This window comes from Podarcis tiliguerta (assembly GCF_965153285.1).
Source record: "Podarcis tiliguerta genome assembly, chromosome: 4".
In the NCBI taxonomy this organism is placed as follows: Eukaryota; Metazoa; Chordata; class Lepidosauria; order Squamata; family Lacertidae; genus Podarcis; species Podarcis tiliguerta.
The window spans coordinates 64380199-64668556 of record NC_139537.1 but is presented as its reverse complement, the minus strand read 5'-3'; the positions used below and the strand labels follow the sequence as shown (position 1 = coordinate 64668556).

At 41.7% G+C, this 288358-nt stretch overlaps 6 protein-coding genes and 1 long non-coding RNA gene across 27 annotated transcripts; 4 read left to right on the top strand and 3 right to left on the bottom strand.

Annotated features, from left to right (window-relative positions):
* Positions 1–81660: 81660 nt before the first annotated feature.
* Positions 81661–124198, top strand: EGFL6 (EGF like domain multiple 6). 3 transcript variants are annotated; one of them, XM_083437457.1, is made up of 13 exons: positions 81661–81818; positions 85165–85287; positions 93024–93136; positions 99452–99544; positions 104304–104423; positions 105149–105268; positions 107346–107480; positions 108736–108858; positions 112396–112740; positions 119104–119175; positions 120130–120216; positions 121144–121409; positions 123307–124198. In XM_083437457.1, the coding sequence occupies exons 1-13, from the start codon at positions 81757–81759 to the stop codon at positions 123415–123417; spliced, it is 1770 nt and encodes a 589-aa protein (XP_083293583.1). In that variant the 5' UTR covers positions 81661–81756; the 3' UTR covers positions 123418–124198. The 3 variants fall into 3 exon arrangements, with proteins under 3 accessions (XP_083293583.1, XP_083293584.1, XP_083293585.1); XM_083437458.1 differs by lacking the exon at positions 81661–81818 and adding an exon at positions 84291–84455; XM_083437459.1 differs by lacking the exon at positions 81661–81818 and adding an exon at positions 84775–84934.
* Positions 124199–128375: 4177 nt separating this feature from the next.
* Positions 128376–131898, top strand: TCEANC (transcription elongation factor A N-terminal and central domain containing). 2 transcript variants are annotated; one of them, XM_083437485.1, is made up of 2 exons: positions 128376–128517; positions 130491–131898. In XM_083437485.1, the coding sequence occupies exon 2, from the start codon at positions 130499–130501 to the stop codon at positions 131552–131554; it is 1056 nt and encodes a 351-aa protein (XP_083293611.1). In that variant the 5' UTR covers positions 128376–128517; positions 130491–130498; the 3' UTR covers positions 131555–131898. The 2 variants fall into 2 exon arrangements, with proteins under 2 accessions (XP_083293611.1, XP_083293612.1); XM_083437486.1 differs by lacking the exon at positions 128376–128517 and adding an exon at positions 128687–128705.
* LOC310676128 lies at positions 130550–135868 on the bottom strand. Of its 2 annotated transcripts, XR_014510416.1 has the most exons (4): positions 135586–135868; positions 134886–135030; positions 130779–130919; positions 130550–130687 (listed from the first exon to the last, which is right to left on the bottom strand). It is a non-coding gene; the product is annotated as an uncharacterized lncRNA (long non-coding RNA). The 2 variants fall into 2 exon arrangements; XR_014510417.1 differs by lacking the exon at positions 134886–135030 and having other exon boundaries at positions 135586–135863.
* Positions 135869–136024: 156 nt separating this feature from the next.
* Positions 136025–143024, top strand: RAB9A (RAB9A, member RAS oncogene family). 3 transcript variants are annotated; one of them, XM_083437504.1, is made up of 3 exons: positions 136025–136137; positions 141077–141118; positions 141817–143024. In XM_083437504.1, the coding sequence occupies exon 3, from the start codon at positions 141854–141856 to the stop codon at positions 142457–142459; it is 606 nt and encodes a 201-aa protein (XP_083293630.1). In that variant the 5' UTR covers positions 136025–136137; positions 141077–141118; positions 141817–141853; the 3' UTR covers positions 142460–143024. The 3 variants fall into 3 exon arrangements, with proteins under 3 accessions (XP_083293630.1, XP_083293631.1, XP_083293632.1); XM_083437505.1 differs by having other exon boundaries at positions 136034–136141; XM_083437506.1 differs by lacking the exon at positions 136025–136137 and adding an exon at positions 137244–137303.
* A 2171-nt stretch (positions 143025–145195) lies between these two features.
* Positions 145196–152053, bottom strand: TRAPPC2 (trafficking protein particle complex subunit 2). Of its 2 annotated transcripts, XM_083437508.1 has the most exons (6): positions 151914–152049; positions 150732–150893; positions 150021–150129; positions 149491–149633; positions 148229–148316; positions 145196–146455 (listed from the first exon to the last, which is right to left on the bottom strand). In XM_083437508.1, the coding sequence occupies exons 3-6, from the start codon at positions 150111–150113 to the stop codon at positions 146357–146359; spliced, it is 423 nt and encodes a 140-aa protein (XP_083293634.1). In that variant the 5' UTR covers positions 150114–150129; positions 150732–150893; positions 151914–152049; the 3' UTR covers positions 145196–146356. The 2 variants fall into 2 exon arrangements, with proteins under 2 accessions (XP_083293634.1, XP_083293635.1); XM_083437509.1 differs by lacking the exon at positions 150732–150893 and having other exon boundaries at positions 151914–152053.
* On the top strand, positions 150877–190539 carry OFD1 (OFD1 centriole and centriolar satellite protein). 6 transcript variants are annotated; one of them, XR_014510414.1, is made up of 24 exons: positions 150877–151340; positions 153812–153913; positions 154314–154514; positions 155649–155717; positions 156146–156176; positions 158089–158193; positions 159722–159858; positions 160435–160608; positions 161124–161230; positions 162917–163036; positions 164261–164334; positions 164779–164870; positions 165003–165192; positions 166324–166454; positions 166972–167083; positions 168039–168629; positions 169231–169378; positions 170247–170368; positions 172272–172388; positions 173320–173501; positions 175103–175267; positions 176994–177055; positions 177504–177628; positions 190346–190539. XR_014510414.1 is itself a non-coding variant. In XM_083437435.1 (23 exons), exons 2-23 carry the CDS (start codon positions 153818–153820, stop codon positions 177553–177555), a joined length of 3078 nt encoding a protein of 1025 aa, XP_083293561.1. In that variant the 5' UTR covers positions 150877–151340; positions 153812–153817; the 3' UTR covers positions 177556–177913. The 6 variants fall into 6 exon arrangements, 5 of the variants coding, with proteins under 5 accessions (XP_083293561.1, XP_083293563.1, XP_083293565.1 ...); XM_083437435.1 differs by lacking the exon at positions 190346–190539 and having other exon boundaries at positions 177504–177913; XM_083437437.1 differs by lacking the exon at positions 190346–190539 and having other exon boundaries at positions 150939–151340; positions 168141–168629; positions 177504–177913.
* Positions 176319–281427, bottom strand: GPM6B (glycoprotein M6B). Of its 9 annotated transcripts, XM_083437490.1 has the most exons (9): positions 213699–213898; positions 204474–204593; positions 189991–190177; positions 187455–187611; positions 186238–186409; positions 184388–184461; positions 183082–183147; positions 182931–182956; positions 176319–181008 (listed from the first exon to the last, which is right to left on the bottom strand). In XM_083437490.1, the coding sequence occupies exons 1-9, from the start codon at positions 213745–213747 to the stop codon at positions 180993–180995; spliced, it is 867 nt and encodes a 288-aa protein (XP_083293616.1). In that variant the 5' UTR covers positions 213748–213898; the 3' UTR covers positions 176319–180992. The 9 variants fall into 9 exon arrangements, with proteins under 9 accessions (XP_083293616.1, XP_083293617.1, XP_083293614.1 ...); XM_083437491.1 differs by lacking the exons at positions 182931–182956; positions 213699–213898 and adding an exon at positions 281041–281247 and having other exon boundaries at positions 176319–182353; XM_083437488.1 differs by lacking the exons at positions 182931–182956; positions 213699–213898 and adding an exon at positions 281041–281243.
* Between the last annotated feature and the right edge of the window lie 6931 nt (positions 281428–288358).

The window sequence follows — 288358 nt, the reverse complement described above, 5'->3', positions numbered from 1 at the left end:
CTATGGTAATTTTTGATAGCAACTGAGGTTAACATTTTAACAGTATACAGAGTAAAGAAGCAGTTGCCAACCTTTTTGGACCAGAGGGCACGTCTCAGATTTGGCGCTATGGGTTACACCACAGAGCCTAGGAATTGCCAATCAGAAGGTCGGCGGTTCAAATCCCTGCGACGGGGTGAGCTCCCGTTGCTCGGTCCCTGTTCCTGCCAACCTAGCAGTTCAAAAGCACATCAAAGTGCAAGTAGATAAATAGGTACCGCTCCGGCGGGAAAGTAAATGGCGTTTCCGTGCGCTCCTCTGGTTTGCCAGAAGCGGCTTAGTCATGCTGGCCACATGACCCGGAAGCTGTCTGCAGACAAACGCCGGCTCCCTTGGCCAATAAAGCGAGATAAGTGCCGCAACCCCAGAGTCGGTCACAACTGGACCTAATGGTCAGGGATCCCTTTACCTTTCCTTTATGTTTGTCAGTCACAAAATTGCTGCCATGGAGGGCTAGATAACAATGTGAGGAAGGGCATCTTTGGGCACTTTTGGGATGGGACAATTGTCCCAGGTTTAGCAGACTTCCATCCAGTCTTCAATGATTCTCCCCTTTCTGAACACCCCAACCCCCACTTCATTCAGGAGGATCACTAGATTTTCAGGGGGAGCAAGCAGGTGCAAGGGTGGAGATGACTAGAAACCTTACATTCATTATCTTGGGATCTAAGCCATTGTTTGGAAGTTGCATCCATTCCAAATTTAGAAACTATTGGGGCTTACTTTTAGATCAAACCTATTTAGGAATATCAAGTCCTTATAAACTTGAACAAGAAACAAATTTTCCCCCCACATTGAATGCTGCAAGGAAAGGCCTATTTAATGTATTTAAAAGAGTTTTCAAACAGTTTATTTGGAATGCATTGTTAATTTTGGATCTAATGTGTGTAAACAAAAATGCCAAAGCAAATCTGCTTTTATATACACATCATGCCTTAATCCTTTGTTTAAATGTCAGTTCTAAAGGCTTTCATAATCCTTCCAACAGTTTCTTTTCACAATTATCAGTATGCCTGTTATGAAGAGAAGAAGTGGAGCTGAGGAAAAACCCTTCCTCAGGCCTCAGATATTTCCCCACCTAGGCCTCCCAGCTGTGGATCTCTCTTACTCTTTTGTGCAGGCATGTGACATGGGAAAAATAACTGGTTCCAAGTTTTTTATTAAGTAGGTAAATACAGTAGCTAAGTAGCGTTTGATACAGTTAAATGTGTGGAGATTATCTCCAAATTCAACACTTTTTTCCCCAAAAGCAACTTTGATCATTGATTACCCAGTCAAATCACTGCATATTCAGGTAATTACATAGCCCCCTTTTTGAGGCTATCTCTTATCATAATTCAACAACTGAATCTGATTGACCACACATTTCTAACTTGAAGACATCCACACCAATTTAGCCTGCTGAACTGGCCTTTTCATAAGATCTGAAAGTGACAGGCACTAGATTTTATTAGTAGCAAATGCTGCATCATCACCCTCCATTCAATTCTTCCTGTCAGGAAATGACCGTGAGAGGATGAAGTGGATATTACAGTAATGCTTTTTCTTTTGCTGTGGTATTTCCATCTTAACTTTCCATAGTCGAGAAACAATCAAAAGACATTCAGAACTAACTGCTGCGTTTGCTGCTAAAATCTGTACCTGGCTCTGGATGACAGGGGGCTTTAGTGATTGTGGGGCTAATACCAAAGCTATGGCTCCACTCTCCTTTCTTCAAAAATTGCTTTCACTGTCCATCTCTGCTCACGGGCACAAAAAGGGATTTAGTGGGCTTACACATATGATCCTCATTAGGGCCCATTTGTTTTTGTTTTTAAATTCCTCAAAACCTTGTAATTCAACTAGAATGCAAATAAATAAAAAAAGGTTTTTTGAAAGATACTCAGCAGGGCCAGCACACTTGTGGACAATGCAACCACTTGTGTAAACTTAAGTCCTATTGATAGCAGTGCACTCAACCACATAGAACAGTATGAAATTTCACCATCATCATCGATGCAGATATTCAGGGGGTGGGGTGACATAGCTGGAATTCCTTGCCTATCCTGGTCTGCTGAAGCCATCCATACACGAATTTGATTGTTAGTCTTGAGGAAATGCCAGCACTAGGCACTTCAGATATCCAACAATTAAAAACATATGGAGGGATAAAATTAAATTTAAGAAAATGTCACTTTTTTTTATGATGGTACTGGAGCATTAGACCTCTATGTGATTTTCACCTTTGGTGGCTTTAGCCTCTTTGCTTATCTTGCAATTATTTAAGCCAGCTGTAATGCCAGAGAAAAATGAACTGTTTCCTACCGTCAAATGTGATGTGCTTCACTGGGAACTAATTCTTTTCTAGAAATTTATCTGTAGGTGCTGGCTGCATGTAATGTGCTTGTTGGCTGTCCGGGAGTCAGCAATGCTGTTTGGCAGGAATGGGGAAGCTCAGACCCAGGAGCCAGGGGGTCATTACCTGGCCCTCAGGTGTCTCCCAAGGCCCCACCCCCTTCTCCCCAAGCCCCACCCCTCACTGGCCCTGCTTTGCATCCTCCTTCAGTGCCTTTGCCTGGCTAGAACGTGTCCCTAAAACCTGATAATGCGTCTTGCTTCTTGTCTGGATGGAGGGTGTAGAGGGGTGTGTGGAAACAAGCTGTTCCACTTTTGCTTCTGACCCTGACTAATGCTGGAATATGCCCCCCCCCCCCCGAATGGAATGTGGCTCTCAGGAATGGAGATTTGATTCTTAAAACTCGTTTTGATTTTTAAGAGCGAGGAGAGCTGAGTAGTGTGCTGGAACATGGGAGGGTCAGAGACTGGGGCGAGGGCGGGGAGAGGAACAAGAGCAGGCATGGAAATTCATTGGGGTTTTGACATTTATTTGACCATATTAGCCCTACTCAGGCATTCAATCCCTACCCCATGTAATTAGAACCACACCAGGAAGAGCAGACGAGTGCTTGCTAGCACCACTGCCCTCTCCATCATGTCCCCATTGCATGACCCACCACCTTCCTCACATTGGAGGGGAGCCCTCTGCAACAGGAAGCCTGCCCTGCCTGTGGCAGCTCCTTGCTCAACTTGGAACTATAAGAACAGCAAGCCCCACTCTGCCGATCGTAGGCCTCCAATGTAGGGCAGAGAGGCGCACAGGTGGAACTGAACACCCAAAGATGTCTTATGTACTTCATGGTTTTAAGAGAGTTAGGAGCAAGCATATAACTTTGGGTAATATTTTTAAGAAGTTTGTCAGCCACCCGGAGCCTGTGGGCACAGAATGTGGCAGGAGTTTAAACTGAGAAGTCAAATAGAAATGTACATGCCTAATAGAAATGTACATGCTTGGGCGGCCAGTAGTTTTCAGGCACTCATTATTTTGCATATGCCGGCAGGCTGCAATCCCGTACTCGCTTATCTGGGAGTAAGCCTAATTAAAATCAATGGGACTTACTTCTGAGTAGACATGTATAGAGTTGCACAGCTGAGCAGAAATGGGAAGGAGAGGGAATCTGGCATTGATTTATGTCTCACTGAGCTGAAGGAATGACTATCGATTCCTTTTGAAGAGGAAATGTGTCACAAAACTTGCTGTGTGATCAATATGTATACCTCAAAACCGCCTGGAACGATTCTGTGCTGAAGAAAGGTATCATTCCTTGACTGCTGAATCTGTGGAGAAATTAAGCAATCATAAACATCGCTGCAAAGTTCCGTGAGTTATTTACATCTGTTTTCCATTCATCATTCAAACAATGCCACTTTGATTTCCACCTCCACGCCCCCCTGCCAGCAACATATGTACAGCTTCCATAGCTGAAATCAATTAGCTGATCAATGCTCAAAGTATATGGTCACCAAAAGAAAACTGCATAGAAAACAGTTTAGGCCCGGCAAATGAAATCCACATAATGGCATGTAAGTGGGATAGCCAGTTCCCAAGACATGTTTGTGTGCACAGCTCGGCTGTCTCCACTGCTATGGTTGCCATGGTGACTGCTCAGCCAGCTGCAGGTCGAGCATGGTGAGTGGATGCTTCCTCTCTCAGTCTTGGAGTGACAGGAAATAAGGAGGATCCCCTTCCTCTCTCCAGCTCCCTTAGCCTAGGATTTGTTTTCGCTCAATTGCCAGGTGCAGGCATATAGCCAAAACCACCCACTGTTTTTGCCCCTGAACTAGAAGAGAATGGCGGAGTTGTGGTTGCTTGTCTCTGCCTTCGCCTGTGTGTGGTCTACAAGCCTGGAGAGCACGAAGACAACCATCTTTCTCTCGGTATCCTCCATTATGACTGTCAGGAGCAGATGGGACTGGGAGCAGAAGAAGTTGCCGCACACCAAATGGGTCCATATAGCTCAGTGTTGTCTACACACCAACTGGTTCTTGAGGGTTTCAGGCAGGATGCTTCTCCAGCCTTACCTGGATATCCCAGGGGCTGAACCTGGCACCTTCTGCATGCAAAGCAAGATGCTCTACCACAGAACGACAGCCCTTCTCCTGTTCACAGTCATATGGTAAGCCACCAAAAGCATCTCTTTGGGCAACAGTGTTTTCTCAGGCTCTGGCTACACCCAGCCACTGGGTCCTCCTAGACAGGAAGGACTATAAAAGGTTTCCTGTTTGGTCTGGGAGTGCACTTTGCCAGAGAAATGATGATCTTCTTGATTATGGTGCGTTCCTTGACTTTGGCTCCTATTTTCATTTGACTCTTTGGTGTAACTCTAGGCCCTGGGCTCTACAGCTGCTCCATGTTCAGCCTTTCTCAACCTGTGGGTCCCCAGATGTTGTTGAACTACAACTCCCATCATCCCTAGCTAGCAAGGCCAGAGCTCAGGGATGATGGGAGTTGTAGTCCAACAACATCTGGGGACCCACAAGTTGAGAACCACTGCTAGCTCAACCCTAACAATAGCAGTACCTAGGTGCAAAGCAATGGTGCTTTCAGAAAAGGGCTCAGGGTAAATTATCCCATGTCCCTCTGGTCCACAGTTTTTCATATGCACGGTCCCCCTCACCCATCCACATAATAAGCACATGTGCAATAGCAACGCATCATGTTGGTGGGAGGGAATGTGTGTCAAGAAGTAGAATGGAAGAGCAACATAATCCTTACGGTATAGTAATGTCTCAACAAATGTCATCCTGGATTATAGTGATTCAAAGGGAGGGGAAGTGCCACAAACCAGTATTTGTCACATTGGGACATAAAGAAAGTATGGTGCTACTTGACTGTTATCTGGGGCACAAGATCAGATTCTCTTCCCTATGACTGCATGGATCCTCTTTTCAAGAGCAGCAGCAACAACATTAGGCGGCACTCTCTCCCCTCCATTCAGAGGGTGTCTCTTAACAGCTTGGCTGGAATGTAAAGCTTGTGGGAAGTGTTATCTTACTGGCCTCCTGTCTGCCAGTGACTGTGAAGCCGTCTCATTATGCTGGGAGAAGCCAACTGTCATTCCCCACAGAAGATTAATGTATACTTGGGGGGAATACAAATAGCACAGGAGAGCCACGAGGGAAAGAAACTATTTTATGCATCGTTATGCTGCGAAGGGGGGGGGGGGGCTGTGATTATAAATACCTGCCATCCACCCTGCAGAATTCCTGCAGCTGGAAAATCAATTGACCTGATCCTCCTCTGTGTTTTATAGTTGTGTTAATCAGGGAATTACGCTACTACTCAGGTTTGATGAAGTACCCAATAAGAAAAAAGGAAGGGGGGGGCTGCAAATGCATACAAATGACCTATTCCCCTTCGCTAAGCAAGCAACAGGGGAGGGAGCAAAGCTCAGCAGTAAACCACCTGCTTTGCATGATGCAGAAAGTCTCAGGTTTAGTCTTTGGCATCCAACATTGAAAGAATCAGGCAGCTGATCATGGGAAGCACCTCTCTCTCTGCCGAGACCCTGCAAAGTACAGTGGTACCTCTGGTTACATATGCTTCAGGTTACATATGCTTCCAGTTATATACTCTGCTAACCCAGAAATAGTACCTCGGGTTAAGAACTTTGCTTCAGGATAAGAACAGAAATGGTGCTCTGGCGGCGCAGCGGCAGCAGGAGGCCCCATTAGCTAAAGTGGTGCTTCAGGTTAAGAACAGTTTCAGGTTAAGAATGGACCTCCGAAACAAATTAAGTACCGTATTTTTCACTCTATAAGACGCACCAGACCACAAGACGCACCTAGTTTTTGGAGAAGGAAAACAAGAAAAATTCTGAATCTCAGAAGCCAGAACAGCAAGAGGGATCGCTGCGCAGTGAAAGCAGCAATCCCTCTTGCTGTTCTGGCTTCTGGGATAGCTGAGCAGCCTGCATTCGCTCCATAAGACGCACACACATTTCCCCTTACTTTTTAGGAGGGAAAAAGTGAGTCTTATAGAGCAAAAAATACGGTACTTAACCTGAGGTACCACTGTACAGTATTAGATGGAGAAATCGTGTGACCTGGTGCAAGGCATTAGCCTGCATTCTTAATAGCCTGCCCCAACACAGATAAAATTAAGATGCACAATGTTAAGGCCAGAGGACACAGATGCAGCATAGCCTTGAGCCCCGATCTGTCTGCGTTTTGAAAAGGAGAAGAAGCAGTCTTTTTAAGGACCTAAGAAGGCCCTTGTTGGATCAGGCCAATGGCCCAACTAATCCAGCCTCCATTTCTCACAGTGATCAAGCAGTATATAAATATATATATTTAAACCACCACTTAAAAAACAAAAACAAACCTGATATAATACTCAGTTCTCATCGCAGCAGATTCCTAAAATATCAGGCACAACTATGAACCATATACACACATACCAGTATTGAGGCCAGTTTATTAGATGTCTACATAATCCTCTCCCGCTGTTCCAATATCAAACAGCTGTTTATGTGTTAAGCGAAAAGATAAATATAGATCGCAGAGAAGCAGATTCCAGATTATAAATGTTGGGGTTAAAAAAGATAAAAGAAGAACCGCAAAGATCTTTATCTGCCTTGCCTACATATTGCTAAACTCTCTCCGGTTCTCTTAAGCAGTGATAGGTCCAATGCTATGGAGTTTATTTTATTTTGATAATAGCACTGGAGGGTGATGGTTGTCTTGCAATATCAGCTTATATATTTACAAATATGCGAGCAGAGTATAGTGGAAGCGAAAATATTCCTATGGAAAGGTAGTGCAACCACTGTTCCTGCATCAAATTCCCAAATATTAATCTGCAGCCCTCTCTCACCCTAGGCTGCTTCCAGTCCAGCTAAAATCTATCTCTGCCAAATGCAATGCCAGGCAGAAAATTGTTATTCTACTCTTTCCGCTGTCGGAAGGGAGCGGAGAAAGATTTCTAGCCATCAAGACACTTCATTGTTCTCTTTCCCTCTCCATTTATATCATGACTTTCTCTAAGACGTTTCTATCCTGCCTTTCCAGAGAGCCTCAAAGTGTCTTGAAAGGCACAATTAAAACAAAAAACAAAAAGACCCCAAAAACTATCAGTAAAAATATGTTAAGGCAGCCACAAGAGAAAATTTGAAACACCCCATAGCACCAAACAAAAAGCTCCTTACACTCACACATTCCCACCACCCCTTCCTACGATACAATATGCAATGGTGGGTGGTAACCAGAGGTGATGATGTAAGAACACTAATGGCCATTTTCAGATGATCCAGCCACTTTTCTGTGCATTGAAATGTGCATAAGGTTTGTGTGAGGGGGTAGTGTCTGCCACCCCCACCCCCAGATTTGCACTCAATTTCTGCACATATTAAAAAGGAGTCAGAATGTCTGAAGACCACATCAGCTGTGAGTCCTGGAAAACCTGGTCCCTGCCTTGCAGGCTTTACCCTGTCTGGCCTGGAAGGGTGGGGCCCTGACAGACTCCAGCTACAAAAGCTACAAAACCTTTTTACTGATCTTTGTTTACCAATAAGTAGAATCGTATGGCTATCTATCTGTTCCAGGATATCCAGCAGTGATTTTGTAGCCTACCGGCAGTGAAGCATTGCATTTCCTGTAACGACAGGAAGACTAATACTTTTCCGGGAAAAGGAAAAGTTGGAGAGAATGATTGCATAAGGTTCTGTACACTCATCTGTTTTTGTCTATGAAACCAATACATTGTTTATTTTTTAAAAAAAATATATGGGGGCTGGTCAACACCCATGAAAATGATTAAGTAGATCCTTAGCTAGCAAACTTATGTGAACATTTTTGTGCCTGGCAAAGGGGGAGACGGCACAGAGAGAAAGTGCCCTTTTAACCACCCATAAGAAAATTTCATGAGCTCTTTTACACAGCTTGCTCAATCTCTTCATTTACTGCTAATGATAATAGCTCTCTGTTGCATTAAACATTTGAGAATAGTAATGAAATGAAAAGTCTGGCTTCCTCGCTTCAACTTACTGGCTTTGTAAAATTTGATTTATGGGTTGTGGTAGCTTACTGCGTATATTTCTTAAAGCTCGCTTTAAGAATATATGCACTTTGCTGCTTGTGGAAGAAGGAGAGGAGGAAAGAAAGGATGTCATATGTTGTGTGTGTCTGTGGGGAAAAGCCTACGTGTGCAGGCTTACCACACGCTTTGGAATGCTATAGAGTCAGGGTCTACAACATGTGGAAAGGATATGTGGGTAGAAGTCTACTCATGTAGTCTTTGCTCTGCAAACATCAATGCCTAATGCACACCCAATGCTCCTTCTACAAGTACAGTATCAGGGAGCTAAGTTTATTGACCATTGTCCAGTCCATCACTGCATTCAGGCACTAGTCCACGGCTTGCACAGTCTCTCCTGACTCAGATGCAGTGCTTTTACTCTGGGGGGACGCAAAGGTATGCATACCCCTAAACATTTTGTGAATCTAACGGGAGAAGAAACTAAAAAAAATTTTTTTTAAGTTTCTTCTGTAGCATGGTGAATCGTCAGTTCCATTGAATAGCACTGTGAATTGTAAGTTCCGTTGCTACCCCCAATGGCGGCCTCACTTCCTGTCATGGTGTTTCCTGAGTCTCAGACGGAAGCGAGCATTTAATGTGTGAAGTAGGAGTTGGAATCTAGAACAGTGATTGGTCAGTTTCACTGTTACCACCTCCAATGGCAGCTTCCTTTCCTTTCCCAGTGATTTTCTTGAGTCAAAATGAGAGCACTCCTCAACATTTTTTTAGGGAAAAAAGCACTGCTCAGATGTAGTAGAGAAATAAGAGTTAGTTATAATGACCACTTCCCAACGGATTCATAACTGCATTGGGGACAAAATACTGCCCTGTGGCACCCATGGTTGGCACTGATAGGAGCTAGAGTCAAAACATCTGGAGGGCATTACACTGGCGAACCTTGACTTAGAAGAATATAACCAATAATAGGACTAAGCACTTAGATAGGGCTTTTCAAATATTCAGAGCATAAATATTTCACTACTCCTTGCAATGCAGCTCGGTACTATTATCGCCACATTAAAGGGGGGAGGGTTGAGAAATAAGTGGCTTGCCGCACACAATTCAGCAGAAATTGGAGCTGCTTACAACATGGATCCTCCATTTTCAGCTCTACACTGAAGAACTCCACAGGGAAGTAGTTTGTGGTCATAGAATCACCAAAGTGTAGAGTTGGAAGTGACCCTGAGGGTCATCTAGTCCAGTCCCCTGCAATGCAGGAATCTCAGCTAATGCACCTACAACAGATGGCCACTCAACCTCTGCTTGAAAACCTTCTAGGAAGGAGAATCCACCACCTCCCAAAGGAGGTCCATTCCATGGCCAAACAGCTCATACCTTCAGAAAGCTCTTCCTGATGTTTAGCCAGAGTCTCCATTGTTGTAACTTGAATTCATTGGCTTGGGTCGTACCCTCTGGAACAAGCTTGCTCCGTCTTCCATGTGACAGCCCCTTAAATATTTTAAGATGGTGGGCAGTATCCACAAGATGCAAGTCGCACCATGAGAATCAGCCTCTGTAAGGTCTGGTTTTCAAACAGCCATCATAGTGCTGGATGGAAGCAGACTCCTTCCATACAGCAGTTTATTGTGGACTTGGGGCTGCAGGTTTTGAACAGCATCCACACTACGTCATCAAAATGTCATCCCCTCATCAATTTAATCAGAATTTATTTTTTCCATGGCTTTGTTTCTTTATCAGATTTTCTGTGGGAGTGGTAAATGGGGAAATCGTATCTGGCACCATTTTGATGATTTGTGAGCAGCATTACGTCCACAATAAAGTGCCATGTGGAAACAACTTCAGACAAATTATTTCTGATTAAAACCAAAGGCAGGAAACTTAGCTTTGCCCTGTCCACATACCAATCCCACCCCCACCCCCTTCCTACCAAGTAGTTCCTGTAGGTTTTGGGCTTTCCTTGTCTGGAAACAACCAACACAACTGAATTGCTTTTACTTCATGCTCCCACTAACCAAATAGAAAAGGGAAATGCATTTGTTTTAAACTCCTTTGAGAGTACACCACTGAAAAGCAGCCATACAGATATCCTCATGATCAGAAATGACTAAATATGATTCTTGAAATTGTACACATGGGATAAACTTGTATCTATAAATATAGACCACCACAAATAAACTGGAGCTATCGATTGGAGATGCCATTGAAATTTTGTTGGCAAACCAAATCTCTGGCCAATCTTTTCTCTCCAATATATTAATTAGCAAAGGCTGCTAACATTCTATCAGCATGAGGTCTAGAACCACTGAATCTTCATTGTGGCCTAGCACACATCTCAGTTATGCCGTCTGATCATATGATAGTGGATAATAACCCAAAAGCTAAATAAGTTGATCCGTGCTGTCCAATAACAAAGAAACCTGTTAACTCTTAGCTTGCTTATCCTTTGGTTTTCGCAAAGTTCCTAACCCAGAATTCTCTCATTATTAGGGCTTGATGTAAGAACAGTTGAGCTGGACTATATTAGATTGACATTTGATCACTGAATTAGATTAAGATTTTCCCAAATATTTGGATTATCTCAAATGGTTCATCTAGAGAGAGTTAGGAGTTTTTGGAAACCAGGCTTTCTGGGCAATGCAACAATGCCAGGTTAAATCTGCTTAGACACCCGTTTCCCATGTTACTTTGGAGCTTGTAATCCACTATTTGCAGCCACCGCATCATTCATTTACCTCAGTAATATATTTTTTAAAATGCTCTCATTGCAGTTGCTATTTGTAGTTTGCAGGAAATATGAGATGATATTATTATTATTATTATTATTATTATTATTATTATTATTAAAATGGCCTATGTTTGGGGCTGAGGGAAGTAGGAATTTACTTCCATCAAAGAAAAATGTCAGATAAATGCATACTGAGTTGTGGCTGGTTTTAAATCAATATCACTATGTCTCAGATCGATGGCTTAGCAAGCAAATTATTTTTTCAGAGCTATCGACTTTCTAGGAGGGCAATGCTGTGTGCACTTAGATCATATAAGCTTCTGCCTTGGCTATGATAATAATCAAGACAGATTTGTAGGTCACCTTGAAAGTGAGAAGACTTAGAAATGTTTCATCAAAAACAGAAGCAGAATATTAAAGATAGATGGGGCAGAGAGTAACTTATTTGTTGTTTAAGGTGTTCTGATTTATTATTTTATTTTTACATCACTATTACTATTATTATTACTATTAAAGTTACTTTGCTTTTTTTGCACAAGTGGAGTAGCGGAGTCTTAAATAAATAAGCATGCCTTTCTTCCTGAGGGCACTATATTGACTGTCTAGTTTAAAAGGCTTTTTCCACTCAGTCATTTTTCATACTCTGCAAACAAACACATTTTCCCTGTTGTGAACCTTAATTCACAGCTGTCCCCACATCACTCATGACTCATAGAAAGGCACTCCTTGCACTGGTAGAAAGCCTTAACCGGAATTTTGATCCTATTCCCAGATAGGATTGGAGCTTTCATGTATATACTAACTACGTAACTCATCACAAAAATATTGCTGCCAAGTCATAACTACACTAAAATGCGGAATATCTGATCTCCTCCCACCCCACCCCCAGCACCACAAACACAATTGCTCAAGGGGCAGCAATCACTTGTACACCAGGCTAGACAGACAGACAGACAGACAGACAGACAGGGTTACACTTCCTCTGAAGGAATAAGTTTTGTAGCTTGGGGGTATTGCTGGATCCTTTGTTGTTGCTTGAGCTCAGGTGGCCTCAGTGGTCCAGAGTGCCTTCCATCAGCTTCGGCTGGTGGTCCAGCTATGCCCCTATCTGGACAGGAATAGCCTAACTACTGTTGACTATGCTCTGGTAACCTCAAGGTTAGATTACTGCAATGCGTTATACGTAGGGCTGCCTCTGAAGATGGTTTGGAAACTTCAGCTAGTGCAACTAGTGGGCCTTTCAGTGATTTTATCTTGGGGGGCATTGTGTGCTGTTTTTGTTGAATCAATTTATTTCTGATGTTATGTTTTTCTGTGTTATTTAATATCTCCATTCTTCTTATTGGAGGAGAACTACATGCTATGGGACAGCATGCAAATGCCACAAATAAATAAACAACTTCCTGAAAGCCATTTCATTTCTGAGATTAGTCTACAGTATATCATGTTTATCCGAAAATGTAAAGACCAGTGTGACACGGCACAAAGCAATCCGATCTCACTTGATGCAAACTCCAGCAGAAAACCCAGCACAGTCCCTTTGGTATGTTTTTAAGCCACAGAGACAGATAGAGAGCTGTGGTGACATGGGCCGTGAAACAAAACTGCCTAACTTTTTCCTACACTAAAGAGATGTTAAAAATAAATGAGTATCCATTTACTCTGATTTTCCACACATGCAATTGATAACATCTCCCAAAACATGCAATTAGCCAATCTGTGAGTCATTCTTTCTAATTTAGCATTCATATTGGAAGGGCAGTGTAAGTGGTTATCAACATGATTTAAACTACCCTGTTACCATATTGATGGCTACTTGCCATCACGGCTATGCTGTGCCTTCACAGTTAGAGGCAGTAATGCTTCTGAATACCAGTTGCAGGGAACCACAGGGAGGTAGTGTGCTCCTGTGTTCGAATCCTGATTGCAGGTCTCCTTTAGCCTGGACTAGATGGACCACTGGCTTGATCTAGCAGGCTCTTCTTATAGAGGCTCAGTGGTAGTTTGGATCCATAGATTTGCAGACAGGACTTGGAAGACGTGCAATTTATTAGGATTCCTTTATGTGCTACATTTTGTGGAACCAGATCTGCAGCAGCATATAAATGTAAGAATGGATCTACTTTCTCAATATTCCTACGAGACTGATAATCCACCTATAAACTGGATGCACATTTAATTTATGTTATCTTTTGTTTATGCTTTTACTTTTAAATTTGTATTATTATTATTGATTTGAAATGTGTTTGTGGTGTTATTAATGTTAAGTGTAGGCTGCTTCAAGATACTTGTGCTGAAGAGTGGCATGGAAATTTCCCAAAATTAATAAATACATACGTTTTCTTTCTTTTCTCTATCTTCATATTCCTCTCTCTCCCCTTTTTTTCTCTCCAAACGATGTGTTTGGTATTGTCATTCGACTCATGGAACACCTTAGGTAAGAGCATCTCTGTTGGTAGAAGAACATAATTCTATTTAAAAGGTGGTTTAAAACGAACAGGCATGGGCTGCATGGAGCAAGCTAGCATTTATTTAGCTGCCATATTTTCTTTATGGCACATCATGGACATGATCACATTTCTCTTCAACTTATTAGACATTGATTTCTGCCAGAGACAAAACCAGTATTTTATTTATATACCTTGATTTATAGCTGTTCTATATGAACGCTTGAAGAAGTAATAATAACTACAGAAACAGAACTGGGAGAAAGCTCAATTGAACAGAATAAAATGCAATAAAACTGAAAACAAACAGTAAATCAAACAGACTACAGCACAATAACATGGTAGTTAAAGAAATCACCCCTTCTTCTGCCTAACCCCTAAATGCCTGTAGACTAGAGTCAATCGGCACATAAACTGCTAATTGAAGTCCCAACAATATTTTGCTAGACTATGCATTTTGAAGTAGGAGATATATTGCCAGTGTAGTATTCCTTTATGGGTGGTTTTTAATTAAAAAAACAAGTTGATGGATACAAGAAGCAGCCGGAAATAAACACAAGAGGTTTGTTTATGTTTGAAATTGTGCCTGTCAATCAGTGTTGATATATAATGAATAAAATTTTACCCAGAATGCTTGCATTACAGATACAGTCCTGCAGATTAAATTACAGCACTGGCCTAGTTTTTAATGTAGGGTAGCCAGCTCCAGATACTTAGAATAAGTTGAACTGTATAGCTGCAATGACAAGAGAAATACAGGAAATACATCTAGGAGCTGTTCTGCATGTCCCTTGATAACACAACATTACCCCACATCTGTCTTATGCACCGAAACCTCTGTGGAACCACGCCACTTACATAACAAGACCACGTGTCCTGCTAATTCGTTTATCATGGCCCTCTCATCTTCAACCAATAAACTTGGTGTCGTTTCCTTCTATCGTTGTTTCCAAAAAAAATGAGGGAGGCACATCCATTCTGTTTCCTTCTCTCCCCACCCCACCCCCACCCCCCGCAATATTCTCAGGGCATAATTTCAGAGCTGCAATGGCCCAGTCAGCATCTTCCTGCCTGCCAGCCCTCGCATTACCTCATGGCCTTTTCCTCCCTGCTAACACCAGAGACACATTCCCCCACCCTCATAAATCACATGTGGAACAAATAAGCGAAGAGGAGTTGCTAGCAAAAACTATGGAGGGCAGTGGTGGGGGCGGGGAGCAGCTCAAGTGAATCATTGACTCAGACTTACTCTCACACATAAGCAGCGCACAGTTATTGCAGCCAAGCCAAGTGCCAACTTTCACACATTCTCAGCTGCTTTAGTCCTATCAGCGAGGAGTAGGGAGGAGGGCAAGCTCATCACTAAATAACCAACTGGCTGGCACAGATCTGGGAACGAAGGTGCCCATCTCAGCAGGCCTCCGGCCTCCAGGACATATCTTTCTAATTATTGCAAGCAGAGCTATTATTTTCCTATTCCCCTACATGTTTCCTCTGAAACAGTTTCTACACTGCATTAAAAAAAAACCAAAAACAACTTTTCAAAAGGTTGTTTATAAAACTTGAATGGAAAGATTAAGACTTCTGAAAAAGGTCCAGTGGCAATAAGCCGTCTCATCTTGAATGACAGGAGGATTGTTTTGTTTAATTTGGGTTACTCAGTATAGCCAGATGAGATGCATCATTGCAACAGCCGCAGCAACAACAGCGGCTAGGGATTCAAAATAGGGGGAAGAAATGGGGCTAAAGCTGTTTATCTTTGAAATTGCAACAACCAAATGTCAATGTTTGATCCCGACTTAGGGGAAATTCTCAGAGGCTGAAACAGAAAGCGGAGGGGGAAGCAATTGCTTCCCTCAGCCATGGCTAACCTTCCAATACTATGCCGGTAATAAAACTGTGTGAGAACGACATGCTTCTATTTACATATTTTGCCTGGCACACATTTGTGTATTGCGTGGCATTCGGACAAAAATGTGTTGTTTTCTAACTTAGAACTCAAATTTCAACTTTTTGTCTGTTACTGGCTGGAAATGACCATTCCCGTTGTAGGACAACCATCAAAAGGCAACCAAGTGAATGAAAAATGCCACTAGTTTTAGGACACTGTTTCTTGAAAGCTGCTCTGACAAACCCAAGATACATACCAGAATCGAGAGACTGCACTGGCCAACCACAGCAGCTGTGCTCTTTCCATCACTGCCCTTTGGAAGTGGTCGGAGCAGCCATAATAGCTGTGGCCTAGGTGGCATAATACCAGAATTCAGGCCAGGTGTCAGCCTCCAGTGATATGGGGCACAATGCTTGTGCCCACCAGTGGGGGCCGACACCTCCCCCACCGCCTTATTTGTCCTGGCACTCAGCAGAAAAGCACTGGGTGCAGAGAAGCACCATACTCCATAACAAAGGTAAGTAGAAGGTAGATCACGACGCAGGGATAGATCTCTGGGTGAATTGCAGTACACCAGAAAGGTGTGAAACAAGCAGTGATTTTATGAGCAGCAGGCCTTGTGCGCTGGGTTGTGGTACATACACAGCCGACCCAGCCATGAGACTGAGTGAGGCAGCTGCGTTGGGCAGCAGAAGCCCAAGAGGTGGTGCTCCCCTGGATATAGGTTCCCAGTGTATTAAGTTGGTTTCACAAAGAGCAGTTACAAGGCCTACTATTCTCTCCTTGCCTCTCTGTCCAACTCCCTCTGTCTCTACTTCCTGTTCCTCCTTCAGGCACGTCTCCCTGCTATTGCTGGTTGTAATTCTGAACTCCACACATCCTGTTGCAGCCAGGCAACCTCCAAGACTGAGGTACTGTTGGTCAGGAGCTGTTGAAACTGTCTCCAGGGCCAGGAGCCTTGGCAAAACATACACTCAGCCATCTGAAACACACAATACCTTGGAGGAGCTAAATATGCTGTGGGTTTCCCAGGGGTCTCTTGGCTATGTTGATGTTTGCAGGAGGACACCAGTAGACCCATCTGTGGACTAAGAGCTAAGAAAGCAGCAGCAGTAGCAACAGCTGAAATTCTTGGGACGTTGGATGGAATATTAATTTAAAAAATCACACTTGATGGTGTTAAAAATTTAGGAAGGGCATAACATAGATAAACAATTTCATATATGAGTTTGTGTGCGATGGGAAACCTTCTCCACATAAGAAGAGGACAACCAAACTTTCTTGAAGCCTTTTCCTTCTATATCAGCTCTGAGTCTGCTGATTTGTATTCTCTCTGTGGAAGCAAGGTTCATTAGCATTCCTGCAAGGATCACCCACTAACCCATTTGGCTGCATTCCTAAACACACTTGCCTATAAGCAAGAGGATCTGAAACAAGTGAGACATACAGATGAGTAACCACGTTGAGGATAGAAGGCCTTCTAAGTCGAGTGAAATAAACTATTGAAATGGGGTGCTTTTGAAAAGGAGGGGGTACCTGGGGTACCCTTCCCCCTTGCACCAATGACCTTGTCGCTGATTTACAGAGCCCTGCAGAGTAATATCCATCAGAAATGTTGATGCGTCGGAGGGAAATGACACAGTGACGGCAATGCACTTTCTCCCCCCGCCCCCCGCGATCGAATTATAGAGGAGGAAAGAGAATACAAAGTGAGCTGTAAACAGTGGGTACAAAAGCTTCTCTGTGCTGTCTGCTGACCTACTCAGACTCGCAGCTTTATCAATAAATTGCATTATCTATGCTCGAGTTAGTCCCACCACAAAGGATATCTCTCAAGGTTATCAAGACTGTGCTTAACTGTAAAGATTTCTGAAGCTTAACTGTAAAGATTTCTGAAGATTAAGGCTGTCAGGTGCCCCTTAGTTTAAAGGGCTCATCTCCCCCACCTCACCACTGCCTGAAGCCCCACAGTTTCCAAGCATCTTCTTTCTAAAAACTGCCTTAAGATTCTATAAGAAAGACCTGATCCAGCATTCAGTTGGGATACAAGGGCTTAAATGAGGACACAGAGCAGGCTGATAGGGTTGTGCATTGGCATTGTGTGTGCATCAAATGGCAAGGTGAATCAGGGTGATTTAGGGAGCCGCCTTCTGAAGTGTGATATCTACAACAAAAACTCACCCCTATTGGATTTGGTGCCCCACAAAGCTCTGTGTCACTCTATTGCTCTATTTCAATGTTTTTCTGTATCAATACAGCTCTATATTTCCTATATATTTCTATGTTGCTCTTTGCAGGAAACTTGGGATTCATATGCCTGTACAACATGCACATCAGATACTGGATACAACAAGCATTTGGAGGTGACTCATGCACTGGTCTTACATTTTCCTCAAGGGGTTGACTCATATGCCTGAAGAACGCTAGTTTCCATATGTTATCTACAGTACTGCTATATTAAAGTTATCAGTGGAGGGACTCCTGGCAGTGAGGTGGGTAGGGATGGGTGAATCTGTCCATTTTGTTTTATCAGTTTCCCAATCTTAAGTTCAGTGTTCCACCTTTCCACATGAGTTTGCAAAAATAGAAAATTAAGTCGTCATGGAAAGCTCAGTTGGTTAGCAACATGGTGCTGATAACACCAAGGTCATAGGTTCAATCCCCGTATGGGAAATCTGCATATTCCTGCATTGCAGGGGGTTGGACTAGATGATCCTCAGGATATCTTCCAATTCTACAATTCTTTGAAAATTCCTCAACATCTCTGTTTGAATTCTGCTAATATTTGTATGCAATTTTGAATAAGATATACATTTTTGCAAAGGAATTTCCCCAAATATAATACTTTTTGCATATTATTTTCACTAATACAGTCGTACCTTGGTTGATGAATGCCCTGTGAGTCAAATGTTTTGGCTCCCAAACGCCGCAAACCCGGTTTGCGAACGCTGTTTGGAACCCAAACATCCTATGCGGCTTACGCGGCTTCCAATTGGCTGCAGGAGCTTCCTACAGCCAATTGGAAGCCATGCTTTGGTTTTCAAATGTATTTAGAAGTTGAACGGACTTCCGGAACAGATTCCATTTGACTTCCGAGATACCACTGTACATGCATTTATACGCACACTTTAGTATATGTATGTTTGTATTCATTACTTGCCTGGAGAACTACATTGCAGAATTCAGAGAAGTGTAACTTTTGAAGGATGGCTGTATTTTGACTTATTACCAAAAGTGCAAATTTGGTAGGTTCACCTTTAAACATGAACTGAATTTCTCCCCATCCCTAGAAATGGGTGGCTACCAGTGATGTCACCCCAGCTGTCAAATGTCCCGCCAGGCACCTTCTCCATTGTCCTTTGGGAACCAGGCAAAACATTATTATTATTATTATTATTATTATTATTATTATTATTATTATTATATTATTATTATTATTATTATTATTATTATTATTATTATTCCTGCTGGCTTCTATATTGGGGGGGGGCTTTCTTCTTATTTAATTTTTCTGTATTTACACCTTAATTGTTCCATGCTTTTTGTAAACAGCCCTGGGAGTATGACTGAAGGGTGGCATAAAAAATAAAGACTAACAGATATTTTTGCAGGCAAGAAAGAAGATGGGAAGAAGGAATTGCTATAAATATCTCCGTAACAGAATGAGACAGGAAGCCTCTTCGTCTGGAGATTTACCAGAGTCTCAGCAGTTTCTAAGAAATGTGGTAGCTCAGCCTGAGCCGAAACCTACAGAGAATAGCTTCAATTGTTTTTCCTCTATTTCCTTTTTAACAATATCTTGTTACTTTAAACATGTTACTACTGTACATCCTTGGAAGCTTCTACAATACAGTTCCAAATAATAAAGGAATAAAAGCTGCGATGGATCAAGCCAAAACCTCATCTAGTACAGCATCCTGTTTATCATCTGATCAGATCCTACAGGAAGCACAAACAAGGCCATGGAGGCAATGGCTTCCCTTGCTCTCAAGCAAGTGGCTTTCAGTGGCCTGCTGCCTCAGAAAGGAGCTTTGCACCAAGTTAGATCATTGGTCCATCTAGTTCAGTATTATCTGCGCTGGGGTAGCCAACGCGGTACCCCTCAGCTGTTACTGGACCTCAGCTCCCATTACCCTGACCATTTGTCATGCTGGCTGAGGATGATGGGGGCTGGAATCCCAACAATTTCTGGAGGTCACTATGTTGGCTTCCCTCTATCCATATTGTCTGCCAGCTGCTATTTAGAGTTTCATTCAGGCTTCTTTCCTGGAAAAGCCACGAGGATCTTCCTCATGTAATGCATGTGCTTTCCCACTGAGTTACATCCTTTCCCCTAAGTATCTTATCACTCCCTTTCCACTAGACCCTCTTTTTCTGTTTGCATCCATCACATTTCTACCCACATTCCTATCAGTCCATGCTCCCCACGCACATTAGAAGCTTTCCCCAGCATTGGTGTCATCACAGAAGCAACCACCGCTATGGCTAGACAGCCTGCATTTCCTTTTACGTGTTGCCCCCTTTTAAGTCCATGTAGCTTCACCATAGTAATAATCTGTAAAATGCCTTGTAATGGATTTGTTTGCTGGCTTTTGGTAAACTGGAAGTAATTATTCAGCTTCAGTCTGTTCACATGATGCGCCGTGCCACGCATAAGTGTCTACTGCAGGGGTAGGCAACCTAAGGCCCGGGTGCCGGATCTGGCCCAATCGCCTTCTCAATCCGGCTTGTGGATGGTCTGGGAATCAGCGTGTTTTTACATGAGTAGAATGTGTGCTTTTATTTAAAATGCATCTCTGGGTTATTTGTGGGGCATAGGAATCCGTTCGTTTTTGTTTTTGTTTTCAAAATATAGTCCGGCCCACCACATGGTCTGAGGGACAGTGGACCGGCCCACAGCTGGAAAAAGGTTGCTGACCCCTGGTCTACTGTAAGTGCCCTACAGTGGCAAAAAGAAAGAAAGTTGAATTTAATATCACGTGTAACTAATGTTCATACAGTAGCTTCTTTCAGGAGTTGCCTTCACCATGCATACAGTCAATGCATGTGCAGTGGTGCGGCACTACATCCCACTAGCACATTAGCCATAAGGTCTTCACGCCGCAGGACTGCTGAGCATTTAAAACTGTACAGCATCACCAATAGCATTCACCAATAGCTCCCATTGGTTCTAGCCAGTACAGCCATGCACTGGGTGCTGAGCCTAGGGGCGCTCCAGGGTGCCACAACTATGACTGTTGCAAATTGAGCAGAATAGAAGGCAAGGCGGGAGCAAATTTTGGGCTCACACAGGGTGCTGCTGAAATTTGAAAGACCCACATCTGCCCCAGACATTCTCCTCATTTAGCTACCCAGTTCTTAACATGCTGAATTACTTCATGGGGGTCCTGAGAAAGAAAATGATAATTTACTAAGAAGGATAATTTAATATAATTGTTTCAAAAAGGTCAATTCTTCGCCTAAAAAAAAAAAAAGGAATGGATGGAATGTAGAATTACAGCATCAAATACTCGCATTTCAGATTTCATTAATGCAATTTCTGTATTGGCATAAGGCAGCCGAAAAGAACTGCTGTGTTACAGTGTCTCAGCATTCAGCACACTTGCAGGAAATTACTCACACTGGACAAGCTTTTATCTGCTCCTCAGCTTGCCTTCATTACTGGAATGCCATTAGTCATGCTGCAGCCTTCCAAGGGTGAAGAGCCAGCCACACTGTCTTGGCACAGAGATGGCTTGCTACATTTTCTCCTTAGGAAAAGCCTTCACAGTGCAGTGATTTGACTGACTTGAAAGGCTTTTCAGACATTCAAACAGAGTATAGAATCTCCTAAATAAATAAAACAAAGGGGGGGGGGGGCTGTAGAAAGAATTGCATTTTGTGTGTGGGGGGGTGAAAGGATAGAATCATAACAGTCACCTACACCCTCAATCTATGTGCATTTGTTTGAACAGCTGAAGAAAGAGAGAAAGTGTGTAACTTTAAGGAACATGTAAAATGAGTGAAATGCAAGTGTGTGATTCTAAACACATATTCTATATGCGAACATTTTATATTCTTAAATCTTTAAACAGTGGCAAACTGGAAAATAAAGATTTGTGTTTATGTAATGCTTGAAAATAGAAAGGGCTTTTAAAAACAACACGCAAGCAAGCCATTAGCTGTGGTTTTAATCATTTCCCAACCACCAGAATCTTTATCTATTATTTCAAATTGTATGCCGCTTTTCCACATAAACGTACTCAAAGCAGCAGTGAATGTGACCACAAGAAATGCAAATCAATACATCATTGCAGTAACAGTCTAAATGCTAGTTCATTTCAGAACATATCAATCCAAATAAATAATTCATTACGATAATATGGATATTATAACATTTTAAATTCATTTTCATTGGCCATTAAAACCTATCAACTGATTATTATTTGGTTACAATATATAAATCAGGGGCATATTTGATCAACATTTCCAATGTAATCAGTTATTAACAATAATATAACAAGCAAACAATACACAGCCATGCCAGGCCAATTGGTATAAAATCTAAGAAACTGCACATTTTATTCTTGGAAGTTAAAAATTAAAGTGCAGTTCTTAGTAGCTTGAGCATATACTATGAAGTGCTCAAATTCAGCCACATAGGGAGCCACTAGTCTGTTGACAATAGATGACACCCATCACCTCCTTTAGTCTGACCTCTTCTCCCAGACCCCCATTAAAGCCATCAGATAACCACAAAATTTAGAGTGTATCTATGAAACCAAACCACCTCTAACATGGAAGTGGTTCAGCCCAACCCGCTCCCTTCCCTGGCTCTCATCCTATAATTAATACAGTGCTCGTACCTTCCACCATCATACCATCACACTCTGCACATTGCATTCATTTAAAAGTGTACTATGGTTTTCAGTCTGTTCCCTCTTTTGGTCTCCTTTTTGGAGAGCCATCAATGCCCCTCCAATGGCAGGCAGACTATGACAATATCATGGGCAAATACAATGGGTTGAACCCAGAATTCTGTGAACGCTCATGGAAGAGGAGGCACTTAGGTCCTGCCTTCAGGCTTCCTCTAGGCATCTGGTTAGCCACTCTTGAGAATCAGATGCTGAACCAGGTGGGCCTTTGCACTGATCTAGCAGAGCTCTTGTGAGGTTCTTACATCTCCCTTCACCCTACGCCACATGCCACAATCAGTGCTGTAAGGTCAGGGAACCTTTCTGAAAGGTGTGGGAAATGCCACAGGGAGGAAGGAAAGAGGACTTGGCTAGAATTGCCCTCTCCATGCTTCTTTTCTTAGAAGCTTTTGCTGGATCCAACCCCCTGCTGTGAATGGGAGTAACATGAACCTAAATCCTCCTTCCATTCAAAAAAGGGCACCTTTGGATCCAGCCCAATGTTTTCATAGCATCCAAATCAGCTCATGGAGATACTGAATTACCCTGACAGCTGGAATTTACCGCATCTGAAGCTTCTGCCCTCTGCACACAGTAGTCATATTTTACACTTTGATGTTTATCAACCTCTACATTTTATTTCACAGAATGGATCTGTCTAGATAGCTACAACTCTCTTCATTCTGTCAATAAATCTGCTGAGTCATTTTGCCTGCTAGAAAGAAGCAAACATCTGTGAAAATTCATAGCTGACTGACTCCCATTAAAATAAATGGAAGCCATGCAACCAAACCATTACAGATGCCTCAGTGGGTGGATGGGGGGAGGAGGATCAAGCTGGTAAATCTGAAACTGTGGCAGCATCTTTTGTTCTAAGCCCACTACGTATGCAGAGAGCCACATGCAGAGTATGTGCGCATGTTTAACATTGCTCCAAAGCCTCTTTTGTAAAGTGCTCCCCATGAATCCCCAAATGGTTGTTTTTAAGAGTGGGTTTTTAGAAAGCTGTTGGATATTATTTGAGGTCACCTACAGAAAAGGACACTTTTAAAACTTGGGGTGCTCATGTGGATTGTGTGAGGTGCACATCTCTAGATATTAGCGAAACCTTACAATTGTCACTTTTCTATTCAGAGATTGTGTTATCACCGAACTAGGGAATGAACCAAGATTCAGTGCTTAAACTGAGATATATTAAAGCACTGTCATTATTATATTAAAGCACTGTCATAGGCTTATTACAAAAAATAACATTTCTGTCAACAATCCAGCAATCCTATACAGAACAAGTTGAACCAATTGAATTGCACATATCCAAGGGTTCCGGGGACTCTAATGGTCATGCAAAGTTGTGTGCATCATCCAAGAATGTCCCATTATACACAATCCAGTTGCGAATGCATAATATTCTTGCAATTGAAGTGAGCAGGGAACTCCATATTAATACAGAGCTCTTCTTTTAAGTGTTGAATTAGGGGTTTCAAACTACAGTACATAGGATCAAAAAACGAAGATGGAGTTGGATAGGAAATCTGTGCAATTCAAATCAGGTGGAAACTGAAAGGACTGGAATGTTTTCTGAAAGGGGCTATGAGGTGATTACAGCTCCAGTAATTGTTTCGCCCAGCCATTCCTTTAGGGCAATCGCTTCAGTAAGAGGTGCCAAGAGATGGATGGAGAGATCTAAATGCAAACATTCTGCAAACAGCTTAATGCTTAAATGTAGTGGAAAAGAATTGACATCACAAATGCCCCAAAGCCAAGCATATAGATTGCATACATCAGTTTAAACAAAACGAAAACAAAAACACACCAAGTGTTTCATACATTAATTCTGAAATATTGAATTCAGACAGGAAAATATAAACCCAAATGCTTCTAGGATAATAGAATGGGTTTGTATTGAATGTATTTGTAGTTTCTTATTAGCCCTGTTCAGGCACTGTTCTCTGTGTTTTCATGTAAGCAATCAAACAAGAGAGAGCAGAGGCACACTGCCAAACCTTGCCCCCTCTGGCGCATCATTTAAGACCCTGATTGTGCAGGCTTCTGAATCACGCAGGGAGCCTGCAGGAGACGAGGAGGCTCCCTGCTGCAGACTTTCACCCTCTAACTGGTAGAGGGGATGCACATGGAATGAAGATGATGTGCTGGAGTGGGCGAGGCTTGGCAGAGTGCCCTGACCCCTTCCTCACATGACTGCTTAGACGTGAGTTCTGAGAGTGCCTGAATAGGGCTTTGTCAATAATCTTCTATTAAGCACAAAATAGAAAACATAGCCAGCGTGATATCTAGTGGCCTCAAGTACTTGCTTGCAGAGCTTCCTATCAGCAACTGGCTGGCCAATGTGGAAAACAGGATGTGGGCCTAGATAGGCCTTTGGTCTGGGCCAGCAGAGCTCTCCTTATGTTCTTAACCTCTTGGACCGACTACCATAATATGCTTTACACTTGGCCACCCTTGTAGATGATTCAGAAGCTTCCATTGATGTAGAAAGTGGCAGCATGCCTTTTGGCAGATAAAGCAGAAGGATATTCATCCAATTCTGTAACAATGGCAGTAATTTCCAGTTAGCTTCTGGGACCAATTCACCATTTTGTTTTTGTTTTTAAAGTGTATAGCCCTTTGCAGTCTTGGGCTTACAGACCTCAGGGAGCAGTTTTCGTTTTTGCCTTCTTCTGCCGATTAAGAGGCTCTTGTCTCCTCAGTGACCTTGCTTTGGCAAGAAGCAGGGCTTTAACTGTGTTAGCCCCGAGGGCTATGGAGCAGCCTCAAAGAAGAGGTTCACCACTACACTTATCTTACGGCCTTTGAGGTGGGTTGAGGCATTAGATTCAAGTCATTTGGCAGCTGATAGTGGAGATACTAGCAGGGAGCATTGTTGCCCTCATTTCATTATGCTTCTTATTTTTCTATTCATTTTTTAAAATTTATTTTTAATGCATTGAGTTATGAGGTTGTTTTGTATTTTAAGACACCTCTAGCTTGGGGGAGAAATGAATGTGTGAATAAGTCACAAATTGAGTAACCCTTTCCCCAGCAGACATCATTAATGCTGTAAACCACTTAGAGGTTCTGTTTACAGTCAAGTGGTAGATACACTTTGTTAAGTAAATACATAAATAAAGATGAAGTCTGCAAGGGACCACAAAGTCTGCCCTTGCTGGTCAGAAGAAAAATAATAGATATGAGATGGGATCCAGCATAGGGGGACTCTCGCTATCCTGTTTCCCACTCTGGCATAATCATGCAGTGATAAGACTGTACCATTTGCTGAATTTCTATTAAAGCCACAGCACCTTTATGAAGGAGCAGGAGGTTAGCTGTCTTATATGCACCCCCACCATTTGTTCTTCAACATGAAGAAGTATCAGTCCCTTTAGAGAGTTTTTAGATCACTTTGATCATTTCATTGTGTGTTTCTCTCACGCTTTCCCACCAACGCTGGAAGATCTGGAGCATATAGGAATAGTCTGTGCTAGGGCTCTGTCATATGTTTGGGTTCAATATCCTGAGGCAAGAGTTAACACGGTATTTTTATTAAAAAGCAGATACAACAAAAGCTACTGGTTTTGTGTAGGAGCTCCATCAGCCAGTCAAGCTCCACCCACTCACACGATTATCCAGGAATCATCTTTAAACCACCATCTGAATGTTTCTTGTAAGGAAAGGTCTCTAACTTCCTACAATCACCACAGGATCGTCTCTGTGTCAGAAATGCTCTAGTTTTCTGGAGAGGGTAACAATGGTGTTGAAATAGGAGCGACAAAGTATCTGGGTGTGGTCTGAGGACATGTGATGCATTCACCCAGCTGAAGAGCCTCGTCACTGTTTAGTTGGGAATTCCATGTAGGCCACCTTCATTTCCATGGTGGAAGAAAGGCAAGATACAATTGTACCAAAAATCTACCACGCAGATCTTCTAATATTATTAAGAGGCGCACTGCAGGGCATACTCATTGAAAGTACCATCAAAGGGGTTCTTGTGTTCAAGCAGTAGGTACTCCCATTGTTTTCCACATATAGAGATCTGGTTTTGAAACAAACATTGACAGGATATACCAAATAAATAAATAAGAGCCCACCTAATGGGTACCACTTGAGCTACAAAACACCTTGTGATTGAATTTTTCCATTTGCTTCTTGCATCAGAGATACTTGCTCGTTTTGGAGTCTCAATAAGCAAACAAGCCAGTGGTAATGTTTACAATTAAGTCAGAGTAGCAACTGATTAAACATTTAACAGATCTAAATTGGAACAATATCTCTCAGCAGCCTCAGCAGTTTGCTTCCCTGGAGCATTTTGGCTAAAGTGAAAAGCTCGGTGTTGTCAATATACAAATATAGTTCAACCTTGATTAAATAGAAAGCAGCACCAGTGTTTCATAGGGGAATACAAAGAAGTAAGGAATAATACAAATGTTCCAAGGACACATGTACTTACATACGATAAATTAGCAATTCTGAGGCTGATATAAAAGCAGCAGTAAAGATCCAGTGTGGATTTGGATGTGACACATCCAGACAAGTTTCCTTCACACATCCATTTTTCCCTACATTGTTACTACATCTGCACTTGTTCTCTCTCATACTATTCCTGTGAAGAGATAAGGCCAAAAATTGATACTAAACAGGGATATGTTCCATCTTTCCTTCCCCCAACCTCTTCTGAGTGAGGCTCCAGGAGAGTTTATTTCCCCTTCCGTTATGGTGTCACACAGCCAAGTCTGTTTGGCAATATAGCGCAGTGATGTCATTCTATTGACTATCTGGTCCCTAATTGGCTAGAATGATGCAGCGAGAAGCCCTTTCAACTACAAAATAAAAAATGGAGCTTAAGTAGCAGTCGGATCTGGAAAGCAACAGCCATGAATAAAATGTGAAGGGGTGGAAGATATTGGTGTAGATACTGTAGCACACAAACACACACACACACCACATAGCACTTTTACATCCACAACTGAGTCAAATGGAAATGTGGTGCTGCACTAATATTTACATTGTGCTGTGTGATGAGAAAAATATGTGAATTCATACTGGAAACAGGAACCCTACTCAAAAGACACTCTTTGGTCTATACTGCAACTGTTTGGTCCTCTGCAACTGTTACTGACGGCTGCTTCTATACTTGCCTCATATTTCTCAGTTCTGTTTTTTATGTTACATCATGTGTAGTGTAGATGCCACTAAACCCTGCTTCTGCAGGGCAGTGTCTTTCTTTCCAGTCTTTTATTGATGATTTCTACTGTTTATTCATATATAAAAGAAAAATAATAACAACAGCATGTTATCCTCACACTCTATTTTCCAGTGATGGGTTAAACTGAATTATCTAGAAACTCAAGCACACTTCAGGAATAATTAAAGCCTGGAAGATTTTTTTTACAAGGCCATGGCATTTCTCCCTCCCACTTCTAAACTCTCAAACGAATATCAGGAAAAGGCATAATGGTGTAATTTAATATTATTAATGGGTCTATATGGCTAATTTAATTTCTGAGAAATTCTTGTAGTGAAATGAGATATACGGAAGGGAAGCAAAAGGGCTTTCTTTCTTTCTTTCTTTCTTTCTTTCTTTCTTTCACAAAGTTGCAGGTCTACATTTTTATGCTACATCAATATTGAAAAATTGGAGACTCAAATGTCTTTTTCATAAAGCCTTTGCAAACAGATATTAGGGCTGTATGTGTACCTAGCTATTCATCAATGATACCCAGTGAGATTTATTTGCCTATCATCTGTTGGTATCCTAAATTTGTACAATGTTATGCAGGTGTGAGCTTTTTTCATTAAAAAGGAAGTTTATAGTGGCGAAAAAGAAAATGTACCTGTACATTATGCATAAACATAGAAGACCCAGTTGCATAACCATGTACATTATTCGAGTTATGGGTCAACTATGGAATCATACCAACACAGTATCATCAAGGGGAGGGAATGATAAGCCTCTTTCTTCCCTTTGCTCCTTGTAGGAGCATGTTGCTGCTGCTCCGCAGGCCAAGATATCACACAGGCAGTGCAATCACAAGTCTTCTCACATGCCAACTCCAATGACGAAGTACAGTGAGGGATCCAGCCATCACCATGGCTTCCACTTGGTCATGGATTTCTCGGGGAAGAGGTAATGGTGAGAGGCCTCTCTGCATGCTGTCTCAATGTAAAAACTACACAGACAGATTTGACAGGTTATACTTCTCTGCAGAACTGACTGATCCCCTCCTCCTAGCCAGCAGAACTGTTATCAGCTCATCTACGTTAGCATGAGCTGCCAGAACAGTTCTAGTTGCCTGAAGCTACACAAGGTTGGCACGGTCATTAGCCGGAATGAGGTAGCTGCTTCCTATGGCATATGGCAAGTGATGGGGGGGGGTGATAAGGCATTAGAGGACAGCACTGCATGTGTCACACAGCCCACTTTGCACCATCTGAGCTAGCCTGCTGCCCTTGGATTCCTGGAGGATGTTGGTCTGTCACCAGTGTTGAATCTACTGTGAACCCAGACTTATTTTGTACATGGAATACAGCAGGGAGGGTGCCATTTTGCTCTTCCTCAACCTAGGGCCCTCCAGATGTTTTGAACTACAACATCCATCATCCCTGCTGGTTGGCAGAGCTGATGGGAGCCAGGAGTTCAACAACATCTTTCGACCCATGCAGCTACAGCCATTCAAGTTTGGGCAAATCCTTGAAAAATTATTTAAGTCATTAAAGTATGACGGTCCTGTGTTCTTAAAAGTGACACTGTCTTTTCTACCCAAAATCTTTATAAATAAGATGACAATGGGACTAGATTAAAGAGAAAATATTTCTGTTTTGAGTTAACTTTGTACATCTGGCAATATTGTCTGTGTTGACAGCTTAGTGCTTCTGGTAGCCAGGTTTATTCTCATATGCCAGAGATCAGCAAATGAAGCAGTAAAAGAGGAAACAGCCAAAATCAGATGTACATGTACCATCACAAGGAAATATGCCAGTATGTTTGGGGTACCTTGTCAAAAACATGAATTCTGCTAAACCACACTATCAACAAAAATACTAATTTTAAATAAGCATTTCAAAGGGTTGATTCCTCACTAAAGACCTTTACTACTCATTGGGCATTGCATACCATAAATGGAATTGAAATAGAAGCTCCATACAGTATTTAATAATATGGTACTTTTTTATCCAGCAGGGCCTTTCACCATGGCCCAAACACTTCTATAATATTTACACACAAATAAATCACAGCCAGCAAAGGTCCTTTCCATTGTTAATCAATGTAACGTTGTGGATACTGCCCATTTTATTGCCTCCTGTTGAGCACAGCTAGGCTACTAGTGATGAACTGTCCCATGACTGCCCTTAGAATAGCTTCTCTTAGGTTGCTTCCAGATGACCTGTTTATTGAGCATTCATCCTGATTTATTTGCAAGGAGATTAGATGACAGTGGCTATTTAATGAGCATTAGTTCTGATTCTTTTGTGTGTGTGGAGAGATTAGATGATGTTGTGTCAAACCAAGTGCTATTCCACACTTTCCAGTACATTTCCCCACCACTTTCCTTACTGCAAACCACCACCACCCAAATGTTTTGGGGAAGCGGGTTTGTTGTGCAAGACCTCCAAATCAACTATAATTGTTCAAACAAAATTTGCTGGTATGTGATTAAATCCTACCCAAAAATAGTGAGTATGGAAGTGCCATTAATTGCACAATGCCTGTTTTTGTCCCTGGAGGAGGCTGCATTTTTTCCCTTGCATTTTTATTTTAATTTTTTAGCAGAATAGTGTGGTTCGGCTATTGAAAAATATGAAAGGACGATGAGTATCCTAGCAATTAAAACCTTTATACTATTCTATAGAAACAGAAACTGGCATTAGGGGAATTCTAAAAGGCTATTGAAGAAGGGGAGGAAGCATTTCTGAGCAGAAAAGACAGGAAACTGCCAAAAGGTTTCTGAGCAAGTGATTCCCACTGTTGGTTGGGGTAGCTCACAAAAACATAGGACATGCAACACATTATGACATTTTGCTAGCTGCGTGACAAATCAATACTGTTTGGGGTAGCCTGTGAAATTTCGGGTGTGGGGGGCAGGTGAGAAAAAGCTTACTTGAATACTTAGAATGCAAACTATGGTTTCAACTCTAAGTTCAGTTCAGGTGTGACATCTTGGCTGAACCAACATTAAAGTGTAGCGAAGAAAGGTTGAAGAAAATTTTGGTTGTGATAACAATAGGGAAATATGCCAGTTATAGAGACCCTATCACCTATTTATTAAAACATTAATAATTTTACCCCCATTAACCTGCACTGAATTATGAAGCTCTCATAATTAAATATACTTAAATGCAAAATGATTACTTCAGGATTCCCAGATTAACACTCTTTGCTCTCGCACAGCATTTCCATGCTTTCCCCCACTAGTCTTATAACGCTTCCCTCTTGTCTTAATTAGCATTGACATTCTTGATGCTTTGGTGTTTATATGGATTAGCAAGGAAATCTTTTTTTTTTTTTTTTTTGAAAAGGGAAGGGATAAGTGATATAACCCCATTCATTCTTGAGTAATCAACCTTGTCCAAACATTAATTCTTTGTATGAATGAATGTAGGGGAAGCAGGGGATCAGTATCATGCCTCCTGAAGCTGCGCCTAACTCCCATGTGTGTTTTTCTTAGTATCATTTACAATTGGCAATTAAAGAGGGAAAGTGTTCGTTCATTTTCATTTTAATAACTTATATGCTGCTTAATATAACACAATCTCTAAGCAGTTCACACAAAGCACAACCAAAAAACCACAAGCAGTGTGTGTGTGTGTGTGTGTGTGTGTGTGTGTGTAGTATCAAAATACAAAAATAATCCAGAAAAACATTACGCAAAACATTAAAACAGAAATATGGGAATTATGTCTGTGGGCTGCTTTGAAGAGAAGGCATAGTGAAGCCATGTTCAAACCCAACTTCACAAACCATGGTTTGAATTTGGCTCAGTTCAAACAAGTTGAGCTTAACTTCAGCGTACTGGTCAGTATGTTGGTGACAAAGTATGGATTACTGAAAAACAGATGTGAAAGCTTCCAATCTATTCCTTGAAGCTGCAGGACAAGGGAAGCAGACAAACCTGGTTTAGTCATGACTTCCAAACCAGTTCATTGCCAAAGGCTTACAAACTAAAAACCTTCCTGCACATAAAGAAAGTGGATGGATGGAAGGAAGTGTCGCGAATTCCTCGTGGCGTTTTTAGCAGAAACTCTCTGAGTCCCAGGTTTTTCCAGTGCAGTCTTTTTAATGTGAGCTATATACAGGTATTTACAAACACAGTCCATACAGAGTATCTGCTCCTTAAGGCAAACGAATACTCTCCACCACAGCACCACCATACCACAGCACAACCACCACAACCACAGTTACTGTTGAACAGGCTTTCCCTTTTAAAACAGGTGATAGCCACTCACATTAATCACACTCCTGCTGAGTCACTCTGACCCAGCACTTCACAGAGTATTGCATCATCCTGTTGAAGCCTGCAGACTTACTCAGTACCCTGCGAATCCCAACAGGAAGGAAGGGAGAGAGCAGTAGTGGCTAGTGGGACTGTAAGTGAGGGGCTTCCTTGTTCTCCTGGCTTCCCAAAGCCACACACTGTTCCTGGTTGCCAAGAGGGAAAGGCTCAAGACAGTTGGGAGCTTGGCACAGCAGCAGACCCAATCCGGTGCTCCAGCAACTGTGCCTGCCTCACACTGAGCTCTACACGTGGGAAGCCAGGACAGGATTCAGCCCAACCAGCTACTACTGGGAAAGAGACTATTAATTATAACAGCAGTACATCCATTCTATTATTGTTCACTTTTATTTAAAGAAAACCAAGCAAATATTTCTGGGAGGACTGAAGCAAATGGAAGAAAGCCCTACCTAAGCGGACAATGAAGAGCTGAGAGCTTTTATCCATCAAGCTTTAAACAGTACTCTTTCCGCCCCCAAAGGTTTGAAAAGATAAGCAATTTGAGAGCAAAACAATAGCACGCAACAGTGGAAGGCAATTATGGAAATTAGTTCCATTGGAAGCAAGAGTTCAGAACAAAACCTTTTATTGAACAGTGGGATATTCAAGCAGACTAAAGTTTCTAAAAAGAGGCAGTACAAGAGGTATATCTATTTGCCATGAGCATTTTGTTTATATAAAAAAAATCAATATCTCCACAAGTCTATCCAGGTGTTCTTGGACACCATTGTGTGGTTTTTATTCAATTGGTTGGGTATCTTTTTTGGCAAGTCCATTTGCTCTCCTCAGGTCTCCCCTGTAAACTGGCCTGTCACAGGCCAGATCGCCCTCCTGCTGCCAAATTGGCCAATGGTGACAGGAATTTAGCAGGCATTCCCCTGGGCACAATGCCAACTGACCAGTAGTGGTGCTTGACCCCGTGCCAAGGGCAAGGATAAATGCCCAGCCTGCAGGGCCTTTCAGCCTATTTCTCGGTGCATCCATTATTCCACCCACTCTCCCTCAGATTTGGGTTCTTTGCAGATGGTACAACCTTACCATGGACAATGTTGGTCGCTGGATTTAGGGGCTGGGCAGGATTTTTTCCCATCTGGCAAATTGGCCCCACCATTTGGGTTTTCACCTACCTCATAGCAATCATCAAAACTTTGTAAGGCGGATGGGCATTGGGTAAACCTAGTCTTAGTTGGAGAATAGGTTGTAGCTTCCACCTGCCCCTCCATGGTTAAGGGTATCCTGTTCAAAGGATCTGGGAGGAATGGCTCCTGTCCAGTGCCCAGACAGGGGCTACTGCCATACCACTCCCCCAATGAAGACCACTTGGGGGGGGGCACCCCGATTTGACGTAGGTCATAGGCCTCCCCGCCCCCCATGCTAAATCAGAGCAAATGTCAATCCGGAGAAAACCCAAATTGCTGTTTGCTCCGATTGAGCGTTAAAGAGTAGTTTTCCCCAAGGAAAAGCAGCGAGACTAGAAGAAGTGTGGATAAGCCCTAAATTAGTCTTCCTGGCTTGCTTTGTTAACTCTGTGACTTTGTTCCACAGACACTGATGCACCCCTAAACCATTTGATGGGTATAATTGCAAAGCTACTAGCAAGTGTACTTACTACTTAGTCTTCATGGTGGTTGCTCTTCCAGGACCACCTTCTTGGGATTAGTCTATATTTTGCTGACGACATACAGACAAAGGCATTAATTGCCTCAGCCTTTGTAAACTGCAAAAGAGCTCATTTAGCAGTTTAAAATGGGATCCAGATGCACCCACTCAGCATTTGCCTCGATAGCTTTTGGAGACCAAGAATAGAGGCTTTAAGCAGTAACTTTTTTGTGCTCATGGCAGGAGCCCAAGGTAATCTAGCATATAAAAATAATACTGATGAGTTCATTATTTGGTATTTTCAGCCAACTGGGCTGTTTGTGCCCAAAACATTGTCTGCATGTTTTACAACTAAGTATTTTTAAATATTTTTTTTTAAAGAGAAAATAAAAACAGAGTAACAAGCGAATGCTGAATTACTATCATCAGTTTTGTTGTTCATTTGTTTCTCCTGTACAGTACTTGGACAGACACATTGAAATGTCTTGACTAATATTCTAATTATTGACCTTTGTTTGTTCCTGTGGTAACAGCTGCACCATCAAACCTATTCCAAATGAAAAATAAGCCAGTATTTACCCAATGCCAATTCGCCTGGTGTGGTCAATGAATTTCAGTGATGGTGGCTCATCACACACACAAGTTAATGCCAATTCTATTTGCAACTGACTTTGCTAGTTCTGTAAACACATTTTAAACTGGGTGGAAAAGAGGTTGTGAGCTATTCATTGTGAGACTCAACCAAGTGTAATTTACAGCCCTTAAGGGTGTAACCATTCAACGATTTCAGTCACTATTTGATTAAAATGTGTCAGTGCTATAGAATGTATCTCTTCTGTCACCATTACAATTTATAGAAGAGTTACAATCAGTGCGACTTTGGTATGAAATGCTATAGCAATCACAGTGACCTCCAACCCTTCATGATTGCTACTGTTGCTTTTCTTTGTCATTTTTCTTTGTTCTGTTTCTTTTTGTCTCCTTCCTTTTGTCTGCCTCTCTCCTTTAATTTAATGTAAGTGGTGGCTGGCAGCTGACTTGGAAGGCAAACGTCTTAAAATAACATTGCCACGGTGCAAGGAAACGCCCGCAGGGATGCTGGACATTGGACAACCAATGTGAAGATAAGATTATTTGTGGGTAGAAAAGGGAAAAGTTAAGAGGTGACAGGGAAATGATGGGGCGGTAAAAAAAAAAAAAATCACCAAATGTTACTGAACAAATCCTGGAGTTTGTTACAGAATTTGGAAAGAAAGTATAAACGTTATTAATAGATAGACTGTAATTTCTGCGTTCCTTATAAATAACAATCTGCTTCTTTGCCATTCTAAATATTACTTTTACTGCTGAAATATGAAATATGACAAAGGCTTATTTTGGGCAACCTGTTTATTCAGCATTCATTCTGATTTGTTTGCAAGGAGGTTAGATCATGATAGGCCAAGCAAGTGTTAGCCCACATTTTCCCGTTCACTTTCCTTGTTGCAAAAGTTTTAGGGAAGCCGATTTGTTGCACAAGACCTCTCAATAAATTCTGATGGTGCAACCTGAATTTTCTGGTTTGTGATTAAGTTGTACGTACCTGAAAATAGCAACAGTCTAGAAGCTCAGGTATAATAGTTTCATTTAGCCAATGGTTAGTTGTGTAAATTAGGTATGTTCCTTCTAGTACTAACTAGAGTTTATAGTTAAATATAAGCTGGCTCTAACTCAAAGTAGGTGTTTTTTCCAGATTTTCACTTCCTTACCCATTTTAATAGGGATGTTAGCACAGTTATACCCCACTCCAACAGTGGAGAAAAAAGATATTAATTTATTAATTTATTATCTGACTGACAAATAAAGAAACAACAGCTTAACAAAGAATACCATCAAATAAACATTTAAAAAAATAATCAAACCAACACAGTGCCAATCTAAGCCTATCACTCTAAACAAGATCAATTTCGTACAGCTAGATCACATATACAACTGACAACACATTTTAAATGTTATTTTTCACCCTCCCTCCTCTGGTTTGTGTAGAGATTAGGGAGGGAGAGATCTAGTCTTTTAGATCTTCTGGATAACAGATCTATCTTCATGCCCCCACTTGTCACCTGTGCCAGATTAAAACCCACCTCATCACAGATACATTTTGCTATGGAACATATTTGCCTATTATGTCTCTCTCTCTCTCTCTCTCTCTCTGACTTCTTGGATTCCACAGCAGCATAGTAAGATTTTGCTTGACTTCATAAATGAAGTGTATTGAACTTTAAAGCCCACAAACCCTCTTGGAGGAACATTTAAGAGAAAAATGACTTATAACAGACTTTTGTTCTTCGCCGTCTGTTATTTTCCTCACATTGGTTCACATAGCAACAAATGGCATGTTTGTGCTGTTAAGCAGTGGTAATGCCATTAGCTCCACACCCAATGACATCACACAGAATGGGAATCTATGATACAAGTAATCATATGGCAGCAATTATGATTTTCATTGTCATAAGGAAAGCAGAATGGTATAGTGCTTAGGGTCTTGGCCTTGGGCTAGGATGTTCCAGGTTGCAATCACCACTCAGTCATGAATCTAAATGGATGACCTTGGGCCAATCATAGTCTTTCGGATTAATCTATCTCACAACATGTCCCTCCCCACTGCCTGAAGACCGGGGTAGGAGGGACCTGTGCAGAGTTATTCTTGGTGATTGGCTGTGCAAAAAGTTGATTGAGCACAAAATGGGGTTAGAGGTTCATATGCATCACCTTAGGGATGCGGGTGGCGCTGTGCTCTAAACCACAGAGCCTAGGATTTGCTGATCAGAAGGTTGGTGGTTCGAATCCCCGCGACTGGGTGAGCTCCCATTGCTTGGTCCCTGCTCCTGCCAACCTAGCAGTTCGAAAGCACATCAAAGTGCAAGTAGATAAATAGGCACCTCTCTGGCGGGAAGGTAAACGGCATTTCTGTGCGCTGCTCTGGTTTCGCCAGAAGAGGCTTAGTCATGCTGGCCACATGACTCGGAAAAACTGTCTGTGGACAAATGCCAGCTCCCTCGGCCAGTAAAGCAAGATGAGCGCCACAACCCCAGAGTTGTTTGCGACTGGACTTAACTGTCAGGGGGGTCCTTTACCTTTACTTTAAGCATCACCTTAAGCCCATTGGAGGAAAGGCAATGCAGAAACATAATGAATGTAACAGCTTAATGAGGCAGCTTAATCACATGCGTAGATTTTCTACTCTTTTCAGCTAGGTCCTAGACCTCACCAGATCCTGGACTTGCAGTGCAGTTTTCAGTGTAATCAGCTATGCAGTACATGAAGAAAACCTCTCTTTCTTTACCAAGCAACTACAAAAAGTATCTAATCATCCAGAGCAGCCTTCCTCAATCTGCTACTCTTAAATATTTTAGACTACAACTCCTATAATCAGTGCTTTTTTTCTTTTAAAAAATATGTTTAGGGGTACTCTCATTTTCCTACTCATATTGAAATACTGCCCCGCAATGAGGCCAAACTTAGATTCATAAAATGTTTAGGGGTATGTGTACCCCTATGTTCCCCCAGAAAAAAGCACTGCCTATAATCCCAATTATTGGCCATGCTGGATGGGGCTGATTAGAGTTGTAGACAAAAATAATTGGGGGACACCAGGTTGGGAAAGGTGGTGGGACAGAGTTTTCAAAACAGAGATGATGACTCAAGTACCAGAATTTCTCATTTTGGAAATCAGGAACCTATTTCATGATATACTATGTAGGTCCATTATGTCATTAGTTTTTTTCTTATTCTTTTCTTAAATTATCGTTATTGGTTTTAGAGAAAGCAAGACGTGGGTGAAATATAAAGAGGAAAATCACACTGAATAAACAACACAACCATTCAATCAATGTCAGTTCCAAATTTCCCAAAGACATACGATAATATGAACCACCATTTTCTTTCAAAGGGAAACAGCTTCCTTTTTCTAATTAGGGAAAATCAGAGCCAGAGTGGTATAATATTGTGGTGTAATGACTGAAGTGACAGGGAGATCCTGATTTAAATTTCTCTTCTGTTTTGAAGGCTGTGGGTGGCCTTGGGCAAGTCAATCTCTATCACTCTAACCTGCCTCATGGGTTTGTGAAGCTAAAGTGCCGGTCAACTGCTCAGAGGCCAGATGGGATTAAAATGGAATAGTTAACCCAGTTCAAAATGGTTCCATACCATAATAATCCTGTCTGTAACTTTAACAAAAGGGACGTCTTCTGGGCTCCCTGCTGCTGAGCAAAAGGTCCACCCTTTGTTTCCACAAACGATGAAATATGGCAATTTGGAGGATTTTCTTTATTCTTCTGCAGCAAAAAAAGAAAAAAAAGTATTTATTTTATTGCTGAAAGATCCTTTCCCTCTTTAATTAAAATAAATATGCATTTGTCTTATATTTCTGGAAACCACCTGGGTGTTTAGTGTATGCTTTTAGTTTTGTGTCCACTGGGATAAATTAGCCTACCACTGAGCTAAATGCGACTGCCCTATGCAAACATCCAGACCCACTGACTTCAAGAGTCTTTTTGGTTTTCCCACACAAGCAGAAAATCTGTAATGCATTTGTTTCAAATGCTAGTCGTGCTCTTTTCTTGGAGTTATATGAGTGAACTCCTAGGCATGTTTAACTCAGTTGTAGGTCCCACTGAGCTCAATGGGACTTACTCCCAAGTAAGAGTGCTTGTGATGGAACTGTTTGTGGTTTATAAAAATGGATGCAGCCTCAGGTGGAGAAGAATGACCAATCCACAGGAAACGTGGTCTGAAGAACTTGTTTCTCAATTGCCATCTCTTGTAGCAGCACTGGCTCTGTAAGCTGCACTATTTAGGTAAAGGTAAAGGGACCCTTGACCATCAGGTCCAGTCGTGACCAACTCTGGGGTTGCAGTGGTCATCTTGCTTTATTGGCCAAGGGAGCCGGCGTACAGCTTCCGGGTCATGACTAAGCCGCTTCTGGCGAACCAGAACAGCACACAGAAAGGCCGTTTACCTTCCCGCCAGAGCGGTACCTATTTATCTACTTGCACTTTGATGTGCTTTCAAACTGCTAGGTTGGCAGGAGCAGGGACCGAGCAACGGGAGCTCACCCCGCCGCAGGGAATTCGAACCGCCAACCTTCTGATCGGCAAGTCCTCGGCTCTGTGGTTTAACCCACAGTGCCACCCACGTCCCTTTGCTGCACTATTTATCTGATGCATAAACAATGTAGAGCTGGCACATTGTTTAAATTAGGGGTAGGGAACCTGTGGTCATTGAGATAGTGTTGGAATAAAGTTTCCATCAGCTCTAGCCAGCATGGCCAATGGTCAGGGATGATAGGAGTTGTGGTGCAACAACATCTGGAGCATGACAAGTTCTCCACCCTGACTTAAGTAATATTTTTTAGTTCACACAAATTCCTTGTATCTGAAGGCAGTGAAAGCATGTTAGTAAAACTGATAAGGACAGCTGAAACGGTGTGAATGATGTTAGTGATGACAGAACCAGGGAATGACTACTAGTTCCATGTGGACTTCATCTAGATGAGTTGTTGTCTGTTCTGATGTCAAGGTGTCTATTTTCCTGCAAGCAATTTTTCCTTACACCACAACATGCCCTCTCACAGGTTATCCTTGATGCCTCTGTCTCCAGGACACCCCAGCTCCATGGAACTACTGAGTAAGGATGCTGTATCCTTTATTTGCAAAAGAAATGGCTCTTCAGTGGCCTTTTACAACCTGGAGCCCTCCAGATTTTTTGGACTACAAGTCCCACCAGCCCTGTCTAGAATGGTCAATGCTCTGGGATGATGGGAACTGTAGTTCAAAACAGGTTGGGAAGGCTGCCTTGCCAGCTCTGTGTCTGGAGGAGGCCTTGATACTTGCTGCTTTAAAAGGCCTTCTGAACCATTTGAACACCCCCCTCCAAAGATAAGTTATATACCCCTGCTGTCCCTAAAAAGGGAAAAGGAATCTTAACAGCACCACATCCACGAGGAGAACCAAGATCATGCATTTACTACATTCAGCAAAATAATAAAAAATGCAATCACTGTGCCCATACAGGAGCATATTTGAGTTCCTGAGCTTGTCAAAACTTCAAAACAAGGATCATTAAGACCTAACAGTGCAATCCCGTGCATGTTTACTCAGAATCATCTCCTGCAGTGTTCATCAGAGCTTACTAGTTAGTGTGCTTAAGGATTACAGTCCAGCAAGATGGTCTCAATTCCTTCTTTTCTACAGCTACCCCAAGTCCTTCCTATACTCATACAAGTTGCTTGCACTTCTACATCTATACTCGAGGTTGTTTGCCTTCCATGCTCACGACACTCAAAGGCCACAGTTCGTATGAGATATGCAGTTCAGGGAGGACCTAAGTTTGTGAAGGAGTGTATGAGCTGTGCCTTGCAACCTTCACTTTTTATGACAAACAGGAACAATTGAAGGTCAAATGCTACCCCTTCTTTCATTGAATTCAAATGTCCAGGAATGTGTGTGGTTTTTTAATAAGCTTGTATTTGTGCTGAGTTTTACAAAAGTTATCTGGCTAAAATCAAACATCATCTCTGTTTCTCCAGTTCTCAGGAATTCTTCGTGAATTAATAAATGGTTGAAAAAGTTCCTTAATGCCAATTGAGTCTCTTGCAGAAGGAGTCAAGGTGAAAGATTTTCTGCTTGATCAAGAGAAGAAATGCACAATAAAATTTCTAACACCCGTTCATTATCTGAAGCCAACTCTGCCCTTGAAGGGAGCCCAAAAAAATCCACAAGAAGAATAGAAGGATTTAAAAGATACCATTCAGACCGCGTTGTAAACAGTTTAGGAGGCTACAGGCAAGGGTGACCTCTGAACATTGGACTTAAGAGTGATGAAACTGCTGGATGTTGAAGGGATCGGCAAGGAGGCACATTAAGGATAAACAAAACCCTGTGAGAGTTAAGGGAACTTTTATTTCAAAGGTCATTTGACAGTGTCAGTTCCCTGGCCTCTGGTCACTCACTATTGTTCCCCGCAGTGACTGTCCATCTGTCTCAGACCCACAAAGGACAAAATGGCATCTATCATTATCGATTGCTTTAGGTTTTGAAGTGTTTTGTGAATTAGAGGCTGGTGCTGATGGAGGACAATGACTCTCGCTTAGGCTTTTTGGCTGAAGCCCCACGGGGTGCCTCGGGCACTTTCTTGGCTGGTCAATAGGCGCTTTTGAAGACCGGCTGCACTGCAGCCAACACATGCCAAAAAAGAAGAGAATATTGCTGTCAGGGTCAAGTTTGTTTCAATGACCACTCAAGAAAGGGTGGCGGGGGGAGCGCATTTATAATTATGAGTCCCTCCATCTGAAATTTCCAGTTTAATGAGACAACTACCGTATTAAAATGTTTGATAAATTGTGCTCCAAAAACTGAAACTTGGACTGTGTTTAGGGAAAGGGAAAGGGGACAAACACGAGCAATTGGAACATCACAAGCTGTTGATAGTCAGATTGCCTTTATTAATTTTATGTTTGCAGGGCAGCTTGCAAACTTAAAGAGCAATCAGTTAATTTAGAAATGGCATCCTACCAGAATGCAGCAGTGCAGCAGAACATCAACAAGCTGGCTTAAAATTGGGGTGCTGCCAGGTTTGAGGGCACTCAGGGAAAGGTGACTTCCAGCCCCACCATATTACTCAGCTCTGATGCTGGTTGCCTGGTTGGTGGACCTGGAGCTTCAGGTGTGGGATGTTTTGCTCCTGCAGCTAGCTCTGTGGCATCATTTGGAGACATGCACGTACACCATGGGGTGCTAGATTCAGACTCTGTCGTTTGGCCCTCTAGTTTTGGTCCAAAACTAGAGGCCTGGAAGGACCCTACCACATAAACCAAATGAACTGGTCACAAGCAGTAAGGGCCTCAGACTCTCCAGTCTCTATTGCCACCTGGGAATCCAGAAGCAATGGTGGGTTTCCCACATCAATCAGGCCCTCCATCACAGACAATTCCATCTTGCCTGCCTTGCTTCTGTAGTCAGGCAGTGATTTGGATCTCCCAAGGCTTTTTTCCAGGGGGTACTCAAGGGTACACAGCACTAGAACCTCTTTTTGTTGTTGTTAAAAAGTGTGGCACTTACACTGTAACAAATTCTTTTTTAAAAAAAAAAAATATTTTTATTAAACAATTTCAACATATCAAATTATCAACTCGCATACATTATTTCCCCCCTTTCCGTCCTTCCCTTCCCCCTGAGACTTCCCTCAGCTCCTCTCTCTGATTTCTCTGTACATATTACTCTCTGCATGTTATAAAATTATATGTATCCTTACATTGTCTATCCATCATGTTATCAACCGATAAATTTATGTATGTTTATTCAAAACCTGCCAGGGAGTCCAATTCATTTTGTTGTCTTTTTAGATAAATTGTGAAATGCTCCCATTCTTCCTTAAAGTCACAGTTGTCCTTGTCCTGCAATTTGCATGTCAATTTAGCCAGTTCTGCATAGCTCATCCACTTTTCTTGCCACTGTTCTTTCCTCATTCTTCCATCCTTGTGCTATCAAGACTCTTGCCGCTGTTGTGGCATACATAAATAGATTATTTGTTTTTCTTGGCAGGTCTTGTCCTACAATCCCTAACAAAAATGCTTCTGGTTGTTGTTGTTTTTTACAAAAGTGTGGCAGTTACACTGTAACAAATTCATGGTGGGTGCCAGCACCTCTTTTTCTAGAAAAAAAGGCACTGGGACCTCCTAATTTTGTCCTCTGAATATCAGCTCCTGGGGATAACAAGTGGAAGAGGACACTTGTGCACATTCTGCCTCTGAGTTTCCCATAGACATCTCATTGGACCTGTCAGAACAGAATGCTGGACTAGCTAGGCCTTTGGTCTGATCCCATAGGATTTATGTCCTGCTCCTTAGCCCAAATTAGTCCGGGTTCGTTTTGCAGATATCTGGAGGACCACAGGCTCTCCACCCATGCTATAAGTGCTCCAATGCTTTTTGACAGAAGGCATTTGGTACATTTAGCCACTTTGGGGTGTTTTTCTCACTGTCCATTGCTGTTTTATGATTTTATCTTACTCAGTATTTTTAAATATTCTATGCCGGCTTGACATTAGGAAAGCAATCTATGCATATTTTAAATAAACCCATGACCTTGAGACCTTGTGTACCATCTTAGCTGTTCCCATGGGCTTACGTGGGAAGAAGGACTAATCCTTAGATCCTCTTCCTCAGCAGAAAATTACCGTATTTGCTCACTATGCCCAACACTCTTTATATACTGCAAAGTGGCTTGCTGATTTAACAGGGAGGAATCTTGAATCTTTTTCTCCCCTGATGGTCTTGATGATGTGCCTGGGTCCCTGACCTTGGAAATATGGCCATTATCAATTTCCTTTCTTTGTTTCATATCCCTTGAGCAAGGGAGAGAAGTATTACTGAATGTTGTTCTTGGTTTTATTACCTCAATCATTAATTTATTATTTATGCAACTCTGAAACTCTTCTCTGAGGTGGCTATTTCGATTCTGAAATTGGATTCCATCAAAACCTTGTGCAAAGAAATGTTATTAGTGTTGCTCAATAACATAGACAAAATTGTCAGTGACATTTCTTCCTGACTGAAGACTAGGAAGCAAATATGACCTCCTGATTTGTTTTTGTTTTTTCCTCCTCAGGAGAGAGTCTGGGAACAAGAACAAACCTACTTATGGTGCCTGAAGTGCATGATTCAGTACAGTTATTCATTATAGCAAATGTTGGTTTATCTGTTCCATTTATTATGAACTTTACTCCTATTAGACTTATAGTTGTTGGGGGGAGGGGATTCTATATTATTTACATGCTGTTGTGTTGATTATGATGTAAAATTGCTTTACATCCACCCTTGTTGACTCCTAATGGTTATGCAACTTTAAATAGTTTGTGATAATCTTTAATTTCACCTTTTCCAGCAATCAAAACATGCCTGGAAGGCAGCAAAACTATTCAAGGCTGGATTAAATCTTTTATATATGTTGATTACTTGCATGTTCAAAGCATTTGGGGGGGGAGAGAGGGAGGGAGGGAGAGAGAGAGAGAGAGAGAGAGAGAGAGAGAGAGAGAGAGAAGTGCATCTGAGGGACTGGGAGAGATTAAACCCTAGTCTTTCACAGAATATCTTATGCCTTTGACAGGAAGAGAAATCAATGGCTGGCTGAAAAGCACATTCTGGACACTAAGGTATGTGGAAATGAAATGTTCAGACCAGCTACATATAAATAAAGTGGCTAATTAATCACCTGCCTCCCTGAGAGTTTCATATCAAGCCAAAGCAAATGCTGAGAAAGTACCTGAGAAAGAGAGAGAGAGAGAGAGGCCTCACACTGGTGTGCTGTTCACTCAGTAATTTAGTGATGCTTCTCTCTATGAGGAACGGTGGATGTATAAGCTCATTTCTGCCAGATCAGAAGCAAGCCTTATACTGCAAGCAACTGTCACATAACTATTCAGCATGGCAAGGGAACATTGGCCTCCTTCTTCCCAACTGGCCAAAATAGGGGGAGGGAAGACCAAATATACTGAATAAAGCTATCTGACATTTTCCCATAGTATAGTAAAATAGGTCTCCTTTCACATTTTGAAAGATACATCTACTCATTGCGGCCCTTGAGAAGAACTGAAACTGTAAGCGTTCATTCATGCTTTTGTTTGACCTGCATTTTGATGGTACTGTGTACGGATTAATTCTACCGTGTATTTCTTGGTGTTCCGCAGCTGTGCCTTGTGAAAAAAATCAGATCTTACCAACTGAACAGAAATTCTGTCACACAAAATCTCTCTTTGGATTTCCCAGGCATTCGATAAGATCCAATTCAGCAGGTAAGGTTGGTTTTTTGCAAAGGAGAACACAGGACAACGAGAAAAGCTCTCAGACCCAGGGGGATTAACAGAATACGATCCAAATACAGGTCAGGCAAAAGTGTGAATGAGCCCTAAGGTTGTATACAATATTTAGAGCTTTCATGATAGATTGCTGCAGAAAGTGTTTCTTAACACTTTGAGACTGCAAATTTTATTTTATGGATTTTGATATTGCTGTATATTGCTCCCACAATCTTCAGGTAAGGGTCTATAAATAAAATGATCATAATGTTGATCATAATGCAAACAGCAACTGCCATCTGACCCTTTAACCGCAAAAAGTGTGAATCGAACCCAGGACCATCTGCATGCAAAGTGTGAGTCCTACCTCTGAAAATTCTCCCTCCTCAAAAGTCAGGCTGTTAAGTTGTGGGTGAACATATCAGACGGCACAGCGATTCTTCAGACAGCTCTTGCTTATTCACAGGCCAAAACAGAACAGAACAGAACAGAACTGAAGGGTTCATCCAACCTGCTTATATAGAGCTCAACTACAAAGCAACAGTAACAACTTTCTGTAACTATCCAATCACTGAACGTCACTTTCAATTCCTTATTTGCATATGCGGACCTGAGTGAAAACTATCTACAGTATCCCCCTGCTGGCCCAGGGTGAGAACTTCAGTACATAACACAGGCAACCCCCTATATGGCCACAAAGTGCACAACCAAGCACGCTTGTGTGTTCAAACACCTGCTGAATAACCACGTGCCTCCCCTCCATATGCTACCTCCATTCACACCCCACCAAGAACAGCCAGCAATCGTGTTCAGGAACAGCAAAAAGAAAGTAATTCTGCAACAGAAGTTAAGAACGGGAGTGTACTGCTCCACCTTGCACAACGTAGCATTAATGTACACAATATTTGTTTTTTAAATACCACTTGTTCTGCCTCTGTGAAGCAGACCTGACGTATAGCACTGCTTGGCAGCATGGAATGAGCATCCTGTTCCTTAAGAAAACCTTGGTGTTCTTTTACTGCTGCACAAAGCAGAGTCCTTGTGTGCGGTTTTCTTTGTACACTGGCACTAATCATTTGTTATAGTCTCTCTCCCACCCCCCATTCCAACTGTATAAACTAAGAGTTAGGAAGGTGGGTTAATTTGCTGACGATTCTTGAAAACGATTGTTTCGTTGCTAATGGGTTGGGGCAGGTTACAGTTTCATATTTATGCAGCACCTGCTGTGTTTTCTGCCTGCATGTGTAATTCACAAGCTATCCATTGTTTGTTCTACCCGTTTTCGAGCGGTCTTGGGAATGGGAACAACTTAATGGACAGACAGGCTGCTGAAATAATAATGTTGCCCTTCCAGTGATGGGAAGCAGAAGTAACCAGCAGCAGCCGAAGATACTCACACATAGTACTATTTTTAAAAATCAAGTTTGTATTTGCAAATTTAACAAGAAGAAAAAAAGTGAAAACAACAGACCACCATCAGTTCACACTGGGGGTGCAGTGACTATAACTGCAGAAACGTGTAAGTTAATATAACCCCACAGATGCCAAAGAGGTATTCCCAAAATAAAGATACAAAAAATTCACATCAACAATGGCAGCAACAACCCCAGCCCAAGATTCTGCTCAGCAACCTCAGTTTCTGTAGCGGGAGTCCGTCAGTGCCCTGTCCTCCCAGGCCAAGTGGGAAAAGGCCTGCAAGGCAAGGAACTGGTCTTCCAGGACTCACAGCCATTGGGTGAATCTAAGTTCTAATATTATAAGGTAAGGTGAGAAAATTTATATCTACCCATATACTTGATTACTGATGTTAAAAAAAATAGGGACTTTCTACTAAGCAGTCACACCCAAGAGATGCTGACTAGATTAGGACGGGCCATGTGAAATATGCTCAGATACCACTCCATTGTTGTCCACCCTGTAACATCTGCTGCCTGAAGCGTCTACCTCACTCTGCCTAATGGTAGGACCAGCCCTGGCAATCATTATGCAAGAAATACAATGAATAGAGAACGGGAAGAATGACTTTGAAACACCATGTTAATGCCTACGCTGAAATGCACTGACCTTTGGTTGTGTACACACTCGTTTACTCTGCATCCAGTGTGCTCCCACTGCAGGTTTGGGAAGCAGCATACACATAATGTAAGCCACAATCCATATCTACACTGCATTTTTGCACAATTTCCTCCCAACCAGCTTCAATCCGAATTGAGAAGAGCAATGAATTACCTAACTGCATTTTAAGCTGGCAATGTGTACAGCAAAGCTTTTCCCTGTAACATATTGGAATCCTTGCATTCTCGGCTGCTAAAATCCAAAGAAGTACACAGCCTATGTGGTAATTCAGAGTTTATTTTAAGCCGGCAGCCACTGCTGAGGTGCTCTTTAGAAAAGGCGCAGTCTCCTCCCTCTCAATCGGCACCTTTGACAGACGCAGGGGGAGGTTGTGGTAGTTAGCAAAGAGGCAATGAGTTTACATGAACCTCGTTCTCAGCATGCTTCAAAAGAAAAGGCATCCTATGACGCTGGCATTCCAAATTGTAGAAAAGAACAGCAGTGAGTGCCACTAAAAAAAGGGTATTGCACTCAGCATGCTTTCATGCATGCCACTACTCCTCCACAGCAACTTTTAAATTGGAAGAAATAGTTGTACCTAGCCATATGGTCGCAGGCAACAAGACAGCCATTTGCCCACAAGGTAGAAGATGCCACTGAGGACTTACTCGCTGGGTATCCTTTGGATGATAATAATGCTGTTAGTCACATCTACACCACACATTTAAAGCACCTGGCTTCCCCCAAAGAATCCTGGGAACTGTAGTTTGATAAGGGTGCTGGGAATTGTAGTTCTGTGAGGGAGAAACCTCCGTTCCCAGGATTATTTGAGCTGATGGAAGTTCAGCGGGATGTAAATGCAACTAAATAAAATGAATAAATCCTTGTTCCCGTTTAGAAAATAATGTGCTACGGCAAAGCTCTGGAAATGAAAGAATTCCGTTGAGGGTGAGAGGGCAAACTCCAGCCACCAAACTCAGTACAGTGGGAACTAATGAAATGTATCAGGAAAACAAGACCTGAGGAAGAAACTTGTATATGCACCCAGAACCCACTGCGAAGAAAAATTTTGTAACAGCACTTCAAATCCAACAATATATTTTCAACCTCTGAAGCAGTCTGAACATTTGCAGTCTTGTGGCTCCATATTACAAGGATTTATAGGGAGCAGTTTTATATTCCAGCATGCATCCAAGAACACACGTTTAGATGTCAGACAATAGCAGTCACAGCCCACACACTGAATATATGATTACCCGGCACAGCAAAAGGTTTTCCAGTTTGCCTCTATTGAATGTAATGTTCTTTCAGTCAAAACTGCCTGAACGCCTTAGTAAATTGCGGCCTGGGCAGGAAGTTTGGCTCAATGCACCTTGCAGAGTTCCGTGCCCTTAATGGTTTGTTGTTTTTTAAAGTTAAGTATTAATGAGTAGTTTCTGTAAGTACAAAGCAGTCACTTTATTTCATGTGTGTTCTGTTTGTGGTGTTCTTTTTTCCTGAGGTGAAAAAGAAAAACAGGCCCATGACATTCCGCCACTCAGCTGCCTGCACTGCACGAAAAAGTGTCTCAAACTCTTCTGCAATATCACCAAGGACACTGAGATATGAACTCTTTGAGAGTTGTGCCCCAGCAATGTCTCTGACGCTGCAAAGAGGTCACACCTCTCAGAGCACTTCCATTGGCAGTGCTACAAAAAATGTTGCTCCCTTAAGAAAGCACAATGTCTGCACGGTCAGGCAAATTCTGGCTATGGTGCCTCATACCCTCCAACATTTCTCCGATGAAAATAGGGACTTCCCACTCCATAATGATAATTTCCCTGTTTATACCCCACACATCTTACTGGGTTGCCCCAGCCACGCTAGGCAGCTTCCAACATATACAAAAACACAAGAAAACATAATACTTTAAAAATAAATAAATCCCTATACAGGATTGCCTTCAGACGGCTCAAGGGTCGGATAACTCCTCATACCCTCCAACATTTCTCCAATGAAAATAGGGATGCCCTAAGGAAAAGCGGGACATTCCAGGATCCAAACAGAAACTGGGACAGCTTCTCTAAATCAGGGATGTCCCTGGAAAACAGGGACACTTGGAAGGTCTGGCGCCATATGGAACTTCCATCCTGCCCCCTTCAGTGTCCAAGTATTTGCACCCGGTGTTTGAGGTGTCTGTGGCAACTGGATGCTCACATTGGCATTGATAGCTTTAAAAGAAGACCTTTGAGAAAGGCTGTATGCATTGCATAAAAATGAGTAAGCTTAAGAGTTTTTGTTGTCTTCTAGGACACCTTGCCAGTACTATACTGCTTCCTGGAATCTCATTAATCTGAATTTCTATGATCATAGTACATGTCTGACTCATTCTATGGTGTTGAACTATTCCTAATAAAGAAGGTTACTGGCACTGCTGATCACATGAGCTGACCTTTTACTGTTCGACAGTAACCTGATTTCTTAAAATGCCAGTAACCAGGCATCAAAATAGCCATCCTAAGTAATTCAACAGCAACTAAAACTAGCAGCCTTCCAGATGTGTTGGACTTCAACTCCCATCAGCCCAAGCAAACATGGCCAATAGTCAGGTTGGGAATCCAGCAACATCTGGAGGAATGCAGAATCCCAACCCTATCCTATAGTATTATACTGCTGTAGATTATGAATAATAATTGTCAGATTCTTAGCAATGCATTAATGTATCTGTTTTCAAAGCAGCATTGTTACGCTAACCAATAACTGATAAACAAATGTGTATCAAATTATTTTGTTTGGTATGAAGGAGAACATCGTGCTTGTGTGAGGTGTCTTGTTATTGTTGAGTCACAAAACATGATTAAAACTCACAGAACCAAAAGAGTAGGCAGAGAAACCACGCAAACATATTGGTGAATCTCAGACTTGTCACACCTATGCAATAATACTGTGTGACATGAAAGTAAAACATAGAAAGATATTCATTTTCCACATAAAAAATGATTATATGAATGTGTTTTCGCCCAGCAGAAGAGGTCTAGTTAGGCGATATCCTTAGTAATTGCTATGTATTAATTTGCAGACCTTGTCTGACTAGGCCAGCTGAGATAGCAAAGAACCTTCTTCCAATAGAATTGGGTGATGTGTTCACATGAGCATTTGTCCAGGCAATCCAACATTGAAATGGCTATATATCTGCAAGAGAAATTGAGTTATAGTGAATAACTTTGTAGAACACAGACCCTGAGCAACAATGACTGAATTATATGTTTGGGCCTAGTGTAATAAGAGACATATTATGTGATAACAATCATAACAAAATTATAAGTGGCAATATATATACACACATACATATATATATATTAAAGTGCAGCATCAAATAACAAATAAAGCAGCAGATAAGGATTCCCGCCCCCCTCTCTGTCAAAGCAACACAATGATAGAAACATAACTGAGAGCTAGGCTCTCTCCCATCCCTGATAAGCCATGTCTTTACCAAGTGACAGAAATAATTTAAATGGTGCTTTCTGAGGAAGGGTAAGTTACTGAACAGGCAATTGAACCTTGCCATGACCAAAAGGATCCTGCTTCTCCTACCCATGCTCCATATTTCAAGAGAAAATACCTCAGAGTATGGTCTGAAGGCACATGAAATCACCACTTTGCCAAAGCTAAGCAGGTCTAGGCCTAGCCTGTGCCTGGGGAGGTGATCACCTGAAGGCTGCTTGTATGCTGCCTTGGTTACCACGACAGGGTGGCAAAAGGCAGGCTGCAAATGTAAGAAAATAAATAGTTGGTGGAAGATACCACAAAAAACCTCTGGTGTTGACTGGAGGGCATGGGCAGCACATGGGAGAGAAGTTGCTCCTCAATGTTTCAGGTGCTACAATGCGCATCCAAGAAACAATGCACACACTGCCCTACGATGGCAAACCTATAAGATGCTACGTTAAAACTGGCCTTAGAGGATGATCTAAAGCTGTGTGTCTTTCTCCTAGCTGATGATGAGGACTCACACACTATAATAGACTCTCTAAGCAACTTACCACACAGTTGTGTTCTTCAACACCACATGGCTGCCCCCCTCCCCTCTCTCCACCCCCCTGGTGCATGATCTGCCTGAGGCAAGTGCGTCACTCTGCCTAATGTTTTCTGGATTAACTAAGCATGCACGCCACACCACAATTTTGCCATTTAGCTAGGAAAGGGGTTTGAGACAAGACCCATCCTTGGGTACAGCTGAAGGAGAAATGTCTTAAGAAAGACATGGATTAGTCTTTGTATGCACCACCACACCTACTTTGAGGTACTACCATCACCACCTTCCTCCACATTCTTGCATTTCCTGTACTCCTGCTCACATAAAAATCATAAAACAGCAACAGACTCACCACAATGTTCTGTACAGTGGTACTTCAGGTTACAGACTCCGCTAACCCAGAAATAGTACCTCGGGTTAAGAACTTTGCTTCAGGATGAGAACAGAAATCGTGCTTCAGTGGTGTAGCGGCAGCAGGAGGCCCCATTAGCTAAAGTGGTGCTTCAGGTTAAGAACAGTTTCAGGTTAAGAACGGACCTCCAGAACGAATTAAGTTCGTAACCCGAGGTACCACTGTATTAGCTTTTTATCATGAGGTCTTACTCGCTGAATCAGTTGTTAGGCAGCTTAATTAATGCTTGCGCTCACTTGCCCTGCACATGGAGGAAATAGCTCACCATTCTTCTGGGTGATGCCACAATGATAAATTGACCACCATTCAGCAGTTTCCTCCCCCAGATTTAAATTTGCATATGAAAGGTAATGCGACCTGCAGTAGCACACAGCTATCTCTGCCTACTATCCACAGGGGGTTTGTGGTGTTTTTAGAATATAGATCTGCCAATCATAGCTACTAATTCCTACATATTCCCAATATTAACTCCCAATACATTGTTCTCTCTCTCTCTCTCTCTCTCTCTCTCTCACACACACACACACACAGCTCCAGAGGTCATCATTGGAGTTACCAATGGAGTTGGTAAGTTGGTAAAGGCTGCAGATTCTGAATAGAAGCTTCTTCCTCACCTACAGTATTTCATGAGTGAATGTGCTTTACTGTGTTAGGCTGCAGGTGAAGGGCCAATGTAAAACTGAACGTGTTTCACACCACACTGCCCTCACCGAGCCTTTGAGCAAGCTGGTACCTGGTGCAGCAACTAAATTCTAGCACATTTGCAAAGCTAAGCAGGGTCTGGTATGGTTTCAAATTGGATGGAGAACCATGCGTTGAGATTCCTGCATTGCAGATGGTTGGACTACATGGCCACTGGGGTCCCTTCCAACTCTACAATTCTGTGATGTCTGGCTTTTCACCCACCATCTTAGAAACATATTTAATGTTTCTATACTGGAAACAAAACATCACATAATTGGGATTCTTTTGATAATGTTAATATATTGAATGATCTTTGTGTCACAATGTTGTGCTCCTCTTCAGGGCAGATAGTTCTAGTGGCTCTCTCAAGTTAATCAGACTACAGCTTCCAATTATACTTCCTTAGATGCTAGGCTATGTTCAGCAGACCTGAGTGGTGAAAGAGAGCCTACAAGAAAGCATAATATGCTACAATCAAATGGGGAAATAATAATAATAATAATGATAACAATAATAATAATAATAATAATAATAATAATAATAATAATAATAAATAAATAAATAAATAAATAAATAAATTATTTATAGCCCGCCCATCTGACTGGGTTTCCCCAGCCACTCTGGGCGGCTTCCAACTGAATATTAAAAACAGTACAGCATCAGACATTTAAAACTTCCCTAAAGGGGGCTGCCTTCAGTTGTCTTTTAAAAGTAAAATAGTTGTTTATTGCCTTGACATCTGCTGGGAGGGCGTTCCACAGGGCAGGCGCCACTACCGAGAAGGCCCTCTGCCTGGTTCCCTGTAACCTCACTTCTCGCAATGAGGGAACCACCAGAAGGCCCTCGGCGCTGGACCTCAGTGTCCGGGCTGAACGATGGGGGTGCAGACGCTCCTTCAGGTATATAGGACAGAGGCCGTTTAGGGCTGTAAAGGTCAGCACCAGCACTTTGAATCGTGCTCAGAAACGTACTGGGAACATAAATGAGAAGCTGAAGTTATGAGGCTGGATAAGGGCGGCAGTTGCTGTAATTAAAGTTTCAAATTCTTCATAAATCCAGGCACTAGCTTGGCAGTATTTATGCTGTTTAAAAACCAAACCAAAACAAAAACCCCTCTATACTTATTATAGTAAAACCAAATGTACAAATATCCTGGACTTACCTAATAATAACTGCCTAACCAAAATATTTAACATGGTTGCTCAAGCAGCCTTGTTTGACTGTGATGGGAGCAAATACGCAAGAATATAAATTATGAGTTTCTGAGGTTGGATACTTTTTTCCTAGATCAAATATGAACAAAAGCATTGGTGGTCGGGGTGGAACAGGAGTCAATATTTCCTATGAAAAAGAACGTTTAGTAGGACGGTGGAACTTTACGACAAATGTCAACGGATCAGTTAGAAAATGTCAACACAATCTGATAATGACTGTAATGAGAACCACGTGTGGAAAGCAATGAGAAGCAAGTGTGAGCTGTTCCATTGTCAACAGCAAGAACATCCTGGCTATGCTTGCGAAACAAACTCGCAGGGTCACAAGAGTCAGGTGGCATGTCCTTGAGCTGCCTTAAATCTTATTGAAATCAATGGGACTCAAAAGCAGGGGGCAGGAAAGGTCATTTCTGCATGAGGTGAGAGGGCAGCAAACAAAAATGATCAAAGGTCTGTTCTCAGGGACATATTCTGGACTAACCTGCAGAACAGCAATAGGGTGGTTGCCCAACTGCAAGTTTTCATGGCCTAGAGGTAAACGTTAAAGGTTCCACAATACTGACTAGGCTGCCTAACCAGCCCATGTTTGTAGTTAGCACAAACTCCTTCCCCCACTCCAGTCTTCTGGCATGCACAGAAGTTGCTTGGGTGAGAGACAGGCATTTCTACCATTTGCACCTAGAGATGGGGTAGAAATTCAATTCAGTTCACATTTAAAGGTGAATCTATGAAAATTTCACTTTCCAAAACTATACAAGAACCAAGGCACGGCCATCCTTTGGAAATCAGATTTGTCTGAATTTTGTGTTGTGGTTTTTCAGTTGAACCATGCTCGCAAAAAATCATATATTCAGGAAAATGTGCATAAAAATGAGATTGTATGACTGAAAATAACATACAGAAATGTAAATAATGTTTACTTTAGTCAAAACTGCATACAAAAATGTGTTTTATCAGGAGAAATTTGCACTAAAAGTCAGATGAACCTTCATGAGGGTGAGCAACTGGTAAACTGGCAAAACGTTGCAGGTGTCTCATTTTTCTTCATTAAAACGTTAAAAGTGAAACGGTCTGTTTTAGTGGAACTTTTGCACCCTGGCTTGCATGCATTGATATCCCTTCAAAAATTAGGGGTAGCCGCAGTATGTGCTGCCACATCCCCACAAGTTAACTCTCTAAGCCTCCAGGAGATTCTCAACCACTGCGACATTCTTCAATGTCTCCAGACAAGCCAAGGGAAGAATACTGAAAACCTGTAACACAGAGCAGATTATTTTGTCTGCCCTGCTCGACATGAATTATAATTCAATATATTGGTTCTCCTGCATGAACGCCATCTGCTTGTGACCATTATAATCCATTTTCTATGCTGCAGAGACAAGATCTTAAGGGGGAACGTGTGTGCACAACCACTATCCAAACACTGCCGCTTCTCCCTGGGGAACTATTAAAGCCCGGCACACCCAAGTATTTATGAGCCATAAACTGCCTGCTTCAAATGGAGATTCATCGGGAATCCCTGGGAGAGACTGACAAAGACAGAGTATCCTGTAGCCGCATGCTGGTGGGGGAAGGGGCGAAGTAAAGGCTACAAAGATTCCTTCTAAGAGCCGCAGCAGCTGCAGCAGCTGCATTGATCAGTTGCTTCCCATTACTGCCCATCCATCGCTTTGTCTCTCCGGCAGCCAGAACGAAAACAAAGAGATTCTTCCAAAGTCATAGTCCATTAATGTTTTTTGGAGGAGGGGGGTTGGTTTTGGGGTTTTTTTTTTGCTAGGTCACCACTCCAGACTAGTGTCTGCACATTACATTTCATTAAAAGAGTGGGGGTTGGGGGTGGGGAATGTGAGATTCTACTTGTGACTATAGTCCATGCTGATGCACAAAGGCTTCAATGTCCTACCTAGTTACTCAAGTGTAACTGCCTTAAAATGAGCGGGATTGTGCCCATGCAAAATTCGAGTGGTCGAATTTTGTACTTTGAAGGTGTACAGCTTTCAGAACGGGGCTTCTGTTAATATACAGAGGACAGTTCCATAATTTTATTTTATTTTTACAAAGAAGGAAACAAGGACATGTGTACATCTCAATAAGGTTTCAAAGATGCATTTTGATCTGCCGTCAAGACAGGGGTTGACACAAAGCCACAGAGACAAATGGGAGCAGCAGCCTGGGGGCGTCCACATTCCAGGAATGTCTGCCTTAGCAAAGCAAATACTTGCAGAGAGAAGACCTTTTTTAAGGGTTTGGAGGAGGTGCACAGAGGTAACATAGCAGCTGATTGATGACCCTTGAATATTTTTTTTAAAGCCATAACTGATAAGTTTCTGACTTGAGGTGGTCACCTTGGACATGGGCACACTTAAAAATGGCAGTCATAGGATGGAAGTCTTGCTAATTTAGATTATAGTGTTATACTTCTTTAATTATCACATACTTAAAGGTAAAGGGACCCCTGACCATTAGGTCCAGTTGTGACCGACTCTGGGGTTGCGGCGCTCATCTCGCTTTATTGGCCGAGGGAGTCAGCATACAGCTTCTGGGTCATGTGGCCAGCATGACTAAGCCACTTCTGGCGAACCAGAGCAGCGCACGAAAATGCCATTTGCCTTTCCACCAGAGCGGTACCTATTTATCTACTTGCACTTTGACGTGCTTTCGAACTGCTAGGTTGGCAGGAGCAGGGACCGAACAACGGGAGCTCACCCCGTCACGGGGATTCGAACCGCCCACCTTCTGATCAGCAAGTCCTAGGCTCTGTGGTTTAACCCACAGCACCACCCACGTCCCTCTCACATACTTAGTGGGGCTTAATTCAGAATGGATATGCATAGGATTGCACTATAGTCAGTGATCTTCTGCATGCAGATGCTCTACCACTGAGCTACAGACCGCCCCCTTCCTTCATTTTGAAGGCTTTAGTGGGATATATCTGCTATTATTATTGCTCTTCCAGTGCAAGCATTTCTGCTGGCCAGATGGAATATGTTCCCCTCTCCGCCCCTGTCTGCTGTTCTGGGGATTCTCCTGAGCAGAGCAAATTGGGGGTAGTGTGGATGGCATGCAGCAGGCAGGAGGGGGTGATGCCCCATTTCACTAGTAGGACTCATTATGCTGGCTTTCACTAGTACAACCTAGCTGCATCCAGCCCACTGGTTCCGATGTCTTACTGTGCTAAGAATTTCATTGCTGCTACTGTTATGATTTCATTATTGCTTGACTGTGATTTATTATTGTGTTTGTTTATTTATAACCTGGTTTATAACCGAAAGGTCTACAAAGTGGTGAATGTGGGCAAATACACTTATGCAAACTTAAAAAACTTGGTTGCAGTTGTGATTAAGGGGCTAAGAAGCCAAAGGCAATGGGACAAAAGTAGACTGAGAGAGATAGCATCACCATGAGGGAGGAGGGGATAGAAAGAGAAAATGGACGAAGTCCTGAAAAGCTGAGAGTCAAAAGGAAGCAGAGGAGAAGGCTATGGAAAGCTTTAAAGGCATGGAGAAGGAATTTGTGCTAGATAAAGAATAGAAGGCAGTAAAGAGGAGCATCATATTGTCTAAGCAACAAAAGAGGTGAATGTTTTGTGGATACGTTTGAGCAGACAGATGTGAAAGAGGAATAAAAAAGAAAATATTACCCATTTGACTTTTAAACTGAAAACTTAAATATACTTCCCTGTGTTAAACCAAATGAACCAAATGCTTTTACCAAATGACGCATTTGTCATCCTGAACGAACGCATTGCTGGAAAACTTAAACTGAAAGATGGAGTTTTGTTTTCAAACCTAAAGCACATCCGTTCCAAAGACTCCCAGTATAGGAAGAAAATAAATCCAAACTTGTCTTGACCCATTCATCTGAGTCACAATGAATTCCTCCAGTTTCTTTCAAAGCACAGAAATCTGCAAGACCTTTTGTGGTTCTCTGTTTCTTGATTCATAGATACGTATGAGATTACAAGAGGAGGAGCTCACTGCCTTATATGGCTAAATAACTGTCTTGTTTTTGGGGGCAGGAACTAGCTGGCTGCAGATCCCAGAAAGAAAAGTATATGGTGCTACAGCATGCACAAATGAACAACACTCTCAGAATGGTATTCCATGATTGTGCAATTTCTTTGAAATAAATGCTGCTAGGTTTTCCAGGGAAATACCTCCAGCCATTCTGCTTTGTCGTCTTAGTATTTCCCTTTCCTTTTTGCCTCTCTATACAGCTGTTCTTATACACCACTGTAGTTGCTGCTGCTTCCACTATAGGTGTGGAGGATAGGTGGGCATGACAGCATTTGGCAGTTTTTGCAAGCGTGTGCACAGTCACAGCCATGACTTGAAATGCTTATTAGCGCTGCAAGCAAACACATCTATGAATGTTATTGGGACTTGCCACATCAAAGCTCCAAAAGAAGGCAATTTCCTCCTGTACTCTTGCCTACCGAGAGATTATGAAATAAAAATGTTTGAGATGCTTCATTGAATCAGGTTTCTAATTCCCTTCATGCCCAGGGTAGCGCACATACTCCCTCCTGAATTTTATGATCATAACAACCCTGCTGAAAGAACGTAACCCAGTTCCATGGCTGAACTGGCATTGAGCCTAGGCTGCCCCAGTCTACATCAAACACTCCATAGATTGGCTTGGTGCCCTCCAGATGCCCCTCATCTCTGATCGTTGTTCATGCTGTCTGGAGCTGATGGAACCTGCAGTCCAGAACATCTGGAGGTCACAAGGCTAGTAAAAGTGTTCTAGATAAACATTGCTCTGCACTGGCTTTTCATACATTGTTGAATTAAATTAAAATAAAAGTCAGCTGTACAGACAACAACCGTTACAGGCGCGTCTGACATGTGCATGACCGTGCATGCACGCTTCCTGCTGAATGCCCACGTAAATCGGGAGTTGCCTGTAGTTTGCAACTCAGCGCAGTGTCAGACAGAATGCTAAGTGGTTACAGACTGGACATTTTATCACACATCTGCACTTGTTTAGGTATCTTGGGGCAGAGAAAACCTACTCTGAATGATTTTGGCCGTGCGCAATGGCTTAGTGATAAGGTCAGACAGGAAACACCAATTCCTGGTGCTGTTTCTTCCCTTCCCCTTTTGTTTCATCTCCCGGCCCCCACCCCAACACGTCTGAAGGAAGGTAAGAGCCAATGGCATCTCTAGTCCAAGTTCTTTTTCTTGCAGTGACCAACCAGGTGCCTGAGGGAAACCCACATATATTTTCTCATTTATTTAGCCTTTGTATCAATATCTTTCAGTTACAAAGCTAAGTTTCTTTATTGCCGTCTTCTTCAAAAGGGCTGCATGCATTGGGTTGAGAATGAGGGGTGGGATTTGTGTGTCTTTCATGTGTAGACATGTATATTTTGGTAGTATGCTTAATGCTGGTGGTGTTCCTCTGAAATGAGTATTACATCCTCCTTGCAACAGAAAACAAAGACTGCAGCCTCCTCTTCCTGCTCTTATGAACCAAGCCTGATTGCATAGAAGAGTAAAGAGCGGCCCCTCCTGGCTCAAGGCACAACTCGGATTGCAACTTGAGGAGATTCCTTCCACTCCGCCCTCAACCTCTACTACGCAGCAAATGGCAGAGAAAGGCGTTTTCGAGCATGTGCAATGAACTGCATCAGTGTCAGCTTTGCGTTTGTGATTCAGCTTTGCAATTTTGATTCACCATTTAAAGCAGTTGCCAGTGTGGGATCTCATTAAAAAGATACTGTGCACATCTAATTTTGCAGGTGCAACTCTCTGCTTGGCAAGGAGCGCTGTACAGAGCTGCCAGCGAATCAATAGAACAACAACAAATGACCAGATTCACACACCAGCAGCCGGCTTCTCAGACCGAGAATTTCAGAGCCTAGGAGAATTATGTACTTCCCATTTTGACTAATCGCTTCTGGCTGCAGTGGAGTCTTTTTAAAGATGCTGAATCTGCATTAAGCAGCAAGAGAGACACTCTGGGCAGTGCTTATGTCTACATAACAAATGGGCAAAATTCCACTATTCCTTCTAGAGTTCACTTCAGCCTCATGTGCCTTTGTTTGCTGTGGGAAAATGAGCTGCACTGCAGACATTGCCTCTTCTACCAGTGCATTGCTATGATGGAAGGAACAGCAACACCCCACTTTTTATGAAACTGTTAATGGTCGTGTCCTGTATCTTTCATAAAACAACTTTTCATGGGCTTTATAAACAAGGATCATAAAAATGATAAATGATACAAATAAATAGATCAAGTCTTCTCATGTCATTTGTATGTCACAAAAACAGCACAATAAATTTGTAGTAATATCTACAACATATGGTTCATTATTAGTGGTCAATGTGTGAGTTATTGGTTTGAACAAAACCAAAGGGGAAATTGGATAGATTTGACTGATCACAGTCAAACAGAAGCCCTTGTGGTTGTTCTTAGATTAAGTATGAGTAACATTCTTTTTTCCTCCTATGTTACCAGTGAAACGATATAAAGTCTTGGTATATTGATGAATGTGGGACAGGGGTTCGAAGTGAAAATAAGAATTAAGATTAAATTTAAATTTAGATCAAACAGATTGAGCCAAATGCTGATGCCTGGTTTTGCTCATTATCTGGACTATTATACTCGCATATGTTATGAAATTAAACTACACTGGGCTAAAGCCATCTGATAGCACTCCGTTCAATCTACAAAGCTATTTGTGATTACAGTCTCTTTTCCACCCTTCCAATGCCATTCTGCTATAGGCAGTACCTTATGAGCGGTATCCTAAATCCCAGGCACAGTGCAGTGGATATAGGAGGGGTAAAAAGCAATGGCAGCATAACAGCTTCATGGCAGCTTCATCACCCAAGTGAACTCAGCAAGCATTTCAATTTCAAATATTATGGTTATTGTTACTTTTAGTTAAGTATTTTTATGTATTTACTTGATTTAGGGGAAACAGTTGCCCCCCTGCCCCCCAACAACAACATTTGGAAGGGCATGCAGGTTCCCCATCCTTGCCCTAGGGCCTCCATAGCCAGGGTTCCTTGAGAAAAGAGTCATTTGCAAGGAAAGGAAAAAGACACCATCCCCCACCCAGCGCTTTTTTCCTGGGGGTACGCAGCAGTACGCATACCCCAAATATTTTGTGAATCTTGTAGTTTTACTGTATTTATTTCCCCTGATATAAATCACTACAAAATGGTGATTTTCTTGAGTCAAAACGAGAGTACCCCTAAACATTTTTTAAAGAAAAAAAGCACTGCCCCACCAAAAAGATTCATATTTGCATACAACTCGCATATACTGATTGTTGTGTGTAGATGCAAAGTTATAATGATTGTAATTTAAAACAAAACATAATTCATCTCACCACAGTGTAAAAGGACTATGATAGTGAGGAACACTGTGATCTGGTGACCTGGGTACCTGCTCAGTCTGCTGCTAGCTGTAGATGGGTGGTTTGAAGGCCCCTCTCATTTCTTATGGTTCCCCATCTATAAACTGGACTTGGAAGAATCAGCCCTTCAGATAGAATACTGTCCTCTGTAATGTAGGACGGATCACCACCTCAAGTAGGGGTCTCTAACAGATTACAGTTCCCTTTCAGGAAAGGAGGACAAGAGTGGTCCAAAATCTTGTAGCATGTCTCATTCAGTGCTTATCTACTGTCACTGAGATAGTACAGTGGTACCTCGTGTTGCGAACTGTCCCCCTTACAAATTCTTTGGGTTATGTGCTCTGCTAACCTGGAAGTAGATGCCACTTGTTGCGAACTTTGCCCCAGGATATGAGCGAAAATTGCACTCCAGCGGCACGGCAGTAGCGGGAGGTGCCTTTAGCAGAAGCGCGCCTCATGTTATGAGTGGTTTCCGGTTACGAACGGACCTCCAGAACAGAATAAATTTGTAACCGGAGGTACTACTGTATACAAACAAATGGAACTTGCTGCCATCTATTGGTCTTCTTGTGGAATAGCTTTTGCCAGGCCAGTTGTTGCCCCCCCCCCCCCGCTAATAGCATACGTGCTTTGCTGCGATATTTTATGTGCTCTAAGCAGATTAAAGATGCATATGAAGTGTGACACAAGGTTTTAATCTGTCTCTGACCACTGACTGTAAATTGGCAAAGCTAAAATAATTTGGGAAACAATTTCTAAGATGTTCTTCATAAGAAGACTTTGTTGTGGGAAGGCATTATCAAGTTACAGATTACTAAAAGCATTGTTTGTTTAAGAAATATTTTTTAAATGGCTACATGCGCCTGCCACAGTAAATAAAATACCACAATGCTATCTTACCAGTCAAGCCATGCAAATAACTGTCTGCTCCTGTTTTTGAACACTGGTAAACACTGATGGAGGAACGGGAGTGTGGAGGGAGTGGACCGCCCCCAGCACTATTCCGGTAGGGTGCCATTGTGGCGGGGCCCCCCCGGCATGCGCCATGCACCCCCGCGCTCGCCGGGTGCCACGCCCCCAGAACGCATGTCACACCACTGCGGGTGGCACACCATGTCCTCATAGGTGGCGTACAATGCCCCCGGGATGCATGCCACGCCCCTGAGGGCAACGTGCCACGCCCCCAGGAAGTGTGCCACCTCCTGGGGGCGCCCCCGTCTGCTCTCCACCCCTGGTAGTGGAGCATGCAGCTTCACCACTGCTGATGCACACAGCGGCTATGTTCCCACTGATACATTTAAAGCATAATTTACAACGCTAAGAACAACATGAGTTGCAGAGATACCTTTTCACATAGAAGAAACACATCACTGATTTCACTGCATGTGTATAAACTCTGGAAGGACATCCTGTGGGTGAGACTGAGAGAGCAAAAATAAGGTTTCTCAAAATCTCATGGAGAACACTGGTGAGATTGCAGAAAGAGGGTACCTGAAGCCCCATGACAACTGTAGGAACCTGACACAGCTCTTTCTATATTGAGGCGCAGGGGAGGCTCTATAGAGTACCATAAAGCTATATTTTATGAAGGACAAGAGAAATATCACACAAAGACTTAATAAATAAATAAAAATACTGACAGCTGTGAGATTCACAACAGCCAGAAGGTGGAAGGACTTAGGTGACAACATAATGACAGAATGGTCCCAACTAGTATGGTCAGTCATTTTAATGGAAAAATTGACACAGAAAGCGAGGCACGCAGGGCCGGATTTAGACGAGGAGAGGCCCTAGGCTACTCCACTTGTGAGGTCCCTCCCAATCCTCTACCCTCACGACTAGAAGAAAATGGAAGAGTATTATAAACAAAACTGAGTGAAGCCAAGGATGATTATGGATATTTAAAATTCCGCAATTCACAATTTCTCTTCTAAAGGACATAAGAGGTTATTGTTAAATACCATGGTGATTTTTTAAAAATGCATAAAATTTACACTGAAAAACTTTTTGCAATAACTGAACTTTGTAAACCTTTTGTGGCTATACATTATTTTTTAGGAAAATGAAGTTGTTATGTTATTCTTTAAAGAAAACACCTTGAGTTTACAAATTGCCTGGGAAGTGTAAATAATATGATCATGATTACCTGACAGTGTGGCACTTTTAGAATCTACTTTATGTTGTCATTAAAAAGTCAGTTTTAAAATACATATTAAGAAATAAACTACAACCACCAAATACAGTAAGGCTAAAATGCCCCCCCCAGCCTTCCTCATCATCCAAAACTTCATCAAAATTTGTTTGTCACTTTCAATGTACAGAATGCTCAGTGCGGACAACCTCTCTTGAGACATTGTGGCCCTTAGTTCGTTTTTAATTCTTTTGAGTCTTGAAAAACTCCTCTCTCCCGAGCAGTTAGTTGCAAGATTGCTTCCACATTAGGAAAGGCCATCTGAATTTTTCCTTGTATATAATTTGATAAAGGAGGGAGAGAAGTCATGAGGTCATGGGGGGATTAGCATCACACGTCATGTATATGGAAGTTGCTGAATCAGTTAACCAACTAGAAGGGTTACTGTTAATAGCACCAGTTTTCCTATAACTTGATATTGCTGGATAGTTCTGATGAACCGCAAAAGCATTTTTAGTTTGCTTTCTGTTGCCACCCTGGAACTTTTCTTTATTAGTGCCACTTTGTTTTGTATGATGCCTTGCAAATGAAGGAAAACAACTTTTCTGCTTGTATATAATTATAATATAATTTTGGTTACCGAGAACAAACAAGATTGTACAAAAACAAGATTGGGTGCAGGCCTGGCCAGTTCATAGGCATCCTGTGACAAAGGTGAGCTGTGTGCTTGCTTGCTTGCTTGCTTGCTTGCTTGCTTAACAGCTGTTGGGAACTTCAAGGTCCCTGCTTTCCCTTCTTATTGTCTTTGTATAGCACCTGGAGACTCCAGTAGAGAGCATTCCATGTCAAGAAGAAGGGCAAGTGGGCGCCCTATCAAATGACAGGGCAGGAGCTACACGGAGCAGGGCCTTTTCACTGGTGGTGCCCATTGTATGCTTCACTCTTTCCAGACCTGCTCTCTTTTGGCCTGTATTTTGGAGCTTTATAATTTAGGAAGACTTCGGAAGAACTGGATGACAAGTCTTATCAGTTGCTGACGTATAAGTGGATTATAGTTGCTGCTGTTCTGGGCTCCTGGTGCATAATAGAGTTGGCCAGGACTCCAGAAGGGATACAGTTTACGAGCTTTCTCCATTATCTGCACAGCAGGTGGTGTTCAGTCAACAGTGCAAAGGCTGAGCTGAAGCGTTTCCTGCTGGTTACCAGCTTTCAGCAATAGGGGTTACTGTTTAGTAATACCCAATTGGTTAGCTGTCAGTTTCTAGGGCTCCGTATTGGTGGCTCTTAGGTAATTCCAAAAATCCAGAGTCCATTAATAAAACAGTATTCATTCATAAAGCAGTAACATAAATCTCTATTGCTACATAGTGGGTGCATATTTCAGCAGTTGAACGTACAGGTTTATGGCCATGCTGTAGTGTAGTGCTTATGCGACTGTGAATAAAAGGTGGCTGGGCTCATCGTCCCGGGGTTGGGGGAATGGGGGGGAGGTGACAAAATTGATTTGCAATAAGGGTCCTCCCTTATTTCCATAACAAGTCCTTGAGTCTGTACTCTGAATAGTGACACCAGGGACCTAGAAGGGGCAGGGCTTGTTAGTCCAAGTTTCATCAGTGCTGACCTTAAGGCAATGGGAGCGATTTGGCCAAATTGGGCCCCATGGGCTTCTCCTAAGGGGGCCCCCGAACCAGGGCAACCTAGATGGATTTTATTTATATCTCTAAGATTTTGCAGACTTTGGCTGTGAACTGGGGCCCTACAAAAAATAATAATATCAAGTTGGGCCCCAATGCTTCAAATTCGGCTCCACTGGCTAGCCCCATGTCTCATAGTTGCTGGGCCCGAGTTGCCCTGCCCTTGCATGAAGTCTTGGGTTTGCAATTTTGGGAGAGGAGAACCTGCCCGCTGGGGAGTGGGCAGGCTGGCGAGGCCCCCCTAGATTTAGAGGCCCTACTTCAGCATACTTAACCTATACATAAATCTGGCACTGGCTCAGGCACATAAATACTGAAGACAAGCTCTGGGAAATTAAGCCTGTCATGCATATTGAAATTCCCTCTTTTACACAGCTTTTGAAGGTGTTTTCTTGTGCATCTGGCCACATGGCTCTGAAGCTCTCCCTAAAAGGTACATATTCTTCAGACGGTTTAAGATGGTCCGAATAAATGGGCCATGGAAGATGGAATAAAACTTATCCCCTTCTTAAAGCTCCTTGGTACTGCAGTAACCCCCTCCTTTTCAGGCCTCCATTCACGGCTAATTTAGTTTCTTGCTTTCCATGAGGTATTCCAAAGCAATTTACAATACAATCACTTGCACTGTGAGACCGAGTGCTTGGAAAGTCAGCAATGACTCCTTGCCATTGGTTCACCAGGGTTTGGAAAGGCACACACACAAGCCCACTGAGGAGTACCCAGGTGGAAAGGGCAAAAAAAAGGGAAAACCAATCTCAAGATGCTGAAGATCTGCCTTATTTGTTCATTTTCATTCAGGTGATTTCTCACAGGGTGCCCTCAGGGTGGAAGACTCATTGTTCTCAACAGCTATCCAAAGGGAGTTGCCTCCAAGTAAATCTGTCAGGTTGGAGTCACTGGCACAGTATTAAGGTTACCAGACGTCCCCGTTTCCCGGGGACAGTCCCCAGATTTACGTATCAGTCCCCATAAAAAATCCATTGAAGTTGAAAAGTGTCCCCGGATTCATTGAAAAAAATCTGGTAACCTTACACTAACTGAAAAGGCACCAAAGCTAATGCCATCTGCCTGAAATTAGCCCTGGAGCTGGGGAGGCCATGCCATGGTTTATATAACAATTACAATATAAGCACAACTGTGACTCGCCATTGGGTGTCACTCTTCTTTCAACTAACAGTAGCACAGGCGAAAGCAGAGAAAAATCATCTGGGTCCTCTTTAAAACAGTTGAAAACACTCCCTTACAAATTGTCAGGGTTGGTGTTTGGATGTGTATTGGAGCCATCCTATGCCATGCAGCGATATCGAAACCTTTCTCAGCATTTCAGTTAACATAGAATCATAGAGTTGGAAGAGACCACAAGGGCCATCGAGTCCATAGAATCATAGAATCATAGAGTTGGAAGAGACCACAAGGGCCATCGAGTCCAACCCCCTGCCAAGCAGGAAACACCATCAGAGCACTCCTGACATATGGTTGTCAAGCCTCTGCTTAAAGACCTCCAAAGAAGGAGACTCCACCACACTCCTTGGCAGCAAATTCCACTGTCGAACAGCTCTTACTGTCAGGAAGTTCTTCCTAATGTTTAGGTGGAATCTTCTTTCTTGTAGTTTGGATCCATTGCTCCGTGTCCGCTTCTCTGGAGCAGCAGAAAACAACCTTTCTCCCTCCTCTATGTGACATCCTTTTATATATTTGAACATGGCTATCATATCACCCCTTAACCTCCTCTTCTCCAGGCTAAACATGCCCAGCTCCCTTAGCCGTTCCTCATAAGGCATCGTTTCCAGGCCTTTGACCATTTTGGTTGCCCTCCTCTGGACACGTTCCAGTTTGTCAGTGTCCTTCTTGAACTGTGGCGCCCAGAACTGGACACAGTACTCCAGGTGAGGTCTGACCAGAGCAGAATACAGTGGCACTATTACTTCCCTTGATCTAGATGCTATACTCCTATTGATGCAGCCCAGAATTGCATTGGCTTTTTTAGCTGCCGCATCGCACTGTTGGCTCATGTCAAGTTTGTGGTCAACCAAGACTCCTAGATCCTTTTCACATGTACTGCTCTCAAGCCAGGTGTCACCCATCTTGTATTTGTGCCTCTCATTTTTTTTGCCCAAGTGCAATACTTTACATTTCTCCCTGTTAAAATTCATCTTGTTTGTTTTGGCCCAGTTCTCTAATCTGTCAAGGTCATTTTGAAGTGTGATCCTGTCCTCTGGGGTGTTAGCCACCCCTCCCAGTTTGGTGTCATCTGCAAATTTGATCAGGATGCCCTTGAGTCCATCATCCAAGTCGTTGATAAAGATGTTGAATAAGACCGGGCCCAAGACAGAACCCTGTGGCACCCCACTAGTCACTCTTCTCCAGGATGAAGAGGAACCATTGATGAGCACCCTTTGGGTTCGGTCAGTCAGCCAGTTACAAATCCACTGAGTGGTAGCATAGTCAAGACCGCATTTTACCAGCTTCTTTACAAGAATATCATGGGGCACCTTGTCAAATGCCTTGCTGAAATCAAGGTAGGCTACATCCACTGCGTTCCCTTCATCTACCAGGCTTGTAATTCTGTCAAAAAATGAGATCAGGTTCGTCTGACATGACTTATTTTTCAGAAATCCATGCTGACTATTGGTGATCACAGCATTCCTTTCTAGGTGCTCACAGATCGTTTGCTTAATGATCTGCTCCAGAATCTTCCCTGGTATTGATGTCAGACTGACTGGGCGGTAATTATTTGGGTCCAACCCCCTGCCAAGCAGGAAACACCATCAGAGCACTCCTGACATATGGTTGTCAAGCCTCTGCTTAAAGACCTCCAAAGAAGGAGACTCCACCACACTCCTTGGCAGCAAATTCCACTGTTGAACGGCTCTTACTGTCAGGAAGTTCTTCCTAATGTTTAGGTGGAATCTTCTTTCTTGTAGTTTGGATCCATTGCTCCATGTCTGCTTCTCTGGAGCAGCAGAAAACAACCTTTCTCCCTCCTCTATGTGACATCCTTTTATATATTTGAACATGGCTATCATATCACCCCTTAACCTCCTCTTCTCCAGGCTAAACATGCCGAGCTCCCTTAGCCGTTCCTCATAAGGCATCATTTCCAGGCCTTTGACCATTTTGGTTGCCCTCCTCTGGACACGTTCCAGTTTGTCAATGCTCTGCTTGGGTTGTTTTGCTTCTCTCATCCTCTCCTCACTAAGGCACAGTTCGGGGTTCTAACTTCTTTCTTCTTCTGGAATAATGCTATATATTTCACAATTCACTGAAGGGGGAAACATTCCTGGGACATTCAGTTTCTTTTGGGAAAGCACCAGTGACTTAGGGTGTCTTTGTGACATTTGGTGTATTTACAGATATACCATTCACCTAGGTATGCCGAGCTAAAGAAAGGGCTGTGCCATGATCAAGGAGACTCAGAATCACTCACCAGCTACACCCCTGCCTTCCTGGAAGAAACCCTGTGGCAACTCCTATCAGCTCCAGCCGGTATGGCTGAAGGTTGGGGGTGATGGGAGTTGTAGTCCAATAGCAACTGGAGTCTGCCAAGTTGGGAAAGGCTGGTATGAGGGCTGCTAAAGGAGGCCAGGGAGATATCAAAGGGAATACATGGAGCCCTGCCTGCCATGCAGTAGAATATTTATTATCATTTGCTATACGCCGATTATGTATCAACCAACTATCCTCTACCATTAGCAAGCCAGACGCCCAGTAAATGATGGGTAACAAAAGTTTAGACTTATTCCCATATACCACACTGTATGGTTTACATTAGCAAAAGGAAGCTAGCAGATTACTGATGCTGTCTGCTGATTTTCCAGAGATTTGCAAGCATGGAACAGGAAACAACATTTATATGAAAAAGACTTGATGAAGGAAATCCTCCGAAGTGAGATGTGGTTTTACATGTGAGCCATTGCACTGAATTTCCATCAACGGTGGTGCATTTGTTAGGTCTATATCCTGAAGGAAAGAACTGTGCTTGACCCCCTAGCTTGAGCCAGAATCCAGTTCAGTTAAAGTGTTTGTGTTTAAACAATGTTAGTCTTTTTGACTTGAAAGGGACTGCATAACCTAAGGGGCAAACGCTACATGGCACACACTTCTTGGATGTGATTTTTTTTTATCTACATTTGTTCTAAACTGTTTCTATATTTATAATTCTTGCATAATTGTTTTTACACTTGCCATTGTCTTAACTGTTTTATGTGTGTTATTATATTATAAATAGCTTTGGGATCCTCATAGGAAGTGATTCATAAAGATAAATAAATAAACTCCCATCTTTCCTGACCATTGGCCATGCTGGCTGGGGCTGATGAGAGATGACGTCCAACAACCTCGGGGGGGGGGGCGGGGGCTGTCTTTGCTATAGACAACTGAATTACTGACACGGTGACATTTTATTTATTATTTTGCAATTTTGCCGAAAAAGCTCAACAACTTTTCTGTCTGGATTTTCACCGTTTGAAATATGGCAACCCTAACAGAGGCCCAAAGACAGAAAGAATTCCAAACAGCACTTGACTGCTGAGGGCGATCTGACTGTGAGAATGAAAACAGCGATGCGAAAGAATGTTACGGACAAGGGTAGCAGGAGAGCAAAACCCAACAATTTTGTTTTAAAAATGAGGAATACCCTTTCACAGGGAACTAGCACAAATGGATACAGCAGAAATTAAACTGACAAAAAAGATAAGAGGCTTTTCATTTGGGGGCCCTGAGGGAATCTAATTAACCACTTTCTAGAGAAACGGCAGCACTGCCTCACACTGAATCCTCTGTCAGATACTTGGCAAGAAGTCAAATTGCTTTGAAAGAAATTAATGGGGAGGGAAAGCTATAATGTCTGACGATAAAGCAAACTGGCTGGCCTAAGAGCTGTAGGGCCTTTGGTTCTGGAATGCTTGAGTGCATATTGAGAGTGGACCAGTGATGAACCCTAGGATAGTGTTTACAAAAGAACACAAAGAGCATAGTCATAAATCGCCCGCTGCAGCCTGTAATTACTCAAACTCTATTGCAGCAGATTTCCTCTTCATGTGATAAGTACTACTTGAAGCCAAACTAATGAGCAATAATGACCAGAAAATTGATTGGTTGAGGTTACACCTTCTTACATTGGTGATGCAGAGATAGACTCATTTCTAACTGTGATTAAGCTACTTCCATCGTTCTGGTGTCGACCTCAGTGAGTCCATACTATAGTTTGTCCATTACAAGCTTCTTACTTTACACCCATCCTGCTGTTTAAGGTGATATCTTTGTAATCAAATAGAAGATGCTAAAAACCACAATTGCACTAGGGAGAAAAGAACCCTACCATATAGTTCACTCAACCTGGGAATGAGCTCCAGACAGACTACACTTGCCATGAAAGCTATGGCTATTACACACCCTCCAACATTTCTATGATGAAAATAGGGATGTCCCACTCCATAATGACAACTTTACTATTTATACTCCACACATCTTACTGGGTTGCCCCAGCTACTCCGGGCAGCTTCCAATACATATAAAAACATAATAAAACATTTAAAAACTTCCCTATGCAAGATTGCTTTCAGATGGCTTGGGGGGGTCAGATAACTCCATAGCCTCCAACATTTCTCCAATGAAAATTGGGATGTCCTAAGGAAAAGCAGGACATTCCAGGATCAAATCAGAATCTGGGACGGCTTCTCCAAATCAGGAACATCCCTGGAAAATAGGGACACTTTGAGGGTCTGCTATTATTATCACAGCAGAGGCCATGCACAAAGGCTTCTAGAGATGAAGGATAAGCAGCTTTGTGACTGCAGCCGTACACAAGAACACAAGAAGAGCCCTTACATATTCTTGCACGTAGTCCAACTTCCTGCTTCTTTCCACCAGTGGTCAACCAGACATCTTCAGAAGGCCCACAAGCTGGACGTGAAAGCAAGATCCCTTTCCTCCCATTATTGCACCCCAGGAATGGTATCCAGAGATCTACTGCCTCTGAACCTAGAAGTTACACATCTAGCAGCCATTGATGCTTGGGTCATCTAAGGAAGTAGCCATCACCACATATTGTTGCAGCAAATTCTATAACCATGCATTGTGTAAAGAAGTTCTTTATTTTGTCTAACTTGAAACCATGGTTAAAGCCATTTTTTTATACCTGAGGGATAGCTCAGTTTGAGCCCCACATTGGGTGAAAGATTTCTGCAGCGTAGGGAGTTGGACCAGATCCTCATTGTCTCTTCTATCGCTATGATCCTCTGTAACGTGTGACACATAGCCACCCTACACCCCAGTGAGAGGCAAAAGGATGAACTCATTCTGTGATAAATCAGTTTGTCTGGAGTCTAATGGATAATGCAATAACACGGAGAGCACCAAGGCTGAAGCATTTTCAGGCAGAATGTCTAGAACACCTGGAGCTGGGAGTGATGTTTGTGACTGATGATGACATTTTCCTCAGGCCTTAAATTAAAAATAACTTTGGATAATGATAAAAGTTATGAAAATGCCCTCAGACCTAGTTGACAGCTATTAAATGTGCATGTGCAAGCTATTTTTGAAAGATGAAATGTTTGCTCTACATGTTGTGTCTGAATTATTTTACTGCACATTCTTAAGAAGCTCTTTAGAAGCATTCTGTGGTTTGCCAATAGGGTAAGAAATAGAATCCCAAAGCAGACAGGCACAGAGTGTTTTAAGGAAAGAGCGGGCTTTTATGAGCTGAATCATCATTTGTTTCCTTACTCGCAGAAAGAGTTTTGGCTTGTTTTCACATTTAATCACAAGCGAGGAAATTCAACATTCTTCTACAACCGGTATCCATGGTCAAATAGATTGCTGAATTAAATTATTATTTGAACGGTGACTCTTTCATTTTACACCCACCAGACTGCCAATAGGTCTGGCTCAAAGACATCCCTTGGTTTCTAATGCCATTTTATCCAGGGACTTTGTTATGCTTCGAGCTAACGGCAGTATTGTTTAATGATAAAATCCCAAATAACCCCAAATATACTTTGCAGGTATTGGCCAAGTTCACACATCACAGTAATGTTTTACTATGAAAGGTAGTGATTGCTACCACTGTACTTCTTGACTCTGGCCTCTAAGAGAAACAAACCACAACATCTGGCTTAAAAGGTAAAAGGTAAAGGACCCCTGGACAGTTAAGTCCAGTCAAAGGTGACTATGGGGTTGTGATGCTCATCTCACTTTCAGGCCGAGCGAGCCGGTGTTTGTCCACAGACAGCTTTCCAGGTCATGTGGCAAGCATGACTAAACTGCTACTGGCACAACGGAACACCGTGACGTAAGCCAGAGTGCATGGAAACACTGTTTACCTTCCCGCCACAGCTGTACCTATTTATCTACTTGTGTTGGTATGCTTTTGAACTGCTAGGTTGGCAGGAGTGGGGACAGAGCAACAGGAGCTCACTGTGTCGTGGGGATTCGAACCGCCAACCTTCTGATTGGCAAGCCCAAGAGGCTCAGTGGTTTAGACCACAGCACCACCTGCGTCCGCATCTGGCTTAGTGTTACATCTGAAACAGGGATTGTTCTTTAGCTTGCTTAATCAAATCATTTTGGCAAGTCAAGAACAAATCTCAGCTGAACATCATGGTTTGTTTCACTTCAAAAAGACCCTAGTTTGTTTGAAGGCAGCGATCATGTTTTCTTCTTCCCATTGGCTAGAAGAGAGGAGTGAAACAGGAGCCATCTGGTTATTGGGATGTGCAAACACTGCCCAATGTAGGTTGATGACTGGCCTCTTAGTCATTACATCTCCCCAGTATATTGCTCTAGAACTTGAAGGCTGCTGTCCTAATCACATGTACATGGAATTGAGTCCTACTGAACTGATAGGTCTTATAAATGTTTTTTTGCTAAAATGTGGGGAAATGATAAGCTAACTTTGCCTGTTTTTAAAGAGCCCACATCCTCCCACTAAAAAATATTATTACAGCCTGGATTAGATATTTTCCTGTCAATCTTAAGATTTATGAAAGAAGTCTCTAATAAATCATTTCAATGGGATGGTGAATAATTTCAGTGTAATAATTCAGTGACCGGATCATCTCCTCCTAGCAAGATACACATGGTAAACCTTAAGATGTTGGAGAAAAGCCAGATAGACAAACTTTACAACGGGTAGACAGAGGGGGAAATAAACTGATTGTTGCCATTTACTCATGTGTACTGTACTAAATCAGACTTTCACAATTATACTGGAAACAAGAGCAGAAATGGATTTTCATGGTGATAGTTACAGTGCAAAACCATAAACCACTGTTACCACTGTTGCAAGAAATTCATCGAGATGTCCCTGAATACAAAGTGATTTGTCCTTTATTCTGCAAAATACATCACTTTTATGAGAACCTAGCAAATGATTCTGAAGAACATGTCCAAGCATAGTTTTGCAAAATTCCCTTTTAACAATTGCTAGCTCCCTTCAATGAACTATCAAAACTGCTTAGTGCTCACCCAAGTTTGTTTGTTTGTTTTTTAAGCTGTTTGGGGAATTTGGTGCAAGAGACATGATACTGAGGGGCTAATGATAAGATGGTGAGGGTCTCATTACCATTAGACACCATAACTAAAAAAATACCTGTCTGTTATAACTGCTCTGGTGTCCTGCACATAATGAAAACAAAATCAAACAAATAATTCCCCCTCCTAAAGGTAAGGTAAAGGGACCCCTGACCATTAGTTCCAGTCGTGACCGACTCTGGGGTTGCGGCGCTCATCTCGCTTTATTGGCCAAGGGAGCCGGTGTAAAGCTTCTGGGTCATGTGGCCAGCATGACTAAGCTGCTTCTGGCAAACCAGAGCAGCACACGGAAACGCCGTTTACCTTCCTGCCGGAGTAGTACCTATTTATCTACTTGCACTTTGACGTGCTTTCGAACTGCTAGGTTGGCAGGAGGAGGGGCCGAGCAACGGGCGCTCACCCCGTCGCAGGGATTCAAACTACCAACCTTCTGATCGGCAAGTCCTAGGCTCTGTGGTTTAACCCACAGTGCCACCCACATCCCATTCCCCCTCCTAGGTAAAGGTAAAGGTACCCCTGCCCGTACGGGCCAGTCTTGACAGACTCTAGGGTTGTGCGCTCATCTCACTCTAGAGGCCGGGAGCCGGGCTGTCGGCAGACACTTCTGGGTCACATGGCCAGTGTGACGTCGCTGCTCTGGCGAGCCTGCACCTGTGCAGCACACGGAACGCGGTCCCCCCCCCCCCTACTACACATTTAAAGGGGCATGAGATGTCAATCGGCCAAAGTCTGTGTCTGTTGGAATCGTTTTTAGAAGTTTTAATGGTTTTATCATTTATGTGTTTGCTACCCTGGGCTCCTTTGGGAGGAAGGGCGGAACATAAATTCAGTCACCATCATAATCTCCATCACCACCACCACCATCATCTAGGATGCCAGTTGTATTATTTCTTTACAAAGAAGAAGGGATAGTTGAAAGTAAATGACTTTGACATAGAGGAAGCATGAGTGGACTTTGTATCTGCTGGGAATGGAGTGGCCATCTTTGTAATGAGATGAGAGGAGGGTTGTTATAAAAAGATTTCATGTTCTTTCTTATTATGATGCAGCCAATTTAATACCAAATCTTAATAATATAATGGGGGGAGGATTTCTAAAGCATGTTTAATTCCAGAATTGTTTTCAAGTGCTCGGCAGGTAAAATCAAACCACTGTAATGGGTTTTCAGTCTCACATTGAAAAAAAATGGCTTTGTGGCCATACTATGGAGCTTTGAAGTCTTATCACCACTTAGTTCATGACTTTAAAGGCCCTAGTACAGCAGCCACTTAAATGTTACATTAAATTGCTACCCATGGCGAAGCAACAACAGTATAATGGCTCACCACCTAGACCAAAAGCTTTATTCATGACACTGTAGATCAGGAAACATCTGAAGGCACATGGGGAAAATCACCTGATTCAATGAGGTGAACTGGTGCCTGATCAGCTGTCCATGCGGTGACCACTACCATGTGGAATGGTTTAAAGAAGATTGTAATGAAAACATACCAACCCATATAATACATTAAAAGAAATGTATTGACCTTCAAGACAAAATTCATGTGTTTATGAATTCATTTAGCACTATCAAGGTAGGTGGAACTTTTCATGGCATGAAACTGCATATAAGGACATTTGACAAAGCTAGCATCTGTGAGCATGATTTGAGCATGAAAATATCCCACAATTTCCACCTTGTGTGCTAATGATTCAGTCTTTGAAGTGGTTGATCTAGAAAGAAGCAACTGATCAGGGTGGGTGGGTTAACTTTTGCAAGAACAAGACTGCTGTAATATTTAGGACTACTATTTATTCTTTATTTTTAGAGGGATCTACAAGGCAGAAAAAAAAAGCCAAATCCACAAAGGCCTCTCAAGCTAATCACATTGTTTGTTGCAACTGTATAGCCTTTGGAGAATGAGTTTAAAAAAACCACACAAGTATGCAGATTTGCCTTTTAACTGTGAATGAGAGCAGAGGATTAAGTATATGAAATGAAGTTTTTAATGTTCAAAGTCTTGAAAAGTTATTCGTATTTCAAGCATATTTAATTACAATGTAAAGCATTTAGGAAACTGTAAGAAAATACGTTCTGAGTGTGGATTATTGGAATGCAGGTTCCTATTTCCCCAAAGCAAAAGGGGCTGACAGAGGAAACACACCACCTGATGGGAAATTATTACACTTAATGCACACACCCTTCTGGCAATCATCTTCAAAGCATTTTCTAGCTGCAATCACACTGAAATTGCTGGGCTATGTTGTTGTTCTCATAACTCCAGATGGGAGTTGTAGTCCAAAACGTCTGGAAGGCACCAGGTTGGGTTAAGGGTGGTCTAAGTTGAGCATGAAAGCTTAGAATTGGCAGATGTGTGACCTGTGACAATTACTATTCTTTGTACAGTGGAACCACAGAAATTGAACGCCTGTAAACTTGAACATTTTGACTTCCGAATGATCAAAAACAGGAAGTGGTTGCTCCAGTTTTCGAATGATTTTCAGAAGCCAAATGTCCGGCATGACTTCTGTGGCTTCCGATTGGCTGCAGGGCGCTCCTGCAGCTAATCGGAAGCCATACCTTGGAAGTCGAACATTTTGGAAGTCAAACAGACTTCCGGAACAGATTCCGTTTGACTTCCAAAGTACATCTGTACTTTGTTTCTAGTTCTGCATTTCAGTTTGGAGTGGTGGGGATATGTTATCATTAACTCAATGGCTGCATACCTATCCTGATCTATTTGTAGAAAGTTTGTGGGGAGATTAGATGACACCAGCTATTTGCAAAGCATTCATTTCTATTTGTTTATAGGGACGTCATACAATGTTCCTTCAAGCAAGCATTATAACACACTTTCCAGTGCATTTCCCAATAATTTTCTTTATCACAAAAAGTATGATCTTGGTCTGTGTTTTTTGGGAGGGGCGGGGGAGATTTGTTGCCAAATCAAGTTTAATTGTGCAGCCTGAATTAGGATGGAATGCTGCCCAAAACTAGCAACTCTCTGGAAGGACCCTTACTCTCTGTAAGTCCCACTTGGATGAAATGGGGAACAGGGTGTGGGTGACTTTTTGATGGAGATGCCATTGGGTCGATGCTGTGAAAAGCTTCCATTCATGAGTAGCAACAAACCCATGATAAACTCACATGTGGAAGCACTCTCAGTGTGGAAGCAGCACCAGTACAAATTGCTGTCCTGTTATTAAGTCTGCTGTAAAGCAAAGGAAGCTTTTGCTTAGCTAAATTACCCTGGGATTCTTCATGGCATTGAGAATAACTATTAGTACAGGCACAATGATTTTCTTGCTGATTGCCAAGGCAACACTTAAATATGGCTCTTTGGAACAACTCTCTGCTAACTTTCAGGATATCCCTGGTATGTTGATGGATGGAGTGTGAGAACTGGGTTTCATTTAAATTGCAAGATGAGAATGATTACTGTAACTTGCAATAAACATTCTTCTCTGGAAGGCATGGAAGGATGACATTCAATCCTCCCTCCCCCAGGATCCCATTTTAATTTGCTTCCCCTTTCTTCCCCTCTTCCCACCGACAAGGTTTACTTCAGTTGGAATAAGTTATATATAGACCACACTTATGATTCTATTGTGGTTTTAAGGTGCCTTCTATGTCCACAAGCAAGGTGTTCTGAAGGAGGTTGAAGTTGTGGGTTAGACAAGAGAAATGAATAACCCATAGCTATCCTAAAGCATCATTTGGAAGCTATCATTAGCCATTTTAAAAGATGTTGTATGACAAGAGTTGAGGCGCCGCAGTTGACTGAATATTTCTGTCTGCTCTGCATCATTAGTGAAGCAGTCAGTCATGTAGTTTCACATGTTAGTTTTGGCATACAAAGCATGTACAAGCTGAATTCCAGAATCATAATACCCAAGAATGTACACCACAAGAAGCAATTCCCCCCATACATTTTTGGTGTTTTTTTAGGCAGGCCACTTAAAACTGAGCAGTTTAGATTAGTTTAGTGATATCAAATGTCTTCTGTGTTAGATGAAAATATTCAGCGTTTTCAAACAGGATGAGCCAAAAAACCATTTTCTGTGGGTCTTATATTATTTCAACCCCACCAAACAAGTGAACAACAGGAAAAGTCTATGCGCAAGCATCAGACTGAAAGGTGTCAGAACAGGGTGACCAGCTATTTAAATAGCTTAGGAACATATCACAAACTCATTGACCTGGTCACTTTCAGAAGAGTTGGGGGGTGGGGTGGCAATCCACATCCCAGGCAAACAAAATGTAATCAGTCCCCCAAGGAAAATAATGGTTTTCAGCATAGCATGCAGACCCAAATAAAGGAAAGTAAACCTATATGGGAAATGACCTGGATTTGTTCAATTTACATTTCCTGGTTTCCTGTTATTCTTTTTCACATGGTGCTGTTTTATCCATTACCAGCACACCTGGGAGCTAGAGCTCAATCAAACAATCAGGACTAAATGCAAATTGGAATTTATTTGTTTTGTTATGGTAGTTGTGTGGTTTCTTGTTTTTAAAGCCATTCCTAGATCATGACCCGAGATATAATTTTTAAGCCGAACATTGCTGCTTCTGGGAAAGAGATTTTCTCCACAGGAAAGCAGTCTTTTAAAGAGCAAGAAATGCACTACGTAAAAGGAGTTCCTGCAGGGGAAATATTGGGCCTGTCTCTCCATGTGTGCAAGTGTCATGGGCCAAGGCTGCTTTCATAAAAGCTGTGCTTGCACATAGTTCTAAGCCGTTGTTTAGCATTAACAATGGCAAGGTGCAATAAGCCTCAGGCTCCCACAGCTACATGGAGGAGTTTGGAAACTTTCGTTCTGCTTTAGATTAACCACAGTTTCACATTACACCCAAACCCTAAACTGTGGCTAATCTTAATCATGTTTTGCTGAAACAAGCCAGCTTTCTAAGATATGGTTGGCTTTTTTCAACTGGCCATAGTTATGGCAAACCACAGTTTATCCAGGTTTGAACATCACAACAAGTTGTAGTTTATCTAAATTGGAAGGTAAGCTTCCAAACTTCTCCTTGTGGAGCCACTGGAGGAGAGAACAGGGGAAGCGCATGAGCCCAAAGTGCAAACAACACCTGTCTGTGGCTAATCTAGATGCCTTCCCCTTCCACCCCACATTAATAGGGATGAATTGTAGATCTCTGAGCACGTGTGTTATATGCTGTGGTGGTGATGCGGTCCCTCAGAATTTCACCAGAGTGCTGGAGTGGAGCCTCTCTCTGACTGACTCCCAAGACAGCTAGCCAGAGGCAGGTGGAGCAACACACGGAGGGAAAATAACAGGAAGTTAACTTCCTGTTTTATTCTGAGGAAGTTAGTTAGTTAGGGCTTGATTTGAGATGGGAAATAGGGATTAGGATTGGGTTTGTCTGAGGGAGAACTGGTTCTGATTTAAGTTGAACAACCACGCTATCTATAGCAAAAGGAAAGAGCCTTGCAGCTTACAGATAGGAAGACCTATTTGAGTGTCAGGGGAAGGTATAGAGACAGGAGTTAACCGGAGGGCTGAGTCTGAGCAAGGAGAGGTAGAACCTGTGGGAATGCAGACAACCTGGGTCTCATTCTAGCCAAGAAAAGAAGACTCCCAAACCAGGAACCAGGGGTGAGGCGATCCCCTGGGTCTGTTGTACTCATTAGAAAACCTCAGGAGTAAGAGTGTTAAGAGAGTGGGTAACTGACAAACAGTACCCCTTTGCTTGTGAACCAAATTAATAAACTGTGTTGAAAGCATTGACCTGTAGCATCAAACTAAGGACCTAGAAACAAGTAACAGAAACGGAAGTGTAACAACTGATTTTGAGTAAAGGGAGTTTAACAGAAGTCGTGCCTGTGTTTAAGCCTCTGGCATCTTTATATTGAGTTTAAATAATAAGTTAACTTCTACCTGAAAGAACGCATCTCCTGACCCAACTTCATTTCACCAACTTCCTGGGTTGTTGTTTTTTTAAATAAAACTGTCCTTGTTTGATCAATTCCTGCCCGAGACTCCCTGAATCATAATTTACCTCACACAAGACCCTTAGCCTGTGGTAAACAGTAGGCATTCATTTAATTGGTGTACCGTGAGGTGGCCCACTATGTTTAATGGGGGGGGGCAGTTAGCAGGGTGAGTCTACATATGCTGATAAGGCCTCACTCCTAGCAGCAATCATGCTGCAGCATTCTGCACCAACTGCATATCAAACACAAGGGAAGCCCAGCATAAAGCGCATGGCAGTAATCATGTCTTGAAGTAAACCAGCGCATGAACTACAGTGGCAAGGCTTTCCCACTCTGGGAATAGCCGTAGCTGTCAAACCAGCTGCAGTTGGTAAAAAGCACTTCTGGAGCCAGAATCACCCCTAAAGTGCTAACCTGCTCCTTCAGGAGGAGTGCAAGATCTGTCAAGCATTTGAGGGTGGTCCAAAGACTATAGGCACTAGCAGATTTTTAATTATTATTATTTTACTTTAATGTACCTTTTTTCCGGAAACTGGAAGTCAAATGGGTGTTTTCCAACTTGCCCTGAATATATTTCCCCCCAGGTATGTGGCTTTACTGTGCTCAGTGTTCACTCAGGAAAAAACATTTTAATTAAAATATCAATTAGTTATTGGGGCCTATGCAAAAAGCGATGCCTTTAGGACTGGAATGTGTGCAAGAGGGAGAGATCCCCACTAAGAAACTTGTGGGCATGCTACCAAGCGCTGTGGGAAATGGCGAGCAAAGTTACCAGACGTTGAGAGGCAGGAGGAGAAAAATAATGAGGCACTTCAAGGAAAAGAGCAGGGAGGTCTTGCTTCTGTCAGGGGTGGTGGGTTGAGGCTAAGCATGAAAAGTCCTTAATGAATCCAGTAGTTGTTTTCTACATTAGGCACCGAGGGGGACAAAAAAAGAGAGAGATGTTTATGAATAGCTACCTGGAAGGCAGAGCCAAGCAAAGCAAGGAATGGGTGGAAGAGGAAACCTGTGACTAGAAAGGGTTAACGTTCTGCAGCCCACACAATTGCGGGTAAGTGGGGAGTCCTTTAGATGGAACACTTTATTAAATAGTGCAGACATTTGGGCATAAAAAGCAAGATGGGAGAAGGGTGTCCCACACAATATGTATGAACAGTGTGTGGCAATGCTTCTGACTGAACCTTCATTGACTGGCTCTTAGGAAGCAGCCCCTTCTCAACGGTGTGTGTTGTGGGCCTGTTCAGCTGGACTGCTGTTATACTGACCCTGATATTGGTTGGCTTGTGGTTGTGAGTGACATGATGCCGGTGATATAACCTACCTGTCCCCTAAAGCGGTAGTTTGCTAGCAGTCACCGGGGCTAGGTTCAAATCATAAATCATCACCACAGAGTAGAAAGAGACAGCAGGCTGTGCAAATGAAGGATATGTCCTGCAGGGAATCAGTTATGACACCTATGCTATTCTGTATCTACGCAAAACTGCAGGGACAGGTTGTCCATGGATATGAGGTGTGTTGCCATCACCAGGTGACACCGAACTTTATTTCTTCTTTTCTTCTAACACCAGTGAAACTGTTGAGGCTTTAAATCAGTGCATCTAGTGCCTTAGTGATGGCCAGGGTACTTGGATGGCTTTAAAAAATAATTATGGCAAATTCATGGAAGATAAGGCTATTAATTGCGACTAGTTATGATGGCTATGTTCTACCTTCACTGCTTTATGTCTCTAAATATCAGTTGCTTCAGTGGTGTTGTGTGTGTAAATGAGCTTTGGTAATTGAAAGTTTTTTGGTGCGTGGTTTTTCTGCTTTTCTGAAAGAGTACTTAACCATGTACATTGCAGTGAAAAACTACTCAGGGCACCTTCCTTCTCTCCCTCCCTGATTCTGGGATGGACATTCTTTTTCCATCCCGTCTCTGCAATTTTAAAGACCATTTTTTTAAAGGCAGCTAACAGCATGATCCCAGATTCCACTACACAGTAGCATAATGAGAGCACAAGATCCAGCATGTCAGTTCCATTGTTCAGCATTACAGAGCTGTCCCCATTCCCTTTGCAGGAACCGTGGCAATTAACAAGACTGTATTGCTGTACACAGCACTTAGGACAGGGGACCTTTGGCTCTGGCCCACCGGCAAGAGATAAAGGCCGGACTTGCACCATGCATTTAAAGTGGTACCATGCCACTTTAAACAGATATGGCTTCCCCCAAAGAATCCTGGTGCAGTTTGTTATAGGTGCTGACAGCTGTTGTTGTTGTTGTTTAGTTGTTTAGTCGTGTCTGACTCTCCGTGACCCCATGGACCAGGGCACGCCAGGCACTCCTGTCTTCCACTGCCTCCCGCAGTTTGGTCAAACTCATGCTGGTAGCTTCGAGAACACTGTCAAACCATCTCGTCCTCTGTCGTCCCCTTCTCCTTGTGCCCTCCATCTTTCCCAACATCAGGGTCTTTTCCAGGGAGTCTTCTCTTCTCATGAGGTGGCCAAAGTACTGGAGCCTCAGCTTCAGGATCTGTCCTTCCAGTGAGCACTCAGGGCTGATTTCCTTAAGAATGGATAGGTTTGATCTTGCAGTCTGTGGGACTCTCAAGAGTCTCCTCCAGCACCATAATTCAAAAGCATCCATTCTTCGGCAATCAGCCTTCTGCTGAGAGCTGTTAGGATACCCCTATTCTCCTCACAGAGCTGCAATTCCCAGAGTGGTTTAAAAATCAATCTCTCTTCCCAGGAAACTCTGGGAATTGGAGCTCTATCAGCGGAACAGGGATATTCTAACAACTTTCAGCATCCTTAACAAACTACAGTTCTCAAGATTCTTTGGGGGGAGCCAGGGGCATAGCTAGCTGCTTGGGCGCCCGGGGCGGCGTGCACACCCTGAGTGAACTACAGCTGGGGGCGATGGGCAGACATAAGCCCCACACTGCCCTTTTGGGCAGTGCGGAGCCTGCAGGCGCTTGAGCCACCATATCACTCCCAGGAGAGATGCGTGGCTTGGGCACGTTGCAGGCCCCAGGCTTCTGGGCTGCAGGCCTCTGCTCTATTGACTGACTGTATGCCAAAGTTTCTATTGTGCGCAGCTCACAAAATGCTCCTTTCCCTAAGCCCTTGCCAGTTTTGCTGCCTGCCTCTTTCTTCACACTTGCCCGGGCTGCCTACTTATTGCAGGAATGGGAAATGTCTGCTGCCATCCGAATGCTGATAGGACTTCAATTCCCATCATCCCCAGACAGGATAATGGGAGTTGTAGTTCACCAACATCTGGATGGCCACATGTTCCCCAGTCCTGATATACTGGGTACTGGCCTCAACTTGCCTCTCTGACCTATGGTTTTTGCTTTCCTCCTCAGTCAGATACTTTGGCTCAACCAGCTTGTTGAAAAAGGGCCAGCGCTGAGGAGACGCAGATCTCTCCACTCTCGTCCAGGGAGGCCCTGACTGACCCTGCATGGGATGGAGTGCCAGATCCCTTCTTCTGTCAGACAGACAGAGAGAGAGGTTCAAGCTCGCCATTAGTAAGGTTTAAGTTTCAAAGGGGGTTGAGTTATGGGACAATCAGTTAACATGAAGCACATTAACCTTGCCAGAGCACAGCTATACATTACAGGCCTCTTTCATGTTTAAATATCATGGAATGATGTTCAAAGGAAGCTAAGAAGGCTACATTTCATTGTAGTAATATATGGGAAAACAGATAGGCAAAAAAAAAAAAAAAAATCTACCCAAACATGGATTTTCCATGTTACAGAGTGACTTTAGAATACCAATGAATGAATATGAATGAATGAACACACACAGAGAGAAACAGTGGTGGTGGTGGGGAGGCAAGAGTGACAGAAATCTAGGCAAACCATGTCCAGAGCAATGAATTAATACTTTCCAAAATTCCTAGCGAATGCCATGTACAAGTCTTTTCTTTCATTCATTCAAAAAAGCATTGGGAAGATCCCAAGGGGATGGGTGGCTTACAGAAAAAATAATTGAAAATAATAATGTGGGGGTGAATAGAAGTTCAAATAAGGAGGGTGGGCATTATATGTTGGGTTCTATACAAACCAGTTTCTCTCCTGGGGGAAATAGCAGCTGGAGGAGGTTTGTTTTTGTCAGGACTGTGTGGCGAGGGTTAACCCCTCCACACTGTATGCCACGGTGCTGATCCTGAATAGGACAGCCTGTGGCTGTTATTTAAACAGGAGGAACTGGGTACTTTAAATGCAATCATGCATTTAGCATATAGCCTAGTTTGGCCCTGGATGATTTCATTTACAAATCCTTAAAGCCTGAACATCCTCCCCTTCCTTGTATGACCTGTAGACGCAATGCAAAGGAATAGGCAGGAAAAGCATTGAAGAACATAATGTAAACTCCATGTAATCCCAAAGGGGCTTTCACTAGAGTTCAAGCTTTATTGATACAGTAAGAAAATACCAGGAGAAGAGACAGCCCTTGGTGTGTCCTTAGGGATTTGTGGGCAGGTAGGTCTCACTGCACCAATAACATTTCAATTCAATGGAGATGTGTGCTTGAATGCATCCACAGCCTTCGCTAGAGATAGTCCTAGTACTGGAAACTTATGCTGCATTCAGTCTCTGGGATGGAAGCGAAAGGCAATTTCCCAGAGAATTTCTTGCCATGTCAGCAGTGCAGAACACAAAATTGCACTTTTTTTTGTCCTGCTAGTTTGGAACGAAGACACATGCAGCAATCCTGTTGTCATCAGCCAAATTCTTCTCCATTGACACAACACAGTTAATATTAAAAGCTGATCCCATTTTGAGAAGCAATTGGCTGTCATTCAAATGCCTGGTGGTAAAGAAAGGTTTTTGACTGGTGTTGGAATAAATTCAGAATTGTCCCAGGCAAACGTCACTGGGGAGCGCCACTAAGAAAGCCCTCTCCTTCCTTGTCACTCTCCAAATTTCTTTCAGATGAGGCACCTGTAGGTGAGCTAAGGGTCTGAGCAGACCTGCAGAAGAGGTATTCCTTAAGGTACAGAGGTCCCAAGCCTAATGCTGTAGACTCTGTCGCAGTTAACAGGGTGGATCTCTGGACTGAACATTGCTCTAATATCACACATACAGACTTATTCTGAAAATAAGGCACCCGAGCCCAAATGTCCTAAGAGAAGAAAGTGCCACAGGAAATATAGCAATGTTGGTATCCATGCAAATTGAGATAGTTAAATGAGGTGAAAGCGAAACAAGGGGCTGGTGCAGGTATACCCTGATCTCGAAGTTATTTAAGGAGATTTGATTTTGGGTAGCATTTAACTACATCTTGGCAAAATTCAAATGGCACAATTCAAGTTGTGCGACAAACCCGCTTCCCCCAAAATCAGGCCTGTTGTGACAAGTCAATCACGGGGAAAGAAATGGAACGTTTGGGGTAACAATTGCTCAGTGTGCCACATATAACTTTTCCCAACAATACAACAACTGCTCAGTAAATTGCTGACACTGCCTAACCACCTCACAAACTTCATGCAAACAAATCAGGATGAATGCTCAATAAAGGAGTCACTTGGAAAAGACTTCAGAGATAAGCTCGGCGGTTTGAATCCCCGTGATGGGGTGAGCTCCCGTTGCTCAGTCCCAGCTCCTGCCCACCTGTAGCAGTTCGAAAGCACGTCAAAGTGCAAGTAGATAAATAGGTACCGTTCCAGCGGAAAGGTAAACAGTGTTTCCGTGCGTTGCTCTGGTTCGCCAGAAGCGGCTTAGTCATGCTGGCCACATGATCCAGAAGCTGTACGCTGGCTCCCTCAGCCAATAAAGTGAGATGAGCGCTGCAACCCCAGAGTCGGTCACAACTGGACCTAATGGTCAGGGGTCCCTTTACCTTTTTAAGGCAGTCCAGACTATTCGAGCAGTATACGCACCTTATGCTCAAAGCACATGACTTCCCCCATTGAATCTTGGGAACTGAGGTTCATCCCTCACGGAGCTACAACTCTCAGCACTCTTAACGAACTACAGCTCTCAGGATCCTTTGGGAGAAAGTCATGCTTACCAACTCTACAGTGTGGTCTGCGGCGATGAAAGGTGCCTTGGCCCTTTTTAACTTCGGATGCCACGGACTGAACTTGGGATCTTCTGCATCGTGTGATGCAGATGCTCTAGCACTGCACTAGAGTCCAGTTTTTGGAATGGCAGCAGGTCAGGTTCCCCTTGCACCCGCCGCCAAAAATAAAAAATAAAATTGCATATCTATTACTGTCCCAAGTAATATGAGCGATGCTTTATTCCCGAAAACCCCTTACCCATTTTGATTGTTATGGTCAATGCTTGTCTCGCATTTGCTTGTTTCTCATTTGTTAATTACCTGATCTCTTGTCTGGGGACACCCAAGCTGGAGGTGCATAAAGCCGCGTGTTTACGATAATTCCAAGCAAGTGCCGGTCCCACCCCAACCCCCACTCGCCCACCTCTTCTCCATGCAATAAAACCGTTTGCAGCGGGAAGGAAGCGCCCTTGAGCAACGTGGGGGTCTGCCGGGGCGGATCTCCCATGCAAATCTCCGACCCGCCCCCAGGCTGAGGCATGCAGACCCCGGAGAGGCAAAGCTCAGACCCCAGCGTGGCTTTTCCCGTCTGGATCTAGCGCGGGCTCCTCGGTCCTGCAGCTTTGCGCCCTTGGTAGCTGTGCTCCCCTGCCCCATGGAAAGGCTGGGAGGAGTCCAATAGCTGCGGAGAAGAAGAACGGCGAAGCCAGCTGCCAGGGAGGAACAGAAGACCCCGAGAAGCGAGGCGGGGGTCCCTCGGAGAGAGGGGGGCGTGGGCAGCAGCGTCCCTGGATCGTCGCGCGTAGGTTTGCCTTCCAGTTTCAAACTAAAGGACATCTCTCTGTCTCTCTCTCTCTCTCCCAGCTCTACCCAACTGCCTCCTGTTGCTGCCTCAGTTTCCTCAGGCATGGTGCTGCTCGCCTGGAACACTTTCCTAATTCTTGCCTGGCTACCCCTTGTTGCAGGTGGATTCCCCGAAAATGTCAGGTTAGTATCAGAAAGGGGCAGGGGGGTTATGGGGGTTTCTACCGCTTTATATCTGTTCCTTTGGAGCCAGTGCTTTTGTTTTAATGCATATTTTGTGTTTCTCATTTGGTATTTTTATGTCACGAGCCGCCCTGTGATCTTCGGAATGAGGGTGGTGTACAAATTTAATATAAATAGGTTTAAATAAAATAAGAGAGTGGGTGGGGTTTCTCTCTGGCCCTTGTCTGCCAGTCTTTGCGGCTAGGAGTCACCCGCCAAGGGCTGGTTCAAAGCAGCATTTAACTCACCTGGAAGCTGAATCTGTGACCTGCCTCTCCTGAAATTTATTCTGGTGGGTTCTCTGCAGTGCTTGGTCTGCTAGGGCTTTTCCACGCTGGGTGCCAGAGAGCCTGAGTGAGAAATACAGCTGCGAATTGCAGCTCTGTGAGGGGAATGCGTGCAGAGTGCATTTTCAAGTGATCACAGCCTGTGCCTGTGCATCTAGGAGAAAGGGCTTCCACTTTTCCGGATGTTGTTCGGAAGAATTTTGGGTGGCAAGCAATTCTCTTTTGGGGAAAAGAACAAACCAGTAGTTTAAAGGTGTGGCTGCTCTGAGGCTAGTGCTGTGGCGAGCCTTTCTAATCTGTACACCTGATTTAGTGAGGATTTCAATGAGAGTAGTGCAGAAGATAATGCCAGAAGTTGTGTCTGCATGCTGTATACATTAGAAGAGGGGCCAAGGTCAGTGTGCAAGGGATTGCATCTCTCTCTCTCTCTCTCTCTCTCTCTCACACACACACGTGTTTCTCCTCTTCCTGATGCCACCCCTCCCTTTCATCATAGAATTATAGATCTGGAAGGGAACCTGAGGGTCATCTAGTCTGACCCCCTAGAACGGTAGTGGTTCCTTCTTCTGCTTCCCCTTGCCACACCCCATTCCTCCTCTGCTTCCCACATTAGTGGGAAGGCAGTTTATCTCCACCTCTTCTGTCTTGCCTCAGTGCCTTGTTCTGAGGAAGGACCAGGGTGAGGTGGGGAGTCCTTAGCATTCTGTGTGTGGTGACACAAGCACCCTTCTGGTCACCACCCCCAGAATGTCTTCCTTTGAGGAAAGACACACACCTTCCTCACTGGGTGGGTGGGTCATCAGCATCACCAGAGAACAATAATGTAGTGAGCGGTGGACCTGGGGAGGCGGAGGCATCCGTTTGCTGCTTTCCTGCATTCATCTCCTGAGACAATTGTCTCATTCTGCTTCATGGTTAGCCACTTGCAGGGCAGCTCAGTTGTGCCCTGCCTCCTCAACAGCTGATTTCATGTGTTTGCCAAAGAATACTGTATGCTATAACATGTAGCTGGATCTTGCAAGGGGTGTTGTATGTTAAGCCTGATCCGGAAGAGTGTGAGGAGTTCTGTCCAAATCAAAGGGGCAGGTGGTGTTCTTAACTACCTCATGGGATCCAGATAGATTTACACAGCATTTGAAACTGCACATTGGCAGTTGGATGTTCCCAGTAAACTGTCCTGTCTTGTGTGTTTCTGGCCTGGCCACACAGTATATAAAATGTACTGGCAGCACCCCCAAACATGGGGATAGGTGAACTGAAATCAAACCTGGAAGTGGATAAGTATGGTCAGCGAGTTAAAAAAACCTCTGGTAAAACATAGTTTTGAGAGCAAGTACAAATTACCATTATAGAAGCGGTCTGAGTCACTCATTATGTTTTAAAATGTACACCTTTAAAAACCTGCATATGAAATGGATAGATTCATTTAGCTTTATATCTCTCTTGGTCCTGAACCTGCCCCAAAAGCCATAGCTTCCCCACCCTTATTCCAAACCACAGTTTCCAAAAGTGGCCAATATTGACAACCTGGGATCAATGGGATTATGTGAAGGGGTCAAAAGGGCATCAAAAAGGGTCTAGAGGTAGAAAAGAAGTTTCTGAGGTATAGTGCAAAAACCTTGATTAGGAACTATGAGAAATAAAGGGCATATGCACCGTATATACTGTATAATACATCTCCCTTGCCAATGAGGAACCTCTTTATTTAATAAGTTGAATCCACACAACACAACAGTATTCCTTACATGTTATGGTTCCTAGCAATGGCAATTGGTGATTAATAAAGGTTGCTTATATATTGGTATTTCATTTACATTTCTAAGAATTTTGTTTCTAAGCTCATCAAGCGTCAGGGAGCTCAGATGTTTGGGAAGCCCTGCTCTAAACCTGACTTCCTTAACTTGACACTATCCAGATGTTTTGGACTCTCATCAGCCCTACCCAGCGCAGCCCCAAAACATCTGGATGGCACCAGGTAGGGGAAGGCAGCTTAAGCTCACCCCCAGTGTTATTGGATGCCATCCCCTCCCATTTTGATGCTCTGGGGCTTCCTTTAAATGGTACACCTGCCTGAGTTCTTCCACTTGCTTCTTCCCCTCTTTCCTGTTTACTAACTAAACCTTAGCTCTTTCCCCCTCTCTGTTGTCTGCTGGCTGTTTCTCCTGCCTCCTTTCAAGAAACATGGGAGCTAGAAGCATTCCACACCAGTTGGGGCTCTGGCATTCTTCCTTTCACTCATCCCCATCCAGACTCCACAGTTTTCTCTACCATAAGGGATTTTGGGTAGGGAAAGCAGAATCACACTACCTTTCTTTGTACAGCAAGGTTTTTACATAGGGAGTGGGGAAGTCACATTTTGACGTAAAGAAATCGGCGTTGACCTCCCTGCCTCAACCCAGGAGGAGCAGGAGGAGGAGTGAGAAAAGCTCTTGAAGAAGATTCCTAGGAGGAGTTTCTATTCTGAGCCCAGCATCAGCATAGCTGGAAGAAGAGAGGTCTCTAAGGGAAATCTCTTATCTTGAGACCACTAATGGGAAAAGAGTGTATTTTCCAGCATCTGGCGATTCCTCAGAAGCAGAATGCTCAGAAGCATTTGAACATTGAAGAAGCAAGTGGCAACCTCCTCCATCGCATCCCTCTTTGGTTGTCTCCTTTCTACCTTTGTCTCTCACCTGACCCTAGAGGTCCCTGCTCTAGTTTACATCAATATGTTTTGAAGCCAGTAAATCTAGTATTGGGGCAGTGCTTGAATTACAGGGAGCTGAGGGTGCCTTGTCCCTCCAGTTACTGCTTTTATATGGCAATGGAAGCATGGTTGGCCAACCATGGAAGTTGAGGTTTCCCTACTTTCCTCTTCCCTCAACATTTCAAGCACTGTGTTGAGGGTGATAAAGGAAAATTGAGTAACGTATGAGTTTCTTCTAAGTTCTCCTGGAAGAATAAATAAAACACACCATGTCTTATTTAAAAATGTTACCTATCATTTAGCTACTTGAAGCTCACAAAGATATAAAGCTGCGCTACATGCACCACAAGCTCTGGGAGGGAGAGAGAGGTTCCAGTGTGTACTTTGAGTTGGTTTCCTTTAAATGAAGTCACCGGAGGCATTACTGTGGTAAAAGTTTTTATTTTCACATATATGTAGGTTGAGTATAAGCTGAGGGTTCACAGCATTAACACTCCCAACAGATTCTGCTTCCACATTCATGGTTTTTTAGGGGCTACCAGTGCCACAGTATTGGATTCTTATAAAGGACTAGTTGGGCCTCTGTGTCTCTTTCTACCTTAGTCCCCTTACCAGTTTATTGCTTTCACATCCGCACTTTGATGAAATCACTTCCCACACGAAGAGGGTAAGCTTAGCTCTGATTCCCAAATTGTTCTCTCTTTCCTGAAGAATCCATCCTTTGAGAGGTACCTCCTTGAGGAAAACAAGATAGTTGACCCCTCTGTCAGTGTCATCAAGATAATCTTCAGTGATGCTGCTGGTTCCATTAACCTCCACCGTCCAGACCGCTGCGACAGACCCGTCTGGTAACATTCAGACTACTGCCTCCTAATCAATGCAAATGTACTGATCTAGAAGTAAGCCCTATTAATTAGGATTGCACCTTAAATGAATGAGTTAAAAAATATTTGACCAGGATCATGAAGAAATCATTATCATCTATGGGTGGTTGGAAATAAGAGCAGGAAGTCACAAAATTAGAATCAGCTTGGAAAAAAGTGAAGCCAAAGTATCTAAAAAGAAAGTTTTAAAAAAACACAGGAAATGTGGAAATTTGTAGAAGATAAATGACAATAAATAAAAGGGTTTTTTGGAAACCTCTAGGAAATAAAGCAATAAACTTTTGGGATTTGCATTTAGCAGCAGATTTCAAAAGACGTAAATATTACATAAGGCAGGCGCTTTGACTGTACTCCTTTTGGCGCCTGCTAAAAGCATTTTTGTTTAGACAAATCTACCCAGATTGCTGGTGTGTGTTTAGTTTATTTCTGGTTTTGATTTTTTATTGTTTTAATTCTTTATACTATTAATTTTATTGATTTATTTCTTTTGTAAACTGCTTTGAGGGTTTTGAAAACAATCAAACACTATATAAACTTTATAAAATAAAGAAATAAATATTTTCTCTAATTTTGTAGCCTATCAAGTTTGTCAAAAACCTTAAGGAATAACTTTAAACTTATTACTGTACTCCGGAGTAGTTCTTATGACATAAATGTAATTCCTACAAAGTAGTTTGAGACCTTGTAAGAAAAGCCTCGGAAATTGAACAACTCTGACAACATTGCAACTCTGAGTGAGTGAATCCCAAAGCTAAGCAAATGCACAGACCTAAACTAAAAATGGCAGTCAAAGGGAAAGTTAGAGTGAAAAGTTCTCAGTCTTTTCCAACTTTGTAGATGCTGTGCTTTGTATGAGTCGTTGCTTCCTTTGCATGTATGCATGATGGAATCAGTGTGATGTGCTATCACAGGACCTATTGTACACACATGGTCTGCCTTCTGTGTGAAGAATGATTCCAGAGCCTGCAAGGTTGGCAGCTCTTCTGTAGATTGAAACCATTTTAACATGTATAGAAAGATTTTCATGCATGGAGATCTGCATTGTTGCCACACACTAATTGCGGCAGATCACAGTCAGGCCAATGTGTTTGTTTCCGATCAGTTAGCAGCTGCAAAGGTAATTGGAACCTGCCAGATTCTGGTAAGCATGGCTTTTTTAAAAAACTGAAGTTGGTTCTGCTGTTGGTGAATCACAAATACACTGCTAAATTTTACCTTGTGAGAAGTTCAGCAGTAATCCTGGCATATGCCTGGACTAGGCAGTGGGGAATGTTGGAACTCTTTTCTTTCTGTTAATGTGCTTAGCATGTTTTATTTATATGCAATGTGGATGTCATTTCCATTCGATTGACCACTACCCCCCTGCAACTCAGAAGTATCACTTCAGGGTTTCTGGTATCCTTTTGATAGTCTACAGTATCTCCCCTTAAGCCTGAAAATGTATTGGAAGAAAATCTGGAGCCATTTGATGCTGACATGCGATTTTTGCTTTTAATTTTAAGAGGGAGAATAAACCACAAGTTTCTTTTAAAGTATCAGTTGGTTATTATTATTTTTTTGTGAGGTTTGGACTTCGTTGTTGTTTTTTTTCCCCTCTTGGAAACTTTCGAGGATTTAATGCACTAAATATGTTTACCAGCAGTGTTTGGAAGCACAACATTGCAGCTTTTTCTAATTTTCATTGTCATCAATATCCCACAATCATTTCCAGTTTAAAAAGACAGCCCAATCATAAATGTGTTTACTCAGGGCTTCTTCTTCTTTTTTTAAGCTGGAACTTGCCAGAACTCAGTCCTTACACCTCTCAGGTGGGTGCAATTGCCATTCTAAGAGGGAGGTTGTTCAAAGTGACTTCTGGCGCTTCTTTTTCAAGAAAAATAGCACCATGTTTATTTGGAAACAAGACTCACTGGGTCAAACTGTTGCTGACTTCCTTGTAATTATGATGGCAGCCATGGCATCAGGCAGAATTCCTGCACTTAATGGCCAGGAAGTAGCAAACTATATCTTCACACAAGTTGGCAGTCACACATACCCCCACCCTTGACATAGCAAACCACTTTTGAAACTGAGGTGACAATTTAAAAAATCTTATGACGTGGCATAAACACCTGCTGTTCAAGGTGTGTGTGTGTGTTCTTAAAATACTACAGGCCTCTAGGTATGCTTGAGTTAGCAATTTGGATGCATGTCCAATGTTCCTACATCCCATGCTGAATATCACTGGTGATTCAGAATATAGGCTGAAGCTGTTGATTCTTTGATGATGATGACATGAACATTTTTTTAATAGTACCATAGAGCACAAAGTATAATATAATAGTGGGATTTAAAACCTATACAGCTTTTCTATTTAACCTTTATCATTTAAGTTTGAAAATAGTAAGGATAATTTTTTTCAGGGGGGTGGAGGAACTGAACCACGTTTTTTTCCATTCTGCGTTTCCCATTGCTAATAGCAAAGTTATATAGTAACACAATCCACAAAATAATGTTCCCGATAGCCTCTGTTTAGGAATGAATGACAGCAAGATTAAGTGGATTTGTCTTGTTGCTATCAGCTCCATCCAGGCTTATTAACCAAGCCATGTAAAAAGTTTTTTTTTAATAAAACAAAACAAAACAATTTATTTCTCTCATATTTCTTTCCCTAGGAAGCTCTACTACACATAAGGTTTGTGGCTGAATTAATCATGTTTATCTCCAGAGACAATCCATGGTTTCGTTTTACCTTTATGAAAGTTCATAGGAAGTTCATAATGGGATGTCCATAACTATTCTATGGAGAGAAGGCCGAAGGAAACGTCACAAGAAGTTCTGTGATTCTCTCCACTGCATTCCCCCCCCCCTTAACCAAAATCAGCTGAAGGAGATTTGACCTGGAAAGTGGTCAGAAGGGAAAGGGTTTAAGTCTACGAGGATTTGCAGGTGCTCAGGTTGCCTTTGGTTTAAACCAGGCAAAACCAGCCTGCCAGATGTTTTGGGACTACAATTCCCATCATCCCTGACCACTGGTCCTGTTAGCTAGGGATCATGGGAGTTGTAGTCCCAAAACATCTGGCGGGTCGAGTTTGCCTATTCCTGGTTTAAAGAAACAAACCCAAAGCATAGGAGAATGAATCACAGACACCTTGCAATTTGCCTCTTATTTTATTTATGTACAAACTTGTTTAACAGCACCTCTCTTGATAAAATGTTTTATGTGAAAACTATTCTTGCTGCTATGTATAGATTCATATTGGAATTTAACTGCAAAGGTGGCAGAAATGGCTGCGAAAACAGGTGCACATCATTTTATAACCACAGAATCTAGGTTTTTTAGTAGATTTCATAGGCTGACGCTCAATGTGTGATGCTAAAAACTTACATCTGTGCACCAAAAGTCTTTGTGTGCTTTCAAATTCAGCAAATTAGAACTGAAGGAAAATCATTAGATTTTGTGCTGTTATTTGCTGTTTATTTAATTGAGAACTATCCGCAACATTGGCTGGTAAGGGCAGAGATGTACATCTTAATGCAGCAGATGTAAATCTTTTGAGTTAAGGAAATTTGGATATATATGCAGGGCATAGATGGAAGGCCTTGAAAGGGGCAGAGGATTTAGAAGCTTAACAAATAGAAGATAACCAGTATTTTTGCTGGAGGGAGCAAGTCAGTTCTGCTGCAGTGAACCACATAGGCAGATAACACTTGCAATTAGGGTGCTTCAGGAGCGTTTAATTTCAGTTACTTCAAGAGAACACCAGTGTGGCCAGCCTACGCAATGGAGAAATGGAACATCTTTCCAGGTCCTGGTGCTGTAGGGGATCCGTTAATCCATCTGTTCTGTTTTATGCACAGCTCACGAGGTCGTAGGCAGCTCCTAACCATGAATCAACCTGGAGTCTGCCGCTATGGCTCTAAGCTTGACTGCTGCTATGGCTGGAAAAGGAATAGCAAAGGGCACTGTGAAGGTAATAGCAACAACCTTTCATTCCCTTGTCTCCAGAAATATATCCCTAAATTTGAATGGATTTGACTTCCTGACGGGCCTGCCCAGTGGTTTCGAAAATAAAGAAATGAAAGCTGCATATTGCTGTTTGAGGGTTTAAAATGACAAGACAGGGTTAAGTGAAAATGTTCTGTTGCAAGAAAAAAAGTATTCTGATCATTTTAACTGATTTGCTGTACAGCACAGACCAGCCATTAATCATTTAACAGATGCCACAGACCATAATCTATCCATTTATATACATGGATGAGAAGAAAACAGTCCATTAATATTATATTAACTGATACATAACATATTAGCACTGTTGTAGTAAGTACCATAACACGTAGCATCACAATTACTATGTGAAAAAATGCAATTTTCTGCATTATTATTTTTAACTTGTGGTGTAATGCTTCATCTTGTTTCCACCCTCCCTCCTATTAGTCCTGGGCAGATGCTGTACTTTCCAGGGTAGCCAAAATTCCTGATTCCCTGGGCTCTTTCCATAACAAGTTCACAAACGTAGCTCACGGAAGAAAAGAGCTGCAGCTATTACACAAAATGAACCACATATCTTGGAGGAGTCTAAGGTGTGACTTGTAGAGTCCACAAATAGAATAGAATATAAAACAAAAAGTTTTATCCCAGGATAGAGTTGCCCAACTAGCCAGAAGACAAGCAAATAAAATGGCTTGGGTGATTTCCCCCACATCCACAGATACTCTGCTTTCATTTGGACAACAACTGTATGGCCGAAAGTGGGGTCTTGTCGTCTGGGCACACACACTGCCCAGGCTTGCACTCCAGGGAGGTCACTTCAGTGCTGCTAACATAGTTGTTTCACTTCACACCCAGAGCCACACTCCATTCATTCATTTTGATTTGCACATGTGTGCCAGGGAGATGTGGCCTAGTGGAACTAGCTTTGCACACATGTGATGCAGGCATAGTTTAAAATGGCTCCTGTGTACTACTGAAGATGGTGGATAGGTGACACAGGAAGGAAGGAAAGAAGGAAGGCAGTGAGTGCAGTGACACCACCATTTGAAGACAAGCCTACTCGCTAGTTGCGCCTGGCAGCCTCACTCCACTTAAGGAAAAGAAATGGTTGTGGCAGGGAGTACCGCTTAAACAGTCAGGAAGGTGGAGCCAGAAATTCTCATCGCAGGTCAGACCCAGTATTATTATTATCTTAAATTAAATTTCAATACAGTGGTACCTTGGTTTACGATCAGTCCTGTTTATGAACTATTCGGTTTACGAATTCCACAAAACCAGAAGTAGTGTTCTGGGTTTGCGAAATTTAGCTTGGTCTAAGAACGGAAGCTGAACGGTGGAAGGGCACCGGCGCCGGAAGGCCTCATTAGGGAAAGCGCGCCTCGGTTTAAGAACGGATTTGGTTTAAGAACGAAGTTCAGAAACCGAGGTACCACTGTATTGCCTTTCATCCGATGGCCACAGGCCGGTTTACACTATTAAAACACCAAAATAGATAACATAGAAACAACTAAAACACCCTCCCCCCAGTTTAATAGGCCAAAGATTGTTTAATAAGCCAAGGCCTGGTAGAAGAGGAATGTTTTTGCTTAGCGCCTAAAGACATGTAGCAAAGGCGCCAGGAGAGAACGTTCCACAAGTGAGATGCCACCACAGAAAAGGCCTTTTCTCATGTTGCCGTCCACCAGACCTCACATGGAGGAGGCTCATAAAGAAGGACCTCAGCATCTTCTCTGTGCTTGATGAAAGAAAGAAACTGTGTTTCCTGCAGGCTTATTTCCTTGTGTTTTCCCATCATGCTCAGCTGTGTGATGAATATGTGAGCTTTGACCTGCATTCTTTGGTCTGGCTTACTTTCTTGATACATATAGGTTATTTTCCAACCCTGGTACTGTTACAGTCTGGATTGCACTGGGATATGTAGAGCCCTGGTATGATATGTGTATAGTATTGCTTGGTGCTAGGATTCCTGTGAACATATGCAGTAGTTGTATACCTTAGAATAGATTTTAAAAGAACCTTTTATGGGCTCTACCCATGAGCTCCACCCATTACCCTTCTTTATTATTATTATTTTAAGAAGATCACTATGGGATTTCTATGCTCAGTTTTTACCCCAAAGCTGTAGTGTTAGAAATTAAAATACCACAGGGAAAATGCAACCTTTAAGCAAGCCATGCAGAGGTATTTATAGCCAGGTGCTTTTGATTAAGTGGCATATGTTGTCCTCAGGTATTTATGTTAAATGGAGTATTTGCTAGATTTTTAACTGTCTAGCATCCTAATGCAAATGCACCTGAGGATTATCTGTGTTGTTTTCAGCCCTCTGGAGAATTACTTCAACGAAGAACCTATGGTTATTTAATGACTTCTAAGTTTTTAATAAAAAATAGTAAAAACACAAGGGAGAGGTTGAAATCTTTCTCCAGCTGGAGTCTGGCAAAGCTGAATGAACTAATAAAATGTTGACTCTTGGAGTCGTCTCTTTCGTAGACGCTGCATCTGCTGTCCTGATGAGCTTAGCTTTGAATATATGGGGCAGATGAACAAAAGTTCACATCATAATTGATATGCTCACCAGACTGTTGTCCAATCAAAATAGCTGCCAAAAGAGCTTTTTCTCCTTGAACCTTTATTAATGCATGTTGCAGATAATAGCTCTAGTTGAAAGCATTGCCATCTGTTGAATAGAGAAGTCCTTTATTAATAATTTTTGTATTGTTTGTATAACCCCAGTTCAGCTGCTTGAGTATATGGTGTGCTAAGAATGGATAATAATGTGAAGTTCTTTTTAAAAAAGCAAGGAGAGCTTCCCACCAAAAACCAATAGAATATCACTGACTAGTATCCATTTTTCAAAAGCTTTACATTCTTCTCTTGGCAGATATCTGGTTTGAGTCCTGCATGATATATAGTGAATATATAAATTAAGATGCAGACGTTATGTGCATCTTAACTTATGTACCTTGGTTCTCGAACGCCTTGGTATTTGTATGTTTTGGCTCCCGAACGCTAAAAACCCGGAAGCAAGTGTTCCGGTTTTTGAATATTCTTTGGAACATGAACATTCGACTCAGCTTCCGCAGCTTCCGATTGAGTGCAGGAAGCTCTGCAGCCACCTTGGTTTTTGAACGTTTTCAGAAGTCGAACGGACTTCCAGAATGGATTACATTTGAGAACCAAGATACAACTGTGTTGTTTTTTCTTTATTACACTATTCCTTTCATTAGACTACTTTTGGTCAGGATTTTTATAATAAACACCTTTTTCATTAAACCATTTGGAACAAATGATGGTTTAAATTGCCAGATAGTGATGTCTAATAGATTTTAGATTAACATTTTGGGAGACTCTGAAATTCAGTCAAGTTTGGAAACTTCTGAACAGTGGCCAAGGACGTCTACGATTCAGCTAAAAAACAAACTAAATTCCACATGTAGAAGACTCTTATTCTGTGGAGTCTAAACCTAAACCCTGTGACCAAAAGCCCTATAGATTTAAATATATGGGTAGGCGATATAGAAATATGGTGCGTATTTTACTTAATCTTGACTGCAGAAGTGTCACTGGGCATGTGAGCATGTTATGGGAGAAACTGCAGCATGGGACTGGAGTTTTTTGCAGGGTGGGGAGCTGGACATTGAAAGGGTGAGGCAAGTGCTTCAAACGTGCCTGTCCCTACTCTTTTGGTGGATGGATTAGCTGCATGAATTTCTAGAAGTTCAGAGCCCACCTCTACTTCATATTTTGGGATTCGCTCAAAAGCCAGGTGGCCCTCCCTCATGCAGTCAGCTTAGGAGGAGTGTGAAGCTGCCAGTCAGAAGTCCACATGGAAGTATTTGCATAGAAGGACAGTCCTCAGTTGGAAGGCACCCTTTATTTGAAGGACTGTCTTATTTAACCCATTATAACATCACCTGGGTGGCGGTCTGAAAAGGTCACCTGATCCCAGGTTTCTGTGCTTACAGTGAGATGTATTTCTGTTTCAAGTAAATTACTTATTTAAAGTATGTGTAACAGAGCAGCTTTTCCTGCCAACCTAGCAGTTTGAAAGCATGTCAAAGTGCAAGTAGATAAATAGGTACCGCTCCAGCAGGAAGGTAAATGGCGTTTCCGTGCACTGCTCTGGTTCGCCAGAAGCGGCTTAGTCATGCTGGCCACATGAACCGGAAGCTGTACGCCAGCTCCCTCGGCCAATAAAGCGAGATGAGCGCCGCAACCCCAGAGTCGGCCATGACTGGACCTAATGGTCAGGGGTCCCTTTACCAGAGCAGCTTACATACAATCAGTTAAATAGGGTTTCCTAAACTTGGGGACTCCAGCTATTTTTGAACTACAGTTCCCATCATCCCTGACCACTGGTCCTGCTAGCTAGAGATGATGGGAGTTGCAGTCCAAAAACAGCTAAAGTTCCCAGTTTGGGAACCCTGAGTTAAAACAAGATAGTCTCTGCCTACAAGCTTAACAGTCTAAAAGATACAACACCCAGTGAAAAGGGGTGTGGAGGGGAAGGAGGAGGGAAACAAACTCAGGTGCCAATCACTAAATTCAAAACAGTAGTGCCTGGCATGGCAACAGTCCACAGTTCAGGGAAAGGAGGCCGTTGATGGAGTCTTTCAGCAGAGCTGATGAAATGAGTCCTGCTTCTTTCCTCTCCCAACTGAAGCAGCCTGCTGGAGTAGCTGCTACTAAAATTACAGTAATTATTTATAAATTTACAGACATAAATATACATTAGCACATGCAGGTTGTATGCAAATATCTGTGCCCTCCCTTTTCTGGTGATGAATTTCCAGTTTTTTGGCAATGTGCAATGAATGAGTTTAGTAATAAAAGACATACAAATACTAGCACCTCTTTTTGTTGTTGTTAAAAACGTGTGGCACTTCCTATAAATAATAATATAAATAATAAATTATTATTATTTAGGGAAGCTTTTAATGTTTGATGTATTGCTGTATTTTAATATTTTTTGGGAAGCTGCCCAGAGTGGCTGGGGAAGCCCAGCCAGATGGCCGGGGGTATAAATAATAACTTCATGATGAGTACCGGCACCTGTTTTTTTTAGAAAAAAGGCACTGAGTACAGTGGCATAGCGTGGGTTGTCAGCACCCGGGGCAAGGCAACTAATTTGCACCCCCTAACCCGTGGATTTGCGCCCCCTAACCCTAACCCCCAGATGTTGCGCCCGGTGCAGCCGGCCCCCCCTGCACCCCCCATGCTACGCCACTGGCTCATGGTCACCAGTTGGTCTGAATGTGTATTGTATATGTAATGCCTAATACTTCACTAGACCACTGCTGAAGCATCAGATTAATTGAAATTCAGATTGGCATGGAATTTGGGGGGGGGGGGGCTGGGTATTGGAAGTCATCATTAACTTTGCTGTTAGTCATACCCAGTCATAGCCTATAGGAAGAAAATCTAATAAAAGTAAAAAAGACTTCAGTTGTGCAGAGAGATAGCTGTAAACTCTCAGAAAGTAGGGTTTTTGGCAAGCAGGCATTGTGATGCTTGGGTGGTATATTAGATTCTGATATGGAAAAGGGTTCAGGTCCAAATGTGAGCCTCTTTATTCCTCCTGAGCTCTCACTATAATTTCCAGGGGAAATTAAGTCACTCCAGAAAGAACGTGGATCTACAGTAACCTGAAGCAAATCTGGCAATGATTGGAAACAAAATCAAATCAGCAACATTACGTTGAAATAAACATTTTCTGGAGAACATTTATTAAATTCCATAGTAAGCAGGAAAGAAAAGAAGTAGGGGAAAGACAATGGTATATTACAAAGAACAAATCATATATAACACAATTAGAAGTGTTCTTGGGGTGAGTTTCTGTTGGTTTGATTTGCTAAAGTACAGAGTACATTTGGTTTTGTTTTGTTTTTAAAAACTTACCCAGATTCTAAATACATGTGGACATTTTTCAGACCAAGGAATTAGACAAACTCTGCTTTTTGGAGAGCCGGTGTGGTGTAGTGGTTACGAGCGGTAGGCTCGTAATCTGGTGAACCGGGTTCGCGTCTCCGCTCCTCCACATGCAGCTGCTGGGTGACTTTGAGGCAGTCACACTTCTCTGAAGTCTCTCAGCCCCACTCACCTCACAGAGTGTTTGTTGTGGGGGAGGAAGGGAAAGGAGAATGTGAGCCGCTTTGATACTCCTTCGGGTGGTGATAAAGCGGGAAATCAAATCCAAATCCAAATCCAAATCCAAAATGATAATACTGAACGATAATAGCTGGGCTATTTTTCTTCTGTGTTTTCACTTCCTATTTCTCTCCTCCTCCTTCTACAGCTACTTGTGAACATGGGTGCAAATATGGTGAATGTATGATGCCAAACAAATGTAAATGCTTTCCTGGATTCACAGGCAAAACCTGCAGCCAAGGTATGTACAATTTGTCATTTTTCTTGTAAGCGGTATGCTTCAGCTGTTCATCCTTTATTCTCCAGCAGCAGCATGTACATTCTTCAGGAGATGCGCATCCCTGCGTTTCGGGGAGACCCTTTGAAAGGTCAAATGGTTATTTCTGTTATATTTAAATCAAAGACCTCCTCCCATCCCAATACACACACACACACCCCTTTAATTTGAGTATGAAGTTGCAGTAATTTGGGTTCCTGCAACTACAATAGGCACATTGTGTTCTTATAAGAACGTCTGGTGCCTCTTTCTAAGTGTAAGAAATACAACTTATAGGCTAAGGAATCTTGGAATCAACTCAACCTAACACCACTTCTGGCATCCCACTACTGTACTGAGCTGTGCATTCTCCGTGGACTAGGAGAAGCTGTCCTCTGGCTTGCAAGGCCGTGTGAATAAGGGAGCAGAGTCTGATGTCATTAAAGCTGGACTGGAACGGAAGGCCTGCTCAGAAGAACTCTGGCTTTACAGGAGCTGCATGACTGCAATGTCCCATAAAGGGTGTATGTTAGTTTTTTCCTGATGAAATTTACATGTTTTACTATCGGGCAGGAGGCAAAGAAGTGACAGCATAAGCAGAAGAGCCAAATCTCCCCTTGTCTTTTTTTCCCTGTGCTCAAAAGCAGCTGCTGGAGGAAGTGTGACTTTTGGATCAGTACAGCAGCTGTGGGAAAATGGTTGTCCTCTGCACCTGCCTTTTGTACTTGCCTTTTGCACTGTTTCCATGATTAAAGTCACCCCTTGACTGAAGCTGGTATTCAAAGTGAAGTAGGGGGCGAAATTTATACAGTGGTACCTCGGGTTACAGACGCTTCAGGTTACAGACTCCGCTAACCCAGAAATAGTACCTCGGGTTAAGAACATTGCTTCAGGATGAGAACAGAAATCGTGCTCCGGTGGCCCGGCGGCAGTGGGAGGCCCCATTAGCTAAAGTGGTGCTTCAGGTTAAGAACAGTTTCAGGTTAAGAACGGACCTCCGGAACGAGTTAAGTACTTAACCCGAGGTACCACTGTAATATGTACCGTATTTTTCGTCCCATAGGATGCTCCGTCCCATAGGACGCACCTAGTTTTTTGGGGGGGAAATAAAGGAAACAATTTTTCCTTCATTTCCCCCCCAAAACGAGGTCGGGGAACAGCGGGATGGTGGCGCTGTGCCTCCCCGCTGTCCCCCAAGCTTGTGGGGCTGGCCGATGTCTGCCCGAAGCATGGGGCGCTCTGCTTCAGCGCGCCCCGTGCTCCGTGCAGCAGGTTGCTATCCGCAGCCTAGGGAGCCCTGTGGGAACTCCTGCAGGGCTCCCCAGGCTGCGGATATCTGCCGGGCGCGAGGAGTACTCTGCTTCAGGGTGCCTGCGCGCCGGGCGGCAGGCTGCTATTCGCAGCCAATTAATTCAGATGTCTGATCCATGCATAAGCGGGGGCTGGTGGTGGTTCTAATGTAAAATCTCAGGTGGTTCTAATGTAAAATCTCAGGTTACCTGAGTGTGGGTACACAGAAGTGAATTGTGTGGATGTGACTTTTCAACATACGTGGTGATGTTTTGCTGGGTGCTAACCCTAACTCACGACGGGGTGAGCTCCCATTGCTTGGTCCCTGCTCCTGCCAACCTAGCAGTTCAAAAGCACATCAAAGTGCAAGTAGATAAATAGGTACCGCTCTGGCGGGAAGGTAAACGGCGTTTCCGTGTGCTGCTCTGTTTCGCCAGAAGCAGCTTAGTCATGCTGGCCACATGACCCGGAAGCTGTACGCCGGCTCCCTCAGCCAGTAAGCAAGATGAGCGTCACAACCCCAGTCGGTCACAACTGGACCTAATGGTCAGGGGTCCCTTTACCTTTACCTTTAACCGTAACCCTTTGTTTCCACTTGCTCATCGCTTTTGTCTCCATCAGCACAAAGGAAAGGGTGCCACATGCCTATTACTATTGGTTGTTGCTGAAGGTTCCTTGGCAGTGGGAAGGAGGAAAAAAGTTAAAACAGCTGTTTTCTGTTGAACTGCTCTTCTGCAAAACAGCTGTATTAAAAATAAAATTGGCTCGTGCAGGTACAGCAGATGGGGAAGGGGAACAAAAATACTGTCTGCAAATCCCTTTCTCCCAAATCGCTCTCCCTGTCCTGCCTTGTCCGTTTTGTATTTGTGTGTGAAATGTGCAGCTCATGTTCTTCTTCTGAGCCACACCATAGCTTTCCGTGTTGGGAGGGAGCAAGGCTAGGGAAAATGGAGGCACTTTGTGTCTTTGCCTGCCAGCCATTCTTCCCCTGGCAAGACACTCCTTTGTGGGTTGCCGGTTCTCTACCTGGTGGTGCTGGGTGAGACACACAAATATATATTTATTTTTGAAGCTGCTATTTTGCATGAGTGTGTACCAGTAATTTGGAAAAAGATGATGCTGCTGTTTTGCCCACTGTGAAACATTGGCTCTGGCGAAACTTTATTACTATGTTATTCCACAGACAAAACAGTTCTTTAGAACAAAAGGTGCGCACTCACAGGTAAACAAATACCTGTGTGTGTACCCCCAGTGGAGCTCAGGTTTCCACAACTTCTGGAGGCCACAGAATTAGTAGCTTGAGGGGAGAGGACAATGTCACTCAGCATGATACTTCCCATAAAACACCACCCACTAGTATGGACAGGAAACATTGAGACAGATTTAAATGGAACATGCTGGGGGGGGGTGTCAAAGTATGCATGGATAAATTGGATCCATGCTACACACATGTGCATTAACACCTTGGTGTGTGCACAGCCAAATTGTCCTTGCTTTTTTCTTTCCTCTCCAGTTTCCCTAGGGTAAGAGCTATTTAAATCTTCCAGTCAATATATAGAGGCTGTTTCCCTAGGGTAAGAGTTTCCCTATGGTAAGAGCTATTTAAATCTTCCAGTCAATATATACAGGTTGTGTTTTGCCATCTCAGAACTTTCTACAGTGGAAATAACACTCAAAAGTCTTCTTAGTGTGTGTCCACTCCACTGCAGAGGCTACACATAAGTGCCATCAATTGCCAGAGCTGTGTGGTGGTTTTGCAGAGGCTGCATGTATTGCAAGGGCTATACATGTAAAACAATGCTGAGTTATTTTGTCTGTCTTGGGGAAACTTTTTCAGCCTGAAGGTGGATTCTGCTCAGGGACTAGGAAATATCCTCCACTATCCAAGTAGGAAGTCAAAACAGCTCCTCAGCTTCATGAAGGCTTAGGGGATGTGGGTTAGGAAGGCACATCGATTCCTCTCCACTAGTCTCCACTAGTCTCTGCTAGCAGAGAGGTGTGATGAATGCGGCTGGGCTTCACACTTGGCCTGGGAGTTCTCCTGCCAGGAGTTTGGTGTGTAACAAAGAGTGGCAAGATGAAGGTGGCTTTCTATCAAAGTCCCATGGGTTCAATTCTCAGGCTCTGCAGCTACACCAACCTGGAGCTGGCACACAGCAAAAAATGGAAGCTGCCTTTTGCACTACATTCCACACTGGCTGGCATGAGCTGGCATTGTTTCAAATGTAGTGGTGGCACCATTAATGCCATCTACCCCAGCTCCTCATTTAAGACTTTTCTGCTTTGCGAAGATTTATTTTCAGGTTATGAAAATTTGCTTAGGAGTGAACCTAGACCTCCAAATTTGCCAGATGGTTAAAACAAAGTATTTAAAACTGGAAAGCTGGCATTTCTTCATGCCAGTTTGTCGTTACAGATTTAAAAAGCACTTTTAAAAAAATCCTCTCTGTTTAAAAAAAACAACATGAAAGGAAAACAAATAAAAGCATACCCGCATTTGTAATCTCTGAAAATTGAATCCTGACAATGTGTCCATCAGATTGAATTAAAGACTGCTTTTCTACATGAAAGAAAACCATGAGGAAATATAACTGACTGGTTAAGATCAATAGTAAAGGCCACTGGAAAGCAGACGATAAGCATTTTCATTGTTCTAGTAGCAAGGCAGTATGCCTGCCTATTCAGGAAGCATATGAACTTCAAAACCGAAAAGTTGATTTAGATCAATGATATAAAACTGATGCTTCAAGCTTGGCTTTAAATCATTGATTTACAATGCCTTAATAAATCATCCAGCCACAGCCAGGTAAACGAACTAACTTGTTTGCTTGTAAGAGAAATTTACATTTCTTGTAAATGTAACCTCTGGTTATGTACTTAATTTGTTCCGGAGGTCCGTTCTTAACCTGAAACTGTTTTTAACCTGAAGCACCACTTTAGCTAATGGGGCCTCCTGCTGCTGCCGCGCAATTTCTGTTCTCATCCTGAAGAAAAGTTCTTAGCCCGAGGTAATATTTTTGGGTTAGCTGAGTCTGTAACCTGAAGCATATGTAACCTGAAGTGTATGTAACCCGAGATACCACTGTACAGATATTTACCATACCTAACTGAGAACCTCTGAGCTGTGGAGACAAGACTACGTGGCCATTCAGCATATACACAACAGTGTAGCAGCTGTTTTCTTTCCTCCCTTCCCAGTACAATCTATCTCCTGGTGTGAGACACTTCCCCAGATTCTGTCAGGTGTGGTGGGAACTTCCTGCTAGCCCTCCTAGCGCACAGCCCAGCAGATGGTCTGCTGAATTCTTTCTTTAAAGAATCTGGCTCGCTCGAATCCTGGAGACATTTTCTCCCTAGGAGAATTTAAGCCGTAAAATAGCAACTGCAGTAAACTATTTTGTTTTCTTCCAAAGATCTGCAAACTCATTCCCCCCACCCCCAATGATTTCTGCAGATATCAACGAATGCGGACTGAAGCCACGTCCTTGCGAGCACAGATGTATGAACACGCATGGCAGCTACAAGTGCTATTGTCTCAATGGGTACATGCTCATGCCCGACGGCACATGCACAAGTAAGTGACGGATATTACACAAGATGCAGCACGTGAGATGGGAGTCAAGCCCATATTGTAACTAATCATGAAATAACCTGTGCCTCATAGTATGAAGCAGCTGGTTAATTTATACTGTTACGAGTTGGTGGTGGTGGGGGAGTAGGCCATATGCCGAGATGCTGGAATGCTTGGGTAGAATTTAAACAAGATCAGCATTAAGCAAGCTTACCAAGAAAAGGCCTATTTACATTACAGGTGCCACAACTGAAAAGGCCCTCTCACCAGTCACCACCTGCCTAAGCTCAGGTGCCTAACCTGGGACATACAATGAAGAACTTAAGGTTCATGCAGTCTCATGTGGTAGACATGGTCCTTCAGGCATGCAGGTCCCAACCAATTTAGAGCTCCACAGATATCTAGTATTACGTTGAACTATGCCCTGTGAAATGGAACAGCAACCCATTTAGCTGTTTTTAAAACTGGCGGTATGGTTGTGCCACAGCGGTTCCCACTGCCAAAGAGACAAACCACTTTTTAAATCAGAGGCTTGTATCTATTTGGCAGTAGGAATAGCAGTAGCCAAATAGCTAAGGTATATGCTCATGTTCCTCCTCCTCCTTCTTTGCATGCCGGTGCATTAATGCTATTAGGGAAGATATTTTAAGATCATTATCATCTGTTAATGAAACAAATCCTCTTACGCAGTTTTACCTATGGCTTTGTCAAGTAACATGTTTTTCAAGATTCCAGGAGCTGCGCCATGGTGAATTGTCAATATGGCTGTGAAGAAGTGAAGGATGACGTGCGATGCTTGTGTCCATCGAGCGGACTTCAGTTAGCGTCAAATGGGAAAACATGCATAGGTACATAAGCATCCATTTATGCTCTTGCTGTCATTAGCACAACCATTCCAAGAATCCAGCCTGTGCTTGCTGAACACTATAGAATGGCTATACTTTTAGAGCAAGAGCGAGTAAACTTTTTGGCTTGGTGCGGCAGGTCCTTATCTGTCCCCACTCCTGCAGGTGAGCTTTGAGGCAGCACCATCTGACTTTCACACAAACAAATCGTGATGAATAAACAGGTGGTCTGGAACTGCCTGCAGAGTTTGGTGGATTTTTGAAAGTCCCTAAAAACAAGTTTTTCTTCATGTTTTTAGACATCTGATATATCCACTCTCCAACTGCAGCTATGTGAGAAGCCCTGGGAGAAATGGTTTGGAGGTTTTATTCTTTTGGAAAGGGGATACTTCCTCGTCCCAATGGGCTCTAGGGATCTTTTAGAACCTAGGTGAATCTTGACAAGCACAGGAAATGAACTCTTAGCTGTGATTACAGCCATTCATAACCTTTCAAGCAGCCCATTCATTAAACACATCAAACTGGAAACATATATCTGCAAAAGCCTGCTACTTTTGTCATGGATTTCATGACATGAGAGTATTTTTAGGCACTATAGAATGAACCCTTATGGGTTCTTGGCTCAGCTGTTAAACAAGAAACATGCCACAGAAGGAAACACTGCTCCTCTTCTCCCAAATTTGTCTGTATAAATGGGATTATTACTGCCCCTGCCATCCTCCCAGTGTTTAATTAATGTTTATTTGAGGCTTTTGTCCACAGCATAAAATCAGGAAACACAGTTGAAATCTAACAGCCAAGTTCCTCATGCACTCATGTTAGCTGTTTATGTTTGCGTTTTCTTTATTTATAAAATACTTCACTATACTTGGAGCAAGAAAAATAATCCTATCTGGTTGGGAGTTGATGATTCCAAATTAAGGACTGCACTTTAAAAATAATTATAGACATCTGAGGTTTGTAACTTTCTGTTGTATATTGCAATAGTTTATCCATAATGCATGTATTTATAGAAGGCGGGAATTCTAGCCAGGCGTCCATGTGAACAGAGTGTAAATTCCTTTGTACTTTTTTGTGCCCATTCAAGCACTGATACAAGCTGTTTCTGTCTTGAGACGAGGAGAAGAGGGTAGTTCTTTCAAGCCTGGAAAGGAAGAGGGATGAGAGTAAAATAGAAGGGGGGAAGGACTTGTCAGGGTCCCAAACACTTCTGTTCTGAGAAACTTGAATGAAGCATAGGATAGGAATTTAATACATAACCTAAATTTACTAGGGACTAGAAAGCTTTGAACATTTGCTGCATAAATCAATGAGATCAATGAATTTTGCTGAGAGTTCAGCTCCTGTAATAAAATAGGCATGCACCTGTTGGATATTTATTTATTATATGTATATCCCACCTTTCTTCTTTGATTGAACTGAAGGAGGCATACAGTGGGGTTCCCAAGTACGGGCCGAACTTGCTTAGCTTCAACAAAGTTGCTATGCTATTGCGTGCCTTCAGATCATAGCCTGGGTATTAGAACAGTGGACATGTGTTTTTCTTGGTATGTGATGTTGTGTCAGCTCTGAGACTTAACTACTAATTGACTTTCCAGAAATCAATCCTAACCAGCTGGCCTGGTAATGCCTAACATTATTTACACAGCCTAAGAAAGAGGATCAGAGATCTTAGGCAATAATTTAGGGTTGTTGCTGACTTCCATCTAAGACAGAATTTGGAACAAAAAATGGGTCTTGGGGACAGGTGAGGATTTGTTGAAACCATCATGCTTACACTGGTGTCTAGCTATGTATGGTTTAGAGTGGCATGCATACAGGTGGAGCATCAGGGGACATATTATGGATGGCAACTAATCAGAAGGACTAGGTGGATTTCATCAGAAATTGGTAGGCTTTAACTGGGATAAGCAAAAGTCAAGCTGGATTCCAGAGATGGATTTTGCATCTCTCTAGTATGGGACATATCATTTCAGCATTAGTCATTTTATTCACAAATGTGACTGTTAAGGGTTTGTTTAACCACCTTTATCCTGATACCTTTTCCTCAACCTTATCAGATTTCATTTTAATATCTTAGATATTAATGAGTGCTCCAGTGGGAAAGCTGTTTGCTCTTTCAACCGCAGATGTGTCAACACATTTGGAAGTTACTATTGCAAGTGTCAAATTGGATACGAACTGAAATATGTGAGTGGCCGATATGACTGTGTAGGTAAGAATTAGATTCTAGTTTTCCTCTCGTGTGTGTGTCTACACATGCACATATATGCACATATTTTCCTTTTCTCATAAACTTGGCTGATTTTGGTGTGTTTTTGAACTGTAGTATAAATTTTGCTTGTGCTTGTATAAGCTAATGCCCTGGAAACCACTTTTGGACCACTTCTATTGAGTCTCTACAACCTAGTGGCAAATAAATTAAAATAAACACTTCTCTTTATATATTCTCTTTCTAGACTGATAAGTGGAACTTATAACACAGTATTACAGTGTATCTTCTCTCCTGAAAAGAGCACTCTCCTTCAGAGTCTCCACCACTCTTTCTTGCCAAGCAGAACATTCCATTCCCCGATTTCTGCACCCAATATTCCAGTTTTATGTTTTCAGTTATTACTCCACATTGAGAGGCTACTCAGTAAAGTGCATCCTTGTGGCACTTTGGGGTGTGTTGGCTTCTTAGGTTTGGTTTTTTAAAATTGTTGTACGTCTGCAAACCTTGGGAATTCCTCCAACCTGATATCTCTTCCTTATTTCTCATTGGCCCTGTTTTGGCTACGAACTTGGTGATACTCGCCACCTGAAGGAATGATAGAGCATTTCTTTGTAGCGTAGCTTAGAATGTTGAAGAAGAGAATAACATCAATGAATCCTAACATAGGGAGTCTTAACATTTGTTTGCCCTGTGGATGTGAGCTTAATTTCTAATGAAAAATAGTTTCCAATTCTGTTTTGATGCCATGTGGATGACTGTATACAAGACTTAACATCTGTGCATGCATTTGTCGTGGCAGATAACACTTTATGCTTTGTAATTATTATTGTTTTTTTAAAAAAATCAATAAAGTTTGTAAAAAAAATTTAAAAAAACGTTTGTTTAGGAATTCTCTGCCCACTGCCTACTAGTTTTCAACCAAATGCTTATCCCTGTTAATGGTCTAGCGCCAGTCCCCAGAGTGATGTAAACCAGAGAAAGACAATAAATGGGCAGTTTGTTCAAATAGAGTTTTTGAATTAATACTCCTTCTTTATATTCATTGGCAAATGCAGTCTTTAACCATAGCACTTACAAAGAGGCTTGCCAACATTTTCTTCTGATACGGTTCCTGTGCTTGCATGACAGGCAGGTATTAAACGGGTGCACCTTTTCTCAGCATGAAAATAATGTTTAATTTGTTTTAAATCTCTGACTTCTCTCTGTCTTCAATTATTTGTTTTCTCTTGCCCACCCCCCACCCCTATTCCTCTAGATATAAATGAATGTACGACAACTATACCTAAGTGTAACATCCACGCAGAGTGTCTCAATACTCAGGGATCCTTCAAGTGCAAATGTAAACCAGGCTACAGAGGCAATGGATATGAATGCTCTGGTAAGTGCAAGAGAAGCGTCATTGATTTATTCTAACACCTTTCTCAAATGATGGGAAGTTGGGACATTTTCAGAATGTACGATGTCTTTTTGTTTCCTATAAGATCCTGTGAACTGGTGACTGCTATCAGGAATCTGGTCAAGGGGCATCATTAAATTTCTCTTTTATGCTCTTTTCTTTTCTGACAGTTGGTCTAGAAATTTAATAAACAAATAAGCAGAAATCCTGGTAAAGTGGGGAATTTGAGGTTGGGGCAGGAGGTAGAGATACTCGATACTCTGTCGAAGGTGAACATGACCACAGTCTTCATGTAGTTGCATAGGTTCAACTTATTTTATATTTGTTGCTCTGTTTTGTTGTTCTGGCTTTGGGAAATCAGGGGGGCATGACCCAAAAGTGCATTTATTTCTTTTGTATTTACTGTGAAATAAGAACAAGCCTTGCACTTTCACCATGGAAATGTGTCTTCAGTTTTTGTTACCTTTCCTAGTACAGGCCAGCCCAAGACATTTCACCACCTGAGGTGAACCACAAAATGCCCCCTTCCTCACTAGGGAAGAAGGTGTGAGTGAAGAGCTACATAATGCACAAGGGGGGGGGTCCATAGGAATCTGTTGTGGATCCTGCTACCTGATGCAGTTGCCGTACCTCGCCTTAGGGTGAGCTGGCACTGGTCTTAGTAAATACTTCAGGCGGGATCCTAATTCCCATCTGTGGGTGGAAGGCCTGAGCAGTGTCACACCTGAAGTTCTGCCACTCACATTGGCCAAGGCGGAAGGTGATGGGGTGGTTTTATCCCATGTTGCTGTGCCGTCTCCAGTCTGGTGCAGCGTAGAGACCCATATTGGGTCCATATTTATCACAAAACAAATATTTTTTGGAGAATTTCTTCAGTGTCATAAGTAGTGATTTTGGTTTCATTGAATACTGTATACTAAGCACTGATTTAACGATGCACACTGTGGAAATTTAATCCCACCTAAAGGGGGATTACAATTACAGTGCGAATATTAGCTCTTTCCACCTCATTTGACATACCTTTCCATAGTTCAGTCTAGACATGGCTTGCGTGATTGCCTGAGGAACAAACATTTTTACCATGTCAAACTGATTTACCCTGCTAGAACCCAAGGTGAAAAAAAGCTGATTTGGTGGGGGTGGGGTGAGGACCGTGAACATATTGAACATTGGTTTCAGCCTATGAACTGTGGCATCTTCAGTGTTGTCTGGATCTGGCTGAGGAATCTGACATGAGTAGACCTGCAGGGATTGGATGTCCTAGATGAGTGCATCCAATCCCCCAAACTGAGCACCATGTCATGCCTCCTTGATTTCCCAAAGCCAGAACAACTTTGCTGCGCAGTAAGAATATTTCATTACTTACAGAAAGACTTCAAAGCAAGAAGTGCAAGCAGATGTTCTGGTTTGCTGGGCAGTCATTCTGTCTTGAAAACCTCAGCAGACTCTTTATTAAAACGCATGGGGTTTGCCTTTCTTATTTCTGAGAGGAAATTTGTAGGGAATTGGGGGTTTCCAGTCAATTTTTCCTTGCTGTACCCTGAGTAAAGATTTCAGTGAACCATGTCGGTTAAATTTCACAGTGTACATCTTTTAACAAAACTCTGAAATGGAGGCATCTGGGCAAAACTAACCAGGAAATATTGTTCATAGGAAAGATTGAAACTGCAATGCTGTTTCTAACTTTGCAGTTTCTAACTTGTTAAGACTGAATGCTGTTACAATATGTGCCAACGAAACAGAACAGCCTTCTTTTGTTTCTGTCCTGGTTGATTGGGAAGAAATTATCTAACCAAGTATGTTAGACAAATATTCTCAATGTTATCTCTCTTTAGTAATACACATGGAATATGATATAGGTTTGTAGCAGGTTATCTCCCCATACTACTGCTACTTTTGTTGTTTAGTCATTTAGTCGTGTCTGACTCTTCGTGACCCCATGGACCAGAGCACGCCAGGCACTCCTGTCTTCCAGTGCCTCCCGCAGTTTGGTCAAACTCATACTGGTAGCTTCGAGAACACTGTCCAACCATCTCGTCCTCTGTTGTCCCGTTCTCCTTGTGCCTCAATCTTTCCCAACTGCTACTATTTAAACCCAAATGAGCCTATGTGAAATATCACATTTTCTATTTTATTCCCATGAATTACAATTATGGTGAAATCATATTTTTCCCTGAACAGATGGGTCACAGACATTAATCATGAGCAGAAAGGACATGTCTTGCTGTGCAGAAACTATCTGGCTTCTTCTCTAAACACACAAAGTTAAAAATATGGCATAAGGTCAAATCTGTCAGCTGCTGGAATAACTATATATTTGTCTTTTCAGCTTCATTTAATGGTCTTTCCCTGTTTTGTCAACATAGATGTTTAAGTCGCAAAGCATTGCTTTTCTCACTAGCTTGGATGTCCTTCTAGTACAAAGAACTTCATTGCAAGATCTTGGGGATTCAGGCCAGTGCAAATGTTATCCAGAGATTCCAGAGCCATATAGACTCAGAGCTGATTCTCATCTTAACCTCTTAATGAATCAAATCTGTACTGGTGGAATGCCTTCTGGATGCTATTACAGGCAAAGGTAGCTAGTAGGGATGGTTGAGGAATTCACTGCTTGTAAATTCTGATATGAACTGGCCTGATTTGCACCTCTTTAACTAATGAGCAGATTGGAACGTTGCTTTCCAACAGGTTTCATGCTTCTCTGAATGCTGCGACAGTTCTTATCTCAAAAAACATAAAAATGTATCTAGAAGTACATGCATCAAGATAAAATGTGTTTGGAAATGCATGTTTTGATTTATTTCTTTTTAATGCCAGTTTTCCTGCAGATTTTTAAACTGCACGGCTTACAGTGGAAACATGACAGAATGGACCTAAAGAGTGGACAAATGCAAAAATGATATGGACCAGAAATAAGACTGATCCATCCACCTGTAGTAGCTGAGGATTGTTCCCAAAGCTTACTTTGTCCTCTGGGAGACATAATTGGAAGCAGCTATCCATAGCTATTCTCATTTATCCCCATGGACTGTGGTCCTTGCTTTCTCGTGACAATTGGCAGGTTCCTGATAGGGAAGAGCAACTGCTGGGAATACTCCGCAGAATTTGTTATTTTCCTTTGTGACTGATTTGAGCTCTATGGTGCTTGACACCTGGCTGACCACAATACATGCTGATGAATTGTGTTTGACTTGTTGCTGACAAGTTATTCCGGCCCAGTGGTCAGACACAAAACTAAGAAATAGTCACTTACCTTTTAAATAGGATTGACAAAGAAAACATTCACTGCTGCCCAGGTCTTCTACTCTGTATACTCTTGGCTCTACATAGAGACATCTTTACAGATAATATACATTGCTTTGAATTTATTGTACTTCAAATACATTTTCAACATTGCCAACTGGTGTTTCATCATGTTGAGAAGCACTAATATTCTGCAAAAACCTAAAACCCTTAAAGGGTAAGCTAAGTCAAGCATATTTTGTGTTTTCTTGGTTCTTTACCCCGTCCCCTGCTCAGTTATTCATGAAAACTATGTGAAAGACATTCCCAGAATCTCTGGAGTTGCCAAAGAGAAGCTCAAGAAGCTGCTTGTGCACAAAAACAGTGTGAAAAAGCATGGAGACATAAAAAATGTGATCCCAGAACCGCCTGTGACCCCAGCGTCTAAAGTTCACGTAAGACCGTTAGACTACAAAGACGGTGTGCACACAGAAGGTGCCTATGGTGAACAGGGGGAAAGTACTGAAGATGTCAGAAGAGAAGGGAAAATAGACGAGGAAGAGGAAGTTGAGAAAGGAGGAGAAAGGGAAGACCTTGAAAACCAAACTGGTCACGAGAAGAAACTTCGAGGAGATGTATTTTGTAAGTTTCACCTTTAATTCCCCCCACCCACCCCAATGTCTAAGATGATGTTGAATTTTGAGAAGCAGTTATTACCTTCTGTGGTGCAATGAGGTTTCCCCCCTCCCCTTGTTTCTTGTTTTATCAACAAAACCCAATTTCTACTCCACCATTTAATGCTACCATTTAATAGCACTTACCTTAACTTACCAACTTACCAAGAACTTACCAAGAACCCTGATAACCGTGGGATATAGGAGTGAAACAAAGTCATTCCAATATAGGGTGGGATTCAACTGAGTTGTTGTGTGCTGACACAGAATTCCACACAATGAGACTCTCCACCTCTCTGCCCTCATATGCCTCTCTGTGCCCCATAAATCTTCTCTGGAGGATTGGGGTGGGGAAAAACCTAGAACAGGGTATGGGGCTTGCAGGGGAGGAAAGAAGGGAAAAGTCCCATTGTTGTGAGCAGATCTCATTCCCCCACACATATCCCACTTAGTGGTATGTTGAATTTCAGCCATAGCTGCTATAGTTGACAAATACATTCATGCTTATTTATTACAAGATTATATAGTGCACACGTTTGTGTGGTTACTGTGGTATAGTGCTGTTTCTTTAAATTGGTATATGTTTTGTTACTTAAATCTGGCTTATTTTACACTACTAAACCAAGATAGCTTTGAGGAGCCTGATTGCCCTTGCCCACTATAACTGAAGACTTCTGTTAAAGCCCCTGTTTCAACCTTTACGGACCTATTAAATGCAGGTATGTTTTTCCTGTCCTATCCTAGAGTCTTCCACTGGCTCTCCTACAAGACACCAGCACCTAGCATTCCAAACTGCCTCTCACTTCTTCTCCCTCAGCACTGTAGACCAGACATTGCCCACCCCTGCTATACAGCTTCTGCAGATGGAATGAGGCATGCATGCAGTGTGCACCTAAGCCCTCAGTGCAAACATATGGATACCAGTCTGTCCTGCTACCCCAGGACCTGAATTGGCTATGCAAACTGCATGGTTGGCTTCCACGTGTAAACTTGGGGCTGTCCTTGAAAGAAAGATGTGTGTATCTTTTCTCAAAACACTTCCTTTGCTTCTAGTTTGGTTGGAAAGCACTAAATCAGTGGCCATGACAATCTGTCATGCAAGCCCACCCTTATTTCACTTAAATCCTCAGGATTTCAAGTTGCCATTTTATTCATATGTGTGTGGTGCTTTTTTTTAAAGTGAACCTTGTTTGGCATAGAACCAGCTGTTTCGTTTTTGTGATGCACAAACTGTTTTTCTTTCTGTCTATTCTAATTATATTTCCTTTGCTTGAAAACATCCAAATGCCCACATCACTATAACAAAACACAATCTGGATAAATGAGATTGTTTGAATCGCGGCCTTTAAAATCCTTTTAGTGTTGGTGCTTTAGAGCACAGTTAGCTTAAACAAATAAGGAAACAGTTTACAAGATATGCCTTCGCTGTTTTCAAATATTTGTTGATTGACTTTGCATGTTGATTGGACCAGGATAAACTCAGGGGGACTTATGATCCTCATTTATCAAAACTAGGCAGACAATAAGATATTTAATGATTTCTCAGCGATTGCAATATGTTTCTTTGTTGACATATACCAAGCAGGGAAGGGGGGTCAAGAACATTTATTTTTGCTCGGTTCTCCTCCAACAGCATGTCATAGAGTGGCCCTTTTGGATAATGCTATGGTTGGATAATGCTATGGGACGCGGGTGGCACTGTGGGTTAAAGCCTCAGCGCCTAGGGCTTGCCGATCGAAAGGTCGGCGGTTCGAATCCCCGCGGCGGGGTGCGCTCCCGTCGTTCGGTCCTAGCGCCTGCCAACCTAGCAGTTCGAAAGCACTCTCGGGTGCAAGTAGATAAATAGGGACCGCTTACTAGCGGGAAGGTAAACGGCGTTTCCGTGTGCGGCTCTGGCTCGCCAGAGCAGCGATGTTACGCTGGCCACGTGACCCGGAAGTGTCTTCGGACAGCGCTGGCCCCCGGCCTCTTTGAGTGAGATGGGCGCACAACCCTAGAGTCTGTCAAGACTGGCCCGTACGGGCAGGGGTACCTTTACCTTTACTATGGTTTGGGTTACATGCAAAAGCGTCAGGTTCATATGCTACAGCTTCTCATCTTTGTCCTCCTCTGGTATGGCCATGAAGAGAAGATCAGAAGCTTTCTCTTCCACTTTTAAAGTAACTGACAGTCCCTTGTATTCAAATGTGGGAAACCTGCTTAGTTTAAACTAGCTTTCCACAACCTGATACCCTCTAGATCAGTGTTTCTTAAACTTGGGTCTCCAACTATTTTTGGACTACAACTCCCATCATCCCGAACTAACAGGGTAGTGGTCTGGGATGATGGGAACTGTAGTCCAAAAGCAGCTGGAGACCCAAGTTTGGAAAACACTGCTCTAGATGTTTTAGAATACTCTTCAGCTCCTATTGGCCAGGCTATTCTGGCTGAAGCTGATGGGCGCTGTAATCCAAAAAATCTGGAAGACATCAGGTTGAAGAAGGCTTGTCTAAATTGGCATATGATCCTGGCTTGCTCAGTAAAAATCAGCCAGAGTCCCCCAAACTCTGATTAGATTAGATGAGTCATGACTGCACCAAAAGATAAAGGTGAAGGATACTTGTGAATCCAAAGCTTGAGCACTTAATGTTAAGCCATAGTTTAGAGTCACATCTGAACCAGGCAAGTCTCCTCATGGTTTTGTGACATAAGAAGGAGCTGAATTTTGGTGAAGCTGTGAGGAGAATTTTGGAAGTTTTTACTTTTGTTTTAGATTAACCACACCTTGTGGTTCATTTTAACTATAGTTTGTTCAACCCTGGTTTGAGAATCTGGATTGTTTAGGGATGAAAAAACACACCAGGGGAGGGAATGGGAGGCGAAACCAAGGCTTATTCTCATAATGCTAAACCATAGTTTAGTGTTATGCCTGAAAACAGGCATTGTGTGTCCATAACGCTCCCAGCAGCTGCCAGAAACATGTGACAGGTACTTGAGTTGGCGCCGCACAACTCAAAGCTAAGAACTGAAACACATATTATGGTTGCCTCAAGGAAGCTGCCTAAAATGATCTCAGAGCCAATTATCCCAGCCGAAAAGAAAGAAAGAAAGAAAGAAAGAAAGAAAGAAAGAAAGAAAGAAAGAAAAGGTTTCCTCCCACCCAGTACAGTGGTACCTCGGGTTACATACACTTCAGGTTACATACGCTTCAGGTTACAGACTCCGCTAACCCAGAAATATTACCTCAGGTTAAGAACTTTGCTTCAGGATGAGAACAGAAATTGTGCTCTGGCAGCGTGGCAGGAGCAGGAGGCCCCATTAGCTAAAGTGGTGCTTCAGGTTAAGAACAGTTTCAGGTTAAGAATGGATGTCCGGAATGAATTAAGTACTTAACCCGAGGTACCACTGTATTTTAAATTTAGGGCCAGCAAAGAAAATGGAGCTCTGCTATGACAAGTGAAGACACATTCTAAGATTTCTTCCTTACATGACTCAAATTAACCTTTTGAACGAATGAATGCTCCTTGCAGAATTCGTACATTTATTGCAACTCCAATCTGTTGTCTGGGACAGCTTTCTTACCATAAATTGGCAGTGTTCAGTCCTATGTCTCTCTCAAAAAAACAACAACAACTAATACAGAGCATAGTAGGCTAGAGCATAGTAGGCTCCCATTATCACTAAATTATGGTATTTCCATAAGTAAAACTTGCACCAAAAACCAGCTTTGTACAGTTGTAGTGGATGCATGAGGTTTGATCAAATGCATTTTTAATGGTGTGGGTGAGATTGGGGGTGGGGTGGTCTGTAATGACTCACTGCTCTGGTTATTGTATGCTAAAATACTGCTTTATCGTTCTTATATCATATTCCATTGAAGTGTCTAATTTATATTTATTTACCTGCTGAAGTGCCAGAGAGTGTTACAAAGTAATTTGACCAAAGCTCTTCCAGATGGTGCCCTAAAGATTTATTCTGTGCTGTGTTTGTCATCCCAATCTCGTGGTTCCTCAGATGTTTGGCCAAAATGACCTCCTCTTTAGTTGATGCCAAGAACGTACAGAAATCAGGCAGCAGGAAGCACTTGAATGGAGCACAAATCACCATCAGTGGTGATTAATAACAACTACTGGGGTCACTGACACAGTTGATCTGAACTTTAGTGTTTCAGGAGTAATTTCTGGCTTCACCTTCAGATATGTCCTACATGCAAATCCTTCATTAGCACTGCCACTAGGCCTTGATACTCACAGGCCCCCAGGTTTAAGGCAGCAACTTTTGGCACAAGCAAGGGCTCAGATATGCTCACTGATATATATTTTCTTTTGCCTTCAATAGTGCCCCCCATGTCATATCTTTGAGTTTCAAACTGAGCATCAAAACCAGCTTGTGGGGAGATGTTGCAGAGAGGAGGAGGGAATGTTTGCTATTTGAGAATAATTAATCCAAACATGCCAAGTTGTGCAGTTCTCTGGATTATATCCATAGTTTCTAAGGAACATTTTGGCTGAAATGCTGCATAAACAAGTCTTGAATCCCAGCAACATCAATAGGATTTAAGCAACCTAACTGATATGCTTTAAATGGAACACCAAACTCTGGTTTTGTGTTATGCATACAACAAACTTTGGTATCATACCTCCTCCATATTCACCTTGAGTGCTGCTGTTTCTTAATTTATTTTTGGATTCGAGGCATGGTTTGCATTACATTTGAACCCAACAAGCTATGCCTTCCTCAAGCCATAGTTTGTCTGTACTCTAGAACCACAAACTGTGGTTGGTGATCCTGGCATGCAGGCAGTCTTAAGTTTTGACCAAACCATATTTTGCCCGATTCAGATGAAAAAGCAAGCTATGCTTTGCTGAGAATCCAGAAATAAGAAAATTGCTGTTAAATGAGGAGGAGGAGAAAAAGAAGCATGCAAACCCCCAGGCTCAAACCTGCTCATGGGGGGGGGGGACAAAACTATGGTTTGGCATTATGTCTGAACCAAGTCTACATTCAGGTTTGCCGTTGTACCTATATTCAGAATCAATATTCTTCTACAGTTGTTCAGAAACTACAGTTGGGCATGCCAGCAAATTGACGTATTAAATATCGTCAACAAGCAATTTTTCCTTCACTTAAAAACATTCTGTAAATCAGAAGGAATAATTAATTCTGACTGGTGGTGTTTTAGTTATCTCTCCCCCACCATGTGCAGTGAACTTAGTATCTCATAGTTAAGTCGCTTTCCATTTTAATCATAGCTCTTTCCCTTACCGCATATGAAATAAACACTTTTTTAGAGGCTTACACATTTGATATACTTCCTTCTAATTCAAGTAACAGAAGTCTAGGTGATTTAAACCATGGTCTTAGTAACATGAATCTTGCAATGGTACTAGACAAGAGAAGCTTTTGGCAATACATTATAGTCTATACAGTATTTCCTGGATCATCTTTCCTACGTTCTGTTGAGCATATTTAATTGCCTTGAGGGTCTTATGTCTTTCTACATGTGTACTTGTCTTTTCAAGTAACATCTGTCAAAGGTTTCACATATGGCCCCCAAAGAGACCTGTCTGTTTTCAGTTTTGCAAAGTGCTAAAGAAGAGCCTTATGTACCAAATAATCTCCATGAACCTTAACACATGTTTATACGGGAATGGCATGTTGCCGAACCAGGCCCTGGGTTAGTTTTCATGCCTGAACCAAACTTCCATCCATTTGTCACATCCATGTACGTGGAGGTGATAACTCAGAGTGTGGTCTTCAGGCACATACTGCAGTTCTACTGCTAAAGCTAACTGGGTATAGCCCCCAAAAAATCCCTGGGTGAGATTACCTAGGGGATCACAAGCTACTCTGAGCTTTTAGGAGTAAGGGTAAGGTTGTCCTGGGTCCTGTTTTGGAAATATCTTTTGAGTTATAACTCCTTACAAATATTGCTTTGCCAACACACAGTATTTTGCCCTGTCCCACAAAATGCATGTTCCAATCAGTAGCTCAAACACTGCAGCACAAAAACCTGATCATTGCATAAAAGAATGAACATGTTTTGGTGTTGCATTTGAATTTGAGCTCCTTCAGGTCTGTAGCATTTCATCTAATAAGGGATATTATCTGGAGATAGCTTAGCCATGAGTTAGTTTTAGACACTGGAGATAACTTAGCCATGTGTTAGTTTTGGACACATAATTATTTAAAAAATAGTCATGTAAACATAACTGGTAAGTATATGTGCCATATAATTTGTTACATTGTGAAAGCTTGGTGGTGTGTGATGTACAAATATTTCAGTTAATTCATATTTGTATTAACTGGTTGTGTTTTTTTGGAACTAACAATATATGTTTCAATCATTCAGCTAAAGAAGCTGCTGCATTTGGGCCTCTCCCAGCACAAAGGAAACTTCCAGTACAAAGAGCAGAGCTGGAAGGTGGGCAGATTTAAAAAGGATTACTTTTGTTTTCATCTAGTGGTGGTGTCTTTTCATGGGATCCTTCATTGGGTGAACTTTAGGACATTAAAAATGATAATAAACAGCCTTTTTTGACAGACAGAATCCAACACTGCAATCCTAACTATGTCTACTCAGAAGTAAGTCCTACTGAATTCAGTTGGGCTCGGGTAAGTGGCTTCAGAATTGCAGCCTTAGATTAGTTAAGTACTTGTAAGATCTTCCATAGGTCTGTTTATAAAACCTCATATTCAAACTCATCTGTTACCTCCCATAAATCTTCCTGTGCTTCTATCTGGTGGACAGGCTTCCACTTGTGTGTGTGGTTCCAATTTCTCATGTGTACCATATCCCATTTAACTTAATTGATTCTGACTGTGCTGGTTTCAGCCTGACTGCAGTTTATCAAGAAATATTACTGAAATGTGAGATGAGGTACACGGATACGCCAAGATGCTTATCCAGAGCTTATCTAGGCAGCATCACCTTCTACTGGATTCCACTTCACCTGGAAATAGGGCAAAAAGATACAACAAGAGATTGGTACAACTAGCACTCTTTGCTGATCCTAGTTTGCAGTTCAGAGTAGCAGCGATGAGCATAGACAACTGCATCATGTCTGCATTGTTTGCAAATATTGGAACACACACTGCTAGCAACGTGTGAACAAGTCAGACAGTTCTACGTCTGAAAGCAATATATTCAGTGCAATATAGTAGCCTGGCTAAGTGGGAATAGTTTGTCCATGAACAGCTCCAATGCAGCTGAGTGAATAAATATATATAGCTTATCTTAGGAGAGAAGGACTGAAAGGGAAGAGAGTTTTGCCTTGATTTACAGCATTTTTAAAATGCTTCATCCACTATGTGTAATACAACACCTTGTATTTCCTTTCTCTGAATACCTCATCTCTATTTCTGGACCTCACCTAAGTGGACTGCAGCTTTGGGCAAGGGTCTTGTGCCTGGCAGCAAGATATAAATGATGACTTTGACTGGAATCCTGCAGATCACGATAATGGTAATACTACTATATATGCAATGCCTCCCCCATCCCATGGCCTTACTTGGCTTCCTCTGTGTGTCCCTTCCTAGTTAAGAGGTGGAGTTTGATCACTAGAGAAAACCCAGGAAATGTGATTATATATCAGATCATTGGTCAGTTCAGAAAATAGACCATGGTGTATTGGACCAAGATCAAGAGTTTTCCTCGCATGCTCAAATGCAACGTTTCCCCCAGGGGTTTTATGACCAAACCAGGAAACTGTGGTTTAATCTCTGGCTATAAACCATGGTTTGATCCTGGTTAGATATCTTATAGATGGACATTAAACAACAGTTTAACAGAGAGCCAGTGTGGTGTAGTGGTTAAGAGCAGTGGACTCGTAATCTGGGGAACCGGGTTCGCGTTTCCGCTCCTCCACATGCAGCTGCTGGGTGACCTAGGGCTAGTCACACTTCTTGAAGTCTCTCAGCCTCACTCACCTTACAGAGTGTTTGTTGTCGGGGAGGAAGGGAAAGGAGAATGTTAGCCCCTTTGAGACTCCTTCGGGTAGTGATAAAGCGGGATATCAAATCCAAACTCTTCTTCTTTCCAGATGTAATGAGAAATTGGTTTATAACAAACCCCAGAGGGTTTGTATTACGGATGGGGAGAGGGAAGGAGAGAGTGCATGAACATATTTGTTATCAGTGCAACAAATCATGAATTTCTGGACCCAGAAAGTCACTTGTGATCCAGACCAATGTATGTCTTTGGTTTCATCTGCTGCCTCATCATTTTTATCTGGAGATGTCAGGATTTCAACCTGAGACCTTCTGCATGCAAAGCATAAGCAATATCACTGAACTATAGTCCTCCCCCTGTGGTAAATAACCAAAATATTTAAGATGAAACAAAAGTAACTTTCTGTTTCTCACTTTCTAAACCCCAAATATCTCTCTCTAGGTGATGGATATTACATGATGGTGCCGGGGTTCGTTGGTCACAAGAAGGATGTTGGTCGTTTGAAACTTCTTCTGACTGATCTTGAGCCAAAAAGCATATATTGTCTGATTTTTAGTTACCGACTTGCAGGAGAAAGAGTAGGGAAGCTACATGTGATCCTAGGCAGCAGCAGCAGTAGCCCTTCCTGGTCACAGAGTGTGGGAGATGATGAACAGTGGAGGACTGGACAAATGGAAGTCCACACAGGGGCCGAAACAACAATGAATGTAAGTTGAAGATTAAAAACCACCTGCAATGACCAGTGTAACTAGTTGCAGTTTGCTCTGACTGCTGGCAAGTTGTAATTATGGCTATATGGTACCTCTGGTTAAGAACGTAAGAAGTGCCTTGGATCAGACCAAAGCCCAGTATACCTGAAGGAGCATCTCCACCCCCATCATTCAGCCTGGACACTGAGGTCCACTTCCAAGGGACTTCTGGTGGTTCCCTCACTGCAAGAAGTGAAGTTACAGGGAACCAGGTAGAGAGCCTTTTCAGTGGTGCCCTCCCTGTGGAAGGTCCTCCCATCAGATGTTAAGGAGATAAAGAACTACACTTTTAGAAGACATCTGAAGGCAGCCCTGTATTGGGAAGTTTTTAATGTTTGACATTTGATCACGTTTTTATATTTTGCAAGGGAAACCCAACCAGATTGGGTGGGGTATAAATAATGAAACTTCCGCTATTTACCCCAAGCAACTAGTACTCAGTGGCATATTGTTATTGTTGTTGTTGTTATTAGTTCAGCATTGTTTTCTCAGAATGGCAAACCAGATGCCTGTGGGAAGGTCATAAGCAGCACATGATCGAAACACCATTCTTCCCCACATATTCTCCCCAGCAACTGGCATTCAGAGACAGGCCACCTCTGATCATAGCTGTCAACTTTTCCCTTTCCTTGCGAGGAATCCCATTCGGAATAAGGGAATTTCGCTTTAAAAAAGGGAAACGTTGACAGCTATGCCTCTGATGCTGGAGGGCAGTACGCAGCCATCATGGCTAAGTAGTCACTGATAGCATTGTTCTCTATGATTTGTCTAAGACCCATCCATGTTGGTGGTGTAATGAATTCCACTGTTTTAACTATGCAGTGTGTGAAGCGGTACTTCCTTTAGCCTGCCCTGAAATATTCCAACATTCAGCTTCACTGGATGAAGCTGGGTTCTAGTATTAAAGGACGCAGAAAGGTCCAGAGACAATATGCTACTGAGTACTAGTTGCTTGGGGGAAATAGCGGAAGAGTCCTGTTGCCCTTCAAGACCTTCTTGTGGGTTTCTTGGAGACATCTAGTTTGCTGCTATGGGAAGAACAATGCTGGACTAAATGGATCTGTTGGTCTGATCCAGCAAAAGGTGGTTCCTACGTTCTTATTCTATGGACCTGATTGTAGCATGATGGTCTCAAGGCTGGGACTGGAGTATTAGCATCAGAGGCCATTGGAAGGTGAGGAGGCTGGAATCATTTGTTGGGCCTGTTACCTTATTCCTCTTGCCCATATCTCCACCAATGACTGGGCTGATTAAATACGGTACATGTGAACAAAGGAGAAAGAGTATAGCATGCTGTGCAAAGATGGAATAACAAAACGGCAGAACTGGGCTTTGTGAAATGGTATGGGAATGTTAAGAGGGGCAGTTATGGTTTTGGTTTTTAGTTTTAGCTTTTAAAATAGGGATAGGCATTAAAGGGACAAATACATTCCACTAATTTTTATCTCAACAAAAGGGGTTTCAGTATAAAGAAATATAAACCAAAAACATACTAAGCAAAAAATTCCTTGACAATGCCGTTAAGGAGTTAAGGTTGAATCAATGATCATGCATAAGAACAGAAGACAAATTTGCATTGCAGCATACTACAGGACATGAGCAGAATTTGAATGCGGTATTTATTTGTGTTGGGCTTGTAAAACTGAATTTTATATCTTTAGATCTTATTTTGAAAATCTTCTTAATCCATAGAGAAGCATAAACTGTCCCATTATTCCAATGAATTTTTTGATATGGTGGTAATAATAAAAATGTGCATGTAGCACAGTTCAGTTTTCTAACTTATGAGCATCTAGTACGTCTTGATAATTTGCACTTCTTCTGTTAATAATGTTTTCCCCACTCATTTTATTAGATCACTTTTGAGGCAGAACGTGGAAAAGGTAAAACTGGAGAAATTGGAGTGGACAATGTTACACTGTTTTCTGGTCTGTGCCCTGAAGACCATTTGACATTGGATATCTGAGCTTACTATTTTAAATACTATTATATTATTTGTTGTACTGGTCCAGAATTTTGTATCGTTGTGAGCTAGATAAAGTGCAAATCTGGAAACCAAACTTCAATGCAGACAGATAAACCGACAGGTAAAAAAATGTCTCCAGTTAGATACTACATTTGTATATAAAATATACTAAACTTTGGTTTATGTGTAGCTCTACTGTATTATATCATTTGTGGTCAGGGTCTTATATAATGTGAAAATGTTTTGCCTAGATTTCCTGCAAAAAAAAAAAGTGCTTTACATATAATTTCTTTGAAAGAAAATGCCTATTGTCGTATATTCCCCAAGTTCTCCTGCAGGAATGTGAAACAGGATCTTCAAAAGGATATGCAATTTCTTGTAACACTTAGGACTCCTACAGTTTGCTACAGCTCTGTGGGTACCCTTGGTGTATGCCTGGTGGTTGCTGCAGTAAATAAGTAAAACATTAAAGAGAGATACATGTCTCCAAAGACACATGGATATGTTGACCAGACAGTTACCTGATGAGTATCTGCCCACCACACTTTAAATGTTAACTGACGCAAACACCAGTAATATTTGTCTGGACTCTGGAATCATTTTTCTGCCTAAATATTACAACTGTTTGAATTTATGTTTTTCCTAAAATAAAAAGTCAGCTTCTCTACTTCCCTTGTAAATCCAACTACAGCTATTTTAAAAGATGCTTTTATTAAAAAAAATGCCAGTGGATTTGGTGGGGCAAGTGTTTTTATAAATAAATGAAACTATACCATACTGATTTTGGTGAAACTTTTCTTTATGGGGAAACTCAGCCAGATGGGTGGGGTATAAATAATTTAGTAGTAGTAGTGGTAGTAGTAATAGTAGTAGTAGTAGTAGTAGGTAAAAGTGATGTCACAGGCGCATAAGGCCACAAATCAGTCCTAAAGTATTCCAAGCAATGGTTGTTGAGTTGCTGGGGCAACCCAGTCAGATGGGTGAGGTACAAATAATAAAATTAGTGTTTATTATTATGTTGTAATTGACAGTGCTGGGCACCCATGGAGCACAGTGGCAAGTTACAGCAGACAGAGACTATATGCATTCCTATGGGTCATTTCCCCCTTTCATAGCCAACAATGTTGGGTCACAAAAACAGATAATTCCCAATTCCTGCTTTTGCATGAACACCTGGGAGAAGAGTTCCGATGTGCAAAACCTTTCTTATTTCTTTCATTATGGAAGACAGTGCTGTGCAGTTCTTATGACTCCCCCAAACGTGAAAGTGAAGTGGTTGGGCCATGCTTGCTAGGGCTTTGTAAGCGGATCAGTGTGGTTTTGCAGTTTCATGGATGGGGAAAATATGAAGGTCACAATAACACAGAGAAATAAATATGTTTGAAGCCATTGAAATCAACCTTTTGCTGGTATCTGAGAAACAATGTGTTGGTTCTCTCCGCCTTGCATATATTTATTCATCATTAAGTTGATCAAATTTTCCATGATTGCTGAGGAGAAAATATATAATTAATGCCAAAATCGACAAATTGCACCGATTTACCCCCACTGTGTTTTCCTCTAAACTGAAGACATATAAATGGTTTTGTGTGGGTTTTAAAAAAATTGCTAGCATTACCTAGGAATTATTAATTTTCATATGTATGGATGGCTACCAAAATAAGCGAAAAGGAATACTGTTGAATGATGTGTATGAGTTACAGATATTGCTCTTGGAACTTATCCAATTATATTTTATAAATAACTAGATTCATTTTGAAAGTGCAATAGCACATCTGGAGACAGATTTGAGCTGAAAAAGGAAAACATTTCCTAAAGATGTCTAAGCAATACAAAGTGATAATTACAAACTGGTGACAGAGATCAGAAAAGAGATCAGAAGGATGGAGAGAGATGGCTTGTGGGAGGAATATGTAGAATCAAAATGTACTTTGTCAACCTGTGCGGGGTGGGAGAGGAGAAGGCTGGCAAGTGGCGAGATGTGCAGATACAGGGAGGTAGAAAGAAGAAAGACACTATGGAACCAGCAGGAGAAAGCCAGACAGTAAGAGGCTGGAAGGGGATAACCATTTGAAACTCCCCACATCCTTTTAAGTTGTGGATCAGAAGAGTCATATGCCCGTTTTTTGTTCTTTAGTTACTCCTATGTCCCAGATGGAGTCCTTTATTTTTATTTCTCTATCTCAGCTGGTACCCACCAATGTAACAGGCAACTATGGTCAAGTCGCCAGTGGTAACTCACCTGAGGCTCCACACTGTTGCACCCTCACTATAATATGCAAAAATGTTTCTGCGTTTGGATTGATGTACATGGGCACTTGCTGAACTATGGTTAAAAACGGCATGTTTTCCATAATATTGCGAGCAAATGGGTTTAGATTAACAAGAGAGCCCGAGATGATGGCAATAAATTTTTGGACTCACTTAGTGATTTATTTTCTTCTCCGCTGTGACACAAACAGATTCAGCTAGTGTCTGCTTGATTTGGGAAATGGGTAATTCTGCCAAGAAACTATTCCCTCCCTGTGTCTTCTTCCAGGGAAGGATAAAATGACACAAATATTGGTCAGCTGAGAGCTGAGCCAACATGCTCCAGTCATATGAAGCCCTGAGGTAGCATCCTCAATGGGTGCTTCCTGCCATGCCCCCACCTCTGCCAAAGAAGCAGTGCCATTATAGGTGCTGATTTCCTGCAAGACCTTTCGAGATCTCATCAAAGTCTTGCAAGATGTCAAGGAGAGCAGAAGATCTCACGAGATTTGGGTGAGCTTGCAAGCTCTTTCAGGAAATTGGCACCAATGCCAGCACTGCAGTGCTGGTACAGGTGCAGTGCCACTGGCAGCTGGCACTGTGGTGGCGAGTGTCCTACTGGTGGTGTGGCAAGAGCAGGGTGGCACTTCCTGTTTTGCGTCAAGTGGCAAAATGGAATATACCACCACTGAACACAGGATTCCAGAATTTACAGTTGTCAGTTCTGACGGAAGGCAGGCAAGGACCAACAGCCCAGGTGGGGCTTGCTAGCTCAGGGAGGAGGTGTGTGATGCCTTCGCTGGAGTGGGCTCAGGACAGCTGAGCATCACATGCCTTGTTAAGCCCAGATGGTATAGCAGGCCTCCTCCGTCCTGGCCAGGCCTGCCTCATGCACTGAAGTGGCATGAAGTAGCAGCCTTATGCAGAAGAAACCCCTGAGGCAACACCCTCATGGGCACCTCCTGCCACACCCCCACCTCTGCTAGAGAAGCGGTGCCAGTATACATGTGCACATGTAAACAAATACCCATGTACACTTGGAAGTAAGCACAATTGAGTTAAATGGAGTTTACACCCAGGGTGTAGTAGGGATGTGGGTGGCGCTGTGGTTTAAACCACTGAGCCTCTTGGGCTTGCCGATCAGAAGGTCGGCGGTTCGAATCCCCGCGACTGGGTGAGCTCCTGTTGCTCTGTCCGAGCTTCTGCCAACTTAGCAGTTCGAAAGCACGTCAAAGTGCAAATAGATAAACAGGTACCACTCCGGCGGGAAGGTAAAGGGTGTTTCTGTGCACTGCTCTGGTTTTGCCAGAAGCAGCTTAGTCATGCTGGCCACATGACCCAGAAAAACTATCTGCGGACAAACGTTGGCTCCCTTGGCCTGTAAAGCGAGATGAGCGCCGCAACCCCAGAGTCGTCTGTGACAGGACTTAACTAACTTAACTATCCTTTATCTTTACCTTTAAGATGGTATATTATTGCATCCTAGCTGTATGTCCGACTAAGACGCCCAGAGTGGCTGGGGAAGCCCAGCCAGATGGGTGGGATAAAAATAATAAAATTATCATCATCATCATCTCCATTCCATTCTGGTACATTTGAAGCCACTTTGCTTGGTGCATAGGTGAAAAGAATATTTTGATATTGTAATATTGTAATATACAAGACAGCAATGCATGTAGATGTACAACCCGTGGGAATCCTCTGCTTCCCCTGCGAATTACCAGTGCCTTTCGCAAAAACATCTAAAAGTTTTACTGATTTTAGTGCAGCTTCCAGCTGTTCTAAATGTTGGACTATACAACACCAGCAGAGGGCAGTAGATATTCAGACTTCGATCCTGCTGATGAAGGCATAAAACAGTTTTGTCTCTCGAGTGAATTTGCACTAGATCACTGCTATTGTAGTAAAAAAAGTTATTTCAGTGTGGGTCTCTTTGCCTTTGGGGAACTTGGTTGGTATCCCCAATGAAGAAAGTAAGAAGTCTTTATTGCGATTCCTCAGAGAGTGAAACTTCCTTTAGCTTCATTTCTTAATGCAGCTTCAACTTTGCAGAAGTTTGCACTAAAAAAGTGAAGTTTGTACAATTTCCTAAACTGCAATGAAGAGGCCAATTGGTTGGAAAAGTAGTTGTATTTTACATAAGCCCTTCTGGCTTGCACTCTTTCTAAACACCTGAGGAATGAAATTATCACCCCTCTTTTATTGTCCATTCCTGGTCGCCCAGCCACTGCCATAGAGTCCTTTCTCTTGGCAGATCAAGATGACGGCAAAGGTTGCAAGGTTTTTAGCTGGGGCAATCAGAATAAGATCCACTATCTGACTACTGATTCAAAACCCTAACATGTATTTTATATGATTGACTTTTTATTTCTGTTCTTTGTATATCGTGTTATTGTTTTATTGCTATGGCCGATGGCTGACGCAAATAAAGATTAATTCATCCATCCATCCATTCATTACATAAGCCTCTTTGCGGTGGAGAGGAGAAGTACGGTCTGAGTCTGTATTTCTATCGTTAAGAGCAGCAAAAAAACCCTCCTTAATTGTGCTGTGCTTTTCGTGTTTCGACGTGTTGTGAAGTAACGTGTTGTGGCTTGCACGAGAATTGGTGGCGGGGCAGATTGAGCTGTCACAACCCTCAGTATCTGGGCAAAGAGAGAGAGCGCCTGCGCGCCAATAAGAGTCCCTGCGCGCTTCGACCGCCTCACAACGGCGACCCGCGAAGTCCCAAGCGCGCCTCCTCGGCTGCCGAGGCTCCAGAGCCAAGAGCGGGAGCGCGCGCGCGCGCACCGTGCGTCCTTCCTCCAAAGGGGCGGGGCCGGGTAAGGCGGAGGAAGCTGCTCGGGCCAGGTAAGCGGAAAGCGCGCGCGCTGCTACGTGCGCTGCTGCGGGTGGGAGGTTTGCAACGCCTGTGTGTTGTGGGGTCTCCCTGTCCCTGCCCCCCATCCCTCCTCCCTGGTGGAAGCTGCTCCGGCCCTTTGTGGATGCCACCTCGGAGGAATGTGGCCCGCCGAACAGAGGAAGCTGCCTTATACCGGGTCTGAGCATAGGCCCATGTAATGTTGTGTTGTCCGTACGGTTTGCAAGCAGCTGTCCAGGGTTTGGGTCTCTCTCCCAGGTTTGTGCTGAGGAGTGAGCCTGGGAATGGATCGCCTGCATTCAAACGTTAGGGCTGTCACCTATTTTTGTTTTGTTTTCCCTGGCAGGCTAAAGGGGGCTTGCCAAGGAGTTGTTTGAGAGGCAGAACTTCCAATATCTCCCCCCCCCCCCAGCATGGAGATGCAATGGTTAAAATGACCAGAAGAAACAGAAATCGGGAAGATCAAAATGTTAATAAAGGAATTGGGAAAATATATAACTTTTCTTAAAGACCACTGTAAACGGTTAAAATCGTTAGTAGGCTTGGAGTATCACTTGTTGTTTAATGGTGAATTTTGGATACAACGGAGAGATAAAAGATTTGGATTATTATAAAAGATGCAGGAGGAAATGATTAACAATAGGACTCACAAAGGGGAGGAGGGAAGTAAAAGAGATTCCTTGGAATCTTGTTTTTATGTTGTATGTTGAATATGTGACTGTAAAATTTTAATCTGAAAAACCAAATAAATACATTTAAAGAACTTCTAATATTTTTTCCCTGAGCATAGAGATACATTGAGGGTGGAAGTTGCCACTGGCTGGCATTTGCCCACCAGTTTTCAGATGTTTGAAAGCTTCCCCATAGAAGTGGGAAACTGTTTCTTTTCCTTTCTTTCTAGCTTGAAGTTTAAGTCTCTGTGGAAGTCACACTGACACTGAGGAAGCCTTTACCCATGTGGGTGTATGTGAATGAAAGAGTGAGTTATGGATGCTAATAAATTGTGGCGGAAGGTACTCTTCACATTCTTAAGGGCCCTCTCTGCTTCACATTACGCAAGCAGAGTATTGGCAGCAGGCTCTGCAGCTCTGCTTTTGCTTGCACACACCCAATCTGTTCCCTCCATTTGACACTGCGAGCCTTGCTTTCTGTACAAGGAGCAAATGAAGAACTGCAATCTTTGAAGAGGTTCTAAATGTGACACGACTCAAGAATCACTATGTCTGAAAGTATTGAGGGACAAATGGTTTTCCTTTCAAGGATTGTCAGGCTTTTATTATGTTGGCAAATGGCCTTGTCGGTCATTCAGTTTCTTACATGGGTGGAGTTAATAATTTTGCAAACAGCATCTTATAATAACTACCTGATAAAATGTAGGAGCCCTGGGATTCCATGTTTGTATAACTAGGATTCAGCACAGCCTCGAATCACCGTTTGCTGGGTTTTTGTTGCCAAGCCCACTGTTTTTCTTTTTCCTATTAGCAGAACAGCTCCCGTGAGATGCATTTTGCATTTGGTTGTGTTCTATGCTTGGTAGACAGTCTCTACTATGGCCTTATGAAAGCTGAAATACCTATCACAGTACTCTGTGCTTAAAAGATATCACAGGGCGCAATTATTAACACTTCAATTACATAATGTACAGATGTTCTATGTTTACTTAAAGGTAAGCCCCAGTGAGCTCAGTGAGTGAATAAGATTACAAGCCCTTTTTATTTTATGTAGTTAAAAGGTTTGCACTCTGCCCTTAAAGAACCCCAGTGTGTTAATCACTATTGAAGGTGCAAACATTGCAATGACATTTGTATCTAGCTTTCTATGGAACATTTTATAGAATAGGTTTTGAGAAAGACCCTGTGTCATCTGAGAAATTATCTGAATCGGAGCTCTTCTGTTCTACTTCTGCCCTTAATACAATTCTATAGTGTCTGTAGAAAAGATGAATCTGCTTCTTTCATTACAGGATCTGAAATGTCTTACAAAAAGGTTCTCATGACTAGAGCTGATTGTATAGAAAACCTGCTCTCTGAAAAAAAATACGAAGATATTGGAAGTCATCTTGCGTATCTTGAAACTGTTGATATGACTGTAGACTGTCTCCAGGAGACAGATATTGCCAAAGCTGTGTTCAGAATCCTCAAGAACTGCCCCTCTGTGGTACTGAAAAATAAGGCAAAGCATTTACTATCGAAGTGGAAAACACTGTATAAGCATCATTGCAATCAATGCATACAAATTAAGCCAGTATTACCTGATAATGCAAAAGAAGATTCTGATCCCCTTAACATAGTCCTGGCAGATGCAAACACTTCTGGAAAACTGAATCAGTGTGAGATATTAGGCCCTGCCAGTTCCAAGAGTTGCCTGCTATCAGAAAACCATCCACAAGATACTGGAAGTAATGTGCAAAAAGACAACGCAATTCAGCCTGCACTTCAAGAGCACGTGAGTTCTGTTAGTGAAACGAGCCCATTTCAGGGTCATACTGCAGCTATGAGATGCAAATGTATAGAGCTTCTTTATGAAGCTTTGGTTGACTCAACAAGTAATGCAAGTGAAAAGCACCACAAGATTGCTGAAGAAGTTGAACAACATATCTTTGTACTTCATGCTAAAAACGACAGAAAATACAAAAACTGCGTCCGTAGCAAAGTTTCTAACTTGAAGAATCCAAAAAATGCTCACTTAAAACGTAACCTGCTTCTAGGGACTTTGAATCCTAAGACATTTGCTGAGATGTCCACAATGGAAATGGCACATGATGAACTAAAGCAGCTCAGAGCTTCGTATACAGAATCATCTGTTCTGGAGCATCAGCTCCCTCAAAGCATCAGTGGTACACATACAGACAAAATAAAATGTAGACGCTGTGAAAAATTTGATTGCACTGTTACTGCAATTGCCAGGGGAGCTCTTTTCCTTCCTGGTTGGGTACGAAATGCAAATCCAGATGAACAAATGATGACTTATGTAATTTGTAATGAATGTGGAGAGCAGTGGTACCACAGCAGATGGATTTGTTTGTGATTATGCATCCTTCAATCCCTACGTCTTCAGAGGAGATATGAATATGGAATTACCAAAGTACAGCTTTGGTATCTGAATAAGGAATATTTAAAGTGCTGTAATGCAATAAAAAGTGGATGAGCATTATGAAGTAAAATGATTATAAAGCTATTTGAGAGATCAAAGTTTAAGTTGCTTTAAACTATTTTTAATACTGTGTAATATTGTGTTTTAATATTAATGTTGTGTTTTAATTGTTGTAAAAAATAAATTCTTGTAAAAAGTAAACTGGAACCTTAGGGTGAAGGGCAGGTAAATAAATTGTAATAGTAAATATTATTAATAAATCAGAATATGACTCAATACTCCCCACTTCTTAATTACGACTGATGTCACTATAATAATTTTCAAGCATTTGTTAAAACTTTTATCAAGACTGATTTTTAAAATCTGTGTTCATTTTATGTAATACTGGACCAAAATACAGAAAGGAGTTTTATGAACTTTAGAAACACTAATTGAAATCCTAACCCCTTAGCTTTTTCCCCCATGGAGTGGTAGCTCAAAGATGCAAAATAGAATAAGAAGCATTTGGGAGCAGGGATGGCGTCCTTGCAATGTGGCATGACAAGGATCCTGTATTTTGCCAAAGTGGTGTGGTTGCCTTGACAATGGAGATATAACTTCCCCTTCATATCAGTTCAGACTGAGGACAAAGGAGTGGCTTTGTCATGTAGCCAGAGTTTTAAAGTTATGTTGTGCTTTCATGTTCATTACAGGATTGGTTGGGATCGCAATAAAGAAGGAAGCCTTTAAAATGGTATGGAAAGATCAAAAGTGTAAGGGGAAAGCAAAAGGAGCCCTGAAACTTCGGAGTGTGGAAATTCAGCACAGCACTTATTTTACATATTGTCAAGCTCTTATCTTGAGCATTTGTACTTTTGTGACGGATCTGAGAGACAGATTAGAGATTTTGCTGGTATATCAACCATACCACTGTCCTTCAGTTTCCCTTCTAGAATTGGCGGAAGTAGTTTTGAGTACGGTGTTGGAAACTGCCAAAATTATTGTTATGGAGGATCTCGACATTCTCACTGAGGCTGTCTTAGGACTTACTTCATGACCACTGTGACAATCATGGATGTATTTTAGCCTGTTATACACACTCAGCAGGGTGTACTTTGGAGTGCATGTTTTTCAACTGATCAAGTTTTTTGTAATTTGAAGGTTGAAGGGGGGTACTTTGAACCTATTGTCGAGGTCAGATCACTTCCTTGTGGGGCTTAGACTGGCTAACAAACCAGAATAAGAGACCATGATTTTAAGAGGTTAGCATGGCATGGTTAGTGCTATGATTCAGCATGATGACTCAATTTCATAGCTACAGCTCTTGCTCCACATTCAGAGTTGGCTGCACCATTAGGCAGGAGTGAATTTATTAAAAAAGGTAAAGGTAAAGGACCCCTCACAGTTAAGTCCAGTTGCAGATGACTCTGGGGTTGCAGCGCTCATCTTGCTTTACAGGCCGAGGGAGCTGGCGTTTGTCCGCAGACAGTTTTTCCGAGTCATGTGGCTAGCATGACTAAGACACTTCTGGCGAAACCAGAGCAGCGCATGGAAACGCCGTTTACCTTCGTGCCAGAGCAGTACCTATTTATCTACTTGCACTTTTGGTGTGCTTTCGAACTGCTAGGTTGGCAGGAGCTGGGACCAAGCAACGGGAGCTCACCCCATCGTGGGGATTCGAACCACCGACCTTCTGATCGGTAAGCCCAAGAGGCTCAGTGGTTTAGACCACAGCGCCACCAGAGTGCTTATAATGAAAAGTGGAAGGAGACAGTGTTAAGCTATAAGCTTTCTTGCAGGACCAGCGTGGTGGATTTAGGGTACTGAAAGTGGTGCATTTGCAAAGGCTGGGGAGGAGGGCATCAAATGGCCTCGCACAGGGCAGCATATTACCAATGGATACCCCTTCCTAGACTTTTTAGCACCTGAGGTGAACCCACAAAATGCTGTGTCCCTCTTCCCACCAGGGAAGAAGGGATGAGTGAAGATCTACAACAGGCCTTTGACTAATTAAACAATCAATGGCCTTTTAAACAATGCATGGGTTTTAATGTTTTTGTTTGTTACTGTGTTATGCATTTTTGTGTTTTGGTATTGTAAACTGCCCTGATATCCTTCGATGAAGGGTGATATAGAAATCCAATAAATAATAAACAGGAACAAGGGAAGAATGAAGAGCTATATTGGAATATGCTGCCCCTATGGATCCTGCCATCTCACCTTGCCTCATGGGTGGGCTGGCTCTGCATTCCTCTTATATAATAAGCAACAGAAGAGATGCCTTGTGTTTTAACCAATGATGTGTCTAAATGTTTTTTCTTTGTCACGGTTGCTCTTACCATCTGAACCATGCACCCGAGAAGCATATGCTTTCGTCCTGAACTATGGTTTTTCACATCATCTAACATTATTCCAGTGCTTAATCTTAGCAAAATAAATACGCACTGCTTAATATTCTCTAGCATGCTATGTCATGGAGCATAAGTGAATGTCCCAAATGTCTAACAAATGATGTTGCAAAGGGCATCTTATGTTCTTCAGAAAAAGGAACTGAGTGTCCTGTCCCTGATTCTTCTTCACAGCTCACTTACGCTCCTGCTGACTGGCATTCAACCTTCTGATGAATTGTAATTACATGAAACAGCTGAATTACAATTCATCAAGAGGTTCAGTGCTGTGACTTGTGGACTGAATAAAGACATTAGATTATCACACTGCATCCGTTAATTTGTTTTCTAGTGCCAGGACATCTGTGTTAACAGTAACCTTTTTGTGTGAATGTTCAGTGTTAGAATCATACGAGTTGGAAAGGACCTTCCGGGATGTCTAGTCCAGGGGTTGGCAAAGTTTGTGTGGCTTGGGCCGGTTCACGGTCCCTCAGACACAGCAGTGGGCCGGAGTGTGGGCATGCATGCACATGCAAATGCTATTTCCGGCACAGAGGAGGCATGCACAACTTCCCATTGGCTGCAGGAGTTCCGGTTTAGTGCGGCGCACAGGAGCTGACCGACCAGGTGGCAGGGGTCCCCAAGTGGGCGGTGGGGGTCCATGGGCCAGTTAAACGACCCCATGGGCCGCTTGTGGCCCATGGGCCTTAGGTTGCCTGGCCTAGTCCATTCCCTTGCAATGCAGGAATCTTGACCAAAGAAGCCATGGCCATTCAACCTCTGCTTAAAACCTGACCTGATGTTAGTCACATAATTCTCTCCATATGTACTTTTCTGCATTTCATTTTCCTGTGACTTGACTGCTTACAATCCCTTTCCCTTTCTTTCCCTGTGTATACCTGCAACACAGGATGACACTATATATTTGATGAAGTGGTCTGTAGTCCATGAAAGCTTCTGCTATAATAAATCGGTAGTCTCCACGGTGCCACAAAACCCTTTCAGCCATCTAGACATCATTATCACTATTTTGCAGATATGAACCTGAAATCAAAAGTGTGTTTTTACTTACTACTGCATATAAACGGTCACTAGCCTCTTGTAGTCATTATTTGAGGAAAGAAAATGTTAAGTCCATGTGGGTTCATTTAGGCTGCATCCCGTTCCCAATTAATGTTCAAATTCAGTTGCGCTAACTAGAATCAATTTACTTGAACTCAGTTGATGGGAATCCAATTGGACAATATGACTAGGTAAACAAAGGCTTTCATCGTCAATTTGTAGGCATCCTTCCAAGGCTCTGAATGTAAATGTGAAGGGCAAATATTTGTTGAATATTTGAAAACAGACTTGAGGAACCCCAGTATTGCTTAATATTGTAAATAGATTATTCATATACTGCAAACAGGTAATTGGCAACAGGTTGTTGTTGCTTTTTTTTAAAAAAAAATCCCCAGAAAGCAAAATCTGGAAAAATAGAGATAGGCAACTATGCCAAGTGAATGCCAAGTGGAGGAAAAAATATTGCATGAGGAAACATCAGTCTCACAATAAACACTCATCTGCAAGCAGCCAGAAAGGGGAAAAGTTGAGAGCTACATTTGGGGGGAAACTTTGAATGAGTGATCTGATGGGAGATGCACCAGGTAAGACCGCAGTTGTTGACATCTAAACCGAGAGGAAGTCAACAGTGCCAACAACTGCATAACACTGAAGGTGCATGAGGACAGACAGAGGAGAGGCCTTTTTTCAGCCCCGCAGCTTATGGAAAAAGGGGCAGCCCAAAGCGCGCAGCCCATTTCAGGTGCCACAGACAATATTACGGACAAATATGTGGCTGCTGCTAAGCGGCATTTCCCGTGAAATGGTACTCTACCCGGGGTGGGGCGTGAGAAGCGGGGGGGGGAGGCCCCTCTCTCCCTAGCAACAGCCCCTCCCTAGCAACAGCCAGCCCGTCCGCTCCGGACGGAGTTGCGGCTGCCCTTCCCCTGGCGTCACGTGAACGCCAGGCCCCGCCCCCGTGGCGCAGCCTCCGCCATGTTGTTTTTTTCTCCTCCGAAGCGGCCCCTCCCCCACCACCCCTGGCACCTTTGCGAACGGCGGCTGCGGGTGACTCGGAGAGCCTCGTCTTCGCTCCTCGCCGCCTTCGTGGTAGGTAGGTGGGCGCGAGGGAGCGCCGGGCCCCTTTCCTCGGGGCGGCGGGCAGAAAGGATGAGGAGGAGGAAGGCGGTCTCCGTTGGCTTTCGGGGGGACACGGGGGGCTTTACGGGACCGGGCAAGCTGGGCTAGCAGCCGGTTCATGCCTTGCTTGCTGGGGAGGGATGCTGTAGGGCTGCCCTGGTTCTGCTTCTTGGCTTTTGGGTGGCTGGGGTTCCCATTGTCGCAAAAAAGGGAGCCAGCGACTCCCCCCCCCCAAAAGAGTGGTTGTTTTGCAGGGTAAGTAAGCCGAGTTTAAATCGCTTCCTCAGGCTACCCAGCCGTGCAATGGGTATATATATGTTTCATTGATTTTAAGCCCGCGGTAGGACTGCGGTACTAGAGAGGGGGCGTTGTTGTTTTGTGGGGTGGTGTCAGGGTCCGCACCTTTCGCCATGGGCTCGTTTCCTCCGCAGTGACGAGAGAGGCTTTTCCCTATAGAGGTGCTTCGTTAAACTTCCTCGGAGCAGGAGGAGGGGGGCTGGGGTCTCAGGCGGCTGATGCTGCCCGCCTGTTTTCCTGCCTGACTTGCAAAAGGTGGCGTGATTAAAGGTCCCGTGATGGAGAGGCAGGCGGCGGCGGTTCGCTTGAGAAATAGCTGCTCTTCTATACTTATCGGCTGGCACATGACCAGTTTCTCCCTAGGGCAGTTTCTCAGAACTGATTAAAGTCACTGGACTGCTCAAAGGACAGCTCCGCTTCTTATGTATGTCCCCTTTGTCTGCCTTCATTTTTTTCTGGCGCTTTTCATGTGGAAAATCCCTGTACCTTCCCATTTGAGGATGATGTATGATACCATTTACTTGGCAGCTTGTCTGGTTTTTTGTGAACAAACTCTTCCTACCTGTGCATGAAAACAAAGAGCTTTTGCTTTATGCTTATCCAGTGCCAATTGAGATGAAGTACTGGGTCTATCTAGCTGTGTGGCAAATAACTGCTGTGGGTTGGTTTAAAACTGTTAAGAATTTTTTGCTTGTTTCTGTCATATGGAAGAACAGGGAAATGTAGGATGTTTGTCCTTAGCAAGGATAAGAGTTTCAAAACATTTTTTTCCAGAACATTGCGTAAAAGTAATTCTTGATTGTGTTAGAAAGCCACTTGAATGAAGGTGAAACTTTGTGGTATGTAAAGGACTACCCTGAGTGCTGCTTCAAAATTCTTCAAGACGCAATGGTCTGACTTAAGTTTCTCTAGCCCTGTTTTCTGAGCCTGTAACTGAACAGCTCTGGTTTCCTTGTGTCAGAGTCATAGTTGTCCTAGGGTGAAGAAGCTTTGTAGATAAACTTCGTTATGCCAAAACTGCCAGCGAAGGATATTCTACTGTTTTCCTAGGCCGCTTAGTACATTGCCTCACTGTACCTACAGTTAAAAAGTATTTCCTTATACTTAAGCTAACCGTGCCTGTCTGCAACTTAAAATCTAAAATTGGAGGGGAAATATTTTATGTCAACTTCTAAAAAAATCTCTGAAAAGATCAAGCTGCGGTGGGGGAAGATCCCACTTTTAAATTGCACAAATCACTAATGCAGGGGGGAGGTGGGGTGTCAGGAGTCCGACAAACCTATTGCTAAAGTTGTGCCATACAACCAGGAGTGGGGAAATTGCAGGTGCTTGTTTTCTTGAACACATGACACTTCATTCCTGCTGCTTAAAGACTGTTTATGAGTGTCTGCAGTATTCATTTGCGGATAGAATTAGTATTTTGTTTAGTACACTTTTATCCCACCTTCATTTCATCATGGAACTTAAGGTGTCTTACCATGGAGTTTCTAGGCACTGACCAGACCCAGACCTGCCTAGTTTCAGCAGGGTTGCCGTATCATCATTTCCCAGCTGTACATATTTTAAAAATTTAGCTTACATATTTAGAAATTGCCTCACAACCAGAAGCTATTGAAGTGGTGTACAATAAGATAAAGTGAGTTAAAATACAAGAGAGAGACTCCAAAAAGACTAAACCTAATTCTACAATTGTAGAATTAATATTCCATAAAATGACTGAGTCATTTGTGGGAAAACTTAAACTAAAACATCTCCAGTTTCCCCCCTAAATATCAAGATGTTGGGCCACTTTCAAATTTCAGCTGGTTACTGATTCCACTGGGCTGGAGCTGCAACACCACAGTGTGAGCAGGTCTGTGCCAGACATTTCACCAATATTTTTATTGGAAGCTCTGACTCGTGTAATTAAGTCATGAGGAGGGAAAAGGAATCTGATAGTAGGCACAAAGGCTATTATAGATAAAATAATTTGAAAAAAATGCTTAAGCCTTTGGGGAAGCTTTGAGGAACAGGTTCTGATGTGTAAATGACTGCATCAAGTTTTGCTTAATTTCACCAGAAGGACAAAAACCTTCTGGTTTTAGATTTTTATGGTCCTATTTTCTGAGTCAGTGATTAAATAGCTTTAAATTCCTGTAATGTGTGCTGTTTGCTCTCCACATCTAGTGCGTATTTATAGCTGGCCATGGATTTTGTGATATGGTACAGGTAGTATATTGGGCCTTAACTTTCTAGTCCCTTTAACTAGCGCTTCTTGAATACACAGCTCTTCAGTTTTTAAGTTCCTCTGGAATAGCTTGATCCAGACAAGAGGGGGATGGTGAATGGGGCCTTGTGATCTGATGAGGTAAAGTTACATGCTTCTGATAGGATTTTCTTATCTATGAGAGACCAGGCTTGCACCATGGGAGTCTGTAAATCCAGCTTTCTTCTCGAAGCATGACTGGACTGTTTCAATTAGTGCTATCAGATTTGCCTATCAAGAAAAATACATAAGCTATAATCCTGCACATGTATGACTTAAATTCCTCTTTAACTTCAGTGGGAACTTAGAAACCCAACAGACACCACTGTTTTAAATATCCCCATACACTCATGCGTGTTTCTAGCTTTATTTGGTATTAAATTAGACATTCATAAATAAGTGGACCGAAACCCCAGATCTCACTTTAAAAAGAGTCCAGCACACCTGATAGCTGGTATTCTGAATTTCAAAGTAATCCTAACCCCTAGCTTTCAGTAGTCAAACATACTTGTTTACATACTTTACAGAACATCTGAAGTACTTTGACTGCCTTTAAAGTAAATCTCATTTAACAAATAATTTGGTGCTACAGAATATATTGTTAGAAGCCAAAATTACAAAGCACCCTTGAAGTGATTTGTAAGTAATTAGATTTTTTTTTTTTTTACCTGGGGCAAAATAATATAGTGGGTTAAAATAATATAGTGGATTAAATCCCCCCAACACTGAATTACCTTTCACACCCCCGCACCCCTGCAAAGTGCCTTTCTACTACTTCTTCATCTGGTTACTTGAACAAAGTTTGATAAGAGAAGCAATAAGGCTATAGACCTGAAACATGAACAGCCTAATCCTGTCATACAGCCTAATCCTGTCAATGATTACTCAAGAAGTACTACAATTTTAAACTGAGGCTGCAGTGCTGTGATTTGGTACAGCTTTCTTTTGGGTAGACATGTATAGATTTGTGTTTTTATTTCCAGGTATATAATCACTTGCATTAAAAAGGCATAAGAACTAGACTATAAAGAATAAAATGCTTGGAATAACATGAAAACCATTAGTTTCTTCAGAAAGGTAGAGTGCAATATTTAAAAAAAATCTACCCTTAAAGGTAAAAACATCAGGGTGGTTTACAAAACATTAAATGGCTAAATATGTATGAAATGCAGGTAGTTCAAATTATGGCATTAAAGTAACATTACAAATCAAAATACGATATGATCTGGACTTTGGAGGGGACAGTCTAATACATGTAAATCTGTTGATGCTTATGCTAAAATTCACATATTTGCAGTGTGGCATGTGCTTTAAGTGAAATTGTAGAGCCGGAGTGGGGCTCCTATATAGTCTTCCAGTTGTATCAGTCCCCAAAACCATGGTCAGTGGTAGCAATGATGGGATCTGTAGTTGAGCAACTTCTGGAGGGCCAAAGTTTCCCCACCTGTTGTAGAGACTTGCTCAAACCTTTTTGGTTTATACTAAGAAGACACTGCTTCAGTTTGTGATTCTGTCCTCCATGTCCAGTCTTTTTCATATCTGCCTTGCCCTGCACAAAAGCTCAGTATCTGTGACTGGACTCCCAAAGCTATTCAGTGTTGCCTGTGTAGTTGGCATTACTTATATTCCCAAAGTCAATTCTTAAAATAACTGCTCCCACATTTATTTTTTTTATAGAAAATGCACCTTTACATTTTTCTGTTCTGTTCTGCTCTGCTTCCCTCCCAAACCTCAACTTACTAGCATACAATGAAAGCATACCTTGGTTTTCTGCTTCCTCTTTTCCATCTAGTTATTCTAAAAAGCAGCACGTGAACGTTTCACTTCCTCAAAAAAAGGGGGGTTGAGCTTACCATGATTACACAATAACTTATTATTTGCCAAGTAATCTTAAGTGTGGTGGTGGTGGGGATATTCTATGATCGAGCTACTGCCACTTCCTAAGCCCTGCTGGGTTGCTCTGCCAGGGGGGTTTGGCTTTTCTTGTTCTTCTCTAATTTTGACTTTTTAAAAAAGTTTTCCTCCTAAAAACACAAATGGGAGGGGATATATAGGGCATGTTGGTGGAATGAAAGCTTTTTGGATCCCTGCAGATCCAGGGGTTTTTGTGATCTGCCCACTTTCAAGCTTTCCTACCAGAGATACACCTCCAATGTTATACCTGCACCTACTGAGCTTTCTGTGGGTGTACTAGGTGATCCTCCTGAGATGTGTTTTCCTGTCTGTAGGCCTCTCCACTGGTAAGAGTTGCACACTACATCTAAAGGCACCTTTGCTGGTGTACAGCCTTAGTAGTTGTTGAGGTTTTTTTAAAGTGCATGGCATTACTGTGTCTAAAAGTGAATACAATGTCTCTCTTTTTTACAGGTGTTGGATTACAATGACTGAACAGTAAGGGTAGCTTATTTGGTAAGTGTTTCATATGCTTGTAATATTAGATGTCTTCTGCATTTCTAAAATTTCAAGTACAGGAAAGATCGAGGGGAGGAGGGTGTATCAGGAAATATGGCAGAAGTGGTTGCTTGGCAGAATACTGGTAAATCCCAGAAATTTCCCTTCAGACAGATGTTAGGAACTGTTCATATTACCACTGTTTTCTGAGATGCTTCATGAGGATCAGGTCAGTTCAAAAGCAGGATGGAGTTAGTTTAACAGCGGTCATGGTGGTTGTAAGACGTCCGGGTGGATGGAGACGAGAGCAAGCCTGATCTTATACTGGCAGCCTGGCTGTTAGCATGCAGTCAGTTTGTATAGCATGATAATTTCTCATTCACTGAATGATTTTAGTATAATTAAAATCAATCTACCATTTGTGACTAAACTTTAGAAAGCAGCTGAAGTGCCCTTGATTTAATTGCTAACATTTACAGCAGGCCTTTAGCATATAGTAGAAGAGCTTTATCTGTCTATTGTTGCTTACAGTTATATTGCATTTAAATCTATTATTTTTGAACTGATTTTAATGGATGAATTTATGAATACTGCTAGCCTCAGCTCTTTTGTGAGGAAGGGCCAGTTATAATAAATAAGTAAATCCCATATCAAATAGATATTTGTGTAACAAGTGGGAATTTCTTTGTATGATCAAGATCTGTTCTATTTTGCAGAACTGGACATAAGAAAATATCTGTTCTTGAAGCAACAATGTCAGCAAAATCAACGCTCCTTAAAGTAATCCTTCTTGGTGATGGAGGAGTGGGCAAGAGTTCGATTATGAACAGATACGTCACTAACAAGTTTGACACAGAGCTGTTCCACACAATAGGTGTCGAGTTTTTAAATAAAGACCTGGAAGTGGATGGGCACTTTGTCACAATGCAGATATGGGACACGGCTGGTCAAGAACGTTTTAGGAGCTTGCGGACTCCTTTCTATAGAGGTTCTGACTGCTGCCTTCTCACTTTCAGCGTAGATGACTCTCAGAGCTTCCAGAATCTGGGCAATTGGAAGAAAGAATTCATTTACTATGCGGATGTCAAAGAGCCTGAAACGTTTCCTTTTGTGATACTGGGAAACAAAGTTGATATTAGCGAGAGGCAAGTGTCTACAGAAGAAGTCCAGAACTGGTGCAGGAACAACGGCAACCATCCTTACTTTGAAACCAGTGCAAAAGATGCCATTAATGTTGCCGCAGCCTTTGAGGAAGCTGTTCGAAGAGTTCTTGCCACTGATGATAGGTCAGATCACTTGATTCAAACTGATACAGTAAACCTTCACCGGAAGCCCAAGCCTAGCTCATCATGCTGTTGACTATTTTGTTTTATTTTCCAGCCATATATAGTTCTAACTTAACTTGAAGTAATAATAGATCAAATATGATTCAGTGGGTGCCACTCTAATATATTAAAACTGTAACATTCTACTGCTTTATGTGTCGGCAGAGGAAAGCTTCTTTTCAATAAGTAGCCTGTTACTATGTTAGTGGAGTCTGACATCTGGGAAGGTACCAGCTGAAGAGTTGATTTAATTTAAATGTGTCATTTGAAAATTAATAAATTATATACTAAAACTTGAAAGTTCTAGAAGCACTACTTGGGAGGACTTGTTCTGAAATTCAGATGCAGAATAGATTTTTTTATATGTACATATATATTTTTATGAGATCACCAGCCCATGTTTTGCTTCACTAAAAACCCTTTTCTCATAAAGCAGTAATGGTAGGTGATAGGGTCTTGTTCTAGTTCTCATCTTTAAAGTGATTTTTCTTTAAAAAAAATCAAAGCTAATATAAATATTTTAAGGGCTTTTGCTATTTGCCTAGTGTCACTGAATTGCCTGTAGATTTTATGTTAGGAAATAAACCTGCATACATGGAGCCTGCCTGGTTGTGTCTTCCTGCCCCTTTCATCTGTAACTGATTTCTATAAGGTTGGAGAACATATCAAGAGTTTTCAAAAGAAGGGGCTTAATGTAGCTCCTCATTGATACTAAAATTTCCCTTTGGCATGGTTTTAATCTTAATTATGTATTGTCAATCTTAAATAGTTGTTTATCCTGGCCCCAGTGGGTGGGCAGTTACTTGGATTGCAGGATTTAAGGTTTTGAGTGAGAAAGCATTCAATAATTTTTGGTAGCAACATTTTTAAAAGTTAGAGCTGCAATCCTGTGCACACTTATCTTGAGAGTAATCTGTATTGGAAGCAATGTGACTAACTCTTGAGTAAACACAGGATTCTGCTGCAAGTTGCTTCAGTATGAGAGATGGTCAAAAGGTTCACTGCCTCTCCCTTTCTCACTGAGCAGTTTTCCATTATCTTAAGCAGCTGAAGTATGTGTGAATACCACAATGTTTGATACGAGCGAAGCTGAACCTGTGCTCTCCAGAGGTTGTTGGACTCCAACTCCCATCAGCCCTGCCCACACAGGCTGGGGCTGATGGGAGTTGAACTCAAACGTCTGGAGAGCCAGATTCCCCACTCCAGGCACTCCCTTTCATTAGATTGCTTTTTGGATGGATAACATCCATTCTCAGGCAGTTGTTGCCGCACAATGCAGCTCAGTAAGTGCGAGAAAGGGCAGGTTGGACTCAGGATGAGAACTTTTCACTCATTCCTTATGCCTTAGGCAGATCTTCTCAGAAGCATTAAAAGAGCAGTTGCCTTCAACTGCTTGCTCGTGACTTCATACAAATTATTTAATCTTGATCTATGGGGCTTTCTGTACTTTGATCAACTGAAAATAGAGCTGTGGCTGGAGATTTAGGCCATGCTTAATGGGCAGCATAGAAAATGGCATATGATCTGAACTACTCTCACACACATGCTAGAAAAGTATGTGGCTAGATGGTTGAGAAGAGAAGATATTTTGCTTTACCACTTGTGTGTGGAAGCGCTATACTTTTTGCCGGGGTACTCGCTATGCAAGATGCCTTATTGCCATTAGCTTTGTGAAGTTATTAAAAATGAATGCTCTTTAAGGTGATAAACATCTCAGAGGGCCAATATGCTAATGTTATCAGTGAAAACAGAAACACAGCATAACTTGTGAGAGGGTGACACTTCCTCAGAAGGTTTCCTATCACCTACCCATCTGCCTAACATCAGTGCAGGAAGGATCCTACAGATCTTTGAGCTGCAGGTTGACAAGGAGCTCATGTACTTATTCCAGTGAATATATTGTCAAACTACAGGTTTTGGACACTATGCAGAATTCAGCAGAGGGGGTGAAAACTAGAGTGTGTTGGTATATGGCTGGGTGGAAAAGGAAACCATCTCTTTATCAGTAAATATGACCTACAGGGCTTCATTACTGTACAGACTTATTTTAGTGTTTAAACTCGAAAGCATAAGTAATGACAGAAATATGTGTGTGTGTGTGTGCGCGCGCACACACACACACACACACTCTTTTGAAAAAAACATTGCTAATGTTCCTCAAATAAGATGTTTCCCAGAAAATAGTAACCCTACAAGTATATGTTAACTTGGAGTGGTATTCAGTTAAGTTTTACTCAACACAGACCTACTGAATTCAATGGACCTAGCTTATGTTCATTAATTTCAGTGGGTCCACTCAAGAGTAAAACTTTGTTGAATACCACCCTGTCTTGTGCCCATTTATAATGGGCTGTACCCAGTGCTGCCATTTTGTTTGCACAACAGACTCTTGCTTGTAAAACAGCAACTTTCTCCTCTCCTGAAGCCCCTCGTGCATTCTCCAAAATTGATCCAGCAGATTGGTGGGTAGTGGGGAGAGGAAGCAGAAGTTCTGCTGCATGAGCAGAACACTGCCTGCACAGTTTTGGGTGCCAGCCATAGTGTGTGTTCTTGAACAGCACAATGTCACAGAATCCTTGGGCCAAATGGTTTTGTGACTTGTGTTACTGTAATTCAGAGAGCTCTGAAGTATTATGACTTGTGCTAGTTATCCAAGGCTTTTTCTACATATACTAAAGAAAAGAGATCTAAATGGTTAAAGACACAGCATACTCTGTTTGTACTGCTGAATACTTCCTCCTGTTAAATTACAACATACCCAGGGCAGCAGTTAATATCAGAATAGTTTAATGAACTGAAAGACTTAATGACCCATTCAGAAAGCATCAATGCATATAATATTATAAATTTACATTTTATTTGGAATGTTAATTCAGAATCTCTGCAAATGAATCAAACATCACATATGTTATCCTATTACTTCAGTATGTTTGTCGTGAAACGTAACCCCCAAGTAGGAATCTAGCACAATGAAACTTCAATAGGCTTAAGCAAAACATATAAATGAGTTATTTAATGTAAGGCTTTATTGAGAACCAGACTACCTATAGATGTTTTTGGCTTTCTTCCTTACTCTTTTCCAGGCTAAGGCTATATGGTCTTTCATATACAGTACACATCACTGATGTCAAAGTTAGAGGATTAAGAATACAGGCTATTCAATCTACCTAGAATAGGACTGGATAGTGCTTAACCTGATTGGATTGTTCCCAATATAATAAGCGTATTATAGAAAACAAAGTAGTGGGATTTAGTTCTGACCTTTTAAATTTCAGTTTAGTTGCTTGGTGTTAATACTTTGAGTAAAAACTTGAGGAGCAGCAAGTTACTACAAATAAGTTTTCAGGCAAAACACATCATCCTTTTTGCATCCTGTTGCTTCATTCACATGTGCATGTGATAATGAAGTCACTTGTAAGCAAATAGTGCGTTTCTGCCCAACTATGTGCTCAATTATTCCAATAAAATGGTAGCAAGTTGAACTGAGGCGATTCACTTGTAACTATGTGTTTCGGGGTAGTTGTGTTTCTGTTCTGCTTTTTCATTTCAACACACCATTCTGGTATCTGGTTAGTCTTAATACTGACATAGCCCTGAACTGAATGCTTTCACACTGATCAAAAAATCCTGAGGTCTGGCTTGCTTTAGTTATTAAAAAAAACTAGGTTCTTCATTTAACCTTTTGCCAAGCTAGTGGAGGTGCTGCTTTAAATATTTAATTTTTAAAATTAATTTTGATATATACAAATGTTTTATAGCTAGAGTGATCACCTATAATAAAGACATCTGTTAGGCTCCTGAAATTGGTTTTCATACAAGGTAATAGATAGCCTTAAGTGGTTTGTTTGTTTTAAATATAGATGAGCCTTTATAGGTTCAGAAATGTCAGATATACAGCTGGCTAATTAGGTTCTAATACAGTTATAGTAACTCAACTTAAAAGATGCTTTTTCCCAAGAAACTGGACTTTTCTGTCAAATGCAGTTGATCGAATCTGGGAATTCTGTTCATAAAATGGATTCATCGCAAACTGAGGAAGGAAATTAACATAGTGAGAACATATTAGTAATTAAGACATGCCAAAAAAGGTCTAGGCTGAACCACTTTGAGTGGCTCAGTTCACACATACAGCTAAGCCAAATTACAGCCACTTTGCTCCTCTGCCATTCCTGCTGCTGTGAGCTAGTATGTTATCTGAATCCAGTCTTGTGATTTATCTTGCTCTAGACAAACTGCAAAGTATTGCTCTTTGCTTACAGCTCATGGTTTGTCTGGAGCAAGACAAACCATGAGCCCAGGTTTGGACATGCAATGCCAAACCATGGCTTAGCGCACAACAAGAGGAGAATGGTTTTTGTTTAGTGTTGCTTGTGAATTAGGTAAATATGACTATTCAGTTGATGAGGTTTTTTTTAGAAAAGGAAAATTCAACACTGCATGAGGGTACTTCATCTTCCAACTATCTCCAAAATCTTCACAGGAGTCCCCAAACCCTGAAGCAGATTTTGGTGTACACAGGGGCTAGTGAGAGAAGTCCCACTATGCAAGCAAAAGTCTCTACTACAGGTGGGCACAACTGTTATTTCCCACTATGATCAACCATCTCCAAATACTTTTTAGACAATAAGTTAATGTCAGGATCTACATGACTGTTCTAGCCATACGTAGCTGTCTGATACCGCCCTAGTTTGTACTTCATATTAAACCATAGTTTAAAACAAACTATGGTGTAGCATGCTGCTACAGAGTTCTCCGCTTCTCCCCTGCTTCTGTGCCACCATTTGATAGCTGAACCTAGGCCTGTTTCTTTCCAAACAAACCATGAGCACAATCTAAGCTTTTCAGCAGCATGGACTAGCATGGTGTGCATTCACAAGTCATAATTTAATGCAATGTACAAAGTGAGTGATCATATTATTTCTGTCCTTGAATGAGGAGGCAGGGCCAAATTTCTTTGCCTCTTGTTCCTGAAAAGCAAAGTAAGTGCAGATCATTTGTTTCTACTGTGAAAACCTGGCAGGAAAGAAGGGGTGTGCATACAACTCCTTCCCTCCTATGACACATGTTGCTTCCTAGCATAAGTCACTGACTCATTTCAGAAGCGGTCCAGCTTGCTTTCCTGTATTGTCAACACAACTTGTTATACCTGTGCTGTGGAATCTTCCTTTCCATCACTTTGGGGGTGAGGCAGGGGGGAGTCCTTGTAACGTAAGCCTAAATATGTCATCCTTTATAATATAAACATGCTAAACAGCAATTTACACTTCCTTCTAAATGCGGTTCTGTTCATAGACTTGACTGCTAATTAACCTCCTCTAGGTGAAAACTGAATAAGATAGGGTGCCTTTTCCAGACCAAGATTCCCAATATTAATACTACATAGCTTCCTATACAGCGGTACCAAGGTTTACGAACGTAATCATTTCTGGAAGTCCATTCTTAAACCGAAACCGTTCTTAAACTGAGGCGCTCTTTCCCTAATGAGGCCTCCCACTGCCGGTGCCCTTCCACTGTTCAGATTCCATTCTTAGACTGAGGTAAACTTCGTAAAACACTACTTCCGGTTTTGTGGAGTTCGTAAACCATATAGTTCGTAAACAGGGCTGTTCTTAAACCAAGGTACCACTGTATTAGCACAGATAAGAGTTGATCAATGAAGGAAGATATAGGGCTCTCCAGCTGTTGCTGGGTTACAACTCCCATCATCCCTGACCATTACCTCTGGTGTCTTGCACTAATGGGAGCTGTAGTTCAACAATAGCCAGAGGGCACAATGCTAGCTACCTCTGTTATGGATACTTACCTTTATATACAAGTCATAGACATCACTAAAGAAGTTTTTGATTCCATCTTCTTGCCTTACATCATGAAGCATTATAAATCTCATATGTAGAACAAATTAAGAAAATAACAACTTTTTTAACAGTAGTGGGTGCCTAGGGGTTTTACCAACCACCCTTCCTTTATCCCTGATCTTTTCCTTCCTCTCACAGCTTGCCCCCAGTCACACCCTGTACTCCCTGTCACTTATTGGGGGCAGCAGGTATGTGTGGATAAACGGGAAGAAAGACCCCCACCCCCACTTCTGCCAGTAGCCCTACCTGGGCTGCCACTTGCTTTTCTCAGGCATGCACACTAGGTTATCAGCATGAAGACAGACGAGTGCAAGTACAATATAGAGATAAAGGTACTAAGTCGGACTAGACCTGAGGGTCCCCTAATTTGATTCCTGAACTAAAAGGGAATTGCCTAGATTTGTAGTATGTGAAACAGATGGCAGACATCAGCCAAGTGCACCTTGTATGAGCGGGTCAAGATGGCCTAAGCAAGTGAGCAATAACATTTGGAAATATGAAATCATACTTCCATTGGGTACAAATTGAAGGGCCGCTTGTGTGACCCAAAAGCAATGTTTAATCCTCTCCAGATGGCACCATGTATTTCAGTTCATAGTTGCCTCCCATTCTCAAATGAATACACTCTGGTTCTGCATTAGCTCAAAATCAATCATATCCATTTATCCCTTTTATTAACTACAGAACAACAAAAAATGCTCTAAAACAGGTGGGGAACCTATTTTGACTACAGCCATTTCCTTATCATTATCTGCCTTACTTATTGGCTTAAAAGGGGAGACTCGCAAAGCCTTTTCCAGGTCTCTCCTGCTTCCCCTTTAAGCCTCTGAAATCAGGGCCTGAAAGAGGGAGGGATGAAACTTGCAAAAGGCTTTAAGAGCCTCCAGAAGGCTCAAAGAGGAGTGTAGGAGCTGCCATAAAGTCTTTGCAAAAGGCTCTTTGAAGTATGGTAAATGAAAGCTACTTCGAGGGACATTATTGCACAAGGCTTTGATCCAAATTCAGTTTATGAGCAGGGATTAAATCCTGCTTCCATGGCTGTGCCATCTTGTTCCCTACTGGGAACAGAATCCTGCAGCCAAGGTAGGACACCATCAGTGATGTCAGCTGATGGACATGGTTTGTAGAAATTGGACCCCTTGGCAAATTGGACACCTTGGCAGACCAAGACATGCCCACAGGTTGGAGGTTCCAGCAAAAAAGGATATGTCCTGCTGTGACAAAAGCAGAAACAAACCATTCATTAAACTTGTCCACAGTCTTCAGGTACATATTATTAGACAGCCACATGTTCTCATCTACTAGGTCAAGAGCAGCATGAGCTATGAACTGATTGAGATGGCGATGGTCATCCTGAAAAAAACAACAAAACTGAGTATGGCATAAAACAACTTTCTGTGATGCGCTGCAAAATGTAATATACATTTGGCCAGTAATGCACCAGATATACAGACAGTATTCTTTCTGCCTCCATAAAATGTTAACCCAGGGTATGACTGGATGCTGAATCAGCCTGATTTGGGGGATGAAGTGGGGCTGGAGGGGAGGGAAGAGGGAGGAATCAAGCATCAATCAGATACATAGGCCCTACATAAGGGCAGTAACATTTTCAATGGCAGCAAATTTAATTAGAAACCAACTATTGACATCAAATTAATACAGACCTTGAGCTATCAGCTTTCTGGACTTAGACATGCTCATGACTATGTAAAAATTCAGTATTTATACAAAAATTTGCACCTTAGACTCTACTTTACCAGCTGGTAGAAATTCCATTTCAAACACTGGATTATCATGGTGACCCACAATTACAAAGTAGAAGCTTCCAGACATGATTAAGATATTCCTTCTGAAAAAGAGAATAGATCATACAGCTGAAGTCTGAAAAAGAGCATAGATCATACAGCTGAAGACTCAAGCTGGTCTTTCTCTCCAACCTTCTTTCCTAAGTAGCTCTGCTTTCATCTGGACCACACTAGTGAGGCCAAGAGTGAAGTCTTGTTGTAGGGGAAGCCCAGAACCTCCGTTCACAGTGCCCAGGCTTGCATCCTGGGGAGGTCACTTTAGTGCTGCAAACGCAGCAGTTAACTTCACCCCTGGAGGCACACTCCATTGTATCTCCAGGCAGACCGATACCAACAACAAAAAGAAAAGAGATTATTGATTTCAAGGTCGTGGGTTCGAGCCCCACATTGGCCTAAAAGATTCCTGCAAATCACAGGGGCTAGACTAGATGACCCTCATGGTCCTTTCCAACTATGCAATTATATGATTCTATCATCCTGGCAGACATTCAGGCCTCAGGGTGAGTGGGCATGAACCGCACAGAACCTCAACGGGGAACCACCGGTGTCCCCCATTAATGCCTCTACCCTCGACCGTTCAGCGGGGGGCCAGTTTTACTATTTTCCAAGCAGACGTTTTAACAGGAGTAGGAAGAAGAGGTTTTACCTGAGCTCCAGAAAGCAGATACAGAAACAAGAGAAAACAGAAGGCAGCGAGGCGCTCCTCCCCAAAACATCCGGCGCAGAGTGATGTAGTCATAGAGACCAGCCCCTTTTATTGGTTGATTCTGATGGGCGGGTCTCTCAGCGGCGAGTTGTCGCGAGAGTTCTGCAATAGCGACGTGTTTGGCTGAGCGCAGTAACCGCGGCAACGAGAGCCTAGAAGCGGCGGTTGGGAGCGAGTGGCCGTTGGGAGTGGGGGCGGGACCTTGAGAAGCGCGTCTGCGCGAGGCCGTTGGAAGAGCCTCTCGTCGCGCCTCAGAGGCGACTTCACGGACTGCTGCTGCCTCCCTTTTTCTGCCCGTGTCAGAACTTCCCCGCTCTCCTCGCCACAAAATAGACCCTGAAACTCGGAAGGAGGAGCTGAGAAGGGCCCCGCCGCCGCGCCTCACGAGTTGTGCCCGGCCGGCTTCCTGAAGCGCCTCTCCTTGACCAGAGAAGCGTAGCCGCTCCCTTTCGCAGCCGCCCTCGCGGTACGACCAGGCGGGCGGGGAGCGGAGTGCGCTTCTCGGGGCCGGCCAGAAAGCAGGCGGGGAGCGAAAGGTCTAGCAAAGAGGTGGGCTAGTAGGAAGGGTCGTTTAAAAAAAAAACACGTAAGAGAATGTGCTCTGGACTGCGCGCAACTCGCATTGTTATTATTGGTATTATTTAGAAGGTGTCTGAAGTTTCCCAGGGACTACGAAAAAGGTCGGGAGACTCAACCTGTAAAGTAGCTTACCCCCTAGTTCGTTTCACAATTGAACAGACACCGTATTGGGGAATGGGTAGGAAACGGGGAAAACCCTGGCGTTGTCCACTGCTAACATGGCCTGTATTAAATTCGGTTGCATCTAGTAGTTAAATGAAATAGGCAGCTCGAATACTGTGACAATAGCTCCTCCTCCAGGGCAAGAAGATGTATTTTCTTTCTCTTTCTTTCCCCACTTGGCATTTACCAGGGCACTGGATGGAGATAACAGGGAGGCATACTTCCTTACAGGATGAGCTGTTTGACAGAGGAGCATATTGTTTCACGAGGTGGTGGTGCATGCACATAGCCAGGATTTATTGGGGGGGGGGGAGCATTTATGTTAGGGGGCAGAACCAAGCTAGCTGTGATGTGATTGGTCAGTTAAGTATTTGTATTTACTTGATTTAGGGGTAGCAGCTGCCTCTCCTTGGCTACGCCTATGTGGTGGTGACTTCTTGTAGGTGTTTAAGTAGAGATGGCTGTCACAGGTGTTGTAATCCTGCATTTCTGATCTGGTGTTGAGCAGGTCTAGATGACATCTCAGATTCCTTTCAGTTCTGTTATTCTAGAATCTTAAAACAATTGTGTCACCACATACGTCAATTTTCTGTTGATTCTGAATGTTATGCATATCGTAATATTTCATAGGCAGAACAATCTGAGTCGGCCCTGGGAGGCTGGTCACAACAAATTCTCAATTACACTCACAGGCTTGCCAACCAGGATGAAAAGCAGTGTTTAGAAACAAAGATATGAAAGGTGTCAGAGATATGGCACCTTAAACCTAGGTTATGAGCCCAACACCGGAATGTCTAAGCATGCTTTTTTAAAAAATACAAAGCTGAAAATGAATGAACTACAGCTAAAATAATTCTATTCATTTTTCACATGGTGTCTAGTCCTTATCCTGCCAATCCCCCTAATATTCTTAAGCGGGTCTCTTTTTCCAGTCTTCAGAGAGTAGCTGGAAGTGTGGAGGCAGAAAAAGGTCGTCCTCTCCTTCCACTCTGTAGTTTTAATCTGAAATCCTAGGCACAGCACTGTGCCCAGAGCTCAGGAACTGCTCATGCTAATGAATTTCCCTGTCACAAAATGCGCCTAGAACAATGGGAGTTTTGAACACTGATGAAAATGGAGGGGTTTTTTGGCGGGTTTTTTGCTGCACCAGCTCTAAGCTGCTATAGCAGAGAGGCATAAATCAGACCCCTCTCCAGAGAGTGGATGGGACTAAGATCCAGTGAATCCTACCCCACCCCTTGTAGTGCCCATTTCAGGGCCTCATGCTGGCTACTCTCTGTGGCAACACAACTGGCAGAAGCATTGCTGTGTTTACCACAGCTGTATAATGCAAGGGTTGACGTCGTTGTGACACTGGTCAACTCACCATTGGGAATTGAGCCTATTATATCTGCTGTACTGGCCTAATCCCCAGTTCTGTTTCTTGATCATTTTAGAATTGGAAGAATATCGGGAGGTGGGATGGAATGTTACTTACATTTTGTGCACAGTAAAAGTGAGATGTTTTAATGTATGGTCCTAAGTGTACTTATTCAGAAGTCACTGAATTCTGTGGGCCTTGTTCTTTGGTAAGCACATATAGGACTGCATTCTAGTTCTGTTTTAGGGGCATTCAAAGTATGCTTTTGATGTACCGGTTTTCATTCATACAGAATATAACATTAAAGAATCATGCACATTAAAGAAACAAAATAAATATAGAAAGTTCATTAGGCTGTTCAGACTTCAGTAAGGCACCCTTTTTTAATTATAATGTGTGTTTCAATCCTACCTTCAACCTTACTTGCTTCAGTTACCCTTTACACTGCCACAATCCCTAGTCAATCTCCTTGCAAACCCATTTTAAAATTTCCATCCCATTGGGATCAAACCTATTCATACAATTTTGAGGCCTGCATTTTTAAAAATGGACAAGTCTCCAGTTCTTTGCCATTGTAGTTTCAATGCTCTGAATAGAACAGCTGGCAACAGAAGAACATAGGAAAGTGGCTTAGATATATAACTAATCATGCTTGTTTACTTCCTTTGTTGAATACTGCTTTTGTAAGTACCAGGATGTTTGTAGATGGCAAGTGTTTACTTCACTAATTGATAGCCCTGCATTTGCAACTCAAAAATGCTGATTTGATGCATGCTGCTAAGAATCACTTAAGACTTTAAAATTTTGAAATTCGGGGTTTTGATATGCGATTATTAAAAACCTGGCAACATTTCTGTTACCATGGCTTGTGTTTTTGGTTGTCTGCAAAAATAGCAATATTGTTTTCTCATGTTTTCAGATCCTAATGTCTTCAGATGAATTTCCAGCTCTGTCACAAGATGAACTCCGGAGAAGACTATATCAGACATTTAAGAGCCGAGGTGTTTTGGATTCACTTAAGGTATTTGATATAATTAAGCAAGATTAAAATAAGGGTTTTAATTTATTAAGCAGTATTTATACCCTGCCTACTCACTGAAATTCTCAAGGCAGCTTTCAATATATTTAAAGCACAATAAAGTAGACATTGATATAGTAGTCACAACTGTAGGGCAAAGGTGTGTGTATATAAGCCATGAAATTGTGAGATATATTGAAAGAAATATTACTGCCAGATTTTCTCTTGATGTATTGCTTGACTGTTCAATGCGTAAAGCATTATACACACCAGTGTAACACAAGGTTTCAGTACACTTAACATATCAAAGTCTTAAACTTTTTTCAATTTATTTAATGTTTCTTTTTCACTTTTTCTTCTAGAAATCCCAGTTAACAATAATATAATTTTTTCTTTGTGCCAGACACAGCTTCGAAACCAGCTCATACATGATCTAATGAATCCCATTTTAAGTGGAAAAATTCAGCCACAAGCTGTTTCTAGTGAATGCAGTTCATTGTTAATTGGTGCTTCTAACAGTCTGGTGGCAGATCACCTGCGCAGATGTGGCTATGAATATTCACTGTCTGTCTTCTATCCAGAAAGTGGATTAGAAAAGGATAAGGTAAGTACCTTCTTTTGAAGGATGTGTTAAATTATGCTCAGTACATAAATGAAGTCCTGTTTATCCAGTGCAGTTATTACATTGTCTATCAACCTATCTAGACCATCTTTAGTCCAAAAATGCATTTGTCATTTTTTACTAGGTAAGTAAGTAAGTAAGTGTGGCCCAGTAACAGATCTTAGCTATCTTACTGAACACCAGTACACACACACACACACGGCCATGCACACATTGACCCCCTAGAATCCTCAAACAATTTATAACACCACCACTCCAGAAGAGCATAATGCTGTGTGTGTGTGTGTGTCCACATTTTATATGTAACTACAAACAGTCCAAAAGTGGGTGTAGGAAAGTCTGTTGACTTGCCAACAGGAGACAGAGGGATCTGTTTCTGCTAGGATCAGGCCTTTAATTAGTCTTGGAAATCTCAGGAAGAAGACATTATGGGTACGTACAGCAGGATCAGGTTCATCTGTGTAGGGCAGGCACCCCCAAACTCGGCCCTCCAGATGTTTTGGGACTACAATTCCCATCACCCCTGACCACGGTCCTATTAACGATGGATGATGGGAGTTGTAGTCCCAAAACTTCTGGAGGGCCGAGTTTGGGAATGCCTGATGTAGGGTCTTCTTTCCAATGCCTACTGGAGGTCAAATGGTCCCACAAAACATCTAAAGTACAGAGAAGAAGCCACTTCAGAATGAATGCTGTTGATTGGAAAGTTAATTACAGTTGGATCAGCCAGCTTAGAAGCAGTCTGAGATATGTTATGGAAAATTCTAGGAAAGACTTTGTGCATGCCTGACTGAGTGGCTGTTTCTGAGCCTCTGAAGGTGAGACATTGTGTATGTGTGAACTCGTGTGTGTATGCAAGAGTGAATGATTGTAAGACTCAATGCGAATCATTGTGAAACTGTGTTAACTTCTGAGTGCCTGTGTGTTTGACTGCAAAAGTGTGTATGATGGCATGCAATAATTGGCCTTGATACAAACAGTGAAGGTATATGTGATATCCCAATCATTATCTCATTTTGATTTTGTTGGCTTAGTTGTTTAACTTTTTTGTTTTGACAATATGGATTGTCAAATGTATAATTGAGAGTTATCCGGTTTCTTTATCTCCTTATAAAGGCGCTCACCATGCAAGATTTACTACAGCTGATAAGGATCAATCCAAAGACTGATCTTTACAAAGCACTGGTAAAATAATTTATTTCTTGCAATCTTATTTTTTGTTAAGCATTGGGTAGATAAGAATGCAGTCAAAATCCTCCACCTGTGCTGTGGAAGAGGGTTAGGATAAGGTGGTAGAGACCCTTTGCTTCACTGCTGCGAAGGCCCTACTGCACTCTGTGGAGTGGGAAACTATTAGTGGTTGTTCTCTCACTGGCAGAAGCTTGCAGAAAAGCCCCAAAGGGAGTATTGTGGGATGCTGCCTGTTCCTCAGGCCCCTCTGGTGCACCTGCCTGGAATTCACACAGCAAAAAAGGGGGAAGGATATGTCCCATAGCTTTTGCCCTGGCCAGTGGGAGTGGCAGGGCTTGGGGTGTGGCAGCTACTTTGCAGCTCTTCAGCTGGAGCTCGGGACTGCAGTATAAATTGACTAAATAATTTTTTTGTTTTTCCAGATTTCAGCTTCAGAAAAAGAGAATACGAAAGGTACAACTATAATGTACATATATTCTAAGTAAGTTAAGATTGTAGGCCACAGTCCAAAGATATTGTGTGTGTTTAAAATTATGCACACGTGTTTAAACAATTTAATTAATTGTTTAAATAACAGTTAACTCAAAACTGGGTTTCACTCAAAATCTCCATGGTTTAATTTTTTTTAATGTTAATAATAAAAGTACAGCAGTTAAAAACAGATGGAAACATTTGACATTAAAATAAGTGTCCAGTGGTTTCTTTGACATTTTCGCATAAGCAGATCCTGCTGCTGAAGAGGCAAGCTGCTGTTTGGAGGAGAGGAGTTTGAACAGCAACTCTGGATAGCATACATAAATATTTAGACAGAAAAACAAAATAATGCACATTTTGTGGCCACCTGAAGCCTGTGTGCAGCAGTATCAAAATATAATACAAATACAAGAAAAAGTAGCATCAGTAGCCATCACAAACCTTGCTAAACAAAAAAGTTTTCAGCATGTGCTGGAGTTGCCTCATTGTTGGCGCATGCCTTATTTCTAGGGATGACAATTTGGGAGAGTGGACACAGCCAGGGAAGGCCCTCTTACTGGGTAATCCAAGTGGATGTCTTCTGGCTGTGGCTTATCCATGATGTTAGGTGATGTTAGGGAATGGGCAGATTTGCGTAGGTGAAGATGTTCACTTTGATAACCTGGTCCCAAATTGTTTGGGGCCTTATACGTTAATACCTAAAACTTGGTGCTGTAGCAAATTAGCAGCCAGGGCAGTTCCTTTAAAAATGGTGTTAGTAACCTAACTGCTTCATTCTGCACAGCTTCTAGACCAATATTATGGAAGCCCCATGTAGAACACATTGCATTAATAAAGTATTGAGGTTACCGGTGCCTGGGTCACTGCAGCAAGACTGTCTCTAGGAATGGCTGCAGCTGGCATATCTACTGAAACTGATAGAAGACACTCATTTCCCCTGGAGCCACATGAGCCTCCAGTGTTAATGATGGATTCAGAAGCACCCCATTGTATGAACCAGCTCCTGCAGAGCAGGTGCAACCTTATCCAGACCAGGCAAATTGCCTAATTCCTGGACCTGGGGACAACCTACTCACAAAGCCTCTATCTTGCTGGGTTTCTGTTTATTGGCCCTCATCTAGTCCATCACTACTCTCAGTCACTGATTCTGAATCTGCACAGCTCCTGATTCAGATGTTGCAGAGAAATAAGAAGCACTCCCTTAATGACCATTCCCAATAGCTTTATATAGATGTTGAATAGTAGTGTGGACAAGATGGTTCCTTTCATAACTGCTAACAAACGGTTACCTAATGCTATCTGTGGAACCAGCCCCACAAATAGTGGTAACACTGCAGAAGAGTGTCCCCTGCTCCCAACTCACAAGGCCGAACCAGCAGGAAAGCATTGTTGATAGTATCAAAAGCAGCTGAGTGGTAGAGTAAGAGGGTTACAGTCCCCTATCCTGATAAAGAGCATCCAAGGTGATCAAGACCAATGGAGTCTCATAACCAGGCCTGAACCCAGACTGAAATGAGTCTAGATAATCTGCTTTCTCCAAGAGTACCTGGAACTGGGCAGCCAGCACACTCTCAAACAACTTCCCCATAATATGGGTGTTGGAAACCATATGTACATGTTATATGTTAAAAATGTTTTACCTGTTTTGAAATGTTTCAGATATGTTTAGTTGTTTTTTTTTAAAAAAAAACATTTTTATGTATTATTTGCTACCATAGGCTCTTTTTGAAGAAATTTTAAAAATAAGAGGGGCAGCTTTTTTTCTTTAGAATTGTTCAACTTCCGTTCATTGGTACTCTTTTACTGTTGCAAAATATTATTTATTCCTTCTTGAGTTTGAAACTTGTCATTTGTTGGAGAAGAGATGTGTGATTAATGGTGTATCTCTAAGGCTTTCTTGTACAGATATTAACTGAACTGATAGACCATAGCCTGCATAAGCAGATCTGCAACACAGAAACTCAGACCAGTCCCACACCTGGTAAAGAATCTCTTGGTAAGTGGAGTTACTGCAATTGCTTTATCCTCAGACTTTCTTAGCTATTTATATATTCAGCCTTAAGAAAGAGAATACTGTAGCATCTGTTCTGTAGCCTTGCTTTCCTACTGCTTCTGACATAACTCTTCACTAACTGGAGTATATGTACAACTTTTTACCTTTAAAAAGCATATAATCCTTCAAAAAAGTTGGGAAAGCTTTTAGCTAGGAAGGAGTTGCACATATTTATATGTTGCAGTTTCTAAATGTGGATCAAAACATAATTGTGGGTTCACATTTCAACACAATATGGTTGTGAGTTTTGTGCTTTGAGAGAAAACAGAAACGTTGAAAATGGTACAGAGAGTTCTCTGGAAAGATAGGTATGTGATTGCATAGGTATGTACTAGACTGGTCCAATGAATTCGCTACACCTAGCCAGCTGCACAAGTGTAGAACAAAAATAGCAGAATTATTCCCCTCCCCCCCAAAAATAATCTTGCAGGGTTAAAAAGTATACTAATGTATACACCAGTCACATCATCCTCTTCTACTTCCTGCACCTGCAGCCCAGGCATTCTCTCTATGGTTGTGGGGAAAAGGTTATTTTCCATTTTAGCCATTGCAGAATATCCTTTATCATCACTGTACTGTATACTCCAAAACACTGCATAGGACAGAAAACATATTTCAGATGAACAGATCTAACACAAATGCAATACTAGCCCAAGCAATCTATTCATAGAATGAAAGTTAGGAATGGAATACAGATGCAGTCTGGAGTACAGTGGCATCTATTTAAGCTGGAGCATAGCTTCAGGCTGCTAGATACCTGATTTATTTCTATATTGTTTTCTCTCTTTCATTTATTCCTTGGTGCTCTTTTTAGTAGAGGTTAGTCATAGATTTATGCTTTCAGACCCTTTCCCCCTCATCAGAGGCAGGGGACCAATTAGGTTGGCCTTCCCGTGGAGGCGGATGGCTTCCAGGTAGCTCTTGGGGATTTTCCGACTCATATGACTGGTGCTTCTTTTGAGGCCCTGGCTAATTTGTGTAATATGTGAATGGTGCAGGCTGTTGACACAGTCAATCACAATTGAGTGCCCTCTGCCACTTTTCAGTAGTTACTTCCTGCTTGTGGACTGCTCTCTAACGGGACTTTTGTCTGGTGCTATATTTATCTGTTAGGCACCAGGCAAAGACTTCCTTTTAACCTAAGCTTTAGGTCATTAATTTGAAGATTTTAAAAAGTATTTGTGGACTCTTTGGGGAGGGGGCAGGATCTGTAAGACATGTCTCTTATTTCTATAGATGTGTGATTTGGGATGGGGGGAGTTATTGATGGTGTTTATTGTAACTGGTTTTAGTATTTCTTACTATGTTTCCATGAGTAAAGCAACCAATAAATATAAATCATCATTGGCATCATAGCATAATAAAATGAATTAGGAGAGCTGGCCCCTATAAAAATGTCAACAATGTAAATTTCTTTTGTTTAGTATGATCACATATAATGGAACAATCCCTTTTGTATATTTTTTCATAGCTGAGAAACTTCAACTGATTGATGAACAGTTTGCAGACATGTATCCTCAGTGCCACAAATCTGAGTCGTTTGAAGTAAAACTTGCTGAATATAGAAAAGAAGTAGAACAGCAGCTTCAAGAGGAAATGTCTCAGAAGGTGAAGGGAAATGGGAGGAGAGGCAATGAAGTTTTGTCAGTCTTAATGCAAATTTTCATGTGCTTATTTGATGCTTTTGTTAGTACAACAATTTACTTTTTCTCAGAGTACACAAAATACATGAAGGAAAAGCAGAGGACAAACATTTATTGAGCAAGACATGGCTGTTTACATTATGATTAGTAGGAGTAATCATAGGGATAAGTTGCAGGATCAACTAAATGCTCTGTCTCAGTTGCTTGTTCACTTAATGGCCAAACTTACATTAAACAGGAGATCTGTGATTAGATCACTTTGTCTTTAAAAACTATAGGAAGTGACTTGGATCAGGGCTATAATGTGGCTTAATCCTTGCATGCATCAGTGCTTGCTGCAAATGCCTGTTCACCCAACAGCTGCTTTTAAGAAAAGGAAAATTGGGAGATCTGATTAGTTGTAGAGCAGTGGATTTACCATGGTACTTTATCACATTCTTACACAGGAGGGATTTGCTAGTCACAAGAATTAGCCATCTACCTGTGATCTAATGTTTTTATGTGACAGTTGACACTTATAATTTTATTTTGAATGTCACAGTTGCAACACTTCAAAGAGGTTGAAATAGCCAAAATTAAGATGGACGAGAGAGCACAATCCCAGAAAGAGATTTCAGAGCTTCGTAAAGAATTTGAAAAAGTTCACAGAGCCAAGTCAGAGGCTCTAAGCTCTCGAGAAAGAAATGCTATTGAGAGGCTTCAGAAGCAGCAAGAGGTAATGTTTGAAAAAAATGAACTAAATAGAATGGAGGTTTTATCCTATATCAAGAGCCATACTGGGAAATGTATTGGGAATGACTATGTATTTTGCTTGCAGGTTACTTCTATGTGGTTTGTTCCTAATCTGCAATTTGTGCCGAAAAATGTGACCACCTGCTATTAAAATGCACTGCATAAGTAATTGTGTGGGATGCTGTATTTGAAAAAGTGGAAATGCATCTTCCATGTCCTAATATTTGCGTCTTATTCCCTTCGCACTGTTAGCCACCTAAAAATAAATAAATCATAGAACTCTTCCCATAACTCATAAGATACCTGTTGTAACTACTGCTAAGTCTTCTAGTAGTAACTAATTTTATCAGCAAACTGCATAATGAAGTACAGGCAGTTCCAGCAACCAGTTAACAATAGAATGCTAGTTGTGAATACAGCCTTCCAAATCTCATATAGAATGTGCAGCTGTTGCTACATTTGGGGCTGCTTATAATACAAATATGTTTTTTCCAATAGATTGATGCAAGGGAAATTTATCTGCAAAGGCAAAGCCTGCTGAAAGATATTGAAACAGTAAGATCCCGAGAGGCAGAACTGAAGCAGAGAATAGAAGCTTTTGAACTGTGAGTTGTTAAACATTCATATAACTTTAGTTGGGGGGAAACCCCATATTTTTCTTGGCCTTCTAAATGCTACAGTTAGTATGAAGCTTCATTTAATCTTGTTTCATTAAATGTAATGTTACACCTCTAGAAACAGTATTATCCAGCTGCTTTTAGCGGCAGAATTGTTCCCTGTTAACTTGAGTTTTATGGTGTTTCATCGAAAAGTTGGCATTGCTTTGACAGTTTGTCTTGAAGTCAATACATTTTTTTTGTTTTTTAATTAAACCATCTAGATACTGACAACAGTGCATGTTGATGTTTTGCCATTAGTCCTGATGTATATTTAGGAGAATATGGGTTTGTGAACTGCTTAGAAGTTTTCCATCAAATAAGTATGCAACTTTTGTTAGTTAAATACATACAATAAATAATATTTAAGCATAGTTGCTCAGGAATCCATAATTAACTGATTAGGCAGTTTAAGTTTGTCGCCTTTGAATTCCCTTTCCCTCTCCTTCAGTTTAATGATAGATGAAAATCCCTCTGATTACCCAGAAGAGGGAGCTGGTGAACCTTTGAAATAGAGGAATAAGCTTCATCCTCTCTTGTAATTCCTTTACTTTCAGCATTTGCAGTCCTAAATAATTAGTTCGTGAGCCGGTGTTGTTCAAGATTTCCTGAAATCAGTAGTATATGTTCAACAGTAGGGTTGTCAGATTTAAGGCCTAATCTTTACCACAGTCCACATTTAGATCTGCCAGGGCTTGGTAGCTATGCTGTAAACTATCTGACATACCAGTGATTGCTGCAGTATGCTTTAATACAGATCTCTGTGATCATGCAGTGCAGAGTGTGGAATTTGTAATTTGCCAGCATTTGCAGTCAAACCGGAATGGGTAATAGTGACCCTGGAGAGTTGTATGGCAAGGTAGTTTAAGCTGCCAGGATGTTTTTTGTTTTGTTTTGACATAGTGAAGAAATTTGGGGTGGGGAACAGTGCCATGTGGGAAGGAGATTAAGCTGATGATAAGTTTGGGATTGACTATGGGAAGTAGCATAGGTGCTGTTAAAAGTGGCTTTGCAAAGCACAGTGTGGGTGGAAGGGTTTGGATGCAGAGGGGTATTTGAAGAAGCTGACATCCAGCTTTACTGCTATTCTTGCTCTAAACAACTGATTGGAAGGGAAGTGTAGTTACAGAAGGGAACATTTGAATATGAAACTATTGTCCATATGATAATTATGGGAAATGTGGGGGTCTGAAGACACATTATCATCTGAGTCACTTTAAACCTACCAAGTAAAAACATAATAACAAATCAAATAGCAAACTCAGTTCTCCATGTGTGGGTACTTAAGATAGCTGCATCCACATATGAGGGAGATGGTAGGAAGCTTGGTGAAAATCTCAAGGGTTGAGGGGTACAAAAAAAGAGAACTTTAAAAAAAGAACTCTAATGGGGTGGCAGAATAGCCATTTGCTTCTTACCTCAGCACCCCACCCCCCACGAGGCCAGAATATTAATCCAAGATTATTGTTCTAGGCTGGCCAGGGTGTTGGACAAGAGCACTCCTAGGCGCATATTGAAGCATTTTGTTGTGAGTTCCACTGTAATAATAAGTTCCCCATCATGTTTCTGATGCTTCTGTCACCTGATTTGTTCTGTTAGGATTGTTTTATTGTGCATTTTCTTTCTTTGCTTCAGAGCTCAAAACCTTCAAGAATCAAAAAATAAAACTGTAGAAGATGCACTTCGTCATCGAGAGGTAACTGTGAAGAACATTGAAGAGACTTATGACCAGAAACTAAAGAACGAACTCCTAAAGTAATTAATTTGCCTGTCTCCTTCAGTAACTGCATATGATGCACATAGAAAAGTAGTTGCATAGTAGAGACAGACAGAATATACTAATAAGTGAAACATTTATGGAGCATTTTTATATACTAGGGATGTTTCTGTCAGTCTGATGTGAAGAGATGGAATTTGGAGCTCTTGCCCTATGGACAAGAGGAGAGTAATGGAAGCAGCAAGCCTATAGAGGTTTCTTGTTCATCCTCTTGCAATGACCTGAAACTCTACTAGGGCAGGGGTGACTAGCCCACAGGTCGTATTTGCTCCCCTATATTTTTTTGTACCGTACTTTTCTGTATGTAAGATGCCCCCATGTATAAAATGCCCCCTATTTGGGGGACTCAAATTTAAGAAAATGGGGGAGATGGCACAAAGCTGTTGAGCTTTTTTGGGGGGGCGGGATTACCCAGGGTTGTTGAGCTTATCTGTTCCCTCACCAGTAGAAGCTGCCAATTGCCTGCCCAATTGCCGCAGCGTCGGCCACTAAACACCACCCATTGACACAGCAACCAATAACAACCAATAATAGCCGCTGGCAGCCATGGCAGAAACCAATCAAACGTACACCCTATGCACTCCCCTTGTATAAGACGACCTCCACTTTTTAGCATGATTTTTAGAGAGAAAAACCTAATTTTCTACACAGAAAAGTACGGTACTTCACACATTGCCCATGCCCACCTCTATACTTCAGTCCCTGGAGTGCTGACCAAAGGGCAATGTGATCCTCTGCCTTAAAAAGGCTAGCAATTGCTGTTTTAGGAATTTAGATTTTAATTAAGAGATGCTCAAATATTCAATATTTAATCAGGAGATGCTCAAATATTTAAACTCAGATTAAATTTTGTAGGCTTGTCATGATTGAAGGAAATGCTGCTGGACAGGGTACACAGATATACTGGCCTCTTTCCTCCTGTGCCAACTTTGAACAAAAAGAAACCAAGAGTGCTGTTTTAAGCAAGTTTCAATTGAGTTCATCTGCTCGGATTCAACTAGCTGTTAATTGTGTTTAGGACGATAATTTTATATATGGGTTCTCCCTCTGATTTGAATCTGAAGATTGAATATGGTTAGTTATCCAGGATAAAGCTACTATGACTTTAGTTATAAAGACACATGGAATCGAAGCTGACAGTGCTTAATCAATTAAAAGTCTTCAATAATTTGGCAACACTCCACAATGCTTTTTATTCTTAGGTATCAGCTTGAACTAAATGAAGAATACATAGCTAGAACCAAGAAAATTACTGAAGATGAGAAAAAAATTAAAGGTGCTTTTTATTTCTATCTCTCTATTTTAAAAAACCCTACTACAGTGGTGCCCCGCAAGATGAATGCCTCGCAAGACGGAAAACCCGCTAGACGAAAGGGTTTTCCGTTTTGGAGGTGCTTCGCAAAACGAATTTGCTATGGGCTTGCTTCGCAAGACGAAAATGTCTTGCGAGTTCCTGCGGGGTTTTTTTCCTCCCCCCCCCCTTTTTCCCAAGCCGCTAAGCCGCTTAACAGCTGATCCGCTAAGCCGCTTATCAGCTAAGCCCGCTAATAGCGCTAAGCCGCTAATGGGCTTGCTTCGCAAGACGAAAAAAACCGCAAGACGGAGAGACTCGCGGAACGGATTCTTTTCATCTTGCGAGGCACCACTGTACTCAAAAACAAATGTTTGACTTTTATTTAGTGAAATATGTCTAATATAAAACTTCCCTGTTTTTGACCAGATAAAGCTATGCTTTTGCATGAAGAGACCATTTCTCTTAATTCAAAAAAGCAAGAATTTGAACATGCTGTATCACATTCAAAAGAGCTTGAGGTAATTGAAGTTAAAATGTCTGTTTTAGCAATATATTTTTACTACCTTTATAATTCAGATGAATAAATTATCCAGTTATATCCTGGAAGAGGTCTACTAACTCCCCCCCCCCCATATGGTATTTGTTTCCAGCTGGAAATAGATTCAGTCAAGGCTCAAGTTTTATTATTAAGCAAGCAAAATCAGTTGATGACAAAAAAACTGGAAGAAGTCTCAGATTATCCAACACTAAAAGAAGAGAAAATGGAACTTCAGGTGCAGAATAAGCTACTCAAACAACAGTTGGAAGAGGCTCGCAATGAAAACTTGGAACTCCGAGACAGTTAGTGTGAATCTAATATTCTTTGAAAAAATTTATTAGCAAGATTTGCAAAGAAAATACATTTTAGAAATGTAATAGCATGTCTGCTCTTTTATTTGTTTCTCTGTGTTAAATATCTATTTGTTTTTCTTTTGTATTTCTGTCATAACTAAATGGGTTTTTCAGGGTTTTCATAGTGCTTCAGGAAGTAACTCCTAAAGTTCCAAACTACTTATCTGCACCTATCTTTTGCAAGACTGTCACTGGACCTATTGAATAGTGACAATGACATCAATGGGCTTTCTTTAAAATTGTGTTGCACAAGATATAAAATCTGGAGTAGCTAGCCAAAGGTAAAGCATATGTGCTTTGCTGATTATATACATATGACTGATTCAAGCAAGGAGCTAAAACCTCAGATATAGAGGGACCTCAATTGGCTTGGTTATATGCCCTTATTATAAGTTGTGTATGTCAATGTGTATATTATGTACTTGAGTGTTTTGATGCCCCAGAGGCTAAGATAGCCAAAAACACAGAACAATGACTCACGTTTTTGAAGGAGCTTCACCAATAGGACTTCATAAGGCCTATCTGCAGTCCACTGTTTGCTCCTCTCCTTGGTTTGTTGTGCTGTGCTGTCCTCAGTATCCATGTTGATTTGTGCAAAACCCACACCAATGTTTTTCTGATTATTGGATGGAACCTTATTAATCTTTCGTTAAGTCCTGATTAATGCTAAGAATAATGTTCAGTGACTGCCTGCATCCAGGGCTTTCCATGAGTTAAACCATTTGAATCATAGCACGGGACACTAAAGAGTGTACAGTTGTACCTCTGGTTACGTACTTAATTCATTCCGGAGGTCCGTTTTTAACCTGAAACTGTTCTTAACCTGAAGCACCACTTTAGCTAATGGGGCCTCCCGCTGCCGCCGTGCCGCCAGAGCATGATTTCTGTTCTCATCCTGAAACAAAGTTCTTAACCCGAGGTACTATTTCTGGGTTAGCGGAGTGTGTAACCTGAAGCATATGTAACCCGAGGTAGCACTGTAGTTGGGTGGCCTGCTACAGAGTATCTGTTTATCAGATGCAGTGTTTCCTGGCAAGGTTAGATTTTAACTTTATCCCTCCCCCCCCCCCCCATTTATAGAGTTGAGTCGGCCATCAGCTGAATATTTGGTCCTTGAGGCAGAGCTGAAAAGAGCAAAACATGCTAGGAAGCTTGAAGGTGAAGAATCTGACACTCATAAGCAGCTCTTGGAAAAACAGTTACAAAATGAGGTAAACGTGCCATTTTGTTGTTGTTTACGCTTGTTCTTCTAAAAAATACTTTTTTAAACACAATAGAATCAGCATAAATTCATCAACCACATTTTCCTCACTCCAAATTATTAAAGTCTAAAACCAGCGTTAAAAAATACAGTCTGATCCTGCAAAAGCAGTGCACACCCTCTACACTTGTATTTGCTGCTGAATTGAGAACTCTTTGCATGACACTAAGTAAATTGTTAGTGTTGTAAATGCTTACTGTGCTAATATTATACTTTAGGAATTAGACAACTAAATTCTCCGAAATAAAGGCCAAGTGTAGACTACATTCATATTCTTCATTTCTCTAGATGAGGAACTGGTGCTCTCAAAATCAAAATATCTGTTTCTCTCTGCCTCCCTTCCACCAGTTCATTCATTTGAGACCTGGGGGGCTGATTGCTCATTTGTAACTATATGGATTATTTGCTTCAGTGTGTTAAGAATGCTCTTGAATTAGTAAGGCATTTTGTTTCTGAAATCTTTTTAGATTGAACATTGTGTACAGCTGAAGACTCAGTTGTCGGAATGTGAAAATACTATCAGGAAGTTAAATCTACAAATGGAAGACCTTAAGCTACAACTGAAACAGACACAGACAGGTTTGAAAAATCCTCTCCACTTTTGGGCTAACTCCGAATAAGATCAGGCTTTATTTAGAGCAATTTTATTTAAGCATTGGAGCGGATTGAAATAATACACATGAAAAATGTCATGTATTGGTTTTTTTGTAAAAGTCTGATATTGTGATTTTTTAAATTTAAAACATTTTTTTATTATGGAGAAAGATCTTGACCATATGTAGACAATATCTGACAGTTCAGAAACAGAATCAGCAAAGATTCTTGTGGCATCTTAAAGAATAACATTTTTTTATGGACTAAAGGCTCCTTTCATGGACTAAAGGCTCCTTTATCAGAGCCAAGAAATGAAAAGAGTCTATGCCATTTTTAGCCAGAAACCTTCCATAACTATATTTTATTTCTCCCAACTCAGATTTTCTTATTTACCCACCCCAATCATTCCTTTCTGTTACAACATTATTTGTTTGAAATCACAATTTCTGAAATTGAGTTAAGTCCAATTTAAATGTGGCTTTCTGTGTATTTGGTTGCGTCCCCCCCCCCCCCCCCCCGCCTTGGGTACCTTACTGTAGCTTTAAGAGACCTAATACTCCTCCTCAGATCTTGAAATGACTAGGCAAATACTCTCATTATACTTCTATATTTGATTTTAAACATTTTATTCTTGTGTGTGTAACGGCCTTCTGCTGGTATAGGCAGCTCTTTGGATCTAACTCTCTTCTTTTGTGGCTCTGACACTTTCAGCTTAATTTGAATATTTTCTGTGCATTTTGTTTGATCATACTAACTTTAAAAACCTGAAATAAATTTGAGGTTTTTTGCTATATTAAATCATGTTGGATTTGTGTGTATAATAACTATATTAAAATGTAAGGTAAGTTCAGTTTTCATTTTTGCATGCTAATTATACAATGACCAAATCAAAATTTGTCTTAAATTGTTTTCTTTATCTCTATTAAATTCTTGCCTGTAGCATTAGAAAATGAAGTGTATCGGAATCCAAAGCCCTCTTTGGTTGATCGTTCTGTCATTGACTTGTTTGGTGACAAGACTGTACCTCCTGATATTTATATAGATGGTGCTTTCCTGAAAACACAGCCAATGGCTGATTTTATTGGAATGGGAAATGGTACAAGCCCCAGACATCATCACCACATACTGAAATCTAACACTTCACAAGATTCTGATTTAGAATTTGTAGCTAATACAAAGACTAGAATAAAAGAATTGGAGAGAGAAGCTGAATATTTAGAAGAGGCCTACAGGAATTACCAATACAGAGCCATTCAAACCACAGCTGGCCCAGCAAAAAGCACATTCTCTTCACCTATGGCAAGTAACATGGCATCTCGCCAAAGACTTTGGTTTGCACAGGATGATCTATATTCCCAAGAATTACCCTTTCACTGCCAAAAAAATAAAAGCTATAGATGGACACCAGGAAATGGGGATCACTTGAAAGATCATCTAACCCCTCCACGGAAGAAGTCTACTTCTAGACGTCTGTCTTCTACTCCTGTTTCCAAAGCAAAGAGAAATATTAGTAACAAGCTGTTTTCTGAAGGTAAGCAATTTGATATTCATGAATTATGAGTGAAGTTGCTTTGTGTGGATATCAAGAGCTACTGATATTAAGAGTTTTCTGCCGTGATGGTTCCTTCCCTTGGTCCATTTCTACTTGCTGCAAACATGGAAATGCTGTTTTTCATCTAACCCCCTTTTAATGCCACACTATCATTGAAACTGATAGTCTTTTACTTACTGACACTCTGTAGTCTTTGTGTGTGTGTATGTATGTGTGTGTACGTACACACACACACACACACACAGAGAGAGAGAGAGAGTGTGTGTGTACTCTGATTAAACACTCTCTTGCTCCTGCTATTTAATCAAAACATGGAGATAAACTTAAGTGAGAAGTACTGTGCAAAAAAAATTATTTTGTATTTTTTCTAATCTGAAAACCAGTGTTAGAGAGTACCAAGCCTATCTTTTAAGCACCCAAAGTCTTCCAATGTTCCTGTGTTTTTACCCCTCCTTAAAGTATTTTGTGGTTTTCCAGGAACGATTTCCAATGCACATCACTGGTATTAAGTGTTTTGTAGCTTACAGTAGCTGTTCAGATACTATTGCACAGTAATATGTGGCTGCCTTCTGTTCTGCAGATACAGTTGCCTCATCTTTTGCTGCCCCTCATCAGAATGCAGACCAACCTCTCTCCCCCATTCAAAGAACAGGCAACCTTTCATCTCCTGAACATGCTTCTAATATATCAGTTTCTTCTTCCCTAGCCTCTTGCAAACAAAAACTAAGGTAATGTTTATATAGGGGCGAAAGATCTTCAGCTATATCATGTCCCATATTTGTGTGTTACCTGTTGATATCCGTAATCAAAACATTCTTCCAAGAGAATGGTTTATCCTCAGGCACTTTAGTAGTTACAGTATTTTTTTGTGTACTGCATTTTTAATACATTACAGAAACATGGAGATATACCAAACATTTCCTAATCCCTTATACAAGCTGTGTGGTTTTTTTTTGCTGCTGAAGGCTGTGCCCTTGCATTCAAAAAGAGATGGAGATAGTAGTGGGCCTCTAACATGCAGACTCGGGGGTAGTGGTGAGTGAGTAGAGGTTGCTTAACTTTTGTGGGTCCATATCCTGACCATGTTGTTCCACTTTGAGAGCTGTATCCCATAAGAGTTGGTGTGTTTGGTAATAGTGCATCAGGAAGAAGGTAGAGAGTACTGTACAGTGGTATGCAAGTTGATAAAATGATGAGGCACCCTTGCTATTGTGAATATGAGATCATGAGTTTAGATATTGGATAGTATGACTGAAATCTGAATTATTAGAACACTTGGACAGCATGGAAGCTGTCATCCAGACTATAGAACCTCACTATGGAGGAACCTCGCTATGGTTTTTCCCCTCCATACAACCTTAACTCAGTTTTCTGATGGTTGATGCTGGCATAGGGAAGACTGTGCATAAAGGCTCCTCCTGCAAGAGCAAAACAAAGAGCTTTAATAAACTTTTCTTGTAACTAATGTTCATGTCTTTGTATGTTATGCCCAGGGTGTGCTCTGCAGATGTGACACAGGGCTATTAACTTTACGTTTTAGAAACTTTTCTAAACTAAATATAATCACTTTTCTCCCATATCCTTCCTTCCTTTTAGCCTTCATCAGCAGCAAGGTGAAACTCAGGGTGTTAGTGACTCTGCAAAACCTGAGAAGCTCCTGTATAAAGACCTTGGAAATGATGACTCTGACCTTGGAAATGATGAGTCTGCCAGTAAATGTAAGTTTTTACTATATTTTTCAGAAAGAAGCAATGCAAAAATTTTATATCTGGGAGCCACCTTTTTTTAAAGGCAGAAATCACTTAAGTATGACTCTTGAGGTGTTATTTTTTTGGCTTTTCATAACCTCTCGACGCGTTCTAAGGAAATGGGGGTGTCTTTTAAGCCACCCCTTTTACCAAGCAACTGTGTAATGGTCTTAACATATAAAATGCATAGAAGTGAAGCCTACCCTAATCCTTTTGTGTGTGTGTGTGTGTGTGTGTGTGTGTGCAAATGTTAGTGGGAATGGTATTGGACATTGTATGATTTACACATTGGGCTTGGGAACCCACATTAGTAGAAAAGCAAAATATGCAGAAGCTGAAGCTGTACAGGTTATATTGGTGAGGCCTTTAAAGATCTCCATTGCTGGCATAGGCAAAGTATGAAGTCAGAGCTTTGGGAAACTCTGGCACTCTCCTGATAGACATTTTAGTATATTTGATGTTTGCCACAACCTGGAAATGAAAAACTAGAGTTAGTTTAAAACTGAGCTTTTCAAACTGCGTGTCGTGACACATTAGTGTGTTGGCTGCAGTGTGTAGTTGTGTCATGCAAATGCTCCTTGCGCTCCTTCCGGGGCTGGAAAGGGATTACTTTAACTTCCGGTTTGCTAGTAAAACTGAATTACTGTTTTGCAAAATGATGCATGTCTTAAATGTGTATCACCAACATGAAAAGTTTGGAAAGCTCTGGTTTAAAACTTAGAAGATGTGATGTAAAATAATGAGATTTAATGAAAGTGAAAAATGTTTGAATTGGATAATGCACAGGGAAAACCAGTAAGTGCATGAAAGAGGGGGTTACTGCACTGGATATACAGTACAAACTATAATTTTGGTTGGACAGAACTATTGAGGGAGTGCAAATTAAAGCTTTGCCAAAAAAATGCAACTATAACTTGTTGGCTTCTGCTGCCATCACACAGTTCCTTGTGTTGATTTTCTCAGTGTTTGTAGATGGATATGAAAGGATGGATGGGCACATGTGTACACATGCATACATTATCACTGGCAGCAGAGGTTTGGCTGAGGAGGGAGGGGCATGGTATACAAAAATATTGTAAGATGTGTGGCATGCTGCATGTGACAGGTACCTCATACTAATCGTCTGGATATTGAGCCTGTAAATTAGCCAGGTTATGTTTTGATATAATCTGTTTTGGGGATGGAGAACCTTTGGCACTTCAGATGGTGTTGGACTGTAACTCCCATAAGCCACAGCCTATGTGGCCGTTGCTTAGGGGTGATGGCAGTTGTGGCCCTACAGATGTTGCTGTTCCTTATAAAAACAAGATGTATATAATAACAGTAATGAAAAACCTGATATTAAAAGATAACAGACTGCTGCTTTCTGACAGAACCTGTTACAGTGATGTTTATGTATGGTGACAGAGGAGTTGAAACAACTGGAGAGGGACATGATTCTTGCAAGCCCTACCAAACACCAATAAACTCCAGCCTGAGAAGAGGCAAAACTATAGGAAACTTGAAAGTTTTGTTTTATGGAAGTGACTCAAATGCAACCAGGCTCTCCATATTTTGCATTCATGCTTGTGTCTCATTGGTGGATTTTAATCCTACAAAGTCCACATTGAGTTGAAGCTGTTTAGACTCTTTGCTTAGGAAACATATTGTAAGAACTAGTTTCCAAGCCAGACAGTCCCATGATTCTGATTAAAACAGCCCATTTGAAGTTTCTTCATTCTTAGGGTAATGGTTGGCTTGGCCAAGAAGAGCACTTAATTAATGGCTTACACTTATGCATTCTGAACTCAGTCATTCCCACACTGTGTCCATTTCTTTGCCCTGCTTTGATAATTGCAGAATAATGAGGGCATTGTTCCTACTTCTCCCCTAGATCAAGAGGACATTCCAGAACAGCTCGAAAGCGATGTGTCACATCCATCTCAGATTGTTAGTGGAATCCATGTTCCGGCTACTGTGCCAGCAGCGGGCACTTCACAGCAGGACATAAGTGAGTTTTCAGCTCAAACAAGTGTGAATAGCCATTTTAGATGGCTTGTTTATCAAAGTATATGGAAACTGAAGCTTTTGCAGCTATTGTCTGAAATACAGTAAATGGTATTATTTTAAACTGGCTACTGTCCATAACAGAATATCTTCATAATATATTTCAGTTTAGAGCTGCTTCAGTCAACTTAAGAACATAATTTTTAAGCTTTTCCATACCTGTAACAGGAAGGCACACAATTATGTTAGACATTTGAAGATAAGGCAACAAGGGTAGAGGGCTTAACAAAGGAACCTAGGGGAATTCGAGATGGGTGGGGAGTGAGCTTGATAGTAACTATTCTCCCTGCATAGTGACCACTTTCAACAATTTGTATGGAAAATGGGGATTCCAGAGGGCAAATGTTGAGAGAAACAGAAGCTCTATGAAGTAACATGTTTCTTGTTTGCATATTGGGGCAGTTGAAAGGGTAATATTTGTGACAGGGAGCCCTGCAGCAGTCCTCTTCTCAAGCCTGCTATTTCTGTTAGACAGCTGAAACTGGTGTACTTGAAATTTTGTTTTGTGACATTTCAACAAAATGTACCCTAACTATTAATATATTTCTGTACCCTACTGCACCATCATGATGACTAGGCACAGGTAGGTTTTCTGTAGCTTACTGATCTTGCACAGTCTTATGTAGAGAGTTTATTGGGCAGCCATAGAGTTGGAAAATCACCAATATACATTAAATGGAGGTAAAGGAAGCTGAATACAGTTTGGGCAGGACTTGACATATTCTGCTTCTCTGGATTAATTAGTCTTTTCTATGCACTGTTAAGTACCTATCTGTTTGGAATAATATGCATCCATATACTTTAACTGTGTTTGATTTAATGCTTTGGAATGCAAAACTGTCTTTCTTTGCTTAATACTGCCCTCTATGTATTAGGTGGAGCAGAAATAACAGCCCTGGAGAATCAAAAGCATCCTGAAGAACAGGAGGAAGAAGAGGAGGAGGAGGAGGAGCAGGAGGAGCAAAAATGGGAAGAGAGGGAAGGAAAAAGGCAGCAAGAGAGGCAGGACACTTTGGAAAGAGAGCAAGGAGAACTGGAAAAAGCAAATGAAGAATTGGTAATGCATTTCAGAGTCTTGGTGATTTAAAATAGTTATTATAAACTAAAGAGTACTTTCTTTTTCTGGACTGGGACTGTAGATACAGGCAGCTCCCCCATTTACATGTGTCCAGTATGTGTTTGATCTTGTAAACGCACATCACGCCGAACCCAGAAGTGACCTGGAAACGTCATAAAAACATCACTTAAAGGGCGCAATGGGGTGGGGTGTTTGCAGGCTTTTTTAGTGGGTTTCAGTTATACGCAATTGAACCGATGCACACTCGGAACGTAAACCCTGTGTAAACAGGGGGGCTGCCTGTATAGACAACAGATTCTCAGAGGCAGTTTTGTGGGGTGGCCGTTGCGTGTAGTGTGCTGATAGAATTTCTGCAGAACTTGTTTTCCTTCCAGTGGAGATTGATAGATCAGAAGCTGTTTGCCACCTGCCATTTTACCACCATATTGATTTGCCAGGGATATGAGTAAGCTGCTGTAAAGCTGCATTAAATTGGGTTTTCCCTGCTCTATTATATCCCCACTATACCCCAACCACCCTGGTTGAACAGAAATCAAATTTATTATGTTGGATTATTCATAGTGCCTCGGTACTGGGAAAAGGAAAGTGTTTTACAAAAAAATAAACTGGACAACCTTTGAATATTTCCTTTTGGAAGAATGAGATGGTTTATAGAGCAGCTATTTTTGAAGCTCTTTGTGCAGAATAGGAATTTTTAATAAATGATCACTTCTGAGAGTATGCTGTCTTGGGGTGCTCTGATGATAGGAGGCTGCAGCCCTGCTACTTCTAATTGCAGGCTGGAGTCCTTCCCATCCAGTGGACTTCCTCATGAGGAAATACCATTCAGCATTTCTTACCATTTTTGTAATAAAACCAAGATATGGCACATTAATCTGACACCACCAAAGATGGAAAGTAAACTGCATCAGTTGTTCTTAGTATATGTTCTGGGGAAAGAGGGACCAGTACAAACATTCTCTTGGAGAACTGACTTTCTAACAATACTTTGCATTTAGCTGTTTTACTTTTTTATTTAAGTATTTCTAAACCACCATATAAAATATCAGGACTGTGTGTAACATTAAAGTCATAAAACACCATTTGAGAAAGCAAAATACAGATAATGGTTAAGGTCACTGGCAAATCAAAAATTAAGCTGCTACAGTGAGCTTTCAACATTAATAAAAGGCCTTCAAGAGTCACCTGAAAGTCAATAGCAAGGGTGCCTGCTGAATCTGCTGGAAGAATGTTCTCTATAGCATGGGATTGCAACATCAAATGCCCAACTTCTGGTTGAGGCCAGTTGCGCTTCTGTAAAATGGGTGATTTGATAATCAAATGTAGTTTAGTTCTGGTTGAAGTAAGCCACTTATTACTGTGAGGATTTAACTTGTGTGTGACGAGACATCATTATTGCAGGCAATTTGCTGCAACTAATTTTGTGCTGTTTCTTTTATATAGACCTTTAAGATCCTTATAAAACTATAGGATGCTGAGTGTAGGTAGGATTATGTTACCAGTGGGCCACATTTAAGTGGAGCATTCCTTTCTTCTCTGTTAAAATGTTTCATGGTGTTCATTCTTTGGTTTCATAAAAGTGTATGCAAGAGTCAGTGGAAACTGAGAAAAAGCATGAAGATGTGGCAGATTTGGAAACCATTATCTCAAAGTCTGAAGAGCATGGTGGTGACGCTATTCCTAATCCAATGGAAAAATACATGAAAATAATACAGCAGAATCGGGAGCAGGAGTTTGCAAATGAGGTGATGTTGTCCATTATTCTTACATCTAATGTCCTGGCTTTCTTCCATTATGGACCCCAAGGTGGTATACATGTGGTTTATAAGAGGTCTCACATCTAGGTTCTGATCTGAACCAGATATGCTTAGCGTCAGCAAGATGGTGGTTTAATGCACCTGAGATGTATTAGTTTTGGAACTCACGTACTCCAAGAACAATCTCAGTAGTTCCTTTGTCTTTTTCACACTGGACAAGCAAGCATGCAAGATAGCATATATACAACCAACTAAAGAGTAGAACAAGATCTGATTAATTTAAAATGTTGAGGTCTAGCTTTTGTTGTATCAGAAACTTGGGATATAAAGTCTACCTTATGTTTCCCCCACTTGAGGTCATTTAATAGTGTATTGCCAAATTATTTCGGTTAATAACCAACAAAAATTTCCAGTGTACTTGATTGTTGTTGCAAACCTTGTGGATATTTGCAGTTGAGCTGATTCTTCTGCAGCTTGCTTTGCGGTTATCCAGAATTAACCATCTTCAGCTGAATTAATGATTAGCTTACAAGAACGGATTCCAAGCCATCATACTTCCTTGAGTACAGCTTTTTGGCTTAATGAGTCATGCTTCATGCATATACAATAAATTTGTAGTAGCCACACTTGAGTTCAGCTTGGCAAAACCTGCTGTTTATAGCTACACTTTTTTGCTGCATGATATCAAATTCAAAAAGGAATAGTAGAATGTTAGATCCTCTCTGTGCATCAAAATATCTAGGACTGAATGCTGTAAGCAATCTAAACGAATCACTGGACAGCGCTATTATTTGTTACTGTGGGGGTGGCTTACCTGTGGCCCTCCAGATGCTGTTGAACTCCCAACTCCTGGTCTGTGATCAGTAATAATAGGTATTTGTAGTACAGTAACAGTTTGAGGTTCCCCACATCTGTTCTAGTGTTGATCTCTGTTAGCCATTTTGAATTGGTAATATGCAGTGATACCACTATAATTCCATCACGCTGCAGTACAGTGATCTCTACTTGGTCTTGTAACATACAAATTCTTGCATCAAACTACTTTCTTAATCTTTTATTCACTGATCACTTTTGACAAATACAAGATCATTTGAATTTGGCAATGATACTAGAAAAAATAGTGGGCAAATACTTAAGTGTGTACATTCTGGTTTTAAACAGTTTAAACATACAGGTTTAAGATTACCCACAGACCTATGGAAACCACAAAATTTTGTCTGGAAAAGGTCATACTATGGTAGAAAACCAGTAACAGGACACGTGAAATATGCCAAACTAAAATTTCTGATAACAAATTCCATTACAAAGCTGTTGAGACATAAGCATGCTATTTCTGAAATAAAGACCAAAAAACCCCATTGCAATCAATAAGATTGTGTCTCTATCAGTGGCTGTTTCAATTGGTTGAAAGCAGAGAGGAAAGAAGACCAATTGCCATTTAGCACCTTCACTCCTAGAACTGCCCCACTCCAGCAGCCATTCCACCTTGCCATGTACAAGCTAGAACATGAATGTGTGTGTTCACCTTCATTCCCTCCCTTTTGCATTGTATCTGTTAGATGATAATGCTTCGTGGCAGTGACCTGTCCTTTCTACTCTCTGTATAGCACTTAGGGTAATTTTAAGTACCTAATCATATTCCTGTTTTTTGAGTAGCAGTGGAATGTGGAGACCACACAAAAGCAACCAGTAACAACTTTCTTTTCTCTATTAGGACTTCAAGAAAGAAGCTGAAGTATTTTCTGAGAAACTCTCAGGTAGTGGAAAGGAGGACAGGTATGTATCTTGCTAGTGCTTGACATGTATGGTTCATATTTATTTTTGCTTTTTTTATCAAGTGGGGCCTTTTTGCATTAAAACAAATCCTTTCCATTAAACACTTTTAATTGCATACTAATTACACTTGTCTGGTAATCTTTACTGTATTGCAGTTGAATTAAGATTTGTTAAAGTTTTAAAGCAAATGTCCAAAGAATGGATTGCATACTAAGTTTATTTGAGCAGGTCTCTATTTATAGATTGTTTGTGACAGCAGATGTTGGGGAAGGAGATTTCACCACATCCCTATAAGTGTCCAAATTATCCCTCCCCCTATAAAAACCTCCTCTAGATGATTGGGGGACTTACGATTTGATGTGTATGCTGTGTGAGGGAAGGGTAGATGAGAATCATAAGAAGGAAGTGTACTAGACTGTTTCAAAATTCATTATTATCTGTGTTCCAGCTTTAGTGCTGCAGCCACTCTTCATGGAGAGCCTGATGATGATTTCTGGTGAATATCGATTAGCAGGGACTACCTGACCAGAGATGTGGACTTCTTTTTCATCAGAGGAAGCACCACAAACGAGGGTGAGATTCTGAACATTGGAATATTGCCATCTGCATAATTCAGGAAGAACATACTAAAAGTGAAACATTGCTCTTTGTTGGCACAAAGTTGCTATCAGTGCGACTGAAACAATGTTTCAGAGAATTGCTTCCTACCTGAACAACCAATTTTATGTGTTTAAAATATGCCAGTACAATAAAGATAGCTTTATATAGAGGCAGTGGGGGAAACAATCAAATCAGGTTGGTTTGCCTTGTTATACAAAGGAATATTTTTTAAAAAAATAAAGCAGCAGTCATAGAAAATTCTGTGTTTAAATCTATTTGAAATATTTTCTTCCAGAGTTTATATTACAGACTTTACAGATGATTGACCAGCTGTCTATATAAGCATAGCTCAGAGCTCTAGAATGAAAACAGTGTTTAGACATTTAAGTTTTGGGGTAATGTGCTTAAGCAGCTTTAGACTTCATTGAATAGTGACGCTTCAATTTCCTGCTGCTGCACATCCTTTAGCTACTCTTTAAAAACAAACTAGGGCATCAGCAAGAGTTCAGTCAAGCACACTTTAAAAATTACGTAAGTGCTTGTAATTGGGACTACTTCCTATTAAAAGTACATGGTATTGAAAACGATGATTTACACTATTATGGTGTTTAAATTTTGGAAATGGTTGTCATAGTATGAAACTGGCCTGAAAAAGTGGGGCAACTGTGTCTGAACTCACTAAAATTGAATCATATTATCAACTCATTTTAGAGGAGAGTTCCTTGGGAAAGTGATGAAAGAATTAACCCACTTTACAAGCTTTGTAATTAGTGGCAAATGCTGGTACAGATGAATCGATGGCACCTGATTTGTTGAAATGCCAGAGATTTTGGAAATTGAAATATATCCTGGCTTCATGTAGTTTGACCATGCTGCACTAAAATATTGAAACACACTATAGATGGGAAACTTTTGCAGTGAGCTTATGAGAGATGCCAGGCATGCCTCAAGCAGCAGTTCTCCTAAGACAAAGTTGAGCAAATAGTACTCTGTTTCAAAATCAATTACTGAGAACAGGCCCTTGCAGATGAGCATCTTTCAAAACACTTTTGCATATTTGTGTTTGCTAATTTGGCTGCTCTCATTTCTTAAGAGACAGAAACGAACAAATTTATGTTTATGTCAAACTGTATCAAACCTGAACTGTGAAATACAATATTGTTGTTTTTTGCCCCAAAGGTAAACTGATAGAGGCAAATCCATATACCAAATAATGTGGACACTTTTTGAAAGTCAGACTCAGTCCAGAGGCACCCTAGCACTGAAGGATATTCACATCTTGATAAGATGCAGGGAAAGGTCTGTCTTCCTATGTCCATTGGTTGCCATATTTTTCAATAGATGCTAAAACTTCCAATTATGTGTCACCCAAACACTAGCTTTGGGATGGCTGTCTATACTGCTACAACTGTTTCAAAACCTTCTTAAAATAAGCATACACAAATATTGGTTCTATTATCTACAAATATTTATTGTAACACTTGGATATAACTACAGGAAGCCCTTGGCACTGATAGAAAATATTGATTCACGGTTAGGTTACAAAAATTTATACATAGCAAAATTTAATGCTCTTTACATAAAAAATATTAGACTACTTAAACAAAACTTCAAAAAACTCCCAGTAAATAGCTACATAGAATTAGAAAAGAATTAGGCTTTAAGACACTGTCCGTTACCTTTATGCAAACACTGGACTAGTAAGAACATCACCTGCATTGCTGTAGAAATTTGTTTCCTTCATGCAACAGGTAAAAACAAACACTAAGCTATTTTTTTATCTGCTCTATATAGATTTTGCCTCTTTAAAAAGAAAGTCAGATTAGGCATGTAACAAACTCAAATGCAAGGTAATACCTGAAGTTTTTTCCACATTAATATTTTTTTTCCTTTAAAAACTTTCTAAAGAAACATGTGCTTCCTTTATCTTTATACACTTCTGTATGAGCTACAGGAGCATGTTAATATTCAGCAAACGTTCAAAACGAATCAAACCACACATTAACATGGATGTATGACTTGACTTTTTTACTGATTAAAAACTCACTGATGTACTTAAAGTTTCTCCAACATTTATATATTTTTTTATTTAAAAAAAAGCACACCAAAGATACCATCACTAGTACTCAAGCTAGCACTGAATGTTTCTGAAAATGTTAGAAGGCAGATTTTGTGGGAAACACTTTTAAAATGGCACCCAATATTTTACTGAACACCAAATTTCTTAAAAGAGAAAACAAATAAGCACTGTCTATAAACGTGCTGAGCACCAAAATTGAGACGGGTGGTTGACCTGTGCTCTGTATGGCTATGGGTTTTTATGTTCTACAAATTGTTATCTGCTCATTTGAAACAATTATATCAGTATAATTTCAACAAGGTAACACTTTCTGTTTTGATAAAATACATGATAATGATCTCCCACTGCTATATAAATGCTTCAGACATTTATAGAAAATAAATATTAAGGCAAAGCTGACATTTATTTTCTGAGAAGGGGATCATTATCTTGATCCAAGGGTCTGTCTACATTCCATCAAACGGTATAAAATTAAAAGAAAACAAACTCTGGGCAACAGTGCCCAGCTTACTCTGGTAAGTGCAGTAGAACAACAGTGGCTCATTACAGCATCAGTGAAAAGGGAGTGGCTCAGAAAATAACACTTCTGGCATTTAGTCCACAAAATCCAGTTTTAATTTTGACAGAGACTGAATAAGATTATTTGTAACTTCCTGAAACCGTATCAAATAAGCACAACTATCAGTATTCAGAAGAAAGGGAATAACTAGTCATACTAGAATCTTAGTTACTTACATCTGTGTAATTATATACAGCCTTTAAAATCTTTTAGTCATTGTAGGGCTGGATACCAACTGTGGTAGCCTGTTTTGAAAGGAGCGTGTTCCTTTAGTAATTCTTTTATAATTGCCAAGAGATATCCATAAAGATCCTTGACCTGGTAACATGTTTTTCTAAAGTGGCCTAGAGACAACCTCTCTCCCCTCCCTCCCCCCCCCCCCAAACCCTCCAATCGCAGTGCTAAAGGAATGGAGGATATCCACTGCAAATTTTCCCTATGATCATGGCCCAGGAGCATGAATGTGAAGTTTTTATACTTCTGCATTTGCTTGGACATGCATCTGTTCTGCAGAGCAGCTGCTTGATGATTTGTCAGAGCTACAAAATTCTTCTGGCAAACAATTTATGTGTAAGAATTGAGTTGCTCTTTGGACCGAGACTGGATATCCTGAAGCTCCTGTTCTTCTTTTGCTTTGATATCCTGGTAAGCCTGCATTTTGCTCGCATCCTTTAAGTAGGCCCAGTTAGAGGACAGTATCATGAGGAAGTGTATCTGGAAAAGAAGGGTGAGCATGATGGCTAGTGAGCATGTCAAGAGGCAAAGCAGGCAGCTAGTAAGATTAATTTTTAAAAGTTATTCTACATTATTAAATATTAAAAAAGGCAAAGAGGCTTATTTCTAAAGATCTCTAGAATTTTGCATGCTTAATTCTACTAAGTAGGTACTGGCAAAAGTTAGTAGGAAATAGGAACAAAAGCAGTTAATGCGAAAGAACAACAGAAACGGAAAAGCTTTGAAAATACATTGCAAGTTTACATGCTGAAGCCTAGAAGAGCAACTCAAGATAAATCTGTGATTGTTTCTTCCTTTCCCTGTTTCTTCCCCCATCCTCTTGCGTAAAGGAAAATTGTAATGTGGAAATTTTATATAGTTATCCTCTTAGAAAAGTTGCGTTCCGCCATACTCACTGGGGCAAAAATAGTTTTTTTCTAAAATGCAGCTTTCTATATAAAAGGGTTTGCTTTGCGTGCTGCATGGTTATACTTCGGAAGCTGATCACTGACAAATAAGTTAGTAGCACATAGCCTTTGCCACAAAAGTTGATGTTTTCTATTTCTCATAGGCCAGGGTTGGGGTGGAATGAACTTGTTTCCATGCTTTTGCTAGAGAACTGCATGGCTTTTGTTTCTTATTTTTTGGGGGGAAATGAAAATGTCAGCTAATGAAAAGGGTGTTCTTCAATGAGCCTAATTAGTTGTCTCTCAAAACATTTGACCAGTAAAAACCCAAAGGGCTGGTGTTATACAGAAAAAATGAGAGGCAAATGTGTGGTACTTTAGAAGAGCACTTTGACAGCAATCTAAAAAGTAGGCACTGACAGTTATCAAGAATCAAGCATGTATCTTGTGTGTCATCTATTTGTAGAACAGATGCTTTATTATTTTTCAGATTAGTGAACAGCAGAGACAAAATAACTTATTACAGGCCCTTAATTGATCCAGTAATTATTTCAGAGATGATTGTTAGAAAAAAATATAGCTTGATGTTAAATGAAAGCCCTCCTTCCTTTAAAGGGATGATTTACAACATCACTGAAAATAACAATCCTCTCATAGTATAGAAAATAGCCAGCTCTCACCCACATCATTATTCATATACAAGAAATAAATTTGAATTAATCTAAAATGCTTAAAGATGCTTACTGAAGCTATTTACAATTTACTGTAACAAACTTCAAAAAAGCTAGACTCTTTAGTCTAGGGTGTCAGTGGTTTTTCAAGCTACACAGTGCAGCTCTTTACTGGGCTTATGCAATTTAGAATTTAGTGCAGCAATCTTCCCGACTCTTAAACTTCAAAACGGCATAGTTATATGTGGTAGCCATCATGTAGATCAGCTGGTGGAAGAGAACAAAACACAGCGTATAAGAGACAACAAATTCTACTGGCCTTTTAGGCAGTTCTTTGTGTTAGAATGAAAATTTATACTGTGTCAGGCACGGATTTCACTGAGAGCTATGGCAAAAATGACTAGCTCTGCTTTACCTAAGCTATGTAAGGGTCCCTGGTTGTTTCAGTGGGAAGTACATTGATAAATTATGACTTTAAATGAATTTGGCAACAGAAGATTGAATGCAGGTTGCTGCAACAGTTGATTGACTATAAATGGGTCTTGTTTTTAATCAGACTAACTAGCTTCAGTACATTCAGGTACTTTTCATACTCCCCAAAGGACTTAAAGGAAGGAAAGACAGGAGTATTAATTAAAACTATTTTCAAATGTAGGAAACCTCTGAAGTGTCCTGATGCTGGGAAGTTCTACATACTAATGGCAAAATAGCTATATTCAAAAATGCCATAAATTGGCCATGCAACAGGATGGAGGTAAACGAATAGCAAAATACAACAGAACCAAAAGAACTATTTTAAAGCTTGCTTTGGTGCAAAGCTTTACTGGGAAATGTAAGCACTTGCCTGCTATTTGGAATATCCTGAGAAAACTACAATCAGGTGCCAACAAACACAAAAATTATTACTTAGTTTAAGTTAAACAATATTTTAAAGATTACATCTGAAAAGGGAATACGTGGTTATTTTATGAGAGAGAGAGGATGATGGTACTCACCAGGGCTATGACAGTAGCACCAGCTCCAGCACACGCCACAATGAACAGGTGGTAAGACAAATAGAACTATAACAGTAAAGAGGAAAATCATTGTCCTAGGAGCTCCATGGCACATTAACAAATATAACTCTTGGGAGGCTGCCTAGTGTGGAGGAAGGTCTGATTCCATGAGCCACTGCACCAACAAATATTTTTGAGGGGACGTAGTGAGTACTCTGCAAGTCCAATGTCAAAACCTATGGCACTTCAAGCTATTCTGACAAGGAGTCTGCGCCAGTGTTGCTGCAACATAACACTGCCAGTTGTACCTAAAGGCCAGGTTCCTTCACACAACTGTGAACACAGGTGTGACCATGATAGCATGGAAGAAGCCTAGTGGGAATCAGATTCTGCATACAGGAAACTTCTACTCATCTCTCTGATTGCGACTGGAAAAAAAATATTAGCCTCAGTAACTGGATGCTGGTCGCCTCATGTGCAGCTTATTCAGGGCAATTTTTATCCATGCCAGCCAAGAGAAAAGAATGAACAAATCCAAAATTACTATTCTGAGTGAAACTAGGGCCACCACCACGGCAGTTCCATCAGCACCACTCCAACCTCTATTAACATTATTCTAGCCCACAGTCGTAACTGAGGGATGCTCCACACATTTAAAAACCTGTGTGCGCCCTTGTTACCCACATGCATGGAATGACATGGAAGGCATCATAATAAGGCAAACCTGCCCAACCTGCCTGGAATAGGTGCTTTTATAACTGGCAGCTGTGTGTTACTGCCTGTCACTAACTCAATCGCAGTTAGACAAACTGATTAGGAGGAGAGAGATGCTGTGGACCACAACAGCCCAGTCAGTATGATGCCTTAGCAATAAAGATAGGAGACAGCCTATTCCGAGGGCACTATTTTTGCAGTTGTTCCTTATTCAAAGGAAGCCTGGCATATTAATTAAGCATTGATTACTTATCTATACACTGTATCCTAGTGTTTACCATATTGATGTGTTTTATGCAAAATTGATGTCGCTTGATGAAATAATTTTTCAGCACTATGTATTCCAGCTACTGAAGGGGTGGGAGGAGAAATACCGTTATCTCTCAACTGGCTATCCACAGAACCACTTAGCCTCGCAACAAGTAGTGCAGACCTATATCCTCAGAATGTTGTATCATTCATTCTGCATGATTAAGAAACCTTTTTTAAAAAAAATAAATGGCACGAGCATTAATGTTTTAGCAGACCAATTGTTTATATCCCAGTTGTCAAGATATGCAACACAAGCACCGGGTGTTGTAGTCTCGTTTACCTCAGGGGTGCTGCACATATCTGCTAATGCTGACCCACATGCCTTGCCAGGCACAGCATTCCAAGGGATGATACCTGAAGTTAAAATATCAAAAAGCCATTGTTAAAGCTGATAGCTGATGTCATTCTTCCTTCTGAAATCCATTTCCCTTCCCCACCTACACGCAAGTTGTGTTCCTTTAACAAGCACCCACACATTGACCAGTTCAATCTGGAGTTGGCACCATCAAGTACAAAATCACTTAACAGTGTTCCCTTTCTACATCCAGGAGAGATTCTCCTTGCCAAGAGATGTTCTCAGATCTAGGATTCCCATATGGCGGACAAATGGTTGTTTTAGTCACTATGGACACTCTTCTTTTTAATCACTGTCATATGCTGTGCTTCCTGACTATTGAATGGGCAAAGGGATTGCTGAAAACGGTGCTTGCATCTTTACAGGCTCTGCCTTAAACTTTGTGGATTGAGATTGCAATTGTGGTCAATTGCAGAGGAACTATTCAGAATTATCTCTGCAAGCCACCGTTCTTCCTCCATTAAAGCCTCTGTTCCTTTTCTTCATTACTGATCTTCAGGCCATTTTCTTCTTGGTGGAAGTATACCATGTGGCAGCAAAGTACCTCAACATATTGCACTATAGAAGATATTCATCAAATATATCCATCTTTGACCCTTTTGGGGGGTGGGGGGAGCTATACAGCAGTAGGTATGTGTATGAGAGTTATAAAACAGTGGAGAAGTGTGTGGATCGCTAAGCCATGTGGAGTGAGAAAAACTATGAGCCAAGGTTTGGGCAACATGCCAACTCAACAGTCATGAGTTGCAGCAGCACAGAAGCAGCAGGACTAGAGGAGAACAGCTACTTTGTCTAAAGTAGTTCTATTGGCTTGTATCCAACTAAGTTGGATGAAAGTGAGTTGTGTCCATTAACTTCAATGGGTTTACTCTGAGAAGGACTAGCAGTGGATAAAAACCCATTATTTCCCAAGCTCGCCTCTACTGCGCCCTCCCCACACATCTCATTTCCACCGGCCTTTCTGAAAGATTTGCACTCTTCTTCAGCCAATATCAGAGAAAGTATGTTAGGAACCTTAAAATACCTGGAATCTGGATGTAACCTCTAGAAGTAAATTGACTAAACTTCTCTTATGTGTTCAACTGCCCTGTGTTCTATTGCATTTCCTTTTTGGAGGTGACCGTGTCTCTCACGCCTAATCCCACACAAATAATCCCAGTCCCAGGGGAGAGTGGGGGCTAAACAGTATTTGTCACCAAATAAACATTAATGATAGGAACAACTGCATAGTGTGTGTGACGTTAATCAGGTAAAAAAGATCTGTTCCCATAATGTGTGATTCTTGGGTGCACAAATCTAGACCCCTGTTCCTTCCTCACACTGTTCTGACATTGTATTTCCATTCCAAAACAAAAGGATAAATGAAACTGCTTTCAACGAGCACATACACAATTCACATTATTACAGAAATAGTAAGAATATGCAGATATATAGCTAAATTCAGGAGACTAGCATGGTAGGTTTTCAAACTATTTGGTGATGGGCTCAGGCTTGCTTAAGCAGTTTATTTTGCTGATTGTTTTATTATTAAGCCTGATAGCATAATGCGGATAACAGGCACAAAATCACTTTAGATAAATGACTTGCCAAATGCAGTTAAACTGGGTGCATCTGGAAAGAGGTCAGTGTAATCTGCATTAATTGAAAAAGTAATGACATGTTCAGAGACTCCACACTTGGTTGCTTTTTGGTTCATCTCATAAGGCTAAGACAAACCTGTTGAAGATAGGACAAGGAAAGAGGATAAAGCATTTAATCAGGATTAAAATAAGTACCGTATTGCCTGATATCCACACAGATCTGGTCCGCTGAAGCTGTCATATTTGCTGGGAGTGATCTGATGACTTCGCAAGTTGACCATATGTTATAGAACATGAAGACCGGCACAGCCGAGAAGCCAAAGACGCCAAGCCAGGCCACCCCCAGTACGTAGGTCAGGAAAACAAACTGAGGAGACAGGCACACATTTTACACAGAAAACCCCTTTCTCATTAATTTAGGAAATCAAGGGTTAATCTCATTTACAGTACACACACTTCTGAACTTTAAAATCCAAGAGTATGTCACAGTCTCCATGTCTGATGTGAAGTCTCGGATTTTCACTCCATAGAGACCTTCCCTATAGCCCATGTTGCGATGTTAAAAGCTTGACGTTTTAAGTAAGCAAAAGAAAAAACAGCCTGACTTTCCGAGCAGTAGTCATTCTGGGATGCTTTCTTTGTCATTGGAGTGGCACTTCATTACTGGGAACTGTGACTTCCTTACAGTATCTGTGGGTACCTCCCAATTCCTGCTGTACGCAATTAGGATAAGAGGGCATAGCTTCTAACAACAGGGAGTGCCAGCCTGTTGTCTCGGGTGAGCCAACTGAAAAGAATGTCATGCTTCAGCCAACTAAATTGGACCAAGAGATGGGGGCAACTTAATTAGATTTTGGGGGGGGGGGTCTATAAAGTTAAAAATGAAGTGCGCTCAGTTAGGGGGGGGGGAGAAATCCCCACCCCCCAAAAAAGCACAACCTGGCTGCAAAAAGCCCAACACTGGACAAAAACACACAATATATAATGTGGACATTTTTATGAATGGTGTTAATGAAAACTTTGACAGAACTGTGGCCCACTTAAAAGTTGTAATTTCTTGGAAGAATAAACTTGGTAAAAAAGAGGATTATGTCCAAATTATTTTTGCCTCATACCTCTCTCCAATAAAGTACTATTTGAGAGAGAAAAAGCAGGCGATTTCACTTGGGATAAGAAAACAAGCTATAATTAATATCTTGTGACCATTAAAGGGAGATGTATAGCCTCTGCTGTTTATGTGGATGACTAAGGTTCAACTGCTAGCATCTCTAGCTAGGGCTTTCTGAAAGCCTAGAAAGACACTGCTTTCTCTCTTATCAAAGGCGAGCGTAAAGAGCTGGTGCAAACAACACTGTAGATAATGCTATGGACCACTGGAGTAGTGTCAATCCATATTCCTGCAATGGACTCACCATTCCACTGATGCAGCGGCCACAGATGGTTGTCTTGAATTCACCATGCAGCTCCTTCACAGCACTTGTTGTATAAAAGCCCTCCGCCAACAGGATAATTCCATACAAGAAAAAAAACGATGCAATGCCATAGATCACATACTGCATTAGTTTTATTCTGAGAAGGAAACAAACAGGGCAATCAAACTCTTGTCACTCTGAAATAAAGTCTCATTTCATAATCATCCAAGAGCACAAGGACAGAATGAACATCTTAGTGGTAAGTTCACAGGTGAGACCATTTACTAGTTGTGTGAAGAACCAATGTAGTTGGTCATAATTTCCATCAGGTTGCAAGATTTGGCCTTGGACCATGCTGGTGGTTGAGGCTGAAAGGAATTGGTGTCTTCACCATATGGAGAGCAGCAGGTTGAGCAAGGCTGGTCTAGATTCTGATCCAGTTGCTCTTCTTTTAATGTTGACTTGTCAACTGGAACTGGTTAAGCTGTTGTAGATTTTTACCTCATCATATTCAAGAATAAAGGGAACCGGAGCAGATGGAGAAGCTGAATTTCACATACGAACTGAACTAGTCAGTCAAATCCTCGGATGAAAACATCTAGTATTTATTGCCCTTCTATACATCTATTACACCATGGGTAGGCCCGGGGGCCAGATCTGGCCCAATCGCCGCCTAAATCAGGCCTGCGGAAGGTCCAGGAATCAGCGTGTTTACATGAGTAGACTGTGTGCTTTTATTTAAAAAGCATCCCTGGGTTATTTGTGGGGCACAGGAATTTGTTCATTTCACCCACCCAAAATATAGTCTGGCCCCCCACAAGGTCAGGTACAGTGGACCGGCCCCCTGCTGAAAAAGTTTGCTGACCGCTGTATTACACAGCCAAAGTTGACCACCAGTAACTTCAAAAATGCTGCAGCATCTAATGCTTACACATAATTAAATAGCCTCAAGCCCTACCCTCACCAGTCACTATAGAATATTTCTTACTGCAAACATCTTCCCTTACTGTATCCCAGAAGGAACCACAGCAGGCTTCTGCTGGGAAGGGAGCTTTGTTCTTGCTTTGTTTCAGCAGCAAGAAAAACATTTAAAGGGGTTCTGCTCCTACTCAAATAGACAAAATGAGCACTGCTGCAAGGATGGAGACCCAGACCGACACACCTCTATGCCATCTAGCAACAAGAAGGGGCTTTCCCCTTTCGTCTCTTGTCAGTGTGTGCACTGCATCCACACAATATAAATTCCTCATAGTAGCAGTAGGGTACATTGCCCCCACCACTCAATAGAATGCAGCTTCTAGCTCTACCCATTCATTTGTGTAATTAACGTGCAGTTATTTCTCTTTTGTAACAGATCCAGCCATCTTTTCCATTAAAAGTAATATGTAGCCACAATTTGTGAGTAATTTGCATTGTCCCCCTTTGCTGCAAAATTTCGTTTCTGGTCATCACCGCACCCCATGGTATCCTCACAACCACCCTGTAATGCAGGTTTTGTTTCCTGTTCCACATACAAAATGTCAGAATACCCTGCATCTAAGGCACTATGCAAAAGTGCGTTCGTTTGCACTTCTAGGGGTATGTAAACCATATTTGTTTGTTTCAGTTTTATGCAGCACAATTAAAAGAATTTTAGTTGATCCACTAGATATCCAAAAGATAAATCATAATGCCAAAGGAATTATGCAGTGCTGTCCTATAGAAGTGAAGTAAATGACAGCCACTAACAATTTTTTCCAAGATCTAGAACGTGAAAAGGAAGACAAACTCTGTTCACCAAGGACAGAAGAGGCAACATGTTTTAAGCTTAAGTAATGTAGATGAGAGGTTAATAATTGAGGGGGGGGGGGAATTTAACCATAAGAACAGTTCACCAATGGAAGATCCTGTTGAGGAAAACTAGCATGCTTCAGACACAAACCAATATAGCCTATTTCACTGGGAGGCAGAATATTAGATTCATAGTCCATTACACATCTACTATGGAGTTATGTGGCATGTGAGAGAAATGTCACGACTGCCTCAATTGCAGTGGTTAGTGATAACATTTATTATTTTATCCTTAGATTTAGCAGTATTGCTTTCCTGTGTACCTCTCCAGTATATTTTTAGTGGTCTGTCATCTCCTGGCAACAGCTATTTTTTCTTGCCTTCAGTTGCTATGGAGCTGAATAACTATGCTCTTTGGGAGATTTATCGCTACCCTTGTTTTCCTTCTCTCTGTTGAACTAGAATATACATTTGGGGGGGGGGGAATATATGCTGAATCCCTAACAGCAGCAGACTTCTGGTGGAAGTGTTACAAATTCCCCAACCCACCCAACAAATTTCATAACTATATGCTGTCTATAAAAACAGCCCCAATCCAAAAGATGTTTTGCTTGAAGTGGACTCTCCAAATTCACTTCAAATTTTGAGTTTTGCTAGGCACTCTTACCTCCTTGCAGGCTGAATTGGCATGCGCTCCTAGCTCTGATGTTATTAAAGTTATCCCTGCAATTGCTTCACAGAGTAAGAGAAGTGGTTTTGTACTTACACTTCAGATAACAAAGCATGGTCAGTAACATTTGTGGAAAAACGCTGTTCGAGGATCGATACGGTCCCAGCGAGAGCCACATGACCGCAGCCGCAGAACAATGCTACCCCAGAGAAGCAGAGGATAGTTGCCACAAGGGAAGCATATGGAACTCCTCCCAGGCACTTAATGCAACATTCAAAGCAACCTAAGCAGAAAAGAAGAGGGGGGGGGGACACACAAAGACAACATTATTTAAGTACAAGAGCAAGTTATGAGAACAACATCATTTGGACTTCATGTGGTAAAACTGGTAAGAACAATTAGCAGAGTTACTTGTTCAAAGCTAATGGGTTGCACTTCCTACTTTCATCAGATGACCTTCCTCTTTACGTCTGTCGCCTCAAAGTACAAGAGCGACAGCACCCCAGATTCTATGAAAATCAAAGGCTGCAGATGAAGCAAGCTTGTGCAGGATGCTTTAGAAAAGAGTGTGTGTTCTCCACCGACACATCAAATTAACACTTCTATTTTAAGCACAGACAACAAAAATAAAGCTTTGAAACTGAGTGCACTACACTGTCCTTTCAGACATCTTTGCAGGGCAATGGGAGCCAGAAGCCCTCTAGTTAAAAGTCTCATCTGAGCCACAAATTCATTTGACAGCCTTAAGTAATCCACCCACACTCGGTAGCTTTATAAAACCTCAGGCCCCATTTGACAGCACACTGGTTCACCCAACATGGATGTTAAAAAGTTTACTGGTGTGTGATGTACTCAAAAGGTTCTATATAAACACAGCTGAAAAGTTTGTGCTTTCTCTGAAGAACATACAGATATGTTCAAATACAGAACACCCCAAGCTTGTTAATTGACATTAGGGATGGAGAATCTGTGGACGACAGTTCCCATCATCTCAGGCCAGAATTGTATCTGGAGGGCAGCAAATTCTCCCTAGAGTAGATAAAATGCTACACGCCCACCGTGCTTAGAAGCACTACTGGTGCCCTTCCACTTTAGTAAATGCCTAAAAGACTGATTATGGAAAATGGGTGGCCCTTCAGGATGATCTTGTTACTACAATTTCCACCATTCCTGACCAGACTTCTGGCTGAGGCTGATGGGAGCTGGTGTCCAAAAATAACCCGGGGTGTGTGTCACAGGTTAGCCACTTGATTCAAAACCCAGCATGGGAACTAATTTCGCAGTGCAACACTACTCCAATGAAGGAATATGCCTTCAAGACTTCAGATGCAACTAAATTAGAATAATTAGCTGAAAGAGGAGTTTCAGATACTGGTGAGGTAAAAAGAAAAGAGTTAGGAGAAGCAGTTCATATTGCTCTTAGATGGTTAAAAATGGCAAATTCTACAGCATCACTGATATACAGCAAGCATGCAAGTGTATCATGAGAGTAGAAAAGCAATCCCAAAAGCCCATTTAGTTCCTTAAATTACATATGGGACACTGTTTCACTGGAGATTCTGTGCTGCAAACCCTCTGGATTTATTTGCATATTTTGTTTGTCCTCAGTATCGGGAAATATTTCTATGTCCTCTAGGGGATAGTTTTATATTCATTAGTAACATCAGAACTGCTAAGTCTAGTCTGCAGTGTAGTGAATGTTCAGTTTCAGATTCCACTTTGAGCTGCTAGCTTTGTACAGGCACAAGGAGATTTGGGCATGGTGGAAGTTTAAAATGATCTGACCTCCCAGGTGCTTTCTGAGAAGACACAGACTGTGCCTCAACCACCCTGCTGTTCTTATGAACTGGTGTTTCTAGAACTGTTGTTAACAACAAGCGGTGGCTGAAAAATTCACAGCCTAAGATAAAAGGAATTGGCCTTGAACTTGGAAAACTTGGAAGTCTGCTGCTCCAAATGCTCACAGTCACTCATGTGTTCAAGAGAAGAGGAAGCCATTTTGCTGATCGCCATACTAACAAACTATCTAGTTGCCCAAGACACCACTTAACCAAGTTATTGTCCTAGAACTGCTATGCTATTCTCACTAGAGATGACGCCAGAATCCAGAATCCCAAGCATTGCATTTTGAAATAGGGTGGCTTGCAACAGTTGTTTCAAATGCAAGGTAAGCACCACCTGTTCCACTTATGCGTTTGCCTCCAAGCTCCCATCAGGAATTCAGGGCAACCAGGGTGCTAGGTGCTGACAAGAGAGAAACATTCCTTTCTGTGCCAGACCAGCAGCCCCAATGTGAATGGGTATTGGTGGGAGGGGGCAGTCATGTGTACAAAGGTAGTGTTATGTGGCGGGGGTTGGAGAATCAGAGTATTGGGAGAAAACTGCTTCATGTACCAAAGTCTCAGATTAAATGCAGATTGGCTTGGAATAAGCCAAGCACCATCCTGAGTCTATTTTATTTTTTAAAAAATTAAAAGTTGGCTTATCCAAGCCAATTTAAGGAGAACTGGGGTGGCAAGAGATGCACTCATAAGTACATATGTATATATGTACTCATAAGTACTGATGTATATATTATTTGCTACCCACCAAAAGCAAACATTACATGATGTCTTTGTACAGGTACACAGAAATTATTATAGTTGGGCACATCCAGAGAGCAATAAAGTCCATGTAGCAGTTAAAGAAGAAGAAGTCTTGTAGCACCTTAAAAAGCTAACAAATGTATTGTGGCATAGGTTTTCATGGTCTGCTTCATCAGATGCTTGAAGTGTCATCTTAAATTGGCAAGCATATATGCACATTGGGAGAGAGATGTCAGAGGAGGAAGGAACAGTCAGGTTCCATTCCTTTCCCCTTTTTGCATGGGCCTCCTGTCCTCAGTCCACTCTGTTTCAAGCATGGTATACAAATGTATAAAAGAAAAATGTTTATTGTGTAGCTTTTTTGTATAAAAATGTTTTTAAAAGTAAAGTATTGTTTGGGCTTTAAAATAGATAAATAAAAGAAGAGTGTCTGTCACAAAATAGCTGTTATGGAGTGGCATAACACAAAACTAGAGAGACAGTCACCCCTGACAACCTTATGTTTACAGTGGGAAGTCAGCTTTGTCCTGGTACCCATTGTGCAGATGTCACACACACACACACACACACACACAGAGAGAGAGAGAGAGAGAGAGAGAGAGAGAGAGAGTCTAATCACAACAGTACCATAAAAAGTATAGAAGGCAACCTCACTACACTATCATTTCACAGAAATAACTTGCTTTCCAGAAGGGCTCAAGACTTTTTAATTTCTTTTTTAATGAAAGCTCAGAGTTTGGGGCACCTGTGCCAGGACACCAGTTAAAGCCTTCCCAGGCACCTTGTGCACCAGACTGAAGACACCTGTCCTAGCAACTCCAAGCAGCTATTACCAGTTGGAAAAAAGAAAAAATGTGCAAGGCAGCTGACTCAAACTACCTCACAGAACTTCATTGGGGTGGGTGGGTTCAAAGAAGTAGCTTAACCTGTCTGTCCATTAACCTATGAAGGTGAAAGACCAGGTGAGTTTGCTCAAGATACAGACCTCCAAGATTCCTCCAGTGCCCCTCGTGTCAGAGGAAAATGATGTGTATAAAGAACTGTTTCAACTGCTAGCTTGAAAACAAAATAGTCAACACTATTTTGCACTATATCACAGCAATGGTGATAACAAACATCCTGGCATTGACAAGCTAATTGACACATGAATTGCAATAAAACAGTTCAAGCCATATTTCAAGCCATAACTGAATTGCCTCATAAATTGTAATTCAGCACACTAGAGTTTCCCACTGAAGCTGCTTTGTTTAATTAGGGTCAGTTACAGAGTATCCTGAGAGGCAGAAAAATTCTCCGACAGGCTTTTTGCAATTGCCATTTATGATATATTTGTGTCCATTTGTTGCTTTGCGGAGACAGGCCTGCTGGTTCCATGTAGAATGCAGAAGAGCACAGTGGCAGATGTTACATTGGACAATGAGGGGGTTAATAAACTCCTGGAGTTGCGGCTGACAGTATGAGATCCTGTACTAGTGGTGTCTTGGTAGCTCAAGTTCCCCCCCAGGGTCTGCTTCTAACAGGTCTTAGATGGGGGCATCCACCCAAGGCTTGTGAGAAGGAAGTATCATTGTCCAGATTAAGCTGTAGATTACTGAGGACACATCAGTAGACTCATCCAAAGCTTGCTGTGACATGTTTGTGAGGAATTCGGAAGTTAAAATTGCTTGCATAGACCAGGATTTGGATTCCATCCTTGGAGCAGTTTATTCTGGTGAGGTTTCTGGTGATGTTGGGGGAGCTTCAGTTGGTGTAACCAGAGATCATGGGTAAAATAGTTGAAGGTTAGTTTCCATCAACTACCTGTGTCTTGAATCCTTGCCCTTCCTGATTACTAAAATTGGGCAGGGAGGGGATTGTTGGTTGGGCTTCAAGAAGAAGTTGGTCCCAGGTCTTCTGAAGGTGGTGGTAGTAATACTACTCCTGAAGAAATTGTGGATAACTATGAAGTGACAGAGATTAGTGGCTAGATGCACTATAGCAATATTAGAGGTGATACTCTCAATGATATCTTTGTGGGTATAACGGCCTCAGCAGCCATAGTAGCTGGAATGGTGTTCTCTGGGAGATTTTCAACGGGTTGCTATTTCCTCAGGATATTGATATTATCCTGTAAGAAACTTGGGAGTACTGGTCACACACAGTTTTGAGTACATGCATGTGTTCACTTTTCATGGGTGATGTGCATACTTTTCACAGCTAAAAGACAGAAGCCATGGTGCAGCATATACCTCTGTGCACAATATCAAGACTTGCCTGAATTTTATTTTCTGTAGAGTATATCTGTGGTGCGCTTAAACTAGTAACACATCTAATCTAGATAAATAGATGTTTGTTATGTTTTTAACTCTGCATTTCATGACATAAAATATTTTCTTTTGCTGAAAAATGGTTTATCTGCTGGTCTCATTCTGAAACAAACATAACCACACAATATTAATCATGTTGGCGTGGAAGAAACTAAATGGCAACAGGAGGATAAACAGGAAACATTTAAGAATGGCCATATTAGCAGAGTCAAAGAGATGAACTACTCTTGTCTTTATATAAATTCCGCTTTTTGAAAAGAGGAAAACCTTAACATCCCTTACAAAATATGGTGGAAGATGTTAAAAACAGAATTTAAAAGTATGCCAGGCATGTCCAATACTACCCTAACACACCAGAGTAAAGTAGTTTAAATATAAATTGTACAGATACACACATCAATGCAACTCACTTTCAATGGCCATTTTGTCTAAAGCATCACTAGAACCTTTTGTGCAGTTCAGAATAAAAACAATTTTTTGTCCTCAGGCTTGTGAGCAGCAGTTGCCATGGAAGCAGGTTAATAACAGCTCAGTGATTTGCCCAGAGCTAACGGTGAACCTGGCTGCAGATTTAACACACTCACAAAAGGAGGCCAACTAAAAAAAAAAGAGAGGACTGAAAGTATTCTCTGGAGAAGGGTATAAAATGAAAGTGGATGTGTGCACACACACATGCACACACATTTTTTTTATAAGGAATGCAAATAGAAGAAAAAGAACAGGAACCAACTATGGTGCATAAAGCACTGGGAAAAACTCATGCTTTTCGAGCATGGGCAACCCCTGCACAAAGGGGTGCTGTCAATAGTATAAAACCCATACTTGGAGGTGTAAGACTTGTCAGTGTGGCAGCCCCTGTTCTGTGGGACAGTATCCCTGTTGGAATAAAACAGGCAACCGTTATTTGTACTTTACAGAAACCACTGAAGACATTTTTTGTTTCAATAAGCTTCACCAGCTGGGTGTATTGTTTAAGAACCTATATTTTATGTTGTTTGCTGTTTTGACTGTTTTCCAAGCTATTTTTAGTTATGCATGTCACCTGCAAGTTCATGTGGATTCAAACAATAAATAAAAGTGATCCTGCACTATCGCCACCTACATGCTCTCTTAAGATGACTAGTGCTGTGAGTCTGGTCTCAAACACTATCTATACTGGCACTTAGTAGAGCAGGGTATAAATAAATTGTCATTATTTATCATTGTATCAACAGAATAAAATGCAGAATGGATTCCCGCATTCATCTACATACACACAGCCAAGTATTTATGGATCGTCCTTTACAAAGTGGGCAAAGCAACTTGCCCATACTCACCTTATTACCCAAAGCAACAAACATTGTTCAGGAGAGGGTGGGTAACCTGTGACTCTCCAGATACAGCTGCTGGATTGTTTGCAATTTTGGTTGTCTGCTTGTGTGTGTGTGTGTTTTCTGTTTGTTTTTGTAATTGTTTGTTTTCTTATTATTATTTGTCTGGATTTAGATAATATGATATTATGCACCCCTCTGGGAACTTTTGGGTCCAAGGGCGGAATGCAAATTCCACAAATATACAAATGCAACTCTCATAATCTATGGTTTAATTTAATTTTTTTTTTAAAAGTTTGCAACATTCCTGCAGGTTAAGAAGGTCTTAAAAATTCAAGAGTGAACAAAGCTTACTCTAACCAACAAATGGTTGGCCCTGAATTAATAGAAATACTGAGTTTTGAAGTTCTAACTGGAGAATTCTTGTTTCACAAGCTCCAATATAAATCTACAGTTTATCATATTATGTGAAATGGTGTGTAGATTCTGTGGAACAGTGTATTAAACTACTGGCAGACCTTCAAACAGCTGGGAAAGGAGCTTTTCTGTAAGTTTAAATGAGAAGCTAGCCTTGCCCTTGCCCTTGCCCCTTATGGAACACTATCTCTAGCCATGTATAAAATGTAATGCTTTAACTAGAAGTCTCTGTATTAAATAAAATAAATACTGTGAGCATGTGAATAAATGCTCTGCAGGGGTTTCAGGCTGGAGAAACCTCCAACTTTACAACATGTTGAGGCCTGGCAGGAGGTGGCCTCAGGATGACTGAACCTCTCTTATTCTTCCCATCCCCTGAATCCCTTGCCTTCAATACACTTGCCAACTCAGCTCTTCAATTTTGTACCCAAGGATTAAGCCCTGTTCCTTCATCATTCCCAAATAATTGGTGCAGAACGGTTTGTGGCAGTATATGCAGAAAGACACTCAGAGGCAAAGGTAAAACAAGCAGTTTGTAAGAGCCATCGAGAACCAGCTGGGCATTCATTATCAGTTTGCTTTAAGCTATTTTTAAAATTGTATTTTTAAATGGCTGCAACCTGCCCTGGGACCTTATGGTGAAGGGCAGATAAGAAACTGAATGCATAACAAATAATAAGCAATATTTTTCTGGTTTTGAGCTATGCTGTCAAACAACTTTGCCAGAAAGGGAGAACATGGGAAGAGCATCCTATATTATGGGCTCACATTGAGCAAGTTTCGAACACTGATCTGGGGTAGCAAGTTCATCCAAGGTGACAAATGAAGGATAATGGTTGGAGAAAAATAAACACAGTACTACACAGTTACGGTCCTCATGACAAAACTAGCATGATTAATTGTAGGCTGGGAAAGTTGGAAATCAGAAGTGATTGCTCACCATATACCTAAAGAAAATTTGTCCAGAAACATAGGTGCTGCTTACAACAGTGGCCACAGAAGATGACTGCTTCATATTGGTGGACACATACCAATTCATTTAGATTTTCAAGCTTGTTGCAGGCCAAAGTTGTTGCATTTATCAGCTGTATGCCTTCAAAACCAGTCATATCCATCTTTCCATTTTGATAGCAGCAATAATGCTTCTCTGCTGTCTCAAATCATGATAACGGGATCCTTCTTACAAACAGTGAAGCAGCAAACACTGGGCTACATGCTTTTCCTATTTAACCTTTTCAGATAAATTTAGTGTGCCATGAAGCTGGCAGCTGATGACAAAGAGGGTTCTATTATAATAAGCTGAGAGAGAGAAGGACCTAGACTGGCCTGTAAAATGGAAGAAGCTGATCTAATGTTTGACATCAACACTGATTCAAGTCTAGCTGGTTTAGATCATCAAAAGTGCTCAAAATACAGCACTTGAGACAACATAAGCAAGAAGAGACCTCTTGATCCATTCGCTTGAGATCAAAGTAGGACAATGCTACCCCTTCTGGGGTGGCAAGGCAAAGCTGAATAAGCCCTTCTGTGTTGTGTTTGAAAAGGTTAAATTATTTTGCAACACAAGGTACCACGAAACATCAGGAGGAAATTTGCTGCTCAATTATCTTCCAACAAATTTATGTTTTCTGACATACTCCTTTCAAAAGGAACTTCAAAGCTGCAGGTTTACTGTATTTTATAGAGCTCCCAAACATTGATCTAAAGAACAGTAAATTCAACAGCATATCCCGTTGCTATGGTTAGTTTGATCATCAGGAAATTAAGGATTTTGGGCCCCAAAGCACTGAAAGGTATGGGCCCCCAACTCGCTACCCGTAACATACGGAAACGATTTGCGAAGCCCCTCAAGCAGTTCTGTCCACACAGCTTGCCTCTCTGTCCTAATCACAATACAGTCTCTGGATCCAAACCAAGATCTCACCTCTGTATGGCTTGCTCATTCTATGCCACTCTAATGCCATTTCCTGCTCCTGAACCTCCCTCCTCTACATAGTATCTTCTTGCATACTCAGTGTTTCCTCACTAAACATGTCCCCCTATTTTGATGCCTTCCTTTCCATTCCTTACAGCCTTTAAAAAAACCAAAAGGGTGGGGATCCCATACCTGGCCAGTCCTACCTTTCTCTCTTCCTCTACCATACACATCTCACAAATTCTGTTATTTCTCCCCTCTCATGCTCCCCTTCCTCTCCCTGCCCCACTATACACCCATGCCAGCTTCTAGCCCAATTATCCTCTCTACCATATCCTACAATTCCTGGTGTGCCTCCTATATTGTCCCCTCAGCCACTGTTAACAACTGACCTGTGCCAAACATCCTACCTAGCGTGGGCTACGGCTGTTGCAGCCCTATCTGTACCTTAGGGCAGAAGGGAGATGCATAAATTGGTAGTGAAGCCATTTCATACACTGCCACTTCCAGCACATACATTCAACACGGGTGCTGCTTCCATGGGGCAAAGTAACTGATAGAATAGTTCCATCAGGCATCCAGGTATACTGTGCAAAAAATAATAATGCACATTTCTCTCTTTTAAACTGGAGAGAAATAGGAATAGTGTGTTGCTATACATCTATTCATCCAATAGGTTCCATTTATTATTGCTAATATTGCTCTGCCATGCTGTTTGCTAATGCTCTCAGAACAAAGCCACACAGGAATAAGATACAGAAAACTCAGTAGCAATCCAGAAATATCACTACTTTGTGGAAATAGCTTGAGAAATATGAGAGTTCACTAGTTTCCCCACATTTCTTAACTGCTTCTAGGATCAACTGCTAGAGAAGGAAGAAATAATAATAATAATAATAATAATTGTTTTTAAGAAAGGAAAGTCAACCCAGAGCATTAGGAAGACGTAGGCTAAGTAATCTGAAAAGCCTTGGGTAGGTTTGTGGCTGGTGAGCCCCCCCCCCCCCCCGAAATAGCAGTACTAAGACTTAAGATAGATATAGACGAGGTGCTGGGCTAATATAAATTCCTTCCTTGTGTGCAATTCTACCATTAAAAGGATTCTGCTACCTAATACTTGCTCCAACATATGCAGCGTCCACACAAAGGTGACGCATCTATGTCTGTATGGCCTGGAAGGGAGCTGGTTGAGCAACTGATATGCATGCAGAACATCCCAGGTTTAATCCCTGACTAAGGCTGGGAAATATTCCTGTTTTGAACCCTGGAGAACTTCTGCCTCTGAGTATAGACAAGATGAGCTCATGGTCTGACTCAGTTTAAGGCAGCTTCTTCCTATATTCCGCTGGCAAGTAAATGCTGCATGCCTGAGTACTAGTAGGCACATGGGTTAAGAAGCCCTGGAACAGTCTGGAACCCTGGGTGGGCAACTGCTGGAAGTGAACAGAACATCTTGTTTAATCAGGCCACAAAACTCCAAACAATGATAATACAGTAGAACATCAAACTGGCTTTCTACCCACAGCTCTCAACTTCTTCAAAACACCTAATATTCACAGAACACATGTCCTTCAGAACCTGCTCCCACCAAAGAGAAATGCTTAAAATTGTGGGTTATCAAACAACAAAACATGGCTTCAAATAGCACCAACACTTGAAGGGTTCAGACAACCAGGAACCACACACTAAGAAACTGCATGGCACTAGTAACCACATCTAGTCCATCATTAGCACCTCTCAGTCTTGGTTTCCCAGTGTTGCCCTGTCCTCTGTTTCCCCCCCAGTCATCTATTGAAGTTGTCAGCATGTGACAGCAGCCACACCCTGAGAATGGCTTCGACTGGCCGGCTAAACCAGGTGAGTGTAGCCAATAGGTCTCAAACCCTCAGTGAGTTAGAGACATCCCCTGCATGCAAAGGTAAGTTACGGTGGATTGAGAGGATGAGACCAATAGCAAGTCCAGTGGTCAAGAAGGCAGTTGTAGAGGGAAGTGAGGAGCAAATGAGGGTTAGGGATTAGAGCGGGGCAGCGGGTGTGGCTTGGGGATAGTCTCAGGCCAGATAAGAGAATCCTGTTTTAAAGTATATCACTAGAAAAGGGAAGCAAAGGGATTGTGGGATTCCTTCTCTCACACATGCCTAGGCATTGTATTTTATTATTATTTGCTGTTGGTTGTGTTTGATGGATTAGTCTGTCCTACCCAACTCCAGCCTTCCTAGCAAACGACACAGAGACCATTCTAAGATCACAACAGTGTGCATTCCGTGACAAAACATCAACGCATCATCACAGAAGCCTCTCCCCCAACTGAAAGAGTAAGGTGAGTTAGCTCAGGGCTAGCTTCCAATTATATTCATTACAGAAATTACTAGTATATGTAAGCAACCACTTTTCTGTCTGGGATACCCAACAGATTTCAAGTGCTTCCATATTTGCTTTTATTTTAAAAAGCCTATCAGCTCAGTTCACAATACATGCAATGCCAAACCTGTATCAAGCAATAGCATTAATAAAATAATACAAAACATACATTCATAATATAAAAATCTGCAAAGACCCCCCCCCCCACACACATTTTCTTTTCTTTTTAAAGGATTTCCAATATATCTGAACAGGAGAATTCACTCAGGGACACTTCATTACATCACTTTTAGAACATGTGAGCGCACTGGGTCTTTTAGGAAAGTCAGACTGTAACATGGGAAGAAATACACCAATCTCTGTCAGTAAGCAAAAACATTCAGAGCAATAAGGTAGAAGATTATCCAGAGGTCAACGCAGATAAATGTGTGCGTATTCCCTTTCACAAGCTACACCTTCAAACTCATTAAGGCACAGATGCATTTTAAATTACCTTCAAAATAAATCTGTATTTAAAACTGAGGGGTATTTTGCCAACTTTCCTTACTTTGTAAGGATAGCTGACTATTATGTCAGTGTGGAAAAAATGAAAAATACATTGACATGCGAGCCCTGCGCTCTGTTTCTAATCCATTCAAAAGTTTGTTTTTGAAAGAAGATCAAGGAGAAGATGACTCTGTGATGGAGACAATTTATTTAAGCCTAGCAAGAAACCCATCACATAAAAGAGATTTGCAACTGAATGTTGAGTCTGGAAGAAAAAAGGAAGGAAATCTTTACAAGCTGAAGAATTTAAGAGACCCTGAATCAACAACTGTGTCAAACATTTTGCAGTCAAGAGCATGCATCTAAAACCACTTCAGAGCTATCTGCATCTGGAATTGGACAGAGCTTGTTCACTGCCTTTGCCTACCATAACATAACATAAAGCAGCTCCTTGCATAGCTGTCAACGTTTCCCTTTTTAAAAAAGGGAAATTTCCTTATTCCGAATAGGATTCCTTGCAAGAAAAGGGAAAAGTTGACAGCTATGGCTCCTTGGGAGTCCATGGACAATAAACATCAATGAAATAAACCGGTTAACAGTGAAAGACCTGGCCTGTATGAAGGGATAATTCACGAAGGGCAGATTCTATACAACCTATGAGTAAAATGTCTACCCTGTTTGCCCAGCCTGGTGTAAGAAGAGGTAGAGTATGCTAGATAGAGTGGGAGCCCTATCCTATGGGGGAAGAGAAAGGAGCTACGAGTAGGGAGCCCCCAGATGCCTTGCAAAGATCTGCCTACAGTTTTCCCCACCTGGATCATGGATTGCTCCAGGTATGAAAAGAGGGAGGGCAAATAGGAAATTTGTGCAACTACCCAACCTTACTAATGGTAGGGTTGTCATATTTTTGGGCCAAAGTTGTTGAATTTTTATTGCAACATCTAAAAAAGAGTGAGAAGTTGTTGAGCTAATTTTAAGGAAATTTGCCAGAAATCTAGGTTTCTAGCATGGGTTTCCATATGTCCAGATTTTCCCGGTCATTTAAGCGATTTCCGCCCAGACACTGTTTCTGACTGCCATATTCCAGCTATGTCAGGGAAATTCCAGATGTATGGCAGCCGTAACTAATGGGCCTCCACACGATTTCAAAGGCAGATCTAGGGAATCGCCACTGGTTCAGTTGCACTGGGCCTGGAGCGTCTAGGATGCTGCAGCAGGAACCCCAACCATGAAATCCAATGGAAGGCAAGTGGCTGGTGGGTGGGGGAAGATTTTGTCGTTGGGCAAGCACCACTGAAATTTGAGACACCATGGTCCACCATTGATTCTTTGTTATAAGGAAAGCAAAGGGGAGCCAAGTTCCAGCATTAGTTACCATCTATCCCTCCTGCAGTGGCTTTATAAGGTGCAACCCTGCTCCAGAGTATAACACCTACCCAGGGTAAGAACAGTGATTTTTCCCAGCTGTTCCTCTCTGGTTCCTTCCTGAAGATTTTTTTTGCCAATTGGCAAAATCCTCTAGCATAGGAGATGAGTACCTAGGTTGGGAGAATGCAAAAGACAGGCTGGGACCCTACTTGCTGTCAAGGGTTTCTTACTTCCAATTGTTTTAACAACTGTAACCATGGAAAGGTTGTTTTAATTGGGCTGCTGAAACAAAAAAAGCTTAGTGGAAAACCAGGTGTGCATTTTTGTGTGAAAAGGCTGAGAATGAGTTTATGCTGCTCCCTTTGACTATGTAAACACTTGGCTACTATTGGTAGATGAAAAGAAAAACAAGTATATCTCACAAAACTGAAGTCTGTCCTCCACAATCTAGGATTTCTTTCTTATATCTTTCCAGCTGAGGCAGTGATCCCACATATCTCAAAATGTACCCCAAAGCCATAATCAATAATAAAGCAAGCATTGACTGTGATGGAGCTATTTTTCTAGGCTTAAAAAATCTAGACCATTTGCTTTATATTACTGAGGGAAGAGATAGTTCGCAGATCCATGTTATTTCTCTGCATCTGATTACTGACATTTCAGTAAAAAAATATCTACTGAACTGTACATCCAGTAGACTGATAGGCTACTGTAGCTTTTAAGCTGCCCAGAAAACCAGACTAAGCACAACAAAACTTCATTAGACGGTCAGTGACACACTGATATCATTTGTCTTTTCGTCTTGCTTTCTCAGATCCAGTTTAAAATTTATCCTTCCTATCTTACTATACATTCTTACTGGTTGCTTAAACTAAGACATTTTCATCCTCCAAGTTAAGGCACTGCTTAGAAATGCTAATAAGTGAGTGAAACAGAAATGCCTTAAATAAAATGAAATAAATAACACGTTTCATGCCAGCTGCAAAAAAAGTGGTTGTAAAATATGAGTGCCATAGCAAATCAGTAGGTTGAGAACTTTATGCATTACTGCTAGAAAGCTTATATTCTGATCTTCAGGCCTGCTTGTCCACTAAGGATGATAAAAGAATTTGGAAGGGGGGAAATTATGAAAGAGTATATGGTGCAAATTAAATATGCAAGTTTGCTTTTAGCAAGGAGGAAGGCCATGGTCAAAAATGCATTCAGATGAGACATTCAAAACCACTATATATTTTAAATATGGAACCTTTCCCAACCTGGTGCACTGCAGCTGTTGTTGAAATATGGCTCCTATCACCCATAATTGTTAGCTATGATGATTGGGACTTATGGGCATTTGAGCCCAACAACAACAATAGGGAGCAGAGTTAGCGCTGGCTGCTATGAAGGATACCTAACTCACAACCTCTTCACAGAAACTACCAGTCACTGAACCAATGGGAAAACAGCCCAAAGAAACAAGTATGAGTGTAAATTAAGTCTAAGGTGTAAATAAAGTCTAAAGTAGGCTATATTACTCCCTTGGGAACCACAGAAGTAAAATGTCTGGACTGCAAAGGATATGTGGAAGACCATTTGACTTTTTGTATATGGGCAGTTTTAAAGATTATTCTGAGTAGCCAGGTAAGTGATGCAAAAGATGTCTTACTCTGAAAAACAGTTCTGAACAAATGCTTTGAAACAGACAACAAAAAAACTTGCCAAGTGAGAATCAGACACATCAACATATATATTTAGGAACATTTTTGCTACAGCTAGGAAAATGACTATTATGGTGCTATCATATTTAAATTCTCCAGTTAAGATATTAGACCCCCAGGCTTTTATTTACCTTGAATCCCCAAAGGACTAACATTGCCTCTCAATGCTGGCACATGACGGTACTGGTGTAGCCTTGAATTCCTGTACATCCATTGGTACCTGCCAATTTCCATTTCTGGTCTGGTGATCACTGCCGATTTTAGGTGGTAAAAAGTCAGTGTCTCCAGCAAAGTTCAGTTTTACTTTAAGTACTTTTATCAGATTTACTATAAAGAAAGCAGGAAAGGGAGCAAGAATGCAGAAATTTATGCTGAGATTTCGTAACAGAAGCCAGCCACACCCACACACCAATCAGAAGAAGGGGGAGAAATAACTTAGCATTAGATTCTAGGGGCTGCAATTATTAGTAGAATTTAGGAAGCCCGCTAGATTCCTCAGATAACATATAAATTCGCATGTTGACATATCAGTAGCATCCAGTACTCTAGAGCAGCTTCCCCCAACCTGGTTCACTCCACACTTTTTGGATAACATCTCCCATCTTCTGGCTGGTTGGGGCTGATAGGAGTTGGGGGGCAAAAGGTTGGGGAAAGCTGTTCTCAAGTCATTTTTATGGCATCTCCACCCTTTATCACATGCATTCCTCTGTTCCCTTCTTTACTGGCAGCGAGCCATTCTATAGCTGATAGATTACAGCAAACTTTTCTATCCTAATTGTGGGAAACCACATTTACTATTTTTAACTTTTCACTAAACCCAGCAGAGCAAGATTATCATTCCCAGATGGAGTGAGGGGAAAAAAATATATATCAAAGCACAATTTCAACTGTTGCAGTATTACACAGTTAGCATCTTGAGAAAACAAGTAGATAAGGCAAAGCTGTAGCATATTGTGCAAAATTGTTCGAGGTTACACTGGCAAGTTCCTTTGATAATTTGATAGCATGCTATTTATTAGAGTAATAGAAATTAGGGATGAAGAAATCTCTCTTTTTCATTCTTCCTGTCTTAAATTCAGTTCTTTACCTTTCTGAATCAGTTTAGAAATTCACCAGCACTTTAGTGCAAATTTCTCCTAATAAACACGTTTTTGTATGCAGTTTTAATATGCACGTTTATGCTAACAATTTCCCCATATATAATGCATATTTGTATGCTACGTTACTTGCAGAAATATATGCATTTTTATGTACGCTTTCCCTAACATGCATTTTTGTACACATTGCAAAATTCAGATAAGTTATGTTTCAGTTCACATATTTGTTTGAGAGCATGAATTAGGTAGTTTCCCATTTAATGCTAACGAAATCAAATTTCTTCTCTTTCCCTAATAGCAATGAAATCAACAACAAAAAATGAAATATAAATATTACAAAAAATCTAAATGCTGATTTAGAAGTTAAAAAATAATTTATGATTTACAAATTAAGCCAAAGTTTTATGCATTATCTTCAGCAAGTCCCCCTCTTCATACTCCTTGGAGTTGTCAAACAGTAACTAATAACATGCAGTACTTTATATTCTACTAAGAAGTAACATCTAAGTCTAAGTGCCCAGAACGTTGGGAAGATGCTTTTGATAAACACCACCAAGGCATTTCATTATCAGGTGTTTTTAATTGTGGAGAGATCAACACAAGATGGACCCTTTCCTCAAATCCACTGTTGTTTTTTGGTATTTGGTTCCATATTCTTAAGACATTAAAATTTTATTAAGGAGCATGCAACAGGTTTTATGGAGAAATGGGACCCAAACTCTCCAAATGGTATTACTTCTGCACAATGTCTGTTCATTACTATGGGGTTTAAGTGGAAATCCCACTCAAATGAAAAAAGTTGTGAAATCACCAGTGCAGTGTTTATGGAGTATGCTTTAAATATTCTATTCAGGCTTTTCCAAGTCTTCTTGCAAATCAATCTTGAGTTCAGTTTGGTTTTGAGGCAACTAAACTGCTTCAGATTTCCCTGGAGAATAAAAAGCAAATCAACGCGGTTGCAGCTATATAACCACAAAATTAAAAGAAATGTTTGTGGGTTTCAAGTGGAAGTGAATTCTTTTGCATCTGCACCCATCTCATCATAAAGCCAACGCTGATTCTATAAAGAACCTGAGTCCTTGCAGAAAAATCTAAGGAGTTTAACCACCATGGACTAAGTTATTTTTGATCCATACACTTTTTATATCCATCTAAGAAAAAGATCCTCTCTTAGATAGCTAATTATCAACATTTCCTTGAGCATATGTCTATGTTATTCAGCTGTGGCTGTTTCCGCTTAATGCACAATCAGTCTTCTGTCTTTAGGCCCACAATGGATGCCACAGCAGCTGACCATGATCTCAAACAAGAAAATGGAGGGCTGGCTGATCATTCACAGCATTTTTATTTTTATTTTTGCATATATGGGTTATGCAGTTGTCTCTCTGTGTGAGCTTTGTAATTATGCTTCTTCAAACTGCCTCCACATTAGAGTCCTTTAGTATTACTGGAGCACTGCTTCTTCACAAATTGCTGGAGGAAGATTCAAAATGGAGGTTCCTCACAGGATTAAAACATAGCACTATGTTAACTAGCATTTCTATTACGCCTGCTCACAAGTAAGTTCCATTCAGCCCTGCCAGCTTTATATATAGTTTATTGCTTACAAGTTCAGCCTCTGTTATTGCTTCCTATTGATCCCAGCTGGGGGTTAGTGAGCAGTTACTCCTTGAATAGCCTCTCTGAATTGCCCTGATGTCAGTTTATGTTCCCACCAAAGGGGACACTTTAATTACTTATTTCCTTTCTCCTTTCATTTTTAATAGTGAAATGGTACTTATTCGTTTCTCGACGTGAACAGAAACTAACATTCAGAGCTATTCAATGCGCAATTACTCATTAAATCTTTCAGACTGGGATCAACAGGAAGCAATTACACAGGAAGAACCTGAAAAAAGGAAGTGTTTAATTTAAAGGCGCAAAAGCCCTGGAAACATCTTAATAGTGCTTTGTGTATCCACACTTGACAGGCTGGGGCTCCCATTGCATTGTATTGCAGGAAAATTAGTCATAATTTATCAGATTGTGGGGCAGGAGACATAGGAGAAAAACATGCAGTGATCTAACAACAACATGTGTACACTCTCTCTCTCTCTCTCTCTCTCTCACACACACACACACACACACAGAACGTTCAAGCTTTGTCCACTCTTTTTTTTTTTTACAGAACATCCAGATTACGTTCAAAAGTGAGTGAACAGCAGATGATAATCCCAGAGAAAAAGGGCTAACCATGGAAGCAACCTGCAATTCCTTCCCTTTCTTAAAGACACTTTTATGGCCCGGTGAATTGTAGTTTTTCCTTGAGGAAACTAGTGACCAGTACAGCACAATTAAGAGGCAATACTCTTCTCTAGATGGGATGTGGTAATCTAAAGTGGAAGCACACCCTTGTACAGCTTTATTTTAAACAAACAATTTTTAATATGTTCTTGGCCCGTGGCAGGACATATGGGCAGACTCAGTGCTAACACAAGGCTACACCTTCACCCTTCCATCACTTGCTGGGGAAAGACTCCTCCACCAGAGCAAGAAGATCATACAGGGGTCATGGGAAAGGAAGAGATGAAGGTGCCATTAGCACAAACCTGTGCCTCACAATCCTAGCCCTGCTGGTAGACCAAATTTTGCACCTCTTGGGACCTGTTGCCCTCTCTCTCTGTACATAAAGAGTAAATAAATGTCAAGTTTTGCACAGCATGCCGCAGAGGGTTATGCTGCAACAGCTAAAGCCTTCCATAAGAATATTACTTAGATTATGTAAGCGTATTGACTTCATTAACATTTTCCTCTGCAAATTATTTGAGCCCCTCTGATCTAAGCAATCTCCTCTTGTATGACTGCTTTTCCGGATGCAATCCATGCACAGAGAAAAGCAGCGATGCTTTGGGGACGCTCAACTCTTATCACCAGGTGATGCCCCAGCATGGCTGAACAGATGGCTGACAGCACCAATCACATGTGATGGAAGGGGTATGAATCCTTCTCCTGTCCTCCCAAACAGGTGCTTTGCACTGTAAAAGCAGACAAGCACCAGCCATCTGTTTGGCAGAAGTGACCTTCGAGCATAGAAGCATGTGCAGACCACTCCTGCACTCTCTAATGTTTGGCCCATTTCTTTGTTCAGTCACCTCTAGAAGCGTGATCTGTGTATGAATACCCATTTCTACCTATCACCCTTTGTATACCATGATGGTGCCATTTTTACTGTCACCATTTTTGTCATTCCATGGCTCTGTGCCTACCTACATCATTGCAACTAGGTGCAACCTATCAATCATAGGCCCCTCTGACAGTTGCAGAGAAACAATACATGATAAGTTGAAGTTATAGCATCCCTCAAATCAAGAATTCTGTGCGAACCTGAATATGACTGGGGAGATGTTCATTTCATTGGAGAGGGCAGATCCAGGTATCCATCAATTTGCACACACAGAGCTGTCCATAAAACTAAAATGAAGTGGCATAGCCTTTGCAGGGCATGGGAGCTGTGTTCATCAACACTCACATGCCTGTGAATAGTTGCTAAACCCGGAAGAATTGGTTTTGATTTATTTATTTTGCCATACTTGTACAAATTATGTAACTAATCCCATTCTCCAAGGATGAGCATTCACCAAGTTTATTAAACACTGTAAGGATCAGGTAAATTTGCATTTTCTACCCCCGATCTAAACCATCGTTTCTGACACATCTGGCTTCCGTGCCGTCACACAATATGCCACAAATCCTAAGTAAGTATTGAAAGCTTAATGAACCTTAAAATACAAGTAACTTTATAAGGTGCCAGTGACCTACAGTAAAATGTAAAACACATAGGAAGTCAACAGTATGACTGGGCATGAACAGTATCCTACTGTGACTGCTGGTGTTCAGAAGTAGCTGGAGTTAATTCAAAGATTCTGTAACATTAAAACTGATCTCAAATATACACTCTTAAAAGTGCTTGTACTATGTAAGCCTACAATTTAGATTCCTGAAAACTCTGATTTTATTTCTTTTTTTCACCACCATTTCAGATTTTCGGTATTTTTAATGGCAACGCACCTTCTACCTGAAATCTCTCAGCAATTTCTCACAGGAAGGTCAATAGTCAAATGTTGAAGTCCTTCTAATATGCATGTCTTCTCAGAAGTAAGTACAGTGGTACCTCAGGTTACATACACTTGAGGTTACAGACTCCGCTAACCCAGAAATAGTGCTTCAGGTTAAGAACCTTGCTTCAGGATGAGAACAGAAATCATGCTCCGACAGCGTGGCAGCAGCGGGAGGCCCCATTAGCTAAAGTGGTGCTTCAGGTTAAGAACAGTTTCAGGTTAAGAACAGACCTCCGGAATGAATTAAGTACTTAACCCAAGATACCACTGTACCACTGAGTTCAATGGTGTGTACTCCCAAGGAAGTTATTATGGCACTGCAGCCTAAAAGTGCATTTTGTGTGTTCAGGTTTTTCTTGCTTGCTGTAAAAAACAAGCATCATTTCATACATTACTCAAATATAGCAATTCTTTTGGAATTTGCTTTTTAAATCTACCATAAGCTTATAGCCAGTTTGCTCTGGATATCTGCAATAAATCTTGTATGACATGTTTCCCCTGTGCTTTATTTATTGGGATAGTATCCCCGCCCCAAATTAATACAAACATCTTGTCTGTGTTAATATGTATCTGGGTGTATTTCCTCCTTCTCTGCTGATATAAAATGGCATTCATTTTACCCATTTATTCCATCTCAGTAAATCCGCCTATCCCCATCCTCACTTTTTGATTTAATTTAATGCCTGCAAGATAAACCCTGTCATTTACAATAATTTATAAACCTTCAGCTTTAAATGCACTCAATCTGTCTTGCAGCCTGTAAAATATCTGCTCAACATTTCCACGGACAATGTTCATAGCCTATTCCTTTGATATTTGATAATCGGAATAAAGCAGCATATTAACAAGAGTGTCACACAGTTTCACCAATTAAAAGAACAGCAAATGCCACAATGGCTCCTCTCCAGAGAAGCCTTAAGGATACTGCAAATCACACTGTGTATTTTTTTGGCTAATCTTTTTTCATGCAGTTCTAGAGATTTATCGTGTAAGACATACTTAGTTCAAAACGTATTTTAATTACACATTCACCAAAAACTGAACGTCAAGGACTCAAGTATTTAAAAACATTTTACAGTACATTAGAATGAAAAATTAGCGTGCCACTTCAGATGTAAACCACCATGGGCATATAACCATCATGTTAATGGCACGCAAGTCCCATTGATTTCAATGACACCTAAGTTAGTCATAACTATAATTTCATGTTGATTTCAATGGGACCAAAGTGTAAGTAACTTGCTCTGGTATCCAACTTATTCACTCTGTGTGCTAACCTTTACAGCTACGGATTCCTTTCTATGACAGTAGGTTATTGCTGTTCAACAATTCAAGAAAAGCATTATTATTTTCTTGCTGTGCGTTTCTAGAATGTTACAAAAAGGATGATAGGTCCACTGCACTTTTTTTTGAAAATCAATTGCAGAATTCTTATGGGTGTGGACAGAAGAAGATTTCACTCAAAATGTACCAACAATTACTTCAACCACCTCAACACTTGAATCTTTATTTGCATACAAGGGGATGTTTAAAATAATCAAAACGATATATTTTAACAGTGACAAGTGTGCGGGTATTTCCTTGTTCAATATCTGACATTTCGATAACACACCAACAATTGCTTCATAGAGACGACCAATAAAAAAAAAATGCTACAATTTAAGACAGGTTTGCTTTTAAATGGATGTAATTATACTTTTTAAAGTCATGTTATTTAGAAAACAATTGCATTACTTAAAAAAATATCTAGGGATTCTGATACAGGTTTTAACAGTGTGAAAGGGTTTGTGTATTGAATTTTTTCTCCATAGTAAGTTCCCATGGTGTGTCATACACCTGAAAGCAGTACAAAATTCTTATGTGTCTTGTAAATAATATTGCCAAGGGGATTGGAAAAACAACCCACAGTAATATCCATAAAGGTCCTTGGGTGTTAAATACTACAAACAAAATCTAAAACACCAGGCAAAGAAATTATGCATATCTAAATTCTATTCTAAAAAATGGAAGAGAAAAAAACCCTGACAGGATCTCAAAGCCTAGTAAAATGCTCCCTTCCTCTTAATTTCAGTTAGGAATGTCTCCGAAATAGCCATTTAGAAATTTAAATAATTTTTTAAAAATAGTAATAATACCCAAAGCATAAATAGTCAGAGTCTGGTCTGAGTTTTAGGTGAGGGGAGCTATTCATATTTTATTTATCTTTGTAAACCTAACCCATTCTACAAAGAGGAACATCATAACGTGGGTGATTACTTTCTTTTAAAGACTTTATAAGCTGCACCCTTTACAGACGATCAAGGAAAAATGGTATACTTCCAAATAAGTCCGTGCAATCTAGCAAACTAACTAAAGTCAGGATACAATAGCAAAATCAGAAGTGTCATCTTAAACATAGAACGATTCCGCAAGCTTAGGTGATGTTTAAAGGCACATACATGACACTAGTCCTGAAATGCTTTAGACACGGGCCATGATCAAAAAGACTATGAGCCTAAGGGGACTTTGCACTTGTGTTTCTTAAACAGCAACACAACACCCATCCCAAGTTGCAGAGCAAACTGCTTCTGGAATACAGAAAACTTTCAATAGGGGTTTGCGATATGGCACTGAGATAGATATAGTATAGAGATGATAGATAGATAGATAGATAGATAGATAGATTATATCCATCCCATCAAGCTGGTGCAAAGGCTAAGCAGTTCTTTAGATGCCACCAATTAACTTTCTTTGCAAGGGTGGTGTGGTGAAGGAAATAATGAATATACACCTTACACGCCAATCCTAAAGTTTCACTGATTTTAAAGACATTCATTCAAGTACAATTCACTTCTTGGCCTCTTCCGTTCACTTAACAAAGAGTGCTAATTGTATTTTTTGAAATTCAAAATGCAACTGCTTATGAAGCAATATTGAAAAAGGATCTGTACACACTTTGGAGGGCTCATTATATAAGAAGCACCTTTCAAAAACAACTTTATCCATTGAAACAACAACAAAAACAACCTTCTGGAGTGTTTGTCCCCATCACGGGCATGCTAGTGTTTTGATATGTTTTGATTCCTTAGCATTGCCATGTTTCAGGTAGAATATTCAGGCTATTATTTTATACAATGGCTGAACTATTCACCAAATTTTACTTTATTGAAATTGAAGCTCTTATAATATTATATGTTTTAGATGTTTCACTGAGCAACACAATTAAAATTTGCGGAATATTTATCGCATCACTGTACATTTAACTAACAGATTCTTTTCCGGACACTCTAAACCATTAATTTAGAAGTATTCATTAGCAATTTAGGAAGAAATACAAAGAAACCACTAGTAACAATATATATAACAGGTCCTGTAAGTTTTAAAATTTCTCAAACAAGATAAAATACTGGAACCAATCCTTTAGGGTGTGCTCACTCCCTTTCAAGTCAGTGGTTTTATACAAGTGCAAATGGCTGCAAAGTTTCTAAATAACTACACTAGCTGCTACAGAGAAGTGCAATCGAATGAAATAATGCAGGCTGTTAACTTTGTTTCATTGATCTTTAAGAATAACAACAACCAGCAACATTCAGATTTGATTTCTCTTGCCACAATGCCATTTTCTGGTCTGTAAGTCTCTCAGTTGGAACATTTGCCCCCAAACACTATTGTGCACTTTAATTATTTGCATAATATTACTGCCTCATTCTCTTCCCCCAAATATTATAGAAATGCAACACATAAGTGCTGTACAAGAAAGAAAAAGAAAACAAGCTATTATGTCTACACTGGCAGAAAGCTTCCTGTTACAGTAATACTGGATCACCCAAACCCGTACCATCAGACTCAAAATGTGTGAATAAGGCATGCATGTATGTATGTACTTACACACACACACACACACACACACACACACAATTTTTCTCTAAACTGCAAAAAATGCAGTCCGGGTTTTTTCATGGGATTCGAGATGGCTGAAAACACCAACTTAGAAATGTTGGGAGAGATGGCTGTTCCATTAATCTGCTGTCAAGCCATACAGCATAAAAACCACTGGAAGCTAGAAGATGCCATAATGATAATTTAAGCACTGCTCTAAAGAGAGTGACAAACATAGCCTAAATCTTTTCACTTAAGGTTCTTAAAAAGATTTAAACAGTCTATTGTTCGGTCCTCTGGGTACCTTTTTTCTCTTGGCTTTGTTCTGTATTTTCCTCCGCTGCAGTTTCCATGGCTGGCTTTATACCATCCACCAAAAATGCTCTCGCTCCCCGCCCCCAGCAAAGAGTCTCTCTTCCTTCTTTCTTCCTTCCCTTCTGTCTCCTATTTACCGCCGCAGTGATTGAGTGGCTCTGTTCCTCACTACAGTAGATTACGCTCCTTTCCAAAATGCACAAAGTCGTGTCAGCTTTAGTTTCGATCTGCCTACTGGTCCATAAAGATCTCTGCCAGGAAACACTCAGCCATACGTCAGAGACCCCAGTTATAAAATAGCAGGTCTGTGCTCGATTGTCTCCCCACTCTCTGTGTGTTTGCAATGGGAGCGTGAAGGGGGGGATAAACCCAGCTAGCCTCCCTTTTTTCACATGGTCTCTACTTTCCTGTTCTCCCTATGAATGTTAATCAATTCTGTGGTGCAGAATAGATTAGTGACATCAGAAGAGGGGCTGCATCTGAGGGAGTGAGCAGAGCCCCCTCCTGTTGCATGACTCAGCGATGACACTCACCCCTCACCATACGCCATCTCTAAGGAGAGCCCATGGCATCACATGACAACAAGACTCCCTTTCCCATGATGATCGCCTATTTATTATGCTTGGAATTTTTATTAATTCCACATGCCCCCAGTTCTTACAAAGAACACGCCTGTTTCCTTTGTAGTTTTAGGTTTTGACTTGAAGGATGCATGGTTTGAACGCAGTTTAGAAAATAAATGCATATTTATGCCCATCAAATAACTATGCACCATGTGCTTATATGGTAGCGAGGAGGTTCTCACATCTCTGGGGCAGTTAAGCTATTATGACCAGTGAAGAGAGGAGGTGCACAGGTGAGACGAATACTAGAGGTACATAAGATCTCAACTTTCCAAGTTCCAAAGTTAGATTCCTTCTATTTACGAAGGAGCGTCCTTATTGAAATAGAAGCTTAAAAAAGATGACAGGATGTCCTCATCCAGTCATAGGCAAATTTTTATCAGGAGATGACGGAGCATAGCACATCATTCGCCAAGCCCATGTAATAGACGTTGGCTTGAAGATTTTTGCAAGTCAAACATTTTCTTTGCCAGTTATTTTGCTTGTTTAGTACTGTGCACAGGGAATCTGAAGATTAAGATCTGAGGCAGATGTTACATTTGCACACGAACCATATTCTCAAGTTTAATACAGATGATGAAAAACCAGATGAAATGTTTTATTTCATGGAGTGTGTTAGAAGGTATTCTTCAGAGTCATAAACTCCTAGCATTGGAGGAGAGTTGGGGAGCTTCTGTCATGCTAGATTTCCATGTGCAGGGGTTGCCTGCAGTGGCCAACAGCATTCAGACATGTTTTCTTCCCCCTCACCCCCTGCATTCTGAGCTGACAGTCCCATGAGCTTTTTCTTCAATGCTCAGATCTGTCCTCAGAGAGCAGTAAACTAGACTACAAAGCTATCAATGACAAAGTCAAAAATCCCAGGTAAATACCAACCTGCTAAATTCAATGCAAGAGACAGTTAGCATAAAGGAACAGCTAATTCAGCAAGAAGAACAATTGGATACCCTTTCCTACAACTACAATGGCTCCTGGGACTTCTCACCTGTCGTGTCCACTTATCTCCCCCTGTCTTCCAGGGTGTGGACGGGTGGGGTGGTGGTGAAGCATTCAATATGCTTGAGGTTACTTAATCGCATGGGTTCTTTTTCCCTTTCAAAACACATGACTGGGGCCTTGCTTTTGTGAACCCTGAGTAACATCGCTTTTCCATTTCCAGAGTTCACCAAATGTGTGTGCTCAGGAGCCTTGGAAATTGCATACATGGCAAAGCATTGCATTATCTGAACAGTGTGCTATGGCTTCACCCTATGGTCTTCCCTATGAGAAACCCCTAAGATATAGCTAGATATTTACTGATAAAACCCAACTCCATTTTTAAAAAGACATTTTCTAGCATCACATGGAGACTATCAAGACATGAACATCTAGTGTGAGATGCAACAGGGCTCTTTCAGTCATACAAGAAGAAGAAGAAGAAGAAGAAGAAGCAGCAGCAGCAGCAGCATTTGGATTCGATATCCCACTTTATCACTACACTAAGGAGTCTCAAAGCAGCTAACATTCTCCTTTCCCTTCCTCCCCCACAACAAACACTCTGTGAGGTGAGTGGGGATGAGAGACTTCAGAGGAGTGTGACTAGCCCAAGGTCACCCAGCAGCTGCATGTGGAAGAGCAGAGACACGAACCCGGTTCACCAGATTACGAGTCTACCACTCTTAACCACTACACCACACTGGCTCTCAACCTTGTGTGATGCACCACTATATCTGCAGCTATACTTCTCACCACACCACACTGTAAAAGAAGATTCCTACATTCTCCCTCCTTCAAACAGTAACCCAGCATTGGGGAACCTTTGGCCCTTCGGATGTTGCTGAACTACAACTCCCATCAGTCCTAGCAATCATAGCCAACACCCAAGGATGATAGGAGTTGTAGTTCAGCAACATCTAGACGGCCAAAGGTTCCCCACATCTGCACTACCCTATGGTAGATGGGATGGGCACTTGCAGGAACCAGTGCAAATATATGTATCCTTGAAGATAAGATAAATCTTCACCCCCCAAAAATGCAAGAAACAATACCATAAGTGAACCATATCCAAACCACAAACACCAAATTGGAAGCGAGTGTGACACAATTCAGGAGAAATTTGGAAACAATAATATGACAAGGCTTGGGAGAGAATCAGTGACAAAAGAGAAGAAGCACAATTTTACATTCTTCAAAATTCAAAGTATTTTCGAAATGTTCAGTGTGTATTACAGGAGGATATTAAAGAATAACATAGATACAACCCAGCTAAGTTCGTGAATTTTGTCATCAACAGAAAACAAATTTCCTTCTCTGACCACCACCCTACTTGGACTAGCAAGTCAAGACATTAGAACAGATGTCTTTCAAATTTGCAGAAGCAGATCTACATTAATGAGCACAACTTAAATGTATATTAGATTATCAGCACTCATGCTTTCTGCCTAAATATTTTACATTGTCAGTACCAGCATCTGAAATTTTATATGACACAACCGACTATGAGGATTGCTCCCTACACCGTGCTGCTTCAACATTATAAACAACAAAAAGGGGGCGGATAGTCTAAATCAACATGTGTGGATTAGAAGGGAAATTGTGACTGGCCCAGAATACTGACTCACTCACATAGGAAATGTAACTTTTGGCTAAAAGATAAAGGGAACAGGACATGCAGAAAATGGTACGGATTCTCTGTCACCTGATAGTAACCAATTATTCTCTCTCTCTCTCTCTCTCTCTCTCACACACACACACACACACACACACAAACTTCAAAGGGCTTTCTTCCCTCATGCACCAGAATTTATTCTCCATTGTAGCCAGATGAGTCCAGCCCCAAAGAGTCTGTGGACAATTACGTCTGAAGACCAAGAGACATGACTCCTCCCTTTCCCATAACTTCACCAAGCCCTGATCCAACATTAGGGAGGGAGAGGGAAGCTGTTGTATTGTGAGACAGAAGAAGTAGCAAGTGCATTCTTTTCCAGCTACAACCATTTCATGGCAGTCCCATTGTGGGGTTTGTTTGTTTTTTAGCCATCCCTTCTTCCAAAGAGTTCAGGATGCTATTCATGATTCTTCCACCCCAATCTTATTATAGGAAGAGTCTGCTGCATGAAAACAGTGGCCCATCTAGTCCAGCATCCTCACAGTGGCCAGCCAGATGCCTATGGGAAGCCCCTAAGCAGGAAGTAAGCATAACAGCACTCTATCCACTTATGATTCCCAGCAACTGACAGTCAAAGTACAACACTGCCATCATGGCTGGTAGCTCTTGATAGCCTATTCTACCAGAATGTGGCCTTATCCTCTTAAAGCCATTCAAGTAGGTGGTCCCACTTCTTGTGGTAGCAAATTCCATTGTTGTTGTTTAGTCGTTTAGTCGTGTCTGACTCTTCGTGACCCCATGGACCAGAGCACGCCAGGCACTCCTGTCTTCCACCGCCTCCCGCAGTTTGGTCAGACTCATGCTTGTAGCTTCGAGAACACTGTCCAACCATCTTGTCCTCTGTTGTCCCCTTCTCCTTGTGCCCTCCATCTTTCCCAGCATCAGGGTCTTTTCCAGGGAGTCTTCTCTGGAAGTATTAGAGCCTCAGCTTCACGATCTGTCCTTCCAGTGAGCAGTCAGGGTTGATTTCCTTAAGAATGGATACGTTTGATCTTTCTGCTGTCCATGGGACTCTCAAGAGTCTCCTCCAGCACCATAATTCAAAAGCATCAATTCTTCGGCGATCAGCCTTCTTTATGGTCCAGCTCTCACTTCCATACAAATTACAAATTCCATAGATAAACTCTATTACTTCAAACTATAGTTTTATCACCACAACCACTTCGAGGGTTAGACAAGAGAGCGCTATAGACTGGCCCAAAATCTCCCAGTGAGAGTCACAGCTGAGCAGAAATTTGAACTGGAGCTTTCACAGTCCTAGACCAACTCATTAAGCACAACACCACATTGTCCCTCGATGCATGGGTGAAGCTGCAAACAACTTCAAAGCCTTGTTGATTTCATACTTTTGTATTGTTTTTAAGGATGCATTTAGTAATATTGTGTGTGTGTGTGTGTGCATGCGCGCACCTGCAGATAAATAACCATTCTTCCCACAGGATTAAATAATTTTAAATAATGCTTTTAAAGCCTCCCACTTCTCCCTCCAAGCACTCTGGCAAACAAAAAGGACTTTGAGGAGTGTGGGGATACTGCTCAGTGGCAGAGAGCTCTGGGCAACAAGAGAAGCAACTATTTCTCTCCACTGTTGTTTCCTTATTCACACTTCTCTGCAAGTGAGATAGGACTCTGCCTCTCTTCCAAGCAGTCAGTTACATCATGGCTAGTTTAGACTACGATTTATTGAAACATGCCTGTTTCATAAACCACTGTTAACCCACAGCATTTCTGGGTTCAGGCATAAAGTTAAACTGCATATAACCCAAAAGTAATTTTAAAAAATCTTCCATTCTTCTTGTGGCTTCACTGCAGGTGTAAAAGGGAGCACGTGAACCCAAGGTACGCTCTGGTTCATTAATCTAAACCATATTTTAGCATAACATCCAAACAAGGCCTTCATATTTGAATCCAGGTATATTACATATCCAGGACCTTAAAAGAAACAGATGGATGAAATCCAGCTATGCTGTCCTGCCCACTGAACAACTACTGATCCAGAGGCACCAATTCCAACTTCTATGCTGACCTGTGCGGTTCCTCTGCTGTCCATAAGTATTTTCAGGGGTTGTAAAGGGCTGCACTAGGATGTGAAAACTGGTGTAAGCATTAGCGGATGCCACCGCTGGATCGAAAGTGGGTCACCAGCATTGAATTTAATCCAGACGTCTGTTAGACTGCTATCTGTACACAAGTACAGTTCACATTTTAATACTGTAAATATATTGGCAAACGTTTTCTTCCGCTGTGCTCATTGTGGATTTCACCGTGGATCTGCTCCCTCTGCTTCTCTTTCCGAAATGGAGTGTGCATCCTTCTAATGAAGTCTCATTTCATTAGATCACATACCAGTTTGCATAATTGATAACAGCTTACAATTTACTGCATTCACAGAGATCCTGTAGGGATTGCTTTTTTCTACATTGCAACCTTTTTTCTTTTTAATTCACAGCAAATTGAAGTCCTGACCTTGTGGAATTAAGTACTCAGAAATCCCAATTCCAGTCCTTCGTGTACCACTTTTAAAGAAGTGGATACACTTTGGTTATCATGATAAAGTGTCACAAGCCACCTATCGCATCTGAATGTGCACTGTACTTTCCCACCTTCAAATATTCTTCATGAATTACTAAAATACTGGATTGCAGAGCTCCCAACTTATCACCACGCTCTTCACAACCTCTTCTAAGCTGCCATGCCCTCATACCTCGTGCATAAGAAACCCAGGCTCAAGTCGTATCTTGATTGGACCCCTGTGTATGCATAAAAAATAACTCTTCTTTCTCCCCTTCACAATGCCCAAGAGAATGCAAATCAGGAGCAATCAATTATGACAGCTGAAGTCTAATAGTTCTCTTTCACTCACATCAACACTGTATCATACACTCAAGTAGAGCATGCTCTTTGAAACTCCAGGTGATTTTTTTTTTGTTAAGTCTACTTTAATATTGGACTACTTGAAGTGACAGAAGCTAAGAAATTTGCATGTTTAGTCTGGGACTATGCATTGCCAAATCTCAAAACAGTAGGGGATTTTATATACACAATGAACTTGAACACAAAAGCACATGATCAGAAGTGATCATGCTCTTCTGAAGTTTACTATACAACGGAAAGGAGCAGCCAAGCATACTAGGACTCAATTTCTTGACTTTAAGAAAGCCGACTTCATAAAACTTAGGGAAGTGCTGGGTGAGATCCCATGGACAGTAATACTAAAAGGAAAGGGAGTTCATGATGGCTGGGAGTTTGTTAAGAGGGAGATAGTAAAAGCACAACTTCAGGCAATACCAATGAGACGGAAACATGGAAGGTGCCTAAAGAAGCCAGGGTGGCTATCTAAAGAACTTTTAACTGAGTTAAGATTAAAAAAGGATGTGTACAAAAAATGGAAAAGGGGGGAAACCACCAAAGAGGAATTCAAACAAATAGCCAGCACGTGTAGACACAAAGTCAGAAAAGCTAAAGCACAGAATGAACTCAGGCTTGCTAGAGAGGTTAAAAGCAACAAAAAAGGCTTCTATGGGTATGTTCGTAGCAAAAGGAAGAACAAAGAAACAGTGGGGTCACTCAGAGGAGAAGATGGTGAAATGCAAACAGGGGACACAGAAAGGGCTGAACTCCTCAATGCCTTCTTTGCCTCAGTCTTCTCCGATAAAGAAAACAATGCCCGACCTGAAGAATTTGGAGCAAATGATTCAGCAGAGGAAACACAGCCCAGAATAACTAAGGAGATAGTACAAGAATACTTGGCTAGTTTAGATGTATTCAAGTCTCCAGGGCCAGATGAACTGCATCCAAGAGTATTAAAAGAACTGGCAGATGTGATCTCAGAACCACTGGCAGTCATCTTTGAGAATTCCTGGAGAACAGGCGAAGTCCCGGCAGACTGGAGGAGGGCAAATGTTGTCCCTATTTTCAAAAAGGGGAAAAGAGAGGACCCAAATAATTACCGCCCAGTCAGTCTAACATCAATACCAGGGAAGATTCTGGAGCAGATCATTAAGCAAACAATCTGTGAGCACCTAGAAAGGAATGCTGTGATCACCAATAGTCAGCATGGATTTCTGAAAAATAAGTCATGTCAGACTAACCTGATCTCATTTTTTGACAGAATTACAAGCCTGGTAGATGAAGGGAACGCAGTGGATGTAGTCTACCTTGATTTCAGCAAGGCATTTGACAAGGTGCCCCATGATATTCTTGTAAAGAAGCTGGTAAAATGCGGTCTTGACTATGCTACCACTCAGTGGATTTGTAACTGGCTGACTGACCGGACCCAAAGGGTGCTCATCAATGGTTCCTCTTCATCCTGGAGAAGAGTGACTAGTGGGGTGCCACAGGGTTCTGTCTTGGGCCCGGTCTTATTCAACATCTTTATCAACGACTTGGATGATGGACTCAAGGGCATCCTGATCAAATTTGCAGATGACACCAAACTGGGAGGGGTGGCTAACACCCCAGAAGACAGGATCACACTTCAAAACGACCTTGACAGATTAGAGAACTGGGCCAAAACAAACAAGATGAATTTTAACAGGGAGAAATGTAAAGTATTGCACTTGGGCAAAAAAAATGAGAGGCACAAATACAAGATGGGTGACACCTGGCTTGAGAGCAGTACATGTGAAAAGGATCTAGGAGTCTTGGTTGACCACAAACTTAACATGAGCCAACAGTGTGACGCGGCAGCTAAAAAAGCCAATGCAATTCTGGGCTGCATCAATAGGAGTATAGCATCTAGATCAAGGGAAGTTATAGTGCCACTGTATTCTGCTCTGGTCAGACCTCACCTGGAGTACTGTGTCCAGTTCTGGGCACCACAGTTCAAGAAGGACACTGACAAACTAGAACGTGTACAGAGGAGGGCAACCAAAATGGTCAAAGGCCTGGAAACAATGCCTTATGAGGATCGGCTAAGGGAGCTGGGCATGTTTAGCCTGGAGAAGAGGAGGTTAAGGGGTGATATGATAGCCATGTTCAAATATATAAAAGGATGTCACATAGAGGAGGGAGAAAGGTTGTTTTCTGCTGCTCCAGAGAAGCGGACACGGAGCAATGGATACAAACTACAAGAAAGAAGATTCCACCTAAACATTAGGAAGAACTTCCTGACAGTAAGAGCTGTTCGACAGTGGAATTTGCTGCCAAGGAGTGTGGTGGAGTCTCCTTCTTTGGAGGTCTTTAAGCAGAGGCTTGACAACCATATGTCAGGAGTGCTCTGATGGTGTTTCCTGCTTGGCAGGGGGTTGGACTCGATGACCCTTGTGGTCTCTTCCAACTCTATGATTCTATGATTCTATGAGGACAAGAGTAGCAGCCTTGATTCTGCATCACCAGATTGGCTGTCTAGTAAATTGCCTTGCCAGAGTAGGATTATTGCCTACAGTATTTATTTCTAACATTTTGTCTACTCTAGACATGGGTTGTCAACGCTTTCCTTGGGAAACTCAACATGAGTCCGAGAAAATGGGGGGCGGGGCAGAAATCTACATAAATATTACCTGCTTTTACATCTTAAATGCAGTTGACTTCCCACTAAAACCAATGGCAAAATCATCACAGATTTGTATCCCCTGCCACACAAAATTCATGATCTGTGACTATTATTTTTCCATCCGTGCATCAGAGGTGGGACATGTTCAGGTAGGCAAGCAAGTCCATCAAAGGACTTCCTCAAATGGACTAGTTTTTCTCTTGTACTCAAAGTTCACGCATCACAAAATTCTTCATGCTATGGTAACTGGCACTGAAATTCTATGTTTGTCCGCGCAGAAGTAAATTCTATTGTTTTTAGTGGGGCTTACTCACAAGGTAAATGTGAATAGGATTGCAGTCTGAAGCTCTAACTCTTAGAAAAATAATAATACATTGATGGCAAACACAGCAGTCAGCACATCAATTCTGAGCATGGCACCAAGAACACATGATTTTCTTCCTTGGGCTTCTCTTCTCTTTGAAAATTACACATGTATTTATGAAGAGGTGGGCAGAGAAGATGGGCAAGACATGCCTGAAATTGTGTGGATTTAGACACAGAGATTTTCCTCTTTAAAAGACTGCTGAAGAAAGAAGGTTGCCTGCTTGGGAACAGATATGCATGAAGCAGCTTCTGCAGTCTCAAATCTCCATAGGTTGTGATCAAATCTGGATATACAACCTTTTCATTTCAGGTAGGTAGCCGTGTTGGTCTGACGCAGTAGAAATATATATAAAAAAATCTGAAGAAGTGTGCATGCACACAAAAGCTCATACTAAGAACAAACTTAGTTGGTCTCTAAGGTGCCACTGGACAATTTTTTATTTTTTATTTATATTTCTAACCTTTCCATTTGTTAGGAAAGCCCAAGGCCAATAAGCTGGCAGGCAGGGCTAGTCTCCTCTTTTGACTTTGCTCCCTCATAAACTTAACGAGTTAATTGTACATGGCCTTGTTGTACTTCAGGGAGGTGTGTGGCAGCCCCAGATATGGGATGCCTGAGAAGGGAAGATTTCCAGAAGAGCTGGCTGGGGAGGAAGCACAGACTGAGTCCATGAGAACCCACTCATCCCTGAGCAGCCAAGAGGCCATGGGTCTTCATGGGTGACTGAACTCTTCATCTCTATTCATCCCTTTTCTCAATGCATAACAACAAAACAGCAGTGCTCTCATAATACAGGCCTCTCCATTCTTTCCTCTTTTATCATCATTCATATCTCAACTATGACATGACTGAAAGGGATTCTGATGGGAAATGTGCTTCACATTAGCATATTTTCCCTCCATACAATAGCGGCATTAAGCTGCTGCATTTTCAAAGCCTAAACAAAAAGCAGCAAGACTTTTCGCAGCAGCAGTGTTTGAAGTTTAATTATCTGTCTGTCTTATCTCCAACCCATTTTTATTTCTTTTTAAAAACGAAAGAGGGACATATGTTTAGTTGGAAAGTTTGACTAACAGAAAACAGTAGGATGATAAACACTGATTTTTTTTTAATGCAATGTCTTTAAGATGATTTTACTGACATGTGATGGTGTTAAAACTCATCTTTACTTCATTGATAATTGTATTTCATGCTCAGAGCCACTTTGTGGTGATAGTTATTCTATTTTAGAATTAAAGAGATCAGTCTAGGCAACTCATTTTAATACCTACAGAAGTTTTTTTCTTAATGGTGGTATGCTGGCATTTTCTCATGCAAAAAGCTAGGCAGGCACAACACTGCCTAAGTACACAGCAAGACATCTACCCACCTTGTATTGTCAGTTGCAACTGTCTGGAAGTGTACAAAACCTAATTATTTTAGAAGAGGGCATTAGACTTCAAATAATTAGGAGAGAAATTTTCAAAGAGAAGTGAAGCCCAAGGAAGAAAATCATTCCAACTGCATTAGTCAGTAGAAACATGAAATGCAATTCACCTCACCCTGAACTGACGGCTGAATGGCTGACTAGTGTAGTTTTCAATGGGAAGTTCAAAACAACTTGATCTGAAATAAAGCCAAAATAAAAAATATATCTATGGAATGTAGTTTAGAAAAGCTGCTGTTCTCCTTTCTTCTTCAATTTTATTTATCTAAAAAGATAGTAATCTTCATTTACTTGAGGCCCTCTCAATGCCTGAAGGCTCTAGTTAGCAGAGGATGAAACAAGACGATAAACTGCAGCAATACAGAAACATCCTATTTTTAGGCTTAATTCGGGCAACCAGAGGATTTACCCTCATCTATAATACCCATGTGTCAAACTAGAACCCACAATTTCCCAATGACAAACAGAACTTTCTTGCCTGGGCTGTCCCTAAGCCTTTTGCTCACAGAGCCAGGGCAAGAAAACCTCTCTTTTTAGACAAGAGGACAGTGACTTTAAGAGTACCTTAAGGGAGACTAAAAGGGGACGCGGGTGGCGCTGTGGGTAAAACCTCAGTGCCTAGGACTTGCCGATCACATGGTCGGCAGTTCAAATCCCCGCGGCGGGGTGCGCTCCCGTCGTTCGGTCCCAGCGCCTGCCAACCTAGCAGTTCGAAAGCACCTCCAGGTGCAAGTAGATAAATAGGGACCGCTTACCAGCGGGAAGGTAAACGGCGTTCCGTGTGTTGTGCTGGCTCGCCAGATGCAGCTTGTCACGCTGGCCACATGACCCGGAAGTGTCTGTGGACAGCGCTGGCTCCCGGCCTATAGAGTGAGATGAGGGCACAACCCTAGAGTCTGGCAAGACTGGCCCGTATGGGCAGGGGTACCTTTACCTTTAAGGGAGACTAAAGTGACAGCAAGGCCAAGCTCCCAGTAACAATTCAAGGGAGAGCACCTCAGTAACAACTATGCCCCAAAAGTACATGAGAAGCTGCTAAATTATTTGTGGATTAGAAAACTCAGACCGTTTTAGCAAGCAAACTGCCCCATAGATGTGCCAGCCAATTGTCTTTGCTGCTGCAGGCAACTGGCATATTCTCTCATCTGTGATCCGTGCTGGCTTTGCACAGATGTAAACATGCAGGGTTCAATCCAACTTTGGACCTGCTGAAACTGATGGACAAGTAGCTTCATCATGCTGATTTCAGTTGATTTACTCGCAGAGTACGATTTAGTTGAGTATCACCTGCAAGTGCCATTGCATTTTCTACCTTTCACTCTACCTGTTCTATCTACATTATTCCTCACATTTAAACATGTACACAGAAGGGCCAACTTTTAGTGGTGTAGGTAGGGCTTGGTACTTTATTAGCTTATTGTTGGGTGAACATTTTATGTATCTTGTATTGTTAAGAGTTTTAAATTTTTTATCTGCTTTTGAATTTCCTTCTGCTGTATTTTATTTTTATTTTTGTCAGGTTGCGTTGACACTTTACTGTAAAATAAATAAATAGATAGATAGATGATATATAGGTGATTTATACCCCGCCCATCTGGCTGGGTTTCCCCAGCCATTATGGGTGGCTTCCAGCAGAATATAAAAACATAATAAAATGTTAAACATTAAAAACTTCCCAATACAGGGCTGCCTTCAGATGTTTTCTAAAAGTTGTGTAGTCATTTATCTCCTTGACATCTGAGGGGAGAGAGTTCCACAGGGAGGGCGCCGCTGCTGAGAAGGCCTTCTGCCTGGTTCCCTGTAACTTCACTTCTCGCAGTGAGGGATATTATCGTTATTAATAGAATTGTAAACCACTCCCACCTCTCCTGCGCTACAATATGTGCAACAAAATCCACTATTTTGAGCAAATACGTTTAATAAATTCATTTGGGGAAATGCAGTCAATGCAATGAGACAAGAAGAAAGTAAAAAAATGGAAAAGTACTAAACAAAAACAACAGAGTCCTACCAGAATCCAAACAATAAAAAAGATAGCAAGAAAACAAGCTTAATATGAACCAAATGCCTTGAAGAGGGTTCGCTCTCTTTTTTGTATGCTTAAAGCAGAGTCATTTAAACTGATGGTCACAGGCCATTATTCTGTCTTACAGCTGGGTTATTTGTGGGTCTTATCTCCCCAGTTCCATATCACTCTGCTACACTTACAGGCTATACATAATTAGCAACCCTTCCCCAAGTTACTGACTGAAATCAGTTGATTGTCAGACCTTAATTGGTCACATGCTTCTCATAACATCAGAAAATCAAAGCCACGCTGCAGGCCAAGCCAATTCCAACACAGGAGACTTTTGTTGTTTTTGAAAAGCACTACAGTGAGTTTTTTGGGGGGGGCAGGGGGGCATCAATATAACCAATTAATATTAATTTGTAATGGAATGCAGTAAACAGTAGATACAATTTATCCACTATATAGAATTAAGGATGATCAATGTTAATAAAGTGCCGATTGTACTTGGTCCCAGGGTTTTATCTGAAGATGCAAGAACACAAGAAGCTTTTGTAAACCAAGCCAGACTATTGGTCCATCTAGCGCAGTCCTGGGCTCTCACCCCCTTCCTCTTGTTCCACTGCTTTTCCTTGGAGGAAATCGTTCTTTAGCACTCAATTGGAGCAAACAGCAATTCAGGTTCTTTCCAGATTGATGTTTGCTCTGATTCAGCACTAAAGAGCAGGTTTCCTCCAGGAAATGAGGAAAGGGGGAAACCGCTTGGCCTTGTGCCCAGAAAGTGCAGGGCAAGAGGGAAATTGTGCTTTCTAGGCATGGGGCAAACAGAAGTGTGGAATGACTGGAAGTGGTTCTGCAGCTCTAACTGGAGATGATTGGGAATTGTACCTGGGACCTTTTGCAGGTAAAACAGGTGCTCTACCCACAGCCCTTCCAGACACAGGTGACCTCCACCTTGCAGAAGCCAAGCAGGTCTGGGTCTGGTCAGTGCATGGAGCGAAGGACTCTTAGTGATGATTCAAATGCCACTCTGGAAGAAATGTGGGATATAAATGTAGCAAAAATATTGAAAATCCTTTATCCAGTGGGTTTTTTGAGGTGGGGGGTCACACCAGCCTGTCCCTGACTTTTAAATTGGCACTGCAGTAGTATCAAGGCAATGGGAGGGGTGCTGGATCTTCTTTGTGTCCTCTAGCAAACCAATGCAGAAACAGTTGCTGCTGCTCTTGGTGCACAGATGTCACTTGCGGCCATAGCTGTCAACTTTTCCCTTTTCTTGTGAGGAATCCTATGCGGAATAAGGGAATTTCCCTTTAAAAAAGGGGAAAGTTGACAGCTATGCTTGGGGCTGGATAGGTGGTTTGGTTTAACTTGGGTCCCTGGCTTTTGCACTGCCTCACCCAGAAGCCAGCCTACACAATAAACAACCAGGCAGGCTCATAAAACCCAACCAAAGTGACAGCCAAAGAAGTCTGGATGGGCAGTAGCACCTTGTTAGTAACAACTAGCAAAAACTCCCTGCTATGCAGGTGTCACACGCATGGGATAAGCAACAAGAGATGTCTATCACCATCACCATGCCCCTCATAAGTGCCTAGAGCAGGGAGAGGGAACCCCTTCAGATAATAGGCAGTATTCAACTAACACATCCTCTCAATCCAAGGGTTTCCATTTGTGCAAATGGACTTTCCCCCTTCTTCACAGCATGTGCTCTCCCCTAGAACAGATTTAGGGGGCATGCAGGGAGAAGAGGAAAGAACATTCTATTGCACAAGCAGAAATCCCTTGTACTGAGAGAACGTTCACACAGTGCTATGCAGAATACAACCCTCAGTATGTGTTCTTTGGGGTTGGTCTAGCACGGCAATTTTCGAAGTGTTCTCACAGTGTCTTACAGCCATATGCCCAGAATGGTGTTGATAAGTCTTGCAGTGGGGAGGCTAGTGTTGACATCATTTTGCCATCTTGCTATGACATTGCCAGAGTCAATTCAGCTGGCCTGGCTGGCTTGGAGAGTGATCCTTACCTCTGCCCCGACCATTCTGTATATGTCCCCCAACCCATCCCAAAGTTGCACTTTTGCTGGTCCATGGAAAAGAAGGACCATTTCAGATAGGAGATTTGATCAAAGATCAATATCATTTTGCTGTATTCATTGTATACCATGGGTGGCAAAAATAAAGGCTAAAGGACTAAACCCCAATGAATGATCCAAGAAAGGAAGCTGTGAATAAATATTCATGAACTTCGAATTCATTATAAAACATCACGAGGCAGTACACAACCTAAAAAAACAGGAAAACCATTTTTAAATGTCAAACATATCAGTAAAAGCTGGTTGCAAGTATATTTTAAAAAGTCTTGTCAGTTAAACACTGTCAATGAATATGTAAAAGCTTCAGTTAACATGATCTGCACATATGATTCTCTGCAACATAGGCCTCTTGGTATGACAGTCCTCTCACACCCAACACTCCTAGGAGAAAGCCCAAAGAAAGTCCTCTGTCCTTTTGTGTTGTGCTGGCAAAAACAGATCATTGTATGCAACAGTGTCTTCATATCCCAGCTTGTTGACATTCTAAACCATTTCAGTTCCTAAGTTCATTTCGTCTCTTTGGACCACGCATCTAAACTGTCTTCACAGGCTTCTTGTTTGCACTTCCACCAAGGTTTTTCCACTTAAGAGGATTGCTCTAGCTGTACATACACCCTGTATTTAAAATTCTGACAGGTCTTGAAACATAGTATTTCTTACCCACTCTTTGTTGCCAAGACAATCCCAGAGAGGGCTACATTAAAAGCAACACAAAATACATATTACAACAAGTAACAGAACAACCTAAAATCAACAAGATTAACAACCCAGCAGCCTCCTCCAAATGTCTCAATGAATAAATGAGACTTCAGCAGGTGCTGAAAACTCTAAGTTGCCACTAGCCATATCTGAGAGGAGATTTCTTAACTGAGGTGCCAGTACTGAGAAGGTTGGGGGTGGAATCCAATGCCTTCATTCCATTCACAAAATGATATGTGCTTGTGCAATGGAATTCTTCCCCTCTCACCCCCCCCCCACTGTGCATGCCCTATCCCCCCCCAATAGGCTCTGGAAAGTTAGGGGAACCCCCAAAACAGATTTAGGAGGGGTGGAGAGGGAGGAATTCTATTGCACAAGCAGAACCAATGATTTAGTGCTACTTTGGACACAAATCTTACAGTTTACTTACTTGCCATCTAAGCATGCAAGTTGATCGTGTGAAGGGAAGATATTGCAAACTGTGGGTGACTATTCAACATAAGGCTTTCTTAAAAGAAAGAAAAAGAGAGTGCATTGACCCTGTATCCCAACTGGCCTTGAGTTTATGACTTTGCAACCACAACAATAATTTCCCAAGGAGTAAGCCCCCTATCAGTCCAGCAAAGTAGCGCCATTAAGTCCTTGTAAGGCGTTGTATAGGAAACAGCCAATGTTACCTTGGCTGAGATGCATCCATATGACATATGATTTCGTATGCTGGGTTCCCAAACTAAGGATTCTCATCTTTATCAGAGTACAGCATTCCAGTTCAAGAAAACAATTGGAGCATCTCCTTATGTGACTAAGAAACGACATTTCACTTGGCAGGGTGCACTGCTGTTCTTTGGTCTTAAAAGAAGTCCATGAACATAGAGAGGAAAAGGAGTGTGAGACTGCACGAAGTGTGCTTTAAAGGCTCATTGGGAAGGAAATCAACATGTTATTCCTCTCTAAGAAAACCCCATGAAAATCAGTGGAAGGAACAGAATACCTTATCTACTGTATTGAGCTGATATATTGGCACTCTGCTTCTTGTCCCAAGACAGAGCTTAGGATGGCCAGGAGGTTGTTCTGCTCTCCTAGCAACCAGGTGCACCTAACACTTTCTTCCACAAAGTCCTAGAATGAGCTCTTCATATGGCTACTAGAGGAGGCAGAGAGAAGCATAAGTAGTGCAGAGTCCACAGTTTCTGCTCACCCCCTTCAAGAGGTGGGCAGGGTTTGTGACACCACGTGGGCTTACCGGGCCAGGTGCCACCCACCTTGCTGCAGGGTGGCCGTTGGACTGCCCCCATCTCAGCAGGACAATGAGCTATGGGCTGGGGGTGGGACGAGGGCTGGGAAAAGGGCTGATGCTCTTCGGCCCAGACTCACTTTGTTTCCTTTCCTTTTAATCAGAACACTCAGTAGCCAATGGCCACTTTAGACAATTTCATTTTAATCATTTATACGATAAAACTCAATAATCAGATACTGGTGTACTCAATAATGTCAGATCTCATGTACTTCTGTAAATGTAAAATGGTAGCTACAATTTCTGTTACATTGCTAAAATGCAGAATGCCAGTCTTACTAGTTGTTGAGAAACATTTTGCATTAGGCATGAATTTCACCTTCCTATGGATAATCTATGGACCTCTTGAAATACATCTGTTCTCATAGTTGCAATAAATCTTACACATGTAGCAAACCCAATTTGTCGCCATATTATCCAAACTGAGACATGCAATTAATCTTAAAAGCCCTGCACTGAGGATAGACAAAACACATAATTATGCATCTTGTTTACATGTAAAACTTCGTTTGCACTTGCTATTAGCATCACAGTATCCTGAAATATTGCAATATAAATTAACAGTCACATATTAAATGCTTGGGGATTGGCAACTTCATATTGCCAGTCTCATTTAAAGTTCAAATTAGCCAAGCAGAGGCACACATGATGACATTTGAACGTTTTGTTATTTTACCCTTCCCTTTCCTTCTCACAGCATGCTGTTCTTGAAAGTTTACTTTTACATATAGTGTTCTGAAATCCTACCAAGATCGCAGCAGAAAGAGGCATAAAAGATAATCAAAGGAAGCTACATAACCTCAAAACTACTGCTGGGGAACAAAGAAAAGTCAGTGGGACCCTGGAAAAAAACAAACCGACAATTGTTTTGTCTAGTTGTTCTGTCACACAGGCTGTGTTGCATAGTCTTCCCAGACTAACATCCAAGTTCTTGGGTTGGATCCAAAGAACTATTAGCTGAAGGGCAATGGTTCCCAGTTTTGTAACAAATGCTTGAGCAAGATCTTGGCTGAATTCAGACCATTTGATTTAAGGTCTGAACAAACCATAGTTTATTGGGGGCTGAAATACTGGGAAGCTTGTGCTAACTTTAATTTGCTGTTATCTCTGAATTCTCAGACCACTGAGAAACCTCAATATGCTGTTGTATTACTGAGATTAGAGAACTTCGGGTGCTGAGCAGACTGGAAAGTGAAAACAGCTTTAAACCATACATTTGCATCCATGTTAACCAAGTTTTACAGTTACACATCTAAGCAAGTTAAAATTACTTAACATGTAATCAGCCACTCTTCCAAGCTGTAATGTGATGTAATCTTACATCTTAATCTCAAGATCAGTGGCCTTCTTCACATGTCACATTAAACCATTGTAATGTTTAACTATGGTTAATGTGAACAAGTAGTGTTCACTTCACTCCTCCCCTGCACAAAGAGCAACAAACCTTGGCTTGTTGTGTTGTCCAAACCAGAGCTCATTGTTTGTTCCTTTCCAAACAAGTCATGAGTGGTAGTCAAGGTTTAGTGCTTGTGGCTTATTTGGGAAAAACAAAACACAAGCCCAGATTTGAATGAAAGGATATGCCAAGGCTTGGGGTTAGTTGCTTGAGGCTATACCATGAGCAGAAGAGAAGCAAGGTGGGGACTTTTAAGAAGTGTGTACCTGTACACTGCTCTTTTGCATTAAACCATAGTTAAACTGGGGTTTCAAGCAATGTTCAAACTAGGCCAATGAAAAGTACAATTAAGACTTTTAGAACAGAACAAGGAGAAAAGGACTATGGGTTACCACCCCTCTCATCATGCAGCTTGTATAGAAGATCAGGGTTCTTAATCACACAAGTACATTTTGGCTATGTTAATTTGACACTCACCTTTAAACTTTGGGAATGACTAAGTAAGCTCCACAGTACATTCAGACTATGTATCAATCCCATAATTGCTCACATGAGGACAGAACAATTTTCAAGTTGACAGATGTGTGAACTTTCTGAGAGTCATAAGACAACAATATCAACTCTTTTATGAGTGCTGTAGAAACCATCTACTAAGCATTTGGCTTGGATCCTATTTGACTATTTAAAGAATTGGCTAGTCCTAAAAGGAGACAATTAATAGCAAAGACCAGTAGTTCTTACTCAGGTGTAAAACTGATGCAATATTTCTGCAAGTAGGTAATATTTTATTTTATAGCTGGCTGAAGAAAGGCCGACTTTTGTACTTCCTTCTATTTTTTCTACCAGTATTTGACATTTTCATGAAAAGGTTTATCTGTACAGGAAGACAATTGGCTGATAAAAGAACAATAATGGTGTATATTGAAATATAATAGACTTCTCTAGATATATATTTATATCTTGAGATATCAAATGAATAATAGAATGTGAAAGAAAATTCATTCTTTGGGTGCCAGCAAGCAGCAAATAGGATATTGATAAAGCAAAATTGCTTTAACAGAATTGTGTTAAAGCAAGGTGTTTAAAAAATCAGGACATAGTGGGTAAAAAAACAAAACAAAAAATGAATACACCTGCTAGAACTGCTGTATAAGGTTTGGTTTAGGAAGTGCCTTTACCAACTTTCAAAAATGAATGAAAAAGATTTGATTATACCAACCAAAATGAATGGCCATTAAAAATGTAGTCCATCCAGCAGAACAAAATGATTTAAAATCCAATGAACTTATCTAATTTAAGCCATTACAAAGGAGTAGCAGTTTTGTGCTGCATTGACCAGAGAATGTTGTTGTGATAGAAGAATGTCACTCTAGGGTCCTTGGGGAAAATAATGAGATACAAATGCAGCAAATAATTTGTAACAGTTGATTTGGCCCTCAAATAATTAAAACAAAATGTAACTGAGGTGCACTTTTTGGACACAATAAATTGGAAATGTCTCTTTTGCAAAATTCTACTGGAAAGAACAGAAGTTCCATAGCAGCACAATATGGCTAATTATGCATGTGCAATTCTGCATGCTTATTTTAAGGTTTCCTCCAGGACATATCATATGATTCCGGCTATAGCCTTTAACATAAAGAGTTCACACAAAGCAACATGAAGAGATATGCCTATGAGTTGTGCTATTTATAGTCTGTTCAGAGAACAAACGTCAATGCTTTCTCAATAGGTTTCCTTTTCCTTGCTTAAATTCATTTTTAGAACAAGGGGGGGGGGGGAGGAAGAAAAGATTGCATTCAACATTCAAAATAGAAAGTGAGCAACAGTCACTGTTTGATAAGATATGGTAGGAGTTTCTAAAGCCATAATTTCAGAGCCGAAGGTATGACACTTATGTGGGCTTTGACCAAGGATTATATTGTACCCTTTGGCATCTGAAACTAAATCCTGCCAAGGTGTGAGCTGATGTATCACAACAAAAACACAGTCCTTTGAGAAACTATTGAAAAGTCATTTCACATTATGAATGGATTGATGAATGAACAACCTTCTTGTGGAGGCAGGGGGAGGGAGCAGATATTTATTGTTTCCTTGGGTTCCAACTTAAACCACTACAAATGAGATCTGCAATAAAATGTTTCAGTGTGGAATGCTATAATTCAATATGTCAGCCAGTTAGCTAGACAGTTTTCCAGGATAAAGATAAAGGGACCCCTGGGCATTAGGTCTAGTTGCGGACGACTCTGGGGTTGCAGCGCTCATCTCGCTTTATTGGCCAAGGGAGCCAGTGTACAGCCAGCATGTGGCCAGAATGACTAAGCCACTTCTGGCGAACCAGAGCAGCACATGAAAATGCCGTTTACCTTCCAGCCGGAGCGGTACCTATTTATCTACTTGCACTCTGATGTGCTTTCGAACTGCTAGGTTGGCAGGAGCTGGGACCGAGCAACGGGAGCTCACTCCATTGCAGGGATTCGAACCGCCGACCTTCTGATCCCTAGGCTCTGTGGTTTAACCCACAGCGCCACCCGCGTCCCTCCAGGATACTCGTTTTCTAGGATACACACACCCAATTGTCAGAGTTATTTGGCTACTGAGCATGCTCAGTCCACACTGTACTGCCTCAGAGTCTCAATCCCCTCAGATTTTTCTCCTAGGGGTTGTTTGTACTTCTGTGAATCTTGGGGTTCCCCTGAGCCTGCTGGTACGTCCCCTCTTGGGTGTGTGTGGGCGGCATTTTCATTATGTGAAGACTCACACTTGGTGAATGAGTTCACCATTAGTATAGATTATGCCCTTCATAGCATGCTGATCAAAGAAATATCATGCAGTTGAACAGAAAGTAGTCCATTGCCCAGACTCTTCTAGCTAATGTCAAAACGTTAATTCCTTTTAATCCTTTAAGCTTCTTTCTGGATTGAACAACTGCTCCCAACTTGACTATTCCCCCCCCCCAAAAAAAATATGAGGCTTCCAGATTCAGCTAGCAAAGCAGTTACACACTAGTATTAATATGCATATTGTAGAAGGGGAAAGATGCATTCTCCTTTAAAGAGGCATTTTCCTTCCAAAAGGTATGTTTAGCTTCATATACATTGTGTTTAGCTCCAACAGTGCCCTGCAACAATGGAACCCTCTTCTCAATTTAATGGGGGGTGGGTGAATGGAAATCCAGATATGCTGTTCTATTTGCACAAGCTTTTGTACCACCATTTGCACATTATCTTCCCCTCTGGGTGTATAATGTTTTACTTTTTAGAACTTAAATCCCAATGGCTAGAGGTGCATGGATGTTCCCACTGCAAAACACTTGCAAACACAATGACATGAAATCCAAAGGGCAAAGAAAACAGTTAGGAGTGAAGGGCAGATGTGCCAGTCATAGCATGCTTTGCAAGTGTGAGTCTTCACATGCACCACATGTATGGCCCTGTAGCCGTGAAAAGTTTCCCACTAGGCATTGTGCGACAGTACTAATGGATTTACTCTTTCTGCTCCTACTTCTTTGGTGGGTCCACTCCATTGCCTTTGGGGCAGCCACAAGTCCACAAAAAATGGAGAAAATTAAGGACTATCCACAATATTTGATGCCACTGATTTCAGAAACAATAAAATTAATCCAGGTTTATATCCCAACATAAAAGAGTTGGCATAACTACATAAGAAACAAGCTTGGGGTCTCCAACTGTGGTGTGTGTGTGTGTGTGCATGCATGTGCATGAGAGATCCTTTTGATAATTGCTGCCAAAATGCATGAAGTTTGCTAAATGGAGCCTCTGTATTCAGAGACCACATTCTCAATCCAAGACTGGGATAAACATCTGTGCAGTGCTGTTCTCTTAATTCCTGACATGTGAAAGGGGATACAGCAGAGATACAGTGTGAAGCATTGCATGATTCAAAAGCTATGCCAACTGTTCTTCAATTGAGTAGCCATTGCACTTATCACACATGGTCTCTGGGAAATATAATGCTCTACAAAAAGGTTAATTGGAGCTTTGTGAAGTTAGGGGTTTTTCTTCCTTGACCTGAAACCAGTCTTGAGGCATTCTGAATTGGCGTCCATCCTTACATGAGATGACACAGAACTCTTGAAAGCCCCACTTGCTATTTCCATAATATGGTGCATTTTTGCCAAAAATTAGACAAAATCATTTTTGATAAGGCTATCAATGGCTATTGGCCACAATGACTGTGCTGTTAAAGGCAGTATACTTCCCAATACGAGTTTCTGGTAATTGCAAGTGAAGAGAGTGCTGTTGTGCTAAAGTCCTGCTTGTTGGCTTCCCATAAGCATCTGGCTGCACTAGATGGGTCATGAGCCCAGTCCAGCAGGACTCTTCTTATGCCAATATATTCTTAAAACACACCTTAGTTTGCTTAGTGCACATGCTGAGCTTGTTTCAATAATGACTTGAACATGCGGCAGGTAACCTTTTCCTTGAAAGGAGACAAGGCCCATATGAGGGACCCAAACAAACTGTGGGTGTGGCACTTTGTCTTGCTTTCTTCCCTTATCCCTCCCTACCTTCTCACTTTTCAGACTGGGGAGGGGGTCACGTCAAAGGAGTTAGAGAGCGACAGGTTGCCTACCAGTGACTTAACAGGAGACATATATACCAGCAATTTCACAACTATGTTCTCAGTTCATCATTACCTTTAAATTAGCAAGGTTAAACTTTAACCAGGCCACCATATTGTTTAGACATCAATAAAACCAATCTCTTTTTTCCTTTTCCTCCATTTCTGCATGTTAAAACTGGGAACTAAACAAAGTGAATGCATTTCACAGAAAAACAGTATACAGTGGCAAATGTTAGAGAGTATTAATTGCAGCATTTTTTCAGCCTTTGAAAGTAGGTACTGAAATGTGTTTTCCGAAGCAAAACACTTTCATTTTGGAGCAAGGCTGGCCATTAAACAGCCTACAGGCCCCTGAAGAATCCATAGGCGGCCTACACACTTCATCCCACACACTTTCTTCCAACAGTCTTGAGAACACTAGGTATATTTTTACTCTCCCTCCCTCCCCTTTCGGAAGAGGAATTTTCCGGCTTTTGTGGCTGCAGAGACAAATGTGACAGCAATTTAATGTCATAATGAGTAGTGATGCAATTAGAAGGATGTTGACCCTTTGTACAATTCTCTCCATTTCTAAAGCCCATAATCAGAATGGCTGGCTCAAGTGTGTCTGTGCTTGTTTGCAGCTCATAATTTCAGTGTGTTACCACCATCGGAATACAGGCAATGCTTTACCCAGCAACAGTGCTGGGTAAATCATTGCTATGATCTTCTCCACACATGTGTGGAGATATTTCTGGAGATACAGCCCTTGCACCTCCACACTTTCCAATATTACCTATAGCTCCTTGAATACTCTTTCCACTTCTTCTCTGGCATGTGCCCCATTTGGTACCATGTAAACAGACTATCGTTATCAAAAGCAAAGCGTACCCATTCTCTTCACAAATAAGCTTAATCCACTGCTTCCTGCAAGTCCAGCAAATGGGTACTGCATATTCTTTGAGCTCTACAGGATGAAACAGTGCAGGGTGGTGGGGAATGCAGGAACTAAAGAGTTCATTTGGTTGCATGCACTTGCAAAAGGCATTTATAAAATTTTCTCTTTCTTGCACGTAACAAATTTGAGAAAACACTGGGTAGTCAACAACACATTTGGGAACACCACAAATTTAAAGATGCATGATAATCTATTGGCTACACTTTTCACGAGCTGACGTGCATCTGCTTCAGATCAAAAGCTCTCATTAAAGGTGATCTAGTTGTTTACGGAGTCCAGGCAAAAATAAAATACAAATTTGCTTGTTTTTCACCACTACCATGAAAGTTGGGTTTGTGCGACCGGGATTCAAATAAGCAAGTATATGCAGTAGGCTATAGAAATTAGAGATACTTCAGTTGGCTGGTTATCAGCAGTGCTATGATATGGCCAGAATGCGTTCTGCAGGATTGGCCTGCGAGAACCACAATGATCTAGGTCAGTTTCTAAATCAGTGCTTGTTGCTTTTAGGGGCTTTGCATCTGGTTCAGGCTGGCGCTTTAGCGTATTGACACAGCCATTAGCCTTGGCTGTCAGCCAAGCGGCAGGATGATTGCCCTGTGCACCACAGGGAGTAGTGCCGTCTGTGCACACATGTTGTTCTGCAGCACAGGGCCTCCAAGCCATGTCACATCAAAACCCACTAGCAAAGACTCAGAGATGCATTTCAGGCATTTGGTTATCTCTTTCGCAATATGGCAAAATCAGAAAGTGTCATTTAGCACATCTATGTGTGGGCTGATGCCGCTGAGTAATACAGCTATTTTAAAAGCTGCTGCTAAGCAACACTGATGAAGTTGCCATGGACGAGAACTTATTTTTTTGTCTTTTAGAGACACTCTATTTTAATACATGTTTATAAGTCATCTTTAAAGTTATTTATTCAACTTTTGCTTTCTATCCCACCCTGCTCTTAAAGATGCCAGGTTTAGTGAAAAATGCTTCTTTATCTCACTCATCTTCACAACAAAGTGGGATGGGGGAAAGCAAAATCATCATTAATTCCCATTTCACAGACAGTGAAGTGCAGCTTAAGGAGTATGGCTTGTCCAAGCTGTTGTGAGTCTTGAGGTCACATTTTGAAGAGGATGACTGGATGACAAGGAAGAATAGGACTTTGGACCAGCTGCGGAGCATTCCCTGCCTGTGCCCAGTGCTGCCCAGCTGGACAGCTTCTTGAGAAGGACACAACAGCTTAAGGAGCCCTTCCTGTGAGCCCATTGCCACTCGCAGAAGCAGCACTGGGCTTGCAGGGACCAGGGTGCAGTCTGTTGAATCCTTCTCAGCCACCCTCCAGGTGGAGGTCAGCTAAGAAGGATGCAACAGCTCTTGACGGGGCAGGGTGCCTTGATGGACACCCCCAAAAACCTGCCCAGGGCGACAGCCACCTCAGCTCCCCCATACTACACCCCTGGTTTGGACAACTGGAGGAGGCTGATTTGGGGGAAGGCCCTATTGGGTTGGGAGATGAGAATCTGGGACCCCAGGAAAAGTCTGGGCATCCCAGTGGTTTGAGTCTGGAGGACTAGAGGAATATACTTATGGGATGTCAGAAGAGCATCCTGCTCTTGTGAAACTGAACCCCCACAAGTGCAATCTCACAAGCTTTAGAGGTGGCTCCCATGCCCTCCCCCTCAGTGAAGAGCATTCCTCTTCTATGGAGGTGCCTGGGGATTAAGTCTGGCATTGAGCCAACTCCATCTCCAAAGTTGCAGAGACAACAATACCAGCATGAACAAACTCTGCATGCCCAGCCTCTACAGAGGAGTACCTATTTGTACGCCCAGTCCTAAGGATCAGAAAGTCAACTGTGCAAATAGCTGTGCCTGCCCTGCTTTTCAAAAGGAGAGCACAGGGTGGGCATGTCAAGTGTTGGATTCATGTCTTATCTCCAGCCTAGCCATGTATCAAAGAGCTGTGCCATGTCGTATCCATTTGTAAGCTGTAGAACCATGTTGGGATGCTGTAGTGGCTCCATGAATAAACCTTTAGAACTTCCAAACATGGTGGTAGTTAGAGTTCTGAGTCTGGCAAGGTGAGCCAGGATACCAGCAATATCCAGCATCTCCGTGAGTATCAATGCCAGTCACTGAGGTCTGGATTAAACAAGTCCCAGCTTTCTGTGGTGTATGGGCACAAGTGAATTCTGGGTGGGTGGGTGCATGCATGTGTTTTGAGGTAACAAGAGTCTGATCTTCATAAAGCTTCTTCTGAGAATGCACTGCAAGACTGTAAATCTAATAGGGGGATCAAAACTTTGTTTAAGCAAGCTCACAAAAGCATCTCTCATAAAGCTCAAGTAGTTTGAAGGAGTCCTGGACAACGCCGTAATCTTAAACCACAGTGAAAAATGAATTTAAGGACAATTCTCACAGAAAAGTTGATTTATTGATAATGTAGTGAGAGCAGGCTTGGCATATGGTGATGAATCAGCCACGGAATTGCTTTGCTATATGCAGAACTTCACAACTGAGGACAAAACTGTATGAGATGCCATTCATGATATTAGCAACTCATGCAGTTAGCAGGCGGCCTCCCCAATCCAGATCAAGGCCCTGATAGTGATAATTAAGGTCCCTGTTATGGTCCCAATATAGATTGAGACCACTGCACCTGCCATTTACTTGTTAAAAAGCCATTCAACACAACTGATAATGGCACAAATAGCAGCATCTCCTAGCCTGGCCCAGAGTGCACATTTATTGGGCAGCCAGAAACCAGAAGAACCTGGCAGACCAATAAAAGGTCTGCTTCTGTGGTTACCACCAGGGGAAAGCTGCAGCTCCTTTTGCCCTGCCCCCTCTGGAATCTACACCATGCCATCAACTGCAAGGGGTCAGAAGAGACTGCCATCTACATATCCATGCTCCCCATATATATTGCACTGCATCTTTGGGCTGGATTTTCAAATTTGGTTTGAGAATTGCTTTGGGAGCTGAGCTATAAGGCATGGTAAAACATGGCTCAGATAGCAAGCTGAGTTCATGCTGTAGTCAGATGACTCTGAGCTCTTAATCTTGAGTCAAACTGTGGTTACCAGTAGCCATCCATTAGTGCCATCTTCCTCTTGTGTGCACTCAACAGACTGACGGACCATAGATTTTTCTGTTGACGTCATTCATAAGTACAATTAAATGCTAGTGACGTATGACAACTTCCTGTTCATCGAGGAAGAAGAAATGTTAAAGTCTAGCCTTTTTAAAGAATGCTATAGTTGTTTGCTTTCCTTTATATATCTAAACTTTTTTTTCAAGACATGAGATGACAAAAAAAGATTAAGAAGTCATTGTATACATATTCATTGAAACAATTGATACGACAGAACATGGAGGCTCTCCTATTGTTTGCTATAAACTGACCAATCATAATTCACTATTGTTGCCTTATGTGTGAGAATGATACTGTTTCAAAATCTTGCAAAAGAACCCAATGTTATACAAAGTTGTCCGTTTCTGTAGCATTTGATATCTGTGGGGGGCAGTACAAGGGAATAATAATTCAGTGTTGCATGAGATTGTTTTGAGGATAATCTATTTTGTCTCATTTATAGGGGATTCAGTACATTTTAAGCAGATAGAAATGCTAAGAGTTAAGCACCACTAAATTAATAGGGAGCTCTGGGAACAGGAAGGAATATAGAGTTTTCACTACGAAGCTATTGATATGAATATGATGTAGATCAATAGTGACTTTCAGATATTGCTGTCATGTAGTTACACATCACCAAATCAGCAGGGTGCCCATACTAAAAGACCATGTGAATAACTAGAAATGCAGACTAGAGACAGACTGTTTGCCCTGAAACATGAAGTCACAGTTTTTCAGGAATTTTCTCATCTTCAAGGTTTATACTAAAACAAAGTTACTTATATTTTAACATATTTTAATTAACCTTTAAGCTTCCCCCAAAACTTTCAAATACCAGTGTGCAAACATTATTTCTACAATAGATAATCTGCTTTGTAATTTTTTCAACATGTACTATTCTTTGAAATTGCTGAACCTGTTCCCAAGTAGAGCATTACTACTGAAGGTTTAGATTTTGTTGGAAAGGGGGTGAGAACCTAAACCATTTAAGGATTCTTATTTGTTATTTTTTTAAAAAAAAAACCCAAAACAAAACACACCTGAGAGATAATTTCACAATTGCTCTCTATGCTGCTCTGTTCATTTGCTTATACATTCTAAAAGAAGCCAAAGCCCAGGCTCAGAACCATTTTCTTAATTGTGAATCAAGGTAAGTTGCCACTATGTGCTCAATATTCATGGGACTTCAGTTCTTACATTGGGCCGATTTTTCTCCTCAAATCTATGGGCAATTTGTATGAAAGGGGATTGCCAAATTATTTTTATTTATTTGCTCAGAGAATGCAAGATTCCCCTGGACTGAAACATGTGAACTTCTGTATTTAGCTAATTCAGGGACATATCAAGATTAGGGATTTCCCAGTCATGTGCAGGTAGATGAAAGGTCCACAAAATCCAACTGCCAAAGCCCAGGGAATCTGGCCCCCTAGCAGAGCTTGAATAGGGAGCCACCTGGGAACCTTTTGCAGGCCATTCTTAAACTACTTGCTATGAGAGAGCAGGGTATAATATGCAACTCATCTGAACATTCTGAGAGAGGTTTGGTATTCAGTTTTATAGGAATGTACAGGACTGTACAGAATGTAAGTTAAGCGAAATCTTGCAATAAAGAAGAGAAGAAGGATAGTTTGGATTTGATATCCCACTTTATCACTACCCTAAGGAGTCTCAAAGCGGCTAACAATCTCCTTTCCCTTCCTCCCCCACAACAAACACTCTGTGAGGTGAGTGAGGCTGAGAGACTTCAGAGAAGTGTGACTAGCCCAAGGTCACCCAGCAGCTGCATGTGGAGGAATGGGGAATCAAACCCAGTTCACCAGATTATGAGTCCACTGCTCTTAACCACTACACCACACTGTATTATGTATTTAGTGTATTAGGTTTTAGAGACCGGACAGTATTATGTTTTAGAGACCGGATATGTCCTTCAGCTGGCATCATCACAAGTAATGGTTTCCACTGAGCCAAGGAGAGTCTGCAAAAAGACCCACATGCAATCGACATTATAGAAATAATATGGCTCTCTGAAAAATGTGTTTTCTGTCTGAACAGACTAGAGTGGAATCTACACACATTTAAAAAAAAAACTGATTTTTAAAAAAATGTTTTGAGAAATACATTGAGTTTGGCATAGCTTACGGTTGCCATCTAGTGTCACGTTTGTATATTGCACTTTACAACACATTTAAAACGTTTTATTTGCAGCTGTGTAGCAGAGTCCCCAGTTAGGGATGGGGTCTACCTGACCTTGCAGATGTTGCTGGACTCCTGCTCCCATCAGCATGACCAATGCTCAAGATCAGGGATGATGGGACTTGTAGTGCAAGAACATGTCGAAGGCCACAGGATTTGCACCCTGGGCTAGATGGATTGAGTACAAACATCATCATTTGGAATAACTCCACATCAGACCAGTCTTTTCTTCTCTTTTTAAATAGATGAAGCTAGCAGCCAAGACTACACAGCAGCACTTATCATGAGATGACACTTATGAGTCATAGCACTCCAAGCCCAGGATGTGCATATGGTACTCAGCATCATCTACTTACGTTTGGAGAAAAATTAGAAATATATCACAGCAGGTAACTAAGTGTATCCTTGTTAGAATTAAAAAAAGTTAACGAGCTAATATTTTTAAGATATCTTAAGATAGCACATAACAAAAAGTATATTAGGTCAGAGATGTAAAAATGTTATTTTTACTAAGCATCCTTGATTCAAGGAGCAAATGGTTTTAATCTTTCCAAGTGTAACTAAAAAAAAAAAAAAGCCAAGATGTCTGGCAGAATTTACTCATGTCCCAGAAATAGATCAGAAGGATGAAAGGGGGAAAGGGTGTATTGCACCCTATGGAAGTTAAACTTACGGTGTGGGATAAGAACCCATTTCTCTTGGGTAGAACATTGATAAGTACTTGAAGAATGAAGGTCTCAGACTGCATTTGTAAGCTCTACTGCATTAGACTGAAAATCAACCATGCAGGGGTGAATCAGATGTCTATAGAAAGCCCACAAGCAAGTTGTTACCTTTAACAACCATCTCTCTCACTTGTTCCCCTGTACCTGGTATTCAGATGCATCCTGCAGCTGTTCCTAAAGGTAGTATACAGCCATGAATGCTAGAAGCCGCTGGTAGCTTTTTATTCTCCCACGGATTTGTCTAATCCTCTTCTAAAGTTGTATAAATTGGCAGCCATCACTATATCTTACTTAACATTGCACTGTGTGAAGAAGCAGTTTCCTTTGTCTGTCCTGAATCTTCAAGCATTGGTGGACCCTGCTTTCTGGCATGAGGACACCCCCATACATGTGACCCTCGGGGATGAATGCCTACCTCTGCATTAGTGAGACAGAAATTGCCTTACAGAAGCCATGCTGATTCTTTCTTCAGCAAGACTTGTTCTTCTATATGCGTGTTAAGCTTATCTTATTAACACTTTCAACCAGTTTCCCCCCTGAAATGTATGTTCTAGTTAGTTAGCCTATACAACCCTCGAACCCTTTTTAAAGCTTGGTGCTACTTTGGTGGTACAGAAGCCAATCTTAGAGATAAGCAATATATTTTTCTTAGAAGGCTATTTGTCTCTGTTCTTCAAACTCCCTTCCAGAAAAAGTCAGTGCAGGTATCTGCAGTACATATTATGCAGTGAAGACAGCTACAAACCTATCAGGGTTTGAAACAAATAACCAGCAGAGGGAAAACAGTAATTGCTGGGTTCCCGTAGTAAAGAGTTTGATAACTGTCTGATAAAATCCTTTGTCTACATACATTTCAATTATTTTTTATTCGAAATGGAGTTCATTCTACTTTCTGAACATAGCTAAAAATTACTGCCCACCACACAAAACAAGACACATTTCAGAACAGTTTGGTAACACTGCTAATTCTCTCTAGCCTTGCCTTGAAATATCGCAACTGCATCAGAGCCTTTTACTGAGAACATTTTGTTTTGTAAGTCTGAGATGTAACCACAGAATGGATATTCTGTGAAGACAAGGGTGGCATTTCTTTACAGGCCTGACAGCTGCACTTTCCTATTAGTAAGGACGAAAATAATTTAGACATTTCAGCTCATAACACACACACCACTAAGAGAAGTTATTATCTGTACTAGAGGCTCCCAGTGAGAGTATGGACCATATTAAACAGATTTCAAAAATTCCTGGAGGATGGGAATGTCAAGATCCTGTTTGCCATTGTGACATATTGGACAGGACATAAGAAGAGCCAGCTGGATCAGGTCAATGGCCCATCAAGTCCAGCATTCTGCTCCCAAAGTGGCCAACCAGATGCCTGCGGAAAAACCACAAGCAGTTCATATATTCGTTTTTGTGGTTTCTAGCAGCTGGTATTCAGAAGCATCACTCTCTCTGACCATGGAAGCCAAACCAAGCCATCATGGCTAGTAACCATTGATAGCCTTATTCTTCATGAATTTGTCTAATCTGTGAATTTGTCTTGCTACTTAACCAGCTGCTGATCCACAAGAGGAGCTCTTCTCTTATTCTATACCAGCTAAGGAGTCTTTGGTGAGGTACCTTGTCAAAAGCTTTTTGAAAATCCAAGCTCATTATGTCAACCAGATCACCTCTAGCTACAGTATGCTTGTTGACAGTCTCATACAATTCTATTAGGTTCATAAGACAAGACTTGCCCTTGCAGAAGCCACGCTGGCTCTGCTTCAGCAAGGCTTGCAGTTCTATATGCTTGGTTATTTTATCTTTAACAATACTTTCCACCAGGGGTCATCTGGAGTTTTGGAGTACGTTGTCAGCAATATGCTGATGACACATAGCTCCAATTCTCCTTTACGTCTGCAGGTGTGGCAGTAAATGTGCTAGACTGATGTCTTGCCTCAGTAACAGGCTAGATGAGAGCCAACAAACTGAAGCTCAATCCAGATAAGACTGAGGCACTGTTAGACCAGATGGATGGGAGGTTGCATGTTCTTGATGAGATTACACCCCCTCTGAATGAGTGGATATGCAGCTTGGAGGAGGACTTCTGGATCCATTCATGTTACTTGAGACTAAGGGGGCACAGAATGCCTTTCATTAGCTTCAGCTGGTAGCTCAGCCATGCCCCTTCTGTTGTCTATGCTCAGGTAACCTCTAGATTTGATTTCTGCAATGTGTTACATGTGGGCCTTCCTCTAAAGATGGTTTGGAAACTTCAGCTGCTGCAGAATTCAGGTTGCTACCAGGACAAGACAGTTTGAGCATATAACATCAGCCCTGGCCTGAATGCAGTGGCTAACAATTAGTTTCTGGGTCCAATTCAATTTTTTGACCTATAAAGCCTTATATGGCTCAGGACCACAATACCTCAAGAACCACCTCTCCCCATATGAACCAAAACAGACCGTACAATCATCTCCTGAGGCCCTTCTTCATGTGCCTCCCCCCCCCCCACGAGAGGTCTGGAGGGTGGCAACATGGGAACAGGTATTTTTTCTGGGGGTGGCTCCCCATATGTGGAATGCTTTTAGCAGGGAGGCTTGCCTGGCACCATCATAACATATATTCAGGTGCCAGGCAAAATTTTTCTCTATAACCAGGCAATCGACCTTCAACTCTCTGTGGCCTTTTAGAAGGGCACAGAATGTCTTTTAATGTATTTCTCATTCCTCCTGGGTTTAAGGTATCTATGTGGGGTTTATTGTCTGTCTGTAAGTCTGGGGGACACTGACCCAAATGTTCTAGGGCACAGTCATTTTTAGGGTATATGGAAATTTCACTGGAACACATACGTAGCCCATCTATGTGAGGGTAGCTGAAGTCACACATTACTACAACATTTCATCTTTCGAATGTTTACTTGATTTCATTCCTCTTCTCAGTATCTCTATGAGAATTTTAGCAGTGGGGTGATAGCACATCCACAGTAGTAAATTACTCTTGGGGTCTGATAACACCACCCACAAAAATTTTGCGTAGGAATCTGCTCCTTTGGGGATTTCTGCATTGCTGGACTCAATGATGCACAGGATGACACCACCTCCAGTACATCCTTCCCTATCCTTCTAAAAACATGTCCCGCTGTTTTTCTCTGTTCCGCCAGGTTTCCATTGTGTCCTGTGAAAAGGGTCTCATATCTGAAGAATGACTCGTGAAAAGCAAACAGCCTTACTGAAGTTACAAGTGTAGCCTAACAATTTCTGGGAAATGGGTCAGCAATGTCAGGCTTCTTTTCCTTACCATGGCTAGGGAAGTTCACAGTAACAGTTGCTCCTACATTCCCTCTCCCTGAAATCCTGCAATAACACCAGAAATAGTAGAAGGTGATGAGATGTCATCAGATATGCATTTACCAGAGCAGACAGTATGGTTTTTGAATATGTGGTGCTCCCTTTCAACCACACACACACACCTCTACCTCTGAAACTTATATTTTCAGGCAACAATGGCAACACATACTTTGGATATTTGTGAGTGGAGGAGAATGACCAGTGCATCCAAAGCACCCACTAATGATCCTTGTACCCCTTTCCCCACGAGTACTGAGTGGAAGTTGGGGCCATCTACTAAACTCAACAGGGGATTTTGCTCAGGAACAAGAAACATTCAGGCTCATCTCCCACAAACATCAGCAGCTATCAAACAAGATAGGCGTGGTATCCAACCTAATGTTTTGGACCATCAACAAACTGGGAATGAATGGAAGGAGTTTTAGGAAGAAACAGAAGGAAACTAACAGTTGGACATATTGTGAAGTGGACACGGAGCAATGGATCCAAACTACAAGAAAGAAGATTCCACCTAAACATTAGGAAGAACTTCCTGACAGTAGGAGCTGTTCGACAGTGGAATTTGCTGCCAAGGAGTGTGGTGGAGTCTCCTTCTTTGGAGGTCTTTAAGCAGAGGCTTGACAACCATATGTCAGGAGTGCTCTGATGGTGTTTCCTGCTTGGCAGGGGGTTGGACTCGATGGCCCTTGTGGTCTCTTCCAACTCTATGATTCTATGAATGTTCTAATCGGTTTCCTTCTTCAAGAAAGATCACTTTACCTTGGTCCAATACTCTCTGATCAAGTTTAGGGCAAATAACACTAAGGTAACATGATTAACAAAGTTTCCAAGGCACTAAAATGTTTTCATTTCAGTCTAATTTGGATGGTTTTATTGTTCTGTGATATTAGTTAAAGTTTTATCCACCAATGAAGAGATTTTTCAGATCCAAGATAAAATAAATAATCACATTGTGGAAGGCTAGAAACGTCCTTCACTTTCAAAAGGTGTTTTAGAAGAGGCATTTGAAGAAATATTTAGATGACTAATATTGCATGGAAGGTTCCTGTCATGAGCAAGAGAGTTTCCGCCCCCGCCCCAAAGAAAAAGAAGTAGTAAGTAATACCTGTATCTCTGTACTTGTGCACAAGGATGACAACCAAAACAATTCTCAAGGCATAGCAAGTTTAGAAACAATGTTTTACTCAGGGCCAAGCTAGGCATGACATTGGGGAATCTGTGATCAGAGTTCCTGCAGTTTTTATTTGTTTAAAATAACAACTGCAGGGAATCCAGCTGGGCCTGCAGTACTGGGGGAGTGAGAGTTAAGCCTTTTTCCCACTCTGTTTTCTCCAGTCAAAATTACTCCTCCCACAAAGCTGCTATTTGCACCATGGGGAAAAACACAGAGATGCCATATGTCACATCTAATCTGTTATTCTCAGAGGGAAAATGCAAACTATGGAGTTGGTAAATCTCCAGATCATTCCTCTTGCTTCACTAATCTGAGTGAATCCTCAGTTTCCTGGGAAGGTAAGCCTCACGAGGGTTACTTCTGAGTAGACATGTACAGAATTGCACTCTAAATTACTCAGCTGTAAATCAATCTATTAAACTTTAATTAATCAGGCAAAAGAAAGCTTCCTCATAACAATTGCTATTTTAGCATGTACAGCAAGAGGTTAACGAAGATTGCAGAGATGCAAGAAAGCATCGCTCTGTACTCATGACATGGAACAAACAAATTTTAAAAGGCACCCAATCACAACACAATGAATTGGCATCTGACTGCCAACTAAAAAGAGAACAATGGACAATCTGAGCGGCTTCTGGTTTTACAATGAAGCCTTGTCAACTTCTAAAAGCAACATTTTCCACTTGCAATGTACTGTACAAGTGTACATTCTCCATGCAAGCATCTATTTGAGTTGCATAGGTCATGCAGTTTTGGAACATTCAGTTTAAGGGTGAAAAATGGAGTTCTATAATGTAAACAACTAGGTATCTTATGACTTCCATAATATCTCAGAGAGAGGAATGCAACACTTAATGTATTAATAAGGTTTGACATTTCTAGAACAAATGAATTATCATCTGGGCAGCTAATTATTAACAGTCAGCTGATAGCAAGCACTTAACAGCTCAGTTAATACTAGGACTGCTGGCAATTCCTAGCATTGTAGTAAATTTCTAGTATTTATAGTCATGTGCTTTATATATTTTCCAGAAATGACTGGAGCTGGAAGAAAACTAATAGCTGGATTAACTTTTTAAAACATCTCATGTGTTTTATTGCACATCAAATTGTGAATTCCAGGAGTAGTGCTATATTGCTTAGGATTATAATTCTTAGTTGGAGAAACGCCCGGTTCTCCAATGATCTATTATGCCATGGCGAAAGGAAACAGTGACAAGCTTTGGAATTTGGGAGCATCTGATATGGGTTTCCTGCCCACCAAAACAGAGAGTCAGGTGACAACATTCGCGTGAATGACAGCAAGTGAGGGAGTGAGAGACTACTGAGCAGCACAAGGCAGGCATTCAATGGAAGAGCAAAGTGCCACTCCATTTAGCCATACAGGTATCTTATTTGTCATCGGTGAGACTACAAAAAGAGTGAGGATGAAATGGAATGGAACAGCCTTAAGTACTTTGGCTCACACAATGATTATAAGATGGCAAGTCATAAGCCCAGGACAGCGTGATTACTTTGAGTTCAAGCTTTACATCCATGTTTTCATTATTTCCAAGAGTTAAGCAGCAATTAGAAAAATAGCGAGGCCAAATACTGTATAAACACATGATGCCAGGGCTGTGCAGCCCTAGCGGACAAGATTGTTCCTAAGATTGAAGTATGTTTCCCTTTAAGAGGAATCGGATGTATCAAAACTGCTTGGCCCACCTTAACATTCACAGAACATTGGGGTTTAGGTTGTGGGGGGGAGATAAGGGAGAATCACCATGCAGCCAAATCCCTCATACTTGTTGCATGGCAGCCTCTAATTGGATTCTCTCTTTTGCCAGGTCCCAGCTGCATAAAGACAGAGACAAGCAGATGCACTCAATTACTGAGATGATACCTTAATGAGGCTTCTGAATACAGACCAATTCAATGGCCATTCGTGACAATGGATACATAGGCATGCCAAGTTATACTTGCACACGCAATGTCCAACATTGCTGATGCAATAAGGAGGGCCTAATTTCTGCCATCTGAATATAATGTGCATTTCAAACATAACTTTCTGAATTCCTTAACTATGACAGAGGGTATATATTTCAGAATGGGGCTCATTTCAGTGCAACATCCCTTTTTTAAATTTATGCAGTAGAAGAACAAAAGAGGGATGTATCAGCCAGGCCTAATTGTTTGGAGACTCTTAATTTTACAAAATACACCTTTTCCCACACTAGCTTAGCAAGAGAGGAGGCTCACACATGTTTGAAGAAAAAAAAATCACATTTATGGTTTGACATCTTCTTTTGTAAATAGATTATATTTCTGTTTTTAAAGACAAAACATACTTCCAGGAAGAAGAAGCCTCCTGAGTTATATTTAAACCAGTACGTATGTCAGTTCAAATTGCCTCTATTACCTAACTTTTAAGAAAGAGTAAAATGCAGCTAAACAGATGAAAAGCAAAGCACCAGACTCAGCTGTTTGCTTTTCAGAAAGCAGTACTTTGCCACGGTTCTTTTGAAACAGTTATTTTGCAAATTTCACTGTTTGAAATGTTCAGCATAGATAAATCATGAGTTTTCTGAAAAACAAACATCTTTCTACATTTATGAAAATGTCTTCCTACTTGCCAGTTTAAAGTAGGTGTCTGGGGGCCCCTACTGGTGCACCTTCACATATTACCAAGTTAGACACTGCATTTCATAAACATAACGGAGCTAAACAAATACTTTCACCAAGGCCATTATATGCCGATCCATACTGGGTTATAAAAGAAAACTGTGCCACACCAATGACTGAAGTGGAGCTGCAGGAATCCCCTAACACCAGCACAACTTGTGATGCACCAAGCTGAACTTGTTGCCTACTTGTCTTGTATAAAGGTCTGTGTCATGGCCTCAATAAACCTCCTTGTTTTGCTGCCTGTCTGGGGCTGCAAAACAGGAATTCAAGATATTCCAGCAAAATCCTGGTGCAATGAATGCTTTGTGGTTGTCCTATCAGCCATCCCTCGGGTCTGCAGCTGTTGTTGCTGAATGTCAGGTTGGCTTTGAATAAGTCCTCCCTCTTTCATGATCTGATTGCAGATGAGGAGACTGATCTGGTCTGTGTCACTGCGACCTGGGTAGGTGAGCAAGGTAGAGTTGGTCTCACTCAGTCCTATGTTAACATTAGCTTAGAAGTGAGGAACAACTGGAAGTTTGGGTACAAAAATAATGCCTCACATTTCACTGGGGCTTAGTAGCCAACCATCATTTCTAGTAGCAGGCAAGGTGGACTTTCTTGCTCCCAGCTCCAAAACACACACAAGTTGTGTCCCCTTTGCACCAGTTTCCTAGCAAGAGCGTTGTATAAAACAGAAACAATGAGCAGAGTGTGCATTCATATTAACTTTCCCCTTCAACTCTGTTTGACACTGCTGCTTGCTAGAGATGCTTTCTCCCTTCCCATCTTTGCCAGCAGCTCTTAACAAAATGTTATTCCTGCAGTGGACAATTAAATTTCTGGGTGCCAATAACAGTGGAAACTGTGGACTCTTGGCAAAGAAAAGCCTTTTGTGGCAGCACTGGTCCCAGCGGAGCCCTACAGACATGGACATATACACGTGAGAAGTAGACTCTGAACCCATACTTTTTTTTTTTTTTTTGCGGTATCTGCACATAATTGCAGAGTACAACAGACCTGAAGGCTGCTCACCTCATAGGATGCAGATGACTCTGGGGAAGCCCAGGATCCCCAAATACCTGGCAAAATGTCACACATCGCTATAATACAGAGGCATGCAACAGCTGCATACTTATACCTCAACAATATCTTTAATTGTCTAATAATTTCCACTGTGCTCTAAAACGTACAATAGTCCATCTGCTAGGAGTTTACTTTGTGATTAACACTTCGAACATAGATGTTAGCCAGCATTGCAACGTTTTCTTCCTATTTTATGTAAGTCCAGCCATCATACTCAAAACAAACATTGATTAATGCTAAGGCTACTTTGTCTGAAAACAAATCTAATTACGTTTCACTGCACTCTGTTATATTGAATTCCAAACAGCTTATCACCTACCCTTAAAAAACCCTTTGGAAGTCTAAACTTGTAGCCCAATTTTCAGAAATACCACATGCCTCTGTTTCCTTTAATGTCAGTTCAGCTGCTAGCCATTACTCAAAATGTTTTTAAAAGCTTATTGTGCAAATACATTGGTTTAAAGCCTAATTCCTAAAACTTCCCATGTTCTAATTATATCTACTGTCTTGTAATATGAACTGTCTTACCACAGAATTCTGCCAAATGAGTTTTGTTCCAGTTTGTATAAGCTTTTACAAATTCTGAGATATCATTGCCCCAAATAGCTTGGGGATGAAGGCATGAACTATGTCTATGGAAGAATAATGTGTCCAAGGCAATGAAAGCTATCATTTGGGATGTTTTTCAAAGCCAGTGCATCTAAGGCAATAAATGACACGAAGATGCTCAAAACAGAGAGAGAACCAAAGGCGACTCATCGCCATTGTCTCTGTATAGAAAGCTACCGGAAAGGCCAAATTTCTTCCAATATTTGCACATTGAAAATGATGCAAAACACTCTGAACTGCTTGCAGTCTGCAGTCAACAAAGTGATGAATATTCATGGCTTCTTCTATCCTGAGATAGTCTTCCTACTACAGAATTCCCATACCTTCTTTATCTGCAGTGGACCATGGCACTTTGTATCCACATAATTCTGTGCATGCAACAGGAGTTACAGTGTCCAGGTAAAATATTACAAAACTCTACCCTGTTTTTCACGTTATAATAGTTGATGCCTAGAAATGAACTAAAACTTTTGAAATAAAAGTGTTGGGCATCTTGCATTTGGTGGCCCCATAATCGGATCCACTGCCATCAACTTGCCAGCATTTGGGCACCCCTTCACTCAGCTGCCATGCCTTTCAGGTCCCTTTCCCACCAGGCTTTCAAGTCCTCCACCAGCATTCCTCAGTGTCTGACTGAGCCTCTCCAATTTTCTCTCCCAGTCAACAACACACAAACCACCCTCTCCCTAGGCCCCAGTATGGCAACCTTCCTCTCTAACCAAACTTAAGTTTTCCACTTCCCTTACAGCGACTACACTGTTTATATTACAGGCAACTCAATATGACTCATTCTCCCTCCTTCAGCAATTAGAAGCACTTGTTCCATTCCATGCCATCATAGCAGTTAGACCAGTGGGTTGAAGGGAATTTCTTGCTGGAGACAGGGAACAGCTTTTATATAAAAGCAATAAATTGCCTTTTCGTTAATGTCACCCCAATCTCTCTCTCTCTCTCTCTCTCTCTCTCTCTCTCTCACACACACACACACACACACACACACACACAGTCAGCTGGTCAGCAGTGGTTGCAAACTCTGCTTTTGGCAGGAATCAACTTTCCTTAGGAGCCCCTGAGTGGAACCAATGACAGTGGGTTTTTATTTGGCACCAAACTCAGAAGGCACCAGCTACAAGCTCAGCTTGCAAAGGGACAATTTGAGAGTGCACTTTAAGGCTCCCAACTGCTTGTTTATAGCTGCCTCTTTACCTGCCCCACATGAGACATTGCATATGATGTCAGGTGGGTGTGACTTTAAGAAAAGGAACACACAGACCAAATTAGCCTTGCAAGCTGGAGGTTTTCTATAACTGGTATATAGGGACTAAGGTTTTGTCTACATGAGGTGCAGTATATATAAACACACTTAGTATCTCTAATATTTAAAGTATTAAGGCAGGGGAGGGGAGAGAGAAGCAATCATCTACCTCATGGACACAGAGACTGTCGTATACAGAGCCAGACCACTGGCCCAGTAATGATTATTTTAGCTGGCAGTGGCTGTCCATGGTCTCAGGGAGAAGTCTTTCCCAGACCTGGTACAAAGGAAATTAAGAATTATGTTGCTGCCTAAGTGCTCTGCCATTGAAGTATATTGGGAGTGTACACACACTCCCAATATAAAGGAATTCCATGGCTGCGTATGACAAAATGTAACTTTATGCTTTCAAGTGCTATCAAAGGAGAGAAAAATAAGCTATCTGCTGATTTTCACCATGTTAAAATTAATGAAATGCTGTGATGATTGGAACAGAATGCACTATTCTGTCCCCCTCCCCTCGAAAAGAATAAGTTGAACTGAAAAATAAGATGAACAGGATGTGCCGCTTAACAGATTGCGTACATGGACGACAGACAGCTAACTCCCTCTGCTGCTATCTCAAAGGAGACAGCAGTTACTTATTCCCTCCCACATCATCCCTTTCCTAGCGAGAGTGAAATGCTGGAAACATAAGTGCGCATGCACATGCGCATGAGGCTGCCATATAGTCTCAAGTTCATATTCCCTATGAAAGTCAAAATCAAAGAACATATAGCTCCGTTCAACTTGCTGTAGTGGGAAGTAAGCGTTTCCTTTAGGGTGGTACAAACTTGCTGAGCCAGCACAGCAGAAAAATAATTTATCGTACGGTACCAGCATTTACCATGATGTTACATCAGGGCTGCAGGCAGATTTTTTCAGCACAAATATTCGGACTCAGAATGACAAATGGGAACCTCATCCTTCCACATGGATGAGTTTTATATCTGCACTGCAATTCCTCTCCAAAGTACCACCACTGATCTTCCTGGCACTTCAATTAAAACTCCTGAAGCGAATCTACTGACCAGCATAAGAAACTGAAGTCTTATGTTATCCAAAAGGCTACTAGAAGGGAAGATAAATTTCACTCCTGGGCTAAATCCAAAGATCTCTGAAGTCACATGTTTCTTCCTCAGACTAAAAGCTGTATAGTAGTAGACACTGTGCATGTGCACACAGTTGACTATGTGAAGCTCAACACCAAGAAAACGAACATCATGGCCACTGGGCCCATCACCTCCTGGCAAATAGAAGGGGAAGAAATGGAGGCAGTGAGACATTTTACCTTCTTGGGTTCCATGATCACTGCAGATGGTGACAGTAGTCACGAAACTAAAAGATGCCTGCTTCTTAGAAGAAAAGCAATGACAAACCTAGACAGCATCTTAAAAAGCAGAAACATCACCTTGCCAACAAAGGTCCGTATAGTTAAAGCTATGGTTTTCCCAGTAGTGATGTATGGAAGTGAGAGCTGGACCACAAAGAAGGCTGATTGCCAAAGAATTGATGCTTTTGAATTATGGTGCTGGAGGAGACTCTTGAAAGTCCCATGGACTGCAAGAAGATCCAACCTATCCATTCTTCAGGAAATCAGTCCTGAGTGCTCGCTGGAAGGACAGATCCTGAAGCTGAGACTCCAATATTTTGGCCACCACATGAGAAAAGACTCCCTGGAGAAGACCCTGATGTTGGGAAAGATGGAGGGCACAAGGAGAAGGGGACGACAGAGGACGAGATGGTTGGATAGTGTTCTCGAAGCTACCAGCATGAGTTTGACCAAACTGCGGGAGGCAGTGGAAGACAGGAGTGCCTGGCATGCTCTGGTCCATTGGGTCACGAAGAGTCGGACACGACTAAACGACTTAACAACAACAAAAACAAGGGACCATGTGCACAAGTGCAGCATACCATGGAGATAGGGAAGGGCATGGTTAACCTAACCCTCCAGCACCACTTTCCTGATCCAAATTTGCTCCCGTGGCTGCTGCTGTTATTTTGATGAAGAAGATTCAGTTCAGAGATATCCTGCAGCATGTATAGTTTGCTCAACCCCTCCCCTCCCCCCTGAAAGTGCTGTGCTTAAAATAAAGGACATAATGGCGTAATATTACTGAAAGGGGGAGATGTTCAGGAAGGAAGCATTAGTTGACTCTGCCATTCCTCCAGGAGCACAATGGAGCTTGCTTTCAGCAGCGCAGGGCAAAGAGAAAGAGGGAGCATATTCCTTCACCTTTTGCAGCAGCCCTTATGAAACTGTTTCCTTTGAAAAATATTGCATTTGAAGCAATATGGAACTTCAGCCTGTGAGTATATGCAAGGGATTTTTGATGTTCTAGGCGTCCAGGGAGGAACATACTTCTATTTGCATTTCAAGGGAAGGATCCACTGAAGCCAATGGGAGGCTTCCCTTGAAATGCAAATACTAGTCACAGAGAGGTGATTCTTTGTCACCACTGTGACAGAGAGAGGAATAAGCAGTCCTGAGGCTGCTGTTTACATAACAACAGAAAAGCATATTAATTGTATTCACACAATTAACCCACACATGTCTAGTTTGGTGTGGCTGAACAATAAGAGGTGCTGTGTCCGTTTTCAGAAGAGGAACTTCCCACTTCGCTACAGTGGAAGCATCTTTGCAAAAATGAGCAACTGAAGTAGTATTACAGGGAAATGTTACTCCTTGGTGACACTGGTCACAAATATGGCTGTAGATAGATTAGTGATGGGAAGGAAGGCACAGATAAAGAGCCTTGAAGGGCGATCAGCACAGCTTAAGGTGCAACTGCATGGGGGCATTTGTGGGTAGAACTGATCGATGCAGTACACTGCAACTGAAGATTTTCTTTATCCAACTAACAAACTGAGACCAAAATGAACCTTTTGCAGTCCCTTCCACCATTATATTCACCATATTATCCATACACACTCCAGCAATAGCAAAGAAGATCAATTTTTTGGTCTCTCCAATACAGTGTTGCTGCTTTTAATTACTATTAAAGCTCCCATCCTAAATGAACTTGGAGCAAGAGAATCAGAGTCGTGTCCTTCCATCATCAATACAGTAAGATACCGTTAGTAGTTCACACAGGTTTTTATTTGGAAATCACCAATTGCAATTACAGAATGAAACCATATGTGCATTTAATAGAATTCATTGTTTGCAAATAAAGCACCCCCCGTCTGCTGCATTTTAAAAAGATGAAGAAGATACAGCTAACAAGAAGAGATTCACACAGATCCAATTTGATCTAAGCTTTGATCTGCTATGTTGTGCCATAGCAGTTACCGGTATTTTAGCTTTAGCAAAGAGAGAAAAATAAACTAGACTACCCTGATCATTGAACAGTTGGCTATCTATTTAATATTTCCCACTTGTTCTCCACTTATAAAAACCTCTGGATGCAACTGAGCCACTGTATAATCACCACTACTTTTAAAACATTTAATAAGTGTCACTTAGCTCTATATCAGGGTTTCCCAAACTTGGGTCTCCCAATGTTTTTGGACTACAACTCCTACCATCCCTACCTAGCAGGAGCAGTAGGGTCAAGGATGATGGAAATTGTAGTTCAAAAATGGCTGGAGACCCAGGTTTGGGAAACCCTGCTCTATATGGTATCTGGTATGATAAACATGTGATAAGCCATGCTGATCAGACCAAACGTTCTGTTTCTGCAGTGGCCAACCTGTTACCTATGGGGAAGTCCTGTGCGCTGTGTTAATCTGTGGCCCTCCAGATGTTGCTGGGCTACAACTCCTGTAACTCCTAACAGCTGGCCATGCTGACTGGGACAGATAGAAGTTGGGGAGCCAACAATATATGGTCAAAGGCTCCCCACTACTTGCTATACATAACAGTGAAACTCCAGGTAACACTGGAAGATGATGGGAGAAGACTGGAAAGGCATTTCAGTTAGCACTTGCAATAGGCAAGAGAGTGTCCAGAAAAAGAAGAGACCACAGTGTCCTGGAAATACTTTCTAGAAGGAGGTTTCAAGGAAGGAACCACAGGACGACAGCGAGACTTGTGTTAACTGTGCAATCTGTGTCACTGTAAATGTATCTAAGGTTACCATGGATTCTTTGAGGAATGTTATGGGGATATTTTCTAAATATCTGGATAGGTAGGACACTTAACAAAAGAAAGAAAAGGAAAAGCTGGCTAGAATTTATGAAAACTGAACATCCTGACCAATAGCTATCTAAACCAGGGGCTGGCAAGGTTTACCTTGCCTGGGCCAGTTCACTCCAGCAGAGATCCCTCCGTGGGCTGGATCGTGTGTGCGCGCGCTCGTGATTTCCGGCATTTGCCGGTTTAGCGCAGAGCGCGGGGACTCACCGAGCGGGCGGCTCGGTTTGGGGGCGGCTCGGGGGGCGGTTAAACAACGCCCATGGGCCGTTTGTGGCCCATGAGCCTTAGGTTGCCGACCCCTGATCTAAACAGACATAAACAAATACCAGGGTTTTTAAAAAAAAGCTGGGTAGGATCTAAAGTGCAATCCTATACCTGAATACTCTAAAGTATGCCCCACTGAGTTCAATACTGTTTAGTCCCAGGTTAGCAGGTATAGGATTCAATTTTTAAGGAACACCAGTCTAATACCAGTAGAATATGAGCCCTATAAATGGACCACCATTATTTAAGGGCTTTGTTTGGATTAGGATTGTTACACCTGTGGTATATGCTTCAGTTTTGTTTTGTTTTTTGGTTCTAAAGCCAAACTGCATTCATGAACATGGGGGGGGGGGAGAGAAATGGTCTGGTACTTTGGAATTCCCAAAGAGAACTTTCTAGAATTTTTTAGGTACGTCTCTGAAGCATATGACATTTTTTATTTTATTTTTTGCAGAATAAGAGTTTAAAGGACAGCATAGTGCTTAGCAGATGACTGGAATGTGAGCTGGACGAAAACAATTGTATTGCAGTTTGAAAGAATAAAGCAAAGTTATTCAGATACTTTTTACAGCTTAGAAGCAAATAAGGAATTTAAGAATTATGCCTCCAACTTCTAACAGCTGCTGTGAAAGAATTCTCTCTCCCTGCCCCCCCCCCGTCTCTTTTCATTCCTTCTCTGCCCATTTTCTTCCTAGCAGCTGCTTTTTTATCCTCATCCTCCTCCCTGTCTCTTCAGCTACCAAAGTTGGGGGGGGGGGAAGCATGGGGGTGCCAACGCACAAAGCGGTACTTGTTAAGAACTGAATATATCCAGGCAAACTGCCAAATTTCATTCCGAAGTTCCCCATCAGTTTCTCGGCACTAAAACAGAATATAGTAAGGCTGTATCCATTTCTAGCACAGAGTGTCTCCTATGCATCCTACAAGGAAAATATTAATTTCATCCAGGAAAGCAACATGGTTTTTTTGCATCTTTAGGCACTAGAAACAAGATAATAGACAGTGGAACATGGTTTAGGCATAGCTGGTTTCACAAATACAGCACTGCCTTTCAAAATGATACATATGGATCTAGCCCAGTTCATACATGGGATCATGGCTTGATAGTTACTTTAAAGTATGTTAGATTTATATCATTGTGATGGCCTCATTTGAAATTTCTTTAAGATTTTAAGTTATTTATTGGCTTCCCTCAGCACAGCAGCATAGGCAGAAAGTGTGTGTGTGTGTACACACCCACCCACCCACGTACCCAAAAATGCAAAAATTTTGGCATTAGCACCAGATGTTCAGTCCAGCCAGCTACTCATGATGGACGATAGTCTATTAGTATTAGTCTGATCCTAAACGCACAATTACTTGGAAGTAAGAAACAATTCACAAACATATTTTTGGGTGAAGTTTCTCAGCCTAAGTCAAATGTCTGTCTGCAACCAGAAAGTCTGAATGAACTTGTCCTAAAATCCATGAAGAGCAGCAGTCTACACATTCCCAAGACACGGAAAGATCAGTCCATCTCAATATTGATTTCCATTACTGCGCCACAAGCAGCTAAGCATAATGAGAGCTCAACGTGCGAATCCCAGCAAAATGTGTACTAGTGTTGGGGTGGTTAGCTGAAGCACAGAACAGCCATAGCAGATCCACAGAACAGTCATAGCAGTGGAAGCAGTTGCAGGCCAAGATCGGAGCTAAACAGCCAGACCAGAGAAAGGCAGAACAAAAAATGAATGGGAGCTGAAGGCAGGCAGATAGGGAAGGAAGCAGATGGGCAGGGAGATTAGATAAAAACAGAGGAAGACACCAAGAACAAGACTAGAGGCTGGAGAGGGAAGGGGGTTATTGAATAGGCAAAGGCCCAGCAGTCATGACCAGAAAACATGTCTAAATCGGAGAGTGGGAAATTGCATTCTTCTAGGAGGCCAATCCCGTCCCTTTTGTCTTCTTCCACTTTGCAGCCCTGAGTGGCTCACAGCAATAGATACAACAATGGACACTACCATACTCATCAACTGTCCTGATTTAATTGGGACATCCCTGATTTTGGCATCACAGCCCTCACCCTTGGAGGTGGTGGAGGCAGTGCTACGTAGGTACCGCCAAACTCCTCGGGACGCTGCTGGGCTCCTGCGTTTCCTTGCATGTCAGATGCCTCAGCATGGTAGTGAGGGCAGGCAGTGAGTGGAGAGGAGCGTGTGGTGGCAGAAACTGCATGCAGCTCTCCTGGCTGGAGGCAAGTGGCTGAGAGAGAGCGCCTACAGTCTCCAAGTGGTGGAGCCAGTGGCGGTGCTGCCTAGACAGCTGTTACCTCCGTCCAACACTGGAGGAAGTGAAAGCAGGCTCCAGCTCCCTCCACCTTGTCCTTTCTACCTCCCGACTGGCTGCGTTCCTCACTGGAAGCCGGCTTTAAGGAGAGAAGGTGTGCTCTTGGCCTCCAGGAAACCTGTCCTCCCAGAGTGAGTTGGTAATTTTGGCCTTACAAGGGGGTTAGTCAAGATGACCCCGAGGAGCCCGCCAAACTCTACAGTTCTCTTAGAGAAAGACACGCACCATGTGACTCAACTCCGAAAGAGTTTCCTCTGCAGCATGTTGGAAGTTATGCACTACTGTACAGACCAGAAAGTTCCTGAAGCTCAGTGTCCCTGCTTCTGACACTGGTTCACCAGCATTATCTCCTCCTCTTGGAAAATAACCGATTACAGACTCCAAACTAGTTTCCATGGTGCAAATATCTCCAGTTCAGGGCTAAAACCATGTGCATGATTCCCACAGCTGTATCTTCCACATGCCTGGAAATTGAAATAGTAGATTCAGCTGCATGGACTCCCATTGTGTCCATTTCAGTGAACAGACAAGTCTGGGACTTGGGTCCACTCCTCTGCCACTGACAGCTAACTGGCTCCAAGGTAGTGGTGAAGCTTAAACTAACGACACAGGATTTCATACCACAGTACCTAAATAATGTGTCTGCTAAGAACATCACACTTAAAAGCTGTGATTTCCAAGCATTCTGGAGCTTGAGTGAACACGGAAAGCACTTGACACAACATGCTAAACCAGTTACCATTTGTGCCAGCAGAACTATGGGTGGGGTGGAAGGCCCAATCCACAAGCGATGTACTGTGCCCAGAAAACCCTGATGGCATCCCTGTGTGCATGAATTGTGCATGCCCTAAAAACATCCCCAGAGTCTCCCCATAACATGCTATGGGTTCCACAACAGACAAGTCAATGCAGAACAGGTCTTAGTTTGAAAGTCACAATCCTAATTAAAGCACATTGATAAGGGATAACCTCATTATAACTACCTGCAGTCCTCAGTCAATTACACCCATTCACTGGATCAGGATAGCTGCCTAGAAATCTATTTAAACCCAAATATATGTGGTGGACAAATTACAGCCCTCTTACTAGCTCTTTATATTTTACTATGCAGATTGTTTGCCAAAGAGGACATTTTTGAGCTAAAAATTACTGAGAGGCTGTTGACCCAATATTTTTTTAATCCAATTACACAGAGTTATTTCAGACCTAAAATGTATTTTAAACTTTTCTTTAGCACATACAGCCTTACATGCTTTTCATTCCCATCATGCAGACAACTCTAACTAAACTTCTTACTATCAAGGGACATAGAAAGTTGCATCCATTCCAAGCCATTTTAGGTGCCAATCCAAAAAACTGCCAGTGCTAATGAAAAAACTCTGCATGTTTCAGAACAAGGCAGAGTTGAACTAAGGTCCTTTCTTGCTTCAAAACAGATATAAAACAAAGAGACTAATTGAAATGCAAGGAAGAACACAAGCAATGAAGTGTTTTAAATTTTCCCACCCTCTCTGAAATATAGTTTCTACAGGAGAATGAAGTAGGGATTTGCTATGTATCTTTCTAATAAGAAGTAAATCTTAGAAACCTCTTTGTAAATTTTGCAACTGGACTGTTTTTTAATGTTAAAGCTGAGAGAGAGAGAAAGAGAAAGAGAGAGAGAGAGATTCCATTTACAAATATTAATATCGAAACTTGCTGTTGCAATGTTAACCAGAATTTTCTTGTACCTGATGAGCTGGTGGAACCCAATGTGAGGATAAGTAAGAGGGAAGCTTCTTCAGGCTCACTTCTTTGTATGTGGATTGAAGATGATAGAAGGATACATATACATATATATTTCTGTTTGATTATTGATAGGCCTTATTCTTAATGTTCCTTATCTCTCTGCTTCCTCCTTTTCTTTTTACTCTATCTTTTCTTGTCCTTTTCCCTTTCCTTTTTGTCTTTTTGATTCTACACTAGATATTATTTTACTGTATTGTGAAAACTTTCATAAAATATATTTGGGGGAGAGGGGTAAGGAAAGAAAGGTGGAATCCTAGGCATCTCTTATGTTTTCACAATGTCAACTTGTGAAAATGTGTCAGATGATGTCGGTCTATCCCACTTCTTCTGCCGCCCCGCAAGCAGCAGCAGCTAATGAGCAGGGAAAGGGAAACATCAAACACAATGTTGTCTTTTCACACATTTCTTCTACAGATGTTACTGGAAGAGCCTATGGTTAGCAGCAAGCATATGCTCCCCATAAAATATAGTCAGACCCTATGAAAGTGCATCCCACATAGGAAGCTGCCTTGCACCGGGTCACACTATTTGCCTGTCTAGCTCAGTGCTGTCTACACGGACTGGAAGCAGCTCTCCAGGGTTTCAGAAAGGGTGCATTCCCAACCCAATCTGGAGATTCCAGGAATTGCATGCAAAGAAGGGGCTCTACCCTACTGAGCTGAGCTGAGTCCTACCCTTTTGTTGTTGTTGTTGTTTAGTCGTGTCTGACTCTTCGTGACCTCATGGACCAGAGCACGCCAAGCACTCCTGTCTTCCACTGCCTCCTGCAGTTTGGTCAAACTCATGCTGGTAGCTTCGAGAACACTATCCAACCATCTTGTCCTCTGTTGTCCCCTTCTCCTTGTGCCCTCCATCTTTCCCAGCATCAGGGTCTTTTCCAGGGAGTCTTCTCTTCTCATGAGGTGGCCAAAGTATTGGAGCCTCAGCTTCATGATCTGTCCTTCCAGTGAGCACTCAGGGCTGATTTCCTTAAGAATGGAGAGGTTTGATCTTTTTGCAGTCCATGGGACTCTCAAGAGTCTCCTCCAGCACCATAATTCAAAAGCATCAATTCTTTGGTGATCAGCCTTCTTTATGGTCCAGCTCTCACTTCCATATATCATGACTGGGAAAACCATGGCTTTTACTATACGGACCTTTGTTGGCAAGATGATGTCCCTACTTTTTAAGATGCTGTCTATGTATATGTTTGCACTGATGTGAGGCTAGGGGTGGAAGGCTCAGTCCTTTCAATCTTTATTGCAGTTGATAATACAAGCAGGGGGCACATTTGGTGATGACAAGTCTAATTGCCTGCTGTTCTCCCCCTTCTCACACTGCTATCTGATGACTTTAAAGTGAGGTCAGGGATTGTGCGACTCTTCCCACTTCAGAAAATGCAATCACTTAGACAGATGCCATAATTTAATACAATTCATGTGTACGTCTACAAATAAGGATTTAAGAAACTAAGCCAGGGTACTAATTTGGAATGATCACGGAATTATATCAGAGCAAGATACAAGTGGGGATATGGAACAATAGAGAGAACAGAAGGCGTCTGAAACAAACCACAGCTTACCACAAACAAGCAGGTTGCTAGTGTACACTGCTCAAATCATGCCTGTCACACCAGTCCTTTTGCCAAGGCAAGAAGTAACAAATCAGAGCTCTGGCTTAGCACTACGTGTGAACTAACACTCATGGTTTCCCTCCAAACCAACCACTAGAAGCCGCCAGGGCAACATATTACATATCAAAATATTTTAAAAGAAATGTATCAGAAAATCTTGCTACTAGACTTCTATTTCATATGATTTTAGAAACCCCTACAAGTTCAGAGAGGAAAGAAACTGGCTGATACTTAGGGTATCCCAGCCCCCAACCTGACGTCTTATATTGCTGTCCTGACTTGTGGAACGAGAGATTTTATTCTGTGACCTCTAGGTATAGGGCAGAATAGAAATTCAATATAATAAAAATAAATAACAACCACAACAACTTTTCAAGAGTGGAGAAATGGCACTTGTTTCCATTTTCCTAAACCAGGACTCCTTAAACCATGTGGATGAACTCCAAATCCCATCATTGCCAGCCAACAACATTTGGAGGGCCACAGGTTCCCTAAACAGTGTCTGAAATGGGAGGAGGAGAAGCAGGGTGATCAGGACAGACTCAGTCATGTTCACCAGAACAAAAGTGTGACAAGTTAAAGGTCCATATGAAAAGAAATGGAATGACATCCCAACTTCGAGCGCTGCCCGTAGATAATAGGAAACTACTTATAAATACAACTCTCCTGATTTTCTATCTCTCCCTGTGACTTGAAGTTATATATGTGCTTGGGAGTGGAAAGACAATCATCAAGGACAATCCATGGAACAGACTTCCCCAAATGAATTTCCCTTCTGTTTCAGAAGCCGGATCCAGGCAGGAAGCCGCTACATTGGGAACAGCAAGAACTTCCCACAACCAGCATAGGATGCCCTTGTGTGTGGCGAACCTGCTAAACAGATGACTGCTATGAAAGCATCAGTAACAGGTTGTGGATGGTATGACGCAATCCTGAAACCCTTCTCCCTTGTTCAATAGGTTACCAGGAAGGAGAAAATCAATTCTGCTGGGGTTTATTTTGCTTCCTTGTTCTCTTGGACTCAGCTGCTTTTCCCTATAGTTGGGAAGCGGAGAAGAGCAGGAGAAAGCAAACAAGCTGAAGGAAAAGTGCCGGATGGCAGCAGTCCAGAGATTATTAAGGAATATGAGAAATATTACCAAGTTCAACTGGATATCTCAGAGGTAAAGGACCCCTGGACGGTTAAGCCCAGTCAAATTCGACTATGGGGTGCGGTGCTCATCTCCACTTTCAGGCCGAGGGAGCGGGCATTTGTCTGCAGACAACTTTCCAGGTCATGTGGCCAGCAGGACTAAACTGCTTCTGGTGCAACAGAAAACCCTGATGAGTGCCAGAGCACACGGAAACGCAGTTTACCTTCCCGCCCCAGTGGTACCTATTTATCTACTCACAATAGTATACTTTTGAACTGATAGAATGAAACACTCACATTTGGAGGGCGACTTTTTAAATCTCTCAAGGGCTCAGAGGTCCCCAGAAGCCAAAATCTTGATTGTGACAGGGAAATATTAGCCAAATGTCAACTTCCTCTAGTGCCTTTAAACTGAAATATTTTACAATGTAGAAAGGAGCTAAACTGAAGATGAGGATATTTGTTGTTATGGGAAAGCCCCACATCCTGTGGTCCTTTGGGGAAACAGTTATTAAGTGCGGGAGATGTTTTCTTACTGGCTTGTCTAAAGATAGTACGGGGAATGCACATCTGTAAATATAAGCAGCAATTATCGCTACTTTCTTTATACAGAGAGCCAACTTCATCATACTATTGTACTGTTCAACAAATAATAAAAAATCAGAAAGACAAGACACGTCCTACCACAGTATTGTATTTCAGCACATTAAGAGGAAATGCACTGGCAAATCTTACAACAGAGTTCCTATTTCAGATGTGATTTTTTTAAAAGACCATTTCTTGTAAGTTAGGGAACTGGATAGCAACCCTGCTTCATCCTACTTGTTTAAATTCCATCTCCTACAGAATTGGAATTCATGCCAATGTCAACTTCTTAACTACTGTGAAAACAAACAACGCTGATTTAAAAAAGCAAACACGACATATGTTCTACTAGGCTGGAACATAGGGAGCACACGATTTCCCTACGCTGCTGGAACAGTGAACGGGCCCATTCATTTGGAAGCACGATGCAACACTGCTGGGAGTACAGCCTAGAAACCAATCAGCCCTGAAAAGCAAAATGTATGTCTGGACTGGACAGGCTCCACAGAAACTAAGCAGTGTTGGAAACTGAGATATGAAAGCTAGGAGCTAAATGGAACCTTAAACCTAGGTTATGGGCACAACAACAGAATGTCTAGGCACGTTGTTGTTTTTTAAGAATACAAAGCTGAAAATGAATGAACTGCAACTAAAATATTATGTTCATTTCCCACATGGTCTAGTGACTACTCCTTCCCCTGCCCACCCCCCTAATATTCTCTTCTCCAGTCTTCAGAGAGTAGCTGGAAGTGTGGAGGCAGGAAAAGGTCCTCCTTTCCTTCCACTCTGTGCTTTTAATCTGAAATCTTAGGCGCAGTGCTGCACCCAGAGCTCAGAAAGTGTTCACGCTAATGAAATTCCCTGTTGCAAAATGCACTTAGAACAATGGGAGTTTCGCACCTGATACTAGGTCTGCCTGTCTTCAACCATAAAATAAGAAATGTCTGTATATAATCTCCTCCATGGTATTCTCTGTCCTCAGTTGAAGTTTCTCAAAGCTCCGTTGTGATTTGGTGGTGGTGGGCTTATTAGGGAAGGGCTGTGGCTCAAAGGGAAAAGACATGAGTTAATGGAAGAGCACAACATTTTCATGCAGAAATTCAATCCACGCTTAATCCTCAGCATGTCCAAACCAGGACAGAGAAAGACTCCTACCTGAGTCCCTGGATAGCCACTGCCATTCAGTGTTGGCAATAGTCATCTAGAGAAATACATGAAGTGACTCAGTATAAGGCAACTTTCTATGTTCCCAAATTGCATGCATTTCAGTCCCACCTAGATGCTCAATAGGCAGCTACAGGTAAGGATGGGGGTAAGCTGGGATTCAGCTAGGATGATGCTTCTCCTGAAACAATTGGGGGGAAGGGGTAGATACACCACTTTGCCACATCCCCTTTAACTAAAATTCTGGTCAACACTGATCTGACTACTAGAAATTTCCCTTCATCTCAGTTTCTTTCACTTCCGTTAAATATACATTGCCAAAATCATGCCCCTCCACAGATTTCCCTACGCTGTCATTCAGCACAGACTTCTTGTCCTTACCTTCAAAGCTCCCCAACCTTATCTTTCTGTCCTCATTTCCCACTTTTCACTCTTACAATTATACTACCTTTCTCTACCCAAGCCTCCCACCTCACTTAAATTACACTATTTCCCAGTGCTAAGCTTTACATGCTCCTTCCAATAATTTTTGCTATTAGCCTCATCATTGTCCTCTATCTGAACTCAAAACCCGACAGCTTTTGGCTTAACTCTTTAGCCCTGATTTAAATGGCATCTAGGTACCAATAACTGCATTTGCTCATATTCAGCCCATTACCTCTGCCTCCCCCGACTTCTCCCTCACAAACTGTCACTATTAAGACTTTACATTTTCAATAAAGGTACCACTTTGCCCATCTGATGTAATAATAAAGGAAGATCATATTCACTGCACAGCTTACTTTTCTTTTTAAAAATCAAGCAGTGCTGTAACTGCAACCAGCTAATTCCTGAATATACTAGTCAAGAGAATTAAGGACTAGTTTTAACTATGAGATGGGTCACTTCTTAACTGAGAAGACGACTATTTGTTGGAAGCTGCCCAGGGTGGCTGGGGCAACCCAGTCAGATGTGCAGAGTACAAATAACAACAACAACAACAACAACAACAACAACAACAACAACAACAAGATTTCAATGGGGTTCAGTACAAAAAAAAATCACTCATCAAAAACCTGCATCTAACACTTAAGATAGTGTTGTATAACATTCACGACTCTTCATTGCATGTTGCAGAAACCTGGCTACTATCTCCATCTTATCCCCATATTGAGCAAGCATAAGAAAGGCTACATTTGTCTGAATGCCACTCCCTACTAACAACCAACTGATTAATAAACTAATATCAATTTGTCTGATACCAGGGGCAGTGCAAAATAACATGCACACCTATTATATCTTGCACCTTTCTTAAGAAAACAGAGAGAGATGACGCATGACAGCATTTGGATCACTAGAAGATTTTCCAAGTGCTTCCATACACACACAGCTAGATTTTATATCATCAATAAGATTGCTGCAATGGTCATGTCTGTGTTATGGCTCTTCTTGGACATTTTCACAGGTCAATGCTGAAACAATGGCAGTATTTCCACATAATGCTAAGCCAAGGATGTGGTGCACTGACCACACATGCAAGCCTGATCACTTCAGCTTCAGTCGTTCTCCTGTATGAGTGGGGTACAAACCAGGAAAGGGATAGGCAGCTAAGTGCTATATTCAAACCTAGGATTATGGTTTCTCTCTCTCTCTCTAACAAGTCACAACTGCTAGCCTGTGGCTTTATGAAAAAGGAAAAAGAATCATTAAAAGGGGTGCTAACAAAAAAATGTCCAGCTGCTGAAATCATCAGCCAGTTGGAAATTTAAAAAGATTGCTCCCACCCAGAAGCAAGAATAAGAAGTCCTAAAAGCAGAAGGCATGAAGGAGGACATGGACGTGGGTGGGGCATGGTGGGAGAAGGGTGGAGTTCAAGATAAACCAAGGAGAGAAATCAGGGTAAATGACCAACTATGTCTCTTCAATGGTGTCTTGTGACAGTACTTTCCCTCCTTTCCTGATGTTATTGTCCCGTAGTGAAAATATGGGTTGTGCGAAGTTAGAGGTTCATCCAGAATTAATGTAGGGACAATCCACATTAAGCAAAAGTATGGATGGGCCCGAAGTGTGACATGGCTCCACCCACAATTCCATTGGCAACAATGGCACCATGGGATACAGTTTCCAGAGCTGCTCAAGCATAGCTAAGCCAACACAGTTTTAACACAAGTTAAAACAAGGGTGCGCTTCTCTCCATCAACCACATGAAGCGGGAATGAGCTATGCCCAAGTGTGAAAGTACGTCATTATCTGGCACTTCAGAAGAGATGTTAGCAAGAAGTTTTACACCAGGAAGGTAGCATTTGCAGGCAAAAGTTAGTCTGTTTTTATGAGCAGTGATGAGTACACCCAGACTGCTCTGAAAAACAGTTAATACTTTGCTTCACGCTTTTCACTGACCATGTTTGGACTATTAGAGCATGACATAATAAGCTGAAATATGAACAAGTCTTTCAGCTGCACACAAAGCTTCTTTGCTTTTCCCTCTGAACAAGTGAGCAAGCAAACAGGAGGTCCTCCGTTAACTATAAACCAGGGAATTATGGCCAACAACTTCAGAACAAGTCAGAATATTCAAACATGGTTTGAAGTCTATTCATTGCAAAGCTGTTAACCATAGTTTCCTGGTTCAGACAAAACAAGAAACTCTAGTTAAAAGATAAAAGAAGATTTCCTGGCTAGTTGGTTTACCCCTTCACACATGGGTGCTGCATATACAGCAAGGAGGCTTCTTCATATGTCAACTTACTAAGTCAAAATATGACCACCCAAACTCTCCCACAAAATGGTACAATTAAGCACTGTCTTCTCTCAGCATTTTATGCAAGGGGCGTCAGCTGTGAGTCAATCGCCCAAGGAGGAAATCTGAATCCTACATTCTGTACTGCTGCCTCTGAAATGGACAGCTGCAATAGTACACTGTTTTAAAGGAAATCCATTTGACATACACAGAAACGAGTCTGCTCTTCTGAATTCAATATGCCTGTGTTGTGTAGATTAATGCCATGCTCCAGCTGTGCTTATATGTTTTTTCCCCTCCATGGAATAATGCTGTTAAAACCACAGATCCCTTTGTTATATATCTTATGGGGATAATTCACAAGAGTAGTACTTGCCTAAACAGAGCTTCCATCAGCAGCTGCTCCCACCAATATTTATTTTCAATTTGTCACAAATATAAGAGTCACTGTGTCCATGGCTTAGGAAAATCTGGGTTCAAATCCCTATTTACCATCAAGCTGAGTGGTTGACCTGAGGCCAGTCACATGATTTCAGCCCACAGGATTGTTGTGAGGTTTGAATAAGTGCAACCTCCATGCATGTGCATTGTTGTGAGCTGTTTGGAGGAAGGATGGAATGAAAATGTGAGATACAAATAATGGATATGAAGATGTGGCAATAATTATGGTATCTGATTGCAAGATCTAGTAATCATATACGGTAGGAATTATACTCTGTTTCCTATTCACAGCAGGGAACAACTCCCCAAGGACTAAAACCAGATTACTGCGTTTGGAATAAAATTTAGATATGGATTTGTGCACAACTGATGCTTTTCTACTGGCATCTTGTCAAGCTAGACAGAAGTTAATAGGTGTCAAACATCACAGGGAAGCAAAGCTTTAATTTCCTCAGATCAGCATTCCAGACAATGTTTACAGACAACTTTTTTTGCAAAGGGTTATTCAAGTAGTCCTCCCCCCCCCCCATAAACATTGGCTGGCTGGAATCTAAGCTGGGGGGGGGGAGAGAGAATTACTGCCAGGATTATACCAAACTCTGCATTTATTTCCCCAGAATCTCTTCCCCTTTTCTTCAGCAAGCTCTCCAATATCAACAAGAACTCTCCAGACATCTGTGCTGTGGGTATTGTAGCCCCAGAAAGTTGGGTCACAAACATAACCTCAGTATAGCATCAGGCTGGTACATCTATGCTTCATCAGAATGTGCCACGATTTCCATTCCGTTTTGCTGACTTGCTTTAATAAACAAGCAAAATTGCAACTTGGAAGAGAGGGGCAGAGGACGTGGGCAGGCAAGGGGATGTATCTTTGAAAGTGTCAGTTGCAGACTTTTAAAAAAATTATTTCAGTTATTTATACTGTGGGTTCCTCTAGTGGTGCATAGTTACAAGTGAATAGACATTCCACTGAGTGCAACTTGGTGCAAAGACACATCCATATCTAGATGTACATTCTGACCTGCTTTTCTACCAGCTGCATTGACTGCTGGTAAAGGTAGATCTGCAAGCATGCACATATAAACCATTCTGCCTTGACATTAAGATCCACTTGAGAATCCCTGCATATAGGCCCACTGTAAGATCAAACTGGCTGGAGAGCACAAGAGACAAGGCCTTCTCAGTTGTGACTTCTAGCTTATGGAATTCCCTCCCCACCAATCTCCATTTGGCCCAAAGTTTAGAAACTTACCTGTTTTGAGTGAGCTTCTCTAAAGTTCTTTAATGCTGCTGGTCTGGAATTATTAAGTTGTTTTAACCATCTTTTAGAGGTGTGGCATTGTTTGGAGAATAATCTGCTGGGTTAACTAATGTTTAAAACACTCTGGGCCATGTAAGCTTTTATGGTACTGTTCTCCAATTCTGAATCATCAATATGAATGTGTTGTTCTAATGCATTTTGTATGCTTTATTTCTGTTGTGAGCTATACCTGTATACCTGAAGGAGTGTCTCCACGCCCATCATTCAGCCCGGACACTGAGGTCCAGCTCTGAGGGCTTCTGGCAGTTCCCTCACTGTGAGAAGTGGGGTTACTGGGAACCAGGCAGAGGGCCTTCTTGGTAGTGGCACCTGCCCTGTGGAATGCCCTCCCATCAGATGTCAAGGAAATAAGCAACTATTCTACTTTTAAAAGACATCTGAAGGCAGCCCTGTTTAGGGAAGTTTTTAATGTTTAATTCTGTATTGTGTTTTTAATATTTGATTGGGTGCCGCCCAGAGTGGCTGGGGAAACCCAGCCAGATGGGCGGGGTATAAATAATAAATTATTATTATTAAGACTGACACAAATATAGATCAAATCAATGATATTAGGAGGATGAAACACCGGGACAGTGATACCTGTTAGTTATAGGGAGACACCTAAATACAAAGACACTTTCATCCTTGCGTACAACAGACCCATGTGGTGGACTTCAGTAGCAAACGGAGAATTCTACTTCTTGTTATTTATCAGAGTACAAAATGGAAGCAATGGAGGAACTTGCTGGGGGTGTTGCACTTGGTGGAACAAGATGCATAACCCTTTTCTTGTCTGCCACCACTTATTGCCTGCAGCCCCCCCCCCAGCTGCTTTTCTTCATTTGATGAGCAGATGGCAGAGTCCTTAGCTAGGGAAAAACCAGCATGGGTAAACTGCAGAGGATCCCTGCTCAAATCTCCTCACTGCTTAGTAGATGTGTGGCAAGCACGGGACTGGGAACTGCCACATTTTAATGAAGCGCTACAGTAAGTCACTTTCTCTTATATTAAATTTTATGTTTTTCACCTTTCTGACTAAAGGTAGAAGGTGATAATATTCAATTCCATGGATGAACAGGTCACCTCTAACGATGTCATGCTCAGGAAGCCAACATATCCATAAATGAAAACTTTACTGAAGGTCACACTTGGGAAGGCAATGCTTTCTATCCTCTGTATTAATTTATTCTCTTTCAAACTTCCACAATGATTTAAGTCTGTATAAATAAATAAATAAATAAATAAGAGGAACTTGTGAATCTGTTGGGGTTTTTTTTTTTTTTTTGGGAGAGATATTTATGTTTCTTTGTCTCCAGAGCAACTACAATTTATATTCTGTTGAATCTTCATTGAAGACCACTGCTTGGAATATCTAGACTACAGACAATCTGATTGCCACTGTGAGTGCACACTATAGCCCCCATTAAGTTAAGTAGTGGAGACAGCACTACACTCTTACTTTTTTCAGAGGCACAGTGTCCCTCATCATCCTTCCTTTTATTTTCTGTTTTGTCAGAGTGGTAACCAAAGTCATCTTTCTTGAGTCTTGTTCAATAGCAGATTGATATCTGGGTCAGCAACCTTTACGGTCAGTGGACACATCTGGAATTTTGAGAGAGCCACCATGGGCACCAGTCACAAAATGGCTGCCATGAGGTCTGTGGCATAACACAATAACTGCCACATCTGAAAGAGAGGCAGTACTACAAAATGGTGTTGGAATGTCCCCACATCAGTGGAGAAAAGGCATTGCTCACTGCTCCACAACACTTTACAGCTAATCTCTATTCAGAGTAGAAGAGAGGATGGGTGTCTAACCTTGGCATCCAATGTGGACAAGTTTAATGCAGGAGCATAACAACTCGGAGTCAGGAGTGGAGCAAAAAAACCACTCACCAGTCTTTTGTGTACTGTGGATTTGCTAAGATCATTCTCTGGCACCCTAGGAAGTACTGACAGGCACCCGCAGGCACAACGTTGGCCATGACTGTTCTATATCTACATTACTGTGCAAGTAAAAGGGCAACATTGATCCCAGCCTTAGGCAGGGAGTTCCTTGCATGACCTGTCCTGACCCTACATAGATTAGATTTCAGAATTCCACAAGATGGGGACAACCTTCAAGGGTGTGTGTAAGGATGTGAACAGATGTTAGGAGAGGATATTATTATTAGATATTATCCTTCCTTCCTCACATTTGTGAGTTCAGCACAGTGCATCCCTTTGAAGCTTTAATAGCTATCCCACAGTGTGGGTGCTCATGTAGCTGTGATGACTTGATATGTGAACTTAGATATCATGCATGAACTGAACACAATGGAATTTAGGCTCAGTTTAAGAACGTTGAAAAATGAAAGTGTGGAATTCTTTAGTACTTTAGAACAAGTGTTCACTATGATCTTCCTGTTACATAAGCAAGCAAAATAACCTAATAAAGTTCAGAGGGCAATGATATACATTAAAGTTAAAACAATCCAAAGTGCCAAATTCTGTCATCCGACTTGAACAGAGAACTTATTCAAGGAACCATTGATCAAAGCAAGTTCAAGATCTCTCATAATATTTTAAACAATACAGTCCAGTGTGTTTTCATGCTTAACTTTAAAAGCGTATTATGACTCACTACATTGTAAGAAAAGAATCAGTTGTGTGATAGTTCACATACAAAAACCACGACTTTTTTTTTTAAAAAATGCTTGGTTCCCTTAGTTTATCATTCAAATGAGATCTGAAGCAAACAAACAAATAGACAATAAAGTTTCAAGAACAATGGATTATTTATTTAGGTAAAGAGAGATAGCAATTAATATTTTTAAGTTCACCAGGGGAAAAGTATGCATATGAAAAGCAAGGATTTAAGCGTGGACTGGACCAAAGGATCCCACAATTGAAATGTAGCCAACTATAATGACCAATACTAATCAAATTTGACCATTACTGTGTCTCACAAAGGGTTTTTAATCCTGCCTGGACAAAATGTACAGTTGAATAGGAAGAAAGAGGGCTGCTTTTCTTTCAAGATTTGCCTCCAGCTGTTCAGAAGAAGAAAGCACAGTTTAAACACAAACAGATTTGTCTTTCTTTTCCCAGTTCAAATCGTACGTTGGAGCCCTAACTCCAGGTAGTTAAAAGTATGCTGTTCATGGAGTTTGTAACTAACATTACTTTTCAACAGTAGCAGTGTGGCCAAAGGTCTATCTAGTTGATTTTCTTGAAGTTACCTTTTCAAAAGTTTGCTGAAAAAATGTGTGCCATCTTCTCTCTCAAACAAAAAGTGGCATTAGTCTTCCGAGGAGAGATGGAGATGTAGAGAGCTGATGTTTGCATAACCAACTTTTCTTTAGTATTCTCCAGCTATGTCCTTTAAAAGTGTAGGGGGGGGGACTGGCCTGCTCATTTCCTCTTCTCTTATGAAAACCCCAGTGTTCAAGACCCATTCAGCTTAGTCGGTCTCACGCCAAGGAATCTGGCTACAAGATTGTTTCTCAGGCATGTAACAGGGTTTAGACTGAAAAGGGAGGGGTTGGGATGGAAGTTAGTAACACATGGACAGTTAACAAGCAGCCAGATCCAACTATTCCTCTGGCACAAGATCTTCCTAAGCCTGCTTTAGAGGGAGGAGCTCTGTTGTACAATCCTCTGTCAGCAAAAGGTATTTGCATGCACAAGGCAGGTTTGCCAGTGTATCTATTGACACCAACGAGGTATACAACAAAACATCCTTCTCTTTGAAATTCCCAAGTCCTTTTTGCTTTTAGCATGGCATTCATACCTAAATTCTGCTTTTCATCCAAAGCTCTGGGAGGCACAGCAAAAGTCTACAGGGAACAACTGAGGTGCAGCTCTGAAATCTGGATGTTCCTTCAGCAGCAGTTCAGGGGAACTTGCTGGGCAATGCAGAAACTTGAAAAGGGTTGCCTGCCCTGGACTCAAAAGCTACAATAACCCCAAAAGGGTATAGTGGCTTGCCTGATCTAGTATTCAAACAAACAAGCACGAAAGTCAGAAAATCCATCTGATGTAGTTAAGTCTATAAGCCAGTTAGGAAATTTCCTAATAATTCAAAATCTATCAAGAGGTAGACACTACCAAGTGTCTGCACAGCTACCAAAAGCATGAGGACCTGTCTGGAACTGAAGCTCCTGTTGAGGTGGCTAGCCTAATCCAGAGTGCTTTGAGAATGTCTTCACAACTCAAAATGCATTCTGAGGACCTGTTTAAAGATGGACAGAGTTCAGAGTCCTTTCCCCCCACCTCAATTGGTAACATCAGGTGTCAAGTAACTACTTACCATAACTGGGCAGTTCCTGTTAGTTTGCTCATTCCTTAATGTGGTTTACTGATCAAAGCTTGTTCAGGTTCTCATTAATTATTGGCATCAATTATGCCAGCTAAGCATTGGTATTAGAAAACAGTATCTTATCCAACTCTCACCCCTCACTTCCCTGAGGTTCCCTAGTGAAATCTATCCAACTCCCTTTGCACCAGAAGGGCAAGTCAATAGCCCAGGTAGATAAGAATATTGGAAAGAGTGTGACTTCTATAAGTTAGCTGTTGGGTGAAGTGCATTCAGAGCTCCATCGGAAGGAACACAGTTAGTTGCCCTTGTGTTACAGAAGCCTGAATGGAGTCCAATGGAAGTTGGGTATTTAATGCCACTAGTCCTGTGATGGAAGGAACATTCTTTCAGCAGAGATTTGGCAGGCAAAACCGCTTGGCTTTCAGGTGTATCTTGAATGCCCTTTCATGCCAAGAGGCCTTAACAGGTGTTTAAATTGATTAACAAGTCACTTAAATGATTTGTATTGTTTACAATGGTATTTTATGTTTTACAGCTGTGCACTACCCACCAACCATAGTTTACGATATGGCTGTATAGAATAAACAAATGTTCTGATTGCAACTAACAGTTTCAGGCAGGATGGAAGATTTACAAATGTTTTAGAGTGGCCTTTGAGAAAAGAAGAACTCGCTGTTTTAAAACAAAGATCAAGACTGTTGCTTTAACAGCCCTGGCCAAAGCAACATTGTTTCTGGATGCTTCCAATCCTGCTCTGGACAGCAGTCCTTTTGCTTATCTTCTTCACATGCTTGCTATTGCAAGCAAGACTCCAGTCTTGCCCCACTGTAGGTCACTGTCCCCAAATGCTGTTTATCGAGCCTAAAACTGTCAAAACAACACTAAGTCTCCAGGTCCAAATATCTGATGGTACACTTTACAGAACTGATCACACAGTATAAAGTTTCTTCTTTTTTATCCTTTGTTGTTATCATGTTAAAACAACAGAAATGCAAACATACCCCCACCCCAGTTTAAGAGTCCATATCTTATTTAATTAGCTAAAAACCTGGGAGAAGAGGAATGTTTTTTGCCTGGCATATAAAGTTATGTAACAAAGGTGCTAGATGAGCCTCCCTGGGGAGAGCATTCCACAAATGGGGAGCCACCACAGAAAAGGCCCATTCTCATATTGCCACCTCCAGAACTCTCATGGAGAAGGAACACAAAGGATAGCCTCAGATGACGAGCACATGGTCGGGGTTGGTTCATATGGGTAGAGGCAGTCCTTGAGATATTGTGGTCCTGAGCCATTTAAGGCTTTATAGGTCAAAACCAGCACTTTGAATTGCAGCAATCTAACCTAGAAGTTACCAGAGCATATACAACAGAAGTTAGGCTATCCCTATTCACATAGGGGTGCAACTGGGTCGTCATTTGAAGCTGATGAAAGATACCCTGTGCTACTGAAGCCACCTGAGCCTTAGGTGATGCAAAAAATCAAAAAGTACCTGTTCTTTCAGAGAGAGTGTGTGTAACCCCATCAAGAACAGGCAACCCCCCCCATCCATCACTTTCTAGGGAACTGCCCACTAAAAGTGCCTCTGTCTTATCTAGATTGAGCTTCAGTTTGTTGGCTCTCATCCCGTCTATTACTGAGGCTAGACCTCAGTCTAGCACATTTACTGCCACACCTGCAGATGTAAAGGAGAATTAGAGCTCTGGGTCATCAGCATATTGCTGACAATATACTCCAAAACTCTGAATGACCCCACTAATGGTTTCATGTAGATGCTGTACAGCATGAGGGATAAAACTGAACAATAGGGCCAAATAGCACTCCTAAGCATCACCTTCTGGAAACAACTATCCAAGTAAGACTTGGGAGAGTCACTCCAAAAGGATACCGTAGCCAATGGCATTGAAAGCTGCTGAGAGGTTGGAATGAACAGGGACATATTTTCCCCCTCTCTCTCCCAAAAGAGGTCATCATACAGGGCAACCCAAGCAGTTTCTGTGCCAAAACAGGGCCTAACCCCCAATTGAAATAGATCTTAAAAATCTGTTTCCTCCAGGAGCACCTGAATATGACCCTTGCCCAAGAAAGGGAGATTGCCAACTGGCTGGCAATGATTTTTCTAATCTGGGGAGGGTTTTTTCCCCCCTTTATCAATGTTATAATACAGTGGTACCTCAGGTTAAGTACTTAATTTGTTCCAGAGGACCGTACTTAACCTGAAACTGTTCTTAACCTGAAGCACCACTTTAGCTAATGGGGCCTCCTGCTGCCGCTGTGCTGCCGGAGCACGATTTCTGTTCTCATCCTGAAGTAAAGTTCTTAACCTGAAGTACTATTTCTGGGTTAGCGGAGTCTGTAACCTGAAGCGTATGTAACCTGAGGTACCACTGTAATACTTTAAAAACATCCTTTTTTACCACAAGTAATATTAAACATATAAATTGAAAACAAAGATATCTAAGATTCAATATCAGAATAAATGGCAACAATAATCAGGAAACATTTCACCTCTCTCTCTAACTCTTGCTTATCATTGTGATTGTACTCTTTATCGTTCTCTCCTCCCCCTTCCACATTTTAATCAATATTCTTCAATACTGCCCTAGTCTCATGATTTAATTTAGTCAGTCAATAAACGTTTAAAGTCTTAATGTTTTACTGCATTAATGAATCTTAGTAGAAGAATGGCCTACCAAATTCCATAACAGTTAATCAGTTTCAAGTCATGTGTAGAAGCAATTAAGTAGATAGCACAGGATGCCAATAAAAAAATCATTCTGGAACCTTAACAGTTTGGCTACCATTTCAATTGCCAATCTTTCAATCTTAGGACTAAGAGGTGCATATCCTTGGATAGGGTGCAGTTGCTTAGCAGACCTGACCCGCTTCTGTACAATGAGTTCAATGTTTAATTTTCCTTTTCAACTCTTAAGCACACAGCTCAAGGAGACCTGTATCCAAGTTTATGTTTAGTGGCCCATTTCTGCTGCAAAGAGGCAAAACAATACAGATTGCTTGCAACCATCTTCGACGAATGGGCAGAAACTAGTTTCAAAACTGTTTAGCGTGCTTTAAAAAAAAGAAGTTAATAGGAGTACATTGTATCATTTTGGAATTGCGAAATGAACCGCGTGCATCCACATACACAAAGCCAGTCTGTTTGAGCTCTTGTGCAAAATAAACATACATGTATCCATATCCACAATGCTTATCCAGGCCTGTTTGAACAGGCTGAATAAGTTTTTTTATATGCAAAATGCACACACACACACACACACCACCCAGAAGCACTAAATTGTCTATAACCAAATCTGGATCAAGGCCAACACAAGTAGATTAATATAAATGGCACTTTCCCCATCAACTTCATTGGAGTGGAGAGTGAACTCCCTATCTGTCAAGGTTAAAAGGGGCAATTCTTCTTCCGCCTGCCCTTCCTCCCTTCTTTCAAAGTTAAGCAAGCACTGCAATTCAGGAGCCTAATCTTCATTCCCAATGTATAAGGAATTGTGGAAACCATAAAGCAGTTTGAGAATGTCAGCTAATTTGATGCTGTACATCCGCTTTGGCTTTGGTCAACCAAGACCATATAGACATATAATTTAAACTAAAACCAGATGCACGGCACAAACATCTGGATACTAACATAGGGATATGAGCTGATAAACAGCAGTCTTGCTCTGATAACCTTCGTTGGGTCATATAAAGTCTAAAACTGAGCAACTTGGTCTTCTTTATCTGAAGCGTCAGCATTTTATAAAACTTCTGCTCTGCCCAGGAGCCAAAGGAATTCATTTTAACCTTCCAAACCAAAAAAGCTTATTGTAAGCAAACTATACAATAGATAGTCTGAGATCCATCTGTGTGCTGAATTTCAATTATTCCAATTATTATGAGAACCAAGATATCCTGTACATATTAAAGTTTATAATTCCAAAATACAATATTAGGGTCCCCCCTCAATTGTATCTGCAAAGACACAAGAACAACCACAATCAAACAAGAACTCTGAATAAGCTCTTCTGATTTCAGTTTTTACATCTTTTTTAAAACTTACTGCTCTTATAAGTATTGCCATACTCCAGAAATTCCCTTAAAATTGGTCACAATTGAGTTCACAGTTGATTTTTTTTCTGTACATGTTTAGCTAGATCTTGCCTCTTTTTTTCTTTTTTCTTTTTTGAGCAGCCAGTGTTAAAGACCTTCCCTAAATAAATATTTTTTTTCTGCATAAATTCCTGTTAGGACACCTATGAAGTTTTGGTCATAAAAAATACACTGTGAATATACTCTGCCACAATGGGGGAAAACATTCTTGGCTATTTCTCCTGCCACTTCTGTGTTATCTCTAACCTACAATTTCTATACCTACTCTTCCTGATCAGTATGCCACACTTTCTCTACCTCTGCCCACCCCCACCCCCCTGCAATAACGGGCCCTCACTAAATAAGGACTTCCTGCAATTAATTCAAGTCAGTCACCACACCTTCCATATGCTATGTACTATATACCTATTTATTTGATGACCACATAAGCAAAGCAGCGTCTCAGGAGTGCATCAGTACATTTATGCTGACTGTAAAATTATTACACGTGTCACAAAGAACTGATACTGTACTTAATTCTCACAACTTCATCCAAAAAATAAATCCCTGAGACTTTTTTTTAAGCAGTCTACAGCTGGAATGCATTAGTGAAATCTTTGCCATATACTTTTAGCCATCAAGACTGAACTCCAGTGCATCGTTATTTCAATAACTCAAAAGAGCTTTAAAAGTAGTTAAATACCGTTTTTGTGGGGAGGGAGGGATATGTAAAGTAAAAGGAGGTGTAAAGTAGAGAGGGTTGTCATTTGCACAAAGATCAGGCAAAACCTTTCCCACAAGGACACCCGCTCGGTCCATGACTTTTAGAATATATCTATTGATTGTGTTTAATGAAGCAGGCTTTAAAGTCATACAACCCTAAACGAAGACACAAGCCAGGACTTATGACTTATAGCCAAGTATAAATTCTCAGTTGGGCTGGGTGGACACACATAATTCAAAAAAGCGAACACCGTGGCCAAGATCTCAAAAAGGTGAAACTGTTTGCTTATGCCTTTCCTCTAACCATCCCTTTCCAAAACCCAGCTCCAACCCACCAGAGGCAGATTAGATCTGATTTGTTACAATTTAAAAAAGGGACACAGTAAGAGTGTGAGAGTCCATGAACTATATGCAGGGCAGTATTGCCGTTTTAAAGTCATGTTACAGTTTTGAAGTCATGTACCAAAACAAAGCATGCATCTTAAGCTTGCTCCTGCACACTGCTTTGTGTCTGGTCAGAAGCTTTAAGAGAGCAGACAAAACTCCACTGCAGGGTGATCTGTAGCCAGCGGGGATCTAACCTTACTGCAAAGTTAAAGGGAGAAGAGGGAGCCTTCCTGGTATCTCAGGGCTTCCTCGGCTGCATTTCGTCGCTTCCCCTTCCCTCCTCTCAGCATCCCGAGGAAGACCCAAGGATCTCCAAGGGTAAAGCATCTCCCAACTTCTTCCCAATGCTCAGCCTCCCCAAAGAAAGACCCGCGCGCACAAGAGCATGTGCAGAGTGCCTCTCCCATCCCAGCCAGTATCTGCAATAAGAGGAAAGGGGGCTTCTCCAGAGGGTAAAATGCAGGGGCGCTTGAGAGTTTGAGGTTCCCTCAGCTGCAAAAATTAGTCAAGTTTGGGTCCCGCCCTCCTCACACCCGCCTAAAGGGCTTGAGGGGAAGGCAGTTCCAAGCCCGGAGCCGTTTTCAAGGCAAGAGCCGAAGCAGCCCTTCTCTTACCCATGGCGTCTGGCAGGCGTGCAGGTGGCTCGGCTGGCGGCGGCAGTGGCGACTTCCCCGCTTGCCCTTCAAGGCTGGCTTTCCCCGGCTGGCTGCGAGGCGACGAGCAAACTCCTCCCGGCGGCGTCCTCCTCTCTCCGAACAGGCGCCTCAGCTGCTCCTCCGCGCGCCGCTCGCCTGCGCCCGCCCTGGATGCGCTCTCGCGCCTGCTTGGCCGAAGGGGGCGGGGCCTGCGCGGAGCCGCCTCAGAGAGGAGACCCCGCCGCGGGTCCGCAGGCCGGGGAGGCGGGAAACTCCGTGGAGGCAGCTCTTCGCCTCGGACGCCTTTGTGAGGGGCGCAGCAAGGCAGGGCGAGGAGACTTCAGGTGCCTGGAGCTTCTCGGGCATTGTGTGGCTCTCTACATGCGCCTTGAACCCAACTCTCTCTCCTAGGGGAAGGATATCTCCCGAGTAACACCACTGGAGCTGTAAGGATTACACGCTTGTAGTGGTGCGCGCGCGCGCGCCCTCAGGTGCGCCCGCAGATAAGGCGCCTTCTAGTGAGCCAACCCATTGACCCATCTAGCTCGGTTTCTAGATGGCACCTGGGACCTTCTCCACGCCCAACAGAGGCTCCACCAATGAGCTACGACCTTCAGTGGTGTTGTTGTTTAGTCATTTAGTCGTGTCCGACTTTTCGTGACCCCATGGACCAGAGCACGCCAGGCACTCCTGTCTTCCACTGCCTCCCGCAGTTTGGTCAGACTCGTGTTTGTAGCTTCAAGAACACTGTCCAACCATCTCGTCCTCTGTCGTCCCCTTCTCCTTGTGCCCTCCATCTTTCCCAACAGGGTCTTTTCAGGGAGTCTTCTCTTCTCATGAGGTGGCCAAAGTATTGGAACCTCAGCTTCAGGATCTGTCCTTCCAGTGAGCACTCAGGGCTGATTTCCTTAAAAATGGATGCGTTTGATCTTCTTGCAGTCCATGGGACTCTCAAGAGTCTCCTCCAGCACCATAATTCAAAAGCTTCAATTCTTTGGCGATCAGCCTTCTTTATGGTCCAGCTCTTACTTCCATACATCACTACTGGGCAAACCATAGCTTTAACTATACGGAGCTTTGTTGGCAAGGTGATGTCTTTGCTTTTTAAGACGCTGTCTAGGTTTGTCATTGCTTTTCTCCCAAGAAGCAGGCGTCTTTTAATTTTGTGACTGCTGTCACCATCTGCAGTGATCATGGAGCCCAAGAAAGTAAAATCTCTCACTGCCTCCATTTCTTGCCCTTCTATTTGCCAGGAGGTGATGGGACCAGTGGCCATGATCTTAGTTAAAATACCTAATGAAGTGGGTGTGGCCAAAGGTTCCTCAGGTGCCCCAGTGTGTCCTCCCTCCACCTGCAGCTTCCCCCATCTCTAGGCTTGGAAAAAATTCTGTGCTTGGAAAAATTTTCTTTATGGTCCAGCTCTCACTTCCTTACATCATAGAGCTACAATATTCAGAGTGTATTAACAGTCAGTCCCTCTTCCTAGGGAACTCTGAGAATTATGAACGCCTAACAACTCTCAGTAGAAATGTTGACATGCTAATGTGCTAAATTATGGTACCAAACCAGTTCAAACCTGCTGGCACAGATTCTCCAATTAATATAGGGGGGGGGGGGAATCTACTGTTTGATCTTATGGCCTTTCAAGTAAAGGCAAAAATTACAGTAACTGACTAAGATGGATGTCTATCGATGCTTCTAGGCTGGGGTCACTGATTCGCCTTTTATTATTTTAGACCACATGGGGAGAAATAGTTCACATGCTGTTACACACACAAATTGTTATGTTTGCTTTGATAGTCAGAACATATTTTATTTTATTTTACCTTTTTAGATCATTGTTCACACTGTGGGTGATAATAGTCCTGAAGTTTCTACACCTGAATGTGTGATTTCCAATTACATTTTTCAGCTATTATGTTCTATTATTGTGTGTGTGTGCCATATCATAATATCAATTCAGATTATCGAGAGTGCCAGGGAAAGAGCAAGCCATCTTTGAGATTGATATTTACAAGGTTATTCCATTATGTTCCGAAAATTATCACTGCTGAGCTGCGCACTCGGGGAAAACTGGAAATAATGATCATAGATAGAGAAAGTGCATGATTCTTAACCAGATGTTAGCTTCATAGTGTATAAGAAGCAAAAACAAAAAAAACCCAAAACCCTGCAGGCAAAGGAATGCTGTGTTCTGTACAATTAGGAAAAAAGTAGCTCATTTTATATGGTTCATTGATTAATTTTATGGGGAGGCCAATGGAGCATGCAAGTTATTAAACAGAAGTGTGGTCCAGATCTTATAGATATCACTACACAGGCATCTTTACCTATTATTTAAAACATTCATAAAAATGGGTGATGGAGCAAAGTGGCTTTTAATGTGATTAAATTGAAAAGTCTTACTGCAGTTCCTTGGAAGATCATATGCTGGAATGGATGTTGTGATTTCAAAATGGATTAAAATGAAATAAAAAAATCATTTATTTAATACATTTGTTTACGGTAATTCCCCTCAATATAAGTATTTCCAGCAATAAAACAGAACAACAAAAAACCCCATGCAATATTGACTCAGAGAATGAAACAGCAGCTAAATCCATTAAGACCTAGTCAGTTAAAAGTATAGTGTGAGAAAATGGGGGTTGGTCTAAACAGCATAGAAGACCCCCCCCCCCAATCACTCTATGGTTACAAGTTTGGGGTTGCACTAAATGCTCGGGTTTTGTTAAAGCACCGTCAAAATTTTGTAACTCTGATAGTAGAAAGAAACTGCTAAAGCAGTCAAAGTGCTTCGATTGGCAGATTCCTTTTCTTTGGGAAAATGTGTCTTTGCATAAGTAAGAACATAGTCAAGTATAGGTGATGTGTTTCCACAGAAACAAATGGTGCTTCCATGCAGATGTTTATTGTGGAATTGGTGATATCCGTGCACATGTTTAATGCATTGTCCACATGATGCTGTTGTCATCAAAATGGCAGCCTGTACTTTTTTATATACATTTAACCCAAATTTCCTCTTACGATGGAAAATCAGTTAAGGAAAAAAGAACCCATTATACATCCACAATTAGTGCATTTTTTGGTTGTTGGTGGAGGGAAGTTGGTCCTGTCTGTGAGCACAACCTAGCCATTTGTTTCCAGTAGCCTGAAGTATAAGAACCTGTTTATTTCCGATTACCACATGCTGAAGGCACATTTTAATTTCTGCAATGCAGTTCAAAGGAGCTGTTTTCTTAAGATCTCAATATGGCAGACTATGTTGGAGACAGCAATTGCAGTGCTTACATTGAGGCTTGTGGGTTATTGACGGAAGGGGCCAGAATACACAGCATGGAAGCATTCCATCAAGGACCACCTACCAGTGTTGATGGGAAACACTTGCATGGTTATGAAAAGCAGAAGACCTAAACTGTGTATGTGAACCCTTATGTTCCAATCACATGCACAGAAAAATCAGATCTCAAATTACTTATTTGAGAAATCTAGCTTTAGAACCTCTGGAAGGACATATCTTTCTCCCCTTTCTTCCTTGGATGGAGCTGGTATCGTCATAGTGCTGGTGGAAAAACAACAACCCAATAAGCTAGGGATGGACAGAAGGTAAGACCATAAGAAGGATCGTGTTGGATCAGGCCAAAGACCCACCTACTCTGGCATCCTTTTCTCACAGTGGCCAAGTAGATGCCCAGGGGAACCTTGCAAGCAGTAACATTCTCCAGACTTATGATCCCAATAACTAGCATTCAGGGTCATTCTGCCTCTGGCAGTGGAAGCAGCCATTGATAGCCTTGTTCTCCATTAATTTACCTAATCCTCTTTTAATAACGTCCAAGTTGTCCATCGCTGCCTCATCTTTATGGGAATAAATTACACAGAGGAATAAGAACATTTTATTTATATGTATTTTCTCACACATCCCTTCCAGAGACATGCTTTTTTTAACCTCTTAAAAGGGATGAATAAAGAACAGCTGTTCAAATATATATTGTTGTTCAACAAGCAAAGAGACTTCCAAGTTCCAGTCATAAAAAGTAAAAGCAGGGTTAGTGGAGCTCATTGTAGTACTGCCCACCTCTGAAGCGAAAATCTCTCAACGCTTCCCACCTAGAATCTAGAATAAATAGATCTAGATAAATCTAGAATCTAGAATAAATAGAATAAAATAGAATCTAGAATAAATAAATCTAGAAGCATCAGGATTTATCTTATAAGAAATAAGTCTGGCTTAGTCCCCCATTACTTTGTTGTTCATCTGCTCTGGATTTACAGTTTTTGTATTTTAAAATTCAGTGGTGGTTGGTGCCCCCTGGAACTGGTTGGGCAGAAGACAGGAAAGCAAATCGTAGGTGGAATCAGAGCCAATGACAGGAAGAGCAAACCAATTTTAGTTTTGTCTCCATCCTCCTCTCTGCTGAGTCCTGCAAGGGCATCACTGAGGCTGAGGAGGAGGAGGAGGAGGTTGACAGGCCTCCCTATCCCAATGGTACCTCCCATTGGTTGTAAGACAGCAGGAAGGTGAAGGTGGTTTTTTCTATGGAAATTAAAGCTCTTGCTTTGAGTTGCCTTTGGCAAGAAAAAGTGGTGCCTCAATTTAATAAGTTGTTATTATTATTATTTGTGTTCTGGCTGATGCCATTTGGACTGTTCTCACAGAGCTCACATAACTGAGATTTCTTTTTAATTCTAGCCTTATAATTTGTTACACAGCAAGGTTTAAACTGTGCGTATAACATTAATTTAACTTCTGGTTCAGCTTCATAATCACAAGGGTGGTTCCCTTCACACCACAGTTGTTACGCCTACACAACCATCTCCACGAAGCATTCAACATGAATACCACAGCAGGATTTGGAATGGCAACTGCAGCTTGCTGCAAACAAGCCCTCTGTAGCCCACAGTTTTGCAGTCGACTTAAATTTTAAAACTGAAGTGGAGATCCATTAGATGAAAAGTGGGCTGTCTACACCCTTTCCAGCAGAGCCCTGTACCCATGCTAGCTTCATGCATTGACAGCTGTCCTTCCTTTGCAGTTCATTCATTCATTCATTCATTCACTTAATTATTTACTTATATGTATTTCTGCCCTATCTTTTCTCCAAAGAAGTCAAGGTGTGTACGTAAGTTTCCTCCCTCCTGAGAGATTGTGTCTAATGCAAGGTCACCCAGTGAACTTCAAGGCTGAGTGGGGATTAGGACCCTCAGTCCCCAGGTCTCTAACCCCTATGCCAAGCTAGCTCTCTGTATTACTTCTCAGGCTTTTGTTTTAGCAAGCCACAGAGAAACCACTTCAGCCAGAGGTACATAGCAATTTCATAATTTGATGAAGGCAGACATATGGTAAAAAAACTGCAAGCAGCCCTAAGACACCATAAAGATATATTTTTCATGGTTACATCCCATTCTTCAGAAGTTTTCAGTACAAGCTACTATGCCTCCAGGGCCACAAATAGAAGGGCAGAAGGGGGGATTTGGGGGAGCCAAGGCCAGCAAAAGTCCCAGACTATTAGCTTTCATTTAAGAAAAAGAAAGTAAGTCAATCAGACATTTCTGAAGGAAGTCACAGCTCAAAATGCAAACGTAGCTCAAATGCTTCAGCACTCTTCAGGCAGTGTCATTGCTAAGAATTAATCACCTAATAACTGTTGCTAAGCAATATGATGAAGAAATGTTTACTCCTCCACTTGGGACTCAGTGGAGGACCCATTTGAGATAAAGATTACTAATTCAGGCTTTCTGTTGACATCTGTACCTCTAACATGAGCTATCATACTTTGGATTCCAGCTGTTGGGTACATTTAGAAGTTTTGGTTCCAACTGCTGGGTACCATTAAAATTTTAATTGACCTTAGAAAAATCATAATATTCATGTCAGATGTTCATCTAATAAATTCCTTGGTGGGCTGTCTTCACCATTACACCATCTATGAAAATAGCAGCCATATTTCAGAAATGAATTAAAAACAACACCATTTACACTACCATCTGATACATACCTACTCAGAAATGTCTGATCGAGATAAATGGGACCTACTCCCAGGTAGGTAGGTATGGGATTGCACCCTTAAGAACCATGTGGCAACAACACTGATTATTAAAATAATGAATCAAAGAACGTAAGAAGTGTCTTAGATTGCATTTCCCTCAATCATTTCTTAGTATGTAAATGTGAGCAGTGATTGCTTAAAATAATTATGGCTGCACATTAAACAGAGTGCATAATTCCCCCCTCCCCAATGAACCATAGTTAATTCTATCTGGAAATTAGTGAGTACCATTTCAGAGTTAATTACAGCATGCTAACTAGATTGTCACTAATAAGAGGCATGCCCTTATCTCTACAGACGGGAGCTAAAACAATGAATTTGTGACTCACGAGTGTCTAAAGAACACCTAAAAAGAAATTCATTTATGTATCCTACATAAGAAATACAAATGGTCAACATAAGATTGCAGCCTAGGTAGACAAAACGGGTGCTAAAATTGGAGGTCTCATGCTTTTTATGGATATGCCTCACTTTTGTCTCACGGGGACTGGGGGGTGAGGGAGAAATTTAAAAGAACTGGAAACAGCTCTATACATTGGGCAGCTTCTAAGTCTATATGAATGGCTAAGAGCTTGTGGAAATGACTTGGCCACCTAGGTGAGGTGTCCAGTTGTGTAGGTGGTTCCCAATGAATCAGGTGCCAATTTTGTCAATGCAGTTGATATCCTTGGGCCATTTAAACATGTGATAAACCTGCTTGCAGTTACAGGATTCCTACCAAAGCCTGGATGACGTCTTCTAGGCACCTGCAAGTGAGGAAAATGTGAGGAGAGTGATCCTTTATCCAACGTTCTTGGCTTTTTTTGGTGCCAGTTCTGAAAGGGAAAGCTAAAAAAACTTTCCCTCTCAATTCCTAATGATTTAATCCAATTCTCTTTTCCCCTGCCCAATCTCTACTGCTTTGCAAATTGTCAGGCGCAAGCATTCCAATGGTAATTTTGGACTTGTAATCATCAGAAAACCAGAAGAACCACAAAGAAAGAGAGAGAGAGACATGGAAATATAGGAAATGTAATCAGCTAGAACTGAAAGCTGACTCAGCACCTCACTGGTGGATATACCAGAGGAGTTTGCTAATGGTGTGTTTCAGCACCCTTGATTGAACTGGGTTTGTAAAGGAAAAAAGCAGCTGCAAATTCTTTTATATTTAGTGTCTGCTTATTTTGGTTCTTTTTTTCCTATGCAAATAATATTACCTACCCTTCTGTTTTTGCTTAGTAGACAGCATTCCTTCCACTGAGTAAAAGGAA

Coding starts and splice junctions, on each gene's coding strand:
- EGFL6 (XM_083437457.1), top strand. CDS start 81,757: ATGGAGTGCCAGATCCCTTCTTCTGTCAGACAGACAGAGAGAGAGGTT. Junction 85,288..93,023: donor GGATTCCCCGAAAATGTCAG/GTTAGTATCAGA, acceptor TTTTATGCACAG/CTCACGAGGTCGTAGGCAGC. Junction 93,137..99,451: donor TAGCAAAGGGCACTGTGAAG/GTAATAGCAACA, acceptor CTCCTTCTACAG/CTACTTGTGAACATGGGTGC.
- TCEANC (XM_083437485.1), top strand. CDS start 130,499: ATGTCTTACAAAAAGGTTCTCATGACTAGAGCTGATTGTATAGAAAAC.
- RAB9A (XM_083437504.1), top strand. CDS start 141,854: ATGTCAGCAAAATCAACGCTCCTTAAAGTAATCCTTCTTGGTGATGGA.
- TRAPPC2 (XM_083437509.1), bottom strand. CDS start 150,113: ATGTCTGGAAGCTTCTACTTTGTAATTGTGGGTCACCATGATAATCCA. Junction 148,317..149,490: donor TCTGCTTTTGTCACAGCAGG/ACATATCCTTTT, acceptor TTAATTTGTTCT/ACATATGAGATTTATAATGC. Junction 146,456..148,228: donor TCTATGACTTGTATATAAAG/GTAAGTATCCAT, acceptor TTCCTTCCTCAG/TTTGCGATGAATCCATTTTA.
- OFD1 (XM_083437435.1), top strand. CDS start 153,818: ATGTCTTCAGATGAATTTCCAGCTCTGTCACAAGATGAACTCCGGAGA. Junction 164,335..164,778: donor AGATGAGAAAAAAATTAAAG/GTGCTTTTTATT, acceptor GTTTTTGACCAG/ATAAAGCTATGCTTTTGCAT. Junction 164,871..165,002: donor CACATTCAAAAGAGCTTGAG/GTAATTGAAGTT, acceptor ATTTGTTTCCAG/CTGGAAATAGATTCAGTCAA.
- GPM6B (XM_083437487.1), bottom strand. CDS start 213,747: ATGGAAACTGCAGCGGAGGAAAATACAGAACAAAGCCAAGAGAAAAAA. Junction 190,178..204,473: donor TAGTCCTTTGGGGATTCAAG/GTAAATAAAAGC, acceptor TTTTCTGCTTAG/GTTGCTTTGAATGTTGCATT. Junction 187,612..189,990: donor CATGCTTTGTTATCTGAAGT/GTAAGTACAAAA, acceptor TTTCCTTCTCAG/AATAAAACTAATGCAGTATG.